Source organism: Lissotriton helveticus, chromosome 10, assembly GCF_964261635.1.
Source record: "Lissotriton helveticus chromosome 10, aLisHel1.1, whole genome shotgun sequence".
NCBI lineage: Eukaryota > Metazoa > Chordata > Amphibia > Caudata > Salamandridae > Lissotriton > Lissotriton helveticus.
Window position 1 is genome coordinate 81,996,801 of NC_136071.1, and position 263,599 is coordinate 82,260,399.

The window sequence follows — 263,599 nt, forward strand, 5'->3', positions numbered from 1 at the left end:
TGGATCAAGAGGCTTACAGACTGCGCTTTCGAAAGGAAAGGGGTACTCCGGGGGAGAGCCCAAAAACCCTGTTTGTCCGCCTGAAGATGGCCGCCGACAAATGGCTGACCCCTTCCACCAGTTCCAAAGCGGACATCATGGACCGCATCTACCTCGAACAATTCCTTGAAGCTCTCCCCTTTGCCACGCAGAGGTGGCTTCGACAACATCACCACTTGACCATCGCCGAAGCAGTGGACATGGCCACCACTTACTCCAGAGCTCAGCCTCGCCCCGCGGGAGGGGAACCAGAGCGCCATCCAAAGCCTCCAGTAAAACAAGAGAGACGCCGTGTCCAGCGTCCCATCGAACACCCAAAACCCCGTCCCTGGAAGCCGGAGGTCCCCCCCTCCTCGGGTCCCCAATGCTTCGATTGTGGGAACTGGGGCCACATTGCACGGTTCTGTCCCTCCAAGAAGACACAGGAGGAGATCGGCTACCTGCCACGTACAGTACTGTACTCCGCCGAGATGGGGAGCACATACCGGGTGAGTGTACAGGTGAACGGGTCCTCTATCCAAGCCTTGCTAGACTCTGGGTGTAGGCAGTCCGTTATACAGTCCCAACATGTCCTCAGATCCAATACCTCTCCCCCCAATCAGTGGCCATCCGCTGCGTACATGGGGATGTCAGGACCTACCCCCTGGCTCAAATACCTATAGCCCCCAATGGAGGGCCCCAGCAGTCGGTAAGGGTAGGTGTCCTCCAAACCCTACCGGAACCCTTGATCATAGGAACCGACAACCCGCGGTTTCTTCAGTGGTTCAACCAGAGCATAGGGAAAGGAGATCCCAACACCCAAACGCCCAAACCAGCCCTTCTCACTCCTGACCCGTGGGTAATGGACCGGAGCTTTAAGTTCGCCCAGATAAACGACCCTTCTCTGTATAACGCATGGGAACAGGCGCACCTAGACAGGGACTCCTCGCAGCCCCGATACCCCAGGTTTCTTATCAACAAGGACCTACTATACCGACAGGCGAAAGAAGAAGAGCCCGAACAGTTATTGGTTCATGTCTCCTACAGAGAACAAATCCTGTTTTTTGCCCACACTCACCTGATAGCCGGACACACAGGGGCCGAAAAGACCACTCAGAACATTCTCCGGTACTTCTACTGGCCCGGGATCTACAAGGAGGCACACCGATATTGTCAGGAATGCTGTATTTGCCAGACGAAAAACATGAGTAGGCCTCCCGCAGTGCCCCTCCAACCCCTGCCCATTATTGGCAAACCTTTCGAGAGGGTCGGGATGGACATCATAGGGTCTTTACCCAAAACCCGAAAAGGCTATCAATATGTGTTGGTGATAGTGGATTACGCCACGAGATTCCCTGAGGCCTTTCCTCTCACCGCCACCACTACGAAGCAGGTCGCCGACCGAATGATCGAGCTGTTCAGCCGAGTGGGATTCCCAAAAGAGCTGCTGACGGATCAGGGAACCCCCTTCATCTCCCGTCTGATGAAGGAGGTATGTAAGTGTCTGGACGTGCACCAAATACGAACCTCCGTATACCACCCACAGACGGACGGCTTGGTGGAGCGCTATAATCGCTCACTGAAGGCGACCTTGAGGAAGATGATGGAGGTCAATGAGAAGGAATGGGACCAAATCCTTCCGCTGGCTCTGTACGTCATCAGGGGACAGAGACAAAGCAGCTTGGGTATGTCGTCCTTCGAACTGCTCTATGGTCGCCAACCCCGCTCTCTGATGGAGATGACAAAGGAGGCCTGGGAGAACGAGATACCCGAAGAAACGTCAGCCGCTCTGGACTATGCCCATACCCTCAAGGTCAAACTGGGAAAACTGCGTGATCTGGCCTACGCAAACATGGGGGTTAGCCAGCAGAGACAAAAACACGCCTATGATAAAGGCAAGAAATGGAGGCGGTTGAAGGAAGGAGAGTGGGCGCTCGTTTTGTTGCCCTCTTCCACCCACAAATTCCGTGCCAGTTGGACTGGACCCTACAGAGTGATCAAAACCATAGGAAAGACCTCCTACAGCCTGCAAATAGGACCTCGAAAAAATCAAACCTACCACATAAACCTGCTAAAAAAGTGGTTAGGGGCTCCCCCTGTGGACGTACAGGTTGCTGCTGGTACCGACTCTCTCATCTCCACAATAGATCAGCTGAACATCAACGAGGAGTTGACGCAAGACCAACGAGAGGATGTAAGGAACCTCCTACACCGACACGAGGGAACATTTTCAGACATACCAGGGCGAACCACCCTAACAGAACACTGTATAAACACCCCACCGGGTAAAGTCGTTCAGATTAAGCCATACAGAGTGCCCGAAGCCCGGAGGACCACCATCCAGAAAGAAGTCCAGGACATGCTGGAGCTGGGGGTGTTAAGACCATCCACAAGCCAATGGTCTAGTCCCATCGTCCTGATCCCCAAACCCGACGGAAGCCGGCGGTTTTGTATGGATTTCCGAGCCCTCAACGACATATCCGCCTTTGACGCATACCCAATTCCGCGCGTGGACGAACTCATAGAGCGCCTTGGGGAAGCCAGATATATCACCACCCTCGACCTTACCAAAGGTTACTGGCAGGTGCCCCTCCGGGAGGAGGATAAAAAGAAGACCGCTTTCAGCACTCATGAAGGGCATTATGAATTCACCGTCCTCCCGTTCGGGCTCCATGGGGCTCCTGCCACCTTCCAAAGGCTCATGAACTCCGTACTAGCTCCTGTGTCGTCAATGGCCTCAGCATATCTGGACGACATTGTCGTTCACAGCAAGACATGGGAGGACCAGCTGCAGCACATCCACCAGGTGTTGCGTGAACTGGAGTAGGCGGGACTTCGAGTGAACGCCAAGAAGTCGCGGATGGCCTACCAGAAGGTGAAGTACCTCGGCTACGTTCTGGGTCATGGCATGATTGAGCCCCAGATAGAGAAGGTACGGGCCATAGCCGACACACCTTTCCCCTCCACCAGAAAGGAGATGAGGGCCTTCCTTGGGCTAGTGGGTTATTATAGAAGGTTCATCCCCCACTTTGCTGACATTGCGGCCCCCCTTACAGATGCCCTACGCCACCCGGGGAAATCGAACACACCCGTCAAACCCACTGAGGGCATGGTCAACGCCTTCAACCACCTAAAACGTACCATTACCACGACCCCGGTCCTGACTTCACCTGATTTCTCGGTGCCTTTCCTGCTTCACACCGATGCCTCCGAGTACGGTATTGGCGCAGTAATGTCCCAGGTGGGCGGGGACGGGCTGGAGCACCCGGTGGTATACGTCAGTCGCAAGCTGTTTCCCAGAGAGCTCAGATATGCCACCATTGAAAAGGAGTATTTAGCAGTCAGGTGGGCAATAGACAAGCTAGCGTACTATCTAGAGGGTCGCCCGTTCCACCTGTACACTGACCATGCTCCCCTCCTGTGGATGTCAAGGAACAAGTCGAACAACGCCAGGGTCATGCGCTGGTTCCTGGCACTCCAGCCTTATTCTTTCACGGTACACCATAGGAGGGGGGTTGAGAACATCAATGCCGACTTTCTGTCCCGACATCCTCTCCCCGATCGGGAGCGTCCTAGGGGGGAGGTGTGTAACGGGGTGTACCGGAGGGCATCGAACTGCACCCCAACTCAGCCATCTCCCGGGGGCGATCTCCCAGGAGGCCGTGGCCCCCCCACAGGGAGGCATAACCTAACTCTTGTACCACCCCCCCCCCTCTCTCTCCCTGCATCACAGGACCTGGGTGCCGGCTTGAATGAAACGGACGCCCTGGACTGGCCCTTTAAATCTGGAGAAGATACCGAGTGGGAGGAGCCATCTTATCAGACCTGTCCGTCAAAAGGAGACCCCGCCGACTCTCAGGTGTGTTTGTTCACCTGGAGGTCGGAAGAGTGGAGAGCGGATCGGAGCGAGGAGGGAGCTGAGGCCGTGAAGATTGTGCGCCAGGAAAAGCGAGCAGGACTCGACTTTGACATCACCGAGAGCCGACCAGGGAGTACTGGAGAAGAGGCTCGGCGTTGGTCTTCAGACCGCCCGCTGGAAGAGGTATCCAGAAACAGGGACGCCGCCGACTCGACGCCTGCATCCGACGTAGCTGAGCCGGGAGGCCACCGTTCCCGCGATCCGCCCAGCCACTCACCCAGGGGAGGTGCGTGGCTCAACCAGGTGCGTGACCGGTTCAGGGGCTGGGTGGGAAGACCACGTACGCTAGGTACGCCTCCACGGGACGTGTAACTTTCCCGGTACCCTTGCTGGTGCATGAAACACCCCCCCCCACCTTGCACGTTTTAGCACGGACTGTAAATAGCACCGGTGATCCCTTCACTCCCTGCCCTGTATGTGCCGCTAGTTGGACAGACGCCTGACCCCTTTTTCCCTCTCTTCTCTCCCTGGGGAATGCTGGAGAGCCACTCCGCCTGCCGGGACGGACTCCGAGGAGGAAGAAGCTCCATCCAGAGGACCGGAAGGGAGCCGGAAGAAGGAGAAAGCCCCTCATCGCCGGAGAAGCCGGAGCCGGTCCCCACGAAGACATCTGAACAGGAATAGTTGTACTGACCAACTCTTTGCCTTAATAAAGCCTCAGTTACCGAGAGTACGTCTCTTGCCCCTATCTTCTGCGCCGCTTCCCGCCCAAAACCTCACAGAGAGATATATCTACATATAGACTTATAAATAGCTTCACTATGATTCATGAAATTGCCAAATATAAATGCAATTCTAATTATCATATTGCGACAAGGTGGACAAAATGATATGGGGAAAAGGGGAGTAGATTAAGGATGTACATTTGTATTTTAATCTATGCACAGTATATCGGAAAAAAGCTTTTGTGGTCGATGTTCAGACGATTAGGCTGAAGTCTGTTGTTTATCTCTACAGGCCCAGTGGTCAGATGATGCCTGTACACACGTTAAAAACACTAATGATTGGCTGACCATGTCATGTGATCAAGGGCTTCAGGGCCCGAAACGCGTCATGGCGGACGGAGTGGTGCACACGATTTAATAAATACAGCAACTCTACCTCGTTGGGTCCGTTTCGTTTTTCCGCGCCAAAACATCGGAGAAAGCTAAGAAAACGAAGTTCCAGTAATATATATATATATATATTTTATCTCCTACGTTGCCAATTGTTTCATTAATATCAGGCATTACTAATTTTTATATAACCATCAGCAAGGTAAAAGTCCCTCTTTTACTATTTATCCGCCAGTAACTAGAAAAACGTGTTCACACTATCAATAGAGTAAATATATACCAAAACAAATAAAACTCTTCATTATATATATATAACATATTACATCATTCATGACATGGTCAGTGACATCACTGATGACATCACTGATGACATCTCAAATGACATCACTGATGTCATCAGTGATGTCACTGTCATGAATGATGTAATATGTGACATCATCAGCAGTGGATTGTGGGCGCACAAGTTATAGTGAGTCCAACTAACTATAACGTGGGAATTTCAATGGTTTTGTATGAGTAAAATGTTCAGCTAACTATAACTGGTGTGAAACCTATGGTTTTTTAAATGCTAATTCATAACTATAACAAGTGTGAAACCTATGGGGTTTTTTTTCAGTGAATTTCAAAGGTTTTTTAAATGCTAATTCCTAACTATAACGATTGTGAAACCTATGTTTTTTTTAGTGAATTTCATTGGTTTTTTTAAAAGCTAATTCCTAACTATAACGTTTGTGAAACCTATGGTTTTTTCAGTGAATTTCATTGTTTTTTTAAAAGCTAATTCCTTTGTATATCGACTTTGTAACCTACGTTTTTTTTTATTAGCTGTTTTTTATAACCTAATTATATATATATATATTTTTTTTTTTTTAAATATTTGTTCAATGTATATTTTTTTTTAATCATTTTTTCCTGGTGCACTCAGGGTGCGCGCACCGGTAAGCTCTCCCGAGAGTGCAGCGAGAGCGCTATTTCTGAGTTCGTAAAAAAAAAATATGTATGAAAAGTAAATAATAATGCAAGACATTCAGTACCATACTTATAAAAGCAGTATTTTTGATTTCCGAAATGAAAATGATTTTGCATTTCCGTAAAGCTACCAAAACGTCACTCAGGCGTGCCGCGTAAGCGCCCCCGGAAGCGCCTACGTTCGCGCCGCGTAAGCGCTCCCGGAAGCGCTCCGGTGCGCGCAGCGTAAGCGTGTCAAGTCATGTGACCTTAAAATAACACTTTATTGGATGCTAACAGTTTTTTTTACAAAGAATGAAATCCCCACCCATTTCCTTCACTTCTTCTTTCACTTTTGTGACTGCAAGACCGGTCTTTTTCCTGCTTAATCTTTTTTGGATTATCATGGCTGCCAGAGCATCCAGCAGCAGTGAGGACTCAGATGGATTTATAGATGAAGAGGCTCCTCAGCCTAGAGTTAAAGAGCATTTTATATGGAATTTTTTTTCCATACCTGCAGACCAAAAAAAAGTAAAAGCTCCAAAGGTGGAGTGTCGAATTTGTCACACTGTCCTGTCACGGGGTGACCCTACCAGAAAATATTAATTTGGAAATTCGACGATGATCCGACACGTCCAGAGGAGGCACCCTCAGAATTATGCCCGGGAGAGTGTCAGGGCTCTGGCACTAGAGGCTCCAGGGGATGGTGCTTCTACATCAACTGGAGGAGAAACTGCATCGGTGAGGGGGCGACCAGAACAGCCGATCCCAAATATTCAGCCTGTTTTTAATGAGGCCTCAATCAAATGCAAACATTGTGATGCTCTACTTTGTTACGGGGAACAAAGTATTTTGAACATTGTTCGAGCAATAGAGAACCACTGCTGCCGTCCCCAGCCCTAATTTTGATTTTTTTTGTTGCTCCTGTTGAGCAGTTTGTCATTCCCTCTTTTTGTTTTTGTTGAAAAAAAAGAAAAAAGAAAAAAAAAGTTATTTTTAGAACTACCTCCAATTCTCAAAAAAGAGCTGTATTCTTAAAAAAATGAAAAAGAGTAACTGAAGTGGAGTGCAGTGAGAGAGGAGAGGAAAATGAGTGAGAAAGCAAAGAAAGGGACGACAGGGGAAGGGAAGTGAAGTAGGGGGACTGAAAGAAGGTGAGTGTGGGGAAGGAGAGTGAGGAGAAGGAGAGTGAACATGGGGAATGAGGATAAGTGAAGAAAATGTAGTAAAGGAACGGGGGTGTGGAACAGTAAGAAAAGAGCAGTGATGTTTAGGAAAGAGTGGAGATACAGACTGGATAAAGACAAGTGAGTGTGAGACAAGATGAGTAAGGGAGTGAAGACACAGAGAAAGTGAAAGAAAAAGTGGGAGTAGAAGACTGAAGGCCTCATTTATGAGGCCATGCGTCACTTTTACGCCGCCGGTGCGTCACTTTTTGTGACGCACCAGTGGTGTAAAAAATGCACCTAGTTGAGTCATATTTACAAAGTGACGCATCTAGGTAGATGCGTCACTTTGTAAACCCTTGCCCACATTATACCTGCGCCAGGTGTAATGTATGCAAAGGGGGCGTATTGACGCAAGGAAGGGTCGTAGAAGTGACGCAGTGAAATCTATGAGATTTCACTGCGCCACTTTTAGGACGCCTTTGCGTCAAAATCTTGCGCCTGCTTCACAGCAGGCGTAAGACTGACGCAGGCCCTTTCACATTTTCACTTTTGTGACACACTCCAGCAATGCATCACTTTTGCGCTTACAGATACGTCAGAAATACTGACGTATCTAACTCCTTGCGACATAATGCATCATACATTAAATATGACGCATCAGGAATGTTGCAAGGAGAGCGCACTGAGAAGTAATGCATCGCTGCTTTCATGCAGCGATGCGTCATTTCTCATAAATGAGGCCCTGAGTGAGAGAGGAAAGAAACATAAGTGAGGGAGTGTGGCTGTGTTATAGGGAGTGAGCGTGATAGAAGAGGAGTGACCGACTAAGGGGTTAGAGAGAATGAGGCTAACAGAGAGAGAAAGAGGGAAGGGGAGTGTAGAAGTAAGAGGACAGAGGGAGTAAGAGAAGGAATTAGTGAACTATTTTCTTTCACTGTTTTTCCCTGTGGTACGCTCTGGGTGCACGTACCGGAGCGCGCACTTGGAAACGCACCCAGCGCTTACCCCGCGAAAATTTAAAAAAAAAGTTATTTTGCCTTTCAGGGTCTTTCTAGGCCCCCCTCAGAAAACCTAGGGGTTCAGGGGGTGTCTAATCTGCCCCCTTTTAATTATTTCCCCCTTTCTTGGACACCTCTTGTGTCTCGATTCTACCGAGACACAAGATGGCGGACTCTTCGGACTGTTTAGAATGTTCACAGACACCCGACAGCCAATCAGCTTTCCGCTCGCGCACTCCCATAGCGCGCCGGGTGGGCTCCCCGGTACACACACCTGTGAGCGCTCGGAGAGCGCCTACAGATATATATGTGTTTTTGAAGTCAATTTTCAAAAAAAACACTGGAGCAATTTTCACCAAATATAGCAAAGGCACATCTGCGTACCAGTCCCTACAATTTTGCCAGGTTTGGCGTAATTCCGTTCAGCGGTTCGGGCTGTAGACTTGTCAGACCGTCCTATGGAAATAAACATGGGGAAAACACGTTTTGGGACCCCCCTTTTTTCTCAGCCCCCACTTCATTTGGAAAATTACACACAAATTCCTCAACCGGCGCCAGAGTTATTCCCAATAGAATGTTGCGGATTTCCTATGGTAGCCAATCCTAACTATAACTACCTACTGGCGACCGCCAGTAGATAATATATATACACATATATTCTATATATTTATATAAAACAAATAGATACTATAAAATCTAGCTACTAAACAACAAGTTTCATTATATAAGCAATACATAAAAGGTTAGTACTTAAAAGCCAAACGAAAACAATAAACATATTATAGATTTTGCCTATTTGCCTTCAATTATACTTATGTATAAAAAGCTGTTAATAACATCTATATATATATATATATATATATATATATATATACTTAATGGTAAATCAAATGTATATCTATTCTTATTAAATACTTAATTTTCATTGTTTTTAAAAAAAAAAAGCAAAAAGCCATACGTTTAAAATACTTTGCAAAACATAATTGCAAATAAAGTAGCTTAATATTTGCTTTAACTTCACATATAACCAAATAAGTAGTGCCTTCAAATATTTTATAAATAGTGTATATATATATATATATATATATATATATATATATATATATATATATATATATATATATATATATATACACAAATAAAAGGCTAAGACATAGCTATAACAAAACTCCTAGCAATAAAGAAATTAGTTTAATAACAAATTATTTTCTATATTACAAAAAATATGATGCAAATACTGCCAGCAGATTATCATCAAGGCCATTACAAATTTTCAGCTAATTCAAGAGGGTATCAATGCTTGACAAATAGTACGTTTGCAATTATACACAACTATTACAAAGATGCAAATACATGGACTAAAGAAGACTTGCATTACATTATGGAATTAGGTGATGCTTTATATTCGGATATGCATTTTATTAATAAAGAACAACTTATGCATCCAGATGATTTACCAAATTGTATAGAACACAATAAGACTATCTATTCACTTAAGCTTAAAGAACCTTATTATGGAGACATATTACAACAATGTGACCCTTCTTTTCCAAATTTGCAAAAAATATTAAAACCTGCACTTGATTTAAACTCAGGTGTTTTACTTTGCATGGAAATTTGTGTTATATCCATTTTTAGAAATAACAATTCATACTTTGTATTTGACTCACATAGTCGTGATAACACTGGAATGCCTCACCCAAATGGAACATGTATTACTATACAGTTCATATTTGAAAAACTTATAGAGTACATCACAAATCTGGCACACTATCTAAAAAAACAAAATATGAATTGCGTACTCTATGAATTAACTCCAATACAACTAAGTACGATTAAAAAACAGTCACTTCAAAAAGCAATGCACTTGAAACGCATAAAGAAACTGCAAAAAAAAATCATTCAGGGATCTAAATCTAAAGCAAACATTTTTTTATGAGAAACAGCCATTAGCATCTTTAGATAATACTCCTAGTACTAGTACATATTCCAGTACACTTTTAACTCCAACAACAACACCTAAGAATCTGTCTATAACCAACAGCAGGAACATAAGTACAACACAATATACTAATACACCACAAGAGACTACTACTAGTAACACATATGCAAGTATTTTTAAGAAAACACTTAAGGGCAACACAGAAAGACAACAGATTAATAGCACACACATAAATGTACAACAACAGACAATATCAACAAGTAATTTACATACCAACACATATTCAAGTAATTGTTATCATACATATAAACCTATTACTGAAAGTAATGCCATAATACTTCCTGATAGTATAAACAATAGCACATTGCACAACAAGCAAACTAACACAAATAATACCAACATAGATGCACATATTTTAACACAAGCACAACAACAATTAGATATTTTAAATAACTCACATACACAGGAAACAAATACACATATTTCAAATAGTATTCCTGGAATTACACCACCTTCTCCAGGAGCGTCAGGCGGGATTTCGCGCACACCACAGCACCGAGTAGGGGATGCTCTCGGTCCTGGACGAGCTGAGAGGTATGGCTGCCAGTAAGAAACCGAGCGCCCTGATACTTTTAGATCTATTGGTGGCGTTCGATACTGTCAGCCATTCCATACTACTGGACAGATTGGCTGCATTTGGGATAAGGGGTCAGGTCCATCAATGGCTCCAATCTTTCTTGACAGGTAGGACCCAGAGGATCCAACTGGGGGATGCCATTTTTAAAGTGGGTATTTTGGAGTGCGGAGTCCCTCAGGGCTCCGCACTATCCCCACTGCTTTTCAACCTGTACCTCCAGCCGCTGATAGACTCTCTAGCTAACATGGGTTGTCGTGTATTCAACTACGCCGACGACACCCAGTTGTTGCTGAGTATTGATAATACGACCGTGGCACAAACTAGCGCCCAGAACATTCTCAGACACACGGTTAGCTGGATGACGGCCAATTTGTTAAAAATAAATCTGGAAAAAACTGAGGTATTGGTGGTCTCTACCTCAGCCTCGCCCTGGAGTGATCTCTATTGGCCCCAGGAACTAGGGCCCTCACCGATACCGAGTGACAAAGTAAAAAGTCTCGGAATCAAGATTGACAATGAACTGTCAATGGCCAGTCAGATCTCCTCAGTAGTAGGGATGTTTACTGGCTTGATCAGACAGTTACGAAAGCTGGCCCCACTCCTTTCCTTTTCCGCACTCCGTATGGTAGTCTCTGCCACCATCGTCTCGAGGCTAGATTATGGAAACGCCCTTTATCTAGGCCTACCTAAAATCTTGATTAACAGATTGCAGGTGGTCCTGAATGACGTGGCGCGTCTGATCTTCAAGTTACCTAGAAGATCCCATGCCTCTCCTTTACTACTTAAGCTACATTCGCTTCCCATTGAACAGAGGGTGGAGTTCAAGAGCCTTTGTACAGCCCACAAGGCCATCTATGGGCAAGCACCTGCGTACATCAAAGAGCGCTTGGAGTTGTACATCCCCAAGCGAGTCCTGCGGTCTGCCGAATCCCAGCTTTTGGTCTGCCCTCGGTATAAGTTAAAAACCAAAGGAGGTAGGTCTTTCTCGGTTCTGGTTCCGCAGATCTGGAACAATCTACCAGAATCACGTCGCAAAGAAGCGAATCTATTGCGTTTTAGGAAGTTGTTAAAACCCTTTTTATTTAGGGAGGTACTTGATCCAGCTAAATAAATCTTATTATATGCTCCTGCCTCCCTTCTGTCTTCATGCACGGTTGTTTGCTGTCTGGTTTGAGCGCCTAGAGACCTGTAGGTGAGTTGGCGCTATAAAAGACTAAGTTAACAATAACAATAACATTCTCTGCAAAATAGTATATTTGCTATTCTAAAGAACTATTGTAAACCAGCATATATTTGGGATAGTGTAGATTTACATTGTATTATGAATCTCGGAGATGCTTTGTACACAGAAATGCACTCCGTTAATGAACAACATTGTATGCAACCTCAAAATTTACCAAATTACATACAAAGCAATAACATAATATATTCCATTAAGCTCAAGAATTGCTTTAACGACGAAGTAACAAAATCAGCACAAACTTTACATAGTAAATTTAAATCAACATTAACTTCTACAATTAATTCGCAAACTAGTGTATTGATCTGTATAGGTAGATATACAATTTCTGTATTTAAAACTATACATCCATACTTTATATTTGATTCACATAGCCAAAATGAAAATGCAATACCACATCCCAATGGAACATGTATTGCAATACCAATTGATCTTATTATGGAATACATCATAAAGTTATCTGATAGAGAAAAAAGTACAAATTCAGTGAGTATTACTTTAAAATTAACTACAGTGAACATAGACAATTAGCAAAATATCATTACAGCAAACACAACGAAACCATAAAAAAGGAAACGTTAAGTCTATAAAAAGCATATACGTTCATACGACACATATATCTCTAAATGCATTGCCAGAGATTCCTTCAACTAACTTACAAGTAGAAAGTACAATTATTAACACACAAAGCAGCAATAGTCAAGCCAATGGACTGCATTTAACAACAAACAGTTATTTGGCTTCACACATAACTAATAGCAATACTGATATAATGAACACAGTAACACCTGATATTGAATCAGAAACTCAAACAACAAATAGTATACAAATTCAAAAAAATAACGGTAATAGGAAAAGAAAACATACACAAGACAGAGAAAATAGACTTGATACTAGAAATGTTACAGGTCAAACAACAAAGGATATAATGAGTATATTTCATGCAGAAATAAGATATGGTCCTGAGTACACTTGCACTATTTGCAATCAACTATGGCATAAGCAAAGTCTACAAAAAACAAACAAGATTAGTAAGCGGGCAAAATTCATAGAATGTAACATTAGCAAATACACAACAGATGATATGCCAAACATGTTACACATATAGTTGTAAGGGCAAAATACCTCCATGTTCAGTTTATAATGGGATGACATTTCCTGATATCCCAGCAGTCTTACACTTGCAAAACTTAGAAGAAAGATTAGTATCACCAAGAATACCTTTTTTACAAATTAGAACATTACCACGTGGATTCGAAAAATCTCTATCAGGTGCAGTAGTAAATGTACCTGCAGATGTTGTAACTATTTTATCAATGCAAATTAATGATAACATGACAATTCCAATAAAATTAAAAAGGAAATTATGTTATAAATCTTATACCCATTTAGAAAATGTTAGACCAAACAAAGTAAAACGTGCAGCTTTATATTTGGCAACTACTAGCACTTTGTTTCAAGAATATGGAATCACTGTTAATAAAGATTGGGATTATACAACACAAGATATACATTCTTGTGATGAGACTTCAGATACAAGTAATTCATCTGATTCCTCAGACAACATTCCAGCAGGAAATTTAGATACTATGTTAGATAATGAAACAATTACTACAGAAACAAATATTTTAAGTGTAGCACCTGCAGAATATAACACACCAAGAGGCTTATATGAAGACAAAGATTCAGAATATTTAGCATTCCCAACTATATTTTGTGGAAAACGAAGGCCAACTAATAAAGAAAGGCATGTCCCAATACATTACAGCACAATCTGTGAATCAGAAGTAAGAAGTAATGATCTAAGAGTAGCAAAGTCCATTACTAATCTTTTCTTTAAAGTAAAAGCATTACACATTAAACAAATACAAAGCAAAATATTTATCTCTCTTAGAATATACTTTAATAATGGAAACATTATAACTGCCAAAGACATAAAAGATAAATTAGATACCATTTTACAGTTTAAGGAAGGGTACAAAATACTTAAAACAATACGTAGTTCACCACCATATTGGGAGCAATGCAAAAAAACCTCTTTGGTATGATTAGACAATTAGGATTACCAACCTTTTTTTAACATTATCAGCTCCAGAAACTAAATGGTATCACTTAATTAACATATTATTGAGAATAGAAAAAAGACCAGAATGCACAAAAGAAGAATTTGAAAATATGTAATGGGAAACAAAATGCAAATTAATACAGCAAAATCCCATTACATGTGCAAGACATTTTGACTTCCAAGTTAGGAAATTATTTAATTGTATTTTATTGCATGAAAGTAATCCAATTGGCAAGATTATTGATTACTTTTATAGAGTGGAATTCCAACAACGTGGATCACCACATATACATGCTATACTATGGATAGAAAATGCTCCACTATATGAAAGTTCTGATATCAATGAAGTCACTACTTTTATAAATAAGTATGTTACATGTGCAAAATCCCAAGATCCAGATATAAGTCTTTAATACCCCTACAAAGACACGGCCATACAAAAAACTGCCGTATCAAACATAAAAGAACATGCAAATATCATTATCCAAGATATCCAATGCCTGAAACGTTTATACTAGAACCATTAGAGCTAGACAAAACAAATACAGAGCTCTTACAGCAAATTGAACTAATACATCTAACTATAAACACCCAAGAATTCCAAACGTATACTTTTGAACAGTTTTTAAATTCAATGAGCATAGATCTACAACAATATACTTTATGTATACAATCTGTTATAGAAAAAAATACTATTTTCCTAAAAAGGACACCAGCTGAATGCTTTATAAATAACTACAATCCTACTATTTTGCAAGCATGGCAAGCAAATATAGATATACAATACATCTTAGATGCATATGCATGTGCTGTGTATATTGTTTCATATATTAGTAAATCACAGCGAGGAATGAGCAAATTATTTGCTCAAGCAGCTAAAGAAGTATATCACAATCCAAGTATTAAAGAACAACTTAAGCATATAGGTAACAAATTCTTAAACTGTACAGAAATAAGTGCACAAGAAGCAGCCTATCTTATACTACAAATTCCTTTACGGAAAAGTTCTAGATCTTTTGTATTTATTAATACAAGTCCTAATGAAAAGCGGACATACTTATTAAAAGACATAGAAACTATCAATTTGTTACCAGATGCATCTTGTAAAATACAATATGATAATATTATGAGGTACAGCAAACGCCCTGAAGAATTAGAACAATGTACATTAGCTGACTATGCAACTATGTATAATGAAAAGAAGAAATGTAAGAAAAAACAAGAAACAGGACATGACAATTTCCTTACTGAAAATAACTTTCATAGCTCAGATGAAGAAGAACTTGAAATTAATTTACAAGATGAAACAGAGTACATAAAAAGAAAGAAAAAAAAAGTAATTCGCTATTGCAGATTTAACGTCAAAAATGACTCAGAAAATTACTATAGAGAATTACCCATGGCGAAATGAACAAATAATCAATAATAAAGATACCTATTATGAACGATATCTACAACTTAGAGACACAGTTGACTCTAATCATAATAAATATAATAAGCATAATAAACAACTAACAACTCAGAGCAATGAAAACAGTATATTAGATCCATTACTTACACCAATAGACATAGAAACAGATGACACCTTATCCCATGAAGTACAAGATAATGAACGGCCATTATAGGACCTATCATTTGATTTAGGCATTAGAAGTACAAGTATAGAAGAAACACTGACCAATAACAATGTCAAAGGAGCAATATGACAGTATAATGCAAAATCTTACAGCAGAACAACTTAACTTTATAGATCATCATCTGCATTGGATAAAAACAAAAGAAACACCCTGCTACACATTTTGTACAGGTGGTGCAGGAGTAGGCAAAAGCTTCTTAATTACAGCACTTTACCAAACATTAGTACGGTATTACAATACAAAAGCTGGAGAAAATCCAGATAACATATATGTATTGCTTACAGCTCCAACAGGCAAAGCAGCATATAACATTCAGGAAAACACACTACATAGTACCTTTAAAATACCAGTTTCGCAAACACTAACTCATAAACAGCTAACTCATGAGAATAGAAGTACACTACAGAATGAGCTAATGCATCTTAAATTGCTAATAATTGATGAAATATCAATGGTAGGAGCTAATGTATTCAATTTCATACATAATAGATTACAAGAAATAATGTCTAATCTCCCTTTTGGCGGAATATCAATATTAGCAATTGGAGATTTTTACCAATTAAAGCCAGTTTTTGACTCATATATTTTAGAAAATCCAAAACATTCCTACAGGCCAGTAAGTACCAATTTATGGCAGACACATTTTAAGTTATTTGAGTTAACTAAAATAATGAGACAGCAAAATGACTTGGCATTTGCTCAACTACTAAACCGATTAAGAGAAGGGAAATAAACTAATGAAGATATAATACAGATACAAACACGAGAAATAGAACCACCTGAAAACATTAGCAAAACTATCCCTTATATTATGGGAACTAACAATGAAGTGAATAACATTAATAGTGCAGTTTTATTGGAACATATAACACAATACCCAGTTTACACAGCTACAGCAATAGATACAGTTGCATCAGACCTAAGTGAAGTAGTAAAAAAAAAAAATACTAAAACAGTTACCCACAGATGCAACTAAAACAATGGGCCTGGCATTCATATGACATATTGCATTAAAATTAAGATATGATTTAACAAGCAATATAAATGTCAATGATGGATTAACAAATGGTGCAACAGGTATAGTAGAATTTGTAGAAGCTATCAATAACAGCCCACGTGTAATTTGGATTAATTTTGATAAAGAAACAGTTGGCAAATTAACAAGGCAAGAAAATAGACACATATCACAGTAACATTTTGCCTCATTGGACCCCAATTCATGCTCCAACACGACATTTTCAATTTACACAGAAATATATAACAATTATACGCAAACAATTCCCATTGCGACAATCGTCTGCACGTACTATACATAGGACACAAGGAGAAACTATTGAACCCCTTTACATACACTTTAACAATAGCAAGGTACATCATTTGCATTACGTAGCTTTAAGCAGAGCTAAATCTTTAGCCAACATATATATTAAAAACTTTCAGCAAGACAAAATAGCTGTACATCCAAAAGTACATGAAGAAATGACACGCTTACGGACAGACATGCAATTGCAAATATCAGTTCCACAATTAGATAGCTATAGCCAACAGTGTAATATAATTGTCCATAACATAAGGTCCTTGCAAAGAAATTACACTGCTATTAAATCAGACAAAAATATCATGAATAGTGATATTATATGCCTCACTGAAATAAACACAACTAGAAAAGCAGATAGCAATAGTTTTTTACTAGAACAATATCTACTAATATTTGATAAATTTCATAATCAGCAAACAAAACATGGAATTGCCATTTATTACAGGAAACACATTTTCTTATTGCCAATATATGAAACACGAAATTGACATTTTATATTTTACTCACCATCTTAATAATTGTGAGTACTTATTTGTAATTCTATACAAACCACCACATGTACGCCTACAGACATTATTGCAAGTTTTAACTACCATAATAAACTTTTATCCAAGACTTCAACATTGATTTAACACAAATGTCACAAATGTCACAAAACACAACATTACTATTAGAATATATGCTAGAACAATTTCAATGTCACCAAAAAATACAACAATACACAACAGACTACAATTCAACACTAGATCATATCTATACTAATGTAGATTTAATGCACTATGGTACATTAGAATCATATTATAGTGATCACAAAGCATTATGGGTAGCAATTTAAAATGCAAACAGTATCCTTTAACATGTTCTTTTATTACAGAAAATTACAAAGGGGAAAACATTATCTCCAGAATGTGTACTAACATTTACTCTCGTTTCAGATGATTTCCATACAAGAACTCAAACAAACAAAACAAGAAGAAAGCAAACCGTACCAAAAAGCCATCAGAGCTAACATTTTGAAATGTTCGACAAAATCTAACTATAAGAATGCAAAACAAGAAAACAAAGTATTATACCATCTGGCACTAGCTGATCAAAGTGCTTCCATTAAAGCAACATGCTACAATGAGGACTTTTACAAACAAACCAAAGAAGGAAATGCAATTATAATTCGTAATTTCCTAACAAAAAATGATGTACTAATCATCACAAAGCAAACAACGATATCAAGAATGATACCCTTAACTATTCTTCTGGAAATTATGCAAGAGGCAGAATATATACTAGAACCGCCTGCTCCACCAATTTCACTCATAAAAACTGTCAAAGAAGCTAAATTGCGTTCATTAATGAGCATATCGGGAACAATCTCTGAGGTACGCTCATTAAAAATACACATATTTTTCACACACACCCTTTACACACTCTTTCATACACACACACCCTTTCGCACACACTCTTTCACACACACATACTCTTTCACACACACATACTCTTTCACACACACATACTCTTTCACACACACATACTCTTTCACACACACACATACTCTTTCACACACACACACACACACACACACACTATTACACACCCACCCTCTTTAACACCCATAGTTGCAAACCCACACTCTATACTCTCACACACATACTCTTTCACACACACACACACACACACACACACACTATTGCAAACCCACACACTTTAAAACCCACACACTTTAAAACCCACACTCTTTCACACACTTCCACTCTTTCACACACTTCCACTCTTTCACACACCCACACTCTTCCACACTCTTGCACAACCACACTCTTGCACAACCACACTCTTGCACAACCACACTCTTGCACAACCACACTCTTGCACAACCACACTCTTGCACAACCACACTCTTTCACACCTACAATCTTCCACACCTACAATCTTCCACACCTACACTTTTCCACACCAACACTCTTTCCCAACAACACTCTTTAACAAACAAACTCTTTAACAAACAAACTCTTTAACAAACACACTCTTATACAAACACACTCTTCCACAACCACACACTGTCACAAACACACTAACACTTGCACTCTTGCACTCTTGTACAACCACACTCTTGCACAACCACACTCTTGCACAACCACACTCTTGCACAACCACACTCTTGCACAACCACACTCTTGCACAACCACACTCTTGCACAACCACATTCTTTCACACCTACAATCTTCCACACCAACACTCTTTCCCAACAACACTCTTTAACAAACAAACTCTTTAACAAACACACTCTTATACAAACACACTCTTATACAAACACACTCTTATACAAACACACTTTTTAACACTTGCACTCTTTCACATCCACAATCTTTCACACCCACACTCTTTCACAACTACACACTCACACCCACTCTCTCACCCACACTCTTACGCATCAACACTCTAACATTGTACAAAAAATTGTTACCAATATTTATGTTTGTCTTACAGGAAGAAGAAGCAAAAATTATCTTTATCGCTGGGCAAGAAACAAAACTAAAATCAATAACTGTGATCGATACAACAGACTCAGTCAAAATAACCCTTTGGAGAGAAGACACAGACTTCCCAGTAGAAATGGGTTCCTACATAAAAATGACTGACCTAACAGTGCACGAATTCAACAACAATAAAATATTAAATACGACACGGAATACACAATTTCAAGTAAGTACAAAATGCTATACAATATTATAACTTAATCTACTAATCAATCTATACTACTAACTTTTTTAACAACTTTATAATACTATAATAACACACTACTAATAACTCTCCTACTTAATACTCACTATCTACAACTATAACTCTATAATACACATTCTACAACTCACTACTACAAAAGTCACTAATACTCTCCTACTCACTCCACTACTCACTCTTTACTACTTGTTCTTTACTACTCGCTCCTTAAAAATAACACTGTGCTACACTAGAATTAATACTCACTCTTTAATACTCACATATTACAAATATCAATTACCTACTCTTACTTTACTACTCACACTTTACTACACACACTTTTGTATTCCCTCTCTAATACTCTCTAAAATACTCCCTCTACTACTCTACTCCGTACACTACAAATATCTAATAATCCATACACAAAATTCTACTCACACACTAACAACTCTATTGACAACTTGCTACTACTCTCTAATAACACTCGACTAATAAATCTCCACTATATGCTACTCACTATTTACAACTAAAAATATATGCTACTCATTTTACTAATCCATACTACTATACTCACTAATACTCTCTACTACTCACTCCACTAATAACTCTCCTGTTAATTATTTACTACTCAATGTTTAGTATACACTCAAAAGTACTGCTAACTTTATACTGACACTTTAATACTCACTCGTTAAAAATTACTGTACTAGTCCCTCAACTACTCTACACCAAAATTTCTCTACTAATAACTCAAATACTCTCTACTAACACTCCACTATTCACTATACTCCCTACTTACTATACTACTCTACAACTCACTACTACTACCTACTACTCACTCTCTATTAATAACTCTTTTACCTACTACTAACTCAACTATTAACAGCACACTCTCTACTCCTCTACTATACACTCTACAATAATACCGCTCTACTATATTTACTCACATCTATGCTATCTTCAATTACCTTCACCAGTTATTAACTTAATTGGTCACTGAAATAACAATTATTTTTCTCTTTAGGCCAACACAAAGAAAATACATGGGAAACAAATGGAGGGTAAGACTTAACAAAATAACACTTTTCTTTTTTCTTCACAGAAAATACAGCCACCACAAGAAGAAATTAATCTAACTATATATGGACTGGAAAGTGCAAATCAAGAACAAAGTACTATTACTGTACAAAATGAAGATGCTAAAAACTTACAATCAGTTGAAATAAATAATACAGTTCTAATGGACTACTTAAACATCCCGGATGACATTGACGACTTTGAAGAAGCTGTAATACAATACCTGTCAAGAACAGCGAATATAATTTTCCAAAATGGAAACATCATACAAATACTTGAATAATAAAATAGTGCACAATACTTTGCTTTTATAAAAACTGAAAATAAAAAATATATTAAATATATTTACATTAATAAAGCATGTTAAACTTTGTATCTTGTATTTTCATTATTATTTACAAACTACATAAAGATATATTACTGTGCAAGGATATATATATAAAGGCTCAAAAAACAATGCTCTCATGCTTTTTTAAATACCTAGTATTCTCATTCACTGTGCATCTGCAACTCATTGCAGTATGTGTGTGGCTCTGGGGGTGTGTGTGTGTGGCTCTGGGTATGTGTGACTGAGTGTGTATGTGTGACTGAGTGTGTGTGTGTGGCTCTGAGTGTGTGTGTGGCTCTGAGTGTGTGTGTGTGGATCTAGGTGTGTGTGTGTGGCTCAGGGTGTGTGTATGTGGCTATGGGTGTGTGTGTGTGTGTGTGGCTTTTAGTGTTTTTTATTTGTGTGGCTGGCTCTGGGTGTGTGTGTGTGTGGCTGTAATTGCTGTGTGCTGACCTCATTTGTAGGGTACAATAGGTCTCACATTTGCAAGAAATTAAGCTAATGCAATTATAATTCGTAATTTCCTAACAAAAAATGATGTACTAATCATCACAAAGCAAACAAAGATATCAAGAATGATACCCTTAACTATTCCTCTGGAAATTATGCAAGAGGCAGAATATATACTACAACCGCCTGCTCCACCAATTTCACCCGTAAAAACTGTCAAAGAAGCTAAATTGCGCTCATTAATGAGCATATCGGGAACAATCTCTGAGGTACGCTCATTAAAAATACACATATTTTTCACACACACCCTTTCCCACACACTCTCACACACACACACTCTTTCACACACACACACACACTCTTTCACAAACCCACTCTTTAAAAACCCACACTCTCCCACACCCACACTCTCCCACAACCACACTCTCCCACAACCACACTCTTCCACAACCACACTCTGGCACAACCACACTCTGGCACAACCACACTCTGGCACAACCACACTCTGGCACAACCACACTCTTCCACACCTACACTCTTCCACACCTACACTCTTCCACACCTACACTCTTCCACACCTACACTCTTCCACACCTACACTCTTCCACACCTACACTCTTCCACACCTACACTCTTCCACACCTACACTCTTCCACACCTACACTCTTCCACACCTACACTCTTCCACACCTACACTCTTTCTTAACAAACAAACTCTTTAACAAACAAACTCTTTAACAAACAAACTCTTTAACAAACACACTCTTATACAAACACACATTTTAACACTTGCACTCTTTCACATCCACAATCTTTCACAACCACACTCTTTCACAACTACACTCTCACACCCACTCTTTCTCACCCACACTCTTACGCATCAACACTCATTTTACAAAAAATTGTTACCAATATTTATGTTTGTCTTACAGGAAGAAGAAGCAAAATTTATCTTTATCGCTGGGCAAGAAACAAAACTAAAATCAATAACTGTGATCGATACAACAGACTCAGTCAAAATAACCCTTTGAAGAGAAGCCACAGACTTCCCAGTAGAAATGGGTTCCTACATAAAAATGACTGACCTAACAGTGCACGAATTCAACAACAATACAATATTAAATACGACGCGGAATACACAATTTCAAGTAAGTACAAAATGCTATACAATATCATAACTTACTCTACTAATCAATCTATACTACTAACTTTTTTAACAACTTTATAATACTATAATAACACTACTAATAACTCTCCTACTTAATACTCACTATCTACAACTATAACTCTATACTACACATTCTACAACTCACTACTACAAAAGTCACTAATACTCTCCTACTCACTCCACTACTCTTTACTACTCGCTCCTTAAAAATAACACTGTGCTACACTAGAATTAATACTCACTCTTTAATACTCACATATTACAAATATCAATTACCTACTCTTACTTTACTACTCACACTTTACTACTCACACTTTACTACACACACTTTTGTATTCCCTCTCTAATACTCTCCAAAATACTCCCTCTACTACTCTACTCCGTACACTACAAATATCTAATAATCCATACACAAAATTCTACTCACACACTAACAACTCTATTGACAACTTGCTACCACTCTCTAATAACATTCGACTAATAAATCGCCACTATATGCTACTCACTATTTACAACTAAAAATATATGCTACTCATTTTACTAATCCATACTACTATACTCACGAATACTCTCTACTACTCACTCCACTAATAACTCCCCTGTTAATTATTTACTACTCAATGTTTAGTATACACTCAAAAGTACTGCTAACTTTATACTCACACTTTAATACTCACTCTTTAAAAATTACTGTACTAGTCCCTCAACTACTCTACACCAAAATTTCTCTACTAATAACTCAAATACTCTCTACTAACACTCCACTATTCACTATACTCCCTACTTACTATACTACTCTACAACTCACTACTACTACCTACTACTCACTCTCTATTAATAACTCTTTTACCTATTACTAACTCAACTATTAACAGCACACTCTACTCCTCTACTATACACTCTACAATAATACCTCTCTACTATATTTACTCACATCTATGCTATCTTCAATTACCTTCACCAGTTATTAACTTAATTGGTCACTGAAATAACAATTATTTTTCTCTTTAGTTCAACACAAAGAAAATACATGGGAAAAAAATGGAGGGAAAGACTTCACAAACTAACATTCTTCTTTTTTTCTTCACAGAAAATACAACCACCACAAGAAGAAATTAATCTAACTATATATGGACTGGAAAGTGCAAATCAAGAACAAAGTACTATTACTGTACAAATTGAAGATGCTCAAAACTTACAATCAGTTGAAATAAATAATACAGTTCTAATGGACTACTTAAACATCCCGGATGACATTGACGACTTTGAAGAAGCTGTAATACAATACCTGCCAAGAACAGTGAATATAATTTTCCAAAATGGAAACATCATACAAATACTTGAATAATAAAATAGTGCACAATACTTTGCTTTTATAAAAACTGAAAATAAAAAATATAATAAATATATTTACATTAATAAAACATGTTAAACTTTGTATCTTGTATTTTCATTATTATTTACAAACTACATAAAGATATATTACTGTGCAAGGATATATATATATATATATAAAGGCTCAAAAATAATGCTCTCATGCTTTTTTTAAATACCTAGTATTCTCATTCACTGTGCATCTGCAACTCATTGCAGTATGTGTGTGGCTCTGGGGGGTGTGTGTGTGGCTCTGGGTATGTGTGTGTGTGGCTCTTGGTGTGTGTGGATCTAGGTGTGTGTGTGTGTGGCTCAGGGTGTGTGTATGTGGCTATGGGTGTTTGTGTGTGTGTGGCTTTTAGTGTTTTTTATTTGTGTGGCTGGCTCTGGGGGTGTGTGTGGCTGTAATTGCTGTCTGCTGACCTCATTTGTAGGGTACAATAGGTCTCACATTTGCAAGAAATTAAGCTAATGGCAATGTAAAAAACAATGCCATTTATTTATATGTTTTCAAAACCAACACATAAATACTAATTTTGTCATTTACAATGCCAAATGATCAAACTTTTCAAAAGGCGAAACCATTGCATTGTAAATGCTTGTTTATATATACTTTCGCTCCTCCTAATCTTGGCAAATTCCCATGGGAAGGGCCAAGCCTCTGTGTGGTAAGAGAGTGGATTTTTTTTTTTTTATAATAATCCCCTTTCTTCTGAAGCGGCTTGCATGGGTTTCCCTCCCCATTCTGATTTCTCCATCCAGGGGCCTGTCTACCGGATAGCTGCATAGGGTGCACTGCCTGCCCCGTGCTGGTGGGTCATGCTGACCTGTAAACTCCCCTGTCATGCTCACTACAGGCTAGGGAAAATGCAGGTGTTACCACCTGTGGGAAGGAGCAAAAGAATAGTTGCTTCAACCGCAGCAGAAAAGAAGCTGCTGGCTTCTGCGCAGCACAGGAGCAGGAAGGCAGGGGATTCCCCCTGTTGTCCAAAATGAATAATCTAGGCCTTGGGTGCCCCAAAACCCCGAAAAACCCTGAAAAAAAGCATGAAAAGAAAAAATGCTCACAGCATGAGGCCTCACAGTGAAGACACTGCCTGATGTCTTTTAGGTTATTCATAGGAATGGGAGGCACACCCGTAATGCTCCCCGAGGGCCTTATTTGTGTATGTATTGACTTCAGTGGTGCCCCAGACTAGGCAGGGACACCACCAACATGAGACAAATGTACTGCGAGGGGCTGCAGGATGTCTAGCAGCCCCGAGAATATTTCCTGTAAAAATTTGCCCTATGTTTCAGGGCTTACTCTAAGCATGACTCCAGGAGGGATTTACCGACCCAAATTCGATCCTGCTGGATGTCGGAGCCCCACAGTATGCGGGGGAGACCTCTTGTCCCATGATTGGCCCCGCCTGCGCCAAGAACTTAGCCGAGGCAGCCGGCGACTCGTGCTGCTGAGAAGAAACAAAATGGCGGCCCAGCGATGGTTCCCGGCGTTTCTCCCGACTGCCGGCACCGTGACTAGCGGGCTGGGTCTGGCTGCGCACAGCTGGGACTGGGATGGCCGAACATCCTGTTGACAGCGGAGGGGAACGAGCAGCTTGACCAGACCTCGGCACATCTCCGCCCAGTTCATCATCCTGCCGGGAGCCGCCAGTGGAGGAGGCGAGTGGGCCGACGGCTGCCCTGCACGTTGTCGCTGCGGCATGGTGCGGTGAGTGGCAGGTGGCCCTGCTGGGCTCTGACCGCTCTGGACGCGACACCGAAGGGGGACTGCTTCCCTCCCCCTTTGTCCTCCGTTATTCGGGCTGCCTTCCCCCGTGCTGCCCCCTCCCCCGATAGTGGCATGGGCTTGGCCGGGGTGACAAAGGAGCGCGGAATCGGCAATCCTGGGCTGACAGACCGACTGACATCCCCGGAGCCTCCATCGGCTACTGACTTAGTGTGAGGGGAGAAGGGGCTGCCTTCGAGGTTCCGCGCATGGTGGGCCCGAGCTTCCCATTGACGACAGGCGAGAGGCGGCCAAGCAGAGCGCCCTGGGGCCCGGGACAACTGCCGCTGCGGCTGAGGGGGAGGCAGAATATCCAGCAATAGCTTTGTCCAGGGCTCCCGCTGGGCAATACAGCGACTAGGGATTACCAGTATTGGCCTCCCCGAACATCACCGGTGGGCCTCCCCCCCCTCATCCACCGCACGCCGACCTCACTGCTGCATACCTATGCAGGCTGTCCACTCTGCCCCCACTGATTGGGCTCCTTCTCACCATGGCCCCAGCCTGCAACCCCAGTGGACGCTAGCCGGGTTTCCCACACGTGGTGCACCCCCCCTAATGCCATAGTTGCCCCATCACCAACGCACGGACCCTGCCGAGTGGGCACCGCGATCTGCAACTCCAGAGCAAAGTTTTGCTGAAGCTTGTGAATATACATTGTGACCCCTGCCCCCATCCTGGCTATTGCGGCATGGGCCGCAGAGATTTAAAGCAAAGCCAGCTCTCCTTTGACAAGCCAGCGGACGCGAGCAAGGGTCCACCCACCACCATGGCGACAGGCAGCCAAAACCAATCTACATCTGTGGAAGATGCGGGACAACTGGGACCCCTGCTGCTAGAAATGCGGGCAGGATTTAAAGCGCTGGACGTCCAATTCGATACCCTAGACAAACACATCGCTGATCTAGGGGCCAAACTCCAAGTACACGACCGCCGCCTGGATGTGGTGGAATCTCGGACATCGGAGGACGGCATGGTTCAGTCCCTGAAGAGAGTCAACAGAATAGAGAGGATACTAAAGGAAGTGGCAATAAAGAACGAGGACTTGGAAGCCAGGAGCTGCCACAATAATATTCGCCTCGTGGGCGTGCCGGAATCTACAGCAACTGGACGCATGGACAATCTGGTGGAGACCATCCTGGTGGATCTCTTTGGCAAAGAGGTGTTCACCCCAAGTTTCGTGGTGGAACGCGCACACAGGTCGCTTGGCCCAAGACCTAACCCTGGCCTCCGTCCCAGGCCCATTATTGCCAGGATAATGAACTTCCAGGACAGGGACACCGCGCTGCGGTTGGCCAGAGAGAAGGGTGAGCTTAACTGGCAGAGCTCCAAATTGTCCTTATACCCTGACTTTACCACTATGCTGCAGGATGCCCGGAGGAAGTTCCAGGGTGTCAAGGTTACCCTTCGGAACTTGGGACAGAAGTATGGCATGTTATACCCTGCCAGACTACGTGTGGACATTGACGGTCGTCCCCGCATATTCGAGAGTCCGGCGGAGGTGCAGGACTTCTGCCACACCTACAAACTCAATAACAAGGGCTCTTTGGACACTGTCTCCTCCTCCCCCGTGCTGAGCGGATCTGATGCCAGTGCGGACCTATTTCCCACATCCGGCCCCGGCTGAATAGTATCCTTTTGGACTTTGTCACCATAAGTGTTCCTTAATAGTATTTCTTGATATATTGTCATTATTTGTACATGGTTACTACACTCTGGATAGCGAACGTCCCCCTATTTGGTGTACACCTTTGACCTGTGATTATCGTGTATTATGCACCCCCCAAGTTTAGTTGGTACAACAATGGTATGTTTTTGGGTGCTGTGGGCTGTGGGCTGTTCTGAACAATTGGATGTTGCCTTTCCGAATGGGTGGGAAGGCTGGGTGGGGGTGGCGGGATGGGAATTGTTCAATTTGCATTGCACAAAGTTTAGACTTTTTATGATTATTGGCGCATTAGCAGAGTATGGACCTAGACTGTTCTTCCTTATTGCGTTTACCACGCAGTTATGACACACGTAGGACATACTACTGGCCCATCCACTATCACCCTGGCCACATGGAATGTTAGAGGCTTAAATGATACCCGGAAGAGGCGGCAGGTCCTGCATTATTTAAACTGTCATACCGTGGACATTGCACTGATACAAGAGACTCACCTCCCCTTAACGGACCGTTCCCGGTTTTCAGCCGCCTGGGGCCCAAATTGCTATTTCATTAATTATAGTAATTATGCCAGAGGTACCGCTATTTTGATTCATAAGCGACTCCCCCTTCAAATATCACTCAGTCATACACAACGACTCTGGTAGATTTGTTATTGTATTGGGCACTCTTTACTATAACAAGATTGCGATAGGATGTATATATGGCCCCAACACTGACTCCCCGACTTCTTTCATGACTTGTATACGAAACTATTGCAATTGGGCCCCGTTCCCCTGTTGATAGGAGGGGATTTTAATGTTACATTTGAACCTCGCCTTGACAGCACTTCCACCGCCCCTAACCCGAAGCCTAGAGCGCGCAAAGCCCTACATTCCCTATGCAACCGCCTCTCCTTGCTGGATCTGGGGCAAACACGAGATCCAAACCACGTCACATACACGCACTACATGGGTGCTAGTAATACTTGGACAAGGCATGATTATTGGCTAGTCACTCCCGAGTTCTCCAGTTGGTTCCACAATATACATACACTGCCCAGATCATATTCCGATCACTCTCCTGTACTGTTGCGGTTGCATGTCCCCCGCCCTGAAGGTTACGAGCAACAGTGGAGGTTCCCGTCACGAGCACTAGATGATGAACACTTTAAGGGGGAACTACATGTAGCCATCGAAACTTATTTTGATATAAACATGGGCTCGGTAGACTCAGAGGCTGTTTTATGGGAGGGCTTCAAAGCGTATATGAGAGGCGTATGCATTTCGAAGAGTGCTGGGACGCTTAGAGATCTACGGAACACCATGTCCCGATTGGAAATAGACCTGGCTGCGTTGGATACCTCACAACAGACAATTGCCGACCCTGGGTATGAAGCCAAGAGGGCAACTTTCCTCCTGCAGTATAGGGAAACGGCAGACAAGGAAATTTTGTATATGGGTAAATACCACAAAGCTACTGTATATGGAGAGGGCGAGCATCCCGGCAGAGTCTTTGCTCAGATGCTTAGGCCTCCGTACGCAAAATCATACATCACAGAGCTACGTTCGGAAACAGGGCATACACTTACAGATCCCGTGCTGATACAGGAGGAATTCCTGTCTTATTTTAAATTGCTGTACACTTCTAGGCTGGGATCTGACCATTCTGATCAAGAAGAATATCTTTCAGAAATAGCATTAGTTTACTTGGAAAAATTCATGCAAGATTTTTTGGCAGAACCCATTACTGCTGACAGCATACCCGAGGAAATCGACGCACTGATCACATCCACTGCACCGGGGCTAGATGGCTACACGTCCGAATTTTATAAAGCATACAAAGACCTACTGACTCCACATTTGTTGGATATGTACGCGGAGGCCCTGGAATCTCAACAACTTCCTCCCACTCTGAGAGAAGCCGTAATAATATTGCTCCCAAAGCCTGGCAAAGACCCCCTCCATTGTAGTTCCTATAGGCCGCTCTCATTGTTAAACTTAGACTATAAAATTCTAGCGAAAACACTGGCGTGCCGCTTATCCCTGCTCATAGAATCCATAATTTCCCAGGTCCAGTCGGGATTCGTTCCACACCGATCCACTGCCTTTAATCTTCGCACCTTGTTTAATACCCTACACAGATTACCCCCGGAATCACCCGCAGCGGCGATTTTATTGGACACCGAGAAAGCTTTTGATTCTCTAGAATGGCCCTTTTTCCTTTCCATAATGCAGCGTATGGGTATGCCCCAGGGCTTCATTTCAACCATAGCTTTGCTTTATACATGACCTACTGCCAGACTGCGTTTAAACGGGACGCTATCTGCTCCCTTTGCTTTATCGCGCGGAACACGTCAGGGCTGCCCCTTTCTCCCTTATTATTTATTTTGGCAATGGACCCATTGATCAGGCACTTCCAGGAAAAACATCTCCACAGAGGCTTGGTATTCCGGACGGGCCCTTTATTGGTCTCCTTATACGCTGACGACACAATTTTGTATGTTTATGACCCCCAGACTTACCTCGATCCACTACTCAGAGAGATCCTGCGATTTGGCACTTTTTCTGGCCTAAAAATGAATTGGTGTAAATCAATCATCTTCCCGCTCACTGAGGGAATGGATCGATGGACCACGGAGTTCCCATTAGAATGGTGTACTGATTCAGAGAAATATTTAGGAATCCACGTTCATCGAGATACCGAACAGATAGTGCGCCGGAACTACGGTGTGGTGATTTCTCAACTAGAGGCGCGAATCGATTCCTGGCTTAAACTTCCACTCTATAGCGGGACGCGTAGCCCTCATAAAAATGATAGTCCTCCCCAGATTTTTGTACTTATTTCAGAACATTCCGATTCCCCTAAACAATAAATTTTTCAATACTCTGCGGTCCTTACTGGTTAAATTAGTTTGGGGAAACAAGACACCCAGAGTACGGTGGCAAATCATGACCCTCCCTTATGACCGGGGCGGGTATGGTGTACCTGATTTGCGTTTATACTATTTAACTGCGCAAGCCAGTTTTGCACATTCTTGGTACCACCCAGATGCTAGAATTACTTATCTTCGCCCGGAATCAGACATGGTTTTCCCTTATTTGTTGGCTTCGGTGATACCCTCGGGTGTCCCCCGAAATCCCAAAATTATACAGCCCGTTTACACTAACAGCTGGGCATGGCGGAAACTCAGTAAAATTACACAGATGGGCACTTTGTACTCCTCCTCCCTTCCCATAGTGAATGCCCCCTTTCTGACCATTACCTCTGAAAGACTAGTCCAACGGACTTGTGCTAAATTAGATTTCCACACCATGGGAGATCTCTTCCCTGATGGTCATATCTTTGACCCGGAAGGCATGCCCGCACTTTCGGGAGCCTCGTTCATGGACAGGTTTGTATTAGCCAGGTTGCGAGCAGCACTACGTGCCAAGTTCCCTGATTATCCGTTGGAGCCGCCCTCCTTCTCCCCTCTCACATTGGTGATAACGAGCGACAAGGGACTGCACCTCATATCACAGCTCTACAAGGCCTGCTCCGAGATGATGCCATTAGATGACTCGAGAGTCCGCTCCGCGTGGGAATCTGATTTGGGCATTTCCATCACAGATGAGCAGTGGTTGGCATGCTGCAGGGTCACTGGGACGGTGTCGTGAAATAGCAAGCATAGACTGTTGCACTTTAAATTTCTCCGTAGACTATATGCTACACCTGCCAGAACACACAGGATAGACCCCTCCAGACCACACACGTCAGCGCTGTCAAGCGCCGCACGCAGACTTTGCACATTTAGCCTGGAGCTGCCCAAGAGTCCACGATTACTGGACGGAAGTCCATAGACTCCTTAGTTTAATGATTGAAATTCCACTGGAACCGCTCCCAGAGATTGCGTTATTTGGGCATGTGGTGCAAATACCATTAAAAGGTCGTAGGTTCGCTGCTATTGCCTTGCTCTTAGCCAAAAGGGAAGTTGCGATATCCTGGGGCGGCAGGAGAGCGCCGACGAGAAGGAATGGATACAAAGTATGGCAACTTGCACAACACACAGCGATATGTATGCCACCACTTGTTCTGTATCTTCCAGACCCAGGGATATTTGGGGACCTCTTCGTAACTACCTGACCTCACAGCAGCAACTCCTCCCTACACAACGAAGCCAGGGCAAAGAACCAGCGGGGATAGGCTGAGTGGGACAGCGTCTTCCTAATCATATTTCTACATGTATGGGATACTTTATTAGAAACGGTTATGCATGACACGCTTTAACACTCAGGGTGTGAGAAGGAGTAAGATCTATAATTTTAATACTTGCAGCAGGAAAACGTAAAGTTGATCATTTTTAAATATGAACCTTTTATTGTTTGTGCTTTCAGGGACTACTTTCACTCTCCCCGTTCCACCGCGAGCATCGCTCGATTGCTGTGGAGGGAGATTCTTCCTGTCACTGCTTTTGCCTAACATACTCACTTCCGGGATCGGGTAAGCGCTCTAGTTCTCGAGCGCTTGGACCCCTCAAAAGCCGGTGCTGGGTGATGCGCAGTGGACACGCTTTAACACTCAGGGTGTGAGAAGGAGTAAGACCTATAATTTTAATACTTGCAGCAGGAAAACGTAAAGTTGATACTTTTTAAAATACGAACCTTTTATTGTTTGTGCTTTCAGGGACTACTTTCACTCTCCCCGTTCCACCGCGAGCATCGCTCGATTGCTGTGGAGGGAGATTCTTCCTGTCACTGCTTTTGCCTAACATACTCACTTCTGGGATCGGGTCAGCGCTCTAGTGCTACAACGCTTGCACCCTATATAACCATGTGCTGGGCAACGTGCAGCGGGTGCGCCTAAGGCAAGCCCGTCTGCGCCCGTCCGCGTCTGGTTGCCGCCAGCCGCCATACCCCCTATATCGTTATTGAGGGACCATACACAGGACCGTAAACTGGTATTTAAATACTCTAGATCGGAGCTGTTTGATATTAAGAACGTTATAGAGCACACTAATGGTCATGTTGCCTGTACCACCTGTACCAATCAGCTCCCCTCTACTATTGAGCGCAGCTTCGTATGTGCTAAATGCAGATTTGAGAGTGTTCCTTCTTCCTTAGGGTCGGCACTCTCGACCCTACGGCACACTGATGCCAGATGCCTGAAAAATCAATTGGCATTGTTTTTAAGCCAACGTTCGCTCGCTTCCTAAACATGCCATAAATATTTGGGACATTTTATCCACTTCAGCCCCAGATATAGGCTTTCTAACGGAGACCTGGCTAAGACCTTCTTCAGCCCCTGACATTGCGATAGCGATACCAGTGGGTTATCACATCTTAAAACTGGATCGGGCTCACAAAGTAGGGGGTGGAGTTGCTATAATTTACAAAGATCCAATAAAGGCTACTGTTTTAGACAAACTCATCTCAGATAATATTGAAATACTAGTATTTAGGCTTGACTTTCATTCACATTTGAGCTGGAAGGGAGCTCTTGTATATCGCCCGCCAGGACCAATCGCTAACTCTATCCCTATTCTATCGGGTATACTAGCACCCCATGTCATATCCTCAGACAAGTTTATTTTCCTAGGTGACTTTAATGTACACATGGATAACCAGGATGAATTGGAAACGATTCATTTTTCTAGGGAAATGCAGGCTCTTAATCTTACTATTAAGAATAACGTTCCCACACATAAAGCTGGCCACTTACTGGATCTGGTCCTTTCCAACTCATCAGATCTTGTATACACCGCCACTAACCCTCTAATATGGTCTGATCACTTTATGGTCTCTTTTGACCTTCTTAACGTAAGGAAAGAGACAGTAAAGTATGTTCCCTATAAAAATACGTTTAGACATTGGCAGAAACTATCCCCTAAAATATTCAAAGAAATTATTTCTACGAACAGGCAGACACCTGCACCAATTACAGTGGAGGATCATTTGAAGTCGTTCCATCGCACTATAAAAACTACTTTGGACTTACTTATTCCAGAGAAAGTATCAAATACGATTACTAAATCGGGCTCAGACCACATGGTACACCATAGAACTAAAGGAAGAGAAACGCAACTGCAAAAAACTTGAACGCACATGGCGGCGCACTAAAGATGAGCTAAGCAAAGAACATTATAAAACAGCCTTGGTTACCTACCATAAAAACAAAAAAGGCGCGCAAACATCAGATCATTATGCAGCTAGAACAATCAGATAACTCCCCTAAAATGCTATTTCAGATCTTGAACACCTTTGTAAACCCCAAGACCCTTGATACTGAAGAAGTACCTACTCAATCCCTCTGTGATAATATCTTGGATTACTTCACGCAAAAAATAGAAGATATCTACTGCAAAATAGTCTCTTCATCTAGATCAGCAGACGATGCTGACACTATCCAAACACCTTTTCAGAACAGGGTGTTCTTAAAGAATTTACTTTGTTAACAGCCCAAGACACAGAATTACTACTAAGATCTGCCAAGTCAGGCTCTCCTACCGATTTAATCCCTGCCAAGCAAGCCAAGAAGCTAGCAGAAGAGTTAGCAGAACCTCTCCGCTCAGTTCTGAATCACTCCATCAAAGAGGGTAAATTGCCTAAAGCATGGAAAGTGGCCCAAATTATGCCAATCCGCAAAACCACGAAGTTGGCTTCCGATGTTATCACTAATTATCGCCCTATTTCCCTGTTACCCCTATACAGTAAACTCTTAGATAAACATGTGAACACTCACCTGTCAGCTTTCCTGGAAGCTTCGAACGGTCTGAACTTCTCTCAATCGGGCTTCAGACCAAAATATAGTACCGAAGTGGCCTTGGTGAAAGTAACAGATGATATAAGAATGCTAGCGGATGCAGGTCAGGCAGTGATTTTGGTACTGCTTGACCTGTCCGCTGCGTTCGATACCATATCTCACCAAATTTTGGTAGACAGACTTCGTCTCACAGGGGTTCAGGACTCGGCTTTGAATTGGATACAGGACTTTCTTACTGACAGGACCCAAATAGTAAATCTAGGACCTTTTCAATCCAAATTCAGTAATGTAACAAAAGGTGCGTCACAAGGTTCCTGTCTCAGTCCATCTCTATTTAATGTTTATGTTGCCCCATTAGCTGCTCTGCTTAGGAAGGTCGGATTCTCTCCGATCTCCTACGCAGATGATACGCAGCTGATCTTCTCTTATAATAAATTTACCCCTAATGTTCAGAAAGTGTTCTCTGAAGGTATGAATACCATCACCCTTTGGATGAAGAAATTTTTTTTGCAACTAAACACAGGGAAAACGGAGATCATGCTGTTCAAAGATGCCATCTCCAGATGGTCTCCTGGATGGTGGCCAGAAGAATTGGGGGCAGTTCCGACCCAAGGACTGAGGTTAAAAATTTAGGAGTATTTGTCAATAGAGACCTCAATTTGGAGGGTCACATTGCAACAGTCAAACGCTCTTGCTTTTATGCGCTGAGCCTTCTTCGGAAGATATTTCATTTCTTACCTTTGAGCACACGCAAAATGCTAATTCATGCTCTAGTCCTCAGTCGTTTAGACTACAGCAACGCTTTGCTGATATCTGCCAAGGACTCCGATATACAAAGTCTGCAGGTAGTGCAGAATACTGCTGCCCGTCTGGTGACAGGTGCCCCTTATCGAACTCCATCCCTTCCTCTCTTGCATAATCTGCATTGGCTCCCAATTCGCAAGAGAATCCGTTCAAAGTTTGCTGCCTTCTATATAAAGACCTTAACTCTATGGGCCCAACATATCTGTCAGAAAAACTAGTTAAATACCTTCCCATATCATCAGTAGCGCCCCCAATTTCTCAATCTTGGGAGATTTTAACATACATTTAGACGATCCATCTGCCCCTTCTTCGCAAGCTTTATTGGAATGACTGGGGATGCTGCAACTCAAACAAATTGTAGCAGTATCTACCCATTTGGCAGGGCATCTAATTGATCATTTCTTTACTAATCTGGATGAGATTATTTGGGATGAGTCACTCTTTGTCCCTTGGTCAGACCATGCGCTGCTATCTTTCACTTGGACCCCGGCCGATGTCAGCCGTCCGACCACAACCTCTAAGAGATTGGGGCGTGTTTGGTCGAGACTCCCTCTAGAGGAATGGCTTTCCATATTAAATAAATCTCCCCCTCCCTTCTGTGCCGATCCTATTGCAGCGAATGAGGCGCTCAACAGGTGGCTAGAGACCTCTCTCGATCCCATCCTGCCTGTAAATGAGATTAATCATCGCACCGGCGGGAATAAACTGCCTTGGTACTCCACTGATCTGAAGGATCTTAAACGGAGCTGCAAGAGGGCGGAAAGAAAGTGGAGAAAGAACTTCTCCCTCGAGAATAAAAATGAGTATAGGATGGTTCTCAGGGATTATAAGAAGCACCTTAAAATGGCACAATCATCCTATTACCAAGGAAAAATTGCTGATGCCGCCAATTCACCCAGGGAAATTTTTAAAATCTTTAAATCTCTAGTTACTCCACCATGTCCGTCTATTCAGGTAAATGATCCCCAGAAATGGTGCACCGAATTGGCCCACTTCTTCGCCAAGAAGGTTGCCAACATATACTCAGCTTTTCCACCCCACGTGTCACCGAGTCCACGATCTCTCCCTCTGGACCGACCTCCCTCACGAAACTCGGGTCCTTTCCGCCACTAGATCTACCTACGGCTGAAGGGCACCTCAGGAACCTTAAATCTGGCTCCCCCTCTGACATTGCCCTGCCTTCAGTTTTAAAACAGGCCTCTGACATTGTGGTTCCTGTTATCAAGGATGTTATTAACTCCTCTCTGGCGGCAGGTGTAGTTCCCCCTCGGTGGAAGCAGGGCAGTGTCAAAGCTCTGCTAAAAAAACCTAGCCTTGATCCAGAAGAATGGTCCAATTATAGACCTATCTCTCTTCTGCCAGGGGTTAGCAAAATTGCTGAGAAATATGTCAACCACATACTATCAACATTTATTGAGGATGAGGGCGCCTTGCATGTCACCCAAACGGGTTTTAGAACGAGGCATGGAACTGAGACTGCTCTGGTCGCAGTAGTGGAGGAGGCAAGGAAAATTGTGGATGGAGGAGGCTGCGGTGGTCCTTTTGGACCTCAGCGCAGCCTTCGACACTGTAAACCACACACTCCTTCTCCAGCGGTTGCGGGAGGTTGGCATTGTGGGGACCGTCCTTAATTGGTTTCGGTCCTTCCTTGCTAACAGATCCTTTGCAGTTTGAAGAGGAAGCAGCATCCGATCAATCCCCACTGCATTACGGCGTTCCCCAGGGATCCTCATTGAGCCCGACCCTATTTAATATCTATATGAGGCCCCTGGCTAATGAGGTCCTTCCCTGGGGAATCCAATTGGTCACCTACGCCGACGATACGCAGTTGGTGGTTTCCCTGGCTAGGGCAGATGCTGTGGATTCCGGGGTCAATAACCTTTCCCCGTGTCTCACCAAGGTCCTCGATTGGATGGACGCCTCTTTTTTGAAACTTAACGGTTCAAAAACAGATCATGATGCTGGGATATAAGGCCCCCATCAATCTTGATGCTTGGTGGCCCATATGTCTGGGTCCGCCCCCTCCCCCGAAGGAGCAAATTAAAAGTATGGGGGGTGGCTTGATCCCACCTTTAGTTTTCAAGTTCAAGCCCGTAAGGTCGCCGCTACCTGTTACGGTCTTCTGAAGATCCTACGGAAGGTCCTGACCCTTCTTCCGTTCGAGGCAAGACGGATACTGGTTCAGTCCCTGATCCTCTCGCGTCTTGACTATGCGAACGCGGTCTACTTGGGGGCACCATTAAGATTCTCCAGTCAGTCCAGAACTGTGCAGCCCGAATGCTTATGGATGTCCCTAGACACAGCTCGGCGAAGATGGCCATCTGGGCTCTACACTGGTTACCTGTTCAGGAAAGGATCCAGTTTAAGGCCTTGTCTATGGCCCACAAATCAATAATCAACAAGGCCCCTGCCATTCTGTGCCCTCTTCTGAGGCACCATCAAGGGCCCAGAGCTCTTAGATCCAACCACCGCAATCTGCTCTCTGTCCCGAGGATCAAGCGTTCTCGTACAGGGGGCCGACGTTTTGCAGTACAGGCAGGAAAAAGTTGGAATCAGCTGCCCGATTACCTGCGGCTTGAGCCTAATCATTTACAGTTTAGAAAGCGGCTGAAGACCTTCCTGTTCTGCTGATTGATTAGTCTGAGATGGGTCTAAAGCGCTGGGATGCCCCCGGGTAGCCAGCGCTATACAAATCTGTACGCATGCATTCATTCATTCATTCATTCCTGGACGCTCGCTTCGCTCTGTAAGCAAAAGCCTGCTCACCGTTCCTCGTATTAAGCAGACCAGATTAGGAGGCAAATCATTTTCTTACCTGGCCCCCACACTGTGGAATTCTCTCCCATTAGAGCTGCGTGAGGAAGCTAATTATCTGTCTTTTAGGAAAAAACTTAAGACCCAGCTTTTCTAATCTTCTCTCCCCTGTGACACGTATTTGGATCCTAAGCGCGGAGATATTCCATTTGGGGTAAGTCAGGCGCTCTACAAATGTAATAAATAAATAAATAAATTGATGATACATTGGCTAATTTGGTGGGAATGCCTTTGATTACAAACTGATTATGTTTATTGCCAGATGCTATGCTGTACCGAGACTGCGTTGACATATTCTGCAGTGGAGGGTATATTGAACTGTCACTGTCGGGATGTCTTTGCTATGTACCACTATTGAATTCTGTGCTTTGCTTTGCACTTCTAAAAATTTGCAAAAATAAAGTTTAAAAAACAAAAACAAATGAAAGGACTTCTAGAGGTGGACCTTTTGCTCTTAAGGCTTGGAAGTGCAGGAATCCCATGGGCTGTGTGTGCAACAGGTGTTTGCGCCCACTTTTTCTGCCCCCGGTGGGGCACTTTGGTATTACAGAAGGGGCCACAGAGGCTTGTGTGGCCCCTTCTGTATTAAAGATAGCGCTGGAGCACGAGAAAGGGCATTCCCTCATTTCCATGGGGGCATAGACCCACCCAAATGAGGGAATCTCTTTGCCTCTGCACCCGCAGTGTATTACTGACGAGGGTGCAGAGGAAAAACACCTTTAGGAGCCACACTGAAAGTGCGCCACAAAAAGGTGGTGCACTTTCACTGCACTTCCTAAAGGCAGACCTTTGGAGGGGGGAAAAAGGGGATCCCATGGACGACCAAGACATCCCCTTGCAGGTGGGTCTTATGAACAAGTCCGAAAACAATAACTACCTGCAAAGTGGGAATGAGTAGTGCCACTTAACCAAGGAAGTACTGCACACAGCAGAGGCAAATTATCCATTCAATATATGATGGAAACATGAGGCAGTAGTGCTTGTCACAAGTATGCAAGGATAAACATGTAGCTATTACTGGGCAGATGTCCGCAACCAAAACATATCTGGAGAGGGGTGGGAGGATGCCATAACCCTAGTAGAATGGGCATGAACGCCGTCCAGAGGATCATTCCTTGTCAGGACATAACCGATCTTAGTACAGCGAAGAGCACAAGGCGAAATGGTGCCTTTGGTCACCCCCACCTTCTTAACTCCACACCACACATCTGGAGTCCAGTCTACGCAGCGACTACTCCTCCACAGCTGGATGTGGAGTATGGAATAAAGATGGAAGTGTGCTAGACCGGGCCATGTGAAATGCAGAAACCACATTGTGTATGAAGGATGGGCAGGTGAAAAGTACTATCTAATCTAGGTAGAAAATGTTGAAGATGGCCAAACTAAGATGGGCTGAGGTTGTTCAACTCTACATGCTAGTTCTTGCCACCAACAATGCCGTCATCACTGTAAGTTGAACCAGGGAACCTTGTACCACTAAACAGCTTGCCCCGTGGTACAATCTCTTATCAATCTCTCCATTACAGAGGGCCAAGTCCCGCGGGAGTGGAAGATCGCCCAGGTCAGACCCATTCGTAAGAACTCCAATATTCCTTGGACGGATCTTTCCAACCTCTGCCCCATCTCACTTCTTCCATTTCTTAGCAAGCTAATGGAGAAACATGTCAACATCCATCTTTCTAATTTTGTCGAACGGACTGGATGTTTAGATCATTCCCAGTCTGGTTTTAGGCCCAGATACAGCACCGAATCTGCATTGCTTGCTGTTACAGATATCAGGATGTCCCTAGATAAGGGCCATTCTATGATTCTGGTGCTGTTGGACCTATCTGCAGCGTTCGACACAGTTTCTCTTAGGGTTGTGCTGAGAAGATTGGAAGAGGTGGAGCTAAGAGAATCAGCTTTAGCATGTATGAAGAGTTTTTTGTCTGATCGATCTCAAAGTGTCAATCTTGGCACGTATCGTTCGGCTCCTAGGGAGCTGACCAAGGGAGTACCTCAGGGCTCATGTTTGAGCCCAACATTATTCAGAATCTATGTTGCTCCCTAGGCCAATCTCCTAAGGACATATGGGTTCATTCCCATACCATATGCCGACGATATGCAGCTTCTTTTCCCATTTAACAAGTTTTCGGTTGCAGTCCAGTCTGCCTTCTCCAATGGGATAAGGGCAATATATCTCAATGGATGGTAGAGAATTTCTTACAATGCAACGTAGGAAAGACAGAGGTAATGCTCTTTTTTGGAGGCCCCCCTGGTATGGGCTCCAGACTGGTGGCCATCTGAATTGGGCTTCTATCCTGCTCCTAAGCTCATAGTTAAATACCTGGGCATTCGCTTAGACCAGGCACTCAGCCTAAAGGAGCATGTTACCCAAACAGCTGGCTCCTGTTTCCACGCAATAGGCCTACTTCGTCGAGTCTTCCCGCTAATTCCTGATTCTACCCGTAAAACTCTAGTCCAGGCTTTAGTACTAAGCCGCCTGGACTATTGTAACGGTCTGCTTATCTCGGCTAATGATACCTTACTCAGCAGACTACAGGTAGTTCAAAAGATGCAGCACGGCTGGTCCTGAATGTTTCATCTAGGACTCCTTCCTATCCCCTCCTTGTGAAGCTCCATTGGCTTCCCATTCGCCAACGGATTAAGTTTAAAACATGTTGCATCATCCACAATACACTGCAAAACCTGGGCCCTTCCTATTTTTTGGAGAAATTTTCACCCTATACTCCCTCAAGATCTCTCCGTTCCAGAGGTAAACATCTTCTGGAAGTGCCTTGTATAAGAAAGGCTAGGTCAGGAGGGAAAGCGCTTTCGTATTTGGGCCCCTGCCTTTGGAATGAGCTCCCTCTCTCTCTTAGACAGTGTTCTGAACATTTGATATTCAGGAAACTGCTTAAAACCTTCTTGTTCTGTGTCTGTTAAACTTGCTAAGAACCACTGCCTCTTCTGTCTAAGCGCAGAGATACCTCTTCGGGGGTCGATTCTAGCGCTATACAAACAAATAAATAAGGATGTCATCAAGAAAGTCAATACAGGACTCATTTCAGCAAAGAAGAATAAACTGAAAAAGATCAAATAAATAAAGCAAACCTTTTAGAAAATGTGCTATTAGTGGTGATCTGAACAGGGAAGCTTAATCAGAAAGACAAGAAAGCAGACAGGGCTACTCGATAGCCCATACCTGTGGCCAAGGTCAGACCCTGCTGTACAAGAGACCACGCAAAGCACAAGCCATCAGGCAATTGAGATATAAAGGGACAGAAAGCTTCTGGATAAATGCTGGATAAACTTGTTCCAGAGAACAGGCTTCCACGATTATTCATGCAACCTCAACCGGAAGGCAAAAGAAGTCTGAGGTACCACTCAACCTCTACGCATGTACAATCAATATTTGAGGATTGAGGTGAAGTGCCTGACCATCATGCCAAGAGATAGATTCTCTGCTCTGCAGAGGAGTGGACGAAGCAGCTGAGTACCAATAGATTAGCATACCATCAGATCCCCTGTGTTCAGCTTGGGCAGTCTGATCAGGCGAGTGTGATCCTACTGCACCTGCCACAGTACTTTTGACAGAGGTAGAATTGGCAGAAATGTGCACAGCAGGCCCAGTAACTCTTCCCCCAGGTAATCATTTAGATCTAAATTTTAGAGGGAAGTGTATGGGAAATAACTGAGAACATACTCAGTTCCAGACTGTGGCAAACAGATCCACAAAAGTATATTCAAATCTGCCACTAGGGGTGCAGCTCCCCCTCATACTCTTCCAGGGAGAGACTGAGAGCATCTGCCCTCATACTGAAGGAGCCCGCGAGAGGTTTCGCTATCAGAAATATTTCCTATCGCTGCACCCACTTATACAGTGAAATCACCTCCCAACAGATTTCACTATGTCTTAATTCCAAAACAGCCTACCTGTAGCTTGAGCATTTATGTGCAGGCATGGCTCTGACAAAGACCAAAAGCCACGCACCATCCTGTTGCTCAGATGGGAACCACAACCTAATAAGGACCGCAGTAACCTGAGACTCCATAAAGTTGAGTGGAGGGAACAAACCACCAGTACACATCCAGATGAACAGAATGGGAGATCCGCACTCCGGGTGTGTGACTCATGAAGCAGAAGACACTGACCTCAGGATCCACAGAAGGGCCCTTATCTGCCACCTAGTGTGTGGCACAAATGTATAACGTTATAACGCATACGTTCACAATGCATGCCTTTACAACGCAGTTTTTACATCGCAACATCCTTTACAACGCATTCTTTTACATTGCATGCCATTACATCGTATTTTCAGAAACTACCTTTACACCACATTCCATTACATCGCATTATACCTTTCGCATTTAAGGTAAGTGTTGGATAGTATAGGGGTAATAATTACTATTCTAACTCCAGTAAGTGCAACAGTGAGTGCCACAGTAGGGTAAGTGTTCAATAGTGTAAGGGTACCATGCGTTGTAATGGTATGCGTTGTAATGACATGTGTTGTAATGACATGCTATGTAAAGGATGTTGCGATGTAATGACTGCGTTGTAAAGGTTGTTTCCCGTGTGGCACCAACAGAATGCAGGAGACCTGCAGAACCAGAAAACTTCTTGGAATCATCTCCCAAATATCCATGTCGCTCTGAGGAAGAGGAAAGGCTTATGGGCAGGCAGTGTCCTGAACCTCCCGGAAGTGGAATCTTGTGGCTCCACACCACTGTTGTTCCGCTCCAGAAACAATGTGCGGAGCATAAACAAGCACCACCTCTGTGTGCCAACGCCCATTCCTTTTGGATCCGGAACTCCCGCTCATCTCTCAGAGACACATCGATATTTCAACAAAATTCTAAAGTGCGTAAGGGGTGTCATCACCTAAAATGACAGGTTTCAAGCCCTGTAGGGACTGTCGCAAACAAAATGTCTCGGATGGATCTCCATCAGATGTGCTGGTGGTGCCAAGGCCTCTGGCAACTGTGTTGATGAACACTACAGCCATCAGGGAACGTGCTGCAAAACTATGTTGTGAAGCATGAGGTGGCTCCACATCCAGTACACATCCAGGTTCTGCTACGCATCCAAAACACGCTCTCAACCCAGCTCCCAGAGTTGGAGTCGCTCTAGAGGACGGTCTTTGTCATGCTCCAAATCCTCAGGTAAGCATACTAAAGATAAGTTGAAGCGGGGTTCCGCTTCTTCACAAACTTTTCACCTGAGCAGGTGCGGGGGTGGCACCACCCCTCGATAGCTTACTCCCGAAGTTGACTGACTTCAGAGCCAATCACGCAGCTGGTTCCGGCACAACCAAAGATTGTAGGGCCTTCGGCCATGCCACAGCACATCAAAAAGTTCTGCACAGTAATGCTCTGGCTCTTTGGATCACTGCGGACTTCCTCTTGCTTGCCATCAGGCCCCCAAGGAGGCCTTCCATTTGAGATACCACCAGCAGCTGCACCCTCCACACTTGTTTTGACTCTCACAATTTATCTCTATTCCAAAAGATGTACAGTTCCATTGCTCTGGCTAGCAGCTCAAACATTTTAGATGCAAACTCCTCCATGAAGCATAAACAGGAACTATCACTGTGAACAGTGCGCTCTCTGCTCTTGATGAGGATAGCCCGCTGTCAAACAGTACTACTACTGCTTCATTATCCCTCCAGTAGTTCCCGCACCGCCTCCCACCCCGGCTATGCAGGATGGTAACGTTAGGGAAGCAATGGCTGCATAGAGATGCAGAAATCCTGAGATATCGCAGGTGGTGGTTGGGCAGCAGAGGAGGAAGTAGTCGCTGATGAGGTGGTAGCTGACACTCTGCCTTGCGGATAGTCAGTGGTTGTAAGGTGGCAATAGCGTTCTCACAGATACTGGACCCATGAACCGCTTCACTCGCTAGGTTGCCACCAACGCTACTCCTTTCAGGAATTATTTTGGCTGGAGTTTTACCTACTTGCAACCTGACCCAGAGGGTGACTTGAAATGCTGGTCAATCTGTTTCTATGTCTTTTATGGATGCCATGGGGCGTTTAGGAAGGGGCTCAATTGAGGTAGACGGTCCACAGTGGAAGCTGCTTAATGAGGCAAGGCATCTATACTTTGGAAGTGTCCACTTTCGTTCTCAGAGGGAGCCCTCCTTGCGGATTTATCCTTGCTGCAGTACCAGGATTTGGCTTTCCTGGTGCGTATTTTTAGCAGAACCTTTGTAGAATAATTTATATGGGGTCCCTTATGATTAGGGAACGGGCAATGTATGTGTTTGTCATTAGGTTCATTCACAAATAGCATTTTTTTCTTCTTTTTAAACACAGTGGCATATGGTTTTCCTTTCTTAGGAGAGTCAGTAATGGTGCTCAATCCCTCTACCTTTGCAGCTTCAACGCGGACATTCATTGAGACACATTTCAAAGCAAGGGGTAGCTCTTTAGCTCATCCTCTTAAATCACATTCTGGTTGCCAGACCAGAAATTCTCATGAAGTTTGTGGGAATTCCATCCAGATGTCATCAGCAGTTGAACATTTTTTTCACCTATTGTGACTTCTATTACGCGGGTTCCGAATGAGGCAGACTTGAGTGGGAGCATTGAAAGTGTTGTGTTAAGCACATAAAACCTCCGGGAGGTACACCTATTGCAATCAGAGCCTAAATGATGTTTCTAATTTACTATCTTTTCAGATAATAGATCACAACAGTTCAATTATTAAATTATACAGTGCTACTCCAATCCTGGAGACCTTAGTTACTGTCAACATTAGCAAACTGTAGCTTGAACCTCTGTGCACAATGAAATGTGGGACAAATTCTCAGAGGAGATTAGAGTTAAAAGCAGTAGGACATCAAGCCATATAGAAATGATCTGGCCAACAGATAGTAATAGACACTGTGGATGTTTCCAACTGGTCCTCTAGGGTACCCAAGGCACATGAGAGGTCATTACCATTGATATTATCCATATCAATAAACTAAATATCCCCCGTCTAGGAAAAAGAAAAGCACGTTATGTATGAATCTTATTACCCCCTACATTGAAAATATAATAACTAGCTGCCAGTAATTACAAATGTAATAATCTACTGACATCTAATTTTTTTACCTTCTGTGATAAATTCGAGTTGATCAAGGGGACAGAGTGGCTATATCCCCTTCAACTTAGGGCTCTAATTCAAATACAATCTACAGCACTCTGATATTGGATCTATGTCTAGAATATCAACAAAATATATCACCTCTTTAGTCACAAAGACTTAAGCGAACCAGGATAATGTTCCATATCACATATTTTTATCGGATTCTCCAAAGCAGTAGTATAGTTTGGTGGTTAATTCCTTGAATAGCCGCTTTCAGGAAAATATTTGTGGACGTAACAGTGGAGTCCCACTGCGATTATTAAAAAGAGGGCTGAGTGGTTCGATCTAGAGTACCACACAGCTAAAATCAAATTGAAATTGTTATGTCTTCTCTTACAGAAAAAAAAGAACTATACAGGAATGTTGCGGGAGGAAGATCTCGCAAGGAAGAGTTAAAGAATTGGGCTTGGAGAACAGCTAGCACACATGTCTAAATGATGGAATTTACATTTGGAAGCAAGCAACAGTGGTGATAGACATTTCTAGTAAATAGCCGATAAAGGATGATTTACCTGGTCTCCACAATCAATTTAAATTAGACTGTACCTTTGAAGATGCAATTTGGGAGGAGTACATTGGGCAGCGGAATAAAGGGAGATCCAAAAGAAATTGTGAGAATTATAAAGCAGATGTGCATTTACTGTCACGGATTATCCCCAGCACAAATGAAGTGATTATTAAACAGATGAACCTGTCACAAGCAGCTGGCCCAAACAACCTACTAGGAATTATATGTGGGATTAATAGCAATTGGTGTGCTACACAGGTGTGGTCTTCTGCAACATAGTATAATTCCCTCTTCTTGCCAAGCTGAGATCGTAAAGGACAAGTTACTTACCTTCAGTAATGCCTTATCTGGTAGAGATATTATCTAGCCGCAGATTCCTTACCTTTGAAATTCCCAGGCATCAGACTGGATCCGGGAGATATTTTTTTTTCTTTGAGCAATAACCTTGCGCGCCAGTAGGTGGTATTGGTCACTCCACGTGACATCATCCACATCGTCTCCGCTATTGTGATGAACATGTCGGCTATATAGGCGCCACCTCAGCAGGCTGACGTCCATTACTTTCACGACTTTCCACATCAGGAGCGCAGAGTCAAAAAGAGCACTGACACTGGTGTGCTTTGAACAAACAAGGCCCTGACCCCAAAAACCTGTCCGCAGTGTGGGGTTTATGGGCAAGTCAGTACAGAATCTGCGGCTAGATCATGTCTCGACCAAATAATGAGTTCCCGAAGGTAAGTAACTTGTCCAGACACGCCGGTGTGCGTAACGCAGCGCTTTACAAATGTCCCAATAATAATAATACGATAGAGACATCGAGCAGCAGATTCCTTCCCTTTGAATAGAAGCCCAAGTAATACCATCCCCGGAGGAGGAAATGTGGACAAGTTTAGACCAGGTAGTCTAGCAAAACAGAGGACAAAAAAGGCCATCCCTGCGGACTTGGTTGTCCAGGTAGTAGTGCTTGGTGAACATGTGCAGCGATGACAACTTGCTACCTGACAAATGTCGAGGACTGGGACTTGATTACAATGCCGTAGTAACAGCTAGAGTAGAATGAGCCCTTAAGCCTTCCGGAGGCTGCTTTTTGGCCAGAGCTTAGCAGATTTTAATGCAAAGGATAACCGATAATCGAGAGATCATCATTTTCTGCACTGCAAAGCCATTCTACGCTCCCACGTACCACACCAAGAGGTGGTAGTCCACCCGGAACTCTTTTGTGCAGTCAAGGTACAACGACAATGCTCTTTTTGGGTCCAGATGGACGAGCCGCTCCTCTTCTTTAGAGAGGTGCGGAGAAAGTGGGCAAGGTGACAGATTGCCCCACGTGGAATGTTGTTACCACTTTTGGTAAGAAAGAAGCCCTAGTGCAAAGCACCAATCTATCAGGGAAGATGGTCAGGTAAGGAGGCTTAGATGACAGAGCCTGCAATTTCCTCACCCTCCTGGCAGAAGTAATTGCCATTAAAAAGGCTGTTTAGCTGGTAAGCAGCCGTAGGGGACAGTTGTGCAGAGGTTCGAACAGAGCACACATCAGGAAGGTGAAAATGAAGGTCCCACTGAGGCATGATGAAAGGGGCAGGTGGAAATATATGAACAAGCCCCTTGAGAAATCTAGAGATTTAAATAAAGAGGGTTGGTCTGGTATTCTCAAAAAGGCAGATAAGGCTGAAAGGTACCCTTTAAGGGTGCCCCAAGCAGAACCCTGCTGGGCAAGAGTCAAAATAAAAAGGAGAACTTGAGAGAGGGAAGCAGTAAGACAATCAATTGATCTTTCTGTGCAATATCATAAAAATGTTTTCCACGAGCAGGCATACACAGTCTTGATAGAGGGACGGCTGGTTGCCAAAACAACATTACAGACTTAGGGAGGAAGGTCAAATGCTATTAACTGCCACCGCACAATCTCCACACAAGGAGGCAGAGTGTTGGCAAGTTGGGGTGGAGAACTCTTCCCTGCTGCTGCAGCAGAATATCCTCCCAAAGGGGCAGCCTGATCAGAGTATCGATGCTCAACTGGAGAAGCTCGGATACCAGGCTCTCCATGCCCAATCCAGAGCCTCAAGAAGAACTTGGGCCCACTCGCTCCTGATCTTCCTGAGCACTCTAGGCAGGAGTGGTATTGGTGGAAAGGGGTATAGAAGCCCTGAGCTCCAGTCGAGACAAAAAGCGTATCTGAGCGAGAGCCGCCTTGGAGACTGCAGCTCGCACAACTGCTGACATTGCACGTTCAGCAGAGACAAACAGATCTAACCAAGGCCCTACCTGCTGTTGAAAGATATTGCGTCACCTCCGGATGGAAACGCCATTCGTGATCTGCTAGGCATCGACGGCGGAGTTCGTCCGCCCTGGAGTCCAGAGAACCTGCCAGGTGTTGAACCACCATGGATGTGCCATGCTGTTCCAGCCATGTCCAGAGATGCAGGGCCTCTTGAAAGAGTCCACGATCCCCCACACCCCTCATCTCGCCCTGTTTGTTGTAGTAGCCCTTGGCGGTGGTGGTGTCCGTGAACACTTGAACTAGAACTAGTTTTCCTTTCACTGAAGGAAGAAAGGCTTTCAATGCCAAAGGAATCACCAGGAGCTCCAGCAAGTTGATGCGGAGTCCGGATTCTGCCGGAGATCAGAGTCTTCTGATCTCAACCTTTCCCAGATGGCTGCCCCATCCCAGGAGTGACACATCTATCACTACTGTGTGATCTGGGTGGGGAAGGGAAAGGGGTATGCCTCTGACCCATCTGCAGTTGGTCAGCCACGTCTGTAGGTCTTGCTCAGTTCCCTCTGAGATCTGGACCATGGCGGAGAGATTCCCATGATGCTGTGCCCACTGGAACTTCAGGTCCCACTGCAAAGCTCGCATATGCCATCTGCAAGCGTCACAAGCAGGATGCAGGAGGCCACGAGTCCAAGCAGCCTAAGAGTCATTCTCACCCAAGTCCAGTATAGAGGTTGAAACATCGGTATCATAGCCTCAATATCCTAGACTCACCGCCCAGTAGGATAGGCCCAAAAGTGCACTGTGTCCGGAACAGTCTGAGAAGGAGTCAGGCGTAACTTTTGCACGTTGATGGTGAACCCAAGAGAATGCATGAGATCCACCGTAGTCTGGAGCAGCCAATCGTCGAAATAGGGGAAAACTGGCACCCCTGATCTGCGCATTATGAGCTGCAACCACCACCATCACCATTGGCGAACACCCGAGGGGTTCTAGTAAGACCAATGAGGAGCACAGAGAACTGAAAGTGCTTACGGCCTACTGTAAACCGCAGGTAGCACCGATGAGAAGGCAGGATGGAAATGTGAAAATAGGAGCCCTGCCGGTCCAATGCTACTATCCAGTCTCCTAGATACAGGGAAGACAGGACCTGAGCTACAGTGAGCATTTTGAACCTTGCCTTTATGAGGAAGTAGTTGAGGGCTGGCAGATCTAAAATAGGTTGCAGACCCCTTTCCTTCTTCTGGACCAGAAAGTAGTGAGAATAACCACCACAGCCTACTCCTGGTGCGAGAAGCCTCTCTATGGCTCCTTTGGCCAATAGAGCCATGACTTCCTCCTGCAGGAAAGTCTGGCGATCCTGTCAGCCTGTCGTACTTTGGAGGTATGAAGGGAGGGGTAGTCTCTAAAGGGAGGGCGCAGCCCCTTCGAATCATCTGAAGAACCCACTTATCCGATGTGAGGTTTTGCCATTGGTGGAGGTGATGGCAGATCCTGCCACCAACTCTGCCCGTGATCTTGAAAGGCCGGACTAGGAGAGTTTGGAGGATGAGGTTGCAGCTGGGTGGTGGACGGACCGGACCTCTGGCCGCCTGACACATGGGCTGGAATGAGCCACAGAGGTTAATGAACTTGTGCTGCCTTGCGGTAGGGATATAGCTGGCACGCCTGAAAGCCCCTTCTGTAGACATCAAAAAGGCAAAAAGCAGACGTGGGACATGTGGCCACTGAGAGGGACATGTGGCCAATGAGAGGCCCAAGGACTTGGCCCTAACCTGTGAGTCCTTAAAGCACTCTAGGGGCATGTCTGCTGTGTCTCCAAAGGGCATGTCCATAAGGGAAATCTTGACATCCCCAGAAATGCCAGAAGTTCTCAGCCAGGCATGGCATCGAATAGCCAATATCAATGAAATCGCTCTGCCCAGTGAGTCAGTCATGTCAAGCCCAAATTGAATGGCAAACGTTTTGCATCTCTCCCATCTGATATTGCTTGGGAGACGATGGCCTGGACCGCCTGCGGAACCTGTGGTAGAACTTGTGCAACAATTTCCCACAGGGAGTGGGAGTGACAGCCCAAAAGGCAAGTGGCATTCACAAACCACAATGCAAGGCTGGAAGAATAAGAGATTTTCTTACCCCAACTATTCAGCCTCTTAGATTCTCTGTCCGGGGGTGAGGAAAGGAACGCACCTTCTGGGGTAGGGTGGTTGGTGACAAATTTGGGTCACCCAGTGCAGGACTATGGTGGCGGGTGATTGTCCTATTCACAGAAGCCCCTGTGCTGGGCTTGGACCCGGTTTCCAGAAGGAGATCAGTCAAGGCATCATTGAGTGGCAGGTGGGAAGGGAGCTGAAGGTCCAGGACCTAAGCTGCCCTTCTCACCACCATAGCAGCCACGGAAGGGGGGGTGGGGCAGAGAGCAGGCCATAATCTGGAGAGGTATCGAGTCCACTGGCCTTACCAAATTCCTCACACCAGTCCATTTTGTGTGTAGGTGGTCTTGTAAAGGGTCCAGCGACCCCTTCCAATCTTTATCCATTCCTAGTCCTTCAAAATAAGTTGAGGAACCGACCTCGGAACCAAGGGTGCTATAAGCGCCGGAACTGCCGTCAGTAGGAGCAAATCCCACTCTGGGTCGTCGGGGAAAAGAAAGGGACTGGGGGCGCAGGAGTCTCTGACAGGGCCGGCACAGGTCGCAGTGGCGTGACCGGTGTCAGTCCAGATCCACCACCGGATCCATTGGGGCGTATTGGCACTGGAGCCGCTGGAATGGAACTCAATGGAACCCGCTCTGAGCCTCTGTGCCCAAAGGCACGCTGGGAGGGCCAGGCCGCCTAAATAAGAGGCACATGGAGTCATAAAAATTCTTTGAGCTGGACGGGAGGTTGCTCCGGCTCCCACGAAGGCAGGGAAACATGGAGCTGACCCAGGCGCAGTTTCCATAGAACGAGCCCTAGAGGGCCGAAACTCAGCCAACCGACAGGGAAAAGTCGAAGCATGCTTCGACTTCTTGTGTGTTTTATGCCTCTTACCTGACCTACCTGATGACTTCGAGTGAGAGGTCAAGGGCATAGGACTACTCGTGCGGTGCCCTGACCTTGCTCTTGACCGGGATCGAGACCTCCGGGCAAACGATCCAAGCGCCCAACGCAAGCATCTTTAGGGACCGCTCCCTTAAAGCTTTTAGAGCCATGGCCCAGCAGTCGCTGAACGACCGAGTTGTGGTTGCACCACAGGCACTAAAGACAAATTAGGTGTGAATCCATCACCGACATGGCGCAGTGGCAGGAGCCGCACAGTTTAAATCCAACAGTGTCCTTTAACATGTTGGAAAAAGCAAAACACCAAAAAATGTTCAACAAAAGCCAAAAAAATAAATTAAGCCTGTCAAAAAGTGACAGAGGTAGCTCTCTTAACGGATCTGTGCTGGCTGGCACAGAAAGAAAAGATTTGATATCAGTACGCCTTGGTGGTCCCTATATAGGTGAAGCAGACGTCACAATGGCGGAGACAACACTGACCGACACCATCTACCATCACACAAGGGCATTGCTCAAAGAAAAACCTACCGGATGTAGAAGACGCCTGGGAAATTCAAAGGTAAGGAATCTGTGACTAGGTGTCTATCAGATACCTTTTTTTTTAATGAAAAAAATTAAAATAAGAAAGATTCATTATGCTACAGATCACTTTCCATGATGGACGGATGAATATAAAAATGTTCTCATATTTTATTCTGGATAGATGGAGGTCCTGGGCCTCAGCACGATAAATTAATCCAAGCCGAACAAGCTGGTTTTCCAGCCAACTCCTGTACAATGGATCAATGCTATATTCTTTGGGATGTAACAAACAGAGCTGATCTTTATTTAACCTGGCTTTTTTAAGGGGTTTAAGGGCATTTTAAGACCTGTTTGAATCCCTAGATTGTAGCCTTTCATGGGATACATCAACCACTTCAGTCCAATTAGTGACACTAATTAGTCCCCCCTCCCCAAAAAAAATGTTCATTGAACGCACTGCCTTTCATTAGCGGACAACACTGTGGGATAAAGTCAGTTGAGACACCATCACCACCACTGAAGGTCTTTGTCATCTCCAAGACATGGCTCGTGTCAGAAAATCTTGCAACGGTTCTGAACCACCTGAAGGTTCCACTGTAGAGTCCACATATTTCTTCTGGCCCACGGAGTGCAGATTATGCAAGGATGCGAGGAACCCAAGAAGCATCAGAACCATCCTCAATGAGAGCCAGGATGGAGCCCAAAACATATGAGATCACACCCTGAATGACATCTCAATTTTGGTGACCTTGAAGGTCACTATGTCCAGGATAGCTTTTATAGAGGGAATCTTCTGCAGGGGCATCAGGTAAGACTTTGGTACACTGATGGATAAGCACAAGGATGACTCAAGGGTAACTGCAGTTGAGAGGTGATTAGTGGAAGCCCGGTGTTAAACATGCCTTGAGCAGCCAGTCTTCGAGGTATGGGAATACATGTATCCCAGACCTTCGAAAATGAGATGCTGCCACCACCATCACTTACATAAACCCCTTAGGGGCTAAGGGGAGGCCAAAAGGTAGATTGACAAACTGAAGTGTTCTGAACGCACTGTGAACAGCAGGTAGCTTTCCTGGTACTACAGGAAAGGTAATTGAAAGTTTGCCATCCAATTTTTTGGTCCAATGCAAAAAGCAAGTGAGCAAGTGTGAGCATTTTTTAAATTCTTTCATAAGAGGGTTTATCCAGGGTTTGAGACATTTATCTGTCCTGAGTGCGAGGAAGTAGCAAGCCTAATGAGCCCACCCATCACAACCACTGTAACCGTCATATAATCACACTTGCCAAGGAGAACATGGATTACCTGCATCAAGACTGTGGCATGGTCAAGTCAGAATTGTCCTGGTACAGGGAGGGATGAGCGGAGGGGCCATGAAAAAAATGGTAGGGTGCAGCCATTCTGAACAATAGAACACCCATCAATCTGAAATTATCGATTCACAGATGTGAAGTGAAGAAAAAAAACAGACCACGAGCCCCTACTGTGGCTGATGTGCTGTAAGGGCAAATCAGAGCAACATGATGGCCGAACCTGCAGGAGATAAGGCGGTCAAGATTGCGGACCTTGCTGATCTGAGCCGCTTTGGCTGCCACTTCTCTTGCAATAGGTCAGGGCCGGCTGCTGAACTGGCTGAGATGCCACAGTCTGTCAGGTCTCTTGAGTAGTCCCTGAAGAACAAGTTACTTAATGTTCTTTCTGGGGATACTATCTAACTGCAGATACCTCATCTTTTAAATAACCCCAGGTGCCATAACGGATCTGGAAATTGTTCGTAGCATTGCTTCAGCAAACCAGCAGGCGGCGTTGTGTGGCTTCACCTCATTCCAGAAAGGAATTCAGAGCTGCATATAAGCTCCACCCCTGCTTGCTGATGTCAGTTTCTTTCTTTACTCTGCCCACGCCACTGGTCGTAGAGCCCGATAATTGAACATATCAGACTGTGCATATCTCCATATTGGGAACTTTTTAAAAATAGGACAGATCATTTCACAGAGCAGAGACGGTGGGGGAGCAATTAGGAATCTGTGGTTATAGGAAGTATCCACCAGAAACTGGGTTACCAGAGTTAAGTAATTTGTTCTTCCAATAGATACTTCTGGCAGATTACTCACATTGCAAATAGATACTAGAGCAGTGCCTCCCAAGATGGTGGGTCTGTCGTATGGCTCAAACAAAAAGTCCTGCAGGATCGATCGGGCAACATGGTCCTCCTGCCAGACCTAGTGCTTCATGAGAATGAAAATCCTGTTGCTCATGTTCGCAGACGACACCCTTTTAATTTCCAAGACCAGACAGGGTCTTCAACAGGCCTTAACAAGGTTTGAACTGTTCTGCTGCGAGCATGAGCTCGAGGTGAATGTGTCAAAAACCAAATTCATGGTACTTAGAGGTCACTCCCCGATTACAGCTACGGTTACCATGGGAGGCACATCCCTGGAACAGACTAAACTCTTCACCTACCTAGGAGTTACGTTTAGCGAGACCCTTAGTTGGTCTCAACAGGTTGACCTATTGGCACTAAAGCATGCGCAGATAGGAGGAGCCCTGCTCAAAGAACATAAAAGCTCCTTTACCCGGCCTATGTCTCCATTAATGAAGATTTATGGAACGAAAGTTCTACCCTCTGTCCTGTATGGGGCGGAGCTTTGGGGCTATAGTAACCTCGATCCTCTGAAGGCTGCTCAAAATAAATTTCTTAGGGTGGCTATCGGTCTCCCACAGTCATCACCGCGGATCTCCCTTCTGTACGATCTTTGGTGTCAGCCGGTGGAGGACCTAGCCAGACTGCGACCATTAGCATTCTGGCGTCGCCTTTGGACAACGCCCAAACTTCAGCTCTATGCAAGAGCATGCATCGAGGTTAGGGATCTTCCTGGTTCCTCTAACATAAGTTGGTTTAAAGATTTAAGAACTACCTTGTGTTTCTTGGGGCAAGGTGAACTATGGCTAAACCCCGATACTGCAACCTTCCCCTCCAAAAAGGATCTGAAGTTACAATATTGGAACTGGGTAGTAGGAAATAGACACTTGGGTTTGACTGTCAGTAACTTTACTGGTACATTCATTGTTATGAAGGATGTCCCCTGCTTTGAAAAATACTGGGATGCAATAACCAAGCCCATGGACCGCAAATTATTTCATCAGTATAGATGCGGTTCTTTGCCACTAAGGGAGTTTACCAAAACATGGGGCAAGGGTGGGTCTGGGCACTGTCCCAGGTGCTCAGGTCAGGGCGAAAGTGTAAATCACTTTCTTTTTGTCTGCCCGCTGTATACTGCCCCTAGATCAAAATAGCTAAGCCCAGTTTGTAGAAGCTTGGGAACATGATCTGCATCAAATGCTAGTAGGATACTAAAGACAGATCTGTCGCCAGTGATCGTAATTGGTGTAGCGAAATACCTGGGCTGGGCCTGGATCTTAAGGACAAGGTTTATCAAACTGGACCTAGGTTCTAGCCCAAAACCATAGGCTTTCCATCGACTGTGTGTAATTGTGTATCCACCTATTGTGCCCGAACTATTATGGCTGTCTAAGGATTTATTGTTATCTTTTAATACAATTTTCAAATGAAATTTTGTATAAATGATTTAATATGGTCTTAGATTGTTTTAACACTACCTTTACTATTTTAACAATAACACATGTATTTTAGCTACTGTAATTTGTGATGCATGTCTTTTATGATGTAATAATCGAATAAAGACTTCTTTGAATTTGCTTCATGAATGTGTGTTCCAGAGTCCTGCATTTCTGGGAGGTTGCAGTAAGCCGCCCTCATCATTTTTATGTTGAATGGTCTGCAACCTTTGGACTGGGTCAGCAATGGACCTGAACAGGGCCTTCCACCTCTGGTAGAACTATTGTCATGGAAGAGGCTGGGAGTCAAGTTTAACTATGGTTGTCTATGCTTTGGTTATTTCATAGCGTGATGTGGGCTGATGTATGCTCCGGTTTAGACACCAGGATTGGATCAGTCAGGGGCACCGGTGGAGTTGGTATTGGCACCGGCATGGAAGGAGACCGAGTGGATGTTTTGAAAGGCAATGGAATGGGGCCAGGCTCTGGTCCTGCAGAATAAGTTAGTACCAGGGCAGAGCCCAGCAGCGGAAGTGCGATTGGGGGACCCTGCTGCTCGAAGGCCCTCCAGAGGAAGCTAGCAGTATCATAAAAAGATACCAAGTTGTAGCATGGCCTATATGTGCTACACAGTTGATGAAGATCCAGGGACTTTGGGCTTGTTGGGACCGACGGCAAAACGGGTTAGGAGTCTGCCAACACTGAAGGAGAATGGCACTTGGAGTACCAACTTTTGAGCTTCTTGAATGACTTTAAGGGGCAAGAGGGGGGCAAATCCTGCTCTGCCAAGAAGCACTTTTGACATGCCCGAGACTTCAACTCACCCTGGGATTTAGCATGGGAACAGAACCCCAATCTGGAGCAGAAGCAGCTCAGCAGCCTTAAGTGGGACAGCAGTTGAATCTTGTAGTCTGCAAAATACAACTTTCCTGCTCTCGGATCGGTTTTAGGTGCATCAGAGAGAAACTAATAACACAACAGTAGTGACCAGGGGCATGCCATTGGGTGGGGTGGGGTGGGGAGGTCTGTAGCCAACATCAGCTTCCTGCAACCGAGGCACAGCTAAATATTGTGGTTTTGGTGGGAGACATTTTCCTCCATATCACACGTTCCTACATTTTGACAAAATTAGTAGCAGAGCTGAGGATCAGTGTTAAGGAACAGATGTCAGCATATACTTGGCTATGCTCAGTCACTTCCAGGGTGGAGAGAGACCGCCTCGGAGTCAAACTGGTACCATGAAGGAGCATGCAGAAGGGATTGCTTGAGAATTCTTCGGATCCAGTCTGGAGCCTGGAAATATTCTAATGGAAGGAATATGAAGTTAGAGGTATCTATCTCAAATATACTATTTTGGATATAATGTTTACCAGACTGCTATTGTGCGATGACCATATAGAAATGATGAAAGCAAAAGCAGTGACTTCTCTATCTGATCATCTTAAAATGAAAGTAACCACAGATTCAAGCCATAGTAGTTAAAATCATTCCCATTGTTCTGAATGGATCCAAGAATATCTGCTTAAAAATTGGATTCATTATAACAGTACAGAGAAGGGCATTTACTTAAACGTGCTTTTAATCTCCCTACACTTCAATGTTGCAGGCTTCGAGGTTAGAGTAGGGACTTTGAGACTGGCAAGAGTAAGGTCAGCATTGATGCACTAATTTTGCTCTCAAATTAAGAGGGACTGTCACTCTGAAGCTCTCTTCACTCCCTATCATCACTCTGTACTGAGGACAGTTTTTTAAAGGTCTTAAGGAAGGCAGCCCACCTGATGTTAAAAAAAAGATGAGAGGTTAGCTAATATTTGCACCATCAATAGGAAATATTCGTTAATGATTTTTATTCCAGTAAAGAGTATTAGTTTAAAGATTTTACTCGAATACTATTTTTTCAAAATAGGAACAAAAAACATCACTGGGATTCTTTATTCTTAATATCCCAATCTCACTTGATGTTGCCTCTGAATTTGTATTCATCCAAGTGTCTTGGCATATTTCTTGTATAAGAAGTTTATAGCCAAAGAAACAATATCGAAATTGTAAATGAGAAGTCAACAAAATAAGCAAATCATCACACATGATGTTCAATGTAAATATGACCTATGGCGACCCCTAGGGGAGTGGAGTTGAGAGCACGTTTATCTTGTTAACTTCAGGTTGGGTGTTTTCAATAAACTGATTGTGCTATGAAACAGACACTGCTTAACAGCTTTACAGGATGTTAGTTTCAAACTACTGGAAATTACTCTGGGACTTCTGACTCGACAACAGTGAAAGATTTAAACGTACGACTATGAAAGATCCAATGCTGGAGAATCTATCACTTACAATAATGTAAAGGTGGAAACAATCGAGACACCATTTCTGATCACACACAAAACTCAGTTTCTGTTTTAAAAAAAAAAGTAGCAATGAGCAGTTGTGCATACATTAAGTGAAACTCCATGGCACCACTGTTAAAGCAGAACCTTCTCCACCCGATACCGGTAGTCTGATTGTTTTCCACCCAACTCCACACTAAAGTGTTGTGTGTGGGGCATATAATCTACTCCCACAGGCAATGAATGGAAGACAACAATACTTCAACACATCTGGCACATTGAACAATTCATACTGGCAACCATCTAGCATTGTGTCAAATGTCGTTGCAAGGATAGTTTCTAGCCAAGATGGTAAAAGGTGCATTCTATAGTTCAACGGAAGATTTCCTAGAGCATATTTCGACCGAAGAAATAAGAATCTACATCTATACAATTCTTACATAGTTCCTTGGTTCTGCAGCTCCTATTAGTGGATAGAAGCTACATCTATACATTTCTTACATAGTTCCCTGGACCGGCAGCTCCTATTAATGGTTTACTAATCACTTTAACATTGTGGTCTAAGTGACAATGAGGTCCAAATCTGACAACTTATAAATATTGAATGCCTAGGGATCTCTTCTGGGAGATCAGTTCTTAAAAGTCACTCCTCCCTTATGGCAGCGAAAAACGTAAACAAGCAATTCCAAAGTTTTTAGTCACCAGAGTTTGGTTGCAACTGGGAAATGAGACGAATGCATATATCATACAGGGATATTAAGTTAGAGAGTGCATGGGCTAAGAATCCCGAATGCATCTTTGACAGTGGGAACTCACAATGACCTGGGTGGGAAATGAGAAGAGTATAAATGGATGATGCAATATGGTTGATTGCCATGCCACCAGAGCATGAGAGTATTCTGGTTTGGGGACAGTACCATTCACAAAAAAAATGAAGTTCATTGGACGCAAGAGCTTGTGGTAAACTGTGTCTTTAATTACTTTGTACACCTTTTTAGCATACTATTACCAACTACAGATATCCAAAGGAGGCTTTTCCCCCCAGAAAGCATTCTTGAACATAAAAATATAAATTCTGCATATTAAAAGTGCATACACCTGGAATAAGAAAACATAAAAAGAAACAATGGCAGGCTGGTTTCCTCTCATGCATCGACCAAGAAGCCCATTACCTTTACTTCTGGCTGCATGATTCAAAAACCTTTAAAACAGATAAAGGGGGTGTGGGTTCCCGGCATTCGCGATTTACAGTGCTAGGACATGCAAGTTGGCAGGTGGCCCAGAAATTCCAGTGTACATACATACAGGAAAATTCCCGATCTGCTTCTCTTGTGCAGTGACTCCGAGCCCCTTGAGTTTTAATCAATGGTGAGGCACATCCCCATAACACTGCAAGTTTGCCTAACCCACCAAAGGTTTACAGAATTCAGTACATTTATGAGAAGATAGTAGCAGCATTTTCATGTTCTGATATTTTTTGTAAACCTGAATATTATCGGGACATAGCTACATTTCTGACAAGATTTATTTTCTCCAACTCACAATAAGAGCTTCAAAGGCTGATATGCTAGTATTTCAATACTGACGCCAAGCAAACAAGATTCGTCTCTGCCTCCGCACACTGCGGATTAAACTTGATCATCCATAAATAGATCAACACAATTTGTCAAGTCCACATAACAATAGCACAGAAGGCAGATGAATGGCGGAGTCCAGACTCCCAGTTCAATATAATTTGTATAACAAACCTAGACTCTGCTCCTCAGTAAGCGCACAGGTCTGATGAATGCACCCCTTGTAGCAAAACACCCTTCCTAACTGTAAAAGGAAGGGTCAGGCAAAGAGAGGGCTGTGCAAGTCTTTCGATAAACAGACACGCCTTCACAGAAACATGTTATGCTTCTGTACATGACAAGTCCTTTGAAAACTATTTACAGCAAAAAGGAGCTGGACGACACTTCGATTCAGTATGCCTACATATCTATATATACATATATAAACATGAAGCTTAAAAACAATATTTATCTATCCAAAACGGGTCTTAAAAGTTTATAAAATGTCTGCAATTAAGAATTTTGGCTTTGGACATACCATAACACTTCTTAACTAGGTCCTGCCTGATTAAGAGGAACATACACCAAAGGAATGAAAGGTAGCAGACTCATGTAGGGCTGGAGTCCCTAACAGAAGCATTTTTTTTTGCATAATTTTCAAGAAAGACAGTCACTCTTGACAATGAGTAAATTACATAGTAAAGTAGTTCAAGTGAACAGGTCACCCACAAAGTAAAATGGCCATGAAAAATTCTATAAAATAACATAAGTACATATAGCTAGTGCTGGTAAAAGAGTCCGTATAGGTGATGAGTAATATGGGGACAACTGCAAGATTTGAGTGCTTCCTGGAATGAAATTGTTTATGAGATGATGCTGAAAACATGATGAGGCATAAGACCTTAGTAGGCTGTACAAAACACAGATGTCTACAATCAGATGGCACCATCCATTCTTAAGCCCCAGTGATGTAGTTCAGTTAAGGCATCTCAAAGTGATAAACTAAAGCTAAACCTCTCTAGAAAAAAGATACCACGTGGAGTCAGCAATATACATTAGCACACTTTAGTCTACAATACGGCCACATGGTTATAAAATGGGATGTATCCCGAGAAACAAATGCATTGAATATGCTTTTGAATTGGACAGCACCATCACATGTTCCAAGATATCCAGGGAATGAGATGGGACATCTGTTATGAGATGTGACTAAGACTAAATCTGCTCCCGAAATGAGTGCTGGTCTATAGTGAGGAACCTACAGAAAGTAGAAATGGTCTCCAACAAGACCACCTTGGAACTAAAATGTTGTTGATAGCGAGACAATGCTTCTGATGTATTCAAGCTTTGCATCAAGATGGGACTTGAGTGGAACAACCACAATAATGGAATACTCTCTACAATAAGGTATCTCCGATCAATAGATGCACCACACTGATTAATGCCATACAGTGCCAGGACTTCTGGAATCAGGTATGATTTAGCTGTTGAGTCCTTTGATATCAAAGTACATTTTATTATGGAAAGGCTACCCCTCATCAGAATGAGCAAGCGTGTGACATGAAAAGTAGAACACACAGCTTTGTGGAAAAGCTGGTTCAGCATACAGAATAGGGAAAATTGGCATACTCTGCAGGCTCCGAAAAGGAGTTGTGCTGAAGTATGCTAGTACACGCTGGTATTCTTTTAAACAATTTAAAAACCTAGTGCAATATAATGTCCTGAACGGCATTCCAGTTTGTGCATCCAAGAAGTTAATGACAAACAACTATTGCAAAGGAACATGGCTTGATTCGCTGGATAGCTCAACTTCCTGAGAAGCACTAAATTCCTTGGGGAAATTTTGACCGTTTGATACAAGAATAAAAGAGAAGCAGCAGTCCACCCTCAAGAGACCAGTGAAAAGTCCGATAGAAAAAGGAGTTCTTTATAGAACAGAGCAGCAATGCAGATTCAAGAAGAGGCTATCCTAATAGCCTGGGGAATGTAACTACACATAACTGTTACTAATAACTTTGCAATATGAAAAAAAGCAGATGAAATGTGTTCTCACCAGAGATTAAAACTAAACAACAGCATGAATGATGAGTTAGCAATTGAAAACAAAAGATCTGACAAAAAAGGTAGATAAAACAAGAGGGAAAGAACAGGGCACAAAAAATACCCCGCTCAACAAGGAAAATATAGCACGTTTAAAAACCATGGCTAGAATAATACAGGGCGTCAGCCTGAGAGAGATCTAGCAGTCATTGAAGAGGTAGTCTGCTTTTATAACACACTGTTTCAAAGTCAATGGCTGCCATGATTACCTCACTGTGTCACCAATGCAAAGCACATGTTCACTTAGCTTTCATATTCTGAGCAATACAATATCAAAGTTCCAGCATCAAAATAATGGGTGGGGAAGGAGTTGCAGCATTCAAAATCCTGTAGTAGACCAGCCCACCAATACTATTACTATCTGATGTCAGTTTTAAATAATCCCAAGCCAAATACACCAAGCTAACAGCAACAAATGTATGTGGAAAAACACATCCCAGTGTGCTTTATGTGGTCCAAAGACCCTAAAAATGCACAAGTCAAGTGGCACCTCCCCAGCTTACTAGCTGAAAATACAAATTCTTTCTTAACCAAAGAATTTAAGACTTTCAACATTCTAGATACACATCAAACAGTTCATACTGGCAATTCAGTAAGAACGGAAACTTTACAAAGATTATTTGCTCAAGGGTCTCTTTCCTTTTTGGAGGCTATATGTCGAGCTTCCACTATGAAGAGAAGGCAGAGTTTTTATTTTTGTTGTTTCGGGATTTGAGGGGTGGCGGGTAAAGAAAAGCCAAGATAACAGATTCAAGATGAAAAAAATCGAAGTCCTCTTCTCGATCATGCTGTGTACACTATGGTCCAAACGGGTTTCAAATTGGTCCTCGGGGCAGCCAACCGGCCATTAGTTAATGTTGTTTTCAGATGAACCATCCAGAGTCTTTACCACCTGATTAATTATCATTTAACACTTTAACTTGAATTGTACAAGTTCGGAGGCAATCACTGGGATCTTTCAGTCTCTCGCGGAGGATCACTTACGGAGGACTTGGTAATCCCACTGGCTGAAGGGCACAAACAGACTGGGAGGGAAAAGGGTATTGTGCAAATCTAGCAAGCAAGGCGAGCCAAGCATGCCCTGTACAGTAGAGAAAACACAAAGTTATAGAGCACCAACAAGCATTCACAAACCTGCCCATTCATAGGGATTAAACCCAAGCAGGGTAGTGCATGATTCACATCAGTCATTTGCATAGTTAAAAAAAGAGCGTGCGCATTCCAGCAACGGCAATATATACCGCCATGCAACAGAGCATTCAGTTCACTTAAAAAATAAAAAATGGCCTGCCATGCTGTGATATTAGTGGCATGAAAAGGTATTCACCCCACATGTGGAAGAAGCAGTTTTAGCAAAACACAGTTATTTTAGCTATAACCCTCAACTCATTTGAGGTAACAGAAGGAGGTTTTCAATCCCTAAAAGCCTCTGGTAATCAGGTACTGCCCAGCAGTACGCAGTGAAGGGGAATATTAAAAATGCATGGAAAAAGTAAAGTTATATTGTCAACTTATTATGTGCAACTTTTCCTAATTTGGAAACCCAATGACATAACCAATTCTCAGAAGAAAATGTGCAAATAATGCATGTTCCAAAGTGTGCACAATGTACTGGTTTGTTTTCTTTCTTATACTTTTTTCTCTCTTAAATATACAATAAGTGTTAGAAATCAAAAAATGCAGGGCATGGGTTTAGCACATATCGCTAACCGTGTTTAGGATGCAACATCCATACACCGTTGAGAAGTCCTAAAATGTAGCATTCTTTCCAGTATTGCTGTTCAATTTACAGGGACAGTATGTCTACTGTAACTTGATACTAGCCTAATGGAAATGAACTGGTTCATCACACCTATCTGTTTTGGCTCTAGCAGCTAGTGAAGCTGCTGCTCGAAATGGAGAAGAATAGCCGAGGCAGAACAGGCACTGGAAGAAGGCAAAACATTATTGGAGAATGGGATACAGGAGATCTTACTATGAAGGGCCAAGAAGGTACCACCAGAAAACTGGAGAGGGAAGTGTGTTAAAGTGACCAAGGGGTCTGGCTGCTCATGAGAGGAATACAGATGGCGATGCAACTGAATTTGGTAACATAAAATTTGATGGGGGCCACAGGAATTTTACAGCTAGAAATTATGACAGGTAGGATGAATGAAGGGAGAGAAGAGGTCGAATTAGAAGATGTCTAATTTGAAGGGGCAGCTGAACAGGCGATGTCTGAAAAGGAAGGATATGTAGCCCTGTAATAGAAAAGTTGTGAAGGGCAATTTCTAGGATGAAAGAAGTAACAAGAAGGTAAGACTTTCGGAGCTGTGTTGGAAGAAGGTGGAGTAGTCCCAACCAAAAGTCTGGATAAATGGTCTCAGGTCTCAAGTGAAAAGAATCTAGGTTTCAGTCTGCAAAGCTCTGCAGTGTAGAGAAAGGCTCTGAGAGGAAGATCAAGACAGAGCCTGGGGGATGGAAGAAGTTAGCTTCTGCAGTAGTACACTTTACAATAAGAGGTGGTAGTGGTGGTGGAAGGCGTGTGTGTTGGGGTTAATATAACACAATGTCATTTTTAAAGAGACAAAGTGACGAAAATGAATATTTGCTTGGGAGTTAAACAGTGCCTGCGTGTGACCCTCATGAGCTGGGTAGCCAGCACTCCAAAGCAAAATCAATCCCATGTTAGAATATGAAAGGCAGTCACAGCTCCCACCACATTCCTTGCAACCTTTGAAGCTGTCCATCCTACTTTGAAAAACAACATGAGAATTACATCATAGAAAAAGAGGAAATAATCAACCAGACTTGAAAAACGTTACCTAGCTGTTCAGCACCACTGCCACTCTGAAAACAATAAAATCAACTGAGGTGCAATAGATATTGGGCAAAATCTCTTCAATGGATGTTGGAGAGAGAGCACCACACTTGGTTTCTATTTCTAACAAGGAAAGGCTTCATAGGTCCAGACCGTTTTCGTACAATATTTAAAGAGACTTAGGGCCACATGTATCAACACATTTCCCTATAGACACAGAATGGGCCAAACCCTTTGATACATCTGGCCCTAAGGAACCATGAGAAGCTATTATTTTTGAGAAGGGAGGGGTACTTGGTTTTCATTTCAAAGCAACGAATATTGATTTTCCTGCCATGTTTTCATATTGTCGCATACAATATTAGCAAACAGATTTCACATTGTATTTGGAGTTCCTAAAATAGGCATGGTAACAGTTTGGTTCTAAAACGACCACAGCCTGGCAAATCCCTGAAAGGACAGGGCTTGTTCACTCAAGTCGCTTTCCCCTATGAGCAAAGTAAGATTGACAAAAGCATGGGGTGGGTGGCAGTACATCAGTTAAGTGCGCATGATAGGAGTCGACAGTCAATGATTGCCATGGCCAACACAGCAGGCATGAATTATTATGAAAGATCTCCTTTGGCAAGAATGTTGGCATGCGTTCATTCACGTGTGAGCCAAAGAGTGTTCATGCACATGTACAACCTACTGGCAGACATGTGCTTGAGTGGGGTGTCTTAGAAAGGGATGCAGCAGAAATCCGTTGAAGGCAAACCAAGCAAAAAAGCATCACAGACCTGCAAGCCATAGCGATGCATAAAGCGAGACTGAAGAATTCAGCATTATTGTTTCCTAACAAACATTAGGATCAATAAATGCACATAATCTGAGCCCTTCCCCTCATTTTCAACCTATTTGTATACATCTGTGCTTAAAACCTTTTGTAGTTATTGCACCTTCATTTGTTCTCTAGGACACCGTTTTTGCTACACCTCTGAAGTCAGTTCTGGCAAGCCATTAAGGTTCCCTGTAGCTCGATTCCCTTCTTTAACTCCTATGTGCCATCAATTTTATAATACTGGTCATCTCTTCCTAACAATGACCCCTTAATTTCAAAATGTCAATCTTTAATTTATTTGTTACATGTTCAATAAACTATCGAGAGGCACCCTATATTCTTCTTTGTAATGCCCATTAAGTTAATAACCACAAACCACATCAGATTATCAATGCAGCACCAATTTAGTAAAGACCATTCCAAGAACTAGGCTGGATACCAATTACATTTGTAAAGCTGAACCCTTCTCTGTCATCCAATAGCCGAATGATTACCAAGAAGGGACCTCTATTCTCCATTCCAAAATACCATTTCTTTATATCTTAATTCTGGTCACACGCCTGTGTTCCCCATTCATGTGATTTCTCAACATCTTTAAAACTGTGTTCTCATGTAACAATGATCCACAACGCTATTTTTTTTTTCCTAGTGATACACTACTGACTTTCCATACTTAAGTTACTTTACGTCAACACTGGGTTTTTCTTACAAACGCAGGCAGTAATTCTCTGAACCAGAATTTCATCCCTTCAGGTACAAAGGGCTAGCCCAGTTCCTCCAATCAACCACAGCATTTTAGAAACACAAATCTTTCTCTTTCACTTAACCAGTGTGCAAGATAGCAAAGAGTTATGCTTTGGAAAGCGACAGGAAGAAACAAAATTGCCCATTGACACTAATTTACCAAAACGCCTGGTCCCTTTTTCACTGAAGCAAAACACACAAGGTGGTTGCTTCCTGCTTTCCACGTAATACAAATGAGGTATGAATGCAGCTCTGTGTCACAGATGTAATTCTGACAACAAAGCAGAAAAAAACCTTGGTAAAAAGAGCAGTGAGGGTATAATGGACTGGTGAAAACGAGCATGGTATTTGGGCTTTCTTATTTGGCTTGATATCAGATTGGAAGAAGGGTGTGCGCAAACAGGCAACATTAGGAGTAGCTCAATAAATTAACAGCAGACATACTATATTCAAACTATTAGAGAAGTCATTTTTCTTGTAGTGCTGACTTTGAAAGCACCTGGGTAACAGATACCATCACTGAGTTTTGTGGGCTAACTGTACAGAAGAATTGGTGCTAGAAGAAAGCTTTTTCAAAGGCTTGGTTACACTTTTTTTCCCATTGGCAACCGGTTGTGTAGTGTCCGATGTGGAAGACTTTGACTTCTGTGATCCTAGCAACGAATGTCTTGTGGGTGTTTGAGCTTTAGCAGACAGGCGCTCTTTTGCAGTGCGGTTTATGCTGGGCTGCTCCGAGCAAGACGATGACTTGGTTTTTTCAGACTTCTCATCTACTGAAGATTTGCTGTCTGACTTGGAAGACCCACCAGCAGTTTTTTTGGAAAGCATGGTGGTCTTACCAAGATCAGTTGACCTACGCGTCTCCTTCTGCCGTAGAGCAGATTTAAAAAAAGACAACCCCTTGTCCTCCGACTTGCTATCCCTCTTGAGGCTCGGTTTAGTGCTTCCGCTGGAGGACCGTAAGCTTGCCATCGACAAGCTTCTAAGCTGTGTGCTTGCCGCTTTCCCATCTACTGCTTTGGGCTGTGAAGTCCGAGGGGAATTTGTGGCCACCTTGGGGTTGCCAGGAGCAATGGATTTTTCAGTCCCAAGGCTAACTTTGGAGCTTTCTCTACTAAGAGTTCTCTCGCATGTTCGGCCCTTTATAGAAGAGGAAGGAGGTCCAGTTGCGCCCTTAGATGATGGTGCTCCCGACGTAGTCTTCTTGAGTGATACAGATGGAGAGGCTGTGGCTGGGCACGGTTTTTGTTTAGATGGTGCAGATGGTGCTGCTGTCTCCTGAGCATTGCATGGACCTTTTTTCGGCGTCCCTGACCCAGAGACAGACGTAGATGAGGTACGCCGTGCAACTGCCTTTGAAGAGTCAACTTTGCTTCCAGAACTGGAGGCCTTTTGGGGCTTCTTTGGCAGAGGGGTGACAGAAGGCTGGGAAGGAGGGGCTTCGTTATCAGTCGCAAGCGTCCGTCCTTTTCTCGAACTTTTGTCTTGAAGATGCTCTTTGTTGGTGCTCGACATACCCTTGGAGACAGTGTCCCCTTTCTGTCCCACTAAGCTTACAGTACTGCAGGGTCTGCTCTCTTTTACTGGCGAGGTTTCCACTGAGTCACTCTGATCAACAAAGGCAATCTGATTGTTATTGTCAAACGGATCCATCTTTGGGCTTTTCCTGCCATGCTGCCCTGAGCCTATGCTCTGCACATCAAGGAGGCCAGCACTGGGCTTCTTTACATTAGTTTCATCCCGCAATGTTGTTTCCATCACTGCAAGTGGTGCTTTCCCAGCTCCCTTGTTTTCACGTCTACTGCTATCACTGTGATCCAAGTAACTGCTCGACAGATTCCTCAAACTGCCAAAACAGGATGTGGAGACTTTGTCGTCATCAGCAGCAGTCTCGCCGATTTTGGTCAAAGTGGATGCAGCAGTGTGGCTAGGGGAGGGCGAGCTGGAACGCATAAGCAGTTTGGCAGATAAGGACCATGATGGCCGGAAGCAGTTTTCATTAGACGCCAGAGGGCTTGTGACAGATGACCTGCAGGACAAGCTCTGACGCTGTACGCTTCGGACAAATGGGCGTGTGGAGAATCCACCTGAAAGAAAAAATACAATTATTCTTTAAAACTGCAGCACAGAGGTAGATGGCTTTTAGCTTGAAAGGCTACATCTTTGGGACTTGGAAATCATGCTTAATAGGTGGTGCATGCACATATACTGAAGTATTTACATTTTTTAGATTAGTTTGGGAAACCTCTGCTGTGTGAGTGGTAAATCAGTCATAAATTTAAATATATAAACTTAGACATTCTCTATGTAAGCCTGACAAAGCTTTTTCTGGTTGATACTCTAATTGCAGATTCCCCACCTTTAGAATATTTCAGCCACATGATTGAATAAAGAGATTTTTCCAGCAAAGCTCCCTGTATGCCAGTAGGTGGTGCCATATGGCTCCATGGTGGCCAGAAGAAGCATGTAAGCGCTACCCTGCATGGAAGTTACTTGATCATCCTAGCACAAGACCCAAAACCCACTCCATCCCGCTTGACACAGTAATATATGACACTGATGTGGTCTGAGAGTACCTGTTCCTAGCATCCCCTCCATGGATGCTAGGAACGCGCTGAACAGCAAACTGATCATCCATAACTCCAACATATTGATATGGAGGGAGGTGTCTGCAGAGAGACCAATGTCCTCAAATCTTCACATCTCCCAGAGGTCCCCCAAAACTAGCAGTAATGAATCCGTAGCGCTGTCAGATCTGTTTGGGGCAAGGAGAGGGGTCTGTGTGTCACTGGCCAAATTGCGGTCTAGCAGCAACCACTGCAGATCTTTTGCAGTCTCCTCTAAAACCTGGATGTAATCAGATCGGTTTCCCTAACACTGTACCCACTGGGACGTCTGCAAAGGAGTGAGGAATGATTGTTGAAAATGAACCCAACAATGTTAGGTTTGTCTTCATCTGAAAGTGGTCTGCGGCTGCCTGGAAAGAGTCCACCTTCAACAGCCAGTCATCAAGGTACGGGAAGACTGGTATTAAAGACCTTCAAAGGTGTGCAGCGAGTACTGCCATCACTTTGGTGAACACATGAGGGGCACGGGTAAAGCAAAAGGGGAGCACCCTAAATGTGAAATGCTTCGGATCCTCTCGGAACTGCAGGTAACGTATGTGGGCCTGCAGGATGGGTATATGAAAATAAGAGTCCTGCGAGTGCACTACTGCATTCAGTCTCCTGTACGCAGGGGAGACAACACCTGGGCCAGTGGGAGCCTTTTATATTTGTCCTTCCTCCGGAAAACACTGAGGGGGCATTGTCTCGAGGGAGCAGACATCTCCAGGGGAACACACTGTGGTACAAGTCTCCTAAAAGCATTCCAGGACCAAACCTGCCTTTTTACCAAAGAGGCACGAGCCATCAAAGATGCCAGGACATCCTCTAAGAAGCTTGTAGACTTCAGCCAGGCGTGTCGGCAAAACACCACACTCGCGCCAATTGCTAAAGACAAGCAGTCAGTTTTGTTGAGGTCAGACCACATCACAAACTTTGCTGCCATCCTGTATAGTTTGGGCTAAAGACCCCTATAGGCCCTCAGGAACTGTCAGATTTGACCAACTGCATCCCACAAAGCATGACTGTAGCAGCCTAGAAGGCAGCTGGCATTGACTCAGCACTAAGTAATTCTAACCAAAAAAACCTGTGCTTGACAAAAGTTTCCATGCACTTAGACTCATGGGAACGGTGTTCGAGTTAACTATGCTGCCGAATGCCACCAATCTCCCTGGTGTAGAGAATTGTATTTAAAAAATAAAAAAATCCGGATCGGCTGGTGCTGGTCAGTGGCAACGAGCTACCTGTCTATTAACTGGAGGCCCAGAACATGGTTTTGCCCAAGTCCCTAAAAGAGTATTTGTTATAGCCTCATTAAATGCAAGTAAGGCTTAATATTGGCTGGCCAGGCTGAAGAAACCCTGTTATATTAGTTTGGACCTCCACTGTGGAGAGTCGCAGGGCAAGGGCCTCTGCAGGATATCTCATGACCACTGGATAAGAGGCACTCCTGTCATTTGCAGAACCAGGGGGACAGACATGCCCAGTGTCTGGAGAAGTGTCCAGTCCACTGGCATCCTGCAGTCCAGCCTATCAATTGTCATCATATTGAGGGGTAAATCTGTCATTTTCATCAGTCATCGGAATCTGACTCAAGGAGCTGATGTAGGGTTGAGCTCTACTGTATGGTAGGACGTCTCTGGTCCTACCAGGTTATCAGCTTAGTGCCCAAAGGATCAGGTTGCGGACTAGACTGAGGTCGATCGATGAAGACTCAGTCAGACTACTGTGGGAACCAGTTCCTCTACCAGCAGCAATGAGAAAGCAACCAGCGCAGAGTGGGGTCTGAATGGAGGTCGCACTGAAGCTGGTCCGGAACCCAGTGCAGGTTCAGGAGGCACAGTCTAAGCGAAGATTGGACCTGCCAGTGTGATCTCAGCTGGATCCTTGGGGCCCAAAGGCGCACCAGAAAGAGCCGGAAGCATGATAAATACAGACAGCATGGCTTCCCTAAAGGCCTCTATTTGGAAAGACTTCCCAGACAGACCTGGAAATTCAAGTTGCATCTGGACAAAACTCTAAGTTGACTCTTCAGGAGTGCAGGAGTGACATTAAGAGGCACACTGATGCCTTTGCACTCTTTCTGGATGTCAAGAGCAGTGGGAAAGGGCGGATTCCCGCTTAGATTTCTTATGCTTCTTCTTCGACTTCCTCGAAGACCTCAACCTGCAACGGGGACCTATCACGGGAATGGGACCTTTCTTTAGTCTTCGACCGGTCACACGATTGAGTCTTCTGAGTTTAGCAACAAAGTTCTACCATATGGTATAGTAAGGCCTTTACGGTCATTTGGGGACTATCATCGCAGGCTTGGATTCATGCTTTTGCCCCAGGCACCACAGACATATCTCATGGGGATCTGTCACAGGACATTTGAGTGCGACAGTGCCTACAAGGTTTAAACTGTATAATTTTGAGGGGTGATATTTTGTCCCTTGCCTACTGGAAAGAAATATTTGGTGGAAAAAAAAACTACTTGTCAAAGTAGAGAGTAGCAGCTTTGAATCTAAGTTGGAAGACACAGAAAGAAAGGAACTGACGCCAGCACATCTCGGTGGCCCTTGGATGCAGCCTCGCTCATCACTTCTGGAGCAGGTCGACATGGAGCCACACAACATGACCAACCGGTGTGCAGGATACAATAAGCCAACTGGGGAAATATTTACAAGGTGAATAATCCGTGCTTAGGACTACCCATCATAAAATATAATTATTTGTTTATAGGCATCAACACATCTAAGTACAGGCCAATAACTCATGTCAACATTTTGATCCCTAAGTGAAAGATGGGATAATCATCAGGGCATGTTCCATTATTTGGAATTCAAGCACTGGAGCTCTAACTTCTTTAGCCCATGGTTTCCCTGCTCCTGTATGTACACACACGTCTTTAACTGCATGTCTCTTTTAGGTGTCGTCAGTAGGTGCTGGTGCTGAGAAAGAGGCTGAGGACCTAAACTTACAACCATTGGTTGTGCCTTAGTTCTTTCATAGCACATCATAGGCCGTAATTTGCTGAGATGTCAACAACTGTTGAGCGAACAGCTTTGGGTCCAAGTCGAAAGGCGCAAGAAAAAAAGGTTCTTACATGAGTGCAGAGGGTTGTGCTTATATGCAGCTTAGCTCTGCCATTTCAAGGCCAGAATGCAAACATATCAGAAACATATGGTGCCACTCACCAGCACAAGGGGAACATTTCCATTCTTAAAGAAAGTCACAGAAGTGCACCCGCAAGTCTCACTTTGTATTGGTGCAGATTCACAACTTTCATGAACTCAAGTTTCGTAGAGGGCCTGGAAGCCCTTGACAACTGCAGGCATCTAGACATAAATCTAGCAAACGTTCTGATATTATCCAGCACGGACAGGAGCGTAGTTTCCGTGCTGTTATTGGCCCTGAAACCAGTTTGTGAAATATCTAGTAAGTTGTTTATTTCAAGAAAGCTGGTCAGCTGCCTATTAACCAGTTTTTCCAGTACTTTACATAAGTAAAGTAGCTGAGATATAGGACTATAATTAGCTGGATTATTGATGTCTAAGCCTGGTTTATTTAGCAAAGGGGTAACTGTGGCGTTTCTCCAGCTGATTGGGAACTCCGCGGTTTTCAGCGAGTGGTTCAGTAGTTGGGTCACTGCTGGGCAAATTATTGGGGTGAGTTGAGAAAAGATATGGTGGGGACAGGGGTCCAGGGGGGAGCCTGATTTATTTTCTAGCATAACTTTGCCCACTTCCTCTTCCGAGAAAGGGCCAAAGCTGGAACAACCATCCTGGTCCTCCGGGCCTTCAGCTTTGGGGCTGGGAAATGACGAGTCATCAGATTGAGGGGTGGAAAATGACGAATAGATCATGTCTATTTTTTCACAGAAAAAATCGTTCATTTTATCACAGCTAACTTGTGTGGGGGCCAGATTTGATGAGACTGGTAGGATTGCATAGCTCTTTGACTATTTTAAAAAGCTCTTTAGACGAATCTTTATTTTCTGTTATTCTGCGAGAGAAATAATCCTTCTTTGCTCTCTTAATGGCGTTAATATATTGAGTAAATTCTTTCGTATATGCCAATCTCGTCTCCTGGGATTTTGTTAGTCTCCATTTGTGTTCGAGCATTGAGCATTTTCTTTTTGCCGCCTTTAATTCTGGCCCATACCAGTTTTCTGAGATGGTACGCCTGGGTTTGGTGTTGAGACAAAGCGTTGAGCAATGTTCCAGTGCTTTCGTGATATGGTTCTGAAGCGTATCTGTTACTTCGTTAGTGCTTGTTTTTTCTACATAGGAGTAGGTGAAGTGTTGCCGAAAAGTTTCAACATTAAACTTTTTCCAGCTCCTCCTTTGAGTTGCTGCTGGACATGAGTGTCTAGTATTTGTAATCGATAGGCTGATGTTTAACTCGATCATGGAATGATCTGTCCATGCCAAAGACTTAATCCCTTTAATGAGAATAGGATTTATATTGGAAAACATCAGGTCTAGAATGTGTACCGCCTTGTGAGTTGGTTGGTCGATTCTCTGAGACAGTTGTAGGATTTCCATGTTCTCTACTAACTGTTTGGCAAGGGGTTTTTTGCTGTCGTCATAGTGGATGTTAAAGTCCCCTAGGAGCAGTACATTTTTTGTGTGAAGGCAAACTGCCATGCCTTGCGCTAGAAACTGGGAATTAAACTAGGAAGTGCAGCCTGGTAGATTATATATAATGACACCACCGAATAGAATTTTGGTGTTAATAGACACTGAGAATGCCAAGGCTTCATGGCAGCTGACCTGAGTAATCTTCTCTTGTCTACAAGTGAGGGAGTCTTTAAACAGCAATGCTACCCCACCACCCTTTTTTTTCTCTCTGTTCAGGTTGAGAATGTTATACTCGACTGGGAGTGTTGAAAATTAGTACGGTTTGGTGAACATTATCTGCGCCATCTTGCCTCTTCCCCTGATGCCACACTTTTGTCGTGCGCACCCGCCATTTTAAGATGCCCTGATCAGAACGAACCCTCTTGCATGCTGCTGGCCCCTGACATAGCCCTTCACCCTCACCAAGCCCGCACGCTGACCAACCCCCCCCCCTGCTTGCACCTGCCTTGAATCATAAACCCCTCTTCAGCGCTGCTCTGCCCCAGGCCCTCATCCTGTTCCCAGCGCGACACCTCCCTTCTTCCCTTTCATGATCCCCGGCCCTTAGATGCAAACCCCCTTTTCCCCGTGTGCCCGTTTGTCTTCCTCGTTCCCAGGCCGACACCCAGCTCTGCCGATACTGTTCCTTGCCCCTCCCCGTACAATAGAAAGCTTCCCCCATCAAGGGATCCCCTGGTTGATCAAAGCCCCCACCCCATGAGATCCGATCGAACCCCGCATTCCATGAATTGACGGAATATCCAGCTGCGCGATACTCATCACCTGTTGTGACCAGGATGGGGACCTCTACTGTAAATATGTGTGGGAACGGGCCCGGAGGGGGGTTTCCGGGAATGTCTTTCCATACATCAAAGCTTTATCATGAGTATGTAAACTGTAATAAAAACCGCAAACACTGTATATAAGGGGCCAGGCCTCAAACATAAGTTAGAGCACCTCAGAACGATACCTGCTGTCCGTTTTGCTGTGTTCTCCTCCGGAGACAATAAAAACCTTGTTTCCTGCTTTCCAGTCTCCAGCGCCTGCCTCTTCATTTATTAAGTAATTCGAGGGTCACAGAGGCAATATCGCCGGGCAAATATCGATTGTCCCCGACCCAAACCTCTAAATTAACAATTGGCGTCCCAAGCGTGGGGCCCATCAGCGACTCGTGGATCCAGTGGGAGAGGTCCCGACGACAGAGTGAATGACTGCAACGATCGGGAGAGCTCTTGCCCAATAGACCCTCGTCTGGCAGCCGATCATCCGAACTTCACTAGTTCCGAACAGACCTCTCTCGAGTGATCTACGGTCCTGACTGGGGACCATTAGGAGTGCCGTGAGAAATACGAGAAAAAGAGGACGAACGGGCGCTGGATTCGGAAGACAAGAAACTGTCCATACGGTCCGGGTAAGGTCGTGTAAACACGACGGATTGCGAAAATAATTGATTGCTTGATTGTTTACAAAAAAATATACTAGTATTACTCTTTGTTTGACCTATTTGGAGATTCACTGTCTGCACACGGAGAAACAGTAGGCTCCTTCTCTTTTGCAAACAGTGAAGGATAGGTAACGTAACCGTCGCGCCTATTTTTTTCTCCCCCACTGACTCTATTATTTCTTAACGGTTTTTGGGAGACTCCCTCTCCCTCACTGATTAACTGGGTTCTTTGACCCCGAACTACTGTTCGCAGATTGTCTTCTGGAAATTCTCTGTCTGCAAACCGGAAACAACAGATTCCTCTTTGCGGATAGTGAAAGGGTAGAGGACGCAGACTTTTGCGCCCTACTTACTCTCCCCATTGATCTTACTCTATCTTATTTATTTATTGATTGTTTGATTGTTCCTCGTTATTTGTTACTTTTTGTTCATGAGGTATTCACTGCCTGCAAACAACGTAGAATAGGAATATTCTGTCTAGTCTTTGCACCTAGTGATAAGATAGGCAGTGCTGACTTTTTAGTCCCTCGTTACGAGCCGTCATGTCTGTCTTCTCCCCACTGATTGATAATTGGTTCAGCCCGGACCGTGTATTAGAGGTGGACCATATAGCTCCACTAGAAGGCACCCCTAATAAGGACATGTTCATAAACTATGGATTAGTTACCATAGCCTATAATAAATTGTGGCACAGGTATACCAAAGAAAGTCAAGACAAACAGTGGCCACTGGCAGGATCCTTTGACCTTGATAAAATAGAAACGTTGGAAATAGCCCTTCGCAATAATAAGACAACGCCTATTATGCTCGACAGTCTCGGTATGTGGCGCAGAGAGGCTATGCAACGACAGAGAAAAGACGAGGACAAACCAGGTAGAGAAATATACCGACAGGACAACCCCGGGACACCACGACCCAAAAGTTATCCCCCGACACAACGCAAAAGACGGCCAGACTTAGGGCAAGACCAATGCGCTTTTTGTAGACATGTCGGACACTGGAAAGCCCAATGCCCGACTCTACTGAGCGTGAGTAAGGGCAAAGGGCCGACAGGAATGACAGGCCAGCAGAATGAGAAAAAGCGCGAGACAAAGAAAAATCCGACTCGCACGGACAGACCAGACAGAACCACCGCGTTTGATTATGCCCGATGGCACAGGTTCCGCCAGAACGATTTCAGCGACATGTTAGAGTTTTCCTAGGTCGGATAATATAAAAACGGGAACCCAGCCTAGCTCTAAATTAACAGACGGAAAAAGATAAATTTGGCCAAATAATCACTGTTTTATGTTTGTCTTTGGATCTTGTGTGTCATACTTTTCTATTAACCCCCCCGTCTGAGTTTATGTGTACGTAAATCTGCGTCATCCCCCTGCACGTGCTTCCATGTTACATAAACTATGTTAATAGAAATTTTAGCATAAAACAACCTGGAAAGAAAGAAATGGGAAACGAAATCAGTAAGCCACTGATAAACACGAACTTTTATTTTAACATAACAGGCAAAGAAAAACACAATAACGCTAGAAAAACAAGAACGGTAAACTGTAGAACTTGAAAATCAACCGAACATTCGCCCCCCCCCACCTTCTGGAACCTTCCAAAGCAGGGTAGGGTTACGGCTACGCCCAACCGGCGGCAACCCATATAAGGCGGGCCTTGCTGCCAACTCTTGGTCAGGAAATCTTAACGTATTGGGGAGCCGGAGGAGAGGAAGGGGCCAGCGGCCTGGGCAGTTGCAGGTAGTCCCGCCACATGTCTCCTCGGCCAGCCGCAACGGGCCTGGATAGTCTCAGGTAGTCCCGCCACATGTCCAGAGAAGAACGAGACACCTCTTTCTTTTCCCTTCCGTAACAGCCGCAGCAGCTCTGGACGGCGGGATGTCCTGCACGTACCTCCGCAACAATTTGTCCAAGTTGGGCTGGGAGGGAGAGGCGACGCGGACGAGCCTCTCCCACCTCCACGGATAGGAGGTCTCCCAGCCCCCGGCCCAACGCCGAACACCCCCAACCAGGCGATGGTGCCCCAATACTTGCGCAGCACCGAACGTGCAATGGTGCCCATATTTTCGGAACACCGAACCTGCAATGACTGCACCGATACTCGTGCCGCGCCGAATGCGCGCCACAGGTGGCCATACTCCCACAGCACTGAGCACACGACTTGGGGAGCACCGGATGGGGAGAGACCTTCGTGCGGGCCGATGAAAAAGAGCAGCATGGGGTGCACCGGAAGAAGGAGACGGCGCGAACGAGTCTCCCTCGCCCCCCCAGGTGGGGGCATCACAGCTGCACCCCAGCCGAACGTCCCGCTTTCACAAAACAGAGCCCTCTTCCTTTCACTCCGAAGGATCTCTTCCACTCTTGCAAACTCGACGAGAATGGCCCCTGTAGGGCCCCAAAATGGCGTCTGGGTCCGCTGGAAGGCGGGCCTCGGCCGCTAGAGTAACTTTGACCAGCAATATAACTCGGTGGCTCGCCCACCGGAGCACGAGCCCCCACCTCCGACAACATCTCCACAGCCTTGAAGATTCTACAAAGGTCCCCGAAGGAGCCCTCGGCCACTGCAGGCCTCCGGTAAGGGGCAACTGCCTTGATCGCCAACGAAATAAACATGACATTGCCACTCCTTCTGTTAGCATGAATTCTAGAACTGCCGAAAAGGACTCTGGTCCAACTGCCGGTTGTAGGAAACATTTTTCCCTGATGCTACTTCCGGACTAACCCGGCCCCGCCCAAAATGGCGCCGGTATCAATAGGAACTTACGAACACCTCGTGGTGTCCCTTTTCACTATACAAACTTAATGTTCTGATACATATATGACCCTTTGTACACTTGACGAGAAGAACGGAGAGCTCACTCGAGGAACATGTAAAAGGATCGCGTTAAAAATGATGATTATAAATGTACAATGTATTATATTTTTATAGCCGATGTATATCCTCGCTTATGATGCACGCGCACGGTATGCATATAGGAAATCTGATTGCAACTAGTATGACTATGCTTCTAAATTATGAAATAAACGCCCCCGAACCCCCCGGCCAACTGATAGACGTTCTGGTTTGCTACAAATGAATTGCTAAAACTTTCAGATGTTTTTTATTGCTGCCAAACAACACCCCCCACTGTACGCACTTTAGCCATTGCCGTGCCCGGCCAAATACGACTGCACCCTTATGAATCCACATACTATGATCTCGCAAAAATAAAGGTCCTTTTTTTCAAAATGATGAACGGGTATTGCTTGCTTTATTTAAAATGTGGGATGGGCGGGAGAGTTCTTTTCTGTGCACCCTACTATGCTCTCTCTTTAAGGTTATTAAGATGGCTGCCCAGCCCTGGAGGACGGATCGGATCGACAACACGACGCTCTGCCTTCAAAGTACGCGACTGACTCATGAACTCTCGCATGGAGGAAGACCTCGACTTCCAAGGATGGGTAAAACGAGCGGTATAAATGAGGGAATGTAAAAGAAGGGTAAAATAAAACGATGTAAATGTTATAAAGTACGACGTTCAAAGGTATTAGGGAACAGAGCTGACCCAAGAACCGGAGAACCTTAGAACGTCACAGCGCTGAAGGAGGTTTAAGGATCCCGATAGTGAGATACATCTTTCGACTAGATACCTCGCACTAGACACCTCTGGTTCCCTTTTCACGTTTTCCCGCACACGACCTATAAGGACACACTGCCCCCCCCCCCCCCCCCCCCGACTCCAGAAACGATACCCCCGGGGATTCTACCCCGAGGAGGAAAGACGAGTATGAGGTAAGTAAAGGACTTTCGAATCCATGTATTGGATGTGCGCGAATGTTGTCCCCCCCCCTTCCCCTCTTTTTCCCTCCCTCTACAGGGTACATCAGGGGCCGCAACCAAGGTATGGCGAAGATCTGAAGCCTTGCCATGTCTAATACACGAAACAGACCAGCGCTGCAAGGTGGCACCTAAGCACGCCTGCAAACTACTCACGTAGCAAACAAACCTGTAGAACTAGTATGAGCTGATGAAAAGTGATCACTCTTAACCCAGGCTGCGCGAATGAACCTATGTCACGGATGAATCAAAGCTATGAGAGAATGTGCATGTGTGACTGAAGCATTGACTCAACGGGTCGAAGGACCGAGAATGCAAGAAAGTGCGACACAATGGTACTTCCCTTTTCTTTTTCCTTTTTCTCGAAGCATGTCCCCTCTACCCTGTCTAATGCTCAAACTGCATGATTTCAAGATTCTAACGCAGACCCGTGAATGTCCTTTACTGTGTAATGCACTAAATAGCCTTCCTTAAATACACTGCCATTCTCTCTGTCGCACGTGTACTATTTAGCCTGCCGTTGCACTCTCTCTCTCTCTCTCTCTCTCTCTTTCACACTCCCACTCTTCCGAGCGATTAGCCCCGAAATTGACAGACTGCCACCCCTAGCACACCACCCAATTGGCTTCAAATACCGCCGGTATTTGCTCAAAACTTGTCTTTAATAAAATCACCCTAATACTGTGTCGCCACCTCTCCTTTCCGGAAATATTTTGGTGAAATCGAGAATTGGTCATAAAGGAAAGGACAGGTAAGCTGACTGAGGTTCCCTAAATCTGACCCGAAATGAGGGAACTACATGTCAGCGGCTACTACTATGGAATAAAAGTGCCTCAGATAACGCGCCCCTCCCCGTCCCAAATTGTCGCGATACCCAAAACCATAAAGGTAACCGAAACCCCCCATCTTCTCAGGACGCTCCCAGTATTGCGTTCAGTTGCCCCCCCCCCCCATCAACGTTTTCTATGTACCTAGGTGTCTTCCGATGAGACCCCTGTCTTCTCTAATTTAGTAATCCGGCCGCGAGAGGCTGCATAGGGACCAGAATGATGTTTTGCAAAGTTAAAGATTAGACCGGAGCAAAGAAAACCATTACACTGAGCCTTGTCGAAAGTGAAAATGTTTAGTTAAAGGGCAGGAGGCATTGATGATAGAAGCCTATTAGTACCATGCGGTTAGCTCACACCACTTTTTATTAGCATTGCCCGGCTTACATTACAGAGGCGGGCCCCCATCAGATGACCTGTCGTGACTATATTAAACAGTTGTGAAGGAAAGCCATAGCAAACCCAGCAGGTCCACCATCGATCATTTATATGTATAGCGAACGTTCCTATCTTCATTTGCCTGGAGCTGGGAGAGAAATAGACTTATGTGGTTACTTTCCTCTACCAAATCTCTAAAAACTGTCTTTTCAAACTCCTTCAAGGGTACGGCTGTTGGAGGAAAGAAGGACCGGATGTGGGAGCATGTGGCCTGACTACGGACTGTGGAACGTCTGTGACATGGGCCAAGGCGAGACCGCGACAGAACAGAGCTACAGGACGAGGCACTACCTCCAACAAAGTGAGAAGAAAGGGCTAACCTGATGCCCCCGCTCTATGTTCGAATGTGTGCCGAAAGGTCCCCGCTCTCTAGACTCGGTCATGAGCCCGCCTATCTGAAGTCTCTCGTTCCCCTAGTTTGTTCCTGATTTGGCCTTGCTCCATCCCCCTTTTTCTCCGACCTACCCTATGGACTATTTTGTACACTCTTCCTCCACCTGAACTTTTGACTATTGATCCCAAAGGACACCGGGCGAGAAAGACCCTTTTTCTGACCAGAAACGCGAGGAAAGGGTCGTGCCCTGCAACACGGAACTTAGAATAGAGCTGGACTCGTAGCTCCACCGCCGGTGCTCCACAGTGCCAACGGAAGACGAAGAATTGCTGAAAGCTTACTAAACCTCGAACATTCCCGATCATTTCTGCCACGTCTCGTTTCTCTCCCAGCCAACATTGTATTGATGATGTAACAATCCATCAGTTCGCCTTATGAAATGTACTCACTGCTCTGCATTGCATTACTATGACTTTCCTGCTAAACAAGTTTATCAAAGTTTATCCAATAGGTCCGCCTCCTGAAAACTAGAAATCTCAAAATGTATTGTTTACAACTCTTTCATCTAGGGTTCCTACCGTTTTCTTTCTCATGCCCACCACAATAGAACCGAGTAGAAAATGAACCAGCAAGATGTCTTGAATATGTTAAAGGGAGGACTGTTGAAAATTAGTACGGTTTGGTGAACATTATCTGCGCCATCTTGCCTCTTCCCCTGATGCCACACTTTTGTCGTGCGCACCCGCCATTTTAAGATGCCCTGATCAGAACGAACCCTCTTGCATGCTGCTGGCCCCTGACATAGCCCTTCACCCTCACCAAGCCCGCACGCTGACCAACCCCCCCCCCTGCTTGCACCTGCCTTGAATCATAAACCCCTCTTCAGCGCTGCTCTGCCCCAGGCCCTCATCCTGTTCCCAGCGCGACACCTCCCTTCTTCCCTTTCATGATCCCCGGCCCTTAGATGCAAACCCCCTTTTCCCCGTGTGCCCGTTTGTCTTCCTCGTTCCCAGGCCGACACCCAGCTCTGCCGATACTGTTCCTTGCCCCTCCCCGTACAATAGAAAGCTTCCCCCATCAAGGGATCCCCTGGTTGATCAAAGCCCCCACCCCATGAGATCCGATCGAACCCCGCATTCCATGAATTGACGGAATATCCAGCTGCGCGATACTCATCACCTGTTGTGACCAGGATGGGGACCTCTACTGTAAATATGTGTGGGAACGGGCCCGGAGGGGGGTTTCCGGGAATGTCTTTCCGTACATCAAAGCTTTATCATGAGTATGTAAACTGTAATAAAAACCGCAAACACTGTATATAAGGGGCCAGGCCTCAAACATAAGTTAGAGCACCTCAGAACGATACCTGCTGTCCGTTTTGCTGTGTTCTCCTCCGGAGACAATAAAAACCTTGTTTCCTGCTTTCCAGTCTCCAGCGCCTGCCTCTTCATTTATTAAGTAATTCGAGGGTCACAGAGGCAATATCGCCGGGCAAATATCGATTGTCCCCGACCCAAACCTCTAAATTAACAGGAGGGCAATAGCAATGTCTGGGGTGCTGTGGTTGTCCAGCCACGTTTCAGTAATAAAAGCTAGGTCTGGTTTCTCAACATTCAGAATATCCCAGATCTCAATTGCATGTTTAGGAAGGGATCTTGCGTTGAGATAAATACACCTTAATACCACCTCAGGGGTGATGGACTTAGTGGGGCAGTGCCCGGGATCACTCTCCCATTTGCAGTTCTGAAAACCAACTGGCCCCATTGTATTCAGGGGTTCCAGTTGTGCACATGACGCAGGGCGTATTGTGCCAAGGATATTGAATTTCCTAAGCTCACTACTTGAGTACGTAATGGCATTTATTGTCATGGATGATGGTTGGATGGTAAATTGGGCAGGGGTTCTGGCCCCTGGTCCCGGCCTGTCGCAGACGGGCTTGCCTTTGGCGACCCTTAGTTGGCAACCTCAGCAGTGGAAAGAAAGTCGACTCTAAGTTAATGTACAGTAACAATTTTGAACTTGAGTGAAGGCTTAAAAATCAGCCAGAGCAATTCTCAACATGGTTCCTCAAACTAAAGAAAGAAAGAGAGCAATGACATCCTGAACTGCGCTAAGATCAGAACCCCAGTAAAATTACGGAGATGGAATAGTCTAAGCTTTATCATGATTTGAAAGATAGCCTAAATAGAGCCCATTATTACATGAAGCCTGTGCATATGGAATGTGTGTGAATAATTTAAGGTTTGATATAAATAAAGCCCTAGTATGCTCAGAGCAGTACACTCACAAATATGTATGATCACAGATTTGCTAGAATCCAACGTAATATCATCCCTACATGATCTGAGGCCATCAACATATCTCTGATATGAGGAGAATGCTGCCATAAGTTGTTAACTCATTACATGGCAACAGTTACTAGTGGTTTTGTTTTTATTTTTAAACAGGACAAGTAAATCATGTAGCATATTGGGGAAGTAGATATTTTAGAACATCCGTCTACACCCCTCCTACCCCCCAATTCTTCATACCGCTCCTTTTTACTGAAGAAAGGACAAAGAATTGTGCTTTTCTCCTTAGATTCCCTAATGCAGCTTCAATCACTTTTGAGAAGAGAAAGGAGAAAAAATAATCACATCTCTCAATTCTGCAGAGCCATTGTATTCTGTAAAGTCTGCTCTAAATTGCCTTTATTATTTTTGGTTTATAGCAGACAGCTAGGCCCAACATAATACACAAATTAAAAAAACTTTAGAAAAGGGCCTAATGTTTGTAGTAACCAGCTAAGATTGTGGTCTATAATGCCTCATAATACGCATGTAAAGCACAGAAAAACTTGCCTCTGAACTAGAAAACCTTGTGCTATGCATACATACCATCATCTTCACTCCTCTCGCCTGTCAGTTCCACTGATTCCGACAGTGAGGCCAAAGAGGTGCGCCGTGAGGAAGCTGCAGAGGTAACACTAGGCTGTTTGCTACCTGGAAGCCTGCTCACCCAGTGCTCACACAGCGAAGAGCTTGTGGAACCTGAAAGAGAGAACCATTATTTCAGGGGTAGAGATGATTGTTCAAACAAAGCAGAGAGATTAATTAATAGAACACACAGGTGTACAAACTTTAAAATATTCACAGAGACAACCATGAGAAATTGCACTGTGAGAAACAACAAAGAAGGAACAAAAGAGTCCGTCCAGCACAATGGCTATGACATCGTTTTATAGAACTTGAAACAAAATCGTTTAGAGGATGGGCGGTGGAGAGCTCAGGCAAAATTCGGAGACAAGCTTGAGTAATCCAATCCCCAATAATTTCTTGATAGGCTGAAGGGCACAACATCAAGTAGTCTCAGGTTTGTGGCGAGGTACTCTTGAAGCTGCAGTCACTAATACTGGGTACGTGGCGTGGGGGGGAACGTCGTTTACGACTCAACTTTTAGCACGCAGTGCTATTACAACGCGGTCTTTAAATCGCATTCTATTACAACGCATGACTCTGGGGGGCGCTCAAGGATAGGGAATACTTTTAATTTACTATCCAACACCTTCCCTAGTGTCAACGGGGACTGGTGTTGGAATAGTAAATTAAAATATTCACTATCCAACACCCCTTTCTGTTATGCGTTGTAAAAGAATGCGTTATAAAAACCACGTTGTTACAGCATGCGTGCTAAAAGCATGCGTTGTAACAATTTACATCCGTGGCGTGGTGTACACATATTATACTTGTAAAATATCTAACTTCCTTGTCAATGTAATCCCTTAGGAATGGTTCAGAAATCGAAATATCAAGTCTTTTAAATCACAGAAATATTTATGCAGATTCTCTTCCAAACAAGATCTGTTCACATCGTGGAACTACTCAATGGTAACAATGATAAAACAGATGTGTAAAGGCTTGATGTTTTGCAACGCGGATACACTGGATTTTTGAATTCGAAAAACATGCAAGTGGAGGTTACAACTTTTTACCAATATCACACTGTTGCATCAAGGGAACAATGACTAGGTTAGTAAGCACTAATGAAAGCAAGCAGTGAGGCAACATCTTTATTAAAGCAACTCAGTTCAGGTTGTTTTTTTTTGCTTATGCATTTTGCCAGACTGCCTTTGCTTCAGAAATATCAAGTCAATGGTGCATGCACCTGTGAGTAACAAGCATTGGCAATGCAAATAGGTTTTGTCTACAGGAGAACCACAGGCTTTGTCAAATTCTTCTAGTCATGTGGTACAGTAGCTGGGCTACTGTGCAACTTGGCTGAAAGTTAGACAAAGCGCCTTCCAAGTAAACAAATGGCTTGCAAACTGCTGATGCTTTGTTACAGGTGAGACCTACAGTATAGGGTGTGGTGGTTGCAGGGCGGGAGGGAAAGACTGTCAAAGAGGGCAAATTCAGGAGTGTGTTTAAGGAAGGGGGAGGGAGGAATGTGTTCTGCCTGATGGAAACCATCCTTTATCAAGCAATACCTTGTTTATGTAGTTTTTACCATGCAGGTCAGTACAACGCTGGTAAGTATTTGTATGTTTATTATGTAGTACTTTACCACATAGCTATTTTTTTTTCTTCAATAGCATACTTTGTACGCTATTTAATAAAATTATTTCAGGGATGGGTAGAGGTAAAGGGAGGTGAAGGTGACTTGAGGATTCGGGGGTGGATAGATGTAAAGGGTGTAAAGGAGAATTTAGGGTTCAGGGGGAAGTAGAGGTAAAGGGAGGCGAGTGTGATTTTAAGGTTTGGGGTGGACAGAGGTAAAGGGAGGTAAGGGTGGTTTTAGGGGTCAGGGGTGGTTACTGGTAAGGTGAAAAACGTTTTGAAATCATAATGTGTTTGACAAGTAAAAGATTCTATAGATTATAAAAAAAGATAACCAACAAATATGTAAACATGACAGCAGTAAATGTTAATTCAGAAATAATATTTTGTCTCGCAACAGTTTTAAACGAGGTTTACAGATTCCTCATTGTAGCAAAAGCTGCAAGCGGCCGAAATTTAAGTTTCGGAAGTTGGTCATATGCCACCAAGTTTTTGTCAATGTTAGTTTATATTCAGCTCTTGGAAATAACAGGAAGCCCGAGCTTCAACATTGCAAGCAAAAGCAAAAAATAAATACATTTTTAAAAAGTACCATAATCTGAGTGAATGCAGTGCAGAACACTACTCAAGAAATCAATCCGCGGGGCATGGCCAGCAGCAGGAGGAAATGGCCGCTTTCTAACGCGGATCACGGCCCTCGCCCAGTTATCCGTCTCATACATCCGCTATCAGACCCGAGACCCCTCTGAACACGAGAGGTCCCCAACAGCAGCCTCCGGTGCGCACCACGGACACAGCTCAGATCTTCAGAGAGGCGCAGAGAAAGAGACCGAGGCGTTCGAAGTATGCTCCCCGCAGCGCGCAAGATGGCGCCCGCTCCGATGCTCTGATTCTGATGCGCTCGGACCACCGACGCCCGTGAAAGACCTAGCCCAAGGAGTGCGGCGGGCCCCCTTGCCACCGACCGGAGCGAAACAAACGTCCTTCGCGACTGACGGAGACCCGCAGTGGCGCTGTGGGCACCGGAGAGACCGCACTGAAGGGACACCTCATTGCCGCCCATAGCCCCGGAGTGCCCCTACGCAACGCCCCGGCTCCTGGGCCTAGACAATCCGGAGGCTCCGGAACCAGCTCCCTGCCTCAGACATTCAACAATTGTGGCGAAGGAACTTACTTCGCAGGGGCGAGTTGGATCCGGCCCTCGGTGAGGTGGGCTAGCTGCGCCACAGGTCCCGGCTTGGCTCCACACCACGCACACAAGCCCTGGATCTCTATGAGTGGCTGGACCCAGGTGGCGGCTCTGTGAGTATTGGCCCCCCCAACAGAGGGATTTGGACTTGGCGCGGGGGGGTAACTGCTGCCTCCGGTCTCACCGCTTATAGCGCCGGGGGCTTAGACGACTCGTACCCCGCACTGGTACTGCATTGGCGAGCTCTGGAGAACCCGGACTCCTCCGGTCCTGGACCTGCTTGCTTCATCTGGATGGGCCTCCGCATCAATGCTCTTATATCGCGCTGGTGTTACAGAATCTTGTTGAACAGTACAGCTTAAACCCAGGTGGTACAGAGGGGCAAACATTGAACTTGAGGGGCCCTCCTTCGAGAACTCCTGGCGGTGGCTTGACTAACGGGCCGCCTGAACAGCTCCAGAGGTCGCAAACAGGATATTTACTACCATCGCAGTCCGTCACGCACTTACTGCTCCGGCCTACCAGCACTGACTCCAAATGGCGTCGGGCAAGGGGACCAGGAATCCAAACCAGAGACAAATTAACAAACTTTCCTGGGGCTCCAAAGGAGACAACAAGGTTGCGACCCCACCTGGTGACCCGAAACCTATGTCCCCCTCATCGGGAGGTAAATCACTCACTCTAGAATTCGTCATGGAGGCAATATCGGGGGTCCGGTCCTCCCTTGAGACCCGTATCGACTCAGTTAACATAGAGGTGACTGAGAGCAGACCTTCGCAAAATGGACTCAAAGGTCAAAGATGTCGAGATCAAAACCGCTGTCCTCATGGATGACACTTCTACCTTCCAGCAACAAGTTGCCCAACAGCAGAAACAAATGGGGGACCTTCTGGATGAATATGAAGGGAGGGCGAGACGGAACAACATCCGTATCCTTGGCGTTCCAGAGAGGATGGAGTTGCCAGCACCAGACCTATTTGTTGAAGACCTAGTTACAAAACATCTCCAGCCTAAAAACCTCTCCAACTACTTCTCAATCGAACGGGCACACAGAGTCCCAGGAGGGAAGCCGAAACCGGGAGCCCTTCCCCGCCCCATCGTCGCAAGGGTCTTCGAGATACCATCCTCCAAACGGCTCGCTCGGGACCGCCTTTACTCCTGGACAACGCACGTATCAAGATTTTCCCAGACTTCACAATGAGGGTCCAAGCACAGAGACGCAGTTTTCTAGAAGTTAAGAAGGCCCTCCTAGACAAAAGTATAAAATATTCAATGCTCTTTCCTACAAAACTACGCGGGGAGATGGACAGCAAGGCCTGGTTTTTCCTGTCACCAGATGAGGTGTGGGGGTGGTTGGAGGGCTGGCGTCGAGTTGGAAGATCTCTGAAGAAACGAGACTCCCCAGACGATCACTCAAACGACGACAATCTATTTACTGGAATCAACGAGGGAGGGGAATGACAATCCTCTCCTGCAAGAGGTCTAGAAGGAATTATTGTTCGGACCCCACATATCTGACCCACACCCATCAAGCGGGAACTGACTGAGGTTTCGAGTTGCGGTTACCTGCTTCCTTCTTCCCCCAGAGGGCTCGTGGCCCTGTACGAAAAGCTCTGGAACAATGGACCACATTGTATCGTTTATAACATGAAGAAAAGCACCAGGTTATGTTTTTTGGTATAGACTTTGCTATGTCAGATTATTCCACTACTTGTACCAGGCGAGAGGCTCCAACGGCTCATCAGGTACCCCTGATATGGTTGGGAGGGCGACAGGCACTCTGCCTAGTTGGGGTGTGGATAGTTTCAAATCCGCTGGCAGGGAAGCAGGGAGGGGGGAAGGGAAAAGGGGAGGGGGGAAGGGAAAAGGGGAGGGGGGAAGGGAAAAGGGGAGGGGGGAATTGTTCTATTCTGTTATGTTATGGGGTTTCATTGACGCTTATTGCAAGGTCTTTCCTAGTCACAAGTCACCTGTCCAACTGGGTCCAAACGCAAAATGTCCGCTTCTCCGGAGGTTACCCACCCCTCGAAATGTCCAGGTACCCCCCCCAACATCTTGCCCCTAACACCGCCGAAATCTTGTCGTACATGTCACTTCTCCCCCGATCATGGCCTCGAGTCCTACCTTTACCACCACCATGTCTAGGACCATCACGATACTCTCGTGGAATGTTAACGGACTGGGGCACAAAATAAAACGTAGTATAGTCCTCCAGTTCTTGCGGCGACACTCCCCAGACATAGTAATGCTGCAAGAGACGCACCTAGTGGGCAACACGTGTCAGGCACTTCAGAGAGGCGGCTATAAACTATTAGTTCACGCAGGGTTCACCTCTGGCTCCCGCGGTACGGCAATTCTTGTCAAGAAAACTTTAGCCCTAACCTACACAGCCACATGGGCCGATCCACTGGGCCGATTTGCAATACTTGAGGCCGCCTGGGAAGGGCGCCCCATGAACCTTGTGTCGCTTAACCTCCCACCGACCCTGGGCTGAGACTCTCTCAAGGAACTGGGCCCCCGACCACTGAACCTGCCTACCGGTACACTCCTCATAGGGGGAGACTTCAATATGACGATGGACGACGACCTAGATCGTCACCCTAAGCACCCCTCACATAGACATAATACTGACCTACTGGACTTCGCCCAAGCACTAGGACTCGAGGATATCTGGCGACGCCACCACTCTGACACCATATTTTACACACTACTCTAATGCGCACAAAAGCATGTCCCGCATCGACTATTTTTTCTGTCCCGCAACAGACTTCGATTTCTTCACCAGGCCTAAGAGCCTTCCCCGAGGTATCTCAGACCATTCTCCTATCACAGTAGAATTAACGTACCACCGCCCCTTCACCCGAGACCCTATAATCATTAACCCCTGGCTTCTCCAGATCCCTGACATCAAGGATAGCCTGTTAGAACAGACAGGACACTACTTTGAGGAAAATGTCGGTTCAGTGAGGTCCGCAGTCACAATCTGGGAGGCATACATAGCGGTTATCAAAGGTGAGGCGTTGGCGATAAATATGGGGTATCTTCGCAAACATGATGAACAGATTAAGCGGAGTCTGACCTTCTTAGACTTGAAGCTTCGCATAATGCAGCCCCCTCAGTCGAGACAGCACGCCCCCTTAGTACCCAACAACTAGTATATAAATCCTTGGCTCAAGAGAGGGCGCAGGCCCACTTTCTCCACACTCAACATTGCATATACTAACACGGAGACACTGCAGGAAAGATGCTGTCGTGGCTAGAGAGACGGGAACAGGGATCCAGATGGGTCTCTTCCATAGTGAGGCCGGACGGCTCTAAGATCGTAGATCCACAGGCCATCGCGGAAGCCTTCGCTGACCACTTAGAGGCGGTTTACACAGCGAGAGCGTACTACTCCTCGGAAGAATCCAGGCAACTGTTGGAGGAATGCGCTTGCCTACCCTCTCAGAGTCGGACAAAGAGACTCTGGATGCAGACATAACTGTAGACGAGCTTACCACAGCAGTATTTGGCGTAAACTCTGGCAAGGCCATGGGCCCAAACGGTGTCCCCGCTGAGTTCTTGAAAGCTATGGCTCTAGAGACGGTTCCCCATCTGAAAAATATGTTTCAAGAGAGTTGGAACAGAGGTATCTTACATCCCACTCAAAGGCTGGCCTCCATAGCAGATATCCTCAAACCTAATAAACCACCCTCTGATTGCGGTTCCTATAGACCGATCTCTCTTATCAATACAGAGGCCAAAGTCCTGGCCAAATTACTAGCGACTCGCCTGCTCCTCGTGCTTCCCTCCCTAATCCATGATGACCAATCGGGCTTCCTTCCGGGCCGTAATATGGCCCTCAACCTGCGACGAGTCAATAACGTCTTAAGTCGGCAATCTACCATGCAACACGATGCCGCCATTTTATCCCTAGACGCCACGATGGCGTTTGACTCGATCGAATGGTCCTATCTTTTTGAGGTTCTTCGTAGATTTGGCTTCGGACCTAAATTTATCCAATGGGTGCGTCTTCTATATCCTAACCTATCGGGTCAGGTGCGGGTTAATACCCATACATCTCGTCAATTCCGACTCCATAGAGGGACCCAACAAGGTTGGCCCTTGTCGCCATTACTATTTGCCCTCACCCTGGAACCCTTGGCCCACTGGGTTCGCACAGACGTGTCTACTCGAGGCCTCCAGTGGAATGATGGGACTCTAGACAAAATTTCTCTCTATGCCGATGACATCCTGGTATATGTAGCCTCTCCCCGATCTTCAATTAACAGCCTCTTCCACGTCCTCACCAACTTTGGGAAATACTCAGGCTACTCGATTAATTGGTCCAAATCCACACTCTATGCTACATGGCCCAAGCTACCTAAAGGATTTACCATTACGATAGCTCCACATGGTTTCAGATACCTCAGTATCTTCATCACGCCAGACCCGGCGGTGTTCCTAGACCGAAATCTAATGAGCCCCCTGCGAAGGCTGCATAAAGACGTAGCACATTGGCGCTCTCTTCCATTATCCCTTCCTGGTAGAGCTGCGTTATTCAAGATGCTAGCACTTCCGCGTTTCCTATACGCCCTACAGAACTGTCCATTTCCAATTCCAGACTCCTACTTTAATGCCGTAAAAAGTAACATACGTCAACTTTTATGGGACGGTGGAGCAGCCCGCATAGCCCTCCACAAACTCACCCAGAGCTGGTATGACGGGGTATAGCCTTGCCCAACCTGCGACTCTACTACTGGTCGACGCAACTGGTGGCTATTAACCACTGGATTCACGGCTCCCTCTTAAATCCGGCTTACCTCCTTGACAAGCTTCAAACCGGGCAAGAGGGATATCTAGGAGCCCTATATAGTAAACCGATCAGGAACAGATATGTAGGGCCCATGGCACATACGATTGTGATATGGCACAAGACTAACAAGTGTCTGGGATGGTCGCATAAAATCAATGAAGCGACCCCTCTATGGTCGATGCAGCAGTTAGGTTCCCTCTGCTTCTTTAAGGGTTTCGATAAAAGGGACACGATTGGGATTTCCACGGTGGGCGACTTAGTACACCAGAGGCAAGCTACTGACTTTTGCAGACCTACAATCCAAATATTCCCTAGCACCAACGGAACACTTCCGATATCTCCAAATCAAACATCCCCTCCTCCATGCCATTCCCGACCTTACTTCCTTACCTTGGAAGACAGGCTACTGTCAGAACCTCTCCCCGAAAAGGCCATATCCCTCACCTCTCGTAAATTATGTAACAACCTTCCCGACACTTTCCGACCCCTACACAATAAATGGGAAAAGGACCTGGGGCTACTGGAAGAAGAGGAGTCGGCCATGAACCATAGATTCAAACGAATCCAATTGAAGGTCTTACATCGAGTATACATGTCTGCTCTCACACTAGCTAAAATTGGCAGGCGCCCTGACACAAAATGCCTCAGAGGATGTGGCCAGCCGGGCACCTTCTATCACATCCTGTGGGACGGGCCGGAAGTGCAACAATTTTGGGAAAGGGTCGTGAAGAAAATGAGGGACTCTCTGGGTAAGCCGATTCCATTATCCCCGAAAGAGTGTGTCCTCAATATATGGGGTGCTACAGACCTGAACGAACTGGAATTGCAGTGAGCGGCGCTTGCCTTACTACTGTCCAAACGCTCCATCGCTATGAAGTGGGGTTCCCCAGAAAGGCCTCTGGTGGTGGGCTGGGTGGCTGAGATGGATCGTTGCATGCTAGCTGAAAAGACTGTATACAAGATTAGAGGCTGCCCCACGAAATGGGATAGAAAATGGGGACACTGGCATACGTTCCGAGGGGAATTGTGTGACTCTCCTTCGCTTGAACTGGCAATGTCCCGAACTGGACCCTATTCTTGAACTGTTGCCCATGTAACTACTGTGACTACGATACAACTTGATTCAGATATATGCTTTCCTATGTGACTGATGTATGACTTTGCTGTTTTTTTTAAATAAAATCTTATGTTAAAAAAAAAAAAGAAATCCATCCGCACTTGCCACAAGGAAGAAAACATACATGGAAACAAAGTGAAGGACAAACAGATTCAAATGGACTGAACCCCACCCCCTTCTGAGGCACTCAACTGTAGGCAAATAGCAGGCATGGTAGCAAAACGCCCCACTTTTGCCTCATGGCTTCTAGTAGGCTGATAATCATGCCTTTTAGGGACTTCTTGAATCTTTCAAAAAGCCCATTGATCTGGGGGTGGTATGAAGTAGAGAACTTGTAGGTTACACCACACTCCGCCCACATTTACTTCATGTAAGCAGACATGAAGTTGGTGCCCTTGTCAGACACAACCTCTTTTGGTAAACACATGTAAATAGCCCCATCAGTCCCATGGCCACCGTGATTGCAGTCACTAACCTCAGATATCAGGGTACCAGGTGGCATAGACACCAAGACCAGGATAATCCTGTTGCCTAAAGCAGTCTTACGGTCCACAGGCCCAACAATGTCAACACTTTCAAAGGTAATCCCACTACAGTGAACGGAAGCAGGAGATTCATTCGCTTCAACCATGATTTCCCACTGGCCTGGCACGATTCAAAGGATTTGCAGAATGCATTGGATTGCATCATTAACCAGGGCCAATAAAAGTGGGTGACCAGTTGGTCAAAGGTTTTGCTGTGTCCTAGATGTCCTGCCTGGGGGATTTTATACGCCAAGTCGAGAAGGAAGGCCCGGTAGCACTGGATGACCCCGGCTCAGGGACCTTACATTAACTATACAGGAGACAATTCTCCAAATAGATGAGACAATAGCCATATGCCTGAGTCTTGGTCTGATACTGTAGGCCCTCAAGAGTGAGGCACTCCTTCTGCGTCAGGAAGAACTCTGCCCAAGAGGTGGCTCCTTCAGCTTGCCATTCGGCTAGTTTAGGTAGGTTTCCCAGGGCAGCAATGACTTCCCCTGTAAGTTCTGGGGCATCACCCTCAGGATCGGCTTCCTACCGGACCGTGGAAATTAGTCGAGAACTTTCCATGACCCCTGCCCTTCCTCTTCTTCGCAGGAACCTGGACAATGTTTTCAAACTCCAGGTACTTCTAAATCCCGTTGAAGGCTGCCAGGGAAAGGCACACCAACTCAGGCAATCCAAGCATCTCCAAGTGAAAAGGAAGAGAAATGACATTGAAGCCAACTTAAGTAATAGGTGGGCTAAAAGCACCTAGTTGGTGGTATTTTGACAATATAAATCCTCACAATCAACAGCTCATGCAGTATCTCAAGCAAGATCTAAAAATAAAACAATATTTGTGTAATAAAGTATTCCTATGTAAATTGACAATACAACATAAGTCATTACATATAATTAAATTGTTTGCGTTTGCATGTTACAAGAAGTATGTATTTTTGTTACAGTATTTAATAACAAGAACGGCCATAGCCAATAGGTCTTTCAAAAGCATTACCCAGCTTATTGACTTTACAAAAGCTTTTTGTCTATGCTGTTCCGACTCAGCAAACTCAAAAACACACAATTTTGTCATCACACAATAGTATGGCTTTTTTTGTGAATGTCAAAAACACATAAATCTGCAAAGGCTTTTGGTTTATCACTTACTTTCTGTATCATTTATTTACAATATTTGCCCCCAAAATTATTAAATGACATGTGGAGAAAATCTCATTTCATATACCAGTTTCCTTATGGGTCACAGACTGCACAACACTGCACAACTGAGATTATTACTTTAAGTTCCACTTCTAGGATCTTCTAACAACATGGTACACTCAGGCTGAAAAAACACTAGCACTGAAAGATATATTGAAACCGGGCATATCTTAATTTTTCTCTGAAAAAAATATTGAACTAGAAAACTTTAGCTATGTGCTTAGCTCTTAGTTTCCAAAATGCATCACTGCCGTTGTAGACTTCAAAAACAGAACGAAGATGGCATCTTTTCGTGACTTAAATTAACATTGTCAAATAAATGTCTGATTAATTGGCACACCCAAATTGCTTTCCTACAAACCTATTTTGAAACGTTTTGATAACGTCACAGATCCGCACTTGTGCCCCATCGAGTCTCAATCTCCACCAGAACCTGGAAGAACAGAAAATCGGGCAGAAAAATTGTGCTTTTATAATTCGGTCCCAAAGTTTTCAGAAAATCGTTACGACTGAATAAGTGTTTCTAGTTCAGTCACATTACCGTTTTTTTTTTTAGTAAACTCACATTTATAAAATGCTAATTTGCTATTGGGCGATTTTGAATAAAGAGGAGAGGGGATTAGAGGAGCAGTCTGCCATGGAATAAAGTCACTGATCATCAAGGTCAATAACATAGCAGAGGTTTAAATGAGGATGACCTCATTTGATTAGCATTCCTTTGCGTCACTGGCCTACAGACCAAGTGTTGGTTTCTTTAGAGAGTGTCTGCTAATCCTTGATGCACTCCACTTGCTGGCCTGTGATGTGCTTCACTCAACATGCAGGCCTGAGCTTTCCACCAGCAAACGAAAGCTGACTGGCCCAGTGTTCGGCTATGTGAATCTGTAGAGAGCAGCTGATCAGGCGCAAACAGCAATTTGATTTTCTGTTAAAGTGATTGTTGGAATCAAATCGACAACCATAAAACCCGGAATACTGACGATGGAACTTTTGCCCTGAATGTATGGCGTTCGGCAATTTCAAATAGTTTATTGTACTAAACCATGCTTAGAGCTAATGAAAATTGCTCTGAACTAATATAAGAATTCAAAGGATATTGTTCTCTTGATGACATTACAGCAGTCAATAATACTTGAATATACACACTATTCCACATTGTATAGCTTTTTTTTGTCTTTGAGATTAGTGAGCCATTTCAGTGATACCAATTTATCAACATCAGCAATCCGGTTTACACCAAGATATGTAATGGTTTCTGCTTTTCTATAATCCTGCTTTTTTCAATATTCATTTAGCAGAATCTTTTTTGTTTGGTTTTTAGTTTAGCAGATGTCCCAAGATTTTCCTGAAGAGCTTACCTCATTGTATCTATTTAATCGATACTTCTAAGGTCAAATTAATTGCAGAGATAGTGTCAGTAAACACCACTATACCACTATGACGACCACCGAAGGAGGCGAAACTTGAAGATGGACCTGCTGCTCGTCCGCTTCTTCATTGATGAAGATGTCCACTGGTGCCGGAGCCGATCGCCGGGCCTCGAGGCGTGCCGCGCGCCGAAGCTTGATGGTTTTCTGCGACCTAAACCTGGAACAGGCCATGCAGTTGGCCTCGTTGTGGTCCGGCGACAGGCATTTGTTGCAGACCGGGTGGACGTCGATGTGTGGGTATTTGGATCCACACACGGGACAGTGTTTGAACGGACTTCGTTCCATGCCGTCGAAGTCTTGCTGCGTAGACTGGGCCTCGATCCTCGAAGTTTCACGACTCACGGGATATCCGACTATAAGAGTTGGATGAAGTGAGGCACCGAACGCGAACAATACCGACGGGTCAGAGAAGGCCTTTTGGCCTTGAAAAACTAAGTTTTGATCGATTCCGAACCGGAGTTCACGAAATCACATCCGAACCCAATGGCGGAAAAAAACAATCTAGGGATGGAGTCGATGCCCATGCGCACTGTAGTCCAGGGGAGGAGCCACCTATCTCGTGATACTTCGAAGACTCTTCCAGGACAACAAGGTGCACTCATCCGGACCCAACACTAGGCGGCGATCTATGCTATAGATATGAATTCAGCAGCCCACATGCCTCGAACATCAACTCACTACTGTATAATGTCAAAGATCGCCCATTGATATTTAGAGACTTTGTAATACTATTCTAAGAGAACATGTTTTTCTCACCGGTCAACTTTTGACAATGCAGAACTGATCATATACTTCTTTTAAAAATTATTGTTACATATTTTTCACCCACAAATTGGTTCAATATTGATTTCTGATCATGCTCTGTTACTTTGGATCTCCATTTGTTGCCCACTACCGAAAGAGATGAAAGATGGAGGTTTGATAATACTCTATTGGATAATTCTTTATCTTTTCCAGCATTTGGTAAACCTGCAGCCCAAACAGGTGTTGTGTGTCGAAAGGCATGTTGAGCTTACTGGGCTAAAAGCCAGAGATACAGAGCCAAACGTGCCATCGGAGGAGCACACTACAGTTTTCGCCTCTGGCGACGATGTGAACAGCATCAAGGGCACACGAATGGCTGTGTAAGAAGTACATTTTCCCCTCGGATATTATCTCATGCCCTCTTTCTATGTGTTCATCTGGGAGATATTGGAGGAGCTCCCAGTGGGCACAGTGTTAGAGGGAGAGCAAACCAATCAAATTGGCAATGCACCAAAGATTAGCTGATTGCACCGCAATTCTTTAGCCTGAGGTATCAGTTTACTCTCCTTGCCCGATGGATGGGTGTTAACGGTAACCTAAGAGTTCAACCGCCTGTGAGAAGTATGTACTGTCAGGGTGTAGTTGTCCCTGAATGTGGATGGATTAATAGGTGACGCTATGAGAATTGTATCCACCTGGGGAATGATAACTCTGGCTTCGACTGGGTCCTGAAAGATGTCAGAAGCTGTACAGAGAATACCCTTGGACATGGGCAATTATTTGTGGAGTGGTGGGTGACCTCGCATATCGCCATTGTGGTACGAGGCTGCCCTGCCTACCAGTTCACGGTAAGAAGTGGAGCCATCAGAAGGGGGCGGGCTGGGTATAAGTCAGGATAAGGGTCGCCTTGAGGGTCCTCATCATATGAAACCAAGGCATCATCATGTGGCGGTGTACGTTGAGCACCACCCCTAAAGGGTTTCCTTGTATCTCAGTGAGGTGGCCCCTTAGGTGTACATGAGAGGGGATCAGGTGGTGAGTCAGGCAAGGATGGAGATCACCATGGTGTTGGTGGAGAAGAAGGGGGCGGTGGTGGCTAAAAGTCCAGCACCTGGCTGGAGGCCTTGTCTGGCTTATTCTTGTGTTTTGCTGCAATAGGTACATCAAGCGCTACCTCAAAACTCACTTGGCTTTTGGGGGCTTGTGCAGCAGTCACCGATGGGAGGGTGTGGATACCACCCGTGTAGGAATGTATCACAAGATGCTGTGGCCACCCGTGTAGGAATGTATCACAAGATGCTGTGGCCAAGAGTCAATCTCATTCTGGAATTTTTGCACGAGTGGTTGGACGGAAGCTGGCGACAAAAGCTTCAGAGCCAAGGGTTGAGTCTTTGGGACTGGCACCGATTTGGGTTTCGACTCCAACACCCAAAGCAGGCTGCGGAGACTAAGATGGCTTCCTGGGAACTGAGCCACGTCCACCCATTGCATCCAACACAGCGGTTCGGTGCAGACCATGGCTTGAAGGAAGTGGAGGCCCAGAAGCACAGTTTTGTGAGTCCAGCGCGGCTGGACATCCCTTTGCAGAGGACTGCTTGAAATGAGAGTAGTGTGGAGTTCTCACAACCACTTGTGCCAGCGGAATGTCCGTGATCTCTAGGTCCGAGCAGCAGCTTTGATCGGGCAAGAACATCTCATCAGCAAGACCCTTGAGGTCTTGAGTGCCTAAGAGGACTAGGGTGTTGTCTCCACTCATGCGGTCAAAGAGAGTTGTCTTCAAGGGGGAAGGAGCTGCAGGTATCCTCGATGTACTCCCGCAAGAGGCAGAGGTTCCAGACCGGATGCAGATCGGTTATGGGGTACTTCACATGGCAAAGTTAGTATCTGAAGGGCGCACGTTCATTCACAGTCTAAAGACTGAGGAGATGTGACGGACGAGACCCCCATGGGGCTGAACACGACTGAAGAGTCATATCGAACAAGAAACAGCTGTCGATCCAAAACAATAGTAGTAGGAAATGAGCGGAAACAATACAGGCAGAGGAAGAGGAGACCGTGAAGGCCAAGAAGAGCATTGCGACTGTGTTGATCTGGAGCATGTAAGCACATGTCTAAACCGGACAACAGAAAAAAAAACAATCTAACAATGGAGTCGATGGCCATGTGCATTACCAACAAGAGGAGTCCGTAGCTTTTGACTCAAAAGGGTTCTTCAAAGAAAAAACACCCCGCACACATCTGGGCCCAACACCAGATGGCAGGAGTATGCACAGCGTGTGTTTCAACAGCCAAGCATGCCAGGAACATCAGTTTTTAAAGACTATTTCTGGATACATTTGTTAAAAAACAATCATTTATTACCTTACTCAGTATTTAAACCATAAAAGTACAACAGATCACTAAAATAAATATTCAATAAAACACCAAATATAAAATAATTTAAAATACTTAAGTTAAGCAGTGCATAACAGGCCATTTCATAATAGACATAATTGACTTATTTCGTGACTAAACCCATTACTTTATATGATCTAATTCATTGCATATATATTACACACAACACAAAGCAAAAGGGGGCATTTAAACAACACCAGACCCCTGAACTCGAGGATTCGAAGGAGGGGCATTTCTTTTTACCTAATTTACTATGGTAAAAACTGTCTGGATTTGTTAAAGAGACGCTTCTCTCTAATAACACAAGACAATTTCTTTTACATTCAGTAGATCAAATACATCAAAGTCTTCATTAGACGCGAAAATGTTCAATGCAGAAACAATGTTTGATCGCAGGAACTGGAGCGAACTTTATGTTTCAAACCTTTAAATGGTTTGGCTTTGGTTCTAAAATTATTAACGTAAATCTCATGGATATACCCATCATCCCAGGTATCTATTATTGCCAATGAATTCATCTTTTTACCTTTTAAACTACTTAGAGGGATAAGACAAGGTTGTGTCTGGTCTACAAAAACCTTTTATGTCCAATCCGGAACTGTATTTACCAGCTTTTATGGTAGGAGTAAATTAATTGTCCTTGGTTTCACGGCATAAGCTCAATTCTTGGAAATCAAAGTTCTTCCATTTAATAAATTTAGTCTAAAACAGACTTTCAATGCTTCCTTTACCACATGCAGCCAGAAAGTAAAATGCTACTTACCAGTATGCATCTGTTCTTGGCATGCAGAGCTGCAGAGTTGCACACTGTGCATAGATTGCCAACTAGTGTTGGGCCCGGATGTTTGCAGTTTGTTGTTGTCCTGAAAAGTTCTTTGGAAGTCACGAGATAGGTGACTCCTCCTTTGGACCACATTGCGCCTGGGCATCGGCTCCATCCCCAGATTGTTTTTCACCATTAGGGAAATTATGGAGCTTTGCAAGAAAAAGGAAGGATGCCCATGTAATTTGTATCTAATTAAGATAATACTGGAACAGATAAGGGTAGCATGGGAGGCGGGTGGGCTTGAGCAACTCTGCAGCTCTAAATGCCAAGAACAGATGCATACTGGTAAGTAGCATTTTCCGTTCGAGGCATATGAGCTGCAGATTGCACACTGTGCATAGATTGTATAGCAGTACCCACTCTCAGCGGCGACCACCCCTATCTGTTGAAGTAGTTTGGAATAATGTTTTGAGAACAGCCTGGCCCACATTAGCTTGTTGTTTGGTTTGCACATCTACACAATAGTGTTTTGTGAAAGTGTGCGGTGTAGACCATGTAGCTGCCCAGCAGATGTCATCTAGGGGAATGTTCCCTAAAAATGCCATTGAAGCCCCTATCTTTCTTGTAGAGTGGGCTTTAGGAGGAACAGATAATGTACGTTTAGCTTTGTGGTTACAAATCTGTATGCCTTTGACAATCCATCTAGCTAGCCCAGATTTTGAAATGGGATTACCCTTGTGTGGTGGTGAGAAAGACACAATGAGTGGTTTTGTTTTTTGAAAGTGTTGTGTCCTTTCTATGTAGTATAGCAATGCTCTTTTGGCATCTAATGTGTGAAGAGCTCTTTCTGCTACGGTCTGTGGTTACGAGAAGAAAACGGGCAGCTCCACAGATTGATTGAGATGGAAGGGAGAAATGACTTTGGATAGGAATTTTTGATTAGTACGCAGAACTACCTTATTATGATGCATTTGCAAGAAGAATTCTTGAATGGTTAGTGCTTGTAGTTCACTAACTCTCCGCAGAGAAGTAATAGCTACTAGGAATGCAACTTTTCACGTTAAAAATTGTAATTCACATTTGTGTAAGGGTTCGAAGGGAGGTCCCATTAACCGTGTGAGAACAAGGTTTAAATTCCACACAGGTGCAGGTGGTACTCTGGGAGGAATTATTCTTTTAAGGCCTTCCATAAAGGCTTTAATGGCAGGCACTCTGAACAGAGATAGATGTCTGTTTTGCAGCCGGAGAGCGATGCGTCCGCTGTTAAGATTATCTGAGGAACTGGCTCTAGGAACGGTCGTCCCTTGGAAAGGTTTTTGGTGTTCCACCACTGCAGAGTGATGAGTCCGACCATCTACCAACACTAGGTCGGTTAACTGGCCTTGAGCCTGGTTCCATTGACGTGATAAGCACTCTTGGAGAGGACGCATTTGAAGTCTTGCATGGGGTACTATGAAAATGCAAGAGGCCATCATCCCTATGAGATGCATGAACACTCGTGTTGGAAAGGAGTTTTGTAGCTGAAACTTTGCTAGAAGAGTTTGCTTGCTGGCTATCCTTGCTGGAGTGGGATAAGCTAGCGCTGTTGAGGTGTTTATTGTGGCACCTAGGTATTGTTGTACTTTGGATGGTTGTAGATGAGACTTGGTGTGGTTTATTGTGAACCCCAAGTTGTGGAGCCGTTGGATTGTGGCATGAGTGTGTTCTACGCATTGATTGTATGAGCTGGCTTTTATGAGCCAGTTGTTGAGGTACGAGAAGACATGGATGTGCTGTCTTCGTAAATGCGCTGCCACTACTGCTAAGCACTTGGTGAATACTCTTGGTGGTGTTGTGACTCCGAATGAGTGTACTTTGAATTGATAGTGTTGCCAGTCTATTACAAATCTGAGGTACTGCCTGTGAGCCTTGTGAATGGGAATGTGGAAGTATGCATCCTTGAGATCTAGAGTAGCAAGGAAGTCTTTTTGTAACAGGAGCGGAAGGACCTGTTGGAGCGTATGTATATGTTTAGCGGTCTGAGGTCTAAAATAGGCCTTAGAGAGACGTCCTTCTTTGGAATCAGAAAATATAGAGAGTAAACCCCCTTGTTTTGTTGGTGATGGGGAACTGGTTCTATTGCACTTTTTTGTAGCAGAGATACTATTTCTTGCTTTAACAGCGATAGATGTTCTTGTGACATTGGACGCTGTTTGGGTGGTATGTTTGAGAGGGGGTAGATGTTAGTTCTAGACAGTAACCTGACTGAATAATTTGTCGCACCCACCTGTCTGATGTGATGTTGGTCTAGGCAGGAAGGAATTGTTGCAGTCTTCCCCCCACAGGATTGGAATGTTGTGTGTGTGTGTGGGGGGGGGGGGGGAAGGAAAGTCATTGGGTAGGAGTAGAGGCAGAGCGGGAGTTGTTGGTTTTGCCTCTGCCTTTGTTGTTGTTACCCCTGTAACCCCCTCTCTGGTAGCCCTTAGTGAATGTGGATTGGCTAGGGGTTTTGTAAAAAGTGGAGGGACTTTCCGAGGAGTAGCCTCTAGTGTTGTCTCTGTATGATGAGCGACGAAAAGAACATCTGGGAGCTTGCAGCTGCAAGGCTCCCATAGATTTTGCTGTATCGGTGTCTTTTTTCATCTTTTCTAAAGACACGTCAAAGTTTGGGCCAAATAAATGTGTCATCAAATGGCTGATTAAGGATAGAGTTTTGTACTTCAGGTTTAAAACCTGAAATACGTCGCCACGCATGTCTACGTAGAAGAGTGCTGGTATTAATTGCCCTTGAGGAGGAATCTGAAGCATCTAGTGTACAACGAATGGAAGTATTAGTAATATTTTTACCTTCCTGTAAAAGTTCATTGGCCCTATTTTTCTATTTGTCTGGTAGATGCTGCATTATGGACTCCAGTTCATCATAATGTGCCCTATCATATCTTGCCAGCAACTTCTGGGTGTTGGCAATGCGCCAGATGTTAGCTGCTTGTGACGCTGTTAGTTTGCCGGAGGTGTCAAGGAGCTTAGATTCTTTGTCTGGGGGTGAGGCCTCACCTGATGTCTGAGAATGAGCATGTTTACGTGCATTAGACACTACTAAAGAATCGAATGGTGCTGGACCTTTAATATAAACTGGATCTGTAGGGGCAGCTTTATGTTTTTTCTCAATACGGGGATTGAGGACCCTAGCCCCGACAGGATCCTTAAAAACCTCTGTTGCGTGCTTTGATGACACCTTTCAGCATTGGCAAAATGGCAGTAGACATTTGTGAATTATCAAAAGTGTCTAATAGGAAATCTTCCTCCACTGCATCGGTGTGCAAGTCCACCCCATGATATTGGGCAGCTCTTTGTACTAGTAGGTTAAAACCTATAGTGTCTTCTGGTGGGGAAGGTCTGGAAGGGTATAAATCGTCTTGTGGGACGTAAGGCACATCAGGGGTGGTATAATCATCCCATGGATTAGGTGACTGAGGGGGACTATTGGTCCCTGCTGGGTCATGTGTCAGAGTCTGTCTACATCATCGTCTGGGTTAGTGGATGGTGAATGATGTGGTGGAGGAGGTGGAGGAGTAGGAACAGTATGGAGAGGTGGTTGAGAAGGGACCCTTAATGGAGAGGTTGCAATGTCTCTTCTTTGGATGGGGACGAGGTGCTGGCGCCTCAAGTGGTCTCTTCTTGGAGCTGAGAGTCAATTGACCAGTCTTAGGATCCTTTACAAGAGTTTTCTGATTGGGATCCGGTGTGAAAATGTCCTCTGAGAGGGCAGATCTTTCGGCTCCGTAGGTTTTTTCGGCACAGAGTCGGTAGCTGGTCTTGGGTCTTTTGGCTTAGAAGTGTGCCCTTTTGAAATGTCTTTTACCGGGACCTGTTTTTTTGGTTTCGGGTGTTTCCTCGGCTCCGAAGCGTGTGAATCCAGAGCTTTAGGCGGTTTTTTACTCGCCTCCGAGTGCGGTTTCGGCATCGATGAGCCGCTGCCAGTCTTCGGCGCCGTGTGCTTAGGTGCCTGAGCAACGGTCGGCGTGGTTGAGGAAGATGGCTTCTTCTTCGGTGTCGGTATAGGATCGGCACCGGAGATAGGCTGGCTCGAGCCCGAGCCGCCTGAAGGCTTAGTGGGCTTCTTTGCCGGGCCCGAAGGCGGGGCGTGGGAAGCAGTCTCTCGGTGTGCACCCAGGCCCATAGGTGAGGGTGTGACTGAAGCCTTTGGTGTCAAGGAAGGGTTGGGGTCAATGGTCTTACTTACGACCCGTTGAGCTGGAGTGATGTCCTCGAAGTCGGAGTCTTCGGCATCTGAGGAGCTGGTACTCTCTCCGGCGTGCTGGAGTTCTGGCACGTCGACTCCCTCTTCAAAGATGTTGTCGGGGATCAAAGCTGACGAGCGAGCCATAGTTCCCCGAGCTAGTCGGTCCCGAATAGTTTCTTGGAGCGGAATGAGGCACAAGCGGAACAGACTTTGGCCTCGTGCTCCGGTGAGAGGCAAAGGTTGCACACCTCCTGTAGGTCGGCGTGGCAAACTTCGACCCACATCGAGGACACTTCTTGAATGGCGTCCTTTCCATGAGCCAGAAAGTAAGGCCTAGGTAGGCCCGAAGGCCTTCGTCGACGACTAGAATTGAAGACTTCGAAGTGGTGAAGAATCGCATCGATGTGGAGCGCGATCGAAACAATACCGTCAAACTGGGTGAGGATTGCACGCCGAAGGAAATTCGGTTCCAAACCGGAGCGCAGGAAACACATCAGAGCCCGATGGCGGAAAAAACAATCTGGGGATGGAGCTGATGCCCAATGTGGTCCAAAGGAGGAGTCATCTATCTCTTGACTTCCAAAGAGCTTTTCAGGACAACAACAAACTGCAAACATCCGGGCCCAACACTAGGTGGCGATCTATGCACAGTGTGCAATCTGCAGCTCATATGCCTCGAACATATATATATATTTTGCTATGTCAATTCCATAAAAGAAACTGTTAAATTAAATATGGATGATATTAATAATGTCTGAGTCATATTTATGAAATGGAATCTATTTTTTTTGCCAAGGTGGGGTAGGATAGACTCCATTAAGAGGACACTAGTTTCTATTCTATAGGTATAATCCTCTGTTCCTACACATTTTCCATCTAATTTCTTTAACACTATCAATTCTACAGCAATTCCCGCTTGGTGCTGATCTCCCTTAAATCCTATTGTTCATGACGAGCTGAGCTCGTCATGAGCACACGAGCAGTGTACTGCATGACGAGCTGAGCTCGTCATGAGCATGGAAGGGGTTAAGAGGGTATGGTGTTTGTCATTTTTGTGGAATGGGAAAAAAGCATGCACGTCCCTCCATAGATTGAAACTGAATAAGCAAGATGGTAGTGTTCATTTTCCAGCAAATATCTTTTTGGTGGATAATTTATCTAATCGCATTGCATAACTTGTTCCCCATATTTCACAGTTGAGTCCGTAATTACTCCTGAAAGCAGTTATTGGACGTTGTTCCGCTACAGAAGTGATGAGCGGAGCCTCATATAAGCACCAACCATGTGCGCTGAGATCACAAGCTTTCTTAGAATGCCCCAGCGGAAGAACCCAACAACAGACTGGAATTACCAGTGTGCCGATCTCTACATTGGGACCTTTTACATGGACAAGAGTCCAGTTCACTGAGTGGAGGGTCAGTGAAGATTGTGCTGTTAGAGTATCCACCAGAAAGATCATAAACTAAGGTAAGTAACTTGCTATTCTTAATTATACTTAAACCACAGATTCCTCACCCAATGAACTGATCCAAAGAAGTTCCTCTACAGGTGGTGAATTCATGAACTCCATCAGACCCAGAAGTCCTTTAGGACCGAGAGGGCATAATGACCCCCTAAATAGATCTTACTGTCGAGGTAGTCGTTCTTCGTGAGAGTATTTACCGAACCACACATAGCTGCCTGCCATTTATTCAGAACAGGCCCTCTGATTGTTATCACATTGATAGCAGCCTTGGATCTAGAAGAGTGAGCCAGAAAGCCCTCGAGGGGCTGCTTTTTACCCAATAAGAAGCATATTTTAATGCAGAGAAGAAAAAGTTACTTACCTTCGGCTACGCCTTATCTGGTGGAGCGACTGCCTAGCCGCAGGTTCCTTACATAAATATTCCCCAGGCATCAGACTGGATTCATAAGTTTTTGAGCAGTACCTCAGCGAGGCGCTAGGTGATGGAATTTGACTGCGTCAGCAGCGTCTTCCGTGCCAGAAATTACGATGTGGTACCTATACAGGTGCCACCCTGGCGATCGGACGTCAGTTTCTTATGTGACTTTCCACACCAGGAGAACAAAGCCAGAGTAAAAAGTGACCACTAGCGTGAAATACTAAGGTTCTAAGCAGGGTGTCACTTACACTGCAATCTGCTAGCAGAGCAGGGAGGATGGGACAGTCAGTAAGGAATCTGCAGCAAGATAGTCCTTACCAGATCCAACATTACAAAACGTAGCTAACTTGTTCATCTGATCGAGACTTCTAGCTGCAGATTCCTTACCTTAGAACAAATACCCAAGAACTGCGTCCCCAGTGGTGGGTTTGAGAATCCAATTCAAACCAGAAAGTCCTGCAGGACAGAAAGCGTATGTGCCCGTTGCAACAGCCCCGACTGTCCAGACAGTAGTGATGGTAAATGTGTGCAAAGATATCTACGTTGCAACATGACAGATGTCCAGCGCAGGGATTCTGTGGGCTAAAGCAGTGGTCACAGCCTTAGGTCAAGTGGAATTGCTTCTTGGCCAATGCGCAATAGATCATGATGCAGAGCACTATCCATCTTTAGATGGTACATTTCTGAACAGCCTTCCCTTTCTTAGCTTTCACGTACCCCACGAAGAGTTGAATGCCTACCCAGAACTTTTTTGTGCAATCAAGGTAGAGCAATAATGCTATTTTTGGGTCTAGACAGAGTCTTTCCTTATCTTTGGAGGGGTAAGGCAGTGCAAAGTAAGTAGGCAGGGTGACGTTCTGGCCAACATGGAAGGCAGTCACAACATTCAGAAGGAAGCAGGCACTGTCCTCAGGACCAGCTTATCCGGGAGGAGGGTGGTGTAGGGAGGGTGTGCAGTGAGTGCTTGAAATTCGGTGACCCTCCTGGCTACTGTTTTGAAGACTAAAAGGATTATGCCACTTCCCCTGTAAGCATTTGTTCTTGGCATGTAGTGTTGTAGATCCACATGCTTTGCGTAAGTCTGTCATCTTGTGTTGAGCTTGGATGAATACAAGATATTTTTGTTCCAAGAGGATTTCTTCGAGTCATGAGGCTGTCTGACTCCTCCCCTTGGAAATACTGCGAATGGTAATCAACGCCATCTTCAGATTGTTTTGCCGTGGGTAGGTGAGAATGTAAGAATGCTATATATGTATGCAATGAGATGTCAATGCGTTAGTATGAAATAAAGTGCATAAACTGCAACCCACACAAGATGTATTGGGGAGGAGGGTTGGCGCATGTGAATCTACAGCACTACATGCCAAGAACAGATGCTTAGAGGGTACGTAACGTAATACGTTCGAGGCATGTGTGCTGTAGATACACATGCTTTGCACAGACTGTAAAGCAGTACCTCTCCCTAGGCAATGGTTAACTTGAGGGGTTTGCAATTGTTTGAAAAAGGGTCTTAAGTACTTCCTGACCAATATTGGCTTGTTGGCGTGCAAATACATCCACACAATAAGGTTTTGTGAAGGTGTGTGGAGTAGACCATGTTGCTGCTTTCCAAATATCAGCAATATGAATGTTCCCTAAGAAAGCCATGGAAGCTCCAATCGTTCTAATGGAGTGAGCTTTTAGGGGGAACAGGTAAAAGTCGTTTAACTTTTTCATAGCATGTTTGCATACACTCCGCTATCCATCTTGAAATGCCAGATTTAGAAATTGCCTTTACCATACAAGGAGCAAAGCCAACAAATTTGTTTATATTTCGAAATGATTTAGTCACGCCGATGTAATACAAAGGTGCCCTTTTGACATTTAATGTGTGTAATGCCTTTTCTGCAACTGTGTCTGGTTGCGGGAAGAGACCGTTCAGTCAATGAATTGGTTAACATGAAAATTGGAAACCACCCTTGGTAGGAATATTGGATTAGTTCTAAGCACTACTCTGTCCAGGTGGTGTTGAAAGAAAGGTTCTTGGAGAATAAACGCCTGAATTTCACTGACTCTAAGAGCATAGTAATTAAAACAGCAAGTTTCCATGAAAGGTACTGCAATTGACAACAGTGTAATGGCTCAAAGGGAGGACCCATTAGTCTTGTTAAAACAATGTTTATGTTCCATGTTGGGGCAGGTGGAAGTGTAGGAGGATTTACCCTTTTAAGTACCTCAATAAAGGCTTTGATAACTGGAATTTCACACACAGATGTGTTGTATATTTTGAGATATGCTGCAATGGCTGCAAGATGTAATCGTATATAAGTGTAAGTCAACCCTGCAGTTTGTAAATGAAAAAGGTAAAAAATAATTGTTTGTACCTTTACATGAAGAGGGTTGACGTCTTGTTTGTGGCAGAAGATAACCTATCGTTTCCAATTTACTGCATAGCATTGCCTTGTGGTTGGTTTATGAGCCTCTAAGAATGCTCATACATTATTGAGGTAACTTTAAGAAAGCAAATTCTAAGATTTCAGGAGCCAAACTGAAAGATTAATTTCCTTGGGATTGGGATGTCTTAGTGGTCCGTAGTTCTGTGCGAGATGGTCCTAGCGGAGGTGAAATTTCTCATGTGGGACTAGAGAAAGTTCTAGGAGTGTTCAAAACCACGGTTGCCAAGCCATGTTGGAGCTATCAACATCATGGTGAGAGATGTTTACCTTAGTTTCCTGACTACTAATGGAGGTAGTGGGAGAGGGGGAGAAGCATACACAAATATCCCTGACCATAGAGCATTGCATTTGGATTGATGGTGCTGATACCTGCTTGCGAAGTGTGGGCATTTCGCGTTTTCTTATGTTGCAAACAGGTCTATGGATAACCCCACTTGTGAAGGTATGGCTGAAGAACACTGGGGTGAATCTCTCATTTGTGGACTTGCTGTGGAGTTCTGCTTAAAAAGTCTGTAATTTGATTGCTTGTCTCTGGGACATGTTCTGCTAGTAGATGAATGGTGTGATGTATTGTCAACCTCCATATTTTCTGTGCCAAGTGAGATAATTGGTGTGTGTGTGTCCCTGTTTTTGTAAATAATACATAGTTGTCATATTGTCTATTCGAATCAGGGCAACTTTGTGTTGTAGGTGAGGTAGGAAGGCTTGGATTGCTAGATGAACAGCTTGCAGCTCTAGGTGATTGATATAGAGATTCTTGTGTTTGGAATCCCATATTCCCTGAATACTGAGGGTGTGGAGATGTGCTCCCCAACCTGTTAGGGAAGCCTCTGTTGTTGGAATTATGTGGGGAACTGGGTCCTGAAATGGCCACCCCTTGGCTAGATTCTGTGGTCTTGACCATTGAGCAGTGATGCGAGCGGCTGTCTACCAATACTAGATCGTGAAGTTGACCCAGTGATTGAGTCCATTGTAGAGACATTGTTGTAGAAATCTCATATTTAGTCTGGCATGCAGGACTATGTGAATACAGGATGCCATCATACCCAGAAGTCTGAGAAATGTTTTGGCAGAAATTTGACTTCCGGTTTGAAACGGATGAATTATCGTTAATATGTTGTGTATTCTGTCTGTGTTTGGATATGCGAACGCTAAGTGTGTGTTGAGCATGGCTCCTAGGTACGACGGAGTAGTGGCTGCTTGTAGATTAGACTTTTGTAGGTTGATGGTAAATCCTAGTTGATGGAGCAAATTTATGGTTTTTAGAGTGTTTTGTTTGTAAAGATTGAAGTGGTTTGCTTTGATTAACCAGTCGTCTAGATACGGGAAGACATTAATATTTTGTCTGTACATATGTGCTGCTACCATGGCTAGACATTTTGTGAATACTCTTGGTGCCGTGGTAATCCCAGAGGGAAGAACTTTGAACTGATAATGTTTCACTTGAAATAGAAATCCGAGGTATTTCCTGTGTGCAGGCTAAACTGGTATGTGGAAAAAGGTGTCTTTTAGATCTAAAGCCAACAAGAAGTCCCCTTTTTGCAAAAACAGAATCTCTTGGAGAGTGATCATATGGATGTGTTCTGATCTGATATAATGGCCCGAGATCGAGAATGGGTTGCAGGGATCCATCTTTTTGGGGAATAAGGAAGTATAGTGAATATATTCCTGTTCCCTGAAATTGCTGTGGAACTGGTTCTATTGCTCCCTTTTGTAACAGCTGTTATTTTTTGTTGCAGAAGGAGTTGATGTTGTATAGATAGTTTTGGTTTGCAAAGTAGGATATTTGGAGGAGTTATGAACTCCAGATGATAACCATGTTGGTTAATGTCCAAGACCTATTGGTCTGTTGTGATTGGATTACAATTGTTGAGAAACTGTTGAAGATGACCCAAACAGGTGTTGTGTGTTCTGGGGGAATGGTAAGTAGATCATTTATTGTTATTGGCATTTGAGGAATGGGCATAGTTTCCTCTGATTCTTCCTTTAAAATGATTTCCTCAATAAGAACCTCTGTAGAAGGTTCTAGATGTAGAGGTTTGTCCCTGATTTTGTATTGTGACCCACAGGTATCTGTGATATCTGTTTTTGCACCTTGTTAGAAATTGAGCTTACAAAAAGAACCACGGCACGTGTTAGTTTGTAGAGCTCCCAAAGATTTTGCTACCTCCATGTCTCATTTTTTCAATGGCAGTGTCAACTTAAGTTCCGAAAAGATGTTCTTTATCAAAAAAGAGATTTAGTATGGCCTGCTGTATTTTAGGCTTAAATCCGGACACCCTTACCCATGAGTGCTTACGGAATAGAATGCTGGTGTTTATACCTCTAGCAGTGGCGTCTACCTCTAGTGCAATTTTAATATAATTGTTAGTAATAAGTTTACCTTCATTTACTATTTCTTAACCCCTTTTTCTATGCTCCTCTGAGAGGTATTGGAAGAGATCCTCCATTTCGTCACAGTGGGCCCCGTCATATCTTGCTAACAAAGCACGGCTATTGGCTTTACGTTAATGATTAGATGCTTGTGATGCAACTCGATTACCAGAGACATCTAGGAGCTTGGACTCTTTTTGTGGAGGTGGTGCAGTTCCAGTTTTTGGGAGTTAGCTCTTTTTTGCGTTTGACACTAGTAGAGAATCCGGGGTTAGTTGACCTTTAACATAAATGGGGTCCGATGATGCCGATTTTTACTTTTTATCAATGCGTGGAGTCATTATCCTTGCTTTGACTGGATCTATAAAGATTTCATCCGAATAAGGTATGTTTGAGAAATGGTAAGTATTGTGCCCCTCTCTGTGAATTAGACAAAGTCCCAAACAAAAAATTCTCCTCTATTGAGTCCTTATATAGAGGAACCTGATGGAATATGCCTGCACATACTATTAGGTCCTGAATAGCAGAGACATCATCGCGTGGGGATGGGCAAGTAGGATATAAATCAGGGTCAGTGTCTGCTTAAGGCTCAATATCATAAATCATCCCAAGGATCTGCCGGTTGTGCACCATCTGAGACATCCTGATCTTCCTCTACTATTGATTGAGGGGATATGTTACCCATCTCAGACAAACATGATGAGTGAGGTGTACGTGGTGAAGGAGGTGTTCGGGTATAGGTGAAATGGGAATGTGCAATGGAATAGTTGCAACATCCTTTCTCTTTTTCACAGGTAGAAGAGGAAAGTCCAATTTCTCCTAAAAACTAAACTGCTTCTTAGAAATTAGTTTTGGTGGTTGTATAATTTTCTTAGTTCCAGCCTGAATTTGCAGTCTTTTATGTCCGGACCGAGCTTTTGATGAAATTGCTCAAGAATTGGTTCTGGGGAGTATTCAGACCGAAAACGAAGAATTTTGGTGGTGGAAGCGTTCCTTTCGACTAAGGAATATTCAGCTCTAAAATATGGAGTCTCTGTTTTGGTGCCAAGACCGAAGATCGAGGTATTGTGGCCTCGGATGTAATGGAGGTGGAGGCCATGCAAAGTATTACCAAGAGGAGGAATCACACCTCCTTCTGACTCGAAGAAAACTTCTTGGAACAAAAACAACTTGTAATCATCGGAGCCCAACACAAGCTGGTGGACTTATACAGAGCATGTGTATCTACCGCACACATGCCTTGAACAGGCAGTTCTGAGGATCATTAGCCTAAAAGGGCAATTATTCAGATGCTCAAATGAGGCACATATCAAGAAGGTTGAAACATGTGCTGCAAGCTTTTGAGAAACCTTGCCACAAGTGGGGACTTGAATAAAAAAAGGTTGGTTGAGCAACTGCAAAAATGCCGAAATGGTGGATAAATAACTGTGCTCAGAGTAGAGCCCTGCTTGACGAACGATAGAACAAACAGAAGAAACTTGGATAGGGGTGCAGAAAGGGTATTAAATCATGAGAATCATACCATGTCAAAACTTATCCCATTGGCAGGGGTATTCAGACTTAGTGGAGGAATGACAGGCTGCCAGAACAACATCACAGACTTTGGGAAAAAGGTTGAAGCCTGTCGCAGCTAAATCTCCCCGCATGAAACTGGAAGATGTGCAGGTTCGGGTGCAAAACCTTCCTCTGCTGCTGCTCTTGAAGCATCAGCCTGATCAGGGGACCAATTGTACTACTCAACAGCTGGGATACCTGATTCTTCGTGGCCAATCCAGGTCAACAAGAAAAACATGGGCCTGGTTGTTCCTGATCTTCTTGACAACTCTGGGCAGGAGTGTGATACGGGAAAGGCAAAGTGTGGCCATAAGAGATCTAGGACCCACTTGTCGGACGTGATATTGCGCCACTGTTGAATATGCTTTGACATTTTTACACCAGTTAGGGAGAAGGGAGATGCAACTGGTACCGTTGAAATCACTGTTTGAAATTGGAGTCACGGGCCTGAGCTCCTGTCTTTCATCTGGAGCCGTGTCTAGAGAAAACAGCCGTTGTAGGTTGGCGGCAAGACTGCTTCTGATATTCTTGTCAATATTGAGGCTGGTAGGACTGATAAGTCTGGGCACGTTGGTAATTTCCTCTGTATCCTGAAAAACCTCGGCCTCGAGCTCCCTGAAAGGGCACCTTACGGTATTGAAGTGTACCTAGCGCTTTGGCCGTATCCGTATTCTTTTCAACTGCGGTGAGAGCCTCATCAATGTGAGCACCACAGAGGCTATTGCCATCGTAAGCCATGTCCAGAATTTTTGGCTGTACTTCTGGTCGGAAGCTTGTTGCCCTTAGCCACCCCTGGCACCTGAGGACAGCCGCACCCACTAGCTGCCGGAAGCTGGTAGTGGCAATGTCCATTGCAATGCCTATTATTTCTGACGCCGCTCTTTCTCCCTCTGCCAGGATCTTATTGAATTAGTCTCCGTTTTCATCCGGGAGATGGTCTTTCATAGTCTATCATATCGTCCCACATTTGTCCATCATATCGTTCCAATATGGCTAGAGTGTTAGAAGCTCTTACAGAGATTGCTGCCGTTGAGGAAAAACTTTTTCCGATGGAGTCGAGACGTCGACCATCCTTATCCAGTGAAGATGTGATGGGAGTAGAAGGATTCTTTGAACGCATCTGGGCTGCCTGCGAAATCACAGAGTCAGGCTTTGGATGACCCGTGAGACACGCAGAAGAGTCTTCTGGAGCCCGATATTGTTTAATCGAGTGTTGGAAGCACGGGAACTGCCGAAGCTGGAGTTTATCATTTTGACACTCTCTTGCCAAATGTGATCAATTATCGGTATTGACCTGACTGTCTTCCTAGATTCCCGTTTAAAATCGTACAGAAAACAGTCTGAATGCTGTACAATTATGGGCAAGTGGAATTTGGTAGTGGCTCTGATCATAATATTGTGGAATCCTCCAATATCCTCTGGAGGGGAATCTGAAGGACGACGAGGTGGAGGGGGGGGGAAGGAGGAGGGGGACGGTGTTGGTGCTATATAATCTTCCCAAGAGTTATGTATCAATGGGGTAACCCGATAGTCACAGTGGAAAATATTCACAATACATCAACGGACAAACATGATCTATAATAGATGAACTATGACAACACCAGATAGCTCATTCAATAAATTATTATGATTTAATAAATATCACATGGATTGTCAGTCGATCAAAAACAATCACATTTAGCATTTAATAAAACCAGGTGCATACAATGTGAAGTGACAGGTGCGTAGTTGGGATAAGTGCAGGTGGTGTGCAAAGTGGAGGTAGTATATATATCAGAAAACTCCTCGCCTCCGCCTTTCCCTCGCAGGATATCAATGAAGAGCACGGACCACAAAGCTCTTGAAATACCTTCAATTTATTTTTCTTACAGCGTACAAAGAAAGTAGGCAGCCATGACGCGTTTCGTCCCTACTAGCGGGACTTGATCACATGATATATATACTAGCTTACCCGTCGCGCGTTGCTGCGATCTCCGAAGAAAGGAAATTCAAGGGAACTCGTTATGATAACATTCAATTTACATTGTGTCATTTTTATTGCAACTTATTCATTTTAATATGGGAAACATTTCAAAGTGTCGTTTTAATTCTATTTATTTATTCAAGTGCTTGTGGATACACGATTTTTTGTTTTTCCATCTGGTGCGTACATTAGTATTCGAAAGATTATGAGGGCCATGGGGGGCCGATATTTAAAAAAAAGTTTATGCCAGAAACCTTTGCGGGAGTGTACTCAACAACTTCCCAAAGTTTCCTGGCAATCGGATGAATGCTGTTTTAATTCTATTTATGTATTTGAGTGCTTGTGGATACACAATTGTTTGCTTTTCTGTCTTGTGCGTACATCAGTATTCAAAAGATTATGAGGGCCCTGGGGGCTGATATTTAAACAAAAATTATGCCAGAAACCTTCGCGGGAGTGTATTCAACAACTTCCCAAAGTTTCCTGGCGATCGAATGAATGCTGTTTTAATTCTATTTATTTATTCGAGTGTGTGACGGGGCGGGACATCCCCCTACAGAACACGGCAACCTACAACAAGACTGGTGGTCAGAGGTCACCTTGTCACCCCCTTCTCTACCCTCTTAACAGCACGAGCCCACATACCTGGAGGACGATTGGCTCACTAAAGAAAGCGGACACCCATGGGAGTACGAGGAAGACCAGGGACTGGGCGCCTTTAACAGCGCCTTCCAGAGCGACGAGACTCCTCCCTCCGACATCATCGGAGCAACTGAGCCAAAAGAGGGACGAACCAGGAAGAGGACGGACGGCGTTTCCCTGGAGGAAGAAGGACGGTCTGAGCGGAGAAGGAGTGTACGAGTGAGGATTTCGGAGGACAGCGTTGAAGAGGACGAGGCGAGCCCAGGCGTCTACAGCAAGCCAGGAGGCCATCGTCCCCACGAGCCGCCCAGCCACGCACCCACGGGAGGGGCGTGGCTCTCAGAGGTACGGGGCAAAGTAGCGGGTTGGGTGGGACGGCGTTTGCAGCCTACCGAGTAGAAACCTGCCCGCTAGTGTAAATAACTGTACAGCAGTGTGTACTCACTACCCCCCCCCCCCCCTCACGAGCACTTGAGCATTCCGAATAGCTGTTCAGATCACCGGAGCACTTGGTTTCCCTCACCCCCCGGTCCCTGAGAGACGTGATCGAACGTACCAGTAACCCTGGTCTTTCTGTTCTCTTTTTTTCTCCTGTTTATTTTGGGTTCCGGGATCGACGGACCACCCTGAGGCCACGACCTGACAGGCAAAGACACCCTGGAGGCCCTCAAGAACATTAAGACGGATCCTGCAGTTTTCGCTAGAGAGAGACTGACTAGCAGGAGACGAAAAGCCTACATTAAAATAAAGCCTTCTTTGAAAACCCTGATCAAAGTCTCAGACTCGGTTACTCCCACTCCCTCTGCCCCATTACAGAGTGCTTGTGGATACACGATTTTTTGTTTTTCTGTCTTGTGCGTACATCAGTATTCAAAAGATTATGAGAGCCTGGGGGCCGATATTTAAACAAAAATTATGCCAGAAACATTCGCGGGAGAGTATTCAACAACTTCCCTAAGTTTCCTGGCGATCGAATGAATGCTGTTTTAATTCTATTTATTTATTCTAGTGCTTGTGGATACACAAATTTTTTTACCCGTCGCGCGTTGCTGCGATCTCCGAAGAAAGGAAATTCAAAGAAACTCGTTATGATAACATTCAATTTACATTGTGTCATTTTTATTGAAACTTATTCATTTTAATATGGAAAACATTTCAAAGTGTCGTTTTAATTCTATTTATTTATTCGAGTGCTTGTGGATACACAATTTTTTGTTTTTCCGTCTTGTGCGTACATCAGTATTCGAAAGATTATGAGGGCCTTGGGGGGCCGATATTTAAAACAAATTTATGCCAGAAACCTTCGCGGGAGTGTACTCAACAACTTCCCAAAGTTTCATGGCGATCAGGTGAATGGTGTAGTAATGCATAAAGGAGACAGACAGACAGATAGAGGTATATCTATATCTATATATACACACACACATCAACAATTAGTGGTGACAACCTATCCTGCCAGATTAGTGGCAGACACAAAAATGCAAAATGATAACAGAAAGATGCAGATATAAATTCTCGGTCATCAAAGTTTGACATAAACCAAAGGACAACGTTTCGACCACTATGGGCACCAGCAGATTTAACATCTTGGAAGTGGGGTCTTCATCAGGACCAAAAAGGGGAGATGGCATCGGTGACAGCGAGAAATCTTCGGGCTGGGATATAATGCTGTGGGCCTTAAAGGCTCTCACGGTTGGCACAAATGTTCATGGTGAGAGGGCCAAGGTTTCACAGTAACCTATGGACAAAGGTTGCGGATCCGTAATAGTTGAGCAAAGGTTCATTAGTAACCTATAGCTCGAGGCTGCCTTGATACTTCTGACAGCTAGCTGTCCCCACTTCTAAGACGTTAAATCTGCTGGTTCACATAGGGGTCAAAACGTCCACTTTGCCCTTTGGTTTTTGTCAGACTTTGTTGAACAAGAATTTATATCTGCATCTTTATGTTATGATTATATATATATATATATATATATATATATATATATATATATATATATATATATATATATATATATATATATATATATATATATATATCTATATATATATATCAAACGAAGAAGCACCAGACTTGGAGAGCCCTACGCCAAGTGTTAATGTTCATTTCATGCCAGGCAGTCCCGCTGTCACTCACTTCAAGTTCAGAGATTAATTAGCCAACATTTCCTAACGCGTTTCAAGCGTCCATGCGCCCTTGTTCACAGGTGTTGGCCGATGGGTGTGAGCAGCAATACGCCTTCAAACATCCCTAAATAGTCCCGCCCAGCTGGGCGTGTCAGCATAGTGCATGCTGGGATATGAAGTCTGTTGACAAGGTATGTACCTGTGGCCGCCGTCACTCCATCAAATTCAATGCCACAGTGGGTTTCTGTACCTGTTACGAGTGGCTGCAGGGCTGTGATTGTCCCTTCGGCAGGAAAACACAAGGCTCCATCTGCGTCTGTAATCACCACGCTGGACCCGCTAGTCAGCGGTGGGGCACCTCCGCGACCATGGCAGGCCGCAATTATATAACAAACGAAGAAGCACCAGACTTGGAGAGCCCTACGCCAAGTGTTAATGTTCATTTCATGCCAGGCAGTCCCGCTGTCACTCACTTCAAGTTCAGAGATTAATTAGCCAGCATTTCCTAACGCGTTTCAAGCGTCCATGCGCCCTTGTTCACAGGTGTTGGCCGATGGGTGTGAGCAGCAATACGCCTTCAAACATCCCTAAATAGTCCCGCCCAGCTGGGCGTGTCAGCATAGTGCATGCTGGGATATGAAGTCTGTTGACAAGGTATGTACCTGTGGCCGCCGTCACTCCATCAAATTCAATGCCACAGTGGGTTTCTGTACCTGTTACGAGTGGCTGCAGGGCTGTGATTGTCCCTTCGGCAGGAAAACACAAGGCTCCATCTGCGTCTGTAATCACCACGCTGGACCCGCTAGTCAGCGGTGGGGCACCTCCGCGACCATGGCAGGCCGCAATTATATAACAAACGAAGAAGCACCAGACTTGGAGAGCCCTACGCCAAGTGTTAATGTTCATTTCATGCCAGGCAGTCCCGCTGTCACTCACTTCAAGTTCAGAGATTAATTAGCCAGCATTTCCTAACGCGTTTCAAGCGTCCATGCGCCCTTGTTCACAGGTGTTGGCCGATGGGTGTGAGCAGCAATACGCCTTCAAACATCCCTAAATAGTCCCGCCCAGCTGGGCGTGTCAGCATAGTGCATGCTGGGATATGAAGTCTGTTGACAAGGTATGTACCTGTGGCCGCCGTCACTCCATCAAATTCAATACCACAGTGGGTTTCTGTACCTGTTACGAGTGGCTGCAGGGCTGTGATTGTCCCTTCGGCAGGAAAACACAAGGCTCCATCTGCGTCTGTAATCACCACGCTGGACCCGCTAGTCAGCGGTGGGGCACCTCCGCGACCATGGCAGGCCGCAATTATATAACAAACGAAGAAGCACCAGACTTGGAGAGCCCTACGCCAAGTGTTAATGTTCATTTCATGCCAGGCAGTCCCGCTGTCACTCACTTCAAGTTCAGAGATTAATTAGCCAGCATTTCCTAACGCGTTTCAAGCGTCCATGCGCCCTTGTTCACAGGTGTTGGCCGATGGGTGTGAGCAGCAATACGCCTTCAAACATCCCTAAATAGTCCCGCCCAGCTGGGCGTGTCAGCATAGTGCATGCTGGGATATGAAGTCTGTTGACAAGGTATGTACCTGTGGCCGCCGTCACTCCATCAAATTCAATACCACAGTGGGTTTCTGTACCTGTTACGAGTGGCTGCAGGGCTGTGATTGTCCCTTCGGCAGGAAAACACAAGGCTCCATCTGCGTCTGTAATCACCACGCTGGACCCGCTAGTCAGCGGTGGGGCACCTCCGCGACCATGGCAGGCCGCAATTATATAACAAACGAAGAAGCACCAGACTTGGAGAGCCCTACGCCAAGTGTTAATGTTCATTTCATGCCAGGCAGTCCCGCTGTCACTCACTTCAAGTATATATATATCTGTTATGTGATCAAGGGTAGTGTCTACCCGAAACGAGTCATGCCAAAAGAAAGAGGTTATAATAAACTTACCTGTGTACTGAAAAGCTGCCTGGTGGTCCGTGATTTCTGCATGCCGCACTGGAGAAGCAGAACGTTGGTACACCACCTGCACTTATCCCAACTACGCACCCGTCACTTCACATTGTATGCACCTGGTTTTATTAAATACTAAATGTTATATATATTCTATCTTTATAGTTTTTGATCTACTGACAATCCATGTGCTATTTATTAAATCACAATCATTTATTGAAGGAGCTATCTGGTGTTGCATTAAGTCATCTATTATAGATCACGTTTTGTCCGTTGATTTATTGTGAATATTATCCACTGTGACTATATAATCGTCCCATTTGTCAGTGGGTGGAGGAGGATCATGGATCGCTCTCTCCTCAGGCTCTTCCTCACAGGTGATAGGATCGTCTCTGGGAGGCATAGTAATCAAGGGTCGTGGTGTTAATCTCTGTGTGGCAGGAGGCTGTGGTAGCGGTGTTGGAGGAGCTACAGGCGGTGATAGTGTACAGGAGGAACTGGGTAGTGCTGATAATATTGACCCTCATCGTCCTACTCATCATCCTACTATTTATATTTGATGTTGAGCTCAGAAGGGCTATGTGCAGTCCCAAACTGACCCTCATCCTCGTCAGAATCCTCTACATCCAAAAGATGACTAGGAGGTAATGGTGAAATCTTTGGTGTCCTAAATTGCAGCTGCGTAGATTGCAGGTATGTAGTTGAAGGACCTTCAGACAAAATTGAAATTTGTCGACAAAGTTGTTGTCGAAAGTAGAATTATTGTCGGAGACATCATCGACAGCGGTATAGCAGTAGATGGTGGAATGGTCGACGACAGAGGGACCGTCGACGACAGGGGGACCGTCGACAACGGAGGGACCGTCGACGACGGAGGGGTCATCGACTATGTCTTTGCAGACGACAAGATTTGACTGTGTCATCGTTGACTGAATGGAACCCTGGACACTTGCCATAGATTTAGTTAATGCCGTCGTCAGTCTTGACGACGATAGAGTCACCATCCTCTTAGTTGAGGAAGTGACAGGCGTCGTTGGTGAATTTGACACCAAAGAAGATTTCCGGCTGATTTTTTCTTTAGAATGACTAGAAGAGGCCGTTTTTCTTTTGATGTCCGCCAAGAATGAGGGGAACCAATCTCTGTGGAGACCTTAGACTGTTTCTCCTGCTTTTGAGATTTAGTCAGGTGAGAGCCTTTGGAATGTTTTGCTCTCCCCAGGTTGACTCTCAGGCGACCTGGGCTTCTTATGAGACTTGGAGAACGAGTCTCTCAACATCCGAAGAAGCACTCTGCCTCTTTATTAGCCCCAATAGAAGTCTTCCTTCTCGATCTATTAAGATTTTGTAGAGAAAGTACGGCATATTTTACATTGCCTTGTCTCATGGTTGGGATAGACAATAAATGCAATCTTTGTAGGTATCATCCACCTGCACCATTTTCTTTCTACAGGATTTGCAAGCTCTAAACAATCTTTTTTTACCTGTTATTCTTCTCAAAGGTTTAAGGAATAATCTTATCTGAAAAAGTTGAAGAAACTGAGCAGAGCTCAGGGAGACTCCCTTACACACGGCATGCGGTGAAAATCTGAGGGATTCAACCTCTTGGGAAAGTTCTAGAGGGAGCTGGCTTCTGATTGTTGTGTTATGAGTTTGGTCTTTTTGTAAACGCAGGCTAATAGGCTATGGAATGCATGGTTACCTCCATGACAGCATATGGATTTTACTATTTACTACTTTGACTCCCACTACAATGAGGGGGATGATTCAGGCATGTGAATCTATGAAAGATACCCCAATACTAGATAACCAAAACTGACCAAAGAGAAGCAAGAAACGCAAAGCAACAAATTAAAAGCAGTGGGCGGGCTGTGAGTCCACAGAATAAATACAGCATGTCTCAAAGAGACAGTGCATGCACTGCCTAGGCGAAGACCTAAAAATGTACAGATTTAAAGGTGATGGAGTTCAATTACTTTTATTTTCTTGAAATTGCATCTGCTCTTGCTCAATTTTCCTACATTTTGTTCCTCAATATGCTTTTCCTATTTAACCCCTCCGCTGAACGTTCCGCACTGGTGCGGAACATTCTATTGCGTGGGCAGGGCTGCGACGTTCAGCGGACGTGCGCAGCACTACCGAGGTAGTGCACTTAACGGCTTAAAAAGGAATTCAGTTTAGGTTACTATTTATTTCTAGGTTTGTGGCTTGCAAAGGTAAATAGGAATATACACTGAGATTGTGTTTCATGTAGATCAGCAGAGCAATTCCTCTTTAATAAAAAGCTCTCAGATCTTGCTATAGAAAGAGGATGATGATCAACAGGACAAGGATGGAAAACTCCATAGGGGACCCTCCTAGAAGCCCAATGGTATACAAAGACAATGAGGCAACACAGCCTAAAGAAGGCACTTTACCTGCCAAAGAGCTGTTGGCTGACCAAGAAGGAACTGCAGCCCGACGTTGATAGAACAATATATATGCCGTATGTCTGCAGACCTCCTCCTCAGATAGCTGTCGGACGTCACTATCATCAAAGCAGTACCACAGTCCGTCCACGGAGTTCTTGCAGTAAGCTGTAAAGAACATGCAAGAATATTAACTACTCAAGTAGCAGCAGTCACTAAAAAACAAAGATGAATGGCTCTTACACATCCCATGAGATCAGCAGCAAAATGCCACACGGCTGGCTGCCTCTTGCTGATCTCTTCATTGCATTAATGAACAGATGGTCGTGGTTGGGCATTATCAACCACAGCAAAATTTGAGCATAGCAATGTACAACCCCATTTTATACTATACCCAGTCCCTTAATGTTCTTCTTTTATGATTTCTCCAGCCCCACTTCATCATTAACTTACTCCCATAATGAATACTCACATCATAGTCCTAACCCCTACCCATCTCCCTATATTGTAGATCTCAGGTTTCCAGACTCACAACAGCTATGAAAGGTCAAAAACGTGTACACCCACTACCACATGATTCAAAACATCCCATAAGACACATATTTCTGCGAAACCCCTGGAATGTATAATGTCCATTACCCTAACCTAGTAAGCAATGGCCAGTATTAGAAAAAATTAAGACGACTCAGGGTACCATTGAGACCCTCACAGCTCTGGAGCAGAGTAGGGTATACAGATTGAATACACACAAGCAAGACCTGAAAGATGACATTCCGAGGAATCTCATCAACATCTGAATAGCAAATGAACAGCCTAATCAGGGCCAACACGACTGCACACAGTCAAAGTAATTTTCACACAAGACGCTGTGTGCCCACAACTCTCATTGCCAGGGCCACTGGAATTATGACATTGTGCAGCAGCTGTGATGTTCGCATATTGTAGATTTGCCACATTATTCGTCATCTGCAGCACAATCTGCAGATTTTGACCAAAATAAATGGGTTTCTTGCTCAAATGGTTCAAAAGCTGGTAAAATGAATCAACATGCTTTGCCGGGCAGTGGAAGGCCCTTTGCAAAGGTTGACTGGTCGCCTTTCTGTAGCATATTGCTATAGTTGGGTGTTAAACTGGTACAATGAGGTACAACGAATGCCTGGACAGTGTTAATAAGCTTAAAAGACAAAATAATGAAGAAATGTAATGACAAGGTGTGCCGTATAATGCTGCATAGTTTGCTTTCTTGCCGCATAATTCACTCAACCCTGTCGCATAATTTGATCCTCCCCTGCCACATAATTCCAGTATGCCTGATTATACCTTACCCCTATTAGAACTGGGTAAGTTAAGGCACGGGATGTACAACAACAATGAATGACCTAGCCAGGCACTCACAATAAATAAAGGTGCTTCCCACTTATGGCCTTACCAGTCAGCCCATATCCCACAGATTCCCCACAAGACCGGTGGAGAAGCTGTATTTGTTGACACAGGAGCCCGCTTTGCCCTACCACTTCTAGCAAATACCGAACATCCCCTGAAATTTTTAAAAATCATCACCTTTCAGGAGATTCAGGAATACATCCTCCTATTTTGGTAGATGGCCTTAGATTAGCATTAGAAAGTCTCATCCCTACCTGGGATCTCCGTTCAAAAACCTCTTAAGTGTAGTGCTCCAGGTCTCGTTCAATTTTCCGATCTCTCACTAACAACTAGACAATTGTGAAGAAAGCGTGTTATGTAAGACTTTTTTTGCAAGTTTACAGGCACTGCCATCAACAAACACCTCTTTAAGTGTCGCACCAAGAATTGAGCGTTTCTCTAAAACTTCTCTTTTTCTCTTCTCATGATCATGTGATAGCAAGAAAGGGATAGACACGTCTGCTTCCATACTCTTGGGAGACCCATTGTAAGGTAACTACAACTCCCAACAATCCGAGAGGTGTCAGGGCGCACAAAAGTCATCACGCTCCTCGTCTCCGCGGCACCACCCACCACATCCTCGATACATGGAGACAAAGCTTTTATCATCGACCCAGCAGCAACACGTTACCAGCATGGGTGTTTTGGCGGGAATTCTAGATTGCAGGAGACACGTAGCTCTTGGACTGGTGAGATGAACCTCTCCCTTTCTTTTTCATCAGACTGATTGGTCGATGAAGTAAGTAAATACTGACTACTCAAATCTGCATTTTACCAGAATTTGGCTACAGGGACTAGTCCCACCAGGCCATATACAGTGACTGGAGACACTTTGGGGGGTAAGAACTTTACAAACTTCGGATACTCCAATTATGTTAAGCAGACCACGGTTAAAATATGACTGGACAACGCCTCTTTATAACCTCACGTTATATGTTTTCTATGTGTCATGTACTCAATAGGAGCGGATGATTGAATGTTTGCAAGGGTTTGGGAATCATCTCCTTTTTGCAATAAAAAGCCTACAACCAGCAGGTATGCACACAATTTAGTACAAGGTGTGTCTGACCAAACAAAAGAATTACAAAAGGCACTAGAATACTTCCATATGGAAAATGCACATCAATGCATTCACTGTGTGGATGAGTTAATATTACACATCCCTCCAAAAGCCACTCAGAAGATCCTGTACGGTCTTGTTTTTACCATATATATTGTTTGCATATTGTCTATGACCTATATCTGGTACTATTAACAAGTGACAGTCTCGAAAAAACAGTCTACTAACCTTTGACAACAACACTTGTCAAACAGGGATAGAAAAACAGTCCTGATGAAAGCCCGGGACCCCATGAGGACTGTGAGAAAGTGCTGAAACATGTAACTTATATAGGGATAAAACATCCCCTATTTGACCACATTATTAAGTAATTGTAACCATATCAGTGGTACCCAAAATAAAGAGGTAACTACAAGGTATCTTTAATATGCACTCTCCTAGTTAGGATTAGATCTTTATCCAAAGTGCTCCGTGGAAAATTGTTGAGCCCACCTTGGTTTATAGGGATCAGGGTGAGAGCACCAATGATGAACGAGTAGAGTTAGCCCACACCTAATAACAACGAAACATAGAATCAAAAAGTATGCGTGCCAACCAGTCGGAGGTTGCCTGCCTCTAAAGAATGAAGCATGAACCAATAGGGTGTGTGAGGGTCCACAATAAAGATATTCAATATTTTTCACTGGAGCAAGAAAACATATTGATCATTTCTTAAAATATTGAACAGAGGGTGATAGGATACCTTATGTAAGAGTGATCTGTAAGGGAGACAGTATCCTATGGTTCCCATCACAGAATGTTTTCTCTCTCCCCTCTAACACGAGTGTGGTCCTCATTTTGGTACGCTTACCTATGTAATGCCCAGCCTGCATGTTCCCTTGGTGATTGCATACCGCATATAAGTCATAGATAAAGTCCTCCGGATCTCGCCCAAGTCCATATGGTCGTCTCCAGGGTGACCAATGAGAGGGCAGGCTCCAGCTACTCTGGCTGCGCTTCACAACGTGAGGAGTCATGTCCAGACCAAGAAGAGGAAACTTTACCATGTTCTGTAGCTTCATTCGCCGGTCACCTTCCTGTTTAGAAATTAACCGTACAATTATAGAACTTGCATGAAAGAAGTAAACAGATAATCTGTTGCATTTTAGTAAGGTTTAAAACCCCCTTCATAAAATGACAAGAAAATATGAACCGGCACAATCTTACAGCATTGGTGATTAAGTTAAACCAGCTATGGATGAATAAATAAAAACATAACTTGAAATAGACATCCTAGTAAGTTAGCACTCATTTAGTCACCACATATTCTAAAAAGAGAGTATTTGACAGCTAATGTCTCGAACGGCTCTGGACAGCAACTCAAAAACACAAAACAATTAAAATCCAACTACACCCCACAAAACCCCACAGGTACTCCATTCTCACTGCCCCTGGCTGCATCCCACTGCCTGGGTGCCTCCGACAGAATCCCACCTCCCAAAAGGTACTGAGATGGTATCATATTTCTCAAAACAGCCTCAGGCGTCCCACCTGCCAGCAAGGCCTTGGTTGGCATTTCACCCAGAAGGGTAGCAAAAGCCAGGTCCTAGAATACCATAAATAACTTTCACTGGAACGCAAAGCCTCAGATGCCCCCTGACTTCCTACATTGGCTACAATAATCCAAGACCAATTCCAATCTCCCAAAGGTCCTCTAACAGCTTCCTCTTCTAAGAGGTCTCTTTCAAGGTCCAACCTCTCCGAGGGCCTCCAACTCTGCTGCGGTGTATTGAACTACAGATTAAAAGAAAAAACTGTATGAGGGTCTAGGGGAAAATATTTAACGACCCTAGCATCTCCAAACCCCTAAATAAATAAATAAATATATATATATATATATATATATATATATATATATATATATATATATATATATATATATATATATATATATATATATATATATATATATATATATATATATATATATATATATATATATATATATATATATATATATATATATATATAAAAACAGAATAGGAAATGCCCGGTCAAAGAAGAAATGTGCGCCCTGTATATGTACCCAGAAGATAACAGGAATCATACAGCAGTCAAACGAGTAACGCCTGGTAGAGAAATTCCCCTCAGCCCACCCTTCTGGCGGAGCATCATCATGTGGGAATTGGTAATGAATCCATTAAAACCCGCCCAAACCATCAGGTGATGGTGCGGTAATGGATACCAAAAGATGTACGCTTCCCAAGGTGTTCCTCAAAACGTGGTGCTGATGATGTGCAGTGCATAAGTGCGAGTGAAATTAAAAAATAACTACTAGGACAAAAAATAAGTTTAATGAATATTGTCCAAGTGTCAAGATTAAAAATGCGCCTAATAGTTTGAAATTATGACTATATAATGGCGTTGTGCAGAGAGGTCAACATGTTTCAGCCAAACGGAAAAAACTGTCCGGCTTTCGTCAGGACCATAGAGGTTGATTAGCTACTGCAATGTATTTTCAATGTGAAAAATAATAATGTGTAATAATATGCTATAATAGTGATACAGTGTATTCATATTTATACCATCCTGCCAGGAACCTGGAGCCCCAATGTGCACTGATGGATAGGAATTTAGTTTACTTTCCTAAAAAGGGGAACAAGAAAAGAAAGAATACACAAAACATAATTGTATGTACATATGCCTGTGAGCTAAAGAGAATGTACAGGGAGCACAACCAGCCGAGATAATCTCTTCTTTGCTTAACAGAAAGTTTATTACCTCTGTATGTAAGTTTTATTAACATTTATTAAGATCATGTCCGTTTAATTGACATCATAAATTAGATAATATATTCACCCCGCTTTTTGTGGGAGAATGCCTCACCTCACCCGGCAACCGCTCGGAATAATGAGGCCCCGCCCTATTGTATAGATAAAAATATGGACATAATAAACACGAAGTGCAACCAAGCCCATATCATATGTTTATCAATATTTTACAAAATAGAAAAAAACCTTAGTCGTTTGTTAAGATACCACTGGAATGACCACGAAGGCTTACTGCATGGGTGGTCTACTGGTACATAATAATCTGTACCACAAGAGATGAAAGACAAACAGGGGATTGCTGGTAAAACCCCAACCATATATATCATATAGTACTGTGCCCTTTAAGGTACTCATGACGAGTGTCGAAACATTTTTAGAGTCTAGTTCAAAATAAAAGACTCCAAATTCACAGCCGAAATGATACATCTACTCCAGTCCTCTGTCGGAGTAGGTATCAAGGGCTGCGCACTCGTGAGGAAAAGACCAAGCATCAGAAAGCCGAAGACCTACCTATCCGTCGGTACCCCTCTCTGTCAGCCGAGAGGAAGGGGAGGTGACGGACAGGCGTGCCCCCGGTCATTTTATACCCAAGCTGATTGGATGATTACTGGATAATTAGAGCTAGATAGATTGCGCTGACCGTTGTGGCGCATGTGTATTAGGTTACTACTGCTCTATCGCGCATGCGCCGTCATACCAACGCGGACGGCGCATGTGCTATATAGACAACATGCCGTAACCAAGTGTCTGCAGGATGCGGCCCACGCCTAAGCAAAATAGAGCGCATGTGCCTTAGATGTATCACTGCTCCGGGACATTTGTGTGTTCGAGTGCATCGTGTTGTATCGGGCATGCGCTGTTACCACAAAAAACAACACCGCTATTTAGAATGTGAAAAGATATTTTCTAAAACCCCAAATGTGGTTGCCAATGCTGAATAAAGACTCGCACTTCTCTAAGCAATTTGGTTTGGCAGATGTTTATAGAGAGATTGTAGAGGTAAAGTGTATTGGGTCTTCTTCATAATTGTGTGATCAAATAAAGTCAGATTGCCGAAGTGAGACGTGAGAAAAGATCACAACTCTCTACTCCTGTGTTTTTACAAGACCCCTCGCATGGTGATGACTTTCCAGTTGTGACAACTTAAGTTAACATTCAGATCGATTGACTCGCTCAGGATAAATAACAGCAAACTTCGTGTGTACAAGTGTATGGTCTTCTTATCGCACATGCGCTGTTTTTGCAAAAAGCAACACCGCTATTTAGAATGTAAAATGCGGTTTCTAAAACCCCAAATGTTGTAGCCAGTACTAAGACAGCGTTAAGCAATTAGGCTTGGCGGATGTTGTTTATATAATTGTCAAGAGGTTGTGAAGGTAAAATGCTTTGCATCCTATTCATAATTGTATGATCAATCAAGGTCAGATTACAAAGTAAGACAAGAGATCATAACTCACTACTCATGTTGTAACAAGACCCCTCTCATGGTGATGACTTTACGGTTGTGACAAAAGCAGGTTATCATTCATATTATTTGACTCGCTCAGGACAGCAAACCGAGCAGCAGTACATTAATATGGTGATTAATGATGTATGGATCATGCTGTTAGAGTGAGACCCAGAGTATTTCATCATTCAAACCCTTACTGTCACTTTTCAATCTGAAAATCCATTTTTGCTCCTTCACAAAAAGGAATCTGGAAACATCGATTATATGTGATGGAATAAAAGGGCGTTCCAGGATCAGCCACCGCATATCTTCAGCTTTATGTTTCAGAGCCAAAAAATGGTTGGTCAAACAGGTGGACTGTTTATGGCAACGTATGGTGCTCTTGTGCTTGCTGATCCTGAGCTTGATCTTACGGGTTGTGTGACCAATATACCTCAGGGAACAGGGGCATGTTATCATATAGATAACTCTCTCTGAGTTACAGTTGGTGTGCTTTTTGAGTACCCAGGGCTTCCCTGTCCCAAAATCAGCCATTTCCGTTTCACAGGTCTGGGGACAGACACTACAAGATCCACAAGGGTGATGTCCTTGGACATTAGGAAGATTCCATAGTGTATTGGTACTATCTTCCACTTGTCTTCTTGGCCTTGTGTGCAGCAAATTATCGCGTAAGCTCGGTGCTTTCTCGAAAGAAAACAGAGGAAAAGGAATACTGACTTGTGCTATATTCAGGATACTCCAGCACCGAGCTTACGCGATAGTTTGGTGTAATCATCCAATCAGCTTGGGTATAAAATGACCGGGGGCACGCCTGTCCGTCACCTCACCTTCCTCCCGGCTGACAGAGGGGTACCGACGGATAGGTAGGTCTTCGGCGTTCTGATGCTTTGTCTTTTCCTCACGAGTGCACAGCCCTTGATACCTACTCTGACAGAGGACTGGAGTAGATGAATCATTTCGGCTGTGAATTTGGAGTCTTTTATTTCGAATCAGACTCTAAAAATGTTTCGACACTCGTCATGAGTACCTTAAAGGGCACAGTACTATATGATCTATATGGTTGGGGTTTTACCAGCATACCCCTGTTTGTCTTTCATCTCTTGTGGTACAGATTATTGTGTACCAGTAGACAACCCATGCAGTAAGCCTTCGTGGTCATTCCAGTGGTATCTTAACAAACGACTAAGGTTTTTTTCTATATTGTAAAATATTGATAAACATATGATCTGGGCTTGGTGGCACTTCGTGTTTACTATGTCCATATTTTTATCTATACAATAGAGTGGGCCTCATTATCCCGAGCGATTGCCGGGTGAGGTGGGCATTCTCCCACAAAAAGCTGGGTGAGTATATTATCTCATTTATGATGTCAATTGAACGGACATGATATTAATAAATGTTAATAAAACTTACATACAGAGGTAATAAACTTTCTGTTCAGCAGAGAAGATATTATCTGGGCTGGTTGTGCTCCATGTACAGTCTCTTTAGCTCACAGGTATATGTACATGCAATTATGTTTTGTGTATTCTTTTTTCTTGCTCCCCTTTTTAGGAAAGGAAAGTAAATTCCTATCCACCAGTGCACATTGGGGCTCCAAGTTTCTGGTAGGATGGTATAATTTTGAATACACTGTATCACTATTATAGCATATTATTACACATTATTATTTTTCACATTGAAAATACATTGCAGTAGCTAATCAACCTCTATGGTCCTGACGAAAGCCGGACAGTTTCTTCCGTTTGGCTGAAACATGTTGACCTCTCTGCACAACGCCATTATACAGTCATAATTTCAAACTATTGGGCGCATTTTTAATCTTGACACTTGGACAATATTCATTAAACTTATTTTTTGTCCTAGTAGTTATTTTTAAATTTCACTCACAATTATGCACTGCACATCATCAGCACCACGTTTCAAGGAACACCTTGGGAAGAGTACATCTTTTGGTATCCATTACCGCACCATCACCTGATGGTTTGGGCGGGTTTTATGGATTCATTACCAATTCCCACATGATGATGCTCCGCCAGAAGGGTGGGCTGATGGGAATTTCTCTACCAGGCATTACTCGTTTGACTGCTGTATGATTCCTGTTATCTTCTGGGTACATATACAGGGCGCACATTTCATCTTTGACCGGGCATTTCCTATTCTGTTTTTTGAACTACAGATTGCCAGTGAATTCTGAGTGGGACTAGCTCAGCCTTTAATCAATTGAACAGCTAACATTAGTAACGTTAATGACAGTGCCTTAACGTAGCAAAACAGCTTGAGTTACTTCAACATAAAAAGCAAGTTATATTAACAACTGGCAATAGGTTCTTAGGCGTCTTAGCAGTCAAGCCAACCACACTTTGAAATCTGGAACAATTAGTTTTGCATTTCTTTTAAAGTATGTGCCTCAAGTCCCATCTTGGAGGGTGCTAATAGCTAAAAAGAAAAAAGAAACTGAATTGGCTGAAGGTGGTCCTTATGACATTGAACCATTCTGTAGGTAAGTCTTTCAAGGGACCAGGTGCAGGCTAAGCTTGTGACAGGATACCCCAAGGTTAGGACATATCCAGCATTATCACATTATTAGTTGGCATCAATCAAAGCACCCCCCTTGCACCATATAACATCTTGCCTCAAGAAGGAGCTTTAGATGGAGTTTAACATGAAGATGAACCAAACTACATTATAGCACACCAAAATCAAATTGAGAAAGTGCCACTCCACATACCCTTTTAACTCCACGCCCACCCGAAAATACTCCAAATGCTCTCAAATTTTGCAAGGGCTCAGACTAATTTTATTTTCTCTCATATGTAGCATACAACTGACTCTAGGGCACTGCAAACAATGCTACCTCTTCCTTGAAAATCCCCTTATTGTTTTATTACCTGTCGGAATCTCTTTAGATGAATAATGAGGACGTCAGGCAAAGTCCAAAGGCTCAGTCTAATGCTTCCTTGCTGCAACTGTTTACAATGAGGGCAACGCCAAGCATCGTCTGGAGCGAGCTGGGAATACACCAAACAATAGTGTAAGAGAAATGCTACACATTTAGCTTAAAGAGTCATGCGGTATTACTTCCAACCATCCAGACAGTATGAAAGATCAAGCGGACAAGAGAAAATAATGCAGTGAGCCTGACATCAGTCAAGCAAACTAGGTTTCCACACTAGATGTAGAACGCACCATAAAAGGTCAAAGAGGAAACACTGAGAAGGACTTATAGCTTGGGGCAGGGCACTCTAACTGACAGGTGGGGGGGAAGACAGTCGAACAGACAGGTGGAGGGGCAGTTGGCTAGACAGCTGGGTGGACAGTCGAATAGACAACTGGGTGGAAAGTCAGATAGACAGCTGGGTGGGCAGTCAGATAGAAAGCTGAGGTGGGATCAAGAAGTCAGAGAAAGCGGAGACAAGCCAGTTGGCAAGAAGGTGAGATGGTAAAAGTGGCACATAAACAGTGGTAATGTGGTCCAATGCAAACAGCATGAATAGCGGAGATTAATTTTCATCAGGACGAAAGCAAAATGGAGCAATTGCACCTGAAGGCAAGCAGAAGAGCCCAGCTATGATTGAGTATGATGGGCAGTTAAGCAGACTTGGGAGATGTAGCAAAAGAACAGAGGGGTGTGATGCTGCCAACGTATGAGCAGGCAGGGGAGAGTATGGTGCCAGGATGGGAGTAAAAGGGGCTCTTATGCCGTAAGGGGAAAAGAAGGGAAAAAAAAGGAGGTCCACTGCACCCCAGCATGAGCAGAAGGGAGGGAACCACATCACACAGCAAGCTGAGGAGAGATTGATGCACTACGAACATAAGACGGTGTTCCTGCACCAGAATGCAAAGCAGAAACAGAGGAACGGAACATGAGCAGAAAAGGGCCCGCGTGACAGAACACGAGCCAAAGGGGACACAAGCCTGTATGACAATGCAGGCAAAAGGCGAGCCCCCAGTGATAGGATGCAACAGCCTGCTCTGCAGAGGTGGTAACTCGAGCAAGATAAGGTCATCTTCGTAATTTCTTTCCATGAACCCCTCCATTGCATTTCATACATTTCATATTTCTATTTATTTTGAGTTTGCATTGGTCATTATGCATACTGCATTTAGTGTTGTTTCCATGTTTATCGTGACATTTGCTTTATGACAGTTCGACAGTGTATCAGTTTTCACATATATACATTCAAATGGTTTATTAAGTTTTTCAGAATTGAGTAAAGATGCAACAAGATTAATATGTCACGTCTAGCTTTTCACATCATTCCAAGTGAAGTCTGCCGATATAAAAAAAAACTGGGAAAGCATATTTAAGCTGGATACAGACCAGTACAAGGCAGACAGACGTTTGACTGCATTGGAGACTGAAATGGAGTAAGCTGAAGCTGTAGTCACCATTTGTGGAGGCCCCAGGAATAAGACACCTTGGTCCCAGCCTGGCCTATGGGCTTTCTGGGACCGGGAGATAATCTGAGACAAGTACCTTCTTCAACCGAATACTACTTCAAATGTGCCACCAAGCTATGACAGTGAGAGGCCACCTCCAAAACTCATACAGGCCCATTTGGTGCCAAGACAGCTTAGCTAGAGGCAAGAATGGATGGGTTGGAGGACAGAAACTAGTACCATCTTTCACATGGAGGAACATTCTGAAATGCTGTTACAGTGTTTCTTGTTTCTCTACAAGCCTGTGGTCTTTCACCATTTGGATTCCCTACATAAATGTTACCTGTTCCTCTTTGGTGTAGAGTTGGAAACACTGTGACAGAGTGCAGGTCTGTGGTTGATGGTGAAGCTCCCGCTGCAGTCGAACGCTCTCAGAGTCTGGGACATACTCGTCTTCAGTATTTCCAAACAAACTAGATATAAAAGAATAATAAATGTTAGTGGGAGACAGACAAAGAAGTAAAGAGCATGCTAAAACCTAGAGAAGCTGGAAAAACAGAGAAGGATGGTGATTTATTACAAGAAACAGACAACTGGGTATGATATGAAGGATCTGTAGTTTTTGTGTGGGTTGGAATACAGACCTCCAAATATCATCTTCAGATTCAGGGGCTTTCATGCCACATTACTTCAACTACATTGATGATGAGATACTCACTACTCCTTGGTTTCCCTGTCCCATTCCACCACAATCTTGACATGGGGTGTTCCTCCAAGTCCACATGACTTCAATGCTCTAAAAGAAGCAGGGAAATGTAAATGTTCTTTAGCTGAGAATGCATGAGTTGTGTAACTGTCACAAACACTACCAATTTCATGCTGTATGAGATCAAACAAGGCTGCAATAATTTACAATCAAGTCCATATAAGCTGGGATGACTTAGGTGCTCTTTTCATAGGAAAAGAATAGAACAATCTCGGACTGCAGCCAATGTCTGATCCTTGGATGAACCTTTAACTTCTCAAACACCATCTAAAAGATCACAACATCTCAACATTACTCATCTCAGATCTCTAGAAATAGCATTCTTCACATCAGAAATATTTTATGCTTTAATCATTGAAATGTTTTCAGTTCTTCATGTATTTTAAATAAAATCAATGTGATATTCCCTGAGACATTCTCTGATCGGAGAGAGTGCCTACCTGTCCACGGTGGGGTGGCACAAGGGGTGCTCCTCCTGAGGCAATAAGTATGTTATTCCCACAAAGCTGACCACACGCAGGCTAAATGGACAGACCTGCGGTGACACGAAGATACAAGCAGACAAACATTAACACAATAGCAGGCTTTCTCTCATTACTTTGGAGAAGCGACAACACAGTGCTTGGTTAATTTTTATCAACACATTAAGTAGGTGACAAAAGCAGGGAAATTAGCAAATAAACACAATCACACTGACTGCACTTCATCTGCAAACTCTGATTTAATGATCACATCCACTGTGTTTAGCCTGCAAAGACGGCAAGCTCATACTTACACCAACTTAACACAATATGTCAACATCCCTTACCCACAATGGCATCCACTCTGCAACACTTGTCAACACATCTTGTCGGCAAACATCAGTTCTACCAATGGGATAGTATCACAAAGAGCGGAGGACTGGCATTCAAATACAAATGCACAAACCTAGCTAAACTAAAGAAAAATGCTGAATTCAGGGAACTGGTCAGTTCGTCAAACACTTAAAGTTAAGATCAATAGTACACAAAACTATCATTTGACTACTCTTCTACAAATGGACCCCCGATGAAGGTAGTCGAAACTTTACCCTTCCACTAAGCTGGATTCTGTAATGGGTGCGAAAAAGTGGAAAAACTTTTTTGCGCTCAACATCTTAGATCAAACTGCCATCAAAACTCCAGGTGGCAGGATATTTGCCTGCTTCCTGGATTTCACGGCAGCCTTCAAGAGGGCCAACAGGGCTATTCTCTGGGGAAAATAATCAAAACGGGGTACAAGTAATTCATTTGTAAAATGGAACACCTGGGTTGTAAGAATCAAGGGCTGAAGCAGGACTATATGATGGCTCACACTCAATTTAATTTATACACCAGCTGTGTGGCTGATAGCACTGAGGCAGGAAGAAACTTCCCACCAAAACTTGTGGGCAGCATATCACATTGCTTCAAAATGCAGATGGCTCAGGAAAACTGGAGTCCTATCCCATATGACCACAAAGATGCAAGTCCGATCTTATTCAAGTATAATCTTATTCAGTTGGGCCCTCATTGCAAGTGAAGTGGAAAATGGACTGGATTTTTTTTTTTACTCAGGAGTTACCAATAGCTGGGGTACTTGTAACTGCGGGCTGTGAGTAATCTAGCCAACTAAGAGGTGGATGCTGAAGGGCCACCAAGAAATGGAAAATTACCTGGGAACCTTGCAAGCCTTGGTTGCTATTTTCCTAGTAATTCGTAATTTTCCTGTGGGCTTTCACACACAGATTTAGGCTGTTTTTCAGCAACCGAAATCTGTGTGTGAAAATGAACATTTTATAATTCCAATAGGGTCACTAATGGTTGCGTGGGAGTGAGGAAGAGCTCAGATAGCAATTCCAGCTTTAATATTGAATTTTAAAAAATTGCTGATCAAGCTTTTGGTGTAACTGCTTGAGGATTGGCTCTGGAGGAGATTTTGGACCGAAAACCAAAACTTTCGGTGGTGGAAGCTTGGTCTTTGATGGAGGAAGGTTAAAATCCAAAAGAACAAGTATTTTTTTAGGTGCAGACACTGAAGAGTGAGTTGTTCTGGTCTCAGATGGAAAGGAGAGAGTCCCCCTTGCTATAGGCCAAACTTTCGGAGCCCGGTCCGAAGGGCGACGCTTCAGATTCATGTTTTCAATGTACGCCATGGCATGTGTGCAGTGACAGCACCGCAGCAGTTTTCTCGGTAGAAACTGAGGATTTGGTTTTCAGAGTGGGGGTAGAAGTACTCACAGAACGTTGTTTTGTGCTAGCTGAAGAGCATCTGAATCTTCATGTTGGCCGAAGACGTCAGGGACATCGTCCAATTGCTTACACTGCATTTCTTATCGTTTAGCCCTTCGTTCTCTAAGAGTCTTTAGACCGAAAAGATTTACAGGCTTCACAGGTGTATTCTTGATGTTCGGGCGAGAGACATAAGTTGCAAACAGTGTGAGGGTATTTGGAGTGGCACTTCTACAGAAACAGGGCTGACTATAGACTGTGTTCCATTAGCAGGTCAATTATGATCTTTTTGCCCGGCCAGTTGTGGCCAGGAGGTCAAAGGAACAAGTTGAAAACCTGGGTCAAAGGAACAAGTTGAAAGCCTGCTACAAAACTGTATCATAAAATGTATACTATGCTGATCCAGACAATACCGTTGAGCTATATAGCAGACCAAAGGGAGACCAAAGAAGACTCAAACCACAGCACGAGATACTACATTCATACCAGTCGGCAGAAAAAACAACCTGAAGATGGCGATGACTATGCGCAGTATTTCCAAGAGGAGGAGTCACACCGCCTCATGACTCGAAGAAAACTTCTTGGAAGAAACAACTTGTAAGCATTCAAGCACACTAGATGGCAGACTTATGCAAAGCATGTGTATCTACAGCACACATGCATCAAATAAAATGTTTACTACCAGAAGAGTAAAATCAATTTTAGAAAAAAACATACTATCAGTTAATCAGTGAATAGCACCACACTATTAAACATGGAAATGGACATACACAAATCCACATACACACATACAAGAATCTATGCACCTACATGGATGCCACAGGACTCCCATCCTAGAATGCATTCTCATTTGTGCAGGCGTGAATATAAATATCTATTTGCATGCGTTTCAGTTTGGGGATGTCGGTAACCATACTGACACACTGAAAATAACTGCATTCCCTGGTAAATGCTTGTATTCGCACATATAAGTGCATAACACAATCCACTTACATGCACAAAAAGAATTAAAACCTTCCCCCTAAAAAGATGTTTATGTTAGCTTCTATACCATACCTGGATACAAGCAGATGGTCGTAAGAAGTATTGCAGCTTTTCTAAGATTTCTTTCTGTAGTATATCCCACGGAACAGCTCTTTCGAGGTGCAGCACAAAGGGCTGTCCAAACCTAATAAAATTTGGTATATTTTAATAACAGAAACCTGTGTAGTTGGCAGGATGTAGCATCCTTGCATCCTGGTAGCAGTATTCATAACCCAAGATTTTAGTCCCAGATGAAGACTGTCCACCGCCACTCTAAGCAGAACTGCAATGTCCACCACTCACTACTACATATTAACACAAAATATCAAAATGAAGTGATCTATAGAACTGGTGCTTACCTTTTTCCCTGCTGCCCGGTGCAGGCTCGGTTACATACGAGGATCACTATTTTCTCACCAGTTGATGACCTTTTGGAGCCCAGCTCCAGCCGACCCGATTTCCCAGTGCCCTGCCTGTAGGAAGAGCGGTAATACTCTGATCCTGGTAGTAGAATGCTTGGGTTGTTATTCACACAGGTTCCTGCATTATGAAAAAATATTTAGTTTTTAATCAATGTATTTATAGTTTCGTTTAATTATCAATAGTAAAGAGATGGAAAATACATGCACTGACTGCCCAATGAAATACTTGGTTAATCCAAACAGGGAACTGAGCACCTCAAATTCGAACCTAAAGGAGGAGCAAAGCAGAGCAAAGCCATTCAAGTAGCATAACACATCTGTTCTCATCCCTCCACAAGGAGTAGTGGATTAAAGCAATTTTCCAACGAAGATCACAAAGATAGAGCTACTTGTTAAAAAACAAAAAAAAGATGGTGCCAATTTTTTATTAAAAAAAAACTCAGACTATTTTTACAATGAAGAGGAAACACATCACATCCACCCTTCAAAAGAGGAGCATTAATCCAGACCTTTGTGCACACAAGGAGTACATCAAAACTATACTATAAGGAAGAGAGAACTCTATCAAAGCCATTGACCAACAAAAAAGTACATCATCAACAAATAGAAAAGTGCATCAAAGCCATGCTTCAACAAGCAGCAGAGCATGCCACAGCCATTATTCTACAACTAGGAGTGCACAAAGGCCATTCGTCAGCAAAGACCTAAGAGTGCCAGAAAATGTCATGTACAACCATAGTGCAGAGACATTCTTTTATAACTAGAGTGCAACAAATCAGTTTTTTCACAAAGTGCTGCGGGTGTCAGAGCCATTCTTAGGGACTCAGTCATTCATCAACAAAACATTGGCCACGGTCTACCAATCACAGAAGTGAGCAGAGTTAGAACCATTCTCCGTTACGGGCAAAGTGTATCAGGTTCATTCTTGATAGAAAGTAGATGCAAGTCATATTTAAATAAAAAAGAAATTCATCAGAGCCATTCTACGACAAAAATCCTAGTCCACTAGACCCGTTCCTAAACAAAGATTATGTGGGAGCCATTCTACTGAAAATAGGAGAGCTCATTAGAGACATCCACTTACAAAGTCAGATGCATCACTGACATCCTTCAACAAAGAGGAGAAAGCATCAGTACCACACTTCAAACAAAATCAGAAGTCATCAAAGCCCTTCTTCCAAGAAGACAATACTTCAGAGCACAAACATTTTTCAAAGAGGGAAGCACATTAGAACCGCTCTTCAACAGCACATAATTTCAAAGCCATTCTTCTACAAAGAGGCAACCACATTAGATCTGCCAACTAACAATTAAAAACACACCACGAAGAGCAATGCTCCTTGGAGCCAGTTGTGTCACTCTTCAAGACATGCTGAGCTATCATTCATTCTTCTACAATGAGAGGAGTGCCTTTCACAAAGGCAGGATACTACTGCCTTAGTCATTCTAGGAGAAAAGCAGGTCAGATACATTTTAGGACCAAGAACCATTTGTCCACACAGAGCAGAGTCCCTCAGAGTCATTCCCCAAAGCATAGGATTCAAGCCACACTCCACTAAGGTGTATTTCCCCATTAGCCATTCTTCAACACAGAAAAAAATTGTAGCGAACATTGTTTCAACAAAGACAAACCATTCATGGACGAAGAACATGTCATGCCAAAGGGGTAACGCATATCAGAGACACTCTTCAACAAAGGGCAACCTTTTTTTTTTTTTTTAGAGATGAAAGTGCATCAGTTAGGGTGCAAGAAAAGAGTGGAGTGCACCAGAATCCTTCAATGAAAAATAGTGGAAGCTGTCAAACACTTAGCTCACAAAACAGAAAAACAGCATTTCTTTATCAAAGAGTAGTACACATCGGAGGCATTGGTTTACAGTGGCAAAAATGAACTATAATCAAATAGGAAAAAGGGCATCAGGGCCATTCTCGAGCAACAAAACCATATTTGAGCCATTAATTAATAAGTATGTGTTCTCAAACAGGGTCCTTCTTTTATAAAACAGCAAGTGCTTTTTTAATGCCATTCTTCAACAAAGAGAATGCACATCAGAGTCATTCAGCAAACAGAGAGCAGGTCAAATACATTCTCAACGCAAGTAAATGAGTATTTCCACAAACTGTAAAAAAACTTCAGAGCAATTCTAGAAAAGGGAATGCATTTCACAGCCACTGCTCAACCAACAGCAAAACATGTCAGTCATTCCTTTAGTAGAAGCAAAGCACATAAGTCATTCCTCAAAATAGAGCTAAAAGTGCTGAATCCATTCCCTGAGCAGGAGCAGAACGCATCAGTTGCCTTCTTTGATGAGGAGCAGTGTGAGTTGGAGCCATTCACCGAAGAGGTGCAGAGCACGTCCGAGCTGTTCCCTGATGAGGAACACAGCAGGTCAGACCCATCCACCAAAAAGGTGCCATGCTTTTTAGATCAATTTCCCAACAAGACGAGAGTAAATTCAGTTGTCAAATCCTGGAAAACACTCTGTACTACTCCATAACTAACAACAAAGGTTAAGCTACCAAAAGCAACTGAAATTTTGATCTATACAAAAAATTGAAACAGAATTAAACTAAGCACATAATGTAAATTTTCTGGTAAAGCACAAAAGCCAGTATCTAAATATTAAGAGAGCAACACAGGTGTTCTTTTTTGAAAAGCAGAATGTGTCAGTGGCAATCCTTCCTAGTTGGTTGAGGAGGCCGCTGGCATTTATCGGAAAACACATGACTGTTGGAATGATCCAAATAACTCTAAAAGCTCCCGCCCCTTTCAGATAGAGGATCACTTTGTAGAGAGTGGTGTGCTAACAACATGTGCTAATCTTGCATTAGGTTACCTCTTTAAAAGTGAACATAACCACACTGTTTGAATTAATAAATATGTTCAGAGCTGCAGATGTTACAGGATTTTTGCAAGAAAACAGGTATGTCATTCTTAGAGGGCCTGCAGATTTTTTTCTATTTTTCTTTTACATAATTGTGCAGCATTATACGGTTTGACCATTGCTTTGATCTGTTTCCGAAGTTCAATAATGTTACTAAGCTAATCAAGGGATAAGCATGAATTGGATTTCATATCCAGCAAGGATGTCTACCGGCTTTTCCACAGTATGCAAAATTAACCTTTCAGGGTGCCTTGATAAGCGTGGAAAAACACATTTAAAAAGGTACAGTGTGGAAAGTTTAATTATGTGTAAATCAATAATAATTACTCATGAGCACAAAAGTAGTGCCAGAACAGAAAATATGTTTTGCATACAAAACACTTAATACTTTATGACTGCGCTCAGTGCTCAAGAGATCACACGGTGAGTAAAGATTAAACAAAAAAGGGTTTAGGCACACAGTGAGCCACCATACATCCACTGTGACTTATCTATTCCTTCATCCTACACTCATTCCTGCACTCACCCTATGACACACCCTTAAAACAAGCATTGGCATTGCCAATAGGTCTCGCTTGTGGGACCTTATAAGCACATCTTCCACCTCATTATTTTGCAGCCTAGGCACATGTTCCAATGCCGCCCAGCGAGTGGCGCTGTTTCCTCACATGAGGTAAAGAAAAAAGAGAAATGCACGGCCGTGAAAGTGGCTCGCGGGGGCGCATTCCTTTGAAGTGTCGGGTCTGATGCAATTATGCGAGGCAGGCTGGTTAGGAAGCAAATGGCAAGGGAGGGAGGCTGAGGCTTTGATGTGGGGAGTCACAAGTGAAGTGAATAATTAGGGGAGGAGAACTGGCAGGCTGATAGGCAGAAGGCTCAGGCAAGCTCGTGCACGAAGGAGCTTGCTGTCACGTGATTCACGTGAACTTAAAGAAAACTGCAGCCCAAGGAGCCCTTGGTTTCACGAGGATTTTGGCTACTTGAATTCTCGATCCGCTCGATGCGCTTGCGCGCATCGATGGGTCGCGAGACCTAAAAACCACACACAAACTTCAGGACAAATGCCAGATAAATTTAAAGAATACAAGTAGAAAAAAAGAAAACATGTATATGTCAAAAGATGGCGGCATATGTTTGAAATAACAAAACTACACATAGCAGCAGGTGTCCCTCTTGCAAAGGTATTGTAAATAGTTGTTTTAAAGTTCCAGCATGGCTACCCCATTTAGAACCGGTTGGTCAGCTCTAGATGATAAAACAATGATAGACTATGGACAACAACATTCTATAGTGATCTACTGATTTAGAGGTAGTGTCCATATAGGATGCGGTGCACCACAGATGAAGTGAGCGACAAGCAAGCAACTGTTTAGCATTGCCTGGAGAGCTGTGGTCCGAGTGTCATTTACATAATGCCTCCATCCATGAAAGCGTACTACATGGGGTAATAGTTCAGCCAAAAAAGAAAAAATAGGTGGTGCACTGCTGAGATAATCACTTGAGTATATAGGTCAGAAGTATGGGTGCACTTGAGGGTAGCGTTACCGTCAACGCTTAATTGATACGAACATGCGGTGTATGCATGGAACATGCAGGGACATCCCCTGGTAAGGCACTCCAAAATGGATCAATTGAATTGATTCCGAAACTTGTTTGAAGATTTGTAAGATTTTAATGTTCAAAAGTAGAGAGGTCGCAGTTTTTCACTGATATTTAAGTCATATCAATGGCAATGGTTAAATGCATACATATTAATTTGTACGTCACGAACTCCAATGCATTTCGGGCGTGAACGCCCTTTATCAAGGAGAGCTGAAAGAATAAGAAACGAGCCCGAATTAGGATGAAAGAAACGATTTAAACTAAAATAATACGGTTCAGAGGTTAATATTAAAGTGCATATCAAAGAGAGTGAATGTGGATGGATATCCGCGAGTGAAATAGATAATGTGGGGTGCTCGACTATGGAAGGTGAAGGATAAGCTAGGGAGGAGGTGAAAAGGGTGAAAAACATTAACTGTCGAGCCGTGTCAGGCGAGTGCAGGGGCGCGTTAAAAAAACCGTGACGCTCAAACGTTAAGCAAACAAACTTACTTCAGCGGAGTCGCGAGGGTACTCGCTACTCCAGTCTGCCGGTCTGAGGTTGTCGAAGTGGATTCACCCGTGTCGGTAGACGCAGGGTAACATAAGCAAAGTGGACAGTGGAGGTAAACATAGAAAAGAGCAACGCGTGATAGGTTCAACACAGAGAACATAAAGAAAGGACTATTTGGAAAGGGTGAAAAAAGTGGAGGACATCTTGGAACGGTGAAATACCCGGTGTGAAGGGTCAAATATAAAAAGAAAATATAAAAAGAAAAATACCATAGATGAAAAGATAAAAAGGAAAAGAGCAATGATCCAACAGTTACTGCGCTAGCAGCAGATATATAACAATTATAGGTAACAACTGTATTTAACACGGTCATTTAACCCATGTGGCTTCAAAGTCTGTAAGCGATAAATCCATTCAAGTTCCCTTTTGAGAAGGAACTTGCGATTGTCAGTGCCTTCTTTAATGTTGATGAGTTCCAGTACTATGAATCGAAGTTGTGCAACAGTGTGATGACACTCATGAAAGTGCATGGAAACGTTGGATTTCTCTTGTTTTGTGCGGATATTTGACTTATGCTCATTCATGCGAATTTTGATTTTTCTTTCTGTTTTCCCGATGTAGATTTTTCCGCAAGGGCATTTCAGTGCATAAATCAAATTTTTGGAGTCACATGTTGCATTGACTTGGAGTTTAATCGAGTGTCCTTTCATAGGATGTTGTATGGTGTTGCCTTTGATGATACTATGACAGTTGTTGCAATTGAGACAAGGTTGTGTTCCTTTGTAGACTGTGGTGCTGGGCGTAGGATTGGACAAAATTTCCTTTAGATTCTTACTGCGAGTGTAGGCAAACAATGGAGGAGTTTGAAAAATGTCCTGGAAATCAGGCTCCATTTGTAAAATTGGCCAGTGTTTTAAAATAATTCTTTTGTATTTGTGGCTGGCTGTGGAGTACTTGCAGACTAGAACCATGCGTTCTTGAGCTTCTTTGGGTTTCTTGAGAAGGCTGTCTGGTCTGGGAATATCCATGACTTTCTTTTGGGCTTCAATAAGAATGTTTTCAGGATATCCTCTGTCGAGGAACCGATGGTGCATCTCCTGAATTCTTTGTTTGAAGGTTTGATCATCAGACACAATACGTCTGAGGCGTAACATTTGGGAAAACGGCAAGTGTCTCTTGAGTGATCCCTGATGGAAACTTCTGAAATGTAACGTGTTGTTGCGATCGGTACTTTTCCGATATAAGTCAGTGCTGAATCCATGTTCAGTGATTTTAATGTGAACATCAAGAAATGATATTTCTGTATCGCTTATAAGCCATGTGAGTTTGATGCGTGGGTCTTTGGTGTTGAGTTCTGTGAGGGCTCTGATGAGTGAGTCTTTTGTGTCGGTCCATATGAAAAATAGGTCGTCGATGTATCGGACGTACATTCTGATTTTATCAGAAAGATTGTAGTTGGCATATATGTGCTGGTTCTCGAAATTCTCCATGTAGATATTGGCGTATGTAGGGGCGGCACAGTTTCCCATAGCCATTCCGGATAGTTGAAGATACCATTGATTGTTGACTTGGAAATAACTGTGGTACAGTGTAAACATCATGAGTTCCATGATGAAAGTTTTCATGGATGTGTCAATATTGCTGTTGAGAAGAGCTTGTTCAATGGCTTCTATGCCTCCCTGATGGGGTATGGAGGTGTAGAGCGAACTGACGTCAGCCGTGCAGAGTATTAGAGAGTCTTTCTGATCGAATTTGATTTCTGCTAGTTTGAGCAAAAAGTCTGTGGTATCTTTGATGTAGCTTTTAGCTTTCATGACCGATGGTTGGAGATATTTATCTATCAATTTGCCGGTTGGTTCGTGTATAGATCCTTTGGTCGAAACAATCGGCCTAAAAGGAGGGTCAAGCAGATTCTTATGTATTTTGGGACTCATGTGGATAGTTGGACTCTTGGGGTTTTCCAGCAAAAGGTAATTCTTGGTGCGCTCTTCGATAATCCCAGCTTGATGTGCTTTTGATACGATGATTTGTAATGTATTTTGAAACTCAACTGTGGGATTTTTGTCGAGTAGCATGTAGGTGGTGGAATCCTCTAAATGTTCATTGAGTCGTTGGATGTACATGCTCGAGTTCAAGATCACTAGGGCTCCGCCCTTATCTGCTTTGGTGCATTTGATATCAGAGTTATTTGCCAGACTTTTGAGGGTGTCGCGATCTTTACGTGTAATGTTCTTGTGTTTAGTGGTAGCTTTCAAATTGATTTTAGTGAGATCATGGCGTACAAGGTTCTCAAAAAGGTCTATACACTTATGGCTGGTGGGTGCTTGGTATGTGCTGGACGGTCGTAGTCCTAGAAGCTGATCACTCTTAACGCTGGTGTTCAAGGGTAGAGTGTTATCGAAAAAGTGACGTAGTTTAAGTTTTCTAGTGAATTTAAACGTACTCACTTCAAGTTCAAGTAAATTGGTCTGTGTCACAGGAATAAAAGATGTGCCCTTCTCAAGTAGGTTCATTTGATATTTGGAAATAGGAGATGTTGATAACTAGGTGGGCTTTTTCGGCTTCAGGTCCTTTTTGGTTACTGTGCTCCGGGTTGTGGGAGGACTTATTTCTTTCTCTTTTCTTTTTGCTCCGCCGGAGTCTTCGGTTGCTTCTGGGTCTAATCCTAAAAAAGGAACCGCAGATGGTTCTTCTCGTCTTGTTTGAGATGTAGATGCTTGGTCTTGAGCGGAAGCATGGCTGACAGTGGTGGTTCTGAAGGAGCTTTGCTGAGGACGATTAGAGGAATCACTTCCAGATGATGATGTGTCAGTTAGTGCGTTCGTTGATTTCTTTTAGGTGTCTATCAAGTATATTTTTGATGTCTTCAAGTGTGGTGGTGAGCTCTTCAGGTGTTAGGAGGTCTTTCAATTCGCTGTCAAGTTAAGACAGTTGACAGTGAATAGAAATCAACGAACGTAAAGTCAGAAAGTTCCGTAGAGACACGCTTGACTACAAGCTTGATGAAGTTTACTCCTGGGCCGATGTTTACGCCCAACGACGACGAAACAAGCCGTTTAACGCACTAACTGACACATCATCATCTGGAAGTGATTCCTCTAATCGTCCTCAGCAAAGCTCCTTCAGAACCACCACTGTCAGCCATGCTTCCGCTCAAGACCAAGCATCTACATCTCAAACAAGACGAGAAGAACCATCTGCGGTTCCTTTTTTAGGATTAGACCCAGAAGCAACCGAAGACTCCGGCGGAGCAAAAAGAAAAGAGAAAGAGAAAGAAATAAGTCCTCCCACAACCCGGAGCACAGTAACCAAAAAGGACCTGAAGCCGAAAAAGCCCACCTAGTTATCAACATCTCTGACACTCCTATTTCCAAATATCAAATGAACCTACTTGAGAAGGGCACATCTTTTATTCCTGTGACACAGACCAATTTACTTGAACTTGAAGTGAGTACGTTTAAATTCACTAGAAAACTTAAACTACGTCACTTTTTCGATAACACTCTACCCTTGAACACCAGCGTTAAGAGTGATCAGCTTCTAGGACTACGACCGTCCAGCACATACCAAGCACCCACCAGCCATAAGTGTATAGACCTTTTTGAGAACCTTGTACGCCATGATCTCACTAAAATCAATTTGAAAGCTACCACTAAACACAAGAACATTACACGTAAAGATCGCGACACCCTCAAAAGTCTGGCAAATAACTCTGATATCAAATGCACCAAAGCAGATAAGGGCGGAGCCCTAGTGATCTTGAACTCGAGCATGTACATCCAACGACTCAATGAACATTTAGAGGATTCCACCACCTATATGCTACTCGACAAAAATCCCACAGTTGAGTTTCAAAATACATTACAAATCATCGTATCAAAAGCACATCAAGCTGGGATTATCGAAGAGCGCACCAAGAATTACCTTTTGCTGGAAAACCCCAAGAGTCCAACTATCCACATGAGTCCCAAAATACATAAGAATCTGCTTGACCCTCCTTTTAGGCCGATTGTTTCGACCAAAGGATCTATACACGAACCAACCGGCAAATTGATAGATAAATATCTCCAACCATCGGTCATGAAAGCTAAAAGCTACATCAAAGATACCACAGACTTTTTGCTCAAACTAGCAGAAATCAAATTCGATCAGAAAGACTCTCTAATACTCTGCACGGCTGACGTCAGTTCGCTCTACACCTCCATACCCCATCAGGGAGGCATAGAAGCCATTGAACAAGCTCTTCTCAACAGCAATATTGACACATCCATGAAAACTTTCATCATGGAACTCATGATGTTTACACTGTACCACAGTTATTTCCAAGTCAACAATCAATGGTATCTTCAACTATCCGGAATGGCTAGGGGAAACTGCGCCGCCCCTACATACGCCAATATCTACATGGAGAATTTCGAGAACCAGCACATATATGCCAACTACAATCTTTCTGATAAAATCAGAATGTACGTCCGATACATCGACGACCTATTTTTCATATGGACCGACACAAAAGACTCACTCATCAGAGCCCTCACAGAACTCAACACCAAAGACCCACGCATCAAACTCACATGGCTTATAAGCGATACAGAAATATTATTTCTTGATGTTCACATTAAAATCACTGAACATGGATTCAGCACTGACTTATATCGGAAAAGTACCGATCGCAACAACACGTTACATTTCAGAAGTTTCCATCAGGGATCACTCATGAGACACTTGCCGTTTTCCCAAATGTTACGCCTCAGACGTATTGTGTCTGATGATCAAACCTTCAAACAAAGAATTCAGGAGATGCACCATCGGTTCCTCGACAGAGGATATCCTGAAAACATTCTTATTGAAGCCCAAAAGAAAGTCATGGATATTCCCAGACCAGACAGCCTTCTCAAGAAACCCAAAGAAGCTCAAGAACGCATGGTTCTAGTCTGCAAGTACTCCACAGCCAGCCACAAATACTAAAGAATTATTTTAAAACACTGGCCAATTTTACAAATGGAGCCTGATTTCCAGGACATTTTTCAAACTCCTCCATTGTTTGCCTACACTCGCAGTAAGAATCTAAAGGAAATTTTGTCCAATCCTACGCCCAGCACCACAGTCTACAAAGGAACACAACCTTGTCTCAATTGCAACAACTGTCATAGTATCATCAAAGGCAACACCATACAACATCCTATGAAAGGACACTCGATTAAACTCCAAGTCAATTCAACATGTGACTCCAAAAATTTGATTTATGCACTGAAATGCCCTTGCGGAAAAATCTACATCGGGAAAACAGAAAGAAAAATCAAAATTCGCATGAATGAGCATAAGTCAAATATCCGCACAAAACAAGAGAAATCCAACGTTGCCATGCACTTTCATGAGTGTCATCACACTGTTGCACAACTTCGATTCATAGTACTGGAACTCATCAACATTAAAGAAGGCACTGACAATCGCAAGTTCCTTCTCAAAAGGGAACTTGAATGGATTTATCGCTTACAGACTTTGAAGCCACATGGGTTAAATGACCGTGTTGAATACAGTTGTTACCTATAATTGTTATATATCTGCTGCTAGCGCAGTAACTGTTGGATCATTGCTCTTTTCCTTTTTATCTTTTCATCTATGGTATTTTTCTTTTTATATTTTCTTTTTATATTGGACCCTTCACACCGGGTATTTCACCGTTCCAAGATGTCCTCCACTTTTTTCACCCTTTCCAAATAGTCCTTTCTTTATGTTCTCTGTGTTGAACCTATCACGTGTTGCTCTTTTCTATGTTTACCTCCACTGTCCACTTTGCTTATGTTACCCTGCGTCTACCGACACGGGTGAATCCACTTCGACAACCTCAGACCGGCAGACTGGAGTAGCGAGTACCCTCGCGACTCCGCTGAAGTAAGTTTGTTTGCTTAACGTTTGAGCGTCACGGTTTTTTTAACGCGCCCCTGCACTCGCCTGACACGACTCGACAGTTAATGTTTTTCACCCTTTTCACCTCCTCCCTAGCTTATCCTTCACCTTCCATAGTCGAGCACCCCACATTATCTATTTCACTCGCGGATATCCATCCACATTCACTCTCTTTGATATGCACTTTAATATTAACCTCTGAACCGTATTATTTTAGTTTAAATCGTTTCTTTCATCCTAATTCGGGCTCGTTTCTTATTCTTTCAGCTCTCCTTGATAAAGGGCGTTCACGCCCGAAATGCATTGGAGTTCGTGACGTACAAATTAATATGTATGCATTTAACCATTGCCATTGATATGACTTAAATATCAGTGAAAAACTGCGACCTCACTACTTTTGAACATTAAAATCTTACAAATCTTCAAACAAGTTTCGGAATCAATTCAATTGATCCATTTTGGAGTGCCTTACCAGGGGATGTCCCTGCATGTTCCATGCATACACCGCATGTTCGTAATAGTTCAGCCCACATAAGTGATTTGCTCTATTGCCCTTTGAATGACTGCATTTTCTGATCACGTCTACAACCACAAGTAAATTATTGTGCTGCAGAGTTAGGACTGGATGGACAGTCCTTTAGTTTTGCTACAACAATCAGTGATTGCATCTTGACCAAAGAGGTGTCGAAAGTTGAGACACGCATTGGTAGTTGAAAAATTAGTGATCGGCAATGCCAAGAAGACGGGTTACTTATATGCTGCACTGGAAAAACTCTTGCACACTGAGCAGAATCATGAAGTATTAAATGCTTTGTAAGCAAAAATTTGTTATGCCTGTGTCACTACTTTTCTGCTCATGAGTAATTACCACAGATTTGTACACAACTGATCTTTCAACACGGAATCGTTATTCTATATAGGTTTGATTGTCTCTGGTTTCAGACGGTTTCTGGGTAGACCCTCTTGCTAATTATTACTTGATATGGATGGATCCTTTTAGATTTATAAACTGTGTGATTCAATTTTATATCTATTTTGCTCCAAGAGAAAAACAGTGTTGTGCTGTAGATGTTTATATCATTATGGGAACCTTGAAATGTAAAAGAAGACAGATTTGTGAAAGAAGATATCTTTACAATCACATTGTCTTCTACTGGTAAATGGCATATTTTTCGAAACAGCATTTCCTTTTTTTCGTACGCGCACTACATACTTTTGATATTTGGTGAGGTATTGTCAAACTCTTGACCCTCTCCCATTCAAAAATTTTGATTGAACTTTATTGAGTATCTAAAGCATTTGTAGTGTACGTTTTCAAGATCAGGTCAATGACCCAAGTCATGCCACGTATAATATTCTGGATGTGCGATTATGGAAAGCAGTGAATTTTTAGGGTTTTGTGGCAAGTCAAAATATAACTTTATTTCCCAATTAAATTCTAAAACAGCATTTCACAGATGATACTCTAGGGTACATTTATAGATAGGCTACCAAAAAAGCAGGTTCAGGATGCTTCACATCGAGGATTAGAAGGTGGGAGACGGATCAGCAGGGTGAGTGCTGACTGAATCCAACAAACATGTCAAATAACTCCATAAGATTGCTTCACAGAAGGATTTGATTGTTTACAAGTAGAAGGCTTCTGGTTGCCTCACATCAATTGCTAGTTTTTCCCCCACATCAAAATATCAGTGTCTAGTAATGCCAGGGTGGACATCTGTAGTTTTGAGTCTGAGTGTCTTGGAGCATTGAGTAAATTGCATTTGCGCAAGTTGAGATTTAAGCACTATTGAAGTAACTACAGTGATTTTATTCTAGCAAGGCTACAGAGAATATATTGAAGTAAATGTCTCATTCTGTGGCTTAGGATGCCGATGGCAAAATTAACCTGTGGCCTTAGAAATAGGAAGTTGTTTAGACAGATATTTGTCTTTTTGTATTTCCTTGGGGTGGAGAGAAGAGAATTGGCATTTGAACAATGAGTTGTCTTTTAAAGTTGGCTGTGCATCATGACGATTGAAGTGGGAAGAAGGAATTAAGGGAAATGTCTAAGTGAGCTACTAAAGAGTGCTTTAGTGTGCCAAGTCTGGCTGCAAATGCAAGGAACTGGAAGAATGGTGTGCCTCTGAGTGGGATTCAAAGTCAACACTGTTGAAAAAGATCTAGGTGTAGCTTTGATCCTTTGGAAACTCAGGTTATAGCCATGGCTACTAAGATGAAGTTTTAGTTTTTAACCCCATAGTTTAATTTTCCTTCCTGAAGGTATTTTAGTGATTCCACAGTCTGTGCTTTCCCTTTTTGTGCACTCTGGTGCCAGAAGCTAAAGAGAGGCTGAACAGCATGACTGCCACTTCGCAATCATATACATGTTGGCCAACGGAGATGAAAACAGTATCAAAGTTCTGTGCAGGCCGCAATCCAGACTGCACATAATTAAATTAATCACATATCCATATATAATAATAGGAAGAACTGCTTTTCGAGGGAGTACGTTGGGAAGGTTTGACTTTGGCAGTAGTGGTCTCCGAAAAGTGCTGTGGAGGGAATGCACTCTTAACCAAGTTACATTCAGTGAATAAAAAAATCACCACCACAAACGCAAATAAAAATCAAAGCTTTTAGTTAAGCGCATGAGCATGTTCCACTGTGGGTAAGAGAGTCTTTGTTCACAAAGGTCATTACAAACCGAGGGAATGCTTTCTTCACTAACGGTAGAGTGCCTTAGCTAATGAAATATGTTGTAACACCACCTCTGCTAAAGAAAGTCAATTGTGATTCAGGAGACCAAGATAATTGCAAGCCTATCTTAAACCTACCTTCATTATGCTAAATCGTACAAGAAAACTTCACAAATGCATGAACAATTTTATCCTAGAATGCAAAACAGGTTTCAGACCTTGCAAAGGGCAACAAAACAAAACAGAGGAATAAGAGATTAGGCCTTCTTTTGATAGAGCGATATTAAAGCTCTAATACCAGTGGACCTTTCAAATGCACATGAGGTATAGGCAACCATGATAGTTGTAGGAAAGTGTATTTTGGGGAGGGGTTAAGTGTCCACCGCAAAGAATAAGGGGGCTACCTGTGAGGCGTCACACAAATTAATTAAAATAAACCTGTGCTCAATCCCTGGTAATATGACACAAAGCAATCAGGCTCAAATCAAAGCAATATGTAAAGTATTTAAGCAATGCATGTGCAGTAGAAAAAGTCACAGAACATAAAATCCACAGCCAATTTTGAAATTAATTGAAACACTTTATGAATAAAGTAAGACCAAAATGATAAATATCTAATAACAGGAACCAGAAATCTGATTTTTTTTAGCCTTTCAAGATAAAACAGCATTAAAAAGTACAACATGTCAATGAGCATCTATGAACCTAGGTGCGTAGAGGCGGACTGCTCTGAAATTGAATCCAACTCCATGAAGCTGTCGACTGCTGGTCCAGTTCTTTTCACAGTAGGTCCCATCTCGAAAACACGTTAACAAAATATGTCCAAGCTTTTTCCAGGTACCCAAGCAATCACAGCATGACGCATTTAAGTCCTCCTAGGGCTTCAGGGGAGTAGCTAGGAACTCAAGGCGCCAGACAGAGGCCTCCAGCAAAGTCCAATCCAAGTTCCAGTTGCAACTGGTCAGATCGAATTGTAGGGAAAAGGCTTCTTGCAGATCATTTTTGTGTGTACCCGTAGCCACACAAGACATTGGCAAACTGCCTGTGGAATTCACTTCTTTGACCTTGGCTCCAGGAGGAGCAGGACCCGCCCTTCAGAGCTCCTCGCAGGTCTATAACAGCAGATTCAATCTTCTTCTGTTCTTCACAGGTCCAGAAAGTGTTTTGAAATGAAATGAAATGAAATGATTCGTACTTGTAAAGCGCACTTATACTCATGAGTGTCTTGGCGCTATACGCATACCGCTGTGGAACCCTTCCTGGCTTTTCCCTGTGAAATGCCCACACCTGGGCACCCCCAAGGTGAAGCCAGGCATCCCAGCGCTGTTCGAGCCGTTGTGGAGATTAAGCAAGCTATTGCCCAGAGTCGCAGTGTGGGACCCATGGTTAGAATAGGCACCGAGGCGAGAAATATCAGGTCTGACAAAATTGAGCCCGAGACCCGCCGAGGCGGGAATTGAACCCTGGTCCCGGGCCAGACCTCTGCATCAGGGTCTGCCGCTCTAACCATTGAGCCACACTTCTCCACTTTTGATGGGGTGCCGCCTTTAATTCTGGAACTAGCTGGTTGGTGGGGATCACACATAGGCACTCCCTAGCAAACGTGGTAAATATTACCAGGAGCAACATTACCCACTTTTTCAGTAGTTTGGGTCGCCCTTACTGCAAACCGGCCTATAAATACCACATACCAGCAAATTTTCGAGATGGTGAAATACTTCAGCCATGCTACACTTGGACCCAGAAGGTTGTGTGGGGAGTAGGAGAGTGCTCTGTGGTAATCTGCAGTGTCCTCCCAAATCTAGCACTAAAATCCAGTTTGAAGCAGGCCCTGTATTCACAACAAACTAGTAGAACGAAGTCTTGTAGGAAAAAGATAAAGTCCTAAAGCACCCAGAAAGGGGATACACAAGAATCGTCCTGCTCTCCCTTTCATGCATGCCAAAGTGTTGTATGTGGCTCAAACAGACTGGGACAGTTGGATTTGACACTGGTGTCTAATGGATGTCCACAGTGCCTACCCTGTATATACTGTCAAGCCCAGAGTAGTCATTCAGGTCAACCTGGTGTTTACCTCCTAGGAGGAATTTCAGAACAAGTATTACGCTGGACAGCTATTGCAAATGAACCTCCAACAGCTTCAGCCAGATTAAAGGTAACTTTCTAAAAGTTCTAAGACATCTAATAACAGTCTGACTTAACCATTAGATGAGATTTTCATTAATTACAAAGTCTTTGAATGGATTCTGTAGCTGGTACAGATCAAACGTTGTAGATTAAAGTGCATAATCTAGAATCTGACTTTTCCTTTGTGCCAGCTACAGCCTGGCCTGTGCCAATGTCGGGTACGCCCTAGCCACTGAGAGAACATGCTACTTCTTATGTCACACATGTTCCACTCTTAATTAAGCATCTTACCTAGTGGGCCGCAATATGCTCTTAGGCATGACTTATTTAACATTTAAAATCTGTGTTACTTACCTGGAAAAGGGCGATTTTGACAGTTCATTGCATCAGAGTACACGAAGCTGCTGCCAGGCTACACAGGGGAGGCCTGAAGCTGTGTTTTCACTGCCACTGTAGTGGACTGCACATTAGTTGCTGCAGTCCACAAACAGCATTTACCTTTCCAGGCCATGGATGGAATTCTACACTATATACCATTGCCTTATAGGAAAGTTACATTTGTCAATCAGGAGTTACTCCAATTTCAACATGTTTTGGTGAACAGATCATATCTACGGGCCACTGGATGGCAGTGTCCCAGTGTTCAAGGTCAAGAGTACCTGGAGGAGTGTCTTAAAAAATTAACAAAAATCTGGTAGTGCCCACTCTGCAAAAATATTTTAGTGATTTTTTATTATGCTCTTATTCCTTTGGACTGAAGTGTAGCATTTGACACAGTTGACCACCCCACCCATATCTACAGAATTTCTAAAGTGGGCATTTCTGGTCCTGTTCTGAAAAGGCTCTCTTCCTTCATGGAAAATAGAACCTTCCAGATCTTAGATCACTCCTTGTATTCTGATAGTCTCTTTTTAAATTGTGGGTGCCACGGGGTTTCTCAGCCCCACCCTTTCATTTATACATGCCTCCTCTGGCCAAAATAGTGTGCTCTTTTGCGTTGCCATTGGGGTCATAAGCCGAAGAAACCAAATTTGTGATATCCATTTCACCGGAGCCAAGCTCTAACCATCACAACTTTGCCCCCTGGCTTCGGACAGTATCCACTTGGATGGGCAGTTGTAAGTTCAAGCTTCATGCCCATAAAACGAGTTATGATGCTTGGCAATAACCTTAACAAGGCACTTCCAATTCATTACCCACTTGTTTGGAAGGGTTCCCCAGGCCCAAAGGTGTGATAAAGAGCATTGGAGTGTGGCTAGACTCCAATCTTACCATGGAGTACCAGGTGAAAAAACTTGCCACCACCTGCTTTACGATCCTTAGACTTTTGAGAAAGGTTTTAAATCTTCTCCCCTTCCCAGCAAGAAGACCAATTGTCCACGCACTCATATTATGCTGGATTGATTACAAAAATGTTCTTTATTTTGGCTCCCCCCCCAATCTGTGACTAATAGGCTTCAGATTATACAGAACGTGGCCACCCGGCTACTGATGAACCCTCCTAGGTGTCAGTCTGCAGAAAAGGTGCTGCACTCCCTCCACTGGCTTTCTGTGAAGCAACGTATTTAATTCAAGGCCTTATGCATATTGCAAAAGTCACACCAGAATAGAAGTCCTACTTTGTTAATATTGTTGACCACTCCCTCATAACATGGAAGACTTCTCAGATCCTCCTATGCCCATTTGTGACATGTTCCAAAAGTAAGAAGATCTCACTGTCGGGGTTTTCCTTTTCCTATTTAGGCCCCAAGTTATGGAACACTCTCCCTCTTGAGCTACGCCTTGTACCTTTTGAATTCCCCTTTTGCAAGGCCTTGAAAACCTGGCTCTATTGGAGTTAGCTCCTACAGTGAGTTGGCATTGTGTGCTGTTCGAGCGCTGGGAAACCTTTGGATAGCTATGCGCTGTACAAAACCCCCTGAATTGAGGTTGAAGACTGGAAGGGAATTTCAGGATCAGTACTCAAAAGGAAACAATCATTTTTCTAGAACAGCAGCCAGCAGCCTACAAACTGACTTTGAGGAAACGCACTCTAGGAGCATTTTGGGCAAATCTTGCGAGAAACCCAAGCTCAACTACAGACCTTATGTACATCACGACTTCTGCAGGAAAAAAAGGGTCATTCAGGGGACAATTGTGGCACTCTCCCTCTCTACTGAACATAGTAAACAAAGGGTTGAGGGCCCTTCTAATCAAGATCGTCGGCAGACACATTCTTCTGTCCAAAGGCATCATCTTCCACCTGAATCTACTCTTTTTGTGGCTTTCCCGAACAGCGTTCCTGCCCCCCCCGACCTTGGAAGTGGTGAAATCCAATCCACTCATGAACTCATTCATAAAGCTAAACAATGGTGCTTTTTAGGTCGAGCCTAGCATTGCAAAGCATGCGTTGCTCGCTCTGCGACGCATGCTGTAGTAGGGTATGATGTTGAAGTGGTGTGGAAGCCTCGCCCACTCTCCGCCCATATCTGTCATTGGCTGGTGGCATTGTCTTTGGTAAATGCTGGCTTCCGATTCAATATGAAGCTTCTTAGTCCCTCCTGGTTACCGTCTTATCTCCTTTTGTGATCGCCCATCAAGACTGGATCTTTTACTTGGGCGTTACACAGTCTCCTTCAATAGTCGGTAAGCACTGTTTTTTCATTCGGCTTTGGCAATGGCGGCCGCAGTGCAGCCGAGAGCAGGACACAGCTCCGGGCACCTGGAGATGGTGTACCCTGTACCCACTAAAGAAAACTGCCTCATTAGCGGGTGTGGGGCTGCGGGCAAGGGCAGGGACTCCCCCTCCAACCTCTCTCGGGGTCGGGTGTGCAGCAAATCTGTTAATATTAATGCATAGAAGCAAGCCTCTCGTGCCCGGCACAGGTGTGCATCAAGCCTTCTTACATTCACTGATCCAATTAATTATTGATTTGGTGAAAGTGTACAACATACGAAAGTTTGGATATTTACATGTACCTTTTTACAAACGTTTTATAAAACAAAAGACAGTGAGCATTAAATCATACGTTCATCACTTATACATATCTCGGTTGTAAAGGTGGGGGGATCATCACCCATTGTGGAGGTGAGTCACAGGGACACAGCATCATACATAACTCTGTCGCCTTAAAAAGGTTTGTGCATGTTCGTACGTACACACGCACATACACTGTGTCCGTCTCTAACATTGCTAATGTGCTGCACGGGTGCTACAATACCTCCCCGTGCAGAGATCTGGGTGGCGCTCACTTACATAGGACATTACACCCTTGTGTGTAAAGCTTCAGCACAGCTCACCTACATAAGACGCTACACCTTTGTGTACAGAGCTCCGAGCACCCCTCCCCTGCATGGGACGTTACACCCTTGGGTACAGTACTCCATGAGATGCTCACCTACGTAAGACGCTACACCTTTGTGTACAGAGCTCTGAGCACCCCTCACCTGCATGGGACGTTACACCCTTGGGTACAGTACTCTAGGAGATGCTCACTTACATGGGACAGTAAACCTTCATGTACAGGAGGTCCGAGCACCCCTCACCTCCATTGGACGTTACAAACACCTGTACAGAGCGCCAAGCACCTCACACCTACATGAAACGTTACATACTTGTTACACCCTTGTGGGCAAAGCTCTGGGCACAGCTCGCTTGCACCACGGGATGTTACACCCAGGTGTGCAGAGCTCCAGGCACAGCTCGCTTGCTTCACAGAATGTTACACCCCGGTGTGCGGAGCACAGGGCACAGCTCGCTTGCACTGGTGGTTACAATCTTGTGTGCAGACTTCCGACACAGCTCGCTTCCAGTGGAAGTTACACCCCGTGTGCAGAGCTCCGGGCACAGCTCTCTCCCACTGGCCATTACACCCTCGTGTGCAGAGCTCCGGACACAATGACCTTTCAGATATCACATTGTGAACCTGGTATACTTGGGTTCGGTTTTGTTCAATCGCAGCCTATGGTGCCCCTTAGAGCTGTTGTACAGGAGCAGTGAGTACACATGGAGGAGAGTGGGGCACTGTGGATGGCCACCCGAGGCCAGGGCGGGAGGGTGTGCAAGGCTGGGACAGCCATGGTACGGGATATTCCACATAGACGGAGCTCGAGTACAGTTCACCTTCAGTGAGGGAATGGTGTACACTTGGGATAGCCGAGCTGAGGGTTTACACCCACCTGTACAGAGATCATGTCGCCGTGCACAAGCGCACGTCTGATAGTGGGGTACTGGGTATAGGCACCTGGGAGAGCCAAGCCGAGGGTTTATACCCACCCGTACAGAGATCACGTCACAGTGCATGAGTACACGTCTCTGATAGGGGGTACTAGGTATAGGCTCCTGAGGACCACCTGGGATAGCCAGGATGAGGGTTTATACCCACGTCCTGGACACAGCTCAAGTGCCGGCAGATAGTGTACACCTGGGATAGTACAGCGCTGCATGGTCGTTGGTTCATCGACATGCCAAAATAAAAGCGTTGGTGTAATTTAACATGCAGACATACCATGAGCGTTTGTGTGCTTGAGAGAGCATGCGCATGGGTGTGCCTATGGATTACAAGGGGACTCCTACCACACTTTTATCTGCTGACATCTAGCAGCTCTACATCAGTGAGTCAGCTAAATCCTTCTGCAGCTTCAAATGTTTCTTCACCACCAAGAGGTCTAATACACCTTCTTGTATATTAACCTTTTCCTCTGCACACCATCCGGCTTAGATTCAACATAGTTATAGCACATTTATTGCTAAAGTAACATAAATACAAGAAAAATATATCTTCTATTTCACAATGAGATCACGGATTTATTGAAATTGATGCATAATCTTTAATACTCCGGACAGTCAACACGTGTTTTCCTTCTACTGGTGTGCAGGCCTGAGACTTTTTCAAGGCTGTTGAATTAATGGACCAGGTAACTCATTGTGGAAACTGTCAATATCTGTATATCTCTAGATCTCTTAGTTGTGAGGTAATGATAACGCATCTGCTATCCAAGAAGATTAAATAGCAAGCATTTGCAATGCAAAAGGTCTCGCATTTACGCAAGATTAAGCCATTGGCATTGTAAGAGACAATGCCTTTTATTTGTGTTTCAAAAACCAAAACATAAATAAAACGCATTGTCATTTACATTGCCAATAGCTCAAACTTGCATAAATGCGAGACCCGTTGCATTGCAAATGCTAGTTTGATGGGAGAGCAGATGGCCATGATTTTGACAATATTATCATGGCCAGACGAGTTGACTGGTTAAGACCTGGCCAAAAATCAGTTGAAGGGGATTGTATGGTGTTAATCTTCAGTTGACCTAGAGAGGTGCAAGGTTTGCATATTCAGGTGCTCCCGCTAGGTTTCTTCTACCTTCTGCAAGGGATAGGGGATCCCAGGTATGTGGGTTCTGAATATAAGGAAAGGACATATCCTCCCAATAGAGGTATTGTATTACCATTGGAGTGGAGGAATAGATTTCAGCCTTTGGGGGAGTTGGACATCAACTGGCTTAACCCAGCATCTGGGAGCCCCCTGCAGAACCTGGATAGGCCTATTTCCGGTAGTGTTACCCCTGGGGTGGAGAATCATGATAAGCAACCAGCCCTCCTAAATATTTGTAGCTGGAACATCAGTGGGTTGGACAATAAGAGGGAAAATGAGGCCTGGATAGATTATATCAGAACACCAGACTGAGGGTCTGCAAGAACCCTGGGACCCAGACAAGCATTTCTACCTAGATGATGACATTTCTTTCTCCCAATTGGTAAAACCATGAGACACAAGCAGAGCAATGGGTGGACTGCTGGTCATAGTAATCTCAAAGTTTGATGGCCTGCTGAGCATTCGGTTATTAAACTTTAACTCCTTGATCGGGTAACCCCTACAGAACACTGATTTACTTGGAAGATCCTTTTTACAAGTTTTTGAGGAAAAACACAAATTAACTTATCTGGTTATTTTAATGGGGGGGATTTCAATTTACATTTATGCCCCTGGGGCTGCTATGATTTTGAAATAGATTCCAATTGGGCGATAATTTTGAGCATTCTGTAGAAGAAAGCATGCTCGATAAGGTACTGGTAGATTTTAATCTGGTATCTACAAGAAAGGGCTAGGAAGGGGCTATTATTCCTAGATTCATGGGTAGAGCTTCGGAGGACAACCCCACCCTCTTAGCATTAGTGAGACATTTTGGGAAATTATTATCTGCCCCATCTTTTCTGGAGCAGCAAACAGGGTAGTAGATTGCATAATCTCCATAGAGTGTGGGAAGGCATTTCTCAAAGCTTTTTTGGTAGACCAACACAGTTTGCGCCTACCTTATCCCCGGGACTACAGAGGGAGAATTCTGCCCTTTGTTTCACAGAGGTGGTGGTAGGGCCCTTCATAACAACTATGACTAAGAACAAGACCCAGGGCCAGACAGGGTCCCTGCTGACTTATTCAAACATGGCCCTCTCGTTTGGGCAAACATTAGAACACATGCATTCAATGCTGCTAGGAGAAATGTTCCCTTTGCTTCATGCCGACGCTCTTTAATCATCCCTGTGTTCAAGGACAGGTCGGACCCCAGGTGCTATAGGCCGATTTCCCTCATTGATTCATCAGTTAAGGTTCTGGGCAGGGTGATTCCGGCCAGAGTGTAAAATATGCTGAAGCAAAAAAAAATTGTTTTCTTGCCTGAAGTATGGGTTTAGGCAGGGGAAGGGGACACTTGATCAGTGCCTTAACCTTCATCTGACAATTGGCAAATAATCAGTGGCCAAAAGAGGATGGTCTTTATGGTTTTGCCATTAGAGAAACTGGGGTGGCCATCCCTATTATGGGATACTGGAAAGAATCAACGTAAAAGATCTGCCCTGGATCAAAAAGCAATTTATGATAAGAGCTAGAACTGGTAGAGAAGAAAGAACTCAAAAATCTATGGTTAGGATACATACACTTTTAAAATCCAACATATCCATGGAACCATATCGAAGTGTGATTATATCACCCCATCAGCGCTTCATTTTCACTTGTTTTAGACTGAACCTCTTGCAGGGGCTTTTAGCAGTACCCATGGGGCATCATAATGTGAAAGACCCCGGGTCATGCTCATGTGATATCTTTCGGCGCAATACATGATGCACTTTATCTTTTTCTGTGACCATTACAGCATTTTGATACAGTTATATTTTACCTTTGCTTAGAGGGAAAGGATTTTGGAAGTCAAAAACCTGCCCTGATCCATCTTCAAATGCAGCAGCTGCCTCGTTTGTTTTTATGTGGCCAGTTTCTTGTTAGTGTTGTGAAGAGGGGGTGCGTGGGTTTGGTCACGATCTGGCGAAGTCCAATGTTGTGGAGGTTGTCCAGGAGGGATGTGGTGTTGGGGTGGAAGTTGAGGTCTCCCAGCAGGGTGTAGTTGGTGGATGCGATGGCATGCAGGGAGATGATGTCTGTGATGGAGTTGGCGGATGGTCTGCTGGTTCTCGAGGGTGGGTAGATTAGGGTTTTCGGAGGGCGGTGGTAGGGCTGGCCAGTATGCTGAAGTGCAGGTGTTCCATCAGGTCTGTGGGCTCGTCGGGGAGTGTGTTCTGAAGGTGATGTGGATGAATCAATCGTCTGTCCACTGGAGTTCGGTGGTGTGGTTGAAAGTGATGGAGTTTCCTGTTGTGAAGAGGGGGTGCGTGGGTTTGGTCACGATCTGGCGAAGTCCAATGTTGTGGAGGTTGTCCAGGAGGGATGTGGTGTTGGGGTGGAAGTTGAGGTCTCCCAGCAGGGTGTAGTTGGTGGATGCGATGGCATGCAGGGAGATGATGTCTGTGATGGAGTTGGCGGATGGTCTGCTGGTTCTCGAGGGTGGGTAGATTAGGGTTTTCGGAGGGCGGTGGTAGGGCTGGCCAGTATCCGGAAGTGCAGGTGTTCCATCAGGTCTGTGGGCTCGTCGGGGAGTGTGTTCAGGCGGAGGGTGGATTTGTGGATGATGGCCATTCCTCCTTCCGGGCGGGTGGGGAGGTCCTTCCTGGAGATCTTGTATTCTTGGGGAATGGCGATGGGATGGTCCCGAGGTGGTGTTGGTCCAGATTTCTGTGAAGAATGCTAGGTCTGGGGTGGTGCTGTCGAGGAGGCCCCAGATTTCTGTGGCATGTTTGTGGAGTGATCCGACGTTGAGGAGGATGCATTGTAGGGTCTTCGGTTTAGGTGTTTGCTTGCAGGCGGGTTGTGCTGGGTCTCTATTCCTGGCTGTGCTGTAGGTGTGCCAGCAGCAATGACCGCTGAAGGGTCCGTGGGTGTCAGCTGGTGATACTAGCTTGCAGTTGTTGGGGCCTGGAGTGCCGCTGGGTCATAGCTTTGGAAATGCAGAGGTCCAGGGTTCCTGGCGCTCGTCGCCGACGGGCACAGACGGGCTTACCTTTGGCACGCCCGCACAGCGGTCGCCATTAAGTAGGAGTCGGGGAGGGCTGGACAGCTGGGAGGGGAACTGGATTGGGTTGGTCGCGCTGGTTGTGCTGGGGGGGGGGGGGGGAGCCGCGGGGATGGCAGCGGCGGCAGTGAAAACAGGCGGAAAAGGGAAAAGAGTGGAATAAGGCAGAAAAGTTTAAGAAAAGTTGAGGTAAGAGATAGAAGGAGAGAGAAAAGGGGAGACTAAAATGAGGGTAAAAACGAATGAAAGCGGAGAGGAAAAGCGGAGCGCGAGAAAGGAGACAGAGGTCCACTGGACCACCAGGGATGAGGCGCAGGTGTAACCTGCGGGTTGAGGAGGGCCTCGAACACAAACACTCGAGTGTGCAGGGGCTTGGCGAAGGCCTTACTCAATGGTGGAGCTGAGAGGGTGGGAGAAGGAGTCAGTGGTATTGAGTTGGGACTGCATATGGTCATACAGGGTTACGCCAGGCAACACTAAACAAAAAGTATTGGTAAATCCAACCAGCCCTTCTACAGCCTTCCCTTCAGCAGTCTTCTGCTAATCTCCTTTGCCTTGTCTTTTCCCTGAATTACCACCAGATTATCACATTTACCTCATCACTGTCCACTTGCTCCTGCTCTCTATTCCAATAAAAACCTCAAGTTCTTACAATTCGCACCTCCCTTCACATCTAAAGTATTAATCCCATCCTACCTTGTCTTCTAAGCACGATGGTCTGGATTCTCCCTCACCTTAGAGCCTGTCGAAAAAGACTAATCTCCAGAGGGCAGCGGCCCTGTCCAAAATAAATCTACTCCCAGAACCCCGGGTCCAGGTGGATCTGCATCTCCTGCCCACTCTGCATCCAACACCCATGGCCCGAGTCAGAGTGGCTCAACTGTGCAGTGAGGTCTCCCTCAGCCGTCCTGACCACGACAATGCCTGCAATGTGAATTCAGAGGTTCCCCTGACCGTGACCGGCTCCGGTAAGAAGACTCAGACGTTGAAAAGCACCCCTGCACCCAATTCTCCTGAGCCTTGGTGAGCTGAACAGACGATGCCCCTACATCTCTATTTACCTCTGTTGCCGTTTGTCTCCCTTCTGCAACCTCTGGTGTAACACCTACAGCCTGTTTGCCAACAAAAGAATCTCCATTGAAGAGCATTGGGCGCCCAACGATGAAATTGCACCCTTCACTCGGCAGCCCCTGAGCCGCTGGTGGTGTATGTTTTGTGCTGCTTTGTGGGTTCCCCCTGTGCTTGCTCGGACCCCAAAGCTTGGCTCCTGCAACCAATCTACTTACCTGCAAGCAGTGTGGCTTTGTGTACCTCCAGTCTCCATTGTAATGCATTGGGCCAAACTCCGATTTTGACCTCTGCACCTTGCATCCCCCCCATGCCACCGGTGGTGGTGTTTTGGTACTCACGTCACCCTTGCCCCTTACTGACGATTGGTCCCATAGACTGGAACAGTAAAGTGTGATACTTATTAACCGCAATATTGTTTTCGCCATAGGATAACATTAAACTGTTCAGAAATAGTTATACAAGTGTCTACTTTTGAAAGTCAAAAGTCTTTTTTATTAAAAAACTCGCTTACCTTATTGCGGAGATCTTAGTCCTAAAATAAAAGGAAAGTATATTTGTCTAAAATTGTGTGGGTCTCCTTTTTGAGACGTGTGCCCAATTATTGGTCGATGCTGTGCAGTAAATGTCTTCCACTCCTCTGTGTTAGCCCTAAGGCTGCTTTCCCACTTTACGACTAAAAGAGCACTTTGGGTTTTACATTGAGCCCTGTACTCTTCTGGGGAAACCCTGAAATCTATGCACGGTATAACCACCTAGTGGCATATACAGAGCAAGCTTCCTGCAGGCATCAACTCCACTGCCACCAAATTCTGGTCAAACCAAACACAGAGTTCAGAGTACCTTAGGTTTTAAAATATAACTGACAAACACTCCACACAAACCACTCCACACAAACCAATCTACACCTTGACTTCAACACTGTAACCACTGATATTTTTCCTTCTCAACTGACAAAAATGCTCCCCTGTTGGATCGCCTCTTCTGACATCCTTCCACATGACATCACGTTAATCCAGGCACACCTATATTCCCGCTCTATGAGATACCAACCACATATCCCCCAAACGGATTCTATTTTTCTCCCTTGCTACATCCCCAGCTAAATATTCTCTATCCTGGTGGGAGTGGGAGCCCTAATGGCGAAGAGGGACATGGCCAAAAACTGGAAGTGGCTTGATGCCTCCCCCAAATGAGAGACTGGAGAGCAGGCATGGACCAATATGCTAAATGGGAAGATCCAATTTATGTAGCAGGTCGGTGGGCAAAGAAACACTCATGGGTATTGGGGGGGGGGGGGGGGGGGGTCGTACTATGGGGTGGTGGGGGAGACCAATTACGAATTTTCCTGCACCACTTTGGAAGGTTCCCCTTGAGGACCTGCACATTGTGTACTCTATTTTTATTGTTATTGAGACATATAATAAAATGTTTCTATTAAAAGAAAATCCCTATTCTCCACTTAGCCAATGCTTCTTTTCTTTTCCAATTGTATCTCTTATCACTTCCTCACCAACTGTCTCTCAACTGGTAGAAGAGTGACGGCTTATGAGGTATTCACTACATTGTGGCCAGGCGCTAGCTTATATAAGATGATTAATTCCCTCATTTCAAAGCATCCGAAATACATTGCATCCTTTTTCACAGTCCACAACATCACAGTGCAATTTGACAGCAATGAGATGCCCCATCTGACCTCAACTGTCAATTAGTACAGTTACCATTCGTTCAATATATTCCCATAATCAGAAACAAGATCTACTCAACTTCACCTTTCACTCTTCCTGAGTCCTAGTCAATGACCCGGAGGGCCACACTGCTGCAACGTGTGAATGTCTGTATCCTCCGTTGTACTCATTCAAACATCCTTCAACATTATGTCCTCTATGAAAATCTGTCCAAGGGCATGCTCCCTCTACTTTGCACTGACAACCTTTGTTACAAACTCAAGCTTATAAATTATCCTGCCTCACCTTGCTATTCAGATAAATTCCTCATCTGAAACTCTACTACTCAACCTAAGACATTACTAACCTGGAGCACATCGCAGTATTGGCCCTATGAGGGATCAACCTATAACTCCAATCTCTTTCTGACTTGGGTTCCTAAGCAATGTAAAAGCATTATAGAAGAATAATGTAACATATAATAATAGACCACAAAGGAAAAATAACCATTGAGGGCAAGTTCAAAATAGTCATAGTACACATAATCTTCAGTAGGAACAGGAGTAAATAATTCCCAGAGAGGAGCCAAATATGTCAGAATCTCTCTCACAAGATGCAGTACTTGCCAAAGTAATACACCAAAGACAATGTTGTCAACCCATTATTCAGTGAAGAGGGAGTGGGAGCCTTTCTAGTTACTAGGTCTGAGCTATACAATCCTTATGCACACCATAACACCAGCCTGTAGTGCCAAAACACAAAGTAGAACACTGGGCTCACCACAAATTCTCCTGGTGTAGTGTTTCTACACAGTCACTTAACAAGAAATGCTACTTTACAGAAGGGCTGCAAAGTCACTGTACCTCGAGGCGTCGGAACTCCTTCGGATCGAAAGATTTCAAGTGTTTCAAAGGCAAAGATGGTGTCACTTTCGTGGATTGTGTCCAAATCATCTGTATCTGAGAAGGAGCGATGAAACCCATCGAAATACATCTCAGTTAACACTATCTGAAACAGAAAACAGAAAAAACAGCACAGCTTTCATGTGTGTTTGCAACACAGCAGCATATGTAAGACTATTGCAATCAGGAAATACAGGGCACTGTGTACAACTGTTAAACCCCACAGGTTACCCATACCTTTTTTCTTGCTTAGCACCTTGGATAGAATCACTAAATATAAAGCTGCCAATTGTAGGTATTGTGTGGTAGCCTGCCTTCTTTATGCAATGCATGAATCTCTAGAGACAGAAGTACTTTTATACTGGCTGGTGTCTCATCATGACACTCAGAACAGGCAGAAACAAGGGCTTCACTCAATATACACAAATAACACATTACAATGCTCCACCAGAGGAAGCTTCTACAAATTTTACAGCTATCAGATAAGCATATTGTTCCTTTGATAAAGCTTAGCGCCACCTGATTCATGCACTTAGGTACCATGGGTAAATATGTCAATATCCAATGCTGTAAAAATGAACAGACAGCATACATGTTTTGAAAACGATGTGTAAAAACTTATTTCACTGACCAGAATTAAATTACATTTTATGGAGCTACATTGTGAGACAACGCATGACTAAGACATGGAGACTACAAACCCAGGTGCCCATTTCTGAGCAATGAAGCGTTTAACTAAACTTTAAAAGCTGCTAAAGGAGCAAATAATTTACATTTAAGAGAGGCACACAATTCGTACTACATCAGGCCTTGCACGGTCACTTGAACGCTCGCCACACAGCATTCATATTTAGTGATACTGAATTACTTACCAGTAATTGTCATTACTCATATAAAGTTTATCGTATTTTTTTTTGTAGCTTGACTGCGAGCTTTGACAAGGGACACAAATTAAGACATTTGAGCTCCTCACCTTTCCTCCAAATAAAATCTTTCCCTGCGCAGAACACCAGTCCAATCTTAATTCGGAGGAGTTCACAGACATCCTGTTTTCTATCACCAGAGCCTTCCATCAAATCAATCTCAGTAGAGTTTTCAAGTTGCGTTTCTAAATAGAATTAATCTTCAATTCACATAGACACAGCACGTCCGCTTGAGAACAGTGCTTCAAAATAACTTCCGTTAGAAAAAAAGTTGCTTCTCCGAAAAGGAATTAGTCAATGAATATGCAGAGGTCAACTGACCCATTATTAATCCAATACATTTTCCAATTCCTTGAAAAAGGACCACTGCATTTATGAAACATTTTAACTTGTAACTGAATAAGATATTCCAAGAGATCAGAGGCAAACAAAGGGACACCCACTCTTAAAGTTGTAATCTCTCTACTCTTGATGTCTTAGATAGCCAAATACACAAGTCTAAGAATTAGTTATCAGATAGCTACTGAATGGCAGATGTAATTTGAGGGGTTCTGAAATCAAACTTCTGACGGAAGGAATAGTTGCCCAACTGTAATAATAATTATCTCCCAGGATCATAACCTTAAACATTGAATAGTCTCGGGCAAGCGCATAATCACATAACACTTTAAAAAACATGTAAAAGTATATCTTTGGACCGTAGTACACTACTTATATGTTTGCATCCTAAAAAGGCTGAAAACTGATTCATTTAATTTTCATTTTAAAACGAAATCCATCATATAAAATGAGTCCCCATTAGAAAAGAATCTTTCACAAACCTTTTTAAAAAGGATATGAATGTGGGACATTGTTAGCCATTAGGCTGAAATATAAAGCATAGGAATGGAAAACTGGCAGTGTGCCTTCAAGGGACTCACAGTTTACCTAGTTCCCCATCATGCCCCACAGGTTAGGTCAGGTCATTTTTATGGAAAGAAATAGACTATCCTGGGTAAAGATGGATGGAAGCTATAATATTTCTAACCCGGGGAATGTGGAAGTGTTGCTTACGACTATGATGGGGATTCTCGTGGGAGAGAACTACAATTACAGTTAAGCAACTTTTCCTTCCCTTCCAGGTGATCCTCATCAATAGTCATTAGCACTGAATAAAATAGCAAACTCGCCCCATAAATAAGTTTCATTTTGTTGAGATAGCATTTCAAAACTCTTAACATCTGCAGAATCAAAAGATCGCTGTACTGTAGTTGATGGATTAGGAAAGAATGTAGGTAATGTGAAAATCTGAAACCATTTAAGGAAAATTACCGGTTCTCATTACTACTATATTACTATGGAATACTTTAAATGGTTCAGTAGCCCATGAAGCCCAAATTTCACTAAATCTGCACGCAGAGGTAATAGCAACTAAATAACGTTGCCTTCCATGTAAAGAGGTTTTGTGAATTGGTTCAAAGGGGTGGTCACATTAATTTAAATAGTACAATGTTTAGTACCCAAAAAGGAGAGGGAGACTTAATAGTAGGAAAACGTTCTTAATACCTTCTAAGAAATCTTTCATTCTAAAGAAGGTGGTTTGTGAATGAGATTTCCTATAGTCAGTTTTATATGAGAGGTGTACTTTAATATATGAAAACTGTATGACAGATCTTGCTAGAGAAAGTAGGTAAAGGATTACTATATGTTCCCGCCATGTGGATTGATCAAAGCTGTTTTGAATGCACAAAATGCAAAGTCTTTCCCATTTAAATGCATATGATTTTCTAGTGGAAGGCGATTTGGCTTCTAGTACAGCATGCCTGCAATTTTGTGGTAACTTTAGGTGACTATATTGCAGAAATTCCAGAGCTAGGCCGCTAAGTTCATCGACAGAAGGTTGGGGTGCAGAAACCAGCGGTTTCTTGAGTGGATGCTTGGATAGATGAGATCTGTGAACCTCCACTGGAGAGGCCATTTTGATTTTATCGATATCATTCTGGTCTTGGGCTGACAGAACTTGGTATGAGGCGGACTGGAAGAAATGCGTAAAGAAAATGTATTTTACCAGTCTATCAAAAGGGCTTTACCCTTCAGCCTTAGTCGGTAGAATCTGGAAGCTTAATGTTGGCAATTCTTGTTTCTGAAACTAAATCTGCCATCTCACAGTTCCATCCACTTCCCTAGCTGCAGGAAGCACATGCACTACAAGAAGCCTCTGAGCTCTTGCCAGGTTCCATCACTGAACACTGATAGGGTGGTCTATGCCCGCTTTGGACAGCAACCCATCTCATACTCACTGCTGCACAGAGTAACCAGTGGCGCTTCGTCCAAACTCGCTATGGTATGGACTGGTTATTCATAGGATGGACATGCACTAGCAGCTGTGTGACCACCAGTGCTGCGCGATATACTTCTTCCACATGATGTCATAAAGCATACTCCTGGTGGTCTGTCACTCTCACAGAGACTCAAAAGCAACATGGAATGGGTTCCTCCTACTCCATCACAAGATATAAGACAGGCCTTTTACAATACACTTATAATGAATTTCTGTACAAAGACCTCATTTGACGTGCCTCGTTAGTTGGTTGCTGCATGCTTTGCCGTTGGTTGCCTTAACACTGGCCAGTGATCCGTGCTAACAGTAAAGGGTTAATTAGAACAAAAACATGCATAGTGGCAAGCTATTTTTATGGTTTCCTGAAGGGGTTCATGAAGATTGTGCAACATTCTACTCCAGTTGGAGTAGCAGCACCTATTGGGGGAGGGGGGGAGGGGAGGGGGTTAATCAAAGTAGGCAGCTCCCACAGTGGCGCTACAAAAATCCCGGCCAAGAAATATTTTGGGCCCTGAACACATTACATAAATTAAGCACTGTGTAGTCTCAAAAAGGTTAGGACAATCACTTCCCTTTATGACCAGAAAGACAAAGAAAGAGACAGCATATCATCTATTAAGCACTGTGTAGTCTCAAAATGTTTAGGACAGTCACTTCCCTGTATGACCGGAAAGCAAAGAAAGAGAACGCAGCTCATCTAGTGTACTAGAATTACAACATAAGGTTGAAGACTAAATGGGAACTTGCTATATCAAGAGTTGCAGCCAGTCAGCTATTATGAGCAAAATATGCCCCTCTCATATTAAAAGGTGAAAGCAAAAGACAGAGGCTACCAGATAAACTCATGAATGACTTGCAAAGCTTGAAACAATACAGAATCAGCATCAACCATATGTTGAAGCAAGGAAAGAGCAATAAGAACGTTTTCCACAAGGATCTTCTTGTGCCAACAAAACCCTTCATCTACATTGTCGTAAAACAGCAGTATGTTTATATATGTGGTGGGCAAGCAAGGTGATCTTTTTGGAGGATTGCCTACCAGCTAGGGTAGAAAACATAAGTCTTTGTTTTTCATGGAGTTATTTTCACAATGATGTGCTACATTACCAATGAATATTCCTGGGGGAGACCCTGTCAGTCCATTTTAAACCTGCATTGCAGTTTTGCACAAGATGAGCACCAGCTTCACATTGTCAAGGAGTCTCGATATGCTGGGCAGCAAATTCAAATAACATTACAGTAAATTGAATTCCCATATATTTGTAAAAGCGCAAAAAACACAAGTAAAACCTTACACAACACAGAGTTCATACAGCAGCGAGGTGAACAGCGAGGCCCGCACATCGACAGATACCAATTGCATGTTACAGAGTCCCTGTCTAATAACTAACGAAAGCAACAAGAATGACCGAATGTTAGTAGTTACTTCACAAGTTGGTACATCTGAAATCATTACATCATGGTCATTACATCGGGAGTGACTTTATATCACCTATTTGCATCAAAAGGGCCTTTACATCTGGGTTTTACATCAAACTGCCTTTACCTCGCATGCCAAGTAATATTATTAACCCTTTACAACACATACAAAACTACTTAATCTATAAATATATGCATTTATTTGTAAATTTATACATACATTTAAAAATATATTTGTTTTTCAACATGTATAAAATACTAATTCACCTCTAATCCTTTATGGGGTCTGAAGTTGCATGCTACTCGCCAAAAAAGCGCTTCAACACCCCATCAAGGGTAGCAAGCGCTGTATAAATGCAAACCTTTTTACCTCTTCTACCCCTTCACTAACTTTCTCAATTCGAATTACTAAATAACATATCCACCACTCAAATTACTTTTATATTTCTCTATACTAATTCATCACTAACACTGTATGGGTTCCAGAGTAGTGTGATACTCGCCAAAAAAAGCACTCAAACACCCCATTAGGGGTTGCAAGCGCTATATAAATGCAAACCTTTCTACCTTCTCTATCACTCCACTATCCTTCTCAATCCAAATAACTGACTAACATATCAACCGCTCAAATTACTTTCCTATTTTCACTATACTATTCACCACTAATCATTCAAGGGTTTTGGAGTAGTGTGCTACTCGCTGAAAAGCGCTTTAACACCTCGTCAGGGGTAGTAAGTGCTATATAAATGCAATTACAATATATATCTACAATAAGTGTTTATAATTAGGGTTACATAGTCTAACAAATTTTAATGCTAAAAACATGTTAAACTACATTAATTTAATGTAATTTATTATTTAAATTATTATAAATACATTTTTAGATCACCCATTCCTACACTCAAATGCCCTTATACACTTCCCATCCCTAAACTCTAAAAACGTCTACTACTCCTACAAATTACCCATTCCTGCACTCTATAACAGCCATAATTGCCTCATACACTCTCCATTCCTAAACCCCAAAACTCCATACTATCCCTATATAATAACCCATCGCTGAACCATAAGAACTTACCATTACTAAAAACTATGATCCCTAAAAAGCCAAACCACCCCGAAAAACGATTAATCTCTAAACCCCAAAATCCCATTCCCACACCATAATTTAAATTGACTTTTTAACTAATGACCGCATACTAAACAAAGATGTTTAAAATACCAATGCTTACTGAATATTGTTTTTTTCCCTTTAACAAATATTAATAAAAAAGATATACATTTATTTTATTTCATATTTTAAACTTAATTACATATAATGCATTCATTTTCTTGAATTTGAATACAAATGTGTTCAAACGTGTGTTTTTGAATGGGTGTATAGATACACTGAAGTGTGTGTATATAGATACATATGACCTTGTGCAAATATATATATATTTTTAAAACATATATACACATATACAATCCATATATAATAAACTTAATTGCGAAGTCCAGGCCCACAACGCAAAACAATTAAAAACATACTTGCGGTGTAAATAATTAGCTGGGATGTAACATCTCTCAAAGTAAAGACTGTGAGGTAATGGTAACATACAGAATGGCTATCGTCTCATATGGAGATTTCATCACATTCTACACTATATCAACAATTTCCACAGTACAAAACTGAGTTCACATGATATGATACTGAGTTGCACCAAGGCTATTCCTGGCATGGTGTGGAATGTTGCATGTTGCATATTCTGACAACATAACTTCCACCACACAATGATGTTTTGGGTTGTAACTACTACACGAGGGCAGAGCAACCAACTGGGGCTTTTTCCAAGTCAATATGAAATTACAAGTGGTTATTGAGGATTTCTAGTGTTATTGCCAAACACTAAAGTATGTTTTGTGTTTAGTAAAAGTGTTGTCGTTGTCAAATGCCACTCACCTGCAATCAGAGTATGAATGTGTTGGTATTGTGAGTTTAATCACAGGAGGTCAAAGATGCGGCCATTCCACAACATTTACATTCTGAAAGGCAAGCAACCTGTGCTTATTTCCATTTTTGACAGAATCAGGCTCCCTGCCTTAAAGTCTGTGTTGTGCAGACTTGTGGCTATGTGTCACAGGAGAACCCAGGTGATTTGTCCTCATTGTATTCTAGACCGCCCCATGTGTGTGTTGCACTCAATATATTATGTAAGACATGTCCACCTAGATGTAGAACATCCTCAAAGCTTGGGGTGAAAACTCGCACTTGGGTTTGGGATTACCCTTACCTGATCCGGGGGGATTTTGGTCTCCATAGACACCGCTTCTCGCAGCCGGGCCACTGTTCCAGACAGCGGGACAGCCACTCCGATGCGCATGCAATGCGAGCATTTCCCCTGGTATACCACAGTAACATACAAGGGCCTGCAGTAAAGTGAGACAATAGGCATGGGTCTGAGACTGCAACAATACCAGGGGACCGCATGCAACGCCCCCAAACATGCATGATCCCTGGGCTGTGGCATGCTCAGCGCACCCATTCCCAGAGCAACTCTGCAGCCCTTGTCATATGCTTTAACGAGTAGTCCCAATCCACATAGGACTTGGGATACAAACAATATGCGCACCTTCACATTGCCTGCATTTCTATTAGTATGCACCAACTTACAAGGGTGTAATAAATTCTACAGAGCCCAATATCCTAACCATATGCAGTGCTTAATCAATATCACATTCAAATCATACATTACACAGAGCCGGTCATCTTAACTGTATACATTGGTTCACAAGCTGACACAAGGCTTGATAGTTTGTAGTATCAATGTGCAGCTCTAACAGAATAAACTTATCAAAATACAGTGCTTTACTGAAAACACAGATTTTTCTATTTTCGTCACAATTCACAAGATACAGGACATGAAGAATTACAGGGCCTGTGTAGGATGCTAGAATTTCAATACATGACTAGGGTGTGCAAAAAAACAATGCTACTGAGAGTGCAATGGAAGACAGGCTGTGGTATTAAGTTGGCTATGTTAAGGCAATGTAAGTGTGCTGATGTTGCTGCCCTCCTCTAGTTTGTGTAGGAAAGAGCCACTTCACCATGTTCTCAACAGGATTAAGAAATAGAGGAAGCTATTATAAAAGACAATTTTTCAACAAATTGATTTCTAATGTTTTAACTCCGGTAGACATTTTCAAATTCTTAAAAACATCTTTCTACACTTTTTACCATTTTTTTGTAAATAGGCTGCCTCCTTTTTGTGAATTTCTACTGAGGAGACAGAAAAAGATCAACAGAGCACAAAAGGCACTGTCTGTATATCCATTTACGCAGCAAATGTACAAAATAATGTTTTCTTGTTGGTGCAACGTAAAAGAAAATAGTTGCTTTGCACCTGCAGCTCGCATCTGTAATGGATCTCCAGACTGTACTGCATGTCCTCTGCCTACAAATGTTGCCATGCCTGAAGGCAGCTCAAATTGTAGGAGAACTCAACTAAACCATGAAAATTAAGATAGATGGCAATAAACTTTGTTAAACCTCACAGAAATTAAACCATAAATAGGAAGAAATGTTTAAAAAGACAGGGAAAGCAAAACTAAATAGGTAGTGGTATTTATATACTGTGATTCTAGGGGAGAAGGTGAAAATCTGCAGAAATGAACTTATCTTGGAACTAACACTGCTGGTAAATGTTAAGTTCAAGCTTATAACAACTGGACCCATTGTTACGGTTTGTGCTAGAATGAAGCAGCAAGAATTTGAAGACACCTACAATATTGTTGGTTACCAATACGAATGGACTGTTCAGAATTAAAAGTGCTGCAGGCAAGCTTCAGGCTGATGACTGCACACACATGAGAGCTAAACTCAGTCTCACATAGGGGGGTAATGAATCTTTGACAGCTACAGGATTAGTAACAAACTGCTACAGGTACCAAATGGAAGATGACAATTTAAATAGAAGCAATAGGGGCATCTGATAACTGGGGAGATTATAGAGAGGGATCATGTTCTGAAACATGGACTCCGACATATACTGCCACAGCCAGAAACGGAAAGGCCTGGTACCAATGTCACAACATTTATCCAGGCCCTGCATGGCATGGCCTAGTAACCACTCAAAATCCTGCAGCAATGTACAGTTTCACTTTTGTCGAGGTCCTGCGGAAAGAAGCAGGGAGATTGATGTAACTGTGATGCCTAGTGGTTAGAAAGAGTTTGAATTAGGCATAAGTCTTGGTGAGAGGAGCTAGACACTTCTGGACCATAAACGTATAAATAAAACAAAGAATAGTAAGGTTTACGTTCTTTAAAAGGAAGGAACAGGAAGATTATGGCTCAGCAGTAACACTCATTTGCTTATGTATGCTTTTGGGAGATTCCCCTGACGAAGTGCCCAGGGTGGCACGAAATGCATTGGGAAACACCACTTAATAATTTGAGAAAATCAAAGGAGAATGTGATTAACAACAAATACTGAAGAATATATTATGCATTGAATAAATACAAAGAACCGCCGCAAACATATTTTTGGGATACACATGTAGAAAGAACATTAATCGCAGCCGCGATTCATAAAGCAGCGCCCAGAGGGTCGCCCTCTAAGATTAGAGGACGCATTCATTGATTCATAGGAGACACTTCAAGGTCAAGAAAGTGAAATCTCTGTGGCACGCAACAACTTTTCAAACTAACACACAGAAGCTTCTGCGCAATCAAACCTATTTCTGATTTCTTTAAAAGGAAGGAACAGGAAGATTATGGCTCAGCAGTAACACTCATTTGCATATGTTTCTGGCTGAAGGCTTGAAGAGAAGAAACCAGCCCTGGTGCAACAATGTAACCCAGAGGCCGAACATAGATTAGCAGTGAACAATACTATAGAGGGAGAAAACAGCAACATGTTGGGTTACCTTGCACCTGTGTAACCCACAACTGCTACTAGAGTGGCATTGCCAGACTTAAACTGATCAGAGTTATTTCTAGCAGACTTATGTCTAGCTGGAGAGGTTTGTGATTATTGAGTTGGGGGAGGGTCATGACTCAAACTGGCTGTGTTGTGCTAAACTAGACGATGGTGATAGGGCCTATCATGTTTATAGTGTACGTGGAGGGTTTACTATACTGTCCTTGCTCTTTGGACACAGTAGGTCAGTGGTTGATAGGGGAACGTGTTGTGGTTTGATTAAAGATCACTTAAGGTATGAAAATGGAAATGGCACGCCATATCTTATGGATTTACATAAGCGTGCCATTGGGGGAAGGTATGCACGCGTGAGCAAAACATTCTTGAGGAGAGTAACTGAAAAAGGAGTGCAATCTATCCCTTATTTTGGATATTAAATGTATAATTGCCCCCTTCGATTGTTTGCACCCAGGTAAATTAAGGATTAAATTGACAATAAAATGTAATGTCACATGTAAGGCGGAACATCACGTTCACAAGAGGGAGTTGATGTTGTTCAATGAGTACCATCAGAGTATTTTTAAGATCATTCGTTTTTTGCTGTAAATATCTTCTACTGGCATGTGAATAATATGTAAAACATTGATCTCATGAAATGAAATTTTGTAAACAGGAATGTGTAAATAGTTAGTCACATGCAGCAACACATTAACTGGAGGAAAGCAGTGGGTTATAGGATTTGTATTCTGTGCAGCACAGGTGGTTTCTGGTTGGGTAATTAGAGTCACGTCGATAATTAGTAGGCACATAGGAGGGAGTGGTCAGATGCGTGGTTGGAAATGGGGGTTGTCACTTGGGAGATGGCAGTTGAACACTTTCACGGTGGTGCTTTGGAAAGCAGCTAAGTCTGTTTTCCTGTCAAGCGTGGGATGAAGTTTTTGCAAGTATTTTTTAAAATGTGTTTTGTTTCTGTGTTTGGAGCATGGCGTGAGTGTATTGAAGTATAATAAGCATAATACAGGAGCTGGTGATCATGATGAACTGTTTGAGTAAGTTGGGAGGTAGCTGCAGTATATCATCATAAATATATTACTTACCTGTAGAACAGCAGTTAACAAGACTGCTCCACTTTTAGAGGCTTTTGACACTTCTGGTCATACCCAGATACTATCAAAAAATACTTTGAAACCCAAAAGCCTGTGTAAGGCTAGGTGGGATACAACATGCCTCACAGCACCTTCAACCTTCAACCACCCAACCACCCAACTCCATATGATCTTGATAAACACAGACTCCCAATAGTACTGCGTGCAAAGAAAGAAAAATAGTCTTCAGGGATAAACTGAAAAATTATGAAGTAAATTGAAATCCTAACAATGCAGCAAATATTTAATCATAATGATCAACAGTTCCGACATACCAGATCACGCAGTCAAAGCTACACCACAAAAAATGTATATTTATGAAGTACAAAAAGATGTTACAAAAAATAATTGTTTCATACGTAGTTGTCACAATTACAGCTTAAGATGATTATCAGCATTAACATCCTGTCTTCGAGTTCATGTAAAAAGTCCATGCTCATGACAGGAGCAGACTGGGAAATGGGGACGACTAATTATTTCAGGGAAAGGTTAGTTTTTCCCCAAAGTTCATCCTACCGCAGTAGGAGTCCAACGTTTTTAATCAAGCAGTAGAATGCCTTCCTAGAATTGTCGACGCTTTTTGCTCAACGAAGATATCCAAGGTCTCATCACAACAGTCTCACTGATCTATACTTATGACTATAGATATGTACATTTGTGAAAATGGCAGCCCACCACCAAATCCAGTTAAGGATACTGTGCCCCTCATGATGTAAAATTCAGAAGTGTCTTGGGGAAAAAGTCACCAATCAGCACAAAGAGCTTGTTGACTGATCAAGAAGAGATGGACTTAGGTCTGATAGCTGTGAACTGGCTCTTTTTATGTATACATTTTTATACTTGGCTGGTGAACCAGCATTGCCATGGGGGACTAAAAGGAAGTCACTGGCGCAATAGTTTCTGGTCCCTAAATGTACCAGTCAGGAATGCGAAAGCGGTGTGCAGAACTGCCTGCTTAGCTGATAGAGATACACAGGAGGGCTACACGACCTAATCTATTGCTTTGTTAACCAAATGTCACCCATAGCACATACACATAATAGTCAGTGCAGAATACAAGCATGTGGCATAATAGGATTTCTAAGTGTTATGTAGTTGTCAGACCCCGTCTGGAGTGAGGAAGGATGGATTGGGGGATGCAGGAAAACCAGGGACTACTGGGCCTCAACCGCTGGGGTAGTTTGCCTCGGATATCCCATTGGCCCAACAGACTATGGTTCTGCCTACTGGCCCAAATACTACCCTAGCAACCTCCAAAAGCTCTCTATGATTACACAAAAATTACTCGAAACCCCCCTTCGCATCCTCCTCAATCCACCCTCAAGACCTCTGTTTTGAAAGGAAGTTTTTTATCCTTGGCGAGATTTAGGAGAATCGGAACTCAAAAAACAAGCGCTGAAGATCTACCTAGAGACAGTGGTGTTCAGTTAAAATAGGCAATAGTTATTTAACTGAAAATCCAGTTATGGAATGGGGTATGATTACTAAAATCATACAAATATAATCTAAAACCGTGTGCAAGATCCAAGAGTGCTTATTTTAAAGAGGAGAAACTCTTGCAAATATCGCAAATAACCTTTGGGTAAGACACTCTTCTTTTTAGGTTATTTTTGTATGCGGTTCCTTCAAAAAAATGTGAATGCTTTTACTCGCCTTTGATTTGCACGTAAAAGAAAATAAACCATATAAAGGCGTGTAAATAGGCAGCAGCTGGTTTCAGAGCAGAATGGTAAAGCAGAAATGAGCTTGTTAATATTTCCACTTCATGAAGCCAAAATCTCTGAAACGAGGGCACAGTCCTAAATTATTTTAGCAGAAATCTTTTTAGGATGTGCTTATTTTATTTGTTTCAATCAACCTTTTTGTTAGTATCATCAACAAACCATTTTTTCTGAGGTAAGGCTGATTAATAAAGGCCTTTACCCATTACATTATCTCCCTCACCCACCAAAGCAGCCTTCATGATCCAAGCAATATCTGCTATCTCAAAGGTAGAGGAATGCACACACTTAGGTTACTGTGATAGCAACCCAATGCACACCCTCAAAATTGATGTGTGTGGGAACATCTAGGTCCTTTGGGACAATGCAAGGCTGAGCAGCTCCACCCATGTTCTCGCAAACCCTAGTAAGCCATGACTCTAATGGCATCAATAAGAGGTTGGTAACGCACTTTTTAGGGTGTAAGAACAGGAAGTGTTTCAGCATCATCTTTTCAAGTTGAATGTAAATGGTACTAAAAATTAAGATGTGGGTCACCACAGACTGCTTGAGTGAGGGCAAATTTCTTGGGATTCAGTTAAATGTCATGTTGCAGTTCTGCAAAGAATACACTTGAGAAGGCTATGGAAACTCTGTGCATAGTTGAAAATATATCCAATGGTAGATATTTGTTGCTTCGGAGGAGGGCGGGTGTTACTGAGGGGGGCGGGGGGGATATTCTGAACTCTTAGACAAGAAAAAGGTGCAAGAACGAGTAGTTTGTTGTGATCACAGTGCTGAGCGGAGCACATAATGTATAAACGGAGGTTGACGGATGGCTTAGGCTCTTTTGATAGTGTCTGTGACATTACTAACATTTGGAGGATTACGCACATTATATCAACAGAAGACAACTCGGATTAAAATCCTTGGGTAAAAACACAAAAGGCATAAGAGAAAACCAGAGACATCAAATGACTAGGAATGACACCTCATGCTTAAGCAAAATCCAATATTGAATGGTGTCTGGTGAGGATGTACAGGTGGTCACATGCAAGTGGTAAAAAAAGAGTGGATCAAGAATGACACTTTGCTGCCAATAGGGCTATAGCCGGGCAATATCTTTGCCACAATGATAGCTACTGGTTAGAAACCGCACACACTAGCTTTGAATGAGACAGTAAAAGAAAATGGAGCCAGGCAGTGAACTACATCATTTATAGATATTCAGACGACTAAAGTGTAAATCTAATAATGTTCCCGTGGCATGGAGATGCATGGGTGAGTGGAACTTGCTGATTCTGCCCGCGGACTAAACATCAAGTCGTGCTGATTTTTTGCACCTGGAGCTATTTCTGCACTGGAAAATCAGGGCAAACGGCACAACATGGCACGCCAGAGGGTGCTGCTTCTTTTTTCTATTAGAGTTGCAGCTCTCATCGCGAACGGTCACGATCACCCACGTTGAGAAAAGCTCGCTGGAGGACACCAACTAATCATTGCAGAAAAAACTCAGCCACACCACGGTTGGCGGAGATTAGCCAGAACTCCGTGTTACAAGCCTAATGTGGAGTGAGCAAAATTGGTGGAGTGGAATTTATCACCCACCCCTATTCAGATGTACAAACTAGAGACCAATGCAGCACTGAAAGGCACAGAATGCATAAAACATTGTAGATGGGCTAGCATGTTAGTCAAAAGAAATCTAAATTGGATAATGTATTTCTTAATTGGGGACAGGCACTCGTGGACGGGCTAACAGTTTCTTTTGTATGAGACAGTGCGCTGCCTAGACCAGAAACAATTGAACTCTTACCGTGTGTGAGGCAGTGGGATCGGCAAAGAGATGCAAAGGAAGGGATCAAACGTATTGCTCTGTTTCTGGCAATGAGGACACGTCAGGGAAGACCTGGAATGAAACAGAAGGCACCAAACTAATTTACACACAACAAAGGGCAGTTTTTGAGAGAAAGACAAAAACGAATACAAGCCAAAAGAAAAAGGTGGCAAGCGAAGGAAAAAAAGAGAAAAGCACACAAAGAAAACAGAGAAAGGAAAACCAAAAAAAGAAAATTGAACATAACACCCCCAAAACACAATACTAAAGAAGAACTACAGGTCTCAAACACTGTGGCATAAAGAGGAGAACATGCTATGAGTTTTTCAATAAAAGGAGATAAACCGGTTTATGTGCCAGTTTAGAATAATTACAATAACAGATTAACTACAATACGATTTCTTTATTCCCAAATCTCACTCGCCCCACAACGCACTTCTCTATGTTACCATTCTTTTTCTCTTACCACGACCCCCTAGCAAGAGCCACGTTCCTGGAAGTTGAATGGTTTAAGTGGGAAACTGAACATTTTATGAAAGCATTGAGAGACTTTCAGTAAAACCATACAAAGAGTCTCTTTAAATTAGAGTTTTAGTGAGCCACTTGGCACGTGGTTAAATGGAAATTAAATCAAAATGGCACTGGACAATAACCTCAAATGGATCCTGGGTCAACATTAAAGATTTAAAATTAAGACAGCAGTCAGGTGGGATGCCAGAGAGAAGACTATAGCCGGAAAAGAAATCTAATTTGTGAATTCAAACTTTGTGCTGCTTCCTTAACAGTGTGTGGCAAGAATTAGATTGTAAATGGGTCTGAGCGACGAGAAAACCACTAGGCTGATATATCAACCTCAAATCTCACATGCCACTGTTGAAAAAATCTACAAGATACCAGTCATGGAGGTGAAAAGGTAGGCTACAGCTATAAGCCTCGGTCAGAGTCACTGCACTCGAACATGTAATCTGAATCACTGGTGTATTAGGCACTAGTGGCCAGAGAATGAAGAACTCTTGGCACCATGGGTGCCATAAATCTATTACAACAGTCACTTTATTTTAAACTCATTTTATGAAATCATGCTCATCACCGAAAAATGTGAATAAAGATATGACGAATATCTCACTATATACATGGCATTTGGAAAATGGCAATCTCAAAGCAGAATGTTAACTATAAGCGTAGGGACGCTTTTACGGCCCATCACTTATGGCATGGCAGTAACCCTCCAGCATTCAGAATCCTCGATCCCCCCCAAGTAAGACAATATCCTCTCTAGGCTCGCCAAGCTCCCTACACCTTTTCCCACTTCCTGGGACAACCCCTGCTTTGATAGAACAGCTTTTCTGCCCTCTAGCACCAATCTAGATCTGAGTTCCAGTGGGTTAGCCTGGGCGGATCCGCACTTCCCCATGCTCTTGTTATGTTTCACATGGCTACCCCTGCAGCCAGCAACAATCAAATCCTCTGGTACTGGGGACAGCTTTTCTCCCCCGATATAGTTAGCAGTTTCCACAACAGAAACTTTTAAGCATCTATCCTCACTGTTGAAAACAATTGAGAGCAATCCCAAGTGCCCACAAGGAACACTTTTCCTGCAATTAAATATATTTTCAAAATTAATTTATACACAGATTAACTGGGCAATTTTAGGTTTAACAGATCATTGTTGAAAGCAGTGAAACGTTGAGACTGGGGTGCCTGCAGTGAAGAAAAACTTTTTAGAGAAATATGACACTTGGCTTAAAAACTAGACATCAAGACCTTTTCTGAACGGCAAATATCAAGTTAAAGGAGTATGCTGGAAATCGAGCAAGAGTGAGACTGGGAAGCTAAAGTCAGCATATTAGATGCATGTAGAACATCAGTAGACAGCGAAAGCTATGAGCAAGATGCAGTCTTAATTCTGCTGGTATAAAATACTATGGTCAATCAAGGCAAATTAATTTTTAGAAGGCCAAAGGAACATTTCCAGCTACATTAGAATGTATAAAATAATCAATACAAACAGTGGTTAACCCAAATGCCAAACATATAAAACACTAACACAACCAATACTCGCTAATAATGAATCTCAGTAGTGTGAATGCATAAACCAGATAAACTGTTAAGAAATAAACTCAATGTAAAAACACTGTCTTTTGACCTTAAATAATGAACAAAATTAGAACCACCAAAAAACTGGGAAAATGCATTAAGAATTAGGGCATCAGACGAGATGCTCGATAATCAAGTGAAAATAACGATCACACCAAGTATCCAATGAAAAAGAAAACCGACTTTGAATGGATACACCGAAGATCGGAACTCAAGACAAGAAGACGGGGAAACAGTGCATACATAAAATAGGTCTGTTCTGATTGACAGACTAAACAAGAAAGGAGGCATCAGATACACTACAAAGAGCAAGCAAGTCAAAGCAGACCTATGGTCAAAAACGAACAGCTAAGAAAACTTGATGCTGCTAAATGTAAAGAAACTGGATAGCTCCAAGTATCCGTGACCCAAAAGAGAAACAAAGTACAATTATTCAACACCTTATATACAGCACTCAAAAACAATTAATGCATTAGGTGAAACAAACCAACCAGCACATGTAGACAGAAGTCAAACACAACTGCACAATATCAAGCACACATCAGTGGGCATCTTGTCCAATGTCCAAGGAAGAATAACATTCTGAATGTAAATCGATTAATACGGCAGGGAACATTTATGCAATGTACTCACCTTAGTTGTTCCTGAAGCAAGAAGAATACCTATAAATGCTAATTCAAACAGCCTGCAATAGGTAGATTAACGCCAGAACAGGGCTCAAGGAAACTAGAGCTAAATGAAATGCAGGATTTCCAGGTGAGGTGATGGTGGCAAGTACACACAAAGTCAGGTGTAGTGACTTGAGAAGTGAGCTGAGAATTTGCAATCATTAAAAAAAAGTGAGAGGACAAATAACACCTGCACACAGAACAAAGTTATAGCAGATTACCTGTACTGTGCTTGGAAAAGTTCTTGTACAAATGTCCCAGCAATTGGAAGGGATGGGCCGTCTGGTGGTGGCTCCTCCTCCAGCGGTGGCTGGAAATAAAGGGTGGTGGCTTGTAAGACATGCATTTGCAACACTAATTTGCACGCCATAAATGAAGTACTTGCAGCTTTCTCTCTTGGAAGGCTGTTATCTTTAATTCATGACCACAGATCCAACACATACATGTCCTTTTTTAAACGTAACAGCTCCCCCATCAAAGTAAGTTACTTAAATACACTAAATTATTAAATTACTCCCAATTGCTAGGCTGGAAATCTTCGGTAAACAAAAATTACTTACTTGTAATTCTATTTTTCTGTGATAACAAGCAACATTTCTCGGTCTCTTCGGCAATGTCGACTGGCAATGATACACACTGAAAAGACGATACATTCATCCCCTATAGCGAGAAGGTAAGGAATGATCTTTTTGCTGGATATGGGGCTTTCAAAAATAATTGACGAATCCATTCGTAAAGCTACTTAATAGGCACCAAAAAAGCAATTGTTCATGAGACAGGCTGAATGTCAAATTCATGCAATGCCTCAGAGGGATTTAAAGGAAGGACCAATGGTATTGAAAGGCCGTCTGATTTAGAGGATAACCTTTTTTAAGGAACTCAAAGAAATCCTTTATGAGCGGAATTATGAAAAGGATAGTCCGAGAAGGACTTTTGCCTACAGGATGCAATTTTACCCAGCTGAACTTTAACCAAAGAAGGTTGCTAGGTTTCAGCAAATTGAAGAGAATGTAAAACAAATAAATACATAATTAATTCAGTGTAGTCTGCTATATTCTGGGATGATAGTTTTTACGCTACCGAATGAGTTTGAAAGGACATGAAGAACTGGTAGAAAGAGGTTTTCCGTCCCTTTCAAAATAGCAATGCAGTCTATTAGCATATTTAAGAAAGCCTGTTGGAAGTGTTTATAATCCAGGCCAGACAGCTCAAGGATTAAATGTAGTGGAGCGAGACTTTGCCCTGGGCTCTACAGACAAAATCAGGCCTTCATGGTTATATTGAGTGTGGTTCTTCCAAGACACAATATATATCTGTGAAATGGCAGTCTACGCCCCTTTCCTACAATCAGGGTTATCCTACCTCTTTAACTGTTTTCTAAGTGAACTTGTTATTAACAGTTAATTTGTATAAGTAAAGGTAGCCATAAGTTGCAGATTATATATATATTTCACTGAAAAATATTCCTGCCAGGGTGGACGTGCTGCTACTCCACTAGGTGCCACAAAATATAATAGGTTCGTTCTGTACGGACACGGTGCAGGCAGCTCTAACTGATGCCGGTCTTCACGGATAAAGCAAAATGCTCTACTGGAGTAGCTCGTCCCACCCCGACAATATTTCTCGTGAGGACCTTGCGACATCTAGAAGAGTCTTAATCTCCTCACTATTATAGCCACAATTGCTATGAGCTCGGAATAAGAATCATATTAAGAATAAACAACACATGACCATTGACCTGCAGGTTTAACTATTTTAAATATATTGATGCATCTATCAACTTTTGCGATACTGGACTTTTCTGGTCTGATCCTTTTGGCCTAATTAGAGTCTGTGATCCACACCCACAAATTACCAGCTCCATCATCTTTTGAGATACTTACCAAATGAGCATAACATTTGGAGGTGGAACTCCTGAGGAAGGCAGGTTTCTGCCGAAACGCGCATTGAGACAACTTGGAAACCACCCAAAAATTATGCGATCAATCGGATTCTCTGTTATACTCTATATGTTTTGTCTGACTAATTACTACACAAATCAATTAATTGTATTATCATCATATATATGGAGTATTGAAACAAACATTAGATTGTGGTACGTAAGTGTGATGAATGTATGCAGTGAGGATGTTGCACAAACTATTGTCTCTGTAAATTCATATCGATTTTTAAATTTGTAACAAAATCATATACAATAAAATCGTTTTGTATTTTTCTAAACTTTAGTGTTGCAACTATTATTTGACATGTTTTGACTTTTCTATTGAATTGAAGTTGCCCTAGATTATTTACAGTACGTATTTCCCTGTCTAGGTGAACTTCACATTAGTACCACTGGCAGTCGTTTAGAACAACCTGAGCTGATGTCTCACCCACTGAGGATTTTATTTTGCCCGTTTTTACGAATTAGCAGCACCCACTTGGGAATATTTAGCTGATGGGACTGAAAATAACAGAATTCCATTGCCTAAATGGGCGTGAGTATCAGCCCACTGGGGGGGAACGACTTTAAAAAAATTGCAGGTGTTACATCAGAGAGCTGCTGTCCTGCGTTTGTGCGAGGCTTGTGATCAAGAATATAAATTCGAAACGCATAGAGCCACAAAGATAACTTTGACAGACAGCGGAGTGCAGGGCTGTTTGCTGACCTCACTGGCAGAGGGAATTATTTCCGTGAGGGCATCTCCATGTTGGGCAAATTTTGATGTTGGATTTGGATATAGATATAGATATAGATATATATATATATATATATATATATATATATATATATATATATATATATATATATATATATATATGCACACACACACGCACACACATTCATCCAACACAAAAAATTTGGGGTTCAACAAGGCTCGATAATTAACGTTTATTCTAAGTCGCCACCCGACGTGTTTCGGCCTCAAGCCTTCATCACATGACTGTTCTATCTTGGATACACCCATAAATAGTGCATACCCATAAGAAAGAGGCACAAAAGGACAAATCAGCTTGTTGGCAATGTTATTCCAGGGCTCGAAAAATCCACTCGACCACTCTCATTTGCGATTCATTCATTACGAGCTATTTTTAGGTCCTATTCACCCTTTCTGGCGAGTAGGCCCGTGTCCAATTTAAATAGTTTTAATACAGTACTATAGGCAGGTTCTGTGCAACAAGGATGTTTATAGCGTGTGGATGTTATTTTCCCAACTTCGCTAATGATTTTTAGGCACTGCAGATTGTTGAATAATGTAGGATGTAAGCTTATCGCGGTTTGACTCATACCGGAGTTGTAGGCATAGCCCTAAAGTTTTATTACTCTGTGCGTATCTCAGGAATCTGTCTAGTTTGTTTTAGCAAACTATGGAGGGCTGTCCACGGGGACTGACAGAAAGTGTTTTATCAGTGTCAAATACATGATTTGTCGACATTTAGACTTAAAATTAGGGGGGTCATGTCAAGTCTTTAAGAGGGTGATCCTGTTAAGGTTTGAGCTCTTTTTTGGAGGATGATCAACGATTAAAAAGGGCATACCCCAATAAAGTCTATAAAGACATTTGTTAGGTGGGTGAATACCATTTAAAAATTTTCAAAAAGTAAAATCCACCAAACGTAGGTGACTTGACAAATTATGCTATCATCCTGCATGTGGTATCAACGGTTATGTCCATTATCACTTGACTGGTGATAGAAAACTGAGCAGAAGTGTAGTATGTTGAATTACTTCAACTCCAACATAAATATAGAATTCAGTCACAATGACTGGATGTTGTCATCACAGATGTCAACCGAAATGTCCACACCCTAGTCTTTCCACAAATCCCATATGCTTCTCTGTTCAATCACCTTTACATTAGCGGCAGCAGAGTTCTTACCTTAATGGGTGGTCCCCCATTGTGCTTGACAACACTGTCAAGGTCTTCATGCACCCTGTCTAATAGCCAGAGAAGGAATTCCTGCGCATCGTGCTGGGAGTTCCCTCGGTACTGCAGTGCATTCTTGGAAACCACCATCTGCATTTAAAAAACAAACAAAAATATGTTCTACATGAGTTACCATTCACAAATAATTTGTAGGTTTTGAACAAACATCAACCATCTTTGTTATTCGTTTACATGTTACAAGACATATGGGACTTTGGCTATGAGGTATCTAAGGGCCATGAAGGAATACTAAATACAAAATTAATAGAGAACAGAGATAAGTTTAGAAAAAAAGGTTAACAGAAGAAATATTTCTGAGACCTGTTTTTAATGCATGGGTGCTCTCAAGAGTCTCAGATGTTTGTAACGCGAGAGCCAAATCCCGGACAAAGGTGGTGAAGGTTCTCTCATAGCTCTGGTCTTCAATTTTTAAAAAAGAGAAAAAAGGAGGGGTGCTGGCAATACTATCAATATATAGAACTACACACAATAAAAAAAAGTAGACAACAGCCTAGATAACGCAGGTCTGACATTTCCCTTCAGCGACCTGCATCATCAATAGAACGTCCAGCTGGGGTAACTCGGAGAACATGCGAGGATAGTTGCAACTGAAGTATCTAAACACTCTACAGAAGGGTAAGTAAAGTATACAACTGCAAATGACCAAGGAAACAGAAGTGGTTCATCAAGCGGCGTGTCGGGCACAGCCCTTCCACTTGAGACACATAGTGCACCGAGCCTCTGCCAATTATTTAATTTAGCAGCATTTATGAAAACACTACTCACGTCTTCATGAATGCTGCCTCTCTGCAGGTCAGCCCTCTTGGCCTCTCCAGGCTCATGATGACAGGTGGAGAAGGGGGCTGGGTCACAGTCCAACTACACAGTGGTGTTCAAAAACACCGCACTCTGTAGGTCTGAATTGCACAGTTGTGAGGGCGTACTTTAGCTTGGTCCTCTCACAAAAGTATAGTCCATAACATTTAGTAGATCTATTCACGATAACTCAGGTAGCACAGCTTATCTGCTTAAATGGGGCTGTCAGGGATCACACCAATGCATCCATGAGGCTCTAAAAAGAGCACGCAGGGTAGGTTCAAGAGACCTGCCAGGGCTTCTGATAGGGCTGTGCTTCCATTCCTATCAAGAAGCTGCAGGAGGGGTTCAGGTGAGTCTTCCCCTTTTGAAACCTGGCCCTGCTGCTCTGTCTGGCTCCTGGTGAAGAATCATGCCATGCTGGTTCTAATGCCCAGTGTCGGATTTCTACTCTGCTGCTAGAAAGAAGGAGCTGCAAGCACAAGAAGCAAGATAGATATAACAAAATTAGTGAATAAGAGTGTTTGTTAGCATGTGTTACGCTTTTGAGTCTGCCGCTGGCCATGCTATATTTAATAGAATTATTGGCTTAGGGTGTCAGATTGGCGAGAACCAAGCCATGAGAAAAAGCTGGTTCTGTGCGACACACTGGAAGTAATTTTTAGCATATGGGTCACTCATGGACAATGCCAAAATTCAATAACTGGCATTTTGTATGTTTATTTTGGCATAAGGGAGTAACAATGGCAAAATGCTGGCATTGGCACACAGAAGTTAATTCTTAACAAATAAGGGGTCACACAAGACTAAGTTTCAAAATTTTAAAAAAGGAGGTCGTGGTAAGCATCATTCTCCTGTCACCGGGAGTTCAGAGAGGCCTGCGCACAGTCACTGTTGAAGAAAAAACACTGCTAAAAAACAAATAGTCTTGTGTGCAGAGGTCAAATACATTATGTGGTGGTTCACAGGTGGCAGATCATAGCTTAAATGCCCCTCTTGATGAATCACTAATGATACGCGCTTTCTACATCCTATGCCTTTTTTGCAAAGTTATATGAAAATTAAACTTACAAATGCACTATTTTGCCCCATTTTTTTACGTTTCTCAAGCGGGAGAACCCCTTCGAACCACCTAGACAAGATCGGCGTGCTTTGTTTGCTCACTTACCAGAACTACTGGCAAGTACCATACCAATTTAAGAGTTCGCCAGCCACCACTTAAAGTACACTCAAGATTCAAAAGATGATTTAGAAACCGATACTCTTTAAAGACCAAACATTAGGAAAGGTAAAAGCAAGATTCATCAGTGTGAAATATGAAAGCCTCATGTTTATTCAGTACACTGCATACCCAAAAGGACAGTTGTATGGAAAACAGCAGCACACTAGCATTGTCAAATGAGTTGCAGAGTGTATTCCTTAAGTTTCCGAAAAGAAGGTGAGGAAAACACTGGAATTTGGTCAAATTCAAAGACATCACTAGACTGAACTGACAGCTGGAGAATCCATCCTTTCCACTTTCAAATCTAAATCTCAGGCACTGGATCCCCCAGACTACCCAGTTTATGGTGCACTTAAAAGGCACGAACAAATGAGTATCAATGCAGCATGGTGTAACAAGGTAAAGATGGAGAACAAGTTCTTGCAGATCAGAGTTACCTTTAGGAATGGCTGGCAGCACCCATGGCTAAGCTACGTGTAACTGATGGACAAGCAAAAACAAACATGACATTTGAAAAGATTTCAATTAAACTTATTGCGGGAGGTGCGGTGGTATTTTGTCTTTACAAGCATGAAGGAAAAATTGTTAAGAACTATGTATTTTGAAGCCACGTCATGCCAAGTTGCGCTTGAGAGCAATGTGATGGGTTCAGAGCAATGTAAGGAAGAGTTAAGCTAACAAACCAGCAATCGACCCATAGCCTGGTGAAAGAAATTAATATCTTGTGGGCAAAAGCAGGACCATCCTTTAGGGCTCTCCATGAGGGCAGTTTATGTGCACTGTAGGATTTTTGTGAGCAAAGATTACTAGGTAAAATCACAGAAGGAGCTTCCTGGGGGAACAAACAAAATTCACAACAAGACAGCTGCCTGCTAGAGCTTCAGACCTTCATCCTCAGTATTACTTCCTTTTGCTAAAATGATCTTTCATTCCATTAATTCAGTAGCTGCGCACAATACACTGAGGGGCCTTTACTTGCATTGATTTTAAACTAACATGCTCACGTGACTCAATCACTTCTTACAAGCATTAAAGAGCTTCAAGTCTCCCTGGAATCCTGTGTTTAACTACTGCAAGTACTATTCTTGGTATATTTATATTGCTGCCAAGGGAGGCTCACTTTCGTTGTTGCTCAATTAAATTAAGGCTAGGGCCTGCCAACAAAACCTGATGTTGGCCCTTTTAGGACGTCACTGACAAATACTGGCAGTCATAGGAATCATTCAGAACTGGGATATGCTGCAATTGACAGAGTTTCAAAATACTAGACAGTGAGCTAGTTGAACTGGATTAAGAAGTCCATCTGACTGGGGGGCTGCTGCAATGACTGTAGGGACACTGCACATTAATGACACTGAACAAAGCTCACCTCCGTAGGAGGGTATACTTGAGTGAATAATTGTGCTGCATGGGGGTGAACTGGGGTGGCGGCTGGGGCCAGTGCACACTACCCCTACAGGAGTTTTTTTTTCTTTTCGGGAGGGGGAGGTTTCCTCACTCCCGGGCTGGGTCTGGGCAAAAGGCGCTCTGCTAATTGGGGATGTGGGTAGTTTGGAACCTACGGAGCAGGGAGGGTGGAAGTTATCCTGTTCTGGAGTTTGGGGGGGGAGGACGGGGGGTGGTTGGGAGTGGGATGAGTTGTTGGGAATGGTCACTACAGATTGATGCAATTAGTAGGGTGCATTGTACCAGGAGCTTCAGGGCAGTTATTGCAGTTAAGAGTGCGTACTACTATGAGGTGGGATAAAAGCCTCAGAATTCTTAGTTGGAACGTCAACGGGCTGGGTGATAAGCTCAAAAGAACCATAGTGCTACAATTTGTTAAAAGGCATTCGCCTGATGTGGTGCTCCTGCAGGAGACCCACCTGCTGGGTAACACGTGCCATGCACTTAACAGGTGGGGGTATTCCCTTCTGATCCATGCCGGCTTTACTTCTGGGTCCCGCGGGGTGGGCATCCTGATACGTCGCAGCTTTCCCCTAGTCATAGACCACGCAGATTCTGACCCCCTTGGTCGATATGCTGTTGTCTCGGGCAGGTGGGAAGACCGCAGTATCAACTTCGTCACTAGCTACATTCCGCCTGGGCTTCAAACTCAATCATACCAAGACCTGGGCAAGCTGCTCCTTTCCCTTCCGGAGGGACAGCTCCTGGTGGGGGGAGATTTTAATGCCGTGGTCTCAGGACACCTCGACAGGCACCCTCCCAGGGACACACCAACGGGCCACAAGTGGTTGGCGGACTTCGAGACATTTGGTCTCACTGATCTATGGCGTCTCCGACACCCAACAGACAACCAATACACCTTCTTTTCCGGCCCTCACCGCTCTTTCTCGCGCATAGATTACATATTAGCGCTTCTACAGCAGGACACCACTGTACAGGAAGCCACACACCTAGCTAGGGGCATTTCGGACCACTCCCCGCTGATGGTACATCTCACACTCGGGAGACAGCCGGAAGGAAGTGAAGCACCAATTAGTGCCTGGTATCTCCGCAGTGAATACACGAGGAACAAACTGACACTGGCAATTGAACAGTACTTTGAAAACAATTATGGCACGGTGGACTCCTCGGTGGTACTGTGGGAGACTTTCAAAACAGTGCTTAGGGGGGAGGCCCTCTCGGCGATCGCGGGCCGTTTCAAGGAACGGGAGGCTCAAATGGTCCAAATGGAGGGGGATCTCAGAGTTGGAAGCAGTGGCACATACTGACGCTAATCCGGAGCAAACCCACCGGATGCTACTTAAAGGGGCGGAATACAAGGCATTGGCAACAGATGCCGCAAAACGCACAATTAGAGATGGTGAGGGCAGAATATACGATCAGGAAGATAAGGCGGGCAAGCTCATAGCGTGGCTTGACAAAAAACAACGCTTACAGAACGTGATGGCGGAGCTCAGGACTGAGTCAGGGGCGGTTGTGTCAGAACCTCGTGCGATTGTCAGGGAGTTTGCACGGCACTATCAGAAGGTCTACAGTAGTGGTTCTGACCGGCCTGAGGAGGACTCTGTGGACTTATTGACGGACATCCGTCTGCCTGCCCTCTCGAAGGAAGACAGGGAGGCCTTGGAGGCGCCACTCACAGCCGAAGAGCTGGGCCGAGCTATCAGGGATCTCCATTCGGGAAAAGCCCTAGGACCCAACGGACTGCCTATCGCGCTCTATAAGCTGAAGCCCGACGGCCTCAGCCCATATCTGAAGCGAATGTTCGAAGAAAGGAGGGAGAGGGGTGCGCTGCCACGAGACCAGTGTATTGCCACCATTGTGGCCATCCCCAAGGACGGTAAACCGAGAGACTCCCGTGCCTCTTATAGGCCTATATCCTTACTAAACGCGAAGCCCAAAATCCTAGCCAAGGTTTTGGCCAATAGGCTCAAGCCAGTCCTACCGACGCTGGTCCACCCGGACCAGTCGGGCTTTATGCCCCATCGCAATACGGCACTCAATCTCCGCCGTCTTCATGGAGTGCTGGGGCGCTGTCACACCATCCAGGAAGATGCAATAGTAATATCACTTGATGCCGCTATGGCACTCGATACGCTAGAATGGCCCTATATGATGGCGGTCCTCCGGAAGTTGGGCTTCGGCCCCGGATTCATCAGGTGGGTACGTCTCCTTTATTCTGAGCCCTTGGCCCAAGTAACGGTCAACAATAAAATCTCCGAGGTCTTTGCTCTAGAGAGGGGGACACGACAGGGGTGTCCCCGCTCACCTTTGATTTTTGCACTGTCGCTGGACCCGCTTGCTGCCTGGATCAGTCAAGACCTATCCCATAAGGGGATCCGGTGGACTGATGGCTGGGAGGACAGAATATCGCTCTATGCGGACGATATCCTTCTCTATCTCACGAGACCCCGTAAGTCCCTAATAGTGGCTATGGACATCTTCACCAGCTTCGGAAAGAACTCGAGGTATAGCATTAATTGGGGCAAATCCTTACTGTATGTTGTTCACGGAGACCCCCCCGGCTATCCCCTGGAATTGCCCGATTAAAGTGGCCACAGAAGGGTTCAAATACCTGGAGATCTTTATCTCCAGAGGAAAAGCTATTAGATACGAGAGGAATCTCCTGCCGTCTTTGCAGCAGTTCAAAAGGGATTCTGACTCTTGGCGGAAGCTCCCGCTGTCCCTACTAGGAAGGGCGTCACTCTTCAAAATGATGGCGTTACCGAGATTCCTATACGCCCTGCAAAATTACCCGGACCTGGTTCCACAGTCCTACTTCGCGACTATGGAAACCACACAGAGAGTTATTGTGGTCCGGAACACCCTGTATTTCCCTTCAGAAACTTACATTGGGATGGTTTGACAGAGGTATAGCACTCCCTGACATTCTAAAGTACTACTGGGCCGCGCATCTCGGGGCCATCAACCAGGGCACCTATTGCGATGGCACCGATCCAGGGTATGGAATGGACCGGTGGCTCCTACCGGGCGGGAACTTTGAGGCGGCGTTATACTCTAAACCGGGAAAATACCCGCTTACCGGACCCACCAAGCACTCAGTACAGATATGGCACATTGCGCAGCGCAAATTGGGATGGGCTGACACTCCAACTATGGCTACCCCGCTATGGGCCTCAGAAAGGCTGGGCACCCTGACACGTACCAAAGGGTTCCGAAACTGGGACCTAATCGGGATCTCCCACATAAAAGACCTATGGGGCCCCGGAGGGGTGGTGTCCCTTGCCTCGCTCCAACACACGTATGAGCTCGCCCACTCAGAATACTTCCGATACCTACAGGTCTGACACTCCCTTCAATCCAACATCCCCCCGGGGACCTTGCCCCGGACTCCTCACCCCTGGAGGTCAGACTATTAGACGGCCACCTTCCCGAACATGCCATTTCACTCACATATAAAAAAATGATTAATAACTCCGCGGACTTACTGCAAAACCTTAAAAGGAAGTGGGAGGCAGACGGCTTAGAAATAGACTAGGAGGAGTGGAGGAGTGCGCTGGCGTCCCGTAAGGAAGTGGCCATATCGGCCAGATTTCGGCTGATTCAGCTTAAAATCCTCCATCGGATTTACATTTCAGGGACTAGATTGCAATTGATGGACCGTAGCAAGGATGGGCTCTGCAGGAGGGGATGTGGAGAGGTAGGGACATTCTTCCACATACTATGGGAGTGCCCAGTGCTCCAGATTTATTGGCAACAGGTACATAGATGCACGCAAGAGGTGTGGGAGGTAGTGCTTCGAGTGGAGGCAAAGAGGTGTCTACTGAACATTTGGGAGTCCACCGACCTGTCATCCCGTGGGAGGACCTGGGCCACACTGGGGTTCGTAATAGCAAAGAGAAACCTTGCTAGGCTGTGGGGGGCAGTGGGGCTTTCAAAACTGGACCCATGGAAAACAGACATGGACTGGTGCATGCTCCAGGAGAAGACAGTGTACATAGCCAGGGGGTGCCCCCGGAAACGGGTTGGGGCATGGTCGAATTGGAACGAGTACAGGGGTCATATATGCGAACCCCCCCCAGACTACCCAGATTGACGAATCACTTGCATTGTTAAATGTTTAGTGCTGAACTGCAATGAGTATTTTTTAAATGTATATGGACTGTATGCTTTGACTTGCCTAAGGTACAACTGCAATTATGGTATTGCCAGAATGTGACGACCACCAATGTTTGTTGAAACGTTAATAAAAAGATTTTTTTTTTTTTTAAAGTCCATCTGAGGCTTTCTTTGACCAACCTCTCAAGATTGTCGCTCCAGGACAGTCCACCACCAAAAGCATTACTCTGAAACAATGCAATCAAATGAACTGCTCTGAAGCACATAATGACCCCTACCTGCTGAGAAACATGTTCGTACAACCATAAATAGCTCTTAATCATGGTGGTACATTCCTAAACAGCACTAACGCACAAACCAACAAATCTTCATAATTCAACCGTACAGTGCTTTGACGTAGAGACTAGTACTATGCTGGCGTTAAGCTTGGGGGGCCAGCCCATTTCCGAGCTGCATGAAGAACAAGACAAATCTCAACTGTTCCAATGTAAATCTGAGCCATTCAAGCAGTGTTCTGAATAACAATCAATATTAAAAGGCAGAACAATGAAACAATTCTTCTATACAAACACTGTTCGTGCAAGGAATCTCTATACCAAGTGCTAAAGCTTGCTTCAAAAAGACGAGGGGAAGTTAAACGTGTCATGTTAAACCATCTAACTGTTGTGTACTAAATGAATATACTGATGAACAAGAACAGGGGATAATCCTTGCTTGGAGAACCCAATAGTATCTGTATTACCTCTAGGAAATTCAGTTCTGGCAAATGTTCATGCGTGCACACTAAAGAAGGAAAACTTTGACTTTGCCCTAGGTGAATCCAGATAAAGCAGGAAGTCACAAAAATCCCAGATATCTCCACAATCACTAAAAAGTCTTCATGATATTCAAGGACATAAAAAGTATCCTAAACTAATCAATGAAGAGAGATGATTATAGCCCACTCTTCATTTCTTTATACCTTCCAAAAATCAGGATCACTCACTCTGCTATCTTACCCTGAAAGGATGAATAAAAAAAGTAGAGATGCGTAGTAATAAAAGATACAGAGATAAAATAGAGTTGATGGACACAAACACTACAAGTACTGGTAAATCCTCATAGTTCATAATCCTTTATTAATGCAAAACTACTGGCTTAACGAATGCTTGATTGTAATGCGAAGTTAAAGTAATGTCTTGAGGTATCTCTAAATTGAACACTGAACTCAATATTTTCAATTATATACATATACAGCATTTTTTTTTCAAAATTGTAATCAAATACTCTTCACACAGAAAAGGATAAACAAAGTTTATAAGCGTGCTGCACGGGGTCCAGCTTAAGGCTATTTGTAGGAGACTAAAAGAACATAAGCGCTATCTGATGCAGTGAATAAGTGTCATGATATCAAGGAAAAAGCCTGCCATGGCGGAGTCTAAACTGAAAAAAATGATTGGGCCACTCACTCGTAAGTACACTTTCTGCTTCAAACTCTGGCTGAGCGAGCGCAGCAGTCCACCACTACCCCAGTGCCATGAATACAAACATTGTGTGCCAAGACTTGGGTTATCATGTATCGTGTGGAAAGAAGGCGATCAAACCAACCCAAAAAAGGCTGCTCTTTAATAAACCCTCAGCAAAAATATACCTGTTACTGTTCTTTTTTTGGACGGCCTGGGAGGAGTGGGGAACAAGGAGATCGTGAAAATGTGAGGAGGTAATCAGCACATGGTGAAGAGCATCAAACATATGCACTTCAATGGAGAGCAAAATTTAAAATATAAAATATAATTTCTTGATGTGTGGAAGGATACAATCATCTAATCAAAAGGAGGATAAAGGAGCTGTGCTCCAAGGAAGGGACAAACATAACAGGAGGAAGGAAAGCCATTAAATAATGAGCAAGTTAAACTGACAAAGCCAACAAACAAATGAACTGAACTTAAGTTCACTCTAAGTATTGGTATTGTACAAAAAAGGTCTTAGACAACAGACTGGTAAAAGCAGTCATTGGGAGAGGCATAAAAATTAAGCATACCGAGTAGAACTAGATGTAGTAAGAGATCATATTGCGGCCAGTTAGTATACTACGGTACTCTGATTAAGAGCATTGCAGTAGGCCTTCCCACAAGTGAACCAGTGCACCAGGCAAAATATTGAAACATGTGAAGCCATCATTTCCAAGACAATACCAAACGGTCATTAAAAGCCAGGTCAAGCAGCAAAGCACACTTTTCCCCATAGCTATCCATATACATAATCTGCAGGCAAAAATCAGAACGTTCATCCCAGAATCAACACACAAGCAGAGATTAACCCCTCTACTGCGCCCGCGATTTTGCCGAAGTGCGGCACTTTGGGGAGAGGAGTTGGCTTAACTGCTAGGGCGCTCGACCTCGGACCTGGGGATCTGGGTTCGAGTCTCGGTAATGACGCCAAAACCTCCTGTGATGCTGGGCAAATCACTTAATCTCCCTGTGCCTAAAATGAAAGTGTGTCCTCATGTAACGTAACTGGAAAATATGTAAAGCGCTCTGATACCGGATTCGGTTTGGGTCTAGTTCACGCTATATAAAACTCTGGGAAAAAAAAAATGGAGAATGCCAAAGGCCGCTTTCTGGTAGTGTCCATGATAAACAACCATCTCCATTGGTCACCAGTGTGAACGCCCATCTGCTGGCACTGTGGTGAATCCACCATCCTCCTACTCTAGGACATGGCCCCGTGCCTGCTCTGCGGCCCCCTGGGGGTCTCTGGGAACAAGGGTAAGCGTGGCGGTCTGGGGCGCCCGTGCTATCAGGCGGACTGGTGCCCGTGAAATTCTCCGATACACAGGACAGAAGAGAAGGTGATATTATCGAATGCTCATAAAGTATTTTCCACTTAGTGCTTTTGTAAAGCGATGCGTGCGGGTATGTCAGTGCACTAATCAGTTGGAGCCCAGTCAGTGAGTAGACCTCAGTCTGATCTTCGTCGCTACCACCTACGATTCGAGTGATACGCAACGTGTCATAATTTTTGGGTAATGCATCTGTCCGGCTCTCCTGCGCATGCAGTTAACAAACGGTGTTCATTTTAGTTAGGAGTAAAAAAACACGTGCCTCTCTCAAGAGGGCCTAGAAGCACATACGTTATGCACTGTGTGCTGTACAAACAAATCAACACGAGCCTTATCTCGCGTTTCTTTTAAAATGAATGACGTTGGCCAAGGGCCCGTCGGTCGGTTGGCCCTGGATCCAATGATAGTGAAAGGTGTGATAACTAGACGGGAACAGGAAGGGTGAGGTGCCCATACCTTCGGCTTTGTCTCACCACACTGTCTGCGTTGTTAGACGACGCTCTGGAGTTAGAGCGCGCTTAAGGGGTGTCGGGGAGTCGCGTTCACTTAGTGAGCGCCCCTGTAGCCAACTCATCGTTGGGCCTCACTGCTGCTACCAGTAGAAATGCCACAATTTTATGCCTTCCTAGGCCATGCTTCCACATGTCCGGCTTTTTAACGGTCTTTGGTAATAGCTTTACATTGCAGTCTACTGGGTCTGTAATCTGCAGCACTCCAAATCTGTGGCTCTGATTTTTCTTCTGGAAAACGGAAGCCACTATTTTCAGCATATTGTGTATAGTGAAAAAAAGTTCTGCAGAATCTGGATAGCAGGGAAATCTTAACGGGTACTTAATATTTTTGAAGTTTTCAATCTGTCTGAATTTCCAAATCTGCAGAATGTGTGCAGAAGCAACAGAAAGGAAGAAATGCCTGGGACCAGAAGTGAGGTCCGTGGGGCAGCTGTTTAAGGTCTTTTGGCACTTAGTATGGACTAAGGTGCTGATGTATTAGACCTAGTTTGACACTGCAGCAGTTTGCAGCATCTGTTACCATTTAAAACAAGGATTTTCAATGCAGAACGTCATTTGCAAGATTTAAAGCTATTGGCATTGTAAATAACAATGCCCTTTATTGATCTGTTTTGATAATTAACACATAAATAAAAGGCATTTTCATTTACAATTCCAATAGCCCAAACTCTTGTAAATGCAAGACATATTTCATTTCATAGAAGCAGCCACCATTGTCCCGGGCTGCTTGGAAAGTGAAAGCGCTCATGGCGCACTGAATGTAGCAGGAAAGCATGTTGTGCTTGCAGTAGGAGAAACTAGTTAAAGAAAATAGTGCTTAAGACATACCATGTAACAACAGAAGTAAGAGGGCCAGTCCTTATGGGAGGTTACAAATGATACAAGGCGGTACTAAGGAGGGACTAACAAGCTTATTCACAAATTAGACAAGCATTTGCAATGCAATAGGTCTTGCATTTGCGGGAGTTTGAGCTATTGGCTTTGTAAAAGACAATGCCTTTTATTTATGCATTTGAAAACATGCAAGCTGTACATAAACAAGCACTTTTACTGCCAGTCTTGCTTCTCGTAAGCAAGGACTATACGTATAAAGTGCAAGTTTATGCACTGCTTGCAGGTTTTCAAAACAAATGAATAAAAGGCATTGTCAATTACAATGCCAATAGCGCCAACTCTTGCAAATGCGAGACCTATTGCATTGCAAATGCTTGTTTTGTTAACTGGTTTAATCAAAACCAAAACGCTATGAGTTCAATGTGTGTACTAAGATCAAAATCACATTGAAAGGTCCAGTGAGTATTAGGAGGGATGTTTCACTGTGTAAAGTAATTGGTACATGCAATTTGTGAGGCAGCAAAGAGTGTTTTTCTAATATAAGGGTCTGGAAATAAGCTCAACTTTGATATTTACACTGTAGTAGTACCTGTGATTATTGGTTCAGCTGCTCTAAATTAAGAGTTACTGGGTCACAATTATTTTCAACACCATGAAAAAAGATAGAAAAAGACGTTAAGATACATAGAAACACATTATACAAAATCAAGCATTTTTCTCACATTTGCGAAAATTTAAGCTATTGGCACTGTAAATGACTGCCTATCATTTATATTTTTTTTAAAGCAACACCTATATAAAAGGCATTGTCATTTCTAATGCGGATAGCTCAAACTCTTGCAAATGCAAGACGGTTTTAATGGTGGTCGCGCCCCTTTCTTTAGATGCTGCTTGCCGTATTCAGGTTACAGTGAACAGCATCTAAAGAAAGGGACGCAGCCAACATTAAAGATGAATGCGCTGTATGGGGCCAAAAAGAACAAATAATTAAAGAACGTTTCTGTAGTGCTGCAGCTAAAGTAAAAGCGGATGTTGCTTTTATCGACTTAAAGGCAGCATTTGACTCAACCCCAAGGGTGCAGTTATGGAAAAGTCTATATCAACTGGGGGTACCAGATGAGATTTTAAACCAAACCATAAGGTAACACGAGGGCAACTTGGCCAAGGTACGCTGGGGTAAAGGGGGTGAGCTCTCCAATGAGATGCCGGTCAGGAGGGGCGTGCGCCAGGGCTGTGTCCTGGCGCCAACCTTATTTCTTCTATATGTAAACGATTTGGTTGAATACTTGCAAAAGTCATCCCATGACTCGCCCAAACTTGGAGGGAACCATATGTGTGCCCTACATTTGCAGACGACACAATCTTGTGGTCTCAAACAAATATTGTAAAGCAAAAGGCTGAGAAATTAACCCAATCAAAACCAAATACATGACGTTGAGACCGCACAAATGCTAGAAAAAGAAAATAAACTCCAACGGGACGACTCTGGAGCGTGTATCCAACTTCGTATACCTTGGGGTCACCTTCGATTCTAAGCTTTCTTGGAAACCCCAAATAGAGAAATCAAAGGCCATCTTAATGCAAAACTCTCTCCCTATGGTAAACAAGCATTTGCAATGCAATAGGTCTTGCATTAAGAAAGTTTGAGCTATTGGTATTGTAAATGACAAATTTTGTATTTATGTGTTGGTTTTGAAAATAGCTAAATGAATCGCTTTGTCATTTACAATGCCAATAGTTTTAACTTTCTCAAATGTGACACCTATAGCATTTGTAATGCAATATGTGTTGTATTTACGTGACTTAGATGTATTGATATTACAAATAACAATTGCTTTTATTTTTCTCTTATTAATACTTAAATAAAAATTATTGTAAGTTATAATGGCAATAGCTTAAACTTTTGTGAAGATTATGTTCACTGTATTTTATTGTGACGAAAATCCAAGAAAAGAAGTGAAATATTAACATCTTTTTGTGACATTTGTAATAAAGCTTAAAACATTGAGAGAACATATTTGAACCAGTTGTTGTTGAATGGTTCAAGTCAAGTCAAGTCATAAAATTTGTATAGCGCACTACATACCCAGAGGGTTTCAAGGCGCTTAGGAATGGGAGGAGGATTATTTGTCAAATATCCACGTTTTAAGCTGCTTTCTGAACGCTAGGTGGTTCTGGGTGAGGCGAAGGTAAGCGGGAGTGAGTTCCATGTTTTAGCAGCCAGGTATGAAAAGGATCTGCCTCCCATGGTGGTCTTGTTGATGCGGGGTACAGTGGCGAGGGCTTGGCTGGAAGAACGTAGTTGGCGGGAGGGGGTGTAGAAGGACAGTCGAGAGTTGAGGCAATCTGGTCCGGTGTCGTAGAGTGATTTGTGTGCGTGGGTAAGCAGTCGGAAGGTGATCCTCTTATTGACGGGTAGCCAGTGGAGGTCTTTAAGGTGACCAGAGATGTGTTCGTTGCGTGGGATGTCCAGTATGAGCCTGGCTGAGGCGTTTTGGATTCGTTGGAGTTTCTTCTGGAGTTTAGCGGTGGTACCTGCGTAGAGGGTGTTTCCGTAGTCCAGTCGGCTCGTGACCAGAGCGTGGGTGACTGTTTTCCTTGTTTCGGGGGGGATCCAGCGAAATGTTTTTCTGAGCATGCGAAGAATGTTGAAGCAGGAAGAGGATACGGCGTTAACTTGTCTGTTCATTGAGAGTGAAGAATCCAGGATGACGCCAAGGTTCCGTGCGTGGTCTGTCGGGATGGGTGCTTTTCCGAGAGCTTCCGGCCACCAGGAGTCGTCCCAAGCAGAGGGGGATGTACCTAAGATGAGGACTTCTGTTTTGTCTGAGTTCAGTTTCAGACGGCTTTGTTTCATCCATTCGGCAACTTCTTTCATTCCTTCGTGTAGGTTAGTTTTGGCAGTGTTGGGGTCTTTGGTGAGTGATAAGATCAGTTGGGTGTCATCCGCGTAGGAGATGATGTTGAGGTTGTGTTGGCGTGCGATGGCCGCGAGGGGGCTCATGTATACGTTGAAGAGGGTGGGACTGAGTGAGGATCCTTGTGGTACGCCACAGATGACTTCAGTGGCCTCGGACTTGAATGGTGGGAGGCGGACTCTCTGTGTTCTTCCGGAGAGGAAGGAGGTGATCCATTCGAGTGCTTTTTCTTGTATTCCGATGTTTCTGAGGCGCTGTAGAAGGGTGCTGTGGCAGACTGTATCGAATGCTGCAGAGAGGTCGAGGAGGATGAGGGCGACTGTGTCTCCATTGTCCAGTAGAGTTCGAATGTCGTCTGTTGCTGCGATGAGGGCGGTCTCAGTGCTGTGTTTTGCTTGGAATCCAGATTGAGAGGGGTCGAGGGATTTGTTGGCTTCGAGGAAGGCGGCGAGCTGGTTGTTGACGGCTTTCTCGATGACTTTGGCCGGGAATGGAAGGAGAGAGATGGGGCGGTAATTTTTGAGTTCGGTGGGGTCAGCTGTTGGTTTTTTCAGAAGGGCGGTGAGTTCAGCGTGTTTCCAGTCCTCTGGGAAGGTAGCGGAGTTGAAGGAGCAGTTGATGACGTCTCGGAGGTGCGGTGCTATGACGGAGTCTGCTTTGTTGAAGATGTGGTGAGGGCATGGGTCTGTGGGGGATCCTGAGTGGATGGAATTCATCAGGCGGATGGTGTCCTCAGTGGAGATTGGGTTCCAGGCGTTAAGGGTGTTCACGGGGGGAAGATGGCCAGCAGATGGTGGGGTGGGTTGGTTTCCGGGTTGGTTGTCAAAGCTGTTGTGGATGTCTGCAATCTTGTTGTGGAAAAAAGAGGCTAGGGAGTCACAGAGGGTTTGAGAGGGGGTGATGTCGTTGGAGTTGGCCGAGGGATTGGAGAATTCCTTGACGATGTTGAAAAGTTCCTTGCTGTTGTGGGCGTTGTTGTCAAGTCGATCCTTGAATGCTGTTTTCTTGGCTTTTCGGATCAGTTGGTGGTGAGTGCGGGTGGCGCTTTTGAAGGCGTCCTTGGTGCTGGTGGTTGGGTCTTTTTTCCAGGCCTTTTCAAGGGAGCGGCAGAGTTTCTTGGACTTCTTGAGATCATCGTTGAACCATGAAGCTTTCTTGCTGCCAGGTTTGCTTTGACGTTTTTTCAGTGGTGCTAAGGTGTCGGCGGTGTTGGATAACCAAAGGGTGAGGTTGGCGGCGGCTTCGTTGGCGTTAGAAGAGAGGGCTGGGGAGTTTCGAAGGAGCGAGGCGGAGATTTGGTCCGTGGTGATTTTGTTCCAGTTTCTTTGCAGGGTAGGATGGGAGTGGTTGATGGTTTTCGGCTTGTTGTAGGTGAAGTGAACGCAGCTGTGGTCGGTCCAGAGGAGGTCCGTAGTGTGGCTGAAGGAGACATGGTTGCTGGCTGTGAAGATGGGGTCGAGTGTGTGACCTGCGATGTGGGTGGGGGAAGTGACTAGTTGTTTAAGTCCGAGGTTGGCGAGGTTGTCCAGGAGGTTGGTGGTGTTGCGGTCGTTGATCTTTTCAAGGTGAAAGTTGAGGTCTCCCAGAAGGATGTAGTCTTTGGAGGGGAGCGCGTGAGGAGTGATGAAGTCTGTGATGACTTCACTAAATTTAGCGCGGGGTCCTGGTGGTCTGTATAGGAGGGTGCCTCTGAGTGTGGTCTTGGGGTTGATGTGGATCTGGAAGTGAAGGTGTTCGGAGTTGACGAGGTTGGCGTCAGAACTGGTTGAGATTCGGATGGAGTTCTTATGGACGATGGCAATTCCTCCTCCTGTGTGGCCGGTGCGGTCCTTGCGAGTGATCTTATAGCCTTCCGGGATGGCAATGGTGATGTCTGGGGCTGAGGAAGCGTTCATCCATGTTTCAGTAAGAAAGGCGATGTCCGGAGAAATGGTGTCTAGTAGATTCCAAAGGTCAATGGCGTGCCTGTGGACTGATCGGGTGTTGAGAAGGATGCACTGTAGGTGGTTGGGGTCGGGAATCTGTGGTGTGGTCGTGGCGGAGATGTTGTCGGTACCGCTGAATTTGCAGGAGAGGCAGGAGAAAGGTCCATGGGTTTGTCCAGGGGCGGCTAGGACGCAGTTGGGAGCGCGGCCGGGGTTAAGGGCTAGGAGGGTGGTGGCATCGTAGGTAAGGCGGGGGGGCTGGGAGGGACGGGGGACAGGGGGTCTGGCGCTGGGCGCGGTCCAGGCGCGGACGGGCGTAGACGGGCTTACCTTTGGCGCACCTCCGGCGCGGGTTGGGCGCGGTCGCTGCGCGTAAACGCTGCGCGCGGGAGCAAATGTCATATATGGATAGTGGGGGGGGGGGGAGGGGCGAGGGCGTCTCAGCTGGGAGGCGGGTCGGGCACACGAGGAGCACAAAAACAAACAAAATGGAGGCGGAGGGGGGAGGAGGGCGGAGCGCTATTGGCTAACGCGCAAAACAATGTAATTAACAGCAGGCACAGTCAATACTTCGAGCGCTAAGGAGGCAAAGCGTTACACAGGCAGGCGAAATTGAATGCAGCTGAAATAAGTCAATCTTTGGCAAAGCAGCGCTAAGGAGGCAAAGCGTTACACAAGCAGGCGAGATTGAATGCAGCTGAAATAAGTCAATCTTTAGCAAAGCAGCGCTACGATACCATGTGTCTGCCAGGGACACTGGGAGCGACCACTCGGACCGTCAGGAGGAGCGAGTCACAGATTGATGCTGTGGTGGTGCTGAGTGATGTTGTGGTGGCGACGAGTGACTCTGTGGCGTTCAGTGATGCTGTGGTAGCGCATAATGATGTTGTGGTGGTGCTGAGTGATGCTGTGGTGATGCGATAGATAGAAGGCGATGGATAGAGTGAGGGCGATAGATAGAGTGAGGGCGATAGATAGAGTGAGGGCGATAGATAGAGTGAGGGCGATAGATAGAGTGAGGGCGATAGATAGAGTGAGGGCGATAGATAGAGTGAGGGCGATAGATAGAGTGAGGGCGATAGATAGAGTGAGGGCGATAGATAGAGTGAGGGCGATAGATAGAGGGAGGGCGATAGATAGAGGGAGGGCGATAGATAGAGGGAGGGCGATAGATAGAGGGAGGGCGATAGATAGAGGGAGGGCGATAGATAGAGGGAGGGCGATAGATAGATAGAGGGAGGGCGATAGATAGATAGAGGGAGGGCGATAGATAGATAGAGGGAGGGCGATAGATAGATAGAGGGAGGGCGATAGATAGATAGAGGGAGGGCGATAGATAGATAGAGGGAGGGCGATAGATAGATAGAGGGAGGGAGATAGATAGAGGGAGGGCGATAGATAGAGGGAGGGCGATAGATAGATAGAGGGAGGGCGATAGATAGAGGGAGGGCGATAGATAGATAGAGTGAGGGCGATAAGATAGATAGAGTGAGGGCGATAGAGTGAGGGCGATAGAGTGAGGGCGATAGAGTGAGGGCGATAGATAGAGTGAGGGCGATAGATAGAGTGAGGGCGATAGATAGAGGGAGGGCGATAGATAGAGGGAGGGCGATAGATAGATAGAGGGAGGGCGATAGATAGATAGAGGGAGGGCGATAGATAGATAGAGGGAGGGCGATAGATAGATAGAGGGAGGGCGATAGATAGATAGAGGGAGGGCGATAGATAGATAGAGGGAGGGCGATAGATAGATAGAGGGAGGGCGATAGATAGATAGAGGGAGGGCGATAGATAGATAGAGGGAGGGCGATAGATAGAGGGAGGGCGATAGATAGATAGAGGGAGGGCGATAGATAGATAGAGGGAGGGCGATAGAGAGGGGTGTAGAGAGAGAGTGGGGTGTAGAGAGAGAGTGGGGTGTAGAGAGAGAGAGGGGTGTAGAGAGAGAGAGGGGTGTAGAGAGAGAGAGGGGTGTAGAGAGAGAGAGGGGTGTAGAGAGAGAGAGGGGTGTAGAGAGGGGGTGTAGAGAGAGAGAGGGGTGTAGAGAGAGAGGGGTGTAGAGAGAGAGGGGTGTAGAGAGAGAGGGGTGTAGAGAGAGAGGGGTGTAGAGAGAGAGGGGTGTAGAGAGAGAGGGGTGTAGAGAGAGAGGGGTGTAGAGAGAGAGGGGTGTAGAGAGAGAGGGGTGTAGAGAGAGAGAGGGGTGTAGAGAGAGAGAGAGAGAGGGGTGTAGAGAGAGAGGGGTGTAGAGAAAGAGGGGGGTGTAGAGAGAGAGGGGTTTAGAGAGGGGTTTAGAGAGGGGTGTAGAGAGAGGGGTGGAGAGAGAGGGGTGGAGAGAGAGGGGTGGAGAGAGAGGGGTGGAGAGAGAGGGGTGGAGAGAGAGGGGTGGAGAGAGAGGGGTGGAGAGAGAGGGGTGGAGAGAGAGGGGTGGAGAGAGAGGGGTGGAGAGAGAGGGGTGGAGAGAGAGGGGTGGAGAGAGAGGGGTGGAGAGAGAGGGGTGGAGAGAGAGGGGTGGCGAGAGAGGGGTGGAGAGAGAGGGGTGGAGAGAGAGGGGTGGAGAGAGAGGGGTGTAGAGAGAGAGGGGGTGTAGAGAGAGAGGGGTGTAGAGAGAGAGGGGTGTAGAGAGAGAGGGGGTGTAGAGAGAGAGGGGTGTAGAGAGGGAGAGGGGTGTAGAGAGAGAGGGGTTAGAAGAGAGGTGTACAGAGAAAGGGATGTAGAGAGAGAAGGACAGTGACGGTCTGAGAGAGAAGGGTGTAGAGAGAGAGGTGTGTATAGAGAAAGGGGTGTAGAGAGAAAGGGGTGTAGAGAGAGGGATAGAGCATGACTGGCGAGGAACCATAGAGCAAGGCTGGCTAAGAACCATAGAGCAAGGCTGGTGAGGAACCATAGATTATGGCTGGAGAGGAACCATAGAGCAAGGCTGGCGAGGAATCATAGAGCAAGGCTGGCGAGGAACCATAGATCATGGCTGGAGAGGAACCATAGAACATAGCTGTGGAGGAACCATAGAGCATTGCTAGCGAGGAACCATAGAGCCCTATGGGCATTGCGTGCCTGGTAGGGCTAGTGTGCAGAGCGTGCATGCAAATATGGGGAGCATAGCATAGCATATGTGGTGAATGTATGTTGAATGTAGTTGATGATGTTCAAATCTGAGCGTGGGACTGGGGGTGCAGAGAGGATAGCTAAGGATGTGTAAAGCTTGGCTGTTAACGGATGTGCACAATAAGTAAGGAAAGAACGAAGCATCAATCATCCCCCTTGCAGCTTTACTGCAGACAACCAAAGAGCATGCTATGTGAAGCGCTCTGATAACCGATTCGGGTCAAGTTTGCGCTATATGAAACTCTTTGAAAAAAAACGTAGTCAAGTATTTAAGTAATTGTTTCAAAATGTGTTTTCATGCAAAGTGCATTACACAAAACAAGTAATGTAAAAAAAACAAAATGCAAATACGGTCATTGGTGCACTCTGGTCCAATAGGCCCATGTCTGCTGCTGGTCATATTTACAATCCATTCGGTCTTTCCCTTTGTGGTTAATTTTACACCTAACTACTCCCTCCATGGTATTGCTGTACCATATCCAAAACACACAAACACACACCCCTCCCCCTCCTACATTGACACTTAACCATTGTCAGCGCATCTCAAGAGAGAAACTTGGCACATTTGCTATCACAAAGCATCAGGTTGAGGCATCAACAGCACCCCAGCGAACCAAAGAATATCACTGCTTGCCCAATATCCAGCCCAGAGTAACCTCTATTTGAACGTTAGCCTTGAGGCTACTTCATTCGGCATTTATCATCGCAGTAGGTAGGGTTAAAATAGGACCGCTTTCTTGAAATTGTGAAATACCCATCTGAGCTGTACTGTACAGGAATACCACAGCAAAGAGGAAGTGAATCACTGACATTTATTGTCAGGATGTCAGTGTGTGTTTATTTGAAATACACAGACGTGTACTGGGGAAGGTTCTGATGTGCTGGCAGGTATTCTGTAGTGTCTGACCCTGAGATAATTCTGGCCAAGGACTTGTAATCAGGAAGGGTATGAGACAGGAGGAAGGCAAAGATCATACAGTAAGAGTCAGAAATAAGCAGCTGTCTCAAAACTAAAAGCATTCCAATGTGTTTTACTTTGTGGAATGTGTTTATCCCATGCATCAGTGTGCTTGAATGCTGTGTAGCTGGTAAAACCATATTAGAACTAGAGGTGCGCTTCAGATCAAAGGTATATGACTGCTTTGGCTTTGTGCGCCGTGCTTTATAAACACGGTGACATAACATAAGTAAAAAATAAATACCGCCTTCGGGTGAAGTCCGCGCTATATAAAAATGCATAAATACATAAAGAAATAAATCCCGCCTTTGGGTAAAGTCCGCGCTATATAAAAATGCATAAATAACTAAATTAATAAGTACAGCAAATCACCGCCGTCACTGTGCCGGCCTGCGACCAGGAAGTCAGGCAGGCCGGCGCGACAACAGGAAACAGGAAGTAGGAGGGCGGGAGCCTACCCCGCCTCCAACGGAAGAGCCGCGATGGGAGCCGCGTTTGGCGCACCGGAGCTGGCAGGAGCCTACCCTGCGCAACGGTGCCGAAGGAGGGAAGAAGAGTCCTGCTGCCGGGCCCTGCAGCTGAGGAGAGCCGCCACACGAATGAAGCCGGTGAGTGGGTTGCTGAGCGGGGCGGGGGGGGAGCATGTGTGCGCGCGAGTGGGGGGGGGGGGGGGGGAGCATGTGTGCGCGAGTGCGGGGGGGCGGGCTGTGTATGTGTGTGTGCGTGCGTGTGTGTATGAGTCTGGAGTGCGTGTGTGTGACTGTGGGGGAGGGGGGTGTGTGTGAGCGAGTGTCTGTGCCGTGTGCCTGTATGTGTGTGCCTGCGTGTGCATGCGCTCGCCTGTGTGTGCATGCAGAGGGGTGGGGGCTGCCTATATGTAAAGCGCTCTGATACCTGATTCGGTTCGGGGCAGAAAAAAAAAAATGGCTGTAAGTTACTCTGCGCATGCGCGGGTCAGCCGCGCGCTCGCTCCCGCGGTGAAAACTGCGAGGGAAACGCTCGTGACACTTTGGTGTCCACATTCCCATTAACGGGCAACAATAGTCGTCGAGACAGACACTCTCAATGCTCACGCATTGAGAGTACGTCTGCTCGACCTAAAAAACCAATAGGCAACGGTGTCCAAAGCTATTACACCTGCTTTGGAAGTATATAAATCCAGAGCTCAAACCGCTGCCTTATATGGTTCAGAGATATGGGGTGGCGAAGGTCTACAACCACTAACAGTTGGGGAAAACAAAATCTTGAGAATGCTTGTGGCCCTCCCCGAACACACCCCATTGATTCCTATGACATGGGTATAAAACGACTTGAGCATTTAGCTATCTGGAGAACACTGTGGTACTGGGTCAGAATTTGGATAACCGAGGAGCTAGGAACCTATAGAGAATCCTTGAGCAAATTGGATTATCGAGTCACCTTCCCTTGGTTGGCTCATATCCGGACATGGCTCCTTGATATAGGTTTGAGCAGATTATGGATAAACCCGAGGCTGTTAACACCTGAATCAAAGTGCGAGATTAAGCGTATTTTCTGGGATTTTATCAGGCATAAAGTCATTTCAAATAGCACACTGGGAAGGATTACCACACAATTGTTTGCGTTCACAATGACTCCTTGTTTTGAATCCTTTATCGACGAAATTGAACCACAATTAGCTCAATCATTGTACCTGGAATTTAGATACGAAATATTGCAGTTAAACGCTTTTACTTCCAAATGGGCCTCATCGCACTATAAGGGAGGGGAACCCAATTGTAACTTATGCCAACTAGGAGTGGAGGAGGATATTGCACACGTTTTTTTTTCTGACCTGCGTATGCAACGGCCAGGAAGAAATGGCTAAAACCGATAGGTAGGAGTCTGAATGTCAGGAAGTACAAGGAGATGTTATGAATACTAAAAACAGACAATTCACGACTCATTGTATTCGGTCATAGCAGATTTTCATTTGTTTTATAAGGGAAAAAAAGAGGGCTAAAATACTAAATAAGATGACCCAGGCTTGACATCTGAGTGTAGTTATTATGGTGTTTTTTACAATACTTGAATTGGGTCTACTCAAACCAAACCAAGTTGAGCACTTTTCCACCAAAAATGTATTACACTGATGCCCACAAACTATTTTAGTACTTTGATTGACAGTTGTGTACTTCTGGAAAGGGTCAATTTAGTATGCACTTGCACTTTTATGTATTTCCCTACCTATTGTACTTCTGAGAGGGGTCGATCTAGTATGCACTTGCACTTTATGTAACCAGATAAATTCTCCTAGAGGGAAAGGAAAATTGGAAATGTTACCTCGCTGATTCACATTGCACTTGTGCTGAAGAGGGTGATTTTATTGCATCAATAAGTGGAACTTACGTTTTACGTATTTTTAAAATATTTTTATATTTTTAAGAAATGCTTTGATTCTTTGAATCCAATAAAGATTTTGAATTGAAAGCAGATCGCACTGTAAATTAAATAAGCGCTGCCACTATAGTTAAAACGGACGGCACTATAAATTAAATAGATACATTACTAATAACAATACTGTAGTGGGCGGCGTGCTGCGATGTCATGGGAGGAATAGAAGTATATCATTAAAGAAAATAGTGCTCACATTACTAATAACAATACTGTAGTGGGCGGCGTGCTGCGATGTCATGGGAGGAATAGAAGTATATCATTAAAGAAAATAGTGCTCACAGACTACATAAAGAAGACCGTGTAACAACACAAGTAAAAAGTCTAGTCTTTATGGGAGGTTACAAATGCAGAAAAGGCGGTACCAAGGAGGGACTACTAAGCCTATTCACTAATGAAAAGCAACGATTTCTAAAGGACAGTAACAGGAGCCAACTGAAAAGATGAGCGGGAAATGGGTGGAGCTTCTATTCCATACCTTAATACAGCATGCCTCGTAGAGCAGCACATTCACTGCCCAGGCTCAACCTAAACACTGATAAAAGGAAAAGTATAAATGGGCAAATAAACATATTAAACTAAGATCAGCAACTCACTTTGAAAGCATAACCAGAACAGATGCAGTTACTTCTATCCTACAATCTGCTATAGATTAACAGCCACAGGACCATAAATTGACAAATACACAATTACAGGAATCCTCAATGGCTGTAATATAGCAAAAAGCCCAACTAGACAGACTCACAGCAAGGAAAGACATTTGTTCCTCGTTTCAACAGTTAATATTTAGGATCACCTTGAAAGCCCTTGTGCTTTTAGCTCTTATACCTGAAATAAACAGAGCTACGGGTGGGTGTATTGCAGCGATGTTTTGCATATTCCGCATCTGTGCTCACACACTTATTCCTGCAAGGCAGCATAGGTGGCCAAGTTTACCATGTACCCGTTATTACAGTGGGTTTTTAACACCTTTTTTAGGTTTCGACCTGGCGAGGGGCACGCAGTGCCACTCCCAGATCGAAAACTATTGTCTACAGTAGGGATGTCGGCACAGCCTCTGCCTCTCATTGGCTAGCTCCATAAATGGAGGCTAGCCATTGGGAGACAGAGGCTGTCAATCGCGCTCTCTTTTGAAAACGCGATTCGGGGGCGTTTCTGGTGCTTTTTTTAAGCCCCGCCCCTTTGTCCCGGGCCGCGCTGCGATTGGCTGCCGGCCCGGGACACCCCCGTGACGTCATTCCCGGGCCGCGCTGTGATTGGCTGCCGGCCCGGGACACCCCCGTGACGTCAGCCAATCACAGCGCGGCCCGGGACCTGACTTGTTTTTTAAGTCCACGAAACCTTTTGTTTCAAATCCGAGCAAGCATTAAGAGTCAAAGACTCTAGGGAACGGTTCAGTGACTAATAAAATGTGATAAGTTTGTTCTCTGGCATAATTCTTTCTAATAATAACTCGTGTTGTTTATAGCCCTTCACACAGATGTCTGCCGTTTTATAGCGCTATGAAAACCATGTTTTATAGCCCAGTGTAATTGTACTCGATTTTATTGACGTCGAAATGACGGAAAGTTGGGCTGGCCTACGCTGAGATTCGAAACACTTTGCCCTGAAAACCTTAGCAGTTGTCAGGGGTGAGCGTTTCACCGGCGGAGCCATTTTGCATCATCCTTTTTTGTTAAATTCAGCTCGTTCACTGGACTTCTGACAAACTCAAATCGAACCAATGAATGCTTTGAGATTTCATTGGAATTGTTGGTTCGTGTTTAAAAAAAGATGTATCCTTGTTAATAGCAAAGCCTATAAAGTTTGTTAGTTTTTTTTGTTTTTTTAAGGATAGCGCCTAGTTAATATATTATTCTGCCACAAATGGGTAAATGCCGCCCTGATACACACATGAAACTTTGCTGGAAGCCTGAAAAGATCCGCACTCCCCTTCAAAGTGCGTATGCTTAAAGATAACGCACTTTTCAACGGCTAGGGTAGGAACGGGTGTTTTAACCTTTACATTCGCCCTTATCTGGCGGGCACAGAATCTATACATGCCTCTCCAGTGTTAGATAACGCTGCTTTTCCCCCCGTTTTTGGAGTGGACCAAATGTGTTTTCAGACACTCTGGCCGATAAATGACAGGTCTCGTTGGTGTCCTAATTAATGTAGAAGCTGTTTTATTCTAACCCCTGCTGTTGGGTGGCCTGTTGGCATTTTAACATGGAAAAACCCCTGGGGGCTAACTTAATTGATTGCTCGCTGCCAGCCGATCTGTGAGTGTCGCTGAACAGCCAAGTGCATGCGTATTCCGGAGCGTCTTGTTGAAATGTGCTTCTGTTCTGACAGGTGAGGACGCCATGACAGGCGACACCGACAAGTACCTGTGCCCGCAGGACCTGAAGGAGCTGGGCGACGACTCCCTGCCGCAGGAGGGCTACATGGGCTTCAGCATAGGGGCGCGATCTGCCAGGTACTGTGCCTTCTTTCTTCACTCGGCCTCTCCCTACCGCAGAAAACAGCACATGGATGGAAGTCTATTCAGACCTGGACGTTGTCACGTGGAATTATATCATAATAACATATAGTCAGTTAGATTTGGTGTGCTTGAAACTGGTTGGGTGGGAATGATGTGTGTGTGTGTTTTTTGGAGGAGTTATGTTATTGCTTTTGGTGGGGCTAATAATTTGTGCTTTAGAGCCGATGTAAAGATTACGTTCCTTAGAAATGGAGCTGGTACTGTGGGATTTGCAAGCGCGAGGCCAGAGACATATAGATGGACACAGAACTATGTGGGTTCATACAAAGGCCCCCCCTACTATCGTTTGCATTGCAGGTGCCTTGTCAGGCTTCTAGGAACGTTCAGAAAGAGTGTATATGCTTGCACGTGACGTGTTGAGTCACTCAGTGACGCACTTCCTGTCTGCCTCAGTTAAACAGTGACGTCACAGACTGGAGCTGCAGCAGAAGCAGGGCTCGAGGCGGGTGCCACGTGATACGCGGATTTCCTCCGCACTGGAAGTACAGTTTATGTTACTTGCAGCGTCTGTCTGGGCCTTTTCTATGCTTCTAACAAACGCTGCCTTGTGCCCGTCGATAGATCACTTCCACAGTAGTGGATTAGGCAGCATGTATGCTGACAGACAAATTATTTTGAGGCTAATAATTAAACCCCACTCCAGAGTGCCCCAGGACTTTTTCCTATGGCTTAATGAGATGTTAAAAAAAAAAAAGTTGCATTGTCTGCCCCTGAATGACACCTCCCACAAGGTAAAGCTGAGAGGTTTACACGCCAGGCTCCTCTGTGCAGGTTGCATTAGATCAGGAAGACGGCAGTCTGGACGTGCCTTTTTTTCACGGTCGAGGTATTGCACTTTCGTTTGTTGATCCCGTCGGTAACTTAATGCATGTTTAACTTTGTAGAACAACTTCCGCCAGGAAAGAGGGCGCCTCCTATAGAAATGTGAGCAGCTTGTACACCAGAAGCGTGTTGTGACATGAAAACGGTGTAGTAAACGGGGAGCTGGGATATGAAAGCAGACAATATATTTATGAAAGTGAACCTCAAACGATACAGAGCTGGTCAAAATGTTTTGAAGTGTCAATCATTTTTGTTGGTTTTGCATTCTCGCTCGAAATTTTTTTTTTTTTTTTGATCGCCTCCATGCTTGTGATTACGAAAATGTCATTCCAGTTTGCAGCTGCTTCGTCCATTTTACATCTGCACAGTTCATATACACATGTTATGCTCACATCACACAACGATTCGTGACCTCTCCAACTACCGCTTTCCAGGCTCTGTAAAACAGACCAGACCGTGTGTGGAATTAAAATAAGTCGTGTGATTTCGAGGAAAACATAAATGCTTGAAACGTTTGAGTTACACGCAGCAGCATTTTGCTTTCGCCGTCTGATTGTTTGCTTTCTGTGTCTTCTGTTCTCCCCTGAACACCCTTGTACATTTCTTAAAACTAGTCCCAAGATCAGGTAAGAGGGCACGCCACCCTACTCCATTTCTCTGCTCTCTCCCGTGCTCATCTTCAGTCTTCTCCTGTGCTTGTTAGGTTTTGCCTAGCGATGCGTACGAAGTACGCATGCGCTAGCAAAACCTCCTGAGTTCTATGTGGGGTGATGACCCGCCTCTGTCTATCATTGGCTAGCTCCATAAATGGAGGCTAGCCATTGGGAGACAGAGGCTGTCAATCGTGCTCTCTCTTGAAAACGCGATTCGGGGGCGTTTCTGGTGCTTTTTTTAAGCCCCGCCCCTTTGTCCCGGGCCGCGCTGCGATTGGCTGCCGGCCCGGGACACCCCCGTGACGTCATTCCCGGGCCGCGCTGTTATTGGCTGGCGGCCCGGGACACCCCCCTGACGTCATTCCCGGGCCGCGCTGTGATTGGCTGCCGGCCCGGGACCTGACTTGTTTTCTTTTTCTGCCAAAGATATTTAGAATTAAGTGAAGGACCGACATTTAGGTGTGGTTTGTGTGTCTGTGCCTAGTTCAATATTGTGTTCGAATAATGCACTCTTTCCTGTTCGCTCTTTCTTGGTCACATTGAACTCCCACCCCGTACTCCTTGGCAGCTGTCTTTAATTGGCCTCTACTTAAATGGACTAGTAACTTCGGTGCAGTGGTGTTATTCCCCGCCCCTCACATTTTCAGGCCTTGGTTTGTATTTGGCTAAGTATTTGCAGTACTACCGCTTTAATGAGCTGTGTTTCCGGAGTGAGTCTTGAGCAGCCAAGGTCAAGGGATGTGTGTGTGAAGTGGTGAAGACCACAAGAGCAGGAGGCTCCTCGAGTAAGTGGTGTCTGCGGTACCAGTGCCCATAAATTAATGGGTGCGCCTCCTCCGGTGCCCCCACAGCCACTTTTGCTTCTGTACAGACAGCAGCGAAGACGTGGCAAAGCACCGGGCTGATTTATGTTTTCTCCGACGTTTTAGACTGCCCGTGGAACTAAAGGCCCTAGATTTCCAAAACGGTCTCAGTTTAACCCATTTCTCGCACAAGGTCGCCGGATAATTCATTGTGTGTTTGTGGATAAATGAATAATCACTAAAAGCATTTTTAGGAATGCAGTGGGGCGGTTTGGGGAATTAGAGGTGTTCACTTTTTAATTAACCAAATGCATCTGTTGAGGAAACAGCACACGTACTCAAAAATCTGTTGAAAAGTTGTCAGGAGGAGCCAAAAATAGTGTTTTGGACACAGCAGATCCTTTTGAAAGGGAAACTTCATGTGTCATTACAAACAAGGCTCTTCTTGGGCAGTGTTTCCTTCCGCTTGGAAGAAAATACTGCCCAACATGGCCAACATTCATAGCCATGAACACTAATCTTGTTGATTCACCAACCTTTGTCGGACTTGTATATATGCTAGCAGTACTGCAGCACTCGTCATGTCTGTTAGAAGTGCAGTCCAGGGATGGAATGCTCTGCAGGAGCGGATTGCAGCATTTGGTTTAAATGGGGGCCCCACAGGTAAATGGGATCACCTGCAGGGGGGGGGGGCGGATACTACAGCGGTGTGCACTTCCGGTAGCTAAGACGCTTTTTGACTGTGCTCCACCTTTTCACCAGGGCTGCGCATTTTAGTGATTAACGCCCTATTGTGTAACATGGTATGTTTTTTTGTTTTTTTTGTAATGTAGGATTTCCCTTTGTGTAATGCCGGTGATGTTCTCTTTACAGTTCATCAGCTGTGCTTATCCTCCATATCTTGGTGTGTGTGTAGCACTGGAAGTTTCACTCACTCTGCTAGTGAACATACTGGTTCAGTTTTCGTCTCTGTATATTTTTACTTGAATAGGAAACAGAAAATTCATGGGAAATTGTAGAACATAGTCTGTCCTGTATTTTGTTTTCAGGGTGACATATCTTAGAGGGGTTACCATTTATCGACGTTCCATGGGTGGGTAGCGGTGTCTGGAATTAACACTTTGGAATGTACTGACGTGTCCATATAAGCTATTCTGTTTTTTCTCTCGCTCTCTCTCAACAGTGGTGTGTGTATATATAGATTTACACTTATCTTTACAGTTTGTCTAGTTCGCTGCCGAGATCCCTTTAAAAAAGAAAATGCAGATTGCGGCTTCCAGGTTTTCATATTTCAGTTGTTTATGAAGCGAGTGCCATTCTGTTGAACATTTCACACCTTTTTACATACAGGTTTGCAAAATGCTAAAACCTCAGTGATACACAACTTATAAACGAACACTATTTTTAAAGTATAAAACATGTAGCAAGCCCAGCTTTTCTGCTTTTTTTCTGAACCCTATTTTTGTAGGTTGTCCACCCTGCCTGTCCTGCTGTCCCCCGAACGTGTCCACCCTGCCTGTCCTGTTGTCTCACTAACGTGTCCACCCCAATGTCCACCCTGCCTGTCCTGCTTTCTCACGAACGTGTCCACCCCACTGTCCTGCTGTCTCACTAACGTGTCCACCCTGCCTGTCCTTCTGTCTCACTAACGTGTCCACCCTGCCTGTCCTTCTGTCTCACTAACGTGTCCACCCTGCCTGTCCTTCTGTCTCACTAACGTGTCCACCCTGCCTGTCCTCTGTCTCACGAACGTGTCCACCCTGCCTGTCCTGCTGTCTCACGAACGTGTCCACCCTGCCTGTCCTTCTGTCTCACGAACGTGTCCACCCTGCCTGTCCTGCTGTCTCACGAACGTGTCCACCCTGCCTGTCCTCTGTCTCACTAACGTGTCCACCCTGCCTGTCCTCTGTCTCACTAACGTGGCCTACCCGCTCTCTCTTCACCCTTCACTCTTGGACCTCGCACCCGTGCCCTTCCTCAACCCTGGGTGCCCTTTCACCTCTGACCGCTGTCCTCAGCCTCGTGCGGTGTGCTTAACCCCCACCACGCCTGCTGCCCCCTCTGCAGTGCCTCCTCGTTTAATAGTAATTCCCTGTTTTGTAGCGCTGCGTGTGCACGTTATAGCTCCTATAATACTATTTGTGTGTACGGGGTAAACGTGTCTGTCCTTAGATGTGTCCGTCCGCAATGTTCTGATCTCTGCGTGCCTGCTCTTTACATATGGCTTTCTTGACCTTACTCCGGCCGCCTGTACGTGGTGATAGTTTGTGGTGATCTGGTGTGTGATGCAGAGTGCGCCCCTGCTGCCAGTCATGCGTGCTCTCTTCTGTCTCTCACCATTCAGGTGCTGTGCTTTATTCCCCTGGACTTGTTGTTCTTGGGGTTATTTCTAGGTCAAGTGGACTTGCAGGCCTCAGAATTCCAAGGGCTTCACAACCAGGACTGACGGAATGTGCCACATATGGGGGGTGAGGGCGGGGTCACTTGGTGGCCACAGCAGCAGTTTAAGTCTCCCAGGTGGTTGCAGCTACTCTTGATGGCTGTAGGGGGCGCTCAACACTTCTGGGAGGCTGACCATTGTGATTAGCAGCCGGAAGCTATCGACCCTGATTAAACGAAACACAGCATGAACACTTTGTACCTGGGGGTGCCTAGAAGACCATGGCGCCTGCTCCACTTCCCAGAGGCGGCGCTAGTGAAAGGCTAGGGACAATTGCCCCCCAGATGATTGCAGTACCAGCCGAATCCAGAGTACAGGCGACTTTTTAAAGTCGGAGGCCATTTGATACCTGCCTTGAGGCCAATCACGAGTCTACCATGATAAATACGGCAAAGAAAATAACATTGAGGAAACATTAAAACATCTGAAAAGAGGTAACATGGTGGGACTTTCCCTTCGTTATCCATCCCTGCTTTTCGAATAAAATTGAGTAAAGCCTTGCCCCTTAAACAATTATTGGGTGACGGCGATTCCCGCGCAGTGCACGTGACGTGGGGCACATGCCGTATTGAGGGAGTAGTTGTAAAGAATTGTATTTGTTTTTTAAAAGCGGATGAACAGTGTTCTAAGGTGCCAGCGCCTAGTGAAGCTTTAAGAAAATGTATGGTAGCGTTTGGAAATACAAAACTGGAGTTTCGTAGCACTGCATGTCAAAAGTGTTGCTGTTACTGAAGTGAACGATCATGTCCACTTTTGGAAGAAGAATGATAGACTGACAGTCTCGCTGTGATTTAAGTCTGTGGGCTGCAGGTTGCGCAAAGATGTTGCAGTGAGCGTTTCATCCACCGGATTTATTTGACAAGTCGAGGATGTCACTTAAGGCGATGCAGGGGCCCCTGGAGCATGACTGCGTGCCAGGCTTTTATCAAGATTTGTACGTTTAGGCGCTTCGCACTGTTCAAGAAAAGACGTGAAAAGAGGGTGGTAAACTGGTAATCCTAGAGAAAAACGTTTGTAAAATAAACACTGTGTAAGTACTCGTCTCACATGAATTTTCCCTCGGGCGCCCGTTCCCTTTTAGTATCCGCCCTAAGTCACAAACTCATTTAAAGTTCTTCTCTAGATGTGCGCTTTACTAGGTGCCTGCAATTTGTCCTGTAGCTCATCCTGTACTGGTAGCGCCAGCCCATCGATGCACACAGTCCACCTTCTCCGCTGTGTGACCACACGACTTTCATGTTTTTTATATAGCACTTCTACTATTTCTATAAGCACTAGACCTTAGTAACGTCTTCCATTTTGCCCGTTCTTCTATATTTGAAAACACCAACGATCTCACCCCCTGTCTACACATGAGGGATCCCGAGTGTGTGCGTTTGTGACTGCTCCAGTGTGTGCGTGCATGTGACTGCTCCTGGGTGTGTGTGTGTGTGACTGCTCCAGGGTGTGTTTGTGTGTGACTGCTCCAGGGTGTGTTTGTATGTGACTGCTCCAGTGCGTGTGTGACTGCTCCAGTGTGTGCGTGCATGCGACTGCTCCAGAGTGTGTGTGTGTGTGTGTGTGTGACTGCTCCTGGGTGTGTGTGTGACTGCTCAAGGGTGTGTGTGTATGTGACTGCTCCAGAGTGTGTGTGTATGTGACTGCTCCAGAGTGTGTGTGTGTGTGTATGTGACTGCTCCAGTGTGTGTGTGTGTGTGTATGTGACTGCTCCAGTGTGTGTGTGTGACTGCTCCAGTGTGTGTGTGTGGCTGGCTCTGGGTGTGTGTGGCTGGCTCTGGGTGTGTGTGGCTGGCTCTGGGTGTGTGTGGCTGGCTCTGGGTGTGTGTGGCTGGCTCTGAGTGTGTGTGTGGGTGGTAGTAATTGCTGTCTGCTGAGCTCGTCCGTAGGGTACAATAGTTCTCACATTTGCGAGAGATTAAGCTATTGGCAATGTAAATGACAATGCCATTTATTTATCTGTTTTCAAAACCAACACATACATACAAATTTTGTCATTTACAATGCCAATAGCTCTAACTTCTCCAAAGGCGAAACCGTTGCATTGTAAATGCTTGTTTTAATCTGCCACAACATGAAATATGGGGCTTCAGAAAGATGAATATGCAGTTTTGTGCAAATACACTATGAAAACGTGTTTGTGTTAAAAAGAACCATCAGTGACAGAGACTTTACCACAATCAGGAAAAGGCCTTTCAATATTACAAAGGGAAAGTGAAACGAAGTATGGAACTAAAGCCTTTTCACGTAACGATGATAAGGTGACCTTAGAAGCAGGCAGGAGGTGTGGGTAGAGGCAACCAATGTGATATGTTAAAAGATTTTTAAAAAACACAATCTTCATCTCCAGCAAACATGGCCTTTAAATCAATCGATCGCGTGCCTCTCCATCTCGGTCATTATATTTCACCAGACGCAAGATCCTGCCACAATACTCTCAGGAACGTAAATAGCTGCATCAGAGGTTACTGCTGGAACATGCAGATGGCTGCACAGACCAGTTCCTAGGCAAGCCCTATCATTATGTCTGAAAACAATGACAGGTTATAAAGAAAGTACTTCTGGCACAGAGAGAAGAACAAAAAGTCTCTAGGGAGAGCTTTCAATAGTCAAGTTCAAGGGAACAAAATACATGCACAAAGAGGAATAGCTCTAGAAGAGATTGTAATGATCCAGTCATGACACCGCAAAACATACAGTGAATAAAGTGGTTCAGGGGCTGCTACAGTGTCTTGCAGCAGGTCAAAAAGGACAACACGGTACACTCAGAACATTAGCAGGTCATATCGTCAGGCCATAAATATACAGTGTATACAATAAAGAAAGGCTGATCCAAGGTATAGAGAGAGCTTCAAGACTTAATACCATGGTAATAAGCAGCTATCAAGAACCACAGAAAGGAGGCTAGCGAACATCCACAAATACTGCAGAGAAACAAGATATAAATATCTCACTGACAATTCAAGACGGCTAATTGCAATACACTCCTCAATACTGTGAAATTATGCATGGAGAAGAGGATTATATCGTCCAGTAAAACAAGACTTTCCTGCAAAACCAGATGCAAATACACTGTAAGAAGCTGTATCCGAACAATTAACAGCAACACACCCACTGCGATGAACCAGGACATAGAGACCACACTGACAATTCAAGAAAGCCACTGGAATACACTCCACATTACTGTGAAATCATGACTGGGGAAGAGAATTATATTGTCTAATCGAACAAGTCTTTGCTGTAAAACCAATATGCAAATACACTTTACGATGCGGGATTGGCAAAATTAACAGCAACACAGAGCCAGGCAAAGGCTCAAGACTCAGCATTTATTAATCAATATATACACAAAACCCCAGGAAGAACTAATGAAAACTTGGTGCTCACCGGACCCTTATCTCAATGAAACCACTTGGATCTCAGGAGAACAGCTTGAAACACACCTTAACACTTGTCTCTAGGACCTACAGATTGGGAAATTCAGAACTGGATGTGAGATAACAATGCAGGGGGTTAGAAATCTGCAATAATCTCCAATGTCAAGCCCCAACGGACCAATAGCAGACCAATTCTGCCTACAGTTTATAGTTCGACAGTCTGAATGTCAGTGGGAAATATTTCACTGGTCTTGGGATTGATCTCCTCAAAAGCTTTTCTGTCGTTGTTGTAACGCTTGCAATTAGTGGGGGGTTTTGTTTTGTCGAATTGCATATCCGAAGGTACAGAACAGAATATTTCCTGCATTCAGATACTTTTCTTGTGCGATTTAGGTTCACTAATTTGCACAGTGCTCCAATGAGACTGCCTTGGTTACAGTTCCAAATTGCAACAATACAAAGTATTACTATATAAAATGCAACCAAAAATGCACAGTAAAGGGGCGGCAAATAAACAGTCTGGCTATTTTAGCGCTGCAAATAACAAAACAGAGAAAAACAAAAATAGCACGATAAAGAAGCTGTGGCAGCCACACAGGAGAAGATGGACTGAAGTTGATGGAGGATTCTGATGGGCATACTGTAGCTACCTCCCACTAAAAGACTGGTAGGACTCTACACCAATAGGACTTTAATTCAACACCAGGATTACTGAAGTGCCTATGATGTGCCAGTACATACTTACGGGGATGGCACAGCGGCATCTTTACATGGAAAGTTAAGTGGCATGGTGTGCAGATCGATAATCCAGAACGCCCCAGCACAGGAACTTACAGAACTACAACTCAAGCAATATTTGGCATCTGGACATTAAATTACTGTGGTGTAACCAATATTACTGTTCCATTCACGCTCTAGTAATAAAGACCTGAGGGCAGCATCATGAGACCACAAAACATACTCTAAGGCAGCTCTGAGCCAGACATTGAAGGAGAAGACAGAACATATATTTAGAATCATTCATTGCCAGATAATACAGCTGGAATGTCTGAGTGCCGATATGCTTGAAATAATCAACACCTTTTGAAAAGATTAAAATGGCAGATATCAGTTTTAAACTGATTACTATCAAGGAGAAACCACAACACCCGGGGAGAACATTTAAAACTAAGCAAGGTCAGACTATTTCAGCCCACTGACCTCAAGACCTTTGGTGGGAATCTTGTCCAACAGATATGTGTTATATGATTTGATCCTCATCTGCAGAGCAGACAAAAAGGCATTTAGCATGAATACGGTCTTCCACTAATAGCCAGTATAGGTAGGGCAACTAGAATTATGTATTCTGCAGCTATGGTGTTTTCCGCATAGTTATGGATTTGCCATCTAATCCACCATTTACTGAATAATTTGCAGATTTCCATTATATATATATATATATATATATATATATATATATATATATATATATATATATATATATCTAGCACAGATAAAAAGTTACAAAACAAATAGTGCCACATGTTGTTCCGCAAAGTGGTAGCTGATTTGCCAGGTTAACTGTCAGCTTCATATTGCTTATTGATTTATTCATGTCTTAAACTGTACTAATGAAACGCAACTTCACTCAGATAGTATTATTGGTTGTTTAAATAACAGTAAGACATACTCCTTAAACAGCTTGGAGCACAATAGGCATCATAATTTCCTTTTTGTTGCAGCATAATTGTCATCCTTCCCCCATAATTTGATCCTTCACTGCTACATAACACCAATGGCCCCAAGTATAGGCAAGGCCACTTGTATTAATAGATTATGTTGCTGCGGCATGTTCTGCATACATGTGGATTCATCACATTTGACACATAATTAAGTCTTCCGGTTTTATAAATTCAGACCAAAACCAATATTTTTCCGGTTTGCGTTTATTTTAAAAAGCTAAAAAATACTGAAAATTGTGCTTCTTTTGAGAGACTCTCCATGCTGTATTTCATGAATTCCAGACAACATCTGAGCAGATACAGCATGGAGTTAAATAGCAGGATGAGATTTCCTTAAATACAGGCATATGCTTAACATACATTTTATAGTATAACATTAATATGTACCTAGGAGTGCAGTCTTTTGTTATACGTGGCTGCTTAAATTTGCTAAACCATGACAGGCATCCATGTATGAGTGCACGTCCAAGAGTTTTAAAAACGTGGAAATATACCATTTAACTACAAGGTCAACCTGAAGGTCTATCGAATTAGTATTGTCTATGTAAACACTCTGATTCTTTACTATAATTTTGAAGAACTAACGTCCAAAATAGCTGTCCCTTGTAGAAGATAGTAAACGTTTACTGGTGTTTATCTTGGTGATGTGTAAAACCGCTGACACCATAAGATTTCTTTTTCTCAGGGGGTCAAAGCCAGGGAACCGAAAGAGGCCATTAATAACTTACATGATGCCAACGAAGAATGCCAACTCTCAACAGAACATGCCTGCATTTGAAAGGTTTGTGTGTCATGTGGGCCCCAGCCAAGGTAGGGGTGGATCCTCAAAACCTTCATTACCAAACAAGACGCTGTGAGTCACTGGCCATACAAGAGGTAGCATAATCATCTCCAATAGAGTCCGTACCTCATGGGGCACAAAGGTGGGAACAAAACCACTATAGCTACCTCTGTCTTGTGAGGTCTCACAACAGAAAGCACACATCTCCGCAGGCAGTCTGTGCCTCATAAGGACCTAAAACCAATTGGGAGTAACAGAATTAGAGAATCATAATACATCTGTGAAAATTAGTTCTAAGAACTACAAGCCCACCTCCATCACCACAGGATGGGTACCCATGAAGGTAGCAAAGAACAGGGAAATTAACCCACGACCAAAAGTTGCCTCAACCTCAGATGTCCATTTAGAGGGAGCATATCACATCAAGACTGTCTCAGGGGAGAAAATCCTAGACCAAGGGTCCCAAACGTTTTCTGTTATAAGAGCTACTTATGTTCAATGAAAATCACCACGAGCTACTAATATTAGTGTTGTAACAATGACCATAACAGTTAGGAATTCATTAGTGGCACCATATACAAGATTACCATTAGCGAACACCTCAGTTCATCAGGCGCAGTTGCCAGTAGTAAGTTAAAAAAATTTCAATAAGGAAAGGCTCGCCGTGGGTAATATATAATAGTTATAGCTGCAATGGCTCGGTCGCCAAGGTAATAATCAGTAATAATTCTCCCCTGTGGTTCATGACTCATCACTCAATTATCAGCTTTAAATATATTTTGGAAATTCCACAATTTTTCTCCAAACATCAGCTCCCAAGTTCTGAAAATACACACATTTTCATCTCAAAAACATGCTTATAATATTTGATATACATATACCAATTCAACCAATCAAAAACGTCTAAATTATTATACTGAGCTACGCACAGGAGACCTACTTTTAGACATTTGGAGAGCTATGAACAGCTCACAAGCTACTTGTTTGAGAAGCCTGTCCTAAGCCATAACCCACAAACAGTACTTGTGCCTCATGAACACCATAGCAGTAAACATACTTCTTTTGCCAGCATAATTTATCTATACTGTCACTTGATTAAAGGATAAACACTATTCTCTGTCTTTCCACCGATCTCTCAAGATGAGATGCTTACGTTATGCAGAAAAGTTAAATCAGGTTCCCCTGCAGATCCTCTTAAACCTGAGCAAATTCTCAAATCCCTGCCGCTGCTCCTCGTGCCTTTCTGTCAGCTGATTAATATGTCCCTGTCTAGGACAGTTGTCTCCAGCGCTTGGAAACGGGCCATGGTGATCCCCCTTTTAAAGAAACCCGCATTGGACACCTCTAAACCGGAGAACTTTCGCCCCATCTCCTTCCTGCCGTGGGTATCCAAGATCGCCGAGGCCTACATCAACTCCATTCTGACAAGATTCTTAGAAAATAATAACACGCTTGACTCTTCTCAGAATGGTTTCCGCCCGGGTCACAGCACGGAGACTGCTCTCCTAGCTGTAACCGAACACCTGTGGGTGGACTTAGATGTTGGGCGAACATCGGTGCTGATACTTTTAGATCTTAGTACTGTGTTCTAATCGACTCTGTTGCAACATCTGGAGGAGGCTGGCATAGAGGGTCCGGCCCTAGGCTGGTTCGCCTCTTTTCTTTCCGAAAGAACCTTCCAGGTGTCGGCCCACCTTTTCACCTACCTGACTCACACTATTAAACAAGGGGTTCCGCAGGGCTCAGCGCTGAGCCAAGCGCTTTTCAACCTATATGTCCAACCTCTAGCTGCGGTAACCAGGAGTAGAGGTCTAACAGTGGTATCATACGCGGATGATACCCAGCTGGTACTGGCACTCTCTGGCAACTCGACCCAGGATGCATTTAAGTTCAGACGCGATCTAACAGCGTGGATGACTGCCAACTGCCTCCAGCTAAATGCGAGTAAATCAGAGATTTTGCTAGTGGGGAGAGGCACTGAGCCGTGCATTGAGAGCTGATGGCCTCCGACGCTGGGTTGCGCACCCGCCCCTCGACAAGTGGTAAAAAACCTGGGAGTTTGGGTTGATTCTGCCCGAATATATGATATTACCACGATTACAAGTTCCACGCATGGCATTACCACGCAAATTTTAGTTCGCAAGTGGCTTTACCACGCTGGAATTTGCAACGAAGGATTATACCACGCATTTTAACGTCCTTTAAGCACAAACGATAAAGATTAATTTCTTACCTGACACCTTCCTGTCTTTCACCAGCAGCCCGTACTTCAATTCACCATCGAAACAAGCGTCAAAACACGTCTACCAAAAGTAAAAAAAAACTGCTATTTTCACGTACACGGCACGTCTTTGGGGGAGGCACTTTCCTTTTTCTTCGGTGGTACTGAAGTTCGTTTTTTTAATTTAAGTAATCCGCTCCTTTGTTTGTTTTTTGGGGGGAGACCCCCCCAGCCCCCCTCCGAGCCCCCCCCTGCCCCCCAAGCCCACGCCCCCCTGCCCCCCCACCCCCTGCCCCCCCAAGCCCACGCAGAACGACTTGAAGGAATACCACGTCTCCCCCCCAGCCCGTGGTAAAGACGTCGTGGAAGGCACCCTCGTTGTAAAGACGTTTGCGTGGTAAGTGTCACGTGGTAAACGTTATTAGTGGTAATGCCTTCGTGGTAAATGATGTTTCCCATTCTGCCCTCAACTTCCAGGCCCAAACTAAAAATGTAGCTGGAATCTGTCTTGGTCTCCTGCGCGGGCTAAAACCTCTGCTGGACTCCTTTGACCCCACAGTTCGCCAAGTCAACATCCAGGCCTCCATTCTATCTAGGCTGGATTACGCCAGTTCACTTTATCTGGGGGCTAAAATAAGGCTGAAATTCTACGCCTGCAAAGGGCTCAAAATATGGTTGCCAGAACCCTACTTGGCCTCCCAAGAACCTGCCCCACGACCAACGCCATCCGCAGACTTCATTGGTTGCCAGTGGCAAAACGCATTGACTGTAAGAATCTCTGCATTGCTCACAAAATCATCAATCTCTCTTCCCCAGATATCCTGACGAATCTGATATTACCCAAAGTAGCCTCTCGCCAACTTCGTTACATGGGCCAGCATCTGGCAGTTGTCCCTCGGGTGAGGAAAGAGCAAGTAGGAGGATGCTCTTTCCGCGTCCTGGCTGCAAAACTCGAACTCTCTTCTGGTTCACATCCATTGCAACAATAAACACACTGCATTTCGTAAAACCACTAAAACACATCTCTTCACTATGTTATAGGCCTTGCTGTTCTATTTCAGTTCCCTCCTAACATCTGCTACAGTCAGCGCTGGGAATGCCCTTTGCTGGAGCAGCTGTGCGCTTTACAAAACTCATAACATAACATACTCAATAGCCATAACCTTGAGAGTAGCTGCAAGAGGATGCTTGGGCCTAATGAGGCTGCATTACACACAGCACACCTCCACTTCAACATTGCGGTCCTTACTGCACAACAAACATAAAATGAATTTCTGTATCCCCTAAATTCCAAACACCTCCCTTATCAGATCACCCGAAATTGAACAACCAGACTGCTATGTTCTACCTAAAACTCTCATAGGCCAAGAATAATTCAAGATTGGAAGTAAATCAATCTTTTTTTTCTGGCTAACAGTTTTCATGTCTTGGGCACAAAGTTATCACGGAGATCTGCACAGACATAAATAATTAACTAATCAGTTACCTAATGCATCAAAGATTTAAAACAATTACCAAAAACAAATAGGACAAACCCGAGAGGTTTGACAGTAATACTTGCATGCATTTATATTCTTACTGAGTTCTGCATGTAACCCTTCAACATATCTGCTCATGTAAGACATAATAGTACTCTACACACTCACAGAAAAATGCTTACGCTTTCGTAAAGACCTCTCTGTTTCCATATATTTATTAGCCTTTTTATTTACTGCTGCTCTATCCTATAGGGCAAACTTGTAACCATTGTTAGAGCAATTCACAACAGTACCCACTTAGAAACATGAATATTAAACACAAGAGAATGGAAGAATAAAGCAGATGAATATGCAAATCATATTTAGGTTCACAACAAAACCATAGGTTCGAATACAAGCCGAATAAAGACAAGAGTGGGATCACTCGTCTAAAAATTAACATCAGCAAAGGGAAGTCTAAAAGGCTAACAAATAAGGGGACGAGTGAAAACAAGGTCACTAACTGCCTTTCAGACACCATCAAAATGTCTGTGAAATAGAAGCAAATCTAGGTTCTTTTTTGAAAGTTACTTGGCATTTGCAAGTTACAACAAGCATTGGAAATGCAATAGGTCTCGCAATAGAATAGTTAGACATTTTTCTTTTTGCAAATGGAAGAGTGGCGTTGCGTGGATGAGTAGCGTTGCATGGATGAGTGGCGTTGCGTGGATGAGTGGCGTGTGTGAGTGGCGTTGCGTGTGTGAGTGGCGTTGCGTGTGTGAGTGGCGTTGCGTGTGTGAGTGGCGTTGCGTGTGTGAGTGGCGTTGCGTGTGTGAGTGGCGTTGCGTGTGTGAGTGGCGTTGCGTGTGTGAGTGGCGTTGCGTGTGTGAGTGGCGTTGGGTGTGAGCGGCGTTGCGTGTGTGAGCGGCGTTGCGTGTGTGAGCGGCGTTGCGTGTGTGAGTGGCGTTGCGTGTGTGAGTGGCGTTGCGTGTGTGAGTGGCGTTGCGTGTGTGAGTGGCGTTGCGTGTGTGAGTGGCGTTGCGTGTGTGAGTGGCGTTGCGTGTGTGAGTGGCGTTGCGTGTGTGAGTGGCGTTGCGTGGATGAGTGGCGTTGCGTGGATGAGTGGTGTTGGAATGCAATAAGTATCGCATTAGAAAAGTTGTAGTTATTGGTCTTGTAAATGACATAATTTTTTTTTTTTTGCGATGTTAAAATTGCTATATTGATGGCTTTGTCATTTACAATGCCAATAGTTATAACTTTTGCAAATGTGACACCTATAGCATTTGGAATGCAACATGTTTAGTATTTACGTGACTTATATGGCAGCTCTGGTCGTTATGCTACATCTCTAGATAGTTTTATCTTCCGCAAATGTGACACCTATTGTAACACAATATGTGTTGTGAGGGTGGGTGAGGGGGTGAGGTGTTGAGGGTGAGGGGTTGAGGGTGAGTGAGGGTGAGTGAGGGTGAGGCTGAGGTGTTGAGGGTGAGTGAGGGTGAGGAGTTGAGGGTGGGTGAGTGAGTGTGAGGGGTTGTGGGTGAGTGAGGGTGAGGATGAGTGAGGGTGAGGGGTTGAGGGTGAGTGAGGGTGAGGGTGGGTGAGGCTGAGGGGGCGAGGGTGGGTGAGGGTGAGGCTGAGGGGATGAGGGTGGGTGAGGGGTTGAGGGAGGGTGAGTGAGGGTGAGTGAGGGTGAGGGTGAGGTGTTGAGGGTGAGTGAGGGTGAGGAGTTGAGGGTGAGTGAGTGTGAGGGGTTGAGGGTGAGTGAGTGTGAGGGGTTGAGGGTGAGTGAGGGTGAGTGAGGGTGAGGGGTTGAGGGTGAGGGGTTGAGGGTGAGGGGTTGAGGGTGAGTGAGGGTGAGGCTGAGGGGTTGAGGGTAAGTGAGGGTGAGTGAGGGTGAGGCAGAGGGGTTGAGGGTAAGTGAGGGTGAGTGAGGGTGAGGCAGAGGGGTTGAGGGTAAGTGAGGGTGAGTGAGAGTGAGGGTGAGGGAGGGGTTGAGGGTGAACGGTTGAGGGTGAGTGAGGGTGAGGTGTTGAGGGTGAGTGAGGGTGAGGGTGAGTGAGGGTGAGGGGTTGAGGGTGAGTGAGGGTGAGGGTGAGTGAGGGTGAGGCTGAGGGGTTGAGGGTAAGTGAGGGTGGGTGAGGCAGAGGGGTTGAGGGTAAGTGAGGGTGAGTGAGAGTGAGGGTGAGTGAGGGGTTGAGGGTGAGTGAGGGGTTGAGGGTGAGTGAGGGTGAGGTGTTGAGGGTGAGTGAGGGTGAGGGGTTGAGAGTGAGTGAGGTTGAGGCGTTGAGGGTGAGTGAGGGTGAGTGTGGGTGAGGGTGAGGGTGAGTGAGGGTGAGTGAGGTTGAGGCGTTGAGGGTGAGGGTGAGTGAGGGTGAGTGAGGGTGAGTGAGGGTGAGTGAGGGTGAGTGAGGGTGAGTGAGGGTGAGTGAGGGTGAGTGAGGGTGAGTAGCAAAAAAAATCGTATGGAGCCAGGGGCGTAGCGCAGGCTCCTGCAGGGGGAGGCTGGGACAGGCTGGGGTTCCCCTTGAACTCAATTTCTACGACTATCCCTGAGTTGTGAGAAACTGGTGAGGGGGGGGGATTCGGAAGGACGGGGTGACATCATGTAGATTTACACCATGGCATCGTGCTCCACAGCAAGCGAACGTCTCCCACAAACGGCAACATAGCGCGGCACAAAAACTCGGACTCTTTCCCCTGAGGGAAAAGCGCACAGGCCTGCAGAACGGCTTATTTCCACCCTGTCAGAAATGGCACCTCAGCATGTGCCTTCCCTCGTCACTGAACAGGGCATATTGAACAGGGTCGGAGGGCTGGCAGCTCGTCCTGTTCTCTTCCGTGAATGTCTAGCTGATTTGTCTTGCCAATAAAATATTATTTAACCGGGAGATGGAAACGTGCAGAGAAATGGATAGAGAGTGAGCGGAGACAAATGGAGGCGGGGGCTGGGGAGAGCGAGGGTAGGGAAACAGACAATAGGAAAAAGTAGAAAGAGGAAACATGCAGCAATGGAGAGAACACATCAGAAGAGCAGCTGTAAAATGGGATTGCGAGAGGGAAAATGAAAGGACATGTGGGACAGAGGAGAAGAGCACGAGGTGACCCAACAGGAGTAGATGGGTACTGGGGAGACATGACAGAAGTTAGAGATTAAATAGGTGCGACGGGGGTAAGAGGGCTGAGATATAGGGGTGCTTAGAGCGACGGAGATGCAGGGAAGGAGAGTGACGGTCACAGAAGGGGAGAGGTGTATAGAGATGGCGGGAGGCGGACGAGGAAAATGGTTAGAGAAGGAAAGATGAAGGAAGCACGAGGGAGAAAAGGAAGACGTAAGAGGGTGAAAATGCGTAGAAAACAGAAAAGATTAATAGGTGGGGGAGAGGGCTAGCGAGGGGAGAGCAACAGAATAGACGATCGTGATTAGAGGGTGAAAGGAAGAGAGATGAGAGCTCGTGGGACGGAGGTGAAGAGAGAGATATTCGTATAACGTGTAAGAGGAGATAGCTGGAGTGATAGATGAGTTGAGATGAGGATGAGGGACATCGAGAGGTAGGCGATTAAATGGAAACGTATTGAAAGGAGATGGGCAGTTGGAGGAAATTAACAAACAAGACGGAGGGCATTGCTGTGGGGAGGGGGTGGAGGAGAAATGCACACGGCGGGCAGGGGAGGGGGCAGCGGCATGTGGGTGTGAAGAAGCCGGGGCCTTTGAAGTGAAGCTAAGCTTCACTTCAAAAGGTGTCGGGAGGAATGCGGCTGAGGGAACAGACGGCGATTGCGGCTGAGGGAACTGATGTGCACGCGCTTTTAAGCTCAATGCACATGCGCATTGAGCTTAAAAGTCACGGGCACTGCAAGGAATCGCCACGATTCCTTGCTTCTTAGTTAAAGGTTGTTTAAGCCGCAATAGGCTCGCAAGCTCGATGCGCATGCGCATCGACAGGCGAGACCTAAAAATGAGCACATTCCCATAGCAATGCCTGAGAAAGATTTTGTATACAACGTCCTTTGTTTGCTGTAGGCAAATTTGACAGAGGGGAAGCACTAATTTGTGGATGAGACTTTTCAGAGCTTGTTTGACAGCCAGATGAAGCTTATATGTCAGCTGGGAGAGAGTATTTGACTGTAGGAGACTCATGGCTGAATGGCCAAAATCTTAGTGATCTGAGCAACAGTTACATTTCCAGAGTAAAGAACTTCCTTTATCAATTTGTATTTAAATATAATAGTCACATAAACCCTTAGGTGTCTATTCTTTAAATTAAGACTCAGAAATGGAAGACATATGATCATCTCAGGTATACAAGACAGTTCAACTGCCGTAAATATTACATAATATGGACAACTGACAACACAGCGAGGTTGTCAAAGGGCATAGGAACCCACCAAAGAAGGAGCCCATTGCAATTGTGAGACTCCCAATATCACAAAAACAAAATAAAAAGGACGAACGCATACTGAGACAGCCAGCAACATGTGACTAACAACCAGAACACACCGAAGCATAGAAGTGGATAACGAGAAGGGTCAGGTGGACGCAGAAAAGTGGGCAGCGAGCGAAAGGATGCGGGGAGGCACACCTGCTGAGCGAAGGGTCAAGGGAGACAAGCAAACCAGATCTTCGCAGAGCGAGGTGGAGGTTTCTCCTGCGATGGGCAAAACCATATCAGTGCAAACAACATGAATCCCTGGGAGATTAATGGCTGGGTGACGAATGATAGATGGCCACTGGCTATGTACTAAACTTCATATGCCGTGTAGAGAGGATATGTTGACACTGAGCCACGCACATGGCTAGTTGATGTCCCGCCCCTTCGGTCCCCTCTCCTCCTCACCTTGAACTCGCGGCTGTGCTGCGGGGTGTATTCCAGGGTCCATAGGCTGCGCAGGAGGCTGGCCAGCTGCTCGGTGACCTCCGGCCCGCGCCCCCCGGTGCTGGCCCGGTACTGGTCCAGAGACTCGGAGCCATCGAGCCCATCCAGGCCCTCCAGGCGCACTTCAGAGCTCTCCAGCCCCCTCGGCCCCCGGAACTGTTCCAGCGCCAGGTACTCGGCGAAAAGGTCGGTGTTGCTCAGGCACTGCAGCACGGCGTTCATGAAGCAGGTGTTCCCATGGTTCTTCAGGCCGGACAGCCCCGGGGTCCTAGGGGGGTCAAGGATGCGCGGGGAGCCTGGCTCCGGGGTGAGCCGGGGGGATGGCGGTCCGGGAGGAGTGGGTGGTGGCGGGCCGGGAGGGGGCTCTGAGCTCAGCCGGGAAAGGGTGGTGAGGGTGCGCAGGACGCGGCCCATGAGCGAGGCTGAGCCGCGGGGCCGGGGCGGGAAGAGCCGCCGCCGCAGGGACTTCTTCTCCTTCGGGCCCGGGGGGGCGGCGGGGCAGACCTCTGCCATGACAGCCCCAGCACCGCGGCACTTCCTGTCCCCACCGGAAGTGGGCATCGATATAGAGAGAGGACACACCCTTAGTGAGGCCATGTACAATGAGGCAAGAGAAGACATAGGGCAGAGAAATAGAAAGAGGACTGGATTTGTCCTAGATCCAGAGACGCACCTTGGCTATACATAGAAGAGAAAAGCGGTTTTAGAGGCGGACTTAACAAGTCCCTGTCACAAATTACAGTTTTGTTGTTTTAGATTTATATAGCACGAACTCGACCCGAAGCTTTTGGGGCGCTGTACGTTATACAAAACAACGCATTCTTTTTTTGGGAGGCACGGTGAGTGATTTGTCCAGGATCACAGAATTCTGGGCCATCGCCGAGGTCCGAACCTGGTTCTCCAGATTTAAAGTCGGAGCTCTGCCCGTAAGGCCACAACCTCTCCCATTCAGCGTTAACACAAGAGTGTCGCTTTTCAATCCACAGCACACACAACATGATTGATGCCAACATTTTAGAGCAAGCAAGTGGGAACAAGAAAGACATTGGGAGAATGTATTTTCTCATTGACTTCGAATGAAGCAGATGCAATCTGCCAGAATCGGACTATTGGAATGTGTATGGTGACAGACAATCAGCATTTCATTTTTGGTCGTTTAGTAACATAACACGAACAAAAAATGAGTTCTAAACTCTTTTTTCAATATGCGCTATGGAAAACTGCTTACAAATTAAGGGGCTGGTTTACAAGCTCCTTGCTCCACCCGTGTGTCACTTTTTCTCATGTTAAAAGTGACACACCGGCGGTGCCAGGGGCTTGTAAATACGGCCCTAAATGTCGAGGCCTGTCAAACCCTCTAATATCTCCCTCCAAGAATTAAGGGGAAAGCGTTCTGCCTCAGGATATATATTTCAAATCTCAAGCTGCCTTGTTTCCAGCTGAACTTGATTCAGTAATCTGAATCCGGTTTCTGGATGCAGGAAGCAGTAGGCTGGAGACTAGCCTTGAAATTGGTAATCGCCAGCCTTAAACAGGAGGGTTGGCTTGTTTGACACAAAGTCTTTCAGGCTTTGGCTAGGAGCAGGGTTGGGCCGCATGTCATACTTCTGACTCCGGGTTACAGCAGGGGTTGGCTCGGACTCCTCAGCTACTTCCATCAACGGTGTCCTGGGTAGAGGTATCCTGGAGGTTGCTGATGATGCGCGTCCCTTGCTGGGGTACATGGCTCTGCATTGTAACCACCGGTTCTCCACCTTCATGACTCACCCAGGTGGCTAGTTCACTTTCTCAGCTCCTCCTGTCATGCAACATCAACCTGACCTCCATCTTCTTGAGCAATGACACATTCCGAGCCACAGTTTAAGTGGTTCGGATAGCTGATTCTAAGGTGCCATTACTTGCTGTAACTGTCCACAGTCTACCGTCATATGATGTGCGGAATTTCCACTCTGTGTGTCAGTCTCGTTTAAGGACATGGTCCCCTGGCTTTATGTTAGACGTCTTGTCTCTCTGGCATCAACTGACCTGGTTGTTGGTCATTCGCGACCTGTCTTGAGTATTATCAAGGTGAAAGTGTGGGTTTTGCCACGATGGGCTTGTTGGGATGGTATTCTGGTGTGAGCTTCCAGCATCTTTGCCAATGGAATGCACTTTGTAGTACAGTGGGGCTGTTCCTATATGCTCGCAGGACTCGCAAAGGCTTGCCTCAGGATTTAACCCTTTATCCATCGTGATGCAAAAGGCCTTATTAGGAGTTAGGGTTGCCACTTCGCCAGTTTTCTACCAGCAACACCAATGTTTTGATGTTCCACCAGCAAAATCACCTAAAACCTTTATTGTTAGCAGTTATCTGTGCATATTTTAGACAGCATATTAAATAGAAATCACTTTTAAATGTGTTCTGGAGCTGGGTTAATGATCCATGACTATTATTTTAAGTAAACAAAGACAGGAAAGTCATGTTACAAATGAATATATACAATATTTGTAAAGTCTTATTTAGTATCATTCCAGGCATTTGTAGACTCATAAAACAACTACAAATGGCTGGTATTTTTCTCTTTGAAAGGTGGCAACCCTATTAAGGGTTGCAAGAAGCATTGGTCACTGGTTGCTTGTAGCCACTGGGGTGTGATTTTCCTGTGACTGACGCCCCAGGTGTTTGAAAAAGTCCCTGAATTCACCCACTTGCAAAGGGGATCCACTGTCAGTCATATTTCCTATGGGAGACCAAACGTTGCAAATACGTTCTCCCCATTTTTTCTATTTTGTGGCGCTTGATGGAGGCTGATTGTGGAGTGAATTCCACCACTGGATATTCAGAATATCAGTCAACTGTGACAAAGGTTAGACATCCATCAGGGAAACCCTCAAAATCAAAGCTGACATTGTTACATGGTGCTTCCCAGTGTTCTTCTGTGAATACGGGTGCTGGCACACTGGCTCTGCCTATCAGCTGGCATGCCAGACAACTTTTCACTACACTGTTGAACATGGTGTCAAACCCGTTGAACTATATTTTCTCTCTAAGGCATGCTTTATTTTTTCAGGCCCTGTGGTGTCCTTCATGCGCCATGTCCACCACTCTCCAGTGTAATGCAATTGGTGTCACAATCCATTGACTCCTCTGTAGCAGTCCATCCGTCATCACACTTAGGGGTCGATTAGGATGGCGGACGGATTGCCCCGCCGGGTCGGCGGTAGCCACCGCCGACCCGGCGGGGGCAATCCGTCCGCCATCCTCACAGAAAAGATCACCCGCCACATTAGGATGGCTGGGGGGTCCGCGGCGGACGGCAAGACCGCCTGCCGCTTTTCCGCCGGTCGCCTTCACGACCTGCGGAAAAAGTGCTTACATATGGTGGCGGTGTCTGTGAGACACCGCCAACCATATTATGATGCCAGCGGTCCTATGCCTTTCCACGGCGGCATTGCCGCCGTGGAAAGGCATATGGTCTTTGCTTTGGGGGTCCGTTGCGGGCCCCCAGGGGGTGGGGGGTGCACATGGGGGGAACCTATGGTACCCCCCTGCGTTTCAAAGTACAACATGGCAGGCACCGCGATGCCTGTCATGTTGTGCTTTGAAACGCACAACATGCATTTTCAGCATTGCGGCGGGCGGTGCTGAAAGCACCGCCCGCCGCAATGTTAAAAATGCGGGATGCACCCGCCACTGTGGCAGGTGCATCCCAATTCGACACACAGGACCTCCGCCCCTGTGGCGGACGGTCCCTTCCTACAACAGGATGGCGGACGGACTTTGTCCGTCTGCCATCCTAATCGACCCCATAGTTTTCCCTCACTCTCCACAGTTGTGACAGCTGCTCCTTGTCTTCAGACACCCACTGGTTAGCATCACACAGGAATGTTCCCCGTGCTCCTCCCTGGATGGTGGTAATGGTCTACTGGAGAACCTCATCATCCTGCGGTATCTGACTGATTTCGCAAGTAGTGAGAGCTTCAGGACACATGCTTTGGCTCATCATTCATATGTAATCTTCTGTAGCTGACTACTGGGCACTTTGCTTGTGAGATAGGGTGACGAGACAAGGAGTCTGCACTGCAGAGTTTTTCGCGCCTTGTCGGTGTACAACAGTAAACTCATACTGCTTTACCTTTACTGCCCATCGCTCGATGCACGGAGGTGGGTGAGTTGCAGAATCCTGGACTGGGTAACTAGTGGCTTATGATTGGTGATCACTTTGAATTCCCTTCCGCAGAGGTTAAGATGAAACTGGTTGTACCTTCATTTGATTGCCAAGGCTTCCCTACTGATTTGGCCTTATCTGGCTTCTGCAGAAGTGAGGGTTCTGCTTGCAAAAGCAAGGGGGACCAACAAACCAGTGCTCATTCTTTTGTTAGCACTGCACTGATGCAGATGGGGTTGGCATCCACTGTCGATTCTGTGGCATTGTCTGCATCAAATTAAGCCATGGCAGTGTTATTTAGCAGTGCCCGCTTGATGTTCCTGAAGGCTGCTTCATGTTTGGGCCCCAGGCCCTTTGGACGTCCAACTTCATCAGGGCCCTCAGTGGCTCTAAAGGTGTTATTAGGTTTGGTTCGAAGCATCTGCAGTAGGTGGCCATCTCCAAGAAACTGTAAACGTCTGTGGCATTCTTCGGAGCTGGGGCTTGCTGGATAGCTTTGGATTTTCTGGGGTCGACCCTTTGTCCATGTTTTGCAAACACATACACAAAGAACTCAATTTGGTATTCAAAGAAGGAGCATTTGTCACAATGCAGTGTTAGGCCGTGATCACTGAGTCACTGTAGTGTGGCCCGCAGGTGGCAGCGATGGTCTTCCAGATTGGACGAGTGCATGAGTATGTTGTCAGTGATATTCATTACACCTTGGAGGCCTGAATGGGTTTGACAGATGATCTTTTGGAAAAAACCCTGCTGCAGCAGTTGGTGGTATCCTGCATTAAGGTCCAACTTAGAGAGCCATAGGGCTCCTCTGACATCGGCCACGATATCATCCACTCTGTGGTTATATGTCTCTTTTAATCACTTGATTGGGGAAACAAATGTCTATACAGAGAATATATGACGTTGCAACACTTGCGTTTACAACGCGATCAGTACACCGACCGCGTTGTTACCACGCGTACCATTACAACGCCAATCATTATGTCTGATAGCGGCACCATAGTCATCATCTGCACCAGTTCATGGGGGATGTTCAAATAACATATAGATCTCCTCCCGGAAAAGTGACGTAATAGCGATCTCTTCATGGTACCATTGGTGTCCCTGAAATAGTTATTTAACTGCCCCATCCATGTCTTCCATCCCGAAGCAGCAGTCACAAGGCCAGACAGTTTCTTCATGGTCTGTAGGGCAGGTAGTGAGTTGTGCAAACCTGTTGCTACTGCAGTCAACGCAGCTGGTGCTAAGCATTCAGGGGGTCACTGGTTGTGCTGCAAGCGTGACTGTCGGGGCCTCCCTGCGGGACGACGTGATGGGGTGAAATAGACCTTGAGGTCTGGGGGCCTTAAAGTGGCAAGGAGGCCCTTCTTGCTTCCCTGAAGGGCCGTGAGAGACAGGGCCTGCAGCCAGCAAACACAAGTGACAGGGTGTGGTGGTGAGCTTCCACCACTGGGTGGCTTTGTGGCCAAATAGTTGCCTGGCCAAGCAGCTTGAGGAGCAGGGTGTGTTGACCGATCATCGCTACCAGGTGGCACGGGCGCTGGTGTTGACGGGCTGCTTAGCAGGGATTGTTCATGCAGCGGGAGGTGCAGCAGCGCGCGCTGGCGGGTCTCCCGTCATCTCAGCCACGCATTGAGGATATCAGGCGCCAGAAGCATCAGAAGATGTCAGTGTAGTGAAACACCCAGGAACTACACAACATTATAAGCCAGGTTAGTGGATCTTCCGTTTAGGGAGGTGAGGAACAGCTAGCCCTTCGGGGCATGGGACCTCCTCATTCCTAGTGTAATGGACTGAACTTGGCCGTGATCTTCGGTTGGGAGCTTGGGGAGTGCAGGCTGTAAAAAGACACCAACACGCTGCAGTATAGTTGAGACTGGGCCTTGAGCGGTCTACATCTCTTTTTTTTAGCCTTCCGGCCATGCCTGGCCATCAGGTTGTGTGCAACGGCAGCATATCCATAGTGGCAAATGAGCGCTGCCCCCCCCCCCCCACTTAAGAGCCAAACAGTAAAAACATTTATAAATAATGTGGCGGCAGGTCTGGTGCTGGATTGCCCTGCTAAAGCCAATCCCAACACTGCTCTCATAAACTTCAATCAGAGTCTAATACTGTTCATTTTAAAGAGCTCTGTATTTTAATAGGGCTTGGCTTTGCTGGGTCGATGTAGGCAAAGTGCCACAGCCAGGTTATCAGCAACGCTCACAGGAGGACCCGTGTGAGTAGAGCAGATGGATCGAAATCTTGATGAAAGGTTGATTACGCCACAACGCTGAATTTAGGTATGCATTCCTTTTGTGTCACTCCAAGGATAAACGGAATGCAAAGAGCTAATAATAGTTTGCATTCCATTCATTCTTGGAGTGACACTGTAGAAACATGCAGCCACACCGCTTTTAAATGGCACCAGCCACCGCTGGTTGTGTGGGGGTCAGCGAGGAAGCAATTCACCAGTTACAGTTCTGTGGGCTAACTATAACTTGTGCTCCCGCCATGCACTGCTTATGACCTCACATATTACAAAATTCATGGTATGTACAATGTCATCACTCATTACAAGCATGCACATGTGAACCACCCATGTAAATATAAAATGTAATGGAAACAATATTAATTTTTAAATACTCAATAAAAGTATATAAATATTGCAATGTTTATCAACAAAGTTATTAATAAAGCATTTGTATTTGAAATAACATTAAAGATGTGACAGTTTCTTTTTCACTTCAGGCCACATGAATGGATGAATGAATTGGTATTTATTGTGCATTTACTTAAAATCATTACAATAATATAATCATTCTCAAAATATCTGTTTTAAAACTAGTCAAGCTATAAGTCCCTTTAAATTAAAAAGTTATTTGTTTTAATTTTAACGCATGCCTTAGTAAACTCTACAACAAATGGCATACCCTTGAATTCAAGTGCTTATAGGTGATCGGCTTAAAAGTCTAAAATACGTTCTCAGCCCCTTAGAGCCAATGCACAAGGGATTTTATAAAATGGCTAACATGCTATTTATGGCTTCTAGGCAGTGTATATTGAAATCCCTTTGATGAGAGACTGTCAAAGTGCCATATGCATTAGGTCCTGAAGACAAATTGCCAACTCTTTTTGGCAGATCAGCAAAGGCAAGCCTGTTGTAAGCTTTGAGATCCTTGAGGCTGCATTGCAGAGGTCTCTTCTGACATGATTCCAGTTCTCTGCTCCTTTTAATTTTGTTTAATTTATTTATTGGCATTTAGTAGCATATAAGCAGCAACAGTCAGGAATAAGTCAGTTTTAATAGGACAATGCCAAGGCCTGACATAGAGAAGGAGGAAAGCAGAAACATAGTGAAGAAAGCAATAAAGTATTACATCTCTGTGCAAATATATTGTCCCTCATTCAGTGAGTTTAGGAGACCTAGTCATCTAGTTCTTATCAAGTAGACAGTGTGTGTTACATTTCACCGTATTCAACAGTCCTATGTGGGCAGTAGCATTCTTACAGTTTTCTACTAACATTGTGTGGAGGTGCAGGAGGCTGTATCATGGGAGCAGATTGCTCTACGTTTCAGGGGCATGGGTGGCCATATGTAGTCTACCCTTGCGACACACAGAGAGGTGGGTTGGTGATGATACTGAGCCTGCAGCATCCCTGGATCTCAGATAAACCAGTAGGGGTTCCCAAATGTCCCTATGATGGGATCTTGGCGGCATCGTGTTCCAGAAAGATGACAGTTGGTCGGAACAATACGCTGCATCTACTAGCCAGTCCGTCACTCTTGGCGTCGGCTTTCTGCCCCAGTTTATAGCCACTCCGCGCTTGGCCAGAAGAAGAAGCATGGCCGACAATTTCCGACTATCAACCGGAACATCCTTGACATATCCCAATAAGCCTATTATTGGTATGCACTGAATATATGTTTTGGTTATAGACTGAATAACCAGGAAAACCTTGTTTCAAAAGGCAGCCACTTTTGGGTAATCCCACGCTAAATGAAAAAAAGTCACCTGTGGTGACGCACATCTGAGGCAACTGGGGTCGCCAGACAGCCCCATCTTGTGTAGTTGCAGTGGGGTGCGATAAATCCGGTGTAGAAATTTAAAATGTATTAGGTGGAGTTTGCAGTTAGGTGATAGCTTTTCCATCTGCCCACAACAAAATGACCAGTGGACATCCGTCAATTCGGGGCCCATATCAGTGTCCCATAGCCATGTAGCAAGAGAGGGGTGCGTCGGGGAGCTACGTTGGAACATTGAGTACAGCCTCGTTATCAGTTTGTGTGATGCTGTTGTGGTGAGTATATGTTCCAGGGCTGGCAATGCAAGGGGTTGTGTTGGGAAGGTGTCATGCAGTGCTTCGCCCAAGGATCTAATCTGGTAATATAAAAGGAGTTCTAGTGCAGTTGATGTACGCGTGGCATCGGTGGGTGTTGTTTGTAAGAATGTGTCATTGGGAGAAAGGTCCAGAAAGTGTGAATGCTAAGGCGACCAGCCCTCTGCCTTGACCCCTTTTCTTGAAGCAGTGGCATCATGGGGTTATCATGCAACGGTATCAACGGCGCTTATAGCTGCTCTAGCCCACACCTTTTTCTTATGCCGTCCCATGCCCACCGGACGCATTCAACTGTGTTGACTTCACCCCTAGGCACCTTGTATGGGTCATATAAGGCTGTATTAGGGGCCATGGGTCCACTCTATCTATTTCTATTGCAACATTGGGCTGGAAGGGAGTTGGATGGATCCAGAAGTGTAGGAATTGTGCCTGCGCACAAAAGACATAGAGAGTCATCTCATATCTGATGTGCCCATTCCTCCTTGTGCGAGCGGTAATGTGAGTAGTTCCCATGAAATGCTGGGCTATCTACCCGCCTATACCAGGGAAATCAAATTTGAATGAAGGCGTCGCAGGAAAGCGCTCATTGGTGGTAAGTGAAGGTTTTGTAGAACATATAGGAATTTAGGTAGCACTATCATTTTGGCTATAGCAATATGGCCGGCTAATGAGAGTGGTAACGTAGACCTCACTGGGATTCTATCTTCTAGCCACTCCATTGCACAGCTGAAATTTGCAGTCCACAATTCCTGTATATCATGACGTAGCCATATTCCGAGGTATAACACTGAGGAGGTCACCCATTTCAAAGGGTGTTCAGTATGGAACTCGCAGGTATGGTCTGTCAGCGGAAAGAGCGTTTACTTTCCCCAGTTTATATTTATGTCCGAGAGGCCCCCACAGCGTACAACCTCCTGTATTGTCGGGTCCAGATTTGTTCGCAGATCACTTATGTACAATGTAACATCATCCGCATATAGGGAGATTATTAGCCCCCTAGAAAATAACTATATCCCTCGCTGCATGGGGTACTGTCGGAGCCTGGCAGCCAGGGGTTCCATCGCTATTGCGAACAATAGCGGAGAGAGGGGGCATCCCTGTCGTGTGCCTCAAGTGATTTTAGATTAGGCTTAGAGATGAGCCCATTCATGAGGACTCATGATGTGGGCAGTGTGTATAGCAATTTTGTATAATGAAGAAAAGTAGGGCTGAGGACTAGCCCTTGGAGCAATGGGAAGAGATAGTCCCACTCCAAGCAGTCGAATGCCTTAGTGGCATCCATCAAGGTGGCAACTGCTTGCAGTTGTGGGTCTAGGTGATGCATTATCGCGAAAAGCGTCCACAAGTTGTGGGAGATGGAGCAGCCTGGAATAATTTTCTGCCTGATCGGGCCACACCATCCTGGGCAGCAATGGTAGAATGCAATTTGCCGGGATTTTTGCCAATATTTTGTTGTCCACATTTATTAATGATAGTGGCCTGTAGGAGTCACATTTTGTGGCAGGTTTGAGGAGTGAAATAATTACAGCTTTCTAAGCGTGGGGAGAAGAATACCCTCTTTGAGGGAGTCCGGAAACATGGCCAGCAGATGGGGGGATAGGAGGGCAGCATATTCCTTATAGAAGGGGGTGATAAAGCTATTAAGGCCAGATGCCTTGTCATGTGGGAGGAAGCTAATGATCTGCATAATTTCCTCTACCTTAATGGGCATGTCAAGGAACTCCCTGTGTGCATTATTCAACCAAATTAATTGCAGGGTGTCTAGGTATGCAGTCAGCTCATCTCTGTTTAGGGATGGGGTGGAAGTGTATAGCTTGGCATAAAACGTGGACATTGTGTCCAAGATTCCTGTGTATGTGTCCTGGACACAGTCACCTTCATCTAGTAATTCCAGTACATATGTGGAGGTGTGCAGGCTTTTGAGAAGGCCCGCTAATGTCTTCCCCAGTCTATCTCCTTCACCATAGCGGCGTGCCAGAGCATCTTCGCACAAGCATTTCACTGCACTTCACACATTGCCTCCTCTGTGTATTCGGACATTTTTTCACGGATGGTTGCCAATGTGCTTGGGTCATTAGAACAATGATAGTCTGACTTTAAATCTCGTATTTCACCTTCAAGTTTTGTTAATTGTATGCGTATTGCCCCGAGGACCCCTACTTGTTTGGAAATTCATGCACCACGTAGTACTGCCTTAAAAGCCTCCCATAGCACCAATGGAGATGTCACTGTACCCTTGTTTTATTCAAAGTAAGCAAAGATGTGTGTTCATATCTCCTCCCGGAACACTGCGACCTGCAGTTCCCCCCAGGGAAGACGCCACGAGAATGCAGTAGAGGGAACCTGCGGAACCGACAGCTCTAAAAGATTGGGGGCATGGTCCAATAACGTGGGAACCACGTGTTTAGCCTTTACACCCCACAGATTAACCTCATAGGATATACGCCATTAGTGTATTCTCAACTACATGTTGTGATGAGAGGAGACACATGTACCCTCACTTTGCCTTCCCCAATACCATTTCCATGTGTCCAGCATATGGCTGTCCAGTATGATCGTGTTGAGTGTGGAAGCTGTGCCGGGGTGTGGACGATGGGACAGACCAGACCTATCATAGCTATTGTCTAGGACCACATTGAAGTCCCCTCCGCAAAGCGTTGCACCATGCGTTCTTCCTGCCACCAATCGCCCGCCACAGATCGGCAAAGAAACCGGGGTCATCTGTGTTAGGCCCATATACCACCACTAGTGTTAGGGACTGCCTATACAATTTTTATGTCACAATAGCAGTTCTCTCCTCCGCTTTGAAACAATCAGGTTGGATATGGCATTGAGAGTCAAGTCAGAAAGTGATGCACTGATGATGTTACCCTTATGTAGAAAGGAGGACAGAATGCTTAATGATGTAGCTAAAATATTCCTCAGCGACTCAGAGCTTGGTGGCAAGTGGAAATTTAGAGACTACGGACCTAATTAGGAGTAGGTCCTGTTGGTTGTGATAAGTATTACCTCCAATAAAAATCAGTCACAGAGGTGTACAGAAATTATTTGATGTGATAATATTCACATAGTACACTTTTTTGGTGAATAACAGGCAGATTTTGTCACTTACCGCATCAAAATCTACATGTGCCTGATAATACCAGGCCATTTCCCCTTATAACATTCTGGCAGGTTTGACCTTCTGAAAGGAGCAATCCTTAGCACACTTGGTAATTGCTGGGTATGAAAAACATTGTACCACTTCACTTCACTTGGCATCACAATTTAACAGGCCACTTTTAGTCAGCCCAAAATCAATAGGATTTTATTCCTAACTAGTCCCTTGATCCTATTTATCTAGTCTGGGAGGCTTCTTATCTAATATAGTAAGACATGCATGGTGGTCTGTGGCAACACTGAAGGGTTTTCTGTAGATGACCAGTCCCAGTTTTTTTTATTTTTCTAACAGTATGTTGTTGTGGATAGATCTCAGAACACTTCTAGTTAGTTACATGTAGATTTATTGTAGGACACAGCTGAGCGCACACCTCGCCAGCTGACCAGACCATCAACTGACAAGAGAGGAACACTCCAGTACAAGTTAGAACACACATATGTATTCTGTGAGGCTAAGGAGGTAAAAGCACAAAGGAAGGGCTAACGACCACTGTCAGCCATGTTACATGAAGAACTAATTTACAACACATCTTCCTCCTTTACAGAACAATGCAATAAATAAACAAATCACAAAAAAATAAAGCTAATGTATGGGAGACAACAACAATAATAATTACGACAGATAGGAAGTCTACGACATCCTGAACTATTGTTAGTTCGTGAAGGCAAACACACATACGTATTCTGTGAGGCTGGGGGGCAGAGCTAGCCACGGAACGAGATGGCCGCACTGTGAACGAGCTCCTCCGGGGCCCGTAAACATCATCCTTATCCTGCACTGTAAACGGGGACAACACGCCGACAATTGCATGACCTGTGCTGCCTGAGATGTTCCGGACACCCGACGAGGCATCGACACCATTTTAAAGACTTCATTTGCCGCTCGACGCTGGCGGGGCCTATTGTGGCCTACAAGACGCCACCATTTTAGGAGCACCGGCCTAGGGTGAGAAGCCATACCGAGACGCAGAGCACGTAAAGCGGATTGGGGAGACCCCGCCCACCGTGACTGTGCGGACCACGTGTAAGACCTCGCCAAGGATACAGGGTGCGGTCCGCTGAACTTGACCGCCATAAACATCCTCTAAGGCGCGGAGGGCTCCGAACCTGCGATGACGTAATATAAGGCGGCTGGGCAAAAAAACTAACCCACTCGAGGCCAGAAAGATCGGACAGAGGAACTGCTGGCGGGACGCAGCAGTTGGCTCTTGAGGCGGCCGATCCTGCGGAGTGCACCCAAACCAACAGAAACAGCGCCGATCGGGATTGTACGAGGAAGTGTGACACGCCAGAGGCGCGATGGGCAAACCAGACAGAAACCAGCCGAAAATTTACTTTGATCAGTCCAAGAAGGTACAGGATCACAATGGCGACGCAACTCAATCGGAAGCACAGACGGCAGGGAGTCAGGTGGCGGACAATATACAATCTATGTTTCTAACGATCCAGACGCCACTAACGAACATTGATGGTAAAATAGACGACCTTACGCACCGAGTGGATAGAATGTCTGAGAGGCTGGACAGGCATACAGAAAGACTAGACATGGCCGAGCACAGGATATCGGATGTGGAGGATGTGAATAATCAGCTAACAGCCAAGCAGACTGGTGTGGACAAACAACTGGCGGTACTGACCGCCAAGGCAGAGGATTTGGAAGCCAGGTCTAGGCGCAGCGACATAAGAATTATGGGCATTGCAGAAACCACGAACACAGGCCCAATGGAGAAATATGTGGAGCACCTCCTGACAACTCTACTGGGCAGAGACACGTTCTCGGACGTCTTCTTGGTTGAAAGGGCCCACAGTTCCCTTGCCCGGAAGCTGCCAGTGGGCTCCAGACCGAGGCCGATAATAGCGAAAGTGTTAAATTATCGAGACCGAGATGTGGCATTGAGGAAGGCCCGCGAGCTAGGTGCCTTACGACACGAAGGAATGGACCTTGCTATCTATCCTGATTTCACTCAATCCGTCCAAGAGGCGAGGAAAAAATACACACAAGCTAAACAAAAACTGCGCGACTTGCATATACTATATGCCATGCTATACCCTGCCAGGCTGAAGATCACAGATGATGGCTCGGTAAAGGTTTTCAATGACCCTAAAGATATCCAGAAATACCTACAGGTTCGAAAACCGAAGGGAGAACGTAGACGATCGCCGAGGGATAGACAACAAGATCAAGAACAATTATCGGATGTGGAATAAGGGGATCATATAGCCAGGACTTCAGACATGCAGCAGACTCCAGATGCGGACCACTGGGATCGACATCTCATGACGCTGACAATGAAAAGTGTGAGAAGTGTCAGTGTGAGACTGGAATAAGGCGCAGGAGAACTAGACACTGACCACAGCGCGATCCCTTGTGTCCCAGGTGCTGAGTGGTGAGAAGCAACGGAACAGATAAGTGATACCACCGACAAATAGAACTGCATACTGATTGAACTACACAGAACTGACTGTGTACTGCCATTAATTATGCAGGTTGTGTAAATGCCATACAGTCATGATGCTTAGGGTAAATTGTGGGGACCCGGGATGACAGTGCACTCATATGTTGTTAAATGACCTACCCTCTGGGTAATAGACAGAGGGGGATGGACCCGGGTTAATTCCGCCCAACAGTGCACATCACAACAGTTGTATCAGGGGGGGATGTTACGAGTTTCGCATGCGAAGAGTATGGAGGGGAGCATGCTACTGTTTTGGGGGATGTCTTCGTCACGGGGGTGAGACGGAGTGGGTGGGGGAGGGCTAGGGGGGTAAAAGGAAAAATCATAGGACACCATGGTTAGACGTCACGACTCATTTACGAGATGAATATTTGCTAAGTCTGGATTGCAATGCGCAACAGAAGCATTATGACAGGATACAACGAGACGGAAATGACACCGCTGACTAGGAAGTTGACTCTCATGTCTTGGAATGTGAGAGGACTACAAGACCCGAGAAAAATAAGGAAAGTCCTTGCATACCTAGATAAACATAGTGTAGACATTGCATTTATTCAGGAAACCCACATAGCACCTCAGAGGGAGTGTAGAATTGGATATCGCTGGGCGCAGATTCGTGTAGCATCGTCCTATTCTAATTATGCTAGAGGGGTCCTAATACTGATTAAACGCACCACCCCATTTACGCTGCACACTACGCTCACAGATGACCAGGGGACCCACTTTTTTATGAAACCATTTGGGCTAAAATAAGAGAAATACACCCGACAGCGATGGTATGGGGCGGAGACTTTAATACATGCCTCGATCCAATATTAGATAGGGCTACTGGAACCAATAAATATGGGAGACGGGCAGCCCGGGTTATTTTGGACGGAATGCAAGACTGGGCTATGGAGGACGTATGGCGAAAGAGACACCCGGGGAGGAGAGAGGGCGCTTGCACGTCACTCACGCACAACACCTGGTCGAAATTGGACTACTGGCTGACCACGCAAGAAGTGAGCACATGGACTGCAGCAGTGGAACACTTGCCCAAGACCCTCTCGGACCACTCCCCAGTCCGGTTAGTGCTAGAAGTGCCAACACACACCCGAGACAGTTCACGTGGAGACTCAGGCCAGATGTACTGAAAGATCAGGTGTTCCGTGAGGATCTCCGACACACTATTGAGGACTTTTTTCAGAGGAACACCGGGTCTGTGGAGAGCTTTGGGACGGTGTGGGAGGCGTTCAAAGTAACTATAAGGGGGCACTGCATAAGTACGCACGCCGGTATCCTCAAAGATATTAGACAGAAACTACACATGGTAGAAAGAGATATTAAGTCCCTGGAAACAGAATACGCTGCTACCCTACAAGAACCAATCTTAGCGAATATACGGAGCAAGATCAATACGTACCATGAATATGCTGACACAGAAATAAAATATTTATCCAAAAAATACAGGGCTAGGGCGTATGGAGAAGGAGGCAGACCAGGCAGAGCGCTGATGCACAAAATTAAACCGATGCAAGGCGCCTCTGTCATAACGCACATTACGAATCCACACAATGAACATTTACAAGATACCCCCTCTATATTGGAGGAGTTCCGCTCCTACTACTCAACACTATATACCACGCAGGTAACGCACCCGCAATCAGCAATTCATGATTACCTTGATGACGTGGGTTTGGCCTGGCTGTCTGACGCCCACAGGTAATTCCTAGGACACCACATCACTGAGGATGAGTTTAGGGAGGCGGTCAATTCCTTACCAAATAATAAAGCCCTGGGAACTGACGGGTTGCCGGGAGAATTCTATAAGGAATATAAAGACCTGTTGTTTCCAAGGCTAGCGCAGATGTTTGACGAGGCATATGAGGAGGGAGCCCCCCCACCAACATTGCGGGAAGCGCTGTTGATAGCGCTACCGAAACCTGGAAAAGACACCACACAATGTGTTTCTTATCGCTTCTTATCCCTCATTAACATAGATGTGATAATATTAGCCAAAATAATAGCAAACAGAATACAACCACTCCTGAAGCTCCTTGTGCTCCCTGATCAGGCAGGTTTTATACCCACGAGATCCACAACCCACAATATTCGGACCATATTCACGATGTATCATAGCCTAGATCCCGAGTTGCCGGCGGCAGCTGCACTATTAGATGCAGCGAAGACCTTCGATTCGGTCGAATGGGACTTCATGATGACTGTCCACACTAGAATGGGATTCCCGCCCGCCTACCTGAAGTGGATAGCGTTACTGTATAACGAACCCAGAGCTAGAGTATGTATTAAATGACACACTTCGCAACCGGTTGAGATCAGCCGGGGAACCCGTCAGGGATGCCCGCTATCGCCCATTTTGTTTGCGCTCACACTAGAGCCGCTGGCCTGTAAAACACCCGGAAACTGCGCTCCAATTTAACATTCGACCGGTGAGCATATCTCTGTATGCAGATGATATGGTCCTGTACACTAGATATCCTAACACGAATCTAAACCCATCAATCAGAGAGTACATAAAGTTTGAACAATGCTCGGGCCTCAGCATAAACTGGGACAAATCCGTAGTGATCCCCTTAACGCCAGAGACCCCAGAACCACACATAGATTACCCCCTAAAATGGAGCACTGACCCAGTAAAATATTTAGGAGTTTGGGTGCATCGTGACCCGGAGACGGTCATTAGGGCAAATTACGGAGTGGCTATTAGCAAACTAGAGGACCAGATAGAAAAATGGATCAAACTACCGCTATCGATGGCGGACCGCATAGCTCTCCAAAACATGGTAGTGTTACCTCGCCTGTTATAATTGTTCTGGAATATCCCGATTAGGGAAGCAACCTAGGGTGAACTGGAAGACCCTCACAAAACCGTATCATCAGGGGGGATTTGCCGCCCCAGATATGCAGCTCTACTACTACTGTGCACAGGCACATCACGTGCATTACTGGACGCAACCTCATTCACACATCCCACACATAGCGGTGGAGACAGATAGCGTCCACCCGAACAAATTGACACAATACGTATCGGACCCGGGGGGAGGGTACCCTAATGACATTATACACCCAGTTAAATGTACATCGAGAGCATGGTACATGTTGGCACTGCGGGCAAAAAAACTGCCAGTGTATGCGTCGGCACTGCCACTGGCACATCATCCCAAACTATCGGTCATGCAAGAACAAAACATGAGAAAAATTATCGGAGAGATGAGATTCACGACACTAGGCGCGTTATTCCCGCAAAATACATTTATCTCATACCAGGACCCATCTTTATGTGCGCATCAAACGCTGATGAAGAGATTCGCATACTTTAGACTGAGGGCGGCAATGAGAGACTTATATGAGGACTTCCCAGCTGAACCAACACCACTAAAAGCATTACAGACTCTGCTAACCTCGCCAACACGGGTGGCACTGGTAACCAGATTATACACGACATCCCAAAATGAACAGCACACAGACCCAGACAGGGCATTATCACGGTGGGTGGAGGCACTTGGGTCCCCTACATCCGAAGAGGATTGGAATTACAGCTGTAAACAGTTGCACCTACTTACTCCAAATTGCAACTTACGAATTATACATTTCAGATTCTTACACCAAACATATTACACTCCAGAAAAAATGCACAGATATGGGCTCAGAACAGATGATCAGTGCAAAAGATGCGCGGCCCCTAAGGCTGACTTCCTCCATATGGCATGGGCCTGCCCTGTGCTGGAAACGTATTGGCGGGAGGTGGTGGAGTCGCTGACTCTTATGCTGGCAGAATTTATTCCGAATACACCACTGACTTGCTTATTGGGAGCCTAAAGGCTTAAGTCAATTAGGCGTCGAAAACTGCTGGCTGTGGCACTCCTTTTGGCTAAGAGGCGAGTGGCCATCAAATGGGGAAGTAGACACCCACCCAGGTTCAAGGATTGGTTGTCAGATATGATATATTGTAAAGAGACTCTGGGAACGTATGAGGAGGAACTGCCGCAGGCCTCAAGGCCAAAAGACTTTTGGCAACCCCTAATGGACTACTTGCAACGACATTCAGATACTCGATCATCAGACGATAGAGAAGAGATAGGGGGAGAAGGAGCAGGTGCAGTTCTAGACACCCACACACATCCTACAGGACTGTAACTACAAAAAAGTGATGGGTAACTGTATTGTTCAAGTTCAAGTTCTACAATTTGTATAGCGCACTACTCACCCAGAGGGTCTCAAGGCGCTTGTGGGAGAGAGGTGCTTTACTTATCAAATATCCAAGTTTTTAGTTGCTTTCTGAAGGAGAGGTGGTTCTGTGTAAGGCGGAGGTGGGTGGGGAGGGAATTCCAGGTTTTGGCCGCTAAGTAGGAGAAGTATCTACCCCCCATGGTGGATCTGTGGATGCGTGGAATTGCGGCGAGGGCTTGATTGGATGATCGTAGTTGGCGGGGGGGGGGTGTAGAAGGAAAGTCGCGTGTTGAGGCATTCGGGTCCTAGGTCGTAGAGGGCTTTGTGTGCGTGGGTAAGGAGACGGAAAGTTATTCTTTTGTTGACAGGGAGCCAATGGAGGTCTTTCAGGTGGTCGGAGATGTGAGCTTGTCGAGGGATGTCCAAAATGAGTCTGGCTGAGGCGTTTTGGATGCGTTGGAGTTTTTTCTGCAGTTTGGCTGTGGTTCCGGCATATAGGGTGTTTCCGTAATCCAGTCGGCTTGTGACCAGTGCGTGGGTGACCGTTTTTCTTGTTTCGGTGGGGATCCAACGGAATGTTTTTTTGAGCATGCGTAAGATGTTGAAGCATGATGATGAGACGGCGTTGACTTGTCTGTTCATCGAGAGGGAGGAGTCCAGGATGAAGCCCAGGTTACGAGCGTGGTCCGTGGGACTGGGTGCGGTTCCCAGGGACGGTGGCCACCATGAGTCGTCCCAGGCAGAAGGGGATGATCCTAAGATGAGGACTTCCGTTTTGTCCGAGTTTAGTTTTAGGCGGCTGTTCTTCATCCACTCGGCCACTTCTTTCATTCCTTCGTGTAAATTGGTTTTGGCGGTGTTTGGATCTTTGGTGAGGGAGAGGATCAGTTTGGTGTCGTCTGCGTAGGAGATGATGTTGAGGTTGTGTTGGCGCGCGATGGATGCGAGGGGGCTCATGTAGACGTTGAAGAGGGTGGGACTGAGTGATGAGCCTTGTGGTACGCCGCAGATGACTTTGGTGGCCTCTGATTGAAAAGGGGGGAGGCGGACTCTCTGGGTTCTTCCGGCGAGGAACGAGATGATCCAGTCCAATGCTTTTCCTTGTATTCCGACGTTGTTGAGGCGTTGTATGAGGGTGCTATGACAGACTGTGTCGAAGGCTGCGGAGAGGTCGAGTAGGATGAGGGCAACTGTTTCTCCGTTGTCCAGTAATGTTCGGATGTCGTCGGTTGCTGCGATGAGGGCGGTTTCGGTGCTGTGTTTGGCTCGGAAGCCGGACTGTGAGGGGTCGAGGGATTTGTTGGATTCCAGGAAGGCTGCGAGTTGACTGTTGACGGCTTTCTCGATGACTTTGGCGGGGAATGGGAGGAGCGAGATGGGGCGGTAGATTTTAAGTTCGGTGGGGTCTGCTGTGGGTTTCTTCAGAAGGGCGCTGAGTTCGGCATGTTTCCAGTTTTCCGGGAAGGTAGCGGATTTGAAGGACCAGTTGATGACATCTCGGAGGTGGGGAGCGATGATGGAGTCTGCTTTGTTGAAAATGTAGTGGGGACATGGGTCGGTTGGCGATCCTGAGTGGATGGAGTTCATCAGGTGGATGGTGTCTTCGGTGGTGATTGGGTTCCAGTCGCAAAGATTGTTGGAGAGCGGTTTAGGTTCGGGGTAGGGTGGAGTGGGTTGGTCTCCGGACTGGTTTTCAAAGCTGTTATGTATTTCGGCGATTTTGTTGTGGAAGAATGCGGATAGAGAGTCACAGAGGTCTTGGGAGGGAGTGATGTCGTTGGTGCCGGCGGTGGGGTTAGTAAATTCTTTGACGATGTTGAAAAGTTCCTTGCTGTTTTGGGTATTGTTGTCAAGTCGATCCTTGAATGCTGATTTCTTGGTGGATCGTATCAGTTGGTGTTGTTTGCGGGTGGCGTTCTTGAAGCTGGCTAAGTTGTCAGTGGTTGGGATTTTTCTCCAGGTTTTCTCGAGAGTACGGCAGAGCTTCTTGGATTTTTTGAGGTCATCGTTGAACCAGGGGGCTTTTTTGCTACCTTGTTTGATTAAATGGTTTTTCAATGGTGCTAGTTCGTCAGCGCTGTGGGTGATCCATTGTGTGAGATTGGTGGCTGCTTGGTTTGGGTCCGATGATTTGAGAGGGGGGTTTTGGTGAAGCGATGTGAAGAGCTGGTCGGTGGTGATTTTGTTCCAGTTTCTTCGAGGAATCGGTTGTGGGGGGTTGTGGGTCGTGGTCTTATTGTAGTTGAAGTGAATGCAGCTGTGGTCCGTCCAATGGAGAGCTGTGGTGTGGTCTAAGGAGATGTGCTTGCTGGAGGTGAAGATTGGATCGAGCGTGTGTCTGGCAAGGTGGGTGGGGGTGTCAACAAGTTGTTTGAGTCCGAGATTGGCCAGGTTGTCTGGCCAGGTTGTCTAGGAGGGTGGTGGTGTTGTTGTCGTTTTTCTTTTCCAGGTGGAAGTTGAGGTCTCCCAGTAGAATGTAGTTCTCGGAGGGGAGGGCATGTGGGCTGATGAAGTTGGTGATGTCTTCGCTGAATTGTGTGCGGGGTCCTGGTGGTCTGTAGATGAGGGTGCCTCTGAGTGTGGTTTTGGGGTCGGTGTGGATCTGGAAGTGAAGGTGACTCTCCTGCCTCGTGCAGATCCGGTCGCTTCCCCAGGCCCCTGAACTCTGGGTATCGTAGCGCTAGCTTCTTAATTGCACCCTTGGCATTTGTGCTCCGCATTTTGGCGACGCTTAGCAGCATTCTCGTGCACACACCACGAGAGTGAATTTCATTATTTCATTTTCATTAGCATTTAAGCTGCGCGATTTTGAAAGCATATTGCCTGCTGAGCTTGTGCCTAGTGTTGTGTCAGCCTGCTTACAAATCTATCTGTGCCTCTGCCCACTTGCACGTTTCTTTTCCCTGGCTGCCGATCTTGAAATATTTGTTGTTGTGAATTACTTCCGGCCATTTTGTTTGTTGTTGTGCCTGCCAGCCCGCCCCTCCACCACGATCACACCTCCCTGCAGCCCCTCCCTCCCACGGACTGTAGAGTGCTGACCCGCCTGTGCCTCCTCTGTGACTCTCCTGCCTCGTGCAGATCCGGTCGCTCCCCCAGGCTCCCTGAACTCTGGGTATCGTAGCGCTAGCTTCTTAATTGCACCCTTGGCATTTGTGCTCCGCATTTTGGCGACGCTTAGCAGCATTCTCGTGCACACACCACGAGAGTGAATTTCATTATTTCATTTTCATTAGCATTTAAGCTGCGCGATTTTGAAAGCATATTGCCTGCTGCGCTTGTGCCTAGTGTTGTGTCAGCCTGCTTACAAATCTATCTGTGCCTCTGCCCACTTGCACGTTTCTTTTCCCTGGCTGCCGATCTTGAAATATTTGTTGTTGTGAATTACTTCCGGCCATTTTGTTTGTTGTTGTGCCTGCCAGCCCGCCCCTCCACCACGATCACACCTCCCTGCAGCCCCTCCCTCCCACGGACTGTAGAGTGCTGACCCGCCTGTGCCTCCTCTGTGACTCTCCTGCCTCGTGCAGATCCGGTCGCTCCCCCAGGCTCCCTGAACTCTGGGTATCGTAGCGCTAGCTTCTTAATTGCACCCTTGGCATTTGTGCTCCGCATTTTTGCCACGCTTAGCAGCATTCTCGTGCACACACCACGAGAGTGAATTTCATTATTTCATTTTCATTAGCATTTAAGCTGCGCGATTTTGAAAGCATATTGCCTGCTGCGCTTGTGCCTAGTGTTGTGTCAGCCTGCTTACAAATCTATCTGTGCCTCTGCCCACTTGCACGTTTCTTTTCCCTGGCTGCCGATCTTGAAATATTTGTTGTTGTGAATTACTTCCGGCCATTTTGTTTGTTGTTGTGCCTGCCAGCCCGCCCCTCCACCACAATCACACCTCCCTGCAGCCCCTCCCTCCCACGGACTGTAGAGTGCTGACCCGCCTGTGCCTCCTCTGTGACTCTCCTGCCTCGTGCAGATCCGGTCGCTCCCCCAGGCTCCCTGAACTCTGGGTATCGTAGCGCTAGCTTCTTAATTGCACCCTTGGCATTTGTGCTCCGCATTTTGGCGACGCTTAGCAGCATTCTCGTGCACACACCACGAGAGTGTATTTCATTATTTCATTTTCATTAGCATTTAAGCTGCGCGATTTTGAAAGCATATTGCCTGCTGCGCTTGTGCCTAGTGTTGTGTCAGCCTGCTTACAAATCTATCTGTGCCTCTGCCCACTTGCACGTTTCTTTTCCCTGGCTGCCGATCTTGAAATATTTGTTGTTGTGAATTACTTCCGGCCATTTTGTTTGTTGTTGTGCCTGCCAGCCCGCCCCTCCACCACGATCACATCTCCCTGCAGCCCCTCCCTCGCTCCGCCCCCTCCTCTCTCCATTTATGACTGATGCCCCAACGCGCAGCGTCCACGCGCTGCGGCCGCGCCGAAGGTGCGCCAAAGGTAAGCCCGTCTACGCCCGTCCACGCCAAGCCCGCGCCCAGCGCCAGACCCCCTGGTCCCCGCAATGCCCAGCCCACTCGCATCACCTACGATGCCACCACCCTCCTAGCCCTTAATCCCGGCCGTTCCCCCAACTGCGTCCAGACCGCTCCTGGACGCACCCATGGACCCTTCTCTTGCGACTCCTGCAAGTTCAACGTCACCAAAACCAACTCCTCATCCACCAACACCAAACAGAGACCCGACACCAACCACCTAAAATGCTTCCTGCTCAACACCCGCTCGGTCCACAGACACGCCATCGACCTCTGGAACCTACTAGACACCATTTCTCCGGACGTCGCCTTCCTAACAGAAACATGGATGAATGCCTCTTCAGCCCCAGACATCACCATTGCCATACCGGAAGGATACAAGATCATCCGTAAGGACCGCATCAAGCAAACAGGAGGAGGCATCGCTATCGTCCATAAGAACTCCATCCGCATCTCAACCAGCTCAGACGTCAACCTCACCAGCGCCGAACACCTCCACTTCCAGATCCACACCGACCCCAAGACCACACTCAGAGGCACCCTCCTCTACCGGCCTCCAGGACCCCGCGCACAATTCAGTGACGACATCATTGACTTTATCACCCCACACGCCCTCCCCTCCGAGGACTACATTCTACTGGGAGACCTCAATTTTCACCTGGAAAAGAGCAATGACAGCAGCGCCACCACCCTTCTGGACAATCTCGCAGACCTCGGACTCAAGCAACTTGTCACTACCCCCACCCACATTGCAGGTCACACACTCGACCCAATCTTCACCTCCAGCAAACATGTCTCATTCAGTCACACCACAGCTCTTCATTGGACGGACCACAGCTGCGTCCACTTTATCTACAATAAGACCACAATCCACAACCATCCTCAACCCACCCTGCGAAGAAATTGGAACAAAATCACCGTCGACCAGATCTCCTCATCGCTTATTCTAAACCCCCCCGCCCACTCCCCAAACCCCGACCAAGCAGCCATTAACCTCACTCAATGGCTATCCAACAGCGCCGACATCCTAGCACCGTTGAAAAAACGTCAAATCAAACTAGGCAGCAAAAACGCCTCCTGGTTCAACGATGATCTTAAGAAATCCAAGAAACTCTGTCGCTCCCTCGAGAAGGCCTGGAAAAAAGACTCAAGCACCAGTACCAGGGAAGCCTTCAAAAACGCCACCCGCATACACCACCAACTAATCCGGTCTGCCAAGAAAGCCGCATTCAAAGACCGACTAGACAACAACGCCCACAACAGCAAGGAACTATTCAACATCGTCAATGAATTTACCAACCCATCAGCCAACTCCAACGACATCACCCCCTCCCAAGCCCTCTGCGACTCCCTAGCTTCCTTCTTCCACAACAAAATCGCAGACATCCACAACAGCTTCGACAACCGACCCGGAGACCAACCCACCCAACCTTCTGCAGGACCTTCACCCCCCTTGAACATCCTCAACGACTGGAACCCAATCTCCACTGAGGACACCATCCGCCTGATGAACTCCATCCACTCAGGATCCCCAACTGACCCATGCCCTCATCACATCTTCAACAAAGCAGACTCCATCATAGCACCACACCTCCGAGATGTCATCAACTGCTCCCTCAACTCCGCCACCTTCCCGGAAAGCTGGAAACACGCAGAACTCAGCGCCCTTCTGAAAAAACCCACAGCTGACCCCACCGAACTCAAAAACTACCGCCCCATCTCGCTTCTTCCATTCCCGGCCAAAGTCATCGAGAAAGCAGTCAACAACCAACTCGCCGCCTTCCTCGAAACCAACAAATCCCTCGACGCCTCACAGTCCGGATTCCGAGCCAAACACAGCACTGAGACCGCACTCATCGCTGCAACTGACGACATTCGAACTCTACTGGACAACGGAGACACAGTCGCCCTCATCCTCCTCGACCTCTCCGCTGCCTTCGACACAGTCTGCCATAGCACCCTTTTACACCGCCTCAGAAACGTCGGAATCCAAGGAAAAGCACTGGAATGGATCACCTCGTTCCTCACCGGAAGAACCCAGAGAGTCCGCCTCCCACCATTCAAGTCAGAGGCCACTGAAGTCATTTGTGGCGTGCCACAAGGATCTTCTCTCAGCCCCACCCTCTTCAACGTATACATGAGCCCCCTTGCGACCATCGCTCGCCAACACAACCTCAACATCATCTCCTACGCTGACGACACTCAACTGATCCTCTCACTCACCAAAGACCCTAACACCGCCAAAACCAACTTACACGAAGGAATGAAAGAAGTAGCCGAGTGGATGAAGCACAGCCGTCTGAAACTGAACTCCGACAAAACAGAAGTCCTCATCTTAGGCACCTCCCCCTCCGCGTGGGATGACTCTTGGTGGCCAGAGGCCCTTGGAAAAGCACCCATCCCGACAGACCACGCACGGAACCTGGGCGTCATCCTGGACTCCTCACTCTCGATGACCAGACAAGTCAACGCCGTCTCATCATCTTGCTTCAACATTCTTCGCATGCTCAAAAAAACATTTCGCTGGATCCCCACCGAAACTCGTAAAACGGTCACCCACGCCCTGGTCACTAGCCGCCTGGACTACGGAAACACCCTCTACGCCGGTACCACCGCAAAACTCCAGAAAAAACTCCAGCGCATCCAGAACGCTTCAGCCAGGCTCATACTAGACATACCGCGTAAAGAACACATCTCTGGTCACCTGAAAAACCTCCACTGGCTCCCCGTAAATAAGAGGATTACCTTCCGCCTCCTAACCCACGCACACAAAGCACTTTACGAACTTGGACCCGAATGCCTCAACGCACGACTGTCCTTCTACACCCCCTCCCGTCAGCTACGATCCTCCAACCAAGCCCTTGCCACTGTACCTCGCATCAACAAAACCACCATGGGAGGCAGATCCTTCTCCTACCTGGCAGCTAAAACTTGGAACTCTCTTCCTACTCACCTTCGCCTTACTCAGAACCACCTAGCATTCAGAAAGCAACTTAAAACTTGGATATTCGACAAGTAATTCCCCACCCCTCCTCAAGCGCCTTGAGACCCTATGGGTATGTAGCGCGCTATATAAATCTTTGACTTGACTTGACTTCGGCGTATGCGAGGTTATCGTCTGAACTGGTCGTGATGCGGATGGTGTTCTTATGGACGATGGCGATGCCTCCTCCTGTTTGGTTGGTGCGATCTTTACGGATGATCTTGTAGGCGTCCGGGATGGCTATGGCGATGTCGGGTGCTGATGAGGCGTTCATCCATGTTTCTGTAAGGAAGGCGACGTCCGGCGATGTGGTGTCGAGTAGGTTCCAGAATTCAATGGAGTGTCTGTGGACAGAGCGGGTGTTGAGCAGGATGCACTTTAGGTGGTTAGTGTCGGAGTTAAGTTTGGAGTTTGTGTATTTGGTGTGGGTTCTGATGCAGCAGAACTTGCAGGATTGGCAGGTGAAGGGTCCATGGGTGTGTCCTGGTGCGGCTCGGTAGCAGGTTGGGAGTCGGCCGGGGTTAAGGGCTGCGAGGGTTGCGGCGTCGTATGCAATGCGGGCGGGATGGGATATGCGGGGGGCAGGGGGTCTGGCGTTGGGCGCGGTCCAGGCGCGGACGGGCGTAGACGGGCTTACCTTTGGCGCACCTTCGGCGCGCATGGGGCGCGACCGCTGCGCGTGACCACTGCTCGCAAAAGCATCTGTGATATGTGGATAGTGGAAGGGGGAGGGGCGAGGGAGGGTCAGCTGGGAGGCGGGAGCGGGGCGGAGATCCGGGCAGGGAGGCACCACAAGAACAACAACTAAGACAAAATGGCAGCGAGCCAAAATCTATACAGGATTGGGGCACAATCTCGAATGGCGCGATGCTAATGGCAGTGACAGCGGCACAGTCAGGCAGAAATAATAACTTTAAGCAGCACAGCACAATTGAGAACAGACTTACAGCGCACTTAGGCAGTCTCGCGCTTCCAAATGATTACGCTTAGCGATAATACAAACAGTCAGGCAACCTAGCGCTACGTTACAATATACTATACGATCTCTGGCATTATCAATAGCGGTAGTGAGGCGAGGTGGCAGGCAGCGGTATGGCTGTATAGCGCTACGATACCAGGTAGAGCAGGGGAGCAGCATGAGGAGCGGCCGTTTCTGCTGGAAGCAGGGCAGTCACCATTGTCTGAGCGGCTATTATCCATGTATACTACTGAGGTGCGAAGGAAATAACTAACTGAACATAACACTTATCAAGATGAATATATCCCTTGAAAAGCATGATGTCACGTTTATGATTTGAATTATGTATACGAGAAATGTATGCTGATGCCAATTGCTGTATAGATAAATGAACAGATGATATCGTGTTCTGTAATGTTGTCCTGTGAAACAAAAATAAAATAAAAATAAAAATAAAAAAAAGGATTCTGTGAGGCTAAGGAGGTAAGAACACAAAGGAAGGGCTAACTACCACTGTCAGCTATGTTACATGAAGAACTAATTTACAACATATGTCTAGGATGATCAGACTGCAGATGGCACATGCTACCACTCGTCATGGAACCTCTGCAACTGGATCTCTCCGAGCAAGAAGTCAAACTAGATTTACTGAACTCGCATCAATCATGATTTCCATTTGCAAGGTACAATCAAAATACACAAGATCCTGGACCTGGATCTCTGATATCTTTTATTGGGTCACTTAAAAAACAGTCTTGCATTTCTTGAACCATTTGTAGACTTGTCCTTTCTTTGTTAGCTCTCCTAGCAGGGCAATAATGGAGACAAAATCTGATATGCAGTGCACACTATAGATGGCTGTCCCAGAGATTATCAAAACATTGCCAGGAGCTGGAACATAGATGAGGGCAGAGACCATGTCATTGTCTTGCCACATACCCTTTTGGGAAAAGATGTGCCTATACATTTTCAAAGATGGCCTTTCAAAAATACACTTGGCCTTTTTCAAGGTTATCTTGGCTTTATGTACAGCTCAACAGAACTTTTCTAAACTATTGGTGTGTTCTTTAACAGATTTATCATAAGCAGTATGTCATCACTATAATTCAGGCTGCCTTCAATTATTCTTCTAATCTCCTAACAGATCTCTGCAGATGATGAAACGAGCAATGCTGAGGCATTTTCATCCGGTGTGTGCAAATATATTACTTTACAGAGAATTTTCCTCAGTTCAACTTGGTGATAACCTTCGTTTGGATATAGGATTCAGAAATATTGCAAACCATTTAACAGATGAATGGTGCTCTCAATTGGAGAACTTAAATGTATCTTTCTCTGAATGGCAAGGTTTATCTGCAGATTTATCCACCTGATTTTTAGTTGGTCACATGAACTTGAAAATGATCAAATGCGCCACACATCTGACATTTGCTCTCAGCAGCTGGGCAGTCACCAGAATCTGGAAATTAATACTTACAAAGTTAGCATATACAACTTAAATCCTGTCCTGTTTGCGTCAACTGTTTGACCCATTCATCAAAGATGCATCCACTTCAGAGAGAAGCAAGTGCCTGCTATTGACTTCCACCTAAAACACAGTTGTGTGGAATGCTCTGCCCTTAGACAAAATATCCTCCTGTTTGGTGGTGATTTGAGAGCGTAAGGCAACTTCACAATATTTGTTCATAATGCTAGTAGTGTTCCTTCAGTATACAATGGAGTCGTTGTCTTACGTGGTTTTTGCATTGTAGAATGAAAGATGCATCACCCATAATGAAAGTTTGTTTTAGGGTGGAATTCAGACTTAAGACAGTCCTCCTTGGGGACCTGAACTTCCACCTCAAGAACAACAATGACGTCAACTCCACCACGCTGATCGGCAACCTCGCCAACCTCGGCCTCAGACAACTCGTCACTGCATCCCACCCACGCCGCCGGCCACACGCTGGATGTCGTCTTCTCCACAAGCACCCACGTCGCCTTTGACCACACCACCGAACCCCACTGGACCGACCACCGCTGCATTCACTTCAAGTTCAAAAAACCAACCACGCACCACCGCACCCAACAGCTGCCTCGCCACGGCTGGAGCAAAGTCACCGAAGACCAGCTGCTCACCACCCTCTCCCAGAACCCACCCACCGACTCCACCAACCCAGACGCCGCAGCCCGCAACTTCAGACAATGGATCAACGCCTGTGCCAACACCCTCGCCCCACTGAAGAAACCCTCCAACAGCCACGCCAGAAAGCGAGCCACCTGGTTCACCGACGAGCTCCTGGCCTCCAAATGCGCATGCCGGAAACCGGAGAAGAAATGGCTCCACGAACGTACACCGGACAACCACGCAGCCCACAAGGACACCACCCGCAGACACCAACACCTCATCAGATCAGCCAAGAGGTCCTCCTTCAAAGACCGCCTGGATAACAACGCACACGACAGCAAAGAGCTCTTCCGCATCGTTAAAGAACTATCTAACCCCAGCGCCAACACCAACGACATCCCGCCTTTACAGGAACTGTGCGACTCACTGGCCATCTTCTTCCACCGCAAGATCGCTGACATCCACGACAGTTTCAACACCACAACCAACCCGGCCACGTCAGACCCCACCCCTCCTCCGAACACCAACAACGCCAACAGCCTTACCTCCTGGTCCAACGTCAGCGAGGACGAGACACGCAAGGTCATGAACTCCATCCACTCAGGATCTCCGACAGACCCGTGCCCACACCACATATTCAACAAGGCAGACGCAGCCATCGCCCCCCACCTACAGAAGGTCATCAACATCTCCTTCGAAACAGCGACATTCCCGGAAAACTGGAAGCACGCCGAAATCAACGCCCTCCTCAAGAAGCCCAAGGTGGACCCCAAGGACCTCAAGAACTTACGGCCCATCTCCCTGCTCCCGTTCCCGGCGAAGGTCATCGAGAAAATCGTCAACATGCAACTGACCCGCCACCTCGAAGACAACAACATCCTGGACCCGTCCCAATCCGGATTCAGACGAAACCACAGCACTGAGACTGCCCTCATCGCCGCCACAGACGACATCAGGCGCCAATTAGACAACGGCGAAACATTAGCCCTCATCCTTCTGGACCTCTCGGCCGCCTTCGACACGGTCTCCCATCGCACTCTAAAAACACGCCTCCAAAAAGCCGGTATCCAAGAGAAGGCCCTCGACTGGACCACATCCTTCCTCTCCGGCAGATCACAGAGCGTCCGCCTCCCACTCTTCCGATCCGAGGCCACCGACATCATCTGCGGCGTCCCCCAGGGCTCCTCCCTCAGCCCAACACTGTTCAACATCTACATGGCCCCCCTCGCACAAGTGGCCCACCACCACAACCTCAACATCATCTCCTACGCTAACGACACTCAGCTCATCCTCTACCTCACCAAGGACCCACGCAACGCCAAAACCAACATCCACGACGGAATGAAGGCCATCGCCGACTGGATGAGGAGCATCCGGCTGAAACTGAACTCGGACAAGATGGAGGTCCTCATCCTCGGACCCAACCCCTCGGCCTGGGATGACTCCTGGTGGCCGACCACTCTCGGGACAGCACCGACACCCACCGACCACGCACGCAACCTAGGATTCATCCTCGACACCTCCCTCTCCATGTCCAAACAGGTCAACGCCGTCTCCTCCTCCTGCTACCACACCCTCTGCACGCTTCGCAGGATCCACAAGTGGATCCCGACCGAAACAAGAAGAACGGTGACACAGGCCCTCGTCAGCAGCAGACTGGACTACAGCAACACCATCTACGCCGGAATCCCAGCCAAACACCTATGACGACTACAGCACATCCAAAATGCCTCCGCCCAACTGATCGTCAACGTCCCCCGCCGGAGCCACATCACCCCCCAACTGACAAACCTACACTGGCTCCCCGTTGACAAGAGGATCACCTTCAAACTCCTCACCCACGCACACAAAGCACTCCACAACACCGGACCAGCCTACCTGAACAGCAGACTCAGCTTCCACACCCCCACCCGCCAGCTCTGCTCCGCCAGCCTCGCCCTCGCCGCCGTCCCCCGCATCCAACGAACAACCTCCAGCGGCAGATCCTTCTCCTACCTCGCCGCCAAGACATGGAACACCCTACTTACCCTCCTACAGCAGACCAAAGACCTACTCGCCTTCAGAAGACTCCTCAAGACCTGGCTCTTCGAGCAGTAGTGAAACCCCCACCCCCTCTCAGCGCCTTGAGACCCTCAAGGGTGAGTAGCGCGCTTTACAAATACCATGAATGATCGATTGATAGAGCAGGTGAGTGTCAGACTGGAAATCTGTAAGTGCAGCAGGCACACCTCAGGCCCCAGCTGCCTTGTCGTCACTAATGAAAAGTTGGGTGGTGTCCTTCAAAGAACGTGAAGCTGCAGCTGTGCTGATTTCAAGCAGAAATACTTCTATTTAATCAGTGCAAAGTAGTTAGACTTAGTCTGGGTCCAACTGCAACCTTCAAGAACAACCTCATCAGGTACATGGATGCCAGCTCTGCCCATGCTCCACTTACCACACCCGTCTTGTCGCCTTCTTGTCCTGATGGTGTGCAAGGGAAGCACTTCATGATTTGTGCATCGGGAGTGACACACATGTCAGGCACAAAGACATTACACAGCAGGGCATTGACAAATACGATTGAACCACAAGTTTGGGTGGATTTCACTTTCTGTGTTCCATAGGCCCTACTCGCATGCATGGCGACCCTTGTGGTCTGTGTATCAGAGCCTTAAATGTTCCCTAGCCTTTACATTCTGGTATATTTAGTCCTTTTTTTAAATGGGTTATCTAAGACTACAAGTTCCAGAATACAAATAAAAAACTGCACTGGTTGAACTATTCATGCATCATAAAATGTAAGAAGAATGTATGTGCCATGTGAGTGGGGAACAGTGAGCACCTCCGGGTATTAGTGCGCCTAACAAATCCAAATGTCATTTAATTTCATTTCAGCAGTTTCACCAATTAGGTATGGAGGGCAAGTGGTGAAGCCCCTGCTTCCAATGAGTTGTCCCGTATGTTTATTTCATAACATTCTACCAACTTGACTTATTCACGGAATCTAGGCTTGCAGAAAAATAATATTTTTACTTTAACTACATAATCTCTTTGGGACAGATTGTATCACAGATCACATAACAGTTTGCGACAACTTTCTAAAACAGATTTTTAGACGAATTGCGTGAAAGACTGCTTACAAACTGTGTGACAACGTCATGATAAACAGCAAGACACTTGAAGCTCCATATGCACGTGTACCAATGTGGGGAGCAGAGGGTGTGACAATTGTCCTGTTGGAGGAGCAATGTCCCATGCATGGGCAAGCCCAGTTTGTGTATGTTGCTCTGTTACAAAACAAAAACAAAAAAATAAGCTCAATATACTTGAAAAAGGGCCTAATTTAGAGTTTGAGGGACGGGTTACTCTGTCACATATGTGAAGTGGGACCTGTCTGCCGAACCGTAAATCACACCGAAAGTCAGTAACATAAGTGTCCCGCAGAGTTGAGTGCTACGCATGTGCAAAGCACTTCAGAGCCCCACCCGAGGTTGCAAACATGTTTTAGATGCCCAAACAATGCAATGCAATACAAATCTGACTTTCCTTTTAGATGACAGCTTACATCTAAAAAGTCAACCAGGTTTAAGCATAGAATACTGAGGAACACATAATTGGATATGTGTTACTGAATGTAAAGATTGACATATCCCTGACAGTACCTCATTCTGTCAAACATCCACAGGCAACTGGCCTCAGAAGGGCATAGATGTCTATAAACAGAGACCCCAGGCCTTTGGGTTAGGTTAGAGAAACCTGCTTGTTCATGGCACTGATTGCATGGAAAACGTGCCCTAACAAGGTGAGGTGGTGCAGCCTAGGAAGGAAAGAAGAAGAAGAATTTGTACTTGTAAAGCGCACTTATACCCCAACTGGGGTGTCCTGGCGCTGTACGCATACCGCTGTGGAACCCTTCCTGGCTTTTCCCTGTGAAATACCCACTCCTGGGCACCTCCAAGGTGAAGCCAGGCATCCCAGCGCTGTTGGGGCCGTTGTGGAGATTAAGCAAGCTATTGCCCAGAGTTGCAGTGTGGGACCCATGATTAGAATAGGCACCGAGGCGAGAATGATCAGGTCCGAGGAAATTGAGCCCAAAACCCGCTGAGGAGGGAATTGAACCCTGGTACCGGGCCAGACCTCTGCATCGGGGTCTGCTGCTCTAACCATTGAGCCACACTTCTCCACAGGCTTGGTATACTGAGTAAGAAGCTGCATCTAGTTACTTTGGAGGTCTACTGTTTGTGAAATACAACAAACTGGATCAGCTGAGCGAAAGACCACAATCTGAGGGAGAGACTTTGCCTGCTGAATCTGGCCAAAGGTATCTCTACTGTAGACTTGCGAAAGGCAGAGCTTTCTTCAGCTCCGCATAATGGGAAACACCTTTTCAGAATACACATCCAAGTTAGCGACTGAGGGATCTCTGATTGTACTGGTGCCCTTTTAATCCGAAGCCATGGCAATCCTGCAAAGAAACAGTTCTGACTTATCACTCGCACGCTGTAAGGTTCAGCAGCTGGCCTTCAAACCATAAATAAGCCCTACTCTAACATTTTTGATTGTTTATCCTCTGTTTTCCTTTTCTCTCACCCAGTTTCCCCTTCTTCCTCTATTATTCACATATTGATTGTCCCTGCAGATGATGCAGTGAATGCATCATGTTTCTGTGAAGATAGTTTGGGCAAGGCAGGGCCGGAGTATGGGTGACACCTAGGAAGATTCTGACAGGCTGGCATACTGTGAAGACTAAATGGCTGATGGCTCCTTCCCATGTGTGTTCTTTTTACACCCTTACATTCATGTCTATGGAACAACACATTCTACTGACACTGAAGTGCACACCTGTTCCTGGTATATGTCCTACATATAGTGCCTCTTAATTACCTGTTTCTGTCAGTCGTGGCTCCTCTCTGTTGCCAATAATGGGAGAATGGAGAACTTTGAAGGAAGAGTTCCTGTGAGTTGACTGGCAGATGCCTGGGCACAAATAATAAGTACTGTCCATCTCATTGTGCATCTGCTGTTCTCTTTCGTTGGATTTGAATAAATACATTTATGTCTTTGTTACAAACAAAACATACATCATTGCAAGATGTACTAGATAAATAGTGATTTCGTTTCGGCGCATGCATGCAGTGATAGAAACACTAAGGCGCATAAACTGAGAAAGATGGCTAGCTGAGGCACAAGGACTTAATAATCATTGACAAAGTCAATAGATCTCATCTATGCAAGAGCTATTGTTTTTTCTAATGTATTTTAGCTATGTTGTACAGCAATGTGACTGCTGTTTATCATGGCCAAATGTTAGTTAAATGGTGTAGAGTAGAGTAGAGCGGTGCAGAGGACAGTGGTGTAAAGGAGAGTGGAATAGAGGAGAGTACTGTAGAATGGAGTGGCGTGGAGTGGAGTGGAGTGGCGTAGAGTGAAGTGGCAAGGAGCAGAGTGCCTTAGAGTATTGTGTCATAGAGTAGAGTGGAGCAGAGTGGCGTAGAGTGGAGTGGCAAGGACTAAAGTGGCTTAGAGTAGAGTGTCGTAGAGTGGAGTAGTATAAAGTGGAGTGGTATAAAGTGGAGTGGCACAGAGTGCTCTGGAGTAGAATGGCAAAGAATGCTGTAGCTTGGAGTAGAGTTGCATGAAGTAGTATTGCTTAGAGTATAGTTGCATAGAGGAAAGCTGTAGTATTGATAGTTGTTCAGAAAATCAGATTTACACAAAGCAACACTGACAAAAGGTGTGAACTTGATTTATTAAGGTGGCTCATTAGGGTGGTTCTCTTGACACTATGGACCGCAAATCTTTGTTGAATAAGTGAAGAATAATTTAAATAATGGGGTTATGTTACTATGAAAAGAAATTAAACCTTTAATGAAATAAACTTCAGAAAAGAGGTGTATTGAAAAAGAGCCAGGTGAATTGCTATTGTAGCAACATCAAAGAATCCCAAAATTGTATGCCGTCCAAATATTCACAAAGATAAACAGACATCTCCGATCTGAACGATGGCATTAGGCCGAACTACAATCTTTGTTCCAATTACTTTATCCTTGGGTTAATGTTTAAAGAAACTTTTGAAACCTAATCTTTGCGAAAAGACACCACTGATCTACTGTTACATTATTTACCTGCAACATAATCAGTATTTATATGAATATACCTCAACCCTTGGGAATATTGTAGGTAGAATCATATTAGGAGGAAGTGTATCACAAATGTTTGTTAAGGTTATTGAATTTAATCATTTTGCCTAATTATTTTAATTTTTACAGTCAATGCTATTTACAAACTACTGACGTGGCAATGTGAATCAATGTGCACCTACATAGTCCAACATTTCCATGTTAAATCTAGAAAGGATATACAATCTGCAGGCTAAAATCTGAAAACAACCACACCATGGAGGTTTAGTGACCTAATGGTTGGAAAGTGGAAATGTTCAAAAATTGAAGCCTATCTGATGAAT

At 44.8% G+C, this 263,599-nt stretch overlaps 1 protein-coding gene across 1 annotated transcript; it reads right to left on the minus strand.

Annotated features, from left to right (window-relative positions):
• Positions 1–64,743: 64,743 nt before the first annotated feature.
• USP31 (ubiquitin specific peptidase 31) lies at positions 64,744–228,918 on the minus strand. The gene is made up of 16 exons (XM_078664786.1): positions 228,339–228,918; positions 183,608–183,745; positions 179,969–180,057; positions 176,962–177,054; positions 169,676–169,811; positions 162,702–162,846; positions 134,967–135,147; positions 134,641–134,752; positions 131,797–131,891; positions 131,309–131,386; positions 130,934–131,063; positions 129,099–129,218; positions 122,798–123,023; positions 119,475–119,633; positions 82,090–82,242; positions 64,744–67,231 (listed from the first exon to the last, which is right to left on the minus strand). Exons 1-16 carry the CDS (start codon positions 228,888–228,890, stop codon positions 65,661–65,663), a joined length of 3,978 nt encoding a protein of 1,325 aa, XP_078520912.1. The 5' UTR covers positions 228,891–228,918; the 3' UTR covers positions 64,744–65,660.
• Between the last annotated feature and the right edge of the window lie 34,681 nt (positions 228,919–263,599).

Excerpts from the sequence above, each read along its gene's own strand:
- USP31 (XM_078664786.1), bottom strand. The coding sequence starts at position 228,890 with ATGGCAGAGGTCTGCCCCGCCGCCCCCCCGGGCCCGAAGGAGAAGAAG. Across the intron at positions 183,746-228,338 it reads AGCACAGCCGCGAGTTCAAG|ATGGTGGTTTCCAAGAATGC; the intron begins GTGAGGAGGAGA and ends TTTTAAATGCAG. Across the intron at positions 131,892-134,640 it reads GACCATCTGCTTGTATCCAG|GTCTGTCCATTTAGCCTGCG; the intron begins GTATGGTATAGA and ends GTGTCACCGCAG.